General features: G+C 38.8%; 16 protein-coding genes across 25 annotated transcripts; 9 read left to right on the top strand and 7 right to left on the bottom strand.

Moving 5' to 3' along the window:
- Positions 1 to 7,957: 7,957 nt before the first annotated feature.
- Positions 7,958 to 8,964, top strand: LOC306891142 (C-X-C motif chemokine 11-6-like). The gene is made up of 4 exons (XM_079451177.1): positions 7,958 to 8,079; positions 8,192 to 8,315; positions 8,429 to 8,518; positions 8,619 to 8,964. The coding sequence occupies exons 1-4, from the start codon at positions 8,022 to 8,024 to the stop codon at positions 8,629 to 8,631; spliced, it is 285 nt and encodes a 94-aa protein (XP_079307303.1). The 5' UTR covers positions 7,958 to 8,021; the 3' UTR covers positions 8,632 to 8,964.
- A 2,873-nt stretch (positions 8,965 to 11,837) lies between these two features.
- Positions 11,838 to 12,794, top strand: LOC306891143 (C-X-C motif chemokine 11-6-like). Its single transcript, XM_079451178.1, has 4 exons — positions 11,838 to 11,954; positions 12,085 to 12,208; positions 12,335 to 12,424; positions 12,522 to 12,794. Exons 1-4 carry the CDS (start codon positions 11,897 to 11,899, stop codon positions 12,532 to 12,534), a joined length of 285 nt encoding a protein of 94 aa, XP_079307304.1. The 5' UTR covers positions 11,838 to 11,896; the 3' UTR covers positions 12,535 to 12,794.
- Positions 12,795 to 15,435: 2,641 nt separating this feature from the next.
- On the top strand, positions 15,436 to 16,734 carry LOC306891141 (C-X-C motif chemokine 11-6-like). The gene is made up of 4 exons (XM_079451176.1): positions 15,436 to 15,559; positions 15,665 to 15,791; positions 15,889 to 15,978; positions 16,174 to 16,734. The coding sequence occupies exons 1-4, from the start codon at positions 15,502 to 15,504 to the stop codon at positions 16,181 to 16,183; spliced, it is 285 nt and encodes a 94-aa protein (XP_079307302.1). The 5' UTR covers positions 15,436 to 15,501; the 3' UTR covers positions 16,184 to 16,734.
- Positions 16,735 to 17,249: 515 nt separating this feature from the next.
- On the top strand, positions 17,250 to 35,121 carry LOC306910795 (flotillin-2a). Its single transcript, XM_079485637.1, has 11 exons — positions 17,250 to 17,485; positions 20,049 to 20,130; positions 25,394 to 25,484; positions 29,559 to 29,682; positions 29,984 to 30,102; positions 30,376 to 30,489; positions 30,593 to 30,712; positions 30,805 to 31,019; positions 31,676 to 31,859; positions 32,017 to 32,166; positions 33,278 to 35,121. Exons 1-11 carry the CDS (start codon positions 17,437 to 17,439, stop codon positions 33,314 to 33,316), a joined length of 1,287 nt encoding a protein of 428 aa, XP_079341763.1. The 5' UTR covers positions 17,250 to 17,436; the 3' UTR covers positions 33,317 to 35,121.
- A 339-nt stretch (positions 35,122 to 35,460) lies between these two features.
- tbx16l (T-box transcription factor 16, like) lies at positions 35,461 to 40,669 on the bottom strand (the record flags this gene model as incomplete). Its single annotated transcript, XM_079451206.1, has 9 exons — positions 35,461 to 36,112; positions 36,197 to 36,404; positions 36,502 to 36,569; positions 37,002 to 37,072; positions 37,484 to 37,633; positions 38,254 to 38,418; positions 39,669 to 39,771; positions 40,222 to 40,387; positions 40,585 to 40,669. 9 exons carry the CDS (start codon positions 40,667 to 40,669, stop codon positions 35,461 to 35,463), a joined length of 1,668 nt encoding a protein of 555 aa, XP_079307332.1.
- Positions 40,670 to 44,187: 3,518 nt separating this feature from the next.
- Positions 44,188 to 49,958, bottom strand: eral1 (Era-like 12S mitochondrial rRNA chaperone 1). The gene is made up of 11 exons (XM_079485753.1): positions 49,682 to 49,958; positions 49,358 to 49,516; positions 49,121 to 49,248; positions 48,954 to 49,031; positions 48,825 to 48,871; positions 48,389 to 48,450; positions 48,146 to 48,258; positions 47,125 to 47,442; positions 46,529 to 46,678; positions 46,200 to 46,280; positions 44,188 to 45,189 (listed from the first exon to the last, which is right to left on the bottom strand). Exons 1-11 carry the CDS (start codon positions 49,785 to 49,787, stop codon positions 45,067 to 45,069), a joined length of 1,365 nt encoding a protein of 454 aa, XP_079341879.1. The 5' UTR covers positions 49,788 to 49,958; the 3' UTR covers positions 44,188 to 45,066.
- Positions 49,959 to 56,511: 6,553 nt separating this feature from the next.
- Positions 56,512 to 96,220, top strand: fam222ba (family with sequence similarity 222 member Ba). Of its 2 annotated transcripts, none has more exons than XM_079480165.1 (3): positions 56,512 to 56,644; positions 84,708 to 84,890; positions 92,634 to 96,220. In XM_079480165.1, the coding sequence occupies exons 2-3, from the start codon at positions 84,809 to 84,811 to the stop codon at positions 94,343 to 94,345; spliced, it is 1,794 nt and encodes a 597-aa protein (XP_079336291.1). In that variant the 5' UTR covers positions 56,512 to 56,644; positions 84,708 to 84,808; the 3' UTR covers positions 94,346 to 96,220. The 2 variants fall into 2 exon arrangements, with proteins under 2 accessions (XP_079336291.1, XP_079336290.1); XM_079480164.1 differs by lacking the exon at positions 56,512 to 56,644 and adding an exon at positions 57,862 to 58,030.
- Positions 96,221 to 97,034: 814 nt separating this feature from the next.
- trpv1 (transient receptor potential cation channel, subfamily V, member 1) lies at positions 97,035 to 106,183 on the bottom strand. Of its 2 annotated transcripts, none has more exons than XM_079450980.1 (16): positions 106,065 to 106,183; positions 104,248 to 104,489; positions 103,900 to 104,057; positions 103,665 to 103,817; positions 103,439 to 103,576; positions 102,819 to 103,117; positions 101,885 to 102,055; positions 101,597 to 101,752; positions 100,623 to 100,718; positions 100,432 to 100,502; positions 100,178 to 100,343; positions 99,991 to 100,057; positions 99,317 to 99,636; positions 98,969 to 99,090; positions 98,674 to 98,780; positions 97,035 to 98,543 (listed from the first exon to the last, which is right to left on the bottom strand). In XM_079450980.1, exons 2-16 carry the CDS (start codon positions 104,436 to 104,438, stop codon positions 98,428 to 98,430), a joined length of 2,331 nt encoding a protein of 776 aa, XP_079307106.1. In that variant the 5' UTR covers positions 104,439 to 104,489; positions 106,065 to 106,183; the 3' UTR covers positions 97,035 to 98,427. The 2 variants fall into 2 exon arrangements, with proteins under 2 accessions (XP_079307106.1, XP_079307107.1); XM_079450981.1 differs by having other exon boundaries at positions 100,432 to 100,498; positions 100,619 to 100,718.
- On the bottom strand, positions 105,143 to 110,109 carry shpk (sedoheptulokinase). Of its 2 annotated transcripts, none has more exons than XM_079450982.1 (7): positions 109,230 to 110,109; positions 108,980 to 109,121; positions 108,653 to 108,836; positions 108,356 to 108,508; positions 108,110 to 108,285; positions 107,439 to 107,639; positions 105,143 to 107,260 (listed from the first exon to the last, which is right to left on the bottom strand). In XM_079450982.1, the coding sequence occupies exons 1-7, from the start codon at positions 109,386 to 109,388 to the stop codon at positions 106,851 to 106,853; spliced, it is 1,425 nt and encodes a 474-aa protein (XP_079307108.1). In that variant the 5' UTR covers positions 109,389 to 110,109; the 3' UTR covers positions 105,143 to 106,850. The 2 variants fall into 2 exon arrangements, with proteins under 2 accessions (XP_079307108.1, XP_079307109.1); XM_079450983.1 differs by having other exon boundaries at positions 106,174 to 107,260; positions 107,439 to 107,591; positions 109,230 to 109,511.
- emc6 (ER membrane protein complex subunit 6) lies at positions 109,785 to 110,771 on the top strand. Its single transcript, XM_079450985.1, has 2 exons — positions 109,785 to 109,921; positions 110,021 to 110,771. The coding sequence occupies exon 2, from the start codon at positions 110,039 to 110,041 to the stop codon at positions 110,369 to 110,371; it is 333 nt and encodes a 110-aa protein (XP_079307111.1). The 5' UTR covers positions 109,785 to 109,921; positions 110,021 to 110,038; the 3' UTR covers positions 110,372 to 110,771.
- A 504-nt stretch (positions 110,772 to 111,275) lies between these two features.
- p2rx5 (purinergic receptor P2X, ligand-gated ion channel, 5) lies at positions 111,276 to 117,072 on the bottom strand. Its single transcript, XM_079450984.1, has 12 exons — positions 116,891 to 117,072; positions 116,295 to 116,445; positions 116,072 to 116,143; positions 115,814 to 115,889; positions 115,409 to 115,493; positions 115,175 to 115,255; positions 113,595 to 113,736; positions 113,227 to 113,372; positions 112,805 to 112,898; positions 112,653 to 112,718; positions 112,191 to 112,276; positions 111,276 to 112,050 (listed from the first exon to the last, which is right to left on the bottom strand). Exons 1-12 carry the CDS (start codon positions 117,022 to 117,024, stop codon positions 111,765 to 111,767), a joined length of 1,419 nt encoding a protein of 472 aa, XP_079307110.1. The 5' UTR covers positions 117,025 to 117,072; the 3' UTR covers positions 111,276 to 111,764.
- A 927-nt stretch (positions 117,073 to 117,999) lies between these two features.
- LOC306905731 (polyubiquitin-C) lies at positions 118,000 to 121,875 on the bottom strand. The gene is made up of 2 exons (XM_079476574.1): positions 121,730 to 121,875; positions 118,000 to 120,958 (listed from the first exon to the last, which is right to left on the bottom strand). The coding sequence occupies exon 2, from the start codon at positions 120,956 to 120,958 to the stop codon at positions 118,217 to 118,219; it is 2,742 nt and encodes a 913-aa protein (XP_079332700.1). The 5' UTR covers positions 121,730 to 121,875; the 3' UTR covers positions 118,000 to 118,216.
- Positions 121,876 to 123,081: 1,206 nt separating this feature from the next.
- Positions 123,082 to 125,512, top strand: cenpv (centromere protein V). Its single transcript, XM_079484410.1, has 7 exons — positions 123,082 to 123,197; positions 123,592 to 123,682; positions 124,071 to 124,294; positions 124,485 to 124,583; positions 124,787 to 124,856; positions 124,974 to 125,088; positions 125,214 to 125,512. The coding sequence occupies exons 3-7, from the start codon at positions 124,269 to 124,271 to the stop codon at positions 125,339 to 125,341; spliced, it is 438 nt and encodes a 145-aa protein (XP_079340536.1). The 5' UTR covers positions 123,082 to 123,197; positions 123,592 to 123,682; positions 124,071 to 124,268; the 3' UTR covers positions 125,342 to 125,512.
- Positions 125,504 to 145,217, bottom strand: pigl (phosphatidylinositol glycan anchor biosynthesis, class L). Its single transcript, XM_079484398.1, has 7 exons — positions 144,816 to 145,217; positions 144,475 to 144,574; positions 134,083 to 134,173; positions 130,427 to 130,494; positions 127,747 to 127,778; positions 126,664 to 126,797; positions 125,504 to 126,194 (listed from the first exon to the last, which is right to left on the bottom strand). Exons 1-7 carry the CDS (start codon positions 145,144 to 145,146, stop codon positions 126,066 to 126,068), a joined length of 885 nt encoding a protein of 294 aa, XP_079340524.1. The 5' UTR covers positions 145,147 to 145,217; the 3' UTR covers positions 125,504 to 126,065.
- A 281-nt stretch (positions 145,218 to 145,498) lies between these two features.
- On the top strand, positions 145,499 to 215,644 carry ncor1 (nuclear receptor corepressor 1). Of its 7 annotated transcripts, XM_079484425.1 has the most exons (49): positions 145,902 to 145,953; positions 146,045 to 146,107; positions 155,462 to 155,659; positions 163,910 to 164,001; positions 164,353 to 164,554; positions 164,763 to 164,942; positions 165,406 to 165,519; positions 166,353 to 166,409; positions 166,496 to 166,548; positions 168,404 to 168,470; positions 170,505 to 170,677; positions 171,967 to 172,057; positions 172,481 to 172,659; positions 172,732 to 172,786; positions 173,031 to 173,132; positions 181,391 to 181,521; positions 182,906 to 183,090; positions 183,491 to 183,589; positions 189,098 to 189,160; positions 194,934 to 195,067; positions 195,366 to 195,441; positions 198,539 to 198,998; positions 199,119 to 199,317; positions 199,663 to 199,852; positions 201,107 to 201,271; positions 203,181 to 203,341; positions 203,553 to 203,673; positions 203,827 to 203,922; positions 204,050 to 204,135; positions 204,205 to 204,373; positions 204,469 to 204,588; positions 204,866 to 204,946; positions 205,019 to 205,239; positions 205,323 to 205,638; positions 205,786 to 206,013; positions 206,266 to 206,460; positions 207,976 to 208,122; positions 209,317 to 209,439; positions 209,584 to 209,722; positions 209,838 to 210,310; positions 210,904 to 211,029; positions 211,347 to 211,492; positions 211,573 to 211,769; positions 211,869 to 212,009; positions 212,295 to 212,413; positions 212,586 to 212,639; positions 212,759 to 212,953; positions 213,252 to 213,422; positions 213,598 to 215,644. In XM_079484425.1, the coding sequence occupies exons 3-49, from the start codon at positions 155,561 to 155,563 to the stop codon at positions 213,804 to 213,806; spliced, it is 7,200 nt and encodes a 2,399-aa protein (XP_079340551.1). In that variant the 5' UTR covers positions 145,902 to 145,953; positions 146,045 to 146,107; positions 155,462 to 155,560; the 3' UTR covers positions 213,807 to 215,644. The 7 variants fall into 7 exon arrangements, with proteins under 7 accessions (XP_079340550.1, XP_079340553.1, XP_079340555.1 ...); XM_079484424.1 differs by lacking the exons at positions 145,902 to 145,953; positions 146,045 to 146,107 and adding an exon at positions 145,499 to 145,842; XM_079484427.1 differs by lacking the exons at positions 145,902 to 145,953; positions 146,045 to 146,107 and adding an exon at positions 145,499 to 145,842 and having other exon boundaries at positions 208,033 to 208,122.
- Positions 215,645 to 219,108: 3,464 nt separating this feature from the next.
- Positions 219,109 to 224,617, top strand: LOC306905241 (uncharacterized protein). The gene is made up of 7 exons (XM_079475710.1): positions 219,109 to 219,195; positions 219,274 to 219,630; positions 221,078 to 221,182; positions 221,766 to 221,807; positions 221,911 to 221,949; positions 223,516 to 223,587; positions 223,704 to 224,617. The coding sequence occupies exons 1-7, from the start codon at positions 219,126 to 219,128 to the stop codon at positions 223,868 to 223,870; spliced, it is 852 nt and encodes a 283-aa protein (XP_079331836.1). The 5' UTR covers positions 219,109 to 219,125; the 3' UTR covers positions 223,871 to 224,617.
- The last annotated feature ends 10,434 nt before the right edge of the window (positions 224,618 to 235,051 follow it).

Genomic DNA, 235,051 nt, shown 5'->3' on the forward strand with positions numbered 1-235,051 from the left:
CACTGGATCAATAACTAAAGTGTACTTGACATTCATAAAAAAGTTACAAGACCACAATGGTTTTGGAATATCTTTCTTTTATTATTTTGGTGTCATCACTTGTCAGCTTGGAGCTTTGGAGAGAAAAAAATTATGATTATTAATACATTGTGTTACAGTCATGGTTACAGTATGAACTGAAGTCACTTACTTCTCTTTCTAGTTTCTGGATTTCCAGTTCTAGTCTCCTCAGTGTCTTGCGTTTAATTTGCATCTCAAGGTCCATGTCCTGCAGCTTTCTTTTGTTCACATCAATCTTGACTTCTGTCAGCTCGATCTGTTTCTTAAGATGCGTTGTGTAGAGATATCTGACAGTTTGTGAATTCTGTGAACACCTTTTAGTTAGCATAGCAGAATTTTTGTATAATGTAAATTTACTTTAGGCAACACTCACTATGTTTCCAGGCTGCTTATCAGGCTGCCCAATGTTAGGATCCTGTAACAAATTATATTTTCTATTAGTACCACTTCCCTGACTTTTTATCTATTATGAACTTATGAAAAAATGTGTCTATTGCCACAAATTTGACATGATACCTCGAGCCTTCTGGAGTCCAGCGACACGGTCTCATCGTCGGCAGAAGTGCACTCCACTGCTGTAGATGTGGCTTCCCTCTGCCATATTCAATACTTGTAATGATATTTTTGACAGGAGATGCAAAGCCTATGATTCAATGAAGAGTACTCACCGGCAAATCTGGTGGCTCCAAAAGTGTAAAGGTGTTACCAGCCACTGCAAGGTAAGGCAAAGTCGCACAGTCCACATAAATATATATGGATTTCAATATTTTCCATGTGCAGTAGTATGGCAATAATGTACCTTGTATGAAGAGGTCAGTATCCCTTGCTGGGCCAGAGTCAGTGGCTGTCCCTCCCTGGATTCCTTCAATCACTGGCTTCCTATTATTTAAGTCCAGGGCCAGCTCCTCTGCTGTGGTGAAGTTTTGGGTTGGAGGGCCACCCCCCGTACCAGATATATTACTTTTTTTTATTGCTAAAATCAGACAATAAAATGTCAGCCAACATGTCACCTATGTTCTTTGCAAACAAGTCACTTACCAGCCTGCAAAATATTCTTGTATTTAATCTTGACTTGCTGCCAAGTCCTTTTTTGGCCAGACATGTTTGTTCTTTAAGAGGAATGGATAGATACAAATTATAAAATAGATTAGATGGATAAAAAGAGCAAAAAAAAGATTACAAATAGATAAGAGTAAAACGATTATAGACATAAAATAAACTAAATAGATGCACATAGTGGGTAAGTGTTTGCAATTATTCTTTATGTTAAATGCATGTCCACTGGTCACATTTAAGGCAAAGTATACAATTATTTTTGAAAATGACAAGTAACTCCTTGAATTGTAATTATGAGGGTTTCAGTGGAGCACTGGTTATTTGGACTACTTACGCATTCAATCGGTCCGCTATTGTTTTCCATGCATTCTCTCTTTGTTTTATCACAGCAGCTGTATTGCCTTTTTTACATATTATATGTTTCACTTCTTCATACGTTTCCATAAGAAGCTGTTGCTCATTAGGCGAAAAGTGTGCCGCACAGGTTTTGTCCATTTCTGCATCAGTGATTCTTTAAACGATTTCATGATCTTTTTAAGAATGCCGTGAACGTGCATTTATCCAAACTATATACACCTGGCTTGACATATCCACGCGTTCTCATCCTGGCTCAGCAAATGGGCAACGGATTAAGCCAGGATGCACTGATTAAACTAGGTCAAGCCGCGACTGTTCTATTATCCTAGCTTTCTTAATTCTACTTTTGTGCAATACCCCTCTGGTCTATGGGAAACTGTTAATTATCTAATGATAGCAACATCATCTAAAAACCATAATTTACCCAAAATGATTTAAATTAATGATCACAAACGTTTAAATAATGACAGTGGGTCTAGTTATATGTGATAACAATGCATAGTGGGCAGTGGAATAACTATTGGTTTCCGTTTGTGGTGACTGCTGACTAACATAAGGTTATCCTGGAATTTAGCCTGGTCAGGAGCAGGCTAGCCCCCTATCCAGTTTTAGTGCAACCAGATCATGGATAACTTAAGCCAGGATCACCAAGATATCCCGGCTTAATCCCTTATCCTAGTTGTGTGCAATAGGCCTCTGGACTTTATGTTATGTTTTATTATGTTTGTGTGGTTTTACCTCGTTTTGTTTGTTATATTATAAATTATATAGGTTCCCGCCTCCTTCCTTCCCTGCATTGAACTGTGTTACAGACTGAAACCTTTATTATGGTGGTATTGAAAGTGTACAAAAATCCCCTCTATATTAAAATGTAGTTTATGTTGAATGTTATATTGCTTACTCTGTATAAAGTTTCACTGCTAAGTAGCATCATTTTCAGACTCCTTATGAATATTTACATTTCATAATCGTTTTTGTTTCAGATTCATTTTCCGTAAAAATTGAACACAAAGACTGTATGGAGTAAAGAGGTAGTGAAAACTGTCACACTGTTTCAATGAAATGAGAAGTTTTGACTCAAGTCTTCATTTGAAGATTACAGATTGCATGCTCAGTTCTCAATTATACATCAGAAGTATAAATAATATGGAAATTTAATCAATTAATCATTGAAATTCAAACAAAAGCTAAAAGCGGATTACGTTTTGCCTAATGTTATGATTTGGGGTTTGTTTAAGCAGTTTGTAATAATCTTGCTAAAAGAGGCAACTTTTACCAGGCATCCCCATTATCACGAAGGGGTGTGCAACAATGTTTTAAGGGGTGTGCAAACGGGTTTTTAACAGAATTCATGACATCAAATAGAAATTGTGTTCGTGATTATTATAACTTCTTTGATGAATCAGCAGTTGTTACGGCTTCACCATGCTCTCACACCATGTCCACACCCTGCTCATGCTCACCCGAGTTTTAATCACCGCCACCTGCTCCTCATTATCGCCCTCATCAACGGCACTACAAAAGAAAAACTCTTAGTCATTGTCTGGTCTCGCATGAATACCGAATCAAAGTATTACCTACCCGCTAGACTTACCGTTTCTCCAGCGGAGCGTCTCAGCGTCTCAGCGTCTCAGCGTCTCAGCGTCTCAGCGTCTCAGCGTCTCAGCGTCTCAGCGTCTCAGCGTCTCAGCGTCTCAGCGTCTCAGCGTCTCAGCGTCTCAGCGTCTCAGCGTCTCCCAAGATCGCCGCGTCTCCCAAGATCGCCGCGTCTCCCAAGATCGCCGCGTCTCCCAAGATCGCCGCGTCTCCCAAGATCGCCGCGTCTCCCAAGATCGCCGCGTCTCCCAAGATCGCCGCGTCTCCCAAGATCGCCGCGTCTCCCAAGATCGCCGCGTCTCCCAAGATCGCCGCGTCTCCCAAGTTCTCATCAAAGGCACTACAAAAGACTCACTCTCATTCACTGTCTGGTCTCTCATGAATACCGAATGAAAGTACCAGTAAAAAAATTACCTATCCGCTAGACTTACCGACACCCAGCACCCATGTTCACTTCTGATTCTGTTTGTTCTCAAAGCCCTCATCGACTCTGGGTCAGCCGGTAAATTAATCTCCGGCGCCCTCTGCCATCAGCTCATGCTGCTCGTCCTGGAGCAGTCAACCACAAAAATCATCTTGGGTCACCTGTGGCAAATTGAGCACCAACCGGACATCCATTGGAGACCGCCGAAATCAGTGCATTCCTACGTACTTTCCGTCACTGCCCGCTCAACGATTTATCACACCAGCACATGTCTACACCACCAGCATCGAGAGCCCCACTGTAAATTATGAGTGAAAGTTCCCAAGTTCTATCAGGAATTCCAAGATATCTTCTGTCCCGCCTGGGCGACCCAATTCATATTTACCACTTCCTCAACGTAATGACACCATCCAATCTGTTCACAGTTCGCTGGGCACTCGTGAGACAACGCTTCTGGAGGTCAGCAATGGCAGCGGACGTGAGACGGTCATCATGGGCTCCAGGGAGTGTGCCATCATCAAGAGTGCTCAGAAGCTTCGAGAAGGAAAACTTCTACCACTGCATGTGCCCAACCGACCCTGGTCACACGTTGTGATGGACTACATAACAGATCTACCTCCATCAGCTGGTAAAACATACATATTTGTTGTGGTAGATCGTTTCTCTAAGTAATGTCGTCTGATACCCCTTAAAGGCTTACCCACTGCTCTGGAGACCACGGAACAGCTATTCCAACGCGTGTTCCGCTACTTTGACTTCCCCGAAGATGTTGTCTCGGAAAGGGGGCCGCAGTTTGTCTACAGGGTGTGGAAGGCATTCCTGACTCTCCTTGGTGTGACCGTCAGCCTGTCCTCAGGGTATCATCCACAATCCAACTGGCAAACAGAACGCAAATCCAGGAGATGGGAATAATTCTGCGAACGTTCTTCCATAACGACCAGGAGAACTGGAGCCTGTACCTCAGTTAGGCAGAGTATGCCCAGAACTCCATTTGTCAATCCGCCACTGGACTCACGCCCTTCCAATGTGTACCCTGTTACCAACCACCCCTGATTTCTTGGATAGGGAAACCGTCAGAGGTACCCAACATCAACCACTGGTTCCATGAGAGCGAGAGGGTCTGGGACTCATCACCACCTCCAGAGAACCATATGCCGTCACAAGATCCAGGCAGACACCTCTGGTATATATATATATATATATATATTTTTAGTTTGCTAATGACAAGGTGAATACATTGTTTTGATATAAACACGGAGTTCTATGTAAAATGGGACAGCAACACCTAATTTGCTAAAACTAAGATCGTTCAAATTAGACAGGACATTGATGGAATTGTTTTATTAGTCGTATATGTCATGATCCTGCCTCTCCTTGTCTTGGTTTTCGAGTCTTGTGGCAGGATCATGTCAGTCCCATGTGTTTTGTGTGGAGAAAGAGCATTGTTTTGGTTTGAGAAGCCATGCTCTCTCTCCGGTGTCACGTCCTTTAGCCCCGCCCCCTTGTTTCCCTGTTTGCAGTCCATTAGTGTTAGTCTTGTCTCCAGCCCTGATCCATCTTTCCCTTAGTGTTTCAGTCCCCTCACCTGCCTCGTGCAATCCTCCTGTTAGCTTTCCCTTAGTGTTTCATCCATGTCACCTGTGGCCACTCTCCCTGTGTCATCTGTCCTTGTTAGTGTTTCCCTTTATCAAGCCCCAGTTTCCCTCTGTCCCTGGTCGGTTCATTGTCATTTCGTCATTATCGTACCTCCTCACGTCACCTTGTTGGATTATTCCTGTCTATGGATTATCGTGTTTGTTCCTGTTCTAAGTTTGTGGATTTTGTTGATTTACTATTCAAAGGACTTTGTTTGTTTTGTTCCCCATGTGGGAAGTTTTAGTTTACACTTTTGTCTTGTTTTAGATCATGTTCTCCCCATCGAGGGTCTTTTGTTTAAATAAAGTTTTTGTTATTTAACTCTGCTGCCTGCGTTTGGGTTCTGTCCACACACCGTGACAGAATGAACCGACCAAGAAGAACCCAGCAGGCAGCAGTGTTTGCTGCAAGGTCCTGCCAGCCTCGTCCCCTCTGCAGCGTTCGCCAGGATAACTCAGACCTGGTGGACTACCTGGATAGGTTTCTGGAAGCTGCAGGAGAGGTGGTCCTCGGAGAGGAGGAGGTGACCGCAGCATTCATCCACGGCCTCAGGGTTCCCCTATCTCCAGCGGAGACGAGGAGGCTGAGACCGCTGGACTTCGAGGGTGTGCTCAGGTTTGTCATGAGCCGACCGGAGCCCAGGGTCTCAACTGCTCCATGTTTTGCATCTCCGTTGGGCCCCATCCCTGAGGGTCTTGCCCTGAAGCTCGGGGTGTTGACAACCGCCGCGCCACCAGCCTCTGCTCCACCACCAGCTAGCCTCCGTGGTAGGCGTGGACGGAGGGAGTCGTGGGACTCCCCGTCCGACTCTTCCAGCACGGAGATAGTGGGGTCCCCCACCGCTACTCTGCAGCCGGCCACACGTCCTGTGAGCCGGTCAAAGAGGAAGAGGCAGAGGAGAGTGGAACCATCCTGTCCTGCCCAGCAGCCGGTATTCAGCCCTGCCCAGGCGTCAAGTCCGGTGGTCCCGTCAAGTCCGGTGGTCCCGTCAAGTCCGGTGGTCCCGTCAAGTCCGGTGGTCCCGTCAAGTCCGGTGGTCCCGTCAAGTCCGGTGGTCCCGTCAAGTCCGGTGGTCCCGTCAAGTCCGGTGGTGCGTCCTGCACCCAGTCCTTCTCAGCCGGCGTCACAGCCGGCCCTCCAACCTACAACCCAGTCAGCCTTGCCCCAGCCGTTCCCTACTACGGCCGTCCTGTCATGCCCTACCCCTTCTAGTTCCTCCCACTCCGTGAAAGGTATCCCCACCATGCCCAGGCCTTCCTATCCCATCCCTCCACCCAGCTCTAGGAAGCAGGGTCCTGTCCCTCCTAAGTCCCCACCCAGTTATGTTCCCAAGTTTTTCCCACCAATTCCGCCTCCCCCCTTCCCATTGATGTTTATTTTATTGTCCAACCCCAATCCCTTTCTAGTCATGTCAGCCCTGCCCCTAGTGTGTTCTGTTCTGTGTTTATGGTGTCTGTCCTCCTGTCTGTCAGTCTTGTCATGTTTAGTGTGATCTTGAAGAACTCCTGGAGGAGTTCTTTAAGGCGGGCGCTCTGTCATGATCCTGCCTCTCCTTGTCTTGGTTTTCGAGTCTTGTGGCAGGATCATGTCAGTCCCATGTGTTTTGTGTGGAGAAAAAGCATTGTTTTGGTTTGAGAAGCCATGCTCTCTCTCCGGTGTCACGTCCTTTAGCCCCGCCCCCTTGTTTCCCTGTTTGCAGTCCATTAGTGTTAGTCTTGTCTCCAGCCCTGATCCATCTTTCCCTTAGTGTTTCAGTCCCCTCACCTGCCTCGTGCAATCCTCCTGTTAGCTTTCCCTTAGTGTTTCATCCATGTCACCTGTGGCCACTCTCCCTGTGTCATCTGTCCTTGTTAGTGTTTCCCTTTATCAAGCCCCAGTTTCCCTCTGTCCCTGGTCGGTTCATTGTCATTTCGTCATTATCGTACCTCCTCACGTCACCTTGTTGGATTATTCCTGTCTATGGATTATCGTGTTTGTTCCTGTTCTAAGTTTGTGGATTTTGTTGATTTACTATTCAAAGGACTTTGTTTGTTTTGTTCCCCTTGTGGGAAGTTTTAGTTTACACTTTTGTCTTGTTTTAGATCATGTTCTCCCCATCGAGGGTCTTTTGTTTAAATAAAGTTTTTGTTATTTAACTCTGCTGCCTGCGTTTGGGTTCTGTCCACACACCGTGACAGTATATCGAGCCGGAAGTGTCTTCTATTGGTGATCTTGGTGTGAAACATAAAAATGCTTTACACGAAATAGTTACTCTTAAGTGGGAAGATTATAGGCAAAGAACAAAAAAGTCTGTCATTTTTGTTCAACAGATATGTTGAGTTCAAGAGTTGAACACGATCCGTGATCCTGGACAGTGACCATTTTACTTCAGACTCATGTTATAGACAACCAAAGATGAGAAGACTGATCATCAAATACATGCCATTCACATAGTGCCAACGAAACATGTGACCTTTTTCCACTCCAGCATGCCCATTGTAGGCACCATTAATTGTAGGCACAATAAGTTGTTCAAAAGATCAAATAATAATTGCTCTATTTATTAATAATTGCTTACAGTTGTTCACTACAGTGAAATAATGTGAAACATGCTTTTCTAACTAAATTAAATTAGGGATTTTTTATATCATAATAACCTGATATCTAATACCCCCCCAATTCAAACAGCATTGAGTGGCATGTGTGCAAGCTTTTCCTCAGTGAGTTTAGGATTTCCAAGAAACAACAATAAAAAACAGAAGCCAAAGTTTGAAACCAAAACTGAGAAATGGCTCAGTAAGGGGAAACCCCAGATCTAGAGTATTTAAATGAGCCTTTAGGGTCTTTCATTCAATCGTAATCTCACTGATCCACATAACAGAAGCAAAGAAAGGACATCAAAACCAAAAATACAATGAGGACTGTTGCAGCTTTTGTTCTTCTGGCCAGTCTGGTTGCTTTAGGAGTGAACGGTAAGTTTGATCTTGAAGAAACCAAGATAATCAAACCTTCATATCAGCAGATTTGTTGATGATTTGACAACTAAACTGGTATGAACTATAACTGATGTCATCTCTCTTGCAGGGCAGGACAGGTCAAGGGGCAGATGTCTTTGTGCTGATAAAGGAGTGAACATGGTTTTAGTAAAGAACATTGAGAAGGTTGAAATCATACCTCCAAGTGCATCTTGTGAAAGACAGGAGATTATGTAAGCAAAAAAAACATTTTCTGCATGAATGTTTGTGTTATTCAGCTATAACTGTAACTCTATTGAATAAATCTGAGTGAAACATTCAACTTATTGCTTTTGTTTCATCATAGTGTCACTCTGAATAACGGCGCAGGACAGAAATGTTTGAATCCAGAGTCGAAATTCACTAAAAATGTCATCCTGAGGACACTCGAAAAACAGTAAGAACACATCTGCTTTATAAGTATTTATGCTTTACATAAATACAATGATTAAATATGGGGGGGAAATATTAAATAAAAAAATGTCTTGTCTTCACAGGGGCCACCGGTAGGACACTCAACATAAACTGCTCCAGAAAACTCATACACTGTCTGAATTTCAGCTGAATCTAACCTCATTCATTTCTTTTTCTGTAAAAATGATTACTAATTGGATTTATAAAACAATTTTTTATTAGACCACTGAACAATGTGTCATATGTACTGTCTTTTTACAATTTGTTACAATAGTAGTTAATTCTATTTTTTTTTATTGCCATGTACAAAGAACTGCTAAATAAAGCTTTTTATTTAAATGCGAATGCTTCAGTTGAGATCTGTGCATGTACTGTATGTGTGTAGTGACTGTGAAGTGATTTGGAATAAATGCATTAAAGCAAAAATCATTTAAAGGTGCTGTGTGTCATTTTTTGGAGGATCTATTAACAGAAATATGCATTACTTTGTCTTCAGAGGTGTACAATAACTCCTTCCGAAACCGTCATATTTGATAAACAGCTTTCCTTCATTGATCACATTGCAAAGACAACGCAAACATGCCGATATGCCTTATTTCACATGAGATGGTTTAGATTTAATGATCATGCAACACAAATCCTTGTCCAAGCCCTTGTATGCTGGTGGTCCTGTATAAAGGCTATCAAACCACTCCAGCTGGCTCAGAATGCAGCAGCATGCCTCATCTTCCATGTGACACCCCTTTTCTCTCCACTGCCTGTCAGTTGAAGCCTGATCTGATTCAAGTCACTAATGCGTGCCTACAGGACTATGACTGGATCTGCACAGGCATACTTTCACACACTCCTACAACCCATGAAACAAGAGTCATGTCCTCTTCCCAAATAAAACACCTGCAAAGTCAATTACCTGATAATGCACCCGCATTTTGCATAAAGTAGCCGTGTTGACAAATTTCAGTAAGTAAGGGCAAAAATGCACAAGATATAGTACCTTCAATGCCCTGTGAATGGCAATACGGTTTCTTCTGAAGCTACAAAGTAGGCGAAAATATACTTAAGAATAATAACTAATTACATTTACTCCAATACTTTACACCACTGCAAAATCCGCTGAGAAACACAACATATCTGATCCGTTTCAAATCTACACAGAATATTGAAAATTAAGGATATATGGAAGAGATCGTACATGGTAGCGTTAGTGAGTAAAGAAGAATACAAACACCAGTGTCACACACCAACATAAATAACAAGCTTCAAATAACACATCACTGGTAACATGATCTTCAGATTCTTTTAAATAGATTTTACACCAATGTGGCTATTACGCTGTTAAACACAGGTTGACTGTTTGCCATAAATGAAACTATTGGTTATTGTAAAAAGGGGACAGGGTCAGTCGATATGTCTCATGCTCTCAGTTAAAATTACGTCAACATATCAAATAATGCTGCGTGTTCCAGAGCATTGCTGTGGGGCTTTAATAATGTTTAATATTCAGTTCTCTTGGCATTTAAAGGGGTTTTGGTTATGTTAGTGGTTTTAAGAGATTGCAATTGTCCTGAAGGATAGAGCTATAGTGTATGGTTAGTTTCAAAGTAAATTAGCATAAATACAGTTTTACTCATAAGGTGTCTCATTGGAGATGTTATGGGGTAAATCAGCTCTTACTTGTAATTGTTATTTAAATATTTCTAAATTGAGTATATTTGGAACCAGTGTCTTGATTAAATCAGTATTTAAAACATTTGGCACAACTTAATTTCAATAATGAGCATCAATTTTTAAAGTTGGTGTTACTTAAAATTTTTAAATTTAAAAAGAAAATTTACCTATGGGAAAATAAAGTAATCTGTCTGACCCAATGTAGTTTGTTGGATGAACTTAATTTAGTTAGATGTCACAACTAAAAAATATTGATGCAAACTGTTGCGTAAACTTTTTTGTTGAGTCTGCACATTCTAGGGAATTTGTTCAGGCACACAGAAGTGGACTTCAGGACTCAGGAGTGAGCCAAAAATAACCTTCCCTGCATTTCTCCGCTCTCTTAATAAGAATGTGCTACATAGGCATGAAATGGGCATGTCTTCATTAGGCCTGAGACCACACAAAATAAATGATTCAAAGCAACCACGAGGGCGGTTTTCAGACAATCTTGCTCTACAACGTCTCTTTCTTTTATTATAGTTTATTGCATGTAATGTGTATATTACATTGCTAATTCTGCACATAGTTTCACTTTTAAGCATCGGCATTTTCAGACTTCTCAAGAACATTTCCCCTTCAGATTTTTTTGTTTCAGATTCATTTTCATAACAACAGATACTGCATAAAGTAAAGAGGAAGTGAAAATACATCACAACCTGCAAACTTCAGTCATTAGTGGATGAAATAAAAAAATATGTTTTAATAAAGTCTGTGAAGTTTTGTCGCATGCCCTGATTTGTAATTTGTTATATTACTGAAGGAGTCCACTTCCACCAGGTTGCCCCATTGTCATGACTACCTGGTCTGCATCAATGGTTAGACAGGTATCACGGGTCAAACTTTAAATGTTCGTCCCTGGGTTTCCCATGCAGCAGAGCGTTGCCCAGAACATCACACCACACAATGCATCTGGGTGCAATTACTTTGCCAGGTAGACAGAGCATCACAAACATACCGTCTTCGGATGTTAAAGGAAACAGGACTCATCAGACAAGTTCTTCCAATCCAGAACTAATTATCTTGTCATTGGTTCATGCCCCTCACCAGTTGCCCTTCTGATTTTTCTCCTACTCCCCTACTCGTCCCTGTTTGTTTGTATGAATTTGTATCACTTCGTATTCAGAAGGTTCCTGTGAAGTCTTATCAGTCAAGTCTTTTCTAGTCTAGTTTCAATCTAGTTTATTGTTTTAGTCCAGTCCACTCTAGTCTGTTAATGTGCGTTTTGTCAAGCTCCATGTTGATTTACCCCCTCTTGCGTTTAGTTTTTCCTGTTTCTTTATTTAATTAAATCGGACAAATCATTGTCTGCATCTGGGTTCTGCCTGCCACTCCTTCCAGATCCACACTTACCACACCTAAAATAATGTTAACTTTAATAATTAGTATGTGCTTTTTTTATGTCCAAATGGCTTGACATCTAACACTTCCATCCAAATGAGTATCCTGCTAAAGCTTTTGCTCACTAAATGTAGGAGAAAGCATTTCCGAGAAATAATAACAAAAAACAGAAGCTAGTATGAAACTTCAGTAAGGCTCAGTAAGGGGAAACCCCAGATCTAGAGTATATAAATGAGCTTGTAAACTCCTTCATTCATAATCTCACTGATCCACATAACAGAAGCAAAGAAAGGACATCAAAACCAAAAAGACAATGAGGACTGTTGCAGCTTTTGTTCTTCTAGCCTGTCTGGTTGCTTTAGGAGTGAACGGTAAGTTTGAAGATAGCATGATAATCAAAATACCTTCATTCTTTTTATTTGTTTATGATCTGACAACTCATAGTAAAACTATGAAATATGCAGTTATGACTGACAGTGATGTATGACATCTGTTTTGCAGGGCAGGACAGGTCCAGGGGCAGATGTCTTTGTGCTGATAAAGGAGCAAACATGGTTTTAGTAAAGAACATTGAGAAGGTTGAAATCATACCTCCGAGTGCATCTTGTAAAAGACAAGAGATTATGTAAGTAAACAATTTACATAGCCAAACATTTTCTACATGAATGTTTGTGTTATTAAACAATAATTAACTTTAATGAATACATTTTAGTAACACATTTAACTCATTGCTTCTTTTGTTCCATTATAGTGTCACTCTGAATAACGGCGCAGGACGGAAATGCCTGAATCCAGAGTCAAGATTCACAAAAAATTTCATCTTGAGGGCTCTTGAAAAAAAGTAGGCACACACCTGATTTACAAGTACTTATGCTTTACATAAATGCAAAGATTAAATACGGGAGAAATATTTAATGAAATGTTTCCTGTCTTCACAGGGACAAACAGTAGGAGACTCTCAACATAAACTACTTCAGAATGCTCATAAACTGTCTTAACTCTCCATACTAAAATACTTATTAAGTTCATTAATTTATTCTTAGCCTTGTCTTATTAATTATTTAACTTGTATTATTTTGTACGAAACTTTTAAAAAACCACTGAACAATGTGTCATATGTACAGTCTTTTTATCATTTGTTTACTTGTAGTTGTGTCTACTTTTTTTTGCCCCTATGATGAACAAAGAACTGCTAAATAAAGCTTTTAATCGAAATGCTTACCTTTCTGTTATGATTTGTATAATTTACCACAGGTGGGCAATTATGATTCAATTTGTGATTATGATTTATTTTATTTTAATAATTATCTTTAAGGCTGTTAAGTCAGTTACATTTCATCTTGGAGCAAATCGATGCCAGAAATGTAATTCCTGCACAGAAAACTATAGCTTATTAAGAATATAACACTAATGCGTTGGACATTTTAGCCTAGTGTGAATTATATACACAGAAAAACCATTATTCTCTCAGTCAACAATTTACCACCAAACTGCAGACAAAGCAAGTTTTAATAAAGCTGTGGGAACATCACCTTTGACATTTGCTTGACCTCTGCAAAATCTCTTACATTTCTCAATTCTTCATTTGTCTCTAACAAGTGGGACTTTATTTAGACTTTTTCAATTAAGGTCAAGAGGAAAAATGAAACAAAACATTAATGAGAATTTCTTGAGGGAACATTAATCATGCATGTTGTGAGAGATTGTGTTCGTAATGTCAGCATCTTAATGTCATTGTTCCAAAGGTGTCTTACATATATAATACATTATTATTCTGCATTCTGCAAATTAGCTTTTAATCATTCTCAGGATATTAATTTTTGATATCAACAATTACATTTGCACTAGTAAAAATGTGAATTCTTGATATCAACAATGACGTCATCACTCGCAGTAATGTGTATTCTTGATATCAAAAATTTAATTTCAACTAGTAAAAAAACTGAATTCTTGATATCTGTAATTGCATTTTTACTAGTTAACTATCACAAAAGACTGCCATTCGAATTAAATTTCAGATATCAATAATACATTTCTTACATGTTAAAAATCTTATTTCAGATATCAGAAATGCAATTCTTTCTAGAAAGAAACATAATTTTTTATATCAACAATTAACTTGTTACTAGTAAAAATGTTAATTCCTACATTTTCACTAGTTGAAATGCTCATTCTTGATATCTGTACATTCATTTTCAAATGTAGCATTTGGTATTTCTGATATCAGGAAATAGATTTCAGATATCAATAAATCTGAGACTAATTGTAGATATCTAAAATAGATATCTGTGATATTTAAATAGTAAAAATGCAATTACAGATATCAAGTATTACATTATTTACTATTTGAAATTAATTTTTTTATATCAAGAATACACATTTCTGCAAGTGATTGCGTGATTGTTGATATCAAGAATTCACATTTTTACAAGTGAAAATGTAATTACTGATATCAAAAATATCAATTGTTACCAGTAGAAATTGTATTCTTGATATCAAGAATTGTAGTTTTCACTTGTAAAAATGTAATTGTTGATATCCTGAGAATGATTAAAAGCTAATTCGGCTTGCCATATTGCCCTACATTTCTGAGTGATGATGTGATTGTTGATATCAAGAATTCACATTTTTACAAGTGAAAATGTAATTACGGATATCAAAATAGCAATTGTTACTAGTATGATATTCTTGATATCAAGAAAAATTTGATTGTGGATGTCAATAATTTGTATCCTGAGAATGATTAAAAGCTAATTTGACTAGCCATATTCTTCCTTTTATTCCTTCCTGTATTCCAACATTGTTTGTGCCTGTCAGCATTTTCAAATGACTCCAAATAATAACTGCAAATTCTTAATGTGAAAATTTTAAATTAAGGGGAAGTAAGAACTACTAATATTCCTGAAAGGACCCAGTTCTGACATGTGTATCAGGCTGTGGTTTGTAAAACTTACCCACTGCTCTTATTGACAATGTGACAGGTTTTGATTATCATAATATTCTATTAACTTCACAATAAAAAGGTGTCTATTTAATACATGTTTTCCATACATCTTACATCTTAGAAAATCAAGAGTAACTGCCTAGACCTTTCTAAGCTGACAAATCAGTCAATAATTTAATTACAAAAATAAAAAACATAATTGTATATTAGGGGTGTTGTATATAAGTAGTTACAATAATCATAATATAACATTATTAACTGTTATTGATATTGTGTTAATATAACACAGATGATAATATCATGAATACTTCAGGACCATTATCTGATTGACCCTCTAACACTCTTAAAAAGTTCCTTTGATGCCATAGAAGAACGTTTTGGTCCCATAAAAAAGTTCCTCATATTATAAACAGTAAGTAATGTCCCCTGAACGGTCCTTTGTGGAACCAAAAATGGTTCTTCTATGGCATCACTGTGAAAAACATTTAAAGCACCTTCTTTAAGAGTGAATATGCACTCACAAAATAAACAAAGTAAAAGATTAATTGTTTAACACTTGTCTAATTACATTACTTATTTTATAAATAATGGATATAATAAATGTATCCTTTATATATGTATCAACATATTGCAATTATATCGATATATTGTAAATTGTTTTGACCACAATAATTGAATTGTGTGTGAAACTCTGACATCTCTAATATTAGTGCATGAAAACACCAGTGTAATAATTCCTTCCTCATTCTTTGAAAGGTCATCATTGACTGCAATATTTTGAACAGAACGTGTTTCTCAGAAACAAGGCAAATTCAGGTGCTGGACTATTTTGAAACTAAAACTAAAAAACAGTCAGGGAGGTAAAATCCCATATTAGAGTATAAAATGCAGCAAGTGAACCCAACAATGCAACACTTCATTAAACAAGTATTCGGAAGGAGAAAACAGAAGATCAAAAGCAATACTCCTACACAATGAAGGCTGTTGCTTTTATTGCTTTAGCCTGCCTCTGCCTTGTGTCAGAAGTGAAAGGTGAGTTTGATTTCTGAATTTTACAATCTGATTTTTGTAATCCGAAAGCAACACTACTCTGTGCTACAGCTTTTTTATATACTGTATACGGTATTCCTCTTCCAGGTCAGGCTGGAGCTCCAAAGGGCAGGTGTTTTTGTGTTGGCAAAGGTGTAAACATGATTCTTCCCAGAAAGATTGCAAAAGTTGAAATCGTACCACCAAGTCCTTCTTGTGAAAAACTGGAGATTGTGTAGGTTTTAACATGAATATATCCTAATAAACAATAAAAAATAATATAAATGTATAAAATAAATTTGTCCATAATTGTTCAACTATTTATTGTGCAGTGTAACTGTAAAGAATGATTCCGAACAGAAATGCCTGAATCCAGAATCTAAATTCTCTCAGTATTACATCAGGAAATTGCTTGAAAAAAGGTTTGTTTTATCTTATGACTTCTTCTGTTTGTAATGTAATGTACAGGGTTTGTCAGCTGTATTGATGGAGGACATATTGATATAGGTGGATGTTTTACGTGTTTTGAATAGAGGGGATAGTAAAAGACTTCAGTATAAATTACTTCTCAACACTTATTAATATGTTAAATTAAAAAACTATTGTTTATTTTTCAGGATCCAGTGAAAGGAACAGCCTATGAATCTAGATATTTTCCTGAAGAACACCAAAAGCACCATGCAATCAGCATCTAACCATCCTTCTATCTTCATACCCTCAAGAGTTTAACCTGCTTATTACATAACAGCTTTTCAATGCAGTTTCTTAATGTTGTTATACAATTTCACTATCAATAAAAGTATCAGTTATTTAGTTTAAACAATTTATCGTAAATGTGTTACAACAACATGTCATACTATTTACAATCTTAAAAACAATACTTTTTGCATTTGTGATGTAAATCGTTGGGCAGGGCAGACCATGTACGCAGTCAAAATTAATTAAACAATAGGTATGAATTGTAATATTTAAATGAATATGTGCATGTTTGTATCCACTTTGAAAATGTATGCAACTTCTAGCGTTTAATCTACAGTTAAATCAGCAACCAATGGCAAAACAGACTGAAAAACAAAGAAAATATTTACCAAAATGATTTTGTATATTACTAGGGTTAACCAAAAGTAGGAACGTTTTTGTCTTTGTCTCTTATTCAAAATAAAGCTACTGTCACTTTTCTTGGTCATGTCTCTGAGCTTCCAGTCATGAGAATGTAACGTACAGTGACCCGCTTTGTTTTTAAGGAGTTTTGGACTCACTGCGCTGCACCAGTGCCCTCTACAGGTCAAACGTTTCTTGCTCTTTAAAATGCCGAACAGTTCGTCTGTCTACAATATGGCTCAATTTAATATTGTAAAAAATAAATCTCGTCGTTAGAATATAATTGACGATTTTTTGATATTATCTGCAAATACTGCTGTGAACGTGGAAGTGTTTTTTTATAGAATACTACTGAGATTTACAGCCCTGGTGACGTTCAGAAACTTGTGTTGTATTCCGGTGTGTATTTAACCGATTTTTACACGTAATATAAAACGTATTAATCTAAATGTATTTATTTGAATGGACTGAGAGAGAGGAAACAAGAGAGGGATATAGATCTGAATATCTTGTAGCAATGAAGCATATCATTGACATTATGCCGCCCTCTACTGGAACGACGGAAGTCAGTGTACAATAGTAAAGACGTCATATTGTTGAAAGGGCGGTGACTATTTGTGCACGAAAGCAAGCAAGCAGCCAGTCGTTATTATGGTCTACATTGTACTCCATTAAGTGCCTTCCTTACACTTTTATTAAACGCGTTTTGTCGTAATTTACGCCCAGAAAAGGCGAATTTCACATTTTGAAAACTTATAAAGGCATCGGGCGAGAAAAACATGGGGAACTGCCACACGGTGGGACCGAACGAAGCCTTAGTGGTGTCAGGTAACCTATCAACAGCCTTCTTTTAACCTCAAAACAACCTTTCACAATCTGAAATGTAGCGTCTGTAAAATGTTTTTGCTGACCGTAACGTTGCGTGCTTTTTATTCGACGAGGATCGTGTAGTAGACATTGCCTGTGGCGTGCGTTAGTCTAGCACTTCATCGTAAAACAATGTATGATCTGTTTAGATTGTAATATTAAAACTTGTTTTATTTTAAACCGGGTTTGAAATCCATGTCTATGTTATGATTCGTTTGATTCGACGTTATTAGGGTTAAGTGTGGTACGATGTATAGAAATAACTATAAACGAATAATGGTACCAAGTCAATGTGAAAGAGAAAAAAAAACACTTACATTTTATATAACACATATTGGCAGAGCATTTAAATGTCGCCACTTTATGAATAAACAGATTTGAAGTGTGTGACGTGACAAGACCCTTCAAACTAGATTACCCACAATGCTGCGGTTCCTGTTGCGCTCACGTTGGTCCCATTTCTGTCAATTAAAGTCACGTGACTTAATTCATCTGTCTTTCACGTTATTGAACTAGCACCAACTGTGCAAATTATTAAAGCAACAGCTGAAGACAGAAAATAAGTCCCCTGCATAAGTCAAGTCAGCTTTATTTATATAGCGCTTTTTACAATTTTCATTGTTACAAAGCAGCTGTACAAGAAAACATTGACCATAAGTAAAGCATAAAAGGTTATGGAAGTCAAAACACAGGTCAAATATCAGACACACAATAAATTCCTATATGCAGAGTTAATTAAATAAGACTATCAAGTGCACATCAAGTTTAGCTATATTTAGAGACTTAGACTTGTGAAGGTCTATATAATCCATGGTTGATTAGAACTTGATTATTATACGTAACCTCTCTGCTAATGCTGTTCATAATGTCACAGATTTCCAGTGCAGTGAGTGTGCTGATATCTGACAGTAGATAAACTCTCATTTCAGCAGACCTGACATGCTCAAATACATGTCCTGGATTAAATGTCATATTCATGTGTATTTCTAGCTTTGTATACTGTGCTAGGCTTTAATGGACTAGTTTTTGATGCACTTATGTATTTTGTTGCCTATGTTGTTATAATTGCTTCCTCATCTGTAAGTCGCTTTGGATAAAAGCGTCTGCTAAATGTAAACTTCTAATATGTTTCGTTTCTTGAATGTTGGCGCGTTGCTCGGAGACAGGAATGATTTACCACGACTACACAGAGATACGCTCTTGACTAGTCAGGGGACAGACCTATATAGTAACATTTTAGGAGGAGGTTCCTGTCATACTTTACATACCTCTGATAAAGGTTACAGTGGGCCTCTGTTTATAAAACATAGCATGGTAAACACTCTAGGAATCCAGACTAATTTTATAACATTGGCAGCTGCTTGTATGAGATCCTAGATTATATCCACGTGACCTAGATTTAAACATTTGTGACCACTTGCCTAAAAAAAGAATATCAAAACCATGTTATATTTTATTTTCTGTGTATTCATCCTTTGCGTAGACTTTGTAGGAATGTTCTCATTTTATGATCCAGCTTCTTGAGGTGTCACCCTAAGATGCTTTTTTAAACGGCATTAGAGAACCATCTATTCTGATGTTTTATTGCTAAATATTTTCTATATTTGATCTATTTGTAATGTGTTTTTTGTTGAACTTACATCTTAGTAATAAAAGAGAAATATGTTAACACAATTATGTTTTTCTATAAAACTAATTTTAAACATTTGAGCATACTTCACATTAAAACAGTTGTTAAGAATATGAGAAACATTTCTGAATCATCAATATGTTGTAAAAACATTTTTAGGGTATTTTTTACTTGTCCCTTTCTACAATACTGCTTGCATAACCTGTAGCAGACAGATTTGTTTACCAAATCACAGCCAAAGCTCCAACCGATCGAAAAAGAATTCTGCGCATAGCATGTGTTTGCCTTGGGGCTAGATGTTTACAAAATCATATACTTGTCCAAGTTGTGTTGTTTGTAAATATTTTTGTTCGTCATTTTACCCGGTTTTAGTTGTGTCTGTTTACCCTGCTGTTGTAACCAGATTTGTTAACCACAGTATAAATGATGGTTTTGATGTAAATGGTATCCATACACTAGTCACACTTCAGTAGCAGGATGGTAAATCTGTTTTTGTGCTTTTAGTAAAGCATTCAGTGGATTTCAGCACAAGCATGTTTTGTTTAGAGCGGCAGTTCTGGTTAATTATTGACCTGAACTGCCTTGCGACCTGCATGGGGTTTTCCGCTGATTTTCAGTGCTTGTGGTACTAAACCGGTTGTTGTTCATGTCATAAACCAGTTTGGTAAATATGGGGTTTTCTGTAAGTGGTGAGTGGTAGCCATACTGTACCACTACATATCTGTTCCTCTCGTACAGTGGGGTAAAGAATTGTATAAATCCAGAATGCAGTTTGATTGAAATAAATGATATGAATGCAGCATGTTTCACCTGACGCAAACAATTTTGAGTTTGAAAGTGAATTTAAGTGTGGAATGTGAATGTGTACTTAATGTTGTCTTGTGTTTGTTTTAGGTGGCTGCTGTGGCTCAGATGAGAAAGGCTATACAGTGGGAGGCTGGGCCTGGGCATGGTGGTTTCTCACCGACATTCAGAAGTAAGCATGTCCATTCTTGACGTTCCCTCAAATTCACATGTTCTATTGTGTAGTTAAAACCTTATTTTGAACGTTCTTCCGTTGCTAGTTCATTTTATTGTGGCTCTAATTTGCTATCTAACATGGTAGGGCATGCATGTAAATGAAAAAGTGTTAAACTTAAAAAGAATGAAAGGGCTAGTTCACTCAAAAAAGAAAATTCTCTCATCATTTACTCACCCTCGGGTTGTTTCAAACCTGTATACATTTCTTTGTTCTGTTGAACACAAAGTGAGATATTTTGAAGAATTTCAGAAAACAAACAACTCTGGGGAACCAGTCAATAATGTCACAGAATTGAAAATTGCTAACATTCTTTCAAATATGTTTAATTCATACAGGTATGAAATGACATGAGGTTTGAGGAATTTTCATTTTTGGGTGAACTATCACTTTAAGATCAATCTGGTTTCAGTAAAGGTATATTGCTGTACCCTGCATTATGGAATTATGTTTAAAATAGGGGAGGCTGTGTGATGTCATTTATGTGGGGTTGTTTACACCTACGCACTTTATGAACAAATATTACTTCCAATATATTACAGCCCAACCCCTTTTCTAACGAATAACATTTCAGCATTCAGTTCAGTGATGACTGACATCCAGGGCCAGTGTTTGGAAAAGTCAACAGAGTAAACAATACCGGGTAAACACAAAGTTCAGCTTCATTGGCTAAAAAGTGAATAAAGCATCTTTTGATAAAAACATAGAATATGTAGGAGTCTAGTCATTCGTAAAACTGTAAAATGTCAACACATTAATTTAGAGATTGTAGTGAGTATATATGATGTGATTTATTTTGGAAATGTATATTTTATCTCTGTGCTCTCTGTTTTTCTTCCTTTATTATGTTATCGACCTGATGCTATGAGAAATTTGTGCATGTGCAGTATGAAAGATTCTGCCTGTTTTTTTTTCTCTGATGTTTTTCTCTCCTGCTCATTTTTAAGTGTTTGCCAAGCTAACCCACCTTTACATGCTGTCTGCCGCCTACAATTCTTCCAGGAAACTTCCTACTGGGGATCGTAAGATTGTTAAAATAAAACAACTCTACGAAGCCCAGGATCATTTGCGAAATGCATCTTTATGAGTTTCAGTTGCGTAGAGTAAACATTAAGACCTCATAATCTGAAACATACAGATTACCATTTAGACATGAAATATACTTCTCTGTTTGGTGTGGTTCCAGCAGTTGGTTTGCCCAGTGCAGTGTTTAGGAATAAAGCAGAACTGGGTGGGGCTGGATATCTCCTCCCCTCCCCCATTTTCTGATAAAGAATGTAGTAATCTGCTTTACTGGCAGCACTAAGAGCTTGCATTGATCGAATTAGAAAAGATTTCAGAGAGAGGCGCACTGCAGAACATGAGTTTAAATACAACATTAAGCTGAAGGATCCTTATTGCAGACCCTTAAGGATACTGACCATTTAGACATGTTGTGGGTTTTATTTTCAGGATAATACATGTTCAGAAAACAGAAATGCATGTACAGGATTAGTCCGTTTTAACCAGAGATTTAGACATTTTATTTACGTTTGGAGCTACCTTGAATGTATAGTTCACACAAAAATGAAAGTCTGTATTTTATTCATCCTCATGTATAAACCTGTATATGGCTTTTTCTTCCGTGGAATACTGAATATATTTTGAAAAATGGTACTGTGTCTATACAATGAAAGTGTTATTTGGTTACCAACATTATTTATCTTCTTCTGTTTCGCAAAAGAAAGAACGTCATACAGGTTTGGAATGACATGAGGGTGAGAAAATATTTTATTTTTAGGTGAACTTTGGTAGATGCAGGTTGAATTTTAGTTTGCATGGTGCTTCTAAAGTGTATAGTTTTAGGAAGGTTAATATTGGGAATTTTTTGTATAAAATCAAAGGGTTGAGGTTAAAAACAATGCACAGATCCATACTTCTAAAATCCACTGGAAATAATATTCCACCCAAAAATCTTGACATGCTATTTTCAATTTGTTAAGGCACATATAAAAAAAGAATACGTACATATGTCATGAAACTACACAGTTAGTAATTGTAAATGTTTCATGAATACGACTCTATGATTTCCCCGCTCAAAAGTTATTTTTGGAATTTTGACATAGTCTTGTGTTGTTCGAGGTAGCATTAGTTTTTGTTTCAGCATTAGCACCACTATTAGGGTGTAATAGGGATGCACTGAAATTAAACTTTCAGTCTAAGACCACGTTTACGATGAAAAACGGAAAAGTTTTTCTTTTGCGTTTTTGAAAAGTTTCACGTACACACGACAACGTTATCAAAACAATCCGCGTTTACACAGATCCGCAAAAATAACTAAAACACTATTACGCATGCCACGCCAGTAGTTGGCGACATCACTTTGTAAAGAAAAAATACCAGAGTCCCTGATGATTGCTTGACGGTTTATTGGAAGGCGGACTTCCGTCGCTAAAGAGACCATACAATACAGAGCGCTGCATTTCTCCTCATTTATAGTTAAGAGAAGCGTGCGCACATATACAAACAAAATGGCGCAAAGTTTGGACATTCAAAAGTTTTCCTTCCATCTACTCGTCCTCCCGGATCTGATCCAAAATCGCTGTTTAAAAACCCTTCATCGCCTTGAATGAGTGTTAAGATTTTGCTGTAGGTCTCCGCTGGTGGTTCTAGAACTGGTGTAGTAAATCTACACTTTGCTGGAGAAGCATGAACAAACTATTACGCAGCACAAAAAACCCATGTAATCCACCATTGTTGTATTTGTTTCTTCTTCTTCGTTGTGTTTGGGTGTACACACGCATACCACACCCCCACACCTAATACACATGCGCACGATGTCATCTTCTCATTCTTGCGTACTTCGGGGTTTACACGTAAATGAGAACGCTGTGGTTTTCAAAAACTTGCACTTTGAAACCCATTTTCAAAATTTTGCGTTATCAGTCCCCTAAAACGCCGTTTCCGTGTAAACGGACAGCCAAACCGCATAAATTGTTTTGCGCTTTCACTTGAAAGAGGTCTGGTGTAAACGACCCCTAAAGGCTGATTATGAACAGGGTTACCGACTGCGCTACCGCCTATCGTTCAGAAATGTTCTTTCTCCGACACTTTAAAATGCTTCCACACTGTGAACATGTTTTAAAAATAGTGTGCATCCCTTTCTATGCTGGGTGTTACTTGATCGCATCATCGCGTAATTGTTCGGTACAATTTATTAGTCGATTAATTTCGGCTGCTGAACATTCTGTACATTCCTTGTTAAGAATGTATGTTCAGACCAAATAACATAGAATTTTTTTGGTCACACTTTATTTGAAGGTCCAATTCTCACTATTAACAACCATTAACTACGACTTTTGCCTCGATGAACTCCTAATCGGGTGCTTATTTATAGTAAAGTATGATAGTTGCTAGGTTTAGGCAGTGGCTAGCGAATTAGGGATGTAGAATATGCTTATGCAGAATATGTGCAATAATATGCATGCTAATAAGCAACTAGTTAATATTGAGAATTGGTCCCTAGGCCACATTCACACGAAGCCAGAGCTTTCCCTACCCGATCTTTTTTTTCCTTTTCACGGCATCGTCTCAAGAAATATCTGCGTACACACGAAACCGCTAGACTCAAAATGATGTAGCCAAACAGTATGTGGCGCTGTAATTCTGCCACACAGAGATGCACTAAAAACGGAGTAGGAGAATGCGCATAAACTTTGCTCGCTGGGGTGAGGACATCATTGTTTAAGAAAATAAACCAATCTGCTATACACACGAAACGCAAGGGTGGCGTTTTCAGAATTATTCACCCGGTTTGAAAAAAATAGCTCGTGTCAGGCTCCCAAATACCAGATCCGTCTGGACGAATTGCAGATACGATTCAACATTTTTATGTATACAGCAAAACGCATCTCCGTGTGGATGGCCTCTAAAGTGTAACAGATTTTTTTGCTTCCGCTTAAGCATGCAAGATGCTCTTTGGAATATTTTCCAACCATCCAGGAGAAATGGATCATCAGGTTTTGAACTTGCGGGGTCCATTTCACTCCAATTGTTGTGCTAATAAGAAAAGCTACAAAAACATTATGAAACGAAAATAGCATTTTACCAGTGTTTTTTTTTTTGTAGACGTTTCCATGTCACTATATAAATTCAAGAAGTACATGCCATATGAAAACGTATTCACAGATAGAAATTGCTTTTTCGTTTGTTTAAAGAAACGAACAGTAACAAGTCGAGACTTACTTAACAGGTAGTGCAAAGGCATCCACAATACAAGTTTTTATAAAAGAAAGTAATTTAGATGGCGTGACATGACATTTCAAAGGGAAATGATATGATAGAAGATCTCTTCATCTGCAGCAGGCGACGACTCCCTGATGCTCCGGATACAACTGCGGTCAACAACAGCGCCAGTCCACCCCGACCCCTGATCTCCCCTTCACAAATGTTAACACGCTGACAATATTGTGCTGTCCTGCCTCCCCACCTCACCCCCTCCCTCCCCCATTTCCCTGCATAGACTGTCTCTGGAGATAATGACCATCCTGTGTCGCTGTGAGAATATCGAAACTTCGGAGGGTGTCCCCTTGGATGTGACAGGGGTCGCTCAGGTAATCACATTTAATGACAAAAGCCAACCAAACGAGGGAAAAAAAGTAGAGTACAATTCAGGCGCTCAGGATGTGAAAGACGGTGACCTGGTTCCTTTTCTGCATTACCCACACACACACACACACGTTCTCACGCTCTGGTCCACAATCTTGTGTTGCCTTTTTCTCTGCAGAGATGGCGAGAGAGAGCAAGCGATTGTTCGCTTTCCTTGTCTGGTGCTTGGCTGCTCAGCGCGCTCATGGTTCATATTACTAAGGGCTCACGTCGGTGTGCTCTGACCGCTGGGTTTCTGTAATGGATGATGAATGGATCAGATAATTGGCATTTTGGGAAAATTTTCTTTTATTTTAAGATGAATTAAAATGCGGTCGAGGTTAAATGACTGTGTAAAAGCGAGTCTTGGAATCTGAATTCAGAGCATTCCGTAACAGCCAGTGGTCAAAACACCTGACATGTGTGGACCACGAGTGCTTGTGTTCGTATTTTCTCCCTTCACTTTGTGTCTTTACTTTCACATGTTTCTTTATTCCCACTTTCTTTCCGTTTCGGCTCCGCTTTTCTTTACACTCTTCCCATAGTTCATAGCCAACGTTTTTTGGTTTGTTTCCCTTTTTTGCGTTTTCCACAGGATAACCCTTGAGATTATGACCCTGCAACCCAAGTGTGAGGATGTAGAGACAGCCGAGGGGGTAGCTATTACTGTCACAGGTGTGGCACAGGTAAACCACCATACCTCACCTAACCTCCAAATGCCTCTTTCAGGTTTTCCAGGACCCAACAGCTTCTTTCTGTACCACCCTTTTTATTTCCTCTCATTGTGCTCCCTTCCCAGCTCCCTTGACCCTCAGGGCTGAGATGTGCCAATCTTAGTGTGTATCAGCAGACTGAAGGTCACTGACCTGAATGAAATGTTGTACAGATATGGAAAGACTGAACAGAATTTATTAGTTTCTTAGTCTTTCAAATTGCCTGGGGAAATCTGCCGTATAATGTTGTAAATTCATTCTACCGAAATGGTTGTTAAAGGAACAGTTCACCCAAAAAATCTTCAGTCTTCATTTATAAAGTCCTTTTAAAGAAAGATATTTAGAAGAACAGTTCAAACAGTTCTTGACCACCATAGTAGGAAAAATTGCTTCATACATTTCTTTGATCTGTTGAACACAAAATAAGTTATTTTGAAGAATGTAAAAAAGCAAAGAGTTCCGTGGCACTTTTGACTACTATTGAAATGTGTCCTACTATGGTAGTCAGTGGTGTCCAAGAACAGTTTGTAATAACCTATATTTATTTATGCATTTTGCAGACGCTTTTATCCAAAGGGACTTACATTTCATGATACTATACAATTGTTTTTGAGGATGTGCAATCCCTGGGACCGAACCCATGACCTTGGCGTTGTTAGCTCCGTGCTTTAACCACTGTACAGGAAAGCTGTAATTTTTTTATTGTTTGTTTGGGTACAAACATTTTTCCAAATATCGTTCTCTGTGTTCATCACACCAAAGAAATTTCTATAGATTTAGAACAACTGGAAAGTGAGCAAATGATGACTTGAATTTTGGGTAAACTGTGCCTTTCAGAAAACCTATATAAAAACTTGAAACTATAAACACTGTGTGAATTTATGGTTTGTGACCTTCATGTTTGTGTTGTGTTGATATTATGGATGTTTGTAGTTATTTGTTTAAAATGGCTCTTCCCTAACAGATAAAATCAATCTGGATGCAATTATATGCTGGTTTTTTATTTATTATTAAAGATTGCTTGACGTTTTGCACATTTGGTACCTCTGTTGTCATTGTGCCAAAAGCTTAATTGTTTAACTAGGGTCACATGTTTACCTTCAAGGAAACCAGTTTGTTTAAAATTCTACTGACAAGTGCTGACACTTGTAATGAATTGAATAAAAAATTATACAAGATTTTATTTAGAATTTTTTTTAGTCTGATGGCAAATTACAATAAGAGCATTGTAACTGAGAGTGGCAGTTCTGCTATTGCAGGCCATTTATCTCTGGTCGCCACGTTTGATCGGATAGGGAACTTAAACAAGACATTCCAAAAATCTGTTTCCATAGAGACTATAGGGCACTAAGTGTCTCCATACAAAGATGATGCTTGAGGGTTAGTATATTATAATATTAATATTACCCATGCAAATCAGTTCAATTTTACTTGAATATATTAGGTAGCAAAGTAAACCATATGCAAACTTACTGAATACTAAAGCATTTGCGCACACATTCCCAAGAAAACAGTTTCACTTACCGCATGCAGTTCATGTCCGGTATCTTTTAGCGCTGGGACCGCCGCTCCTTCTATCAATTTCAAACGATCTCCAAATCCAGCGTTATGCCGTATATCTTGCATGCTTTTCCGAGAGAATTGTCCAATAAGGGACTAAAGAAAGTTGTTACGTAACAAATTTGTATGGAGCACAGAAATACTACATAATATGTCCACGTCGTTTTTTGAAGAGTTGACCATGTTAAGCATGAGAAGACAGGACGTTTAACACTGTGAAGAAGTCAGAATGCATGACACACCGTTGCACCACGCCTTTAAAAATATAGAATAAAATCTACTCAATCTAATAGAGTGCAAATTGTTACCTCAGCAAGTAGATTCAGCAAGTTTGCATATGGTTTACATTGCTACCTAATATATTAAATTAAAATTTTACTGATTTAAATGGGTGGTATTTACTTACCCTCAAGAATTTTTTTTTTTTGCGTATCAACACAGAGATGGCTGTTCTATAACGTGAAAGGAAGGATTATGTTGACGTAAAAAAAAAAAACCACCAGTTTTGGAGCACTTATAAGACGCCTGTCTCATGTGATTTGTAAATGCAGGTCTAGCAGATGTTGAACTAATGGAGCCACTTATCTGTTAACAACTCAGCCTGCTTCAGTGTTCTCTTCCTTTGGCATGTTTTCTTTAGTAAATCAATCCCAGTGTATTTTCACCGGCAGATACAGATATTTACCCGGATAATACTTGGATTGCAGTTTCTTTATCCAGAGTAAAGATAACGTTGTTTCATAAGAAGAAAAACACATCTGGAAATTTTCTAAAGAAAAACTAATTCTACTTTCTTTTTTATTGTTTATCTCATTTCCTTTTTTTCAAATTAATGTTGTGGTTTCCGTGAGCACAATATGAGACTTTCTGTTCTAGTGTGGGTTGGAGGTATAATGCGGTTATATTTCATTTGAATGTCGAGACACTGCTCCCTCTGTTGGCTGTTAATGGTATAACACTTCATTATTCATTTGCATTTTTAAAGTCGGTTCAATCATCCGATTCTGAAAACACTCCACAAGCACATCATTTTGACTTTGTTCTACTGGTGTAGCAGTCTAATTCCTTTAATAATGTTATGATGTATAAGTGGAAAGATGGCATCAGGTCCAAGCAACTGAGTGGATTGTTTTTTAAGCATAAGAGAGTGTCTAGACCAGCCATTATCTGATGTCCTGCATTACAGAGTGCATTACTCATGTCATCTTTTGAGATTCTGACTGGATGTAGACAAACAAAAGACGCACAGTAGCTTCATACAGCTTTGTACTGCACTGCTGTACCGTACAACTATGGGGGAGTTGCACACCCTCTCTAAACGTGTTTGTTAAAGTTTGGCTTTCTTCAGAATCAAATACTTCTTTACGATATGTTGAGCCTAAAAAAAGGCTTAATAAATATTTATGCAATGGTTTGTGTGTGAAGGAGCTGGTTTTAGATGAGTGGAGCCTCTACTTGATAACTTGAAGAACCGCACAAACTATACTGTATATCACTTCTGCAAGTTTGAAAATGTTTTTTTTTTATTAATGTTCCAATTAAGTTTTAGGGAAAAGGAGCCATATACCGTTCTTCTGATATGTTTTGTTTTTTATTTCTTTATTTTTGCAGATGCATGTGAACAGATATTAATTTAAACATTTGAAATATTACATAACTCCATATGATTATTTTCATAATCACCAAATCACTCTTAACACAAATTGTAAGTAACATTGAAGCACACTAGGTTTGGGTGTTTTGATATTTAAAGACGTTTCAAGTTTTCACTATCTATATATTTGCTAAAACAGGACTTGAACTAAAAACACAACAAATTATATTTAATAATTTACATGAATACTTGTTTTTTTAAAAGGCTCATTGAACTGATTAAAACACAACAGATTTTTATAAATATTAATTCATTTTCTTTGGGAATATATTGTAAATATTTTATAAATCACCCAGCCTAACTGCTTGAATGTAATGCGTATTTTAAACTTTCTATTTCATATTTTTTTATTTTATTTAACATACTTGTATGTACTTAACGCTTTTGCACGTAACCTCAGAATGGCATGAATGATGATTGCAGCATGTCCCTTCACCAGTCACGAGCTTAGTTTTACATTAAACATTCTGCAAGTTTGGTTGTGCTTAAAGGCTCATGTCTGCCTTATGATGTGTAATAAATCTCATTAAAATACCTTCCAGCACACATGAGATTGCAGTTCCTGAAAACAGCTATTCCAATACATGTAAAAGTGCAAGCGTTTACAGTGTAGTTTTAATGAGGCTGTAAAATTGAATCTGTTTTTAAAATATTTTCAGTGTATTAAAGCTCTTTTCCATTGAGATATTTAAATATACGATAAATATATACACGTTAGCTGCCTTGTCCCTATACTGTTCGAGTAATAGCCAGCTGTAGTATATGGCAGTACTGTGTTTCAAAGCAAGACTCTGTTGGAATATGACTGACATATATGTGTGTTCGGCTATCAGGTGAAGGTCATGACGGACAATGAGTTGCTGGGTTATGCCTGCGAACAGTTCCTGGGCAAGACAGTGGCAGAAATTAAAAGTGTCATTCTGCAGACGCTGGAAGGTCACCTACGCTCTATTTTGGGTGAGTGATGCTGGACACTCGAGTCTGTACCCAGATCTGGAAAATCTACAGCAATCCTACAAACGTACATTATTCATACAGTACAGTGACTGCATGTTTATTCACATATATTTCAGTGGCGGGGTGAAGCTGCTTTTTACTTGTATACTTCCTGTTTTAGCACGCTTACTAATGAGAGATTCTTGTGTCCTTCAACTCAAGCTGGATGTTGTGTAGTCGTTTTATTGTAGACCAGATGACGCCACAGGTTGGTTTTCTACATCATGTCTCATATTTCCTCACTTCATACTTGTGTTCACAGGGACCCTGACGGTAGAGCAGATCTACCAGGACAGGGATCAGTTTGCTAAGCTGGTGAGAGAGGTGGCGTCCCCTGATGTGGGCAGGATGGGTATTGAGATTCTAAGCTTTACTATTAAGGTATGCATTCATCAAAATGACAAGCGTTTCTGTTAGAGGCGGCAGAACATTAAAAATGTATCAATATTTGCATGCGCAAATACTAATTTGTATTATTTCTTAAAGTTTGTAAGGTACCGTATATAATTGACTCATTCAAAATTATATAAATTATAAACAGTGTAAATATAGTTTGCTTTAAATTTTTATTTAGTTTACTACTTCCGGTCGTACCAGCCCAATTCACATCAGGGTCATAAAAGTGTCTGAATTGTGTGTGTACTCTCTCAACAGGATGTCTATGATAAAGTAGACTATCTGAGCTCTTTAGGAAAATCTCAGACTGCTGCTGTTCAGAGAGATGCTGACATTGGAGTGGCCGAGGCCGAAAGAGACGCTGGAATCAGGGTGAGCAAAAGAATCAGACGCCGATCTCTGTTTGTTTGTGTGAATTCTGGGTAAGAACGAGTGCCTTTTCTGTTTCCTCACATTTGATGTTCTCATGCTACAGGAAGCAGAATGTAAGAAGGAAATGATGGACGTGAAATTCCAAGCTGATACAAAAATGGCAGATTCGAAGCGAGAGCTGGAGATGCAGAAAGCCGCTTTCAATCAGGAAGTGAACACGAAGGTAAAAAGCTTTTTTCCCTCTCACACTCTCATGTTCTCACCTTTTCCTTTGTTTGTGTCTCTTCACAATGGTTTTTTGCTTTCTCCCTTCAGAAAGCTGAGGCACAGTTGGCCTACGAGCTCCAGGCAGCCAAGGAGCAGCAGAAAATCAGACTGGAGGAGATTGAGATTGAGGTGGTCCAGAGGAAGAAACAGATCTCCATTGAGGAAAAGGAGATTGCAAGGACGGATAAGGAGCTGATCGCCACTGTGAAGAGACCAGCTGAGGCCGAAGCCTACAAGATGGAGCAGCTCGCTGAGGCACAGAAGTGAGTGACGTCAAAGGGGCGAGATATTAGATTCACTGACTTCAAATAAACATGCACACAAGGCGTTCTTACATTATTTAAGTCTAAAACTTTGAATGCTTTTACTCCCATCTGCTTTCAAAGATAACATCTAGATTAAAGTGGCCGTAACTCAAATACCCCTAGAGTCTTTAGTATGATGACATTTATAAAAGACAGATATAACTGTACGATTATTTCAGGCATGGGCGGGCTATTTCTTTTGCCTTGCCGTAGGCGTGCTCTTCCGGGAGAATTCTCCAATAAAGAACTAAGAAAAGTTGTTACGAAACTGATTTTCATGTTAGAAAAAAACTTTCCGAAACCTATGTGAACCCTGGGGGAGTGTATTAAGCACAGAAATACTGCGTCATACGTCCAACTCCTTTTTGACAAGTTGACCATGTCAAGCATGAGAAGCATGAAACACTGTTGCATCCCCCCTTTAAACTCCATTTCCATCCATATAATTCTGTTAATCCAAATGAGAAAGGACTCTCACCTTTGTTTCCATGTTAAGAGACTGATGATGTTGGCCCTAAAACTGGATCTTATTAAAATGATATGGCTCTCCTCCCACCCTGCTCGCCACAGATGCTATTTAGAAATCTATTTGATTCTCTGCTCTTCTATGTCAGGATAAAGACGGTGTTGACGGCACAGGCTGAAGCGGAGAAGATCAAGCGTATTGGAGAGGCAGAGGCTGGTTCTATTGAAGCTGTGGGTAAAGCTGAAGCTGAAAGGATGAGACTTAAAGCTGACGCCTATCAGCAGTATGGGGAGGCTGCCAAAACCGCCCTCGTCCTGGAGGCTCTGCCGAAGGTGTGTGGAATTCTGGAAAATCCACTGCACTTTTTTTTCTTTTTTGTTTCAAGCGTTTTTCCAATTATTTTCTTTTTATAATTAAGTGTGACTAGAATAAATCGCAACATATTAACATTTGTTAACTAATCAACACCTGACACTCTTATCTCCACAGATTGCTAAGAAGGTGGCAGCACCTTTGGCCCGTACCAGTGAGATTGTGATCCTGACTGGTGAGGGTGGCCGCGTCACTGGGGAAGTGAATCGCCTGTTAGCTGAACTTCCTGTTTCTGTGAACGCTCTCACAGGGGTGGATCTGTCCAAGGTAAATGAGGTGTATTGCACAGCATTGGAAGGACTTTGTAATATCATGTTGGACATTGAAAATATGTATTACCTTTAAGGTTTAAATCGCTGCGTCAATTTGTTGTGTTATGCTAACCTCATCTCATGGGCAAATGTGACTTATACTATACCTATACCTACTATATGGGGTAGGACCTACTGTATATGCAGTAAGGCGGGCATGCACTGTGCGATTCTGAGTCAAATTTTTATTGGACTGATTTTTTTATTTTAACGTACAGTGTAAATGGGGAAATGTGAGACGATAAAACTCTCTGGTAGAATATCTGGTAGAATATATACTTCTGTATTTTTTGTAGAATGTCCACTGGGAGGCACTACATACACATTTTATTTTCATGCATTTGGTGCAGTTGCATTTTACAATCTTTAGAAGCATTACAGGCTAAAATTAGTAAAAATCTAAGATACAAGATACTTGTAGACTAAGATACAATTATTACAACATAATACAACAGAGAATCAAAGAAAAACTAAGTAAAATACACATATAAATACATAAAATGAATGTACAACTTTCCATAATATTTAAGGCTTTAATATATAGAGTTAGTTATTTTATAAAAACGCTGCCTTGGGTGTTGTTTTCAAAATGTTGCATTTGTGACTACAAACATTAGCAGGACAATTTATAGTAAAATCTTCATATTTGTCCTATAAATGTAATCCTAATCTCATTGCATCTAATGCATGTGATGCTTCATTTTTTAAACACTTTTGATTACTTAAAATTACAAATTAATTGACCATTTAACATCTTTGTTGCATTTAAATTATTTGAGGTTTTAGATCCTGCCCTTCAGCAATTTGTTCCTTAAGATATTTCACCTTTTATTTTTACTTTAGGTGATCTTTATTGTAGTTGGTCAAATTTTAAGTTTGTCAAAGCGAGCATCTTTTTTGTTTGTTTGATTATTTTTTAAACTGTGAACCTTCAAACTTGCTTAATTTTTGCTGGTACTTCTTAAACATACGTATTTCTCAGAAATAGAACAGGATAACCTTTAACTTGTCTACAATGTAAATATTTTGTTATTTGTTATATAAATGAACTTGTTGATCCTCTACAGATACCATTGCTGCAGAAAATGACCAACCCTCAGGCTTAAACACTCTCCCTCCTGCACTCAGCTGCCTTTCCAACACTTCAGCCACACGCACGTACCTGTGGATTGCCTTGAAAAAACACTTGAAAGCCATTTTATTTCTACAGAAATTAGGAATTACATTTTCTAGACCCGGTGAACTTTTTGCTATTGTTAAATTACTGTTTGCCTTTATTGTCGGTTTCGTTTAAAAACATACCTCATCCCTATTCTTCTTTTAAATGCAGAGTTGGTAGAAAAAAGGTCAAAAGTGAGCAGCTACAGCTTTTTGTTATGTGAAATGATCCTGGTAGTTGTGGGATTGTCACGGTTACATTTATGCAATGTATGAAGTTAAATAGAAAGTATTTAGTAACTATAGAAGAGCTGTTAGATTTGTTAGAGCATGTTTAGTCATTTTAGTTTTGTTCAGGTCAAATGAGCGCTTGATCTACTTTTTCATTCTAGTCTTTACATATAACCAGAGACCATTTAAACGTACGTTGAATCATAACCATGTCTGTATACAGTTCAGATATATAGAGCATAGTCTTTTAGTCATTTTATATTTCTGTGGCTGGAAGGGATTTTTTTATGTGGACAATCAGTCTCACTTTAATTGGTCTGTCGGTCACTCATTTCATATTTAGTCTGTTATGTGAAGCAAATTAAACTGGGATACATTATGATCAATTGTAATTGCGTTACGATCCAATAACTACATGAATTCCATCCCATATTATCTTTGGGTGAACTTAATACTATTTTTGTTATGGAAGTATATACAGATAATAATAGTATACGGTTAGGTTTTACTTTTTCCATCTGTCTGCCTTCAGCCGTATTTACTCTTTAATGCTTTTCAGAATTTTTTGTCTTTTTAGTGGATTTTAAGTGATCTTAGCATAGGCCAAAACTTGAATCAGCAGAGTTTATCAATGTTGTTTTTATTTTTTCACAGAAATCACAAACAAATACCTCGCCTAGTGTTTATGCAGATGTTCAAAGCTTTAGTCTTCTATTGGCTGTGTTAATGCTTTATTAACTGTTGTAAAAAGAATCTTCAAGTTTTGTATTTTCTTAGATCTCATCCGTAACCGTACACAGGAGCTTCCTCTTTTTGTTGACATTCTTTTAACCTTGTAATTCGTGGTTATATTTCATATCTCCTTGGTAGTACGTTGTTCTAGAAGTGTGTTGAAAATCTTCAGGTAATGTATGCACTCTGTCAGGTATTTGCTGTTTATGTGAATTTCATCATTTAGAATGTTATCGTACTTTTTTTACTCTGCCACATGTTTGCCGTCGTGGGTAACTGGGAGCATTTTTTGTTTTGTAGAGGTTCTTGCCATTAAATATAAAGCAGTTTGCCAAACATTCAACATCAGTAGATGCGACAATGTACTCGCATGCCAAATGCAATCTTGGGCCTTTTTTAATCGGAACAATTTGGCAGAAGTATTTGTGAAGGTTCTTAAAAGCAAATTTTTTTGTTATTGTTTCTGAACTGCAGAAAAAAGGGAACTGTCATCTATAATGCAGCAGTTGTTTATAAGATGCTGCACACATTTAACTTCAAAAGAAACTTTTCTATGCTTAACCTAAACTAAATAATATTGTTCTTTCTGACCTGAGTGTGTTTGTTTTAGAGTTTGTATCGTTTGCACCACTAACAATCACATGTAATGAATGTGTTACATAGCAATGCGTATACTGTATTCAATGCCTCTTTCTTAATACAACTCTCTTTGCTATTGAATGAATATACAATTTATGCATATCTATTCAGAAGTCTGATCACATTCAATAAATGTTTCTTGATTTAATGCATCTTTGTTTGTTTTATAAACATAAAAAACATTATGAGTATTGCTGTTGTTGTGGACTGCACCGTTCTACAACTTTAAAATGAAAACTGTTGACAACGAATAAGACCAGCAATCTTGACGTAAATATAAAATGATATTCTCATTTGTGCAAAATGTCTCGTGTTACGTTTAGTGACTGCTCCGAACACAGAAAGCTTACTATAAATATTCACTTTAGTTAAAGCAAACAACAACAACCCTAGATGAAAAACAATTATATTTACATCCGTTTCACAAGCTTAATAGGTTTTGGTTGTCTGGTCAAAATCTCAACAGTCTGTTATGAAATAAGAAAAACCTTCATTTGGCAGTATTTTGTTTACAGTAGTAGTCAACAAATGGTCTTGCATTAGGATAGTCAACCTGTGATCTGTACTCATTCTGACCGTTTCTTGCTTGCTGTACCAGTATGCTGTTTAATGCAAACTGTTGACCGATATACTCCTGAACGTCTGGATAAATCTGTGGATGGGGCTCTCTTTCTGTCTCCCTGAGGTATTGCTCGTGTTGGGAGAGATTTTGCAAGACCTTCTCAGAGGTTCCTGAGGACAATGCTCGTGCCTGGATCCTGTTGAGAATGTTGGTAAAAGGCCTCAAATTAACAAAGTTGGAAGACGTTGTCATCTCCAGGTTCTTGAGAGCACTTTCAGGTAGTTGCATCCGGCTGAGTTTGGGAGGTAGCGAGAGGTGAAGGTCCATGTCAGGACATTGCCGGTATTGATGGGGAGGGGTCCCGAAATAAGGCTGTGGATTCTTGGTTTGGTTGGGATGGATCATGGATCGGCATGAGGTTTGAGAGATTGGACTGTGGTGATGATGCTGAGGGACCAGAGGGCTGCTGATGTGAGATGGCAGTCTGTTGAGGAGGTTCATCTCTATTGTAGGGGAATTTTGAGACATGGGTGAAGCTGTACAGAGATTGTGGAGAATGGAGGGTCTGACTTCATTGGGACTGGGGGAATAAAAGCGGCATTAGAATCCAGAGTAACTTGGTCATTGTCATTGATATTTACAACCAGCATTTAGCTATTCTCACCTGTTCAGGTTTATGTTACTGAGATTGAGAATGGTGTGCGTTTGATGGGGTGAAGGCTCTCCAGCAGCGCCCGGGTTTGTGAATGCAGATATAAACGGATTGGTCATGTTAGCAGAAGCAACGCTGTCTGTAGAATTCGCTGAACTGCTGTGGTCCACAGAACTGGACACAGTCCCATCCGCATGTTCATCTTCCTGCTGTCGTCCCACTGTTAGTGGACAAAAGACATGGAGAAAATGTTAGAATGTTTACTATATGACATAAAGAAACATAAAACTCCCCTCGAAGCATTTCACAAATCATACCTTGCTCATTCTGTGTCAAATTCTGTTTGACCTGTTGGTCTGAATCATAGGTCTCTTTGTCTCTAAACCTGAAGGATAAAAAAATTGAGTAAGAACCCGAGCAAGCACAGAACATTCTTGTAACATTAGTTTTTGGTTTGCAAGATTGTTATTTTTAAGGTTGGGCTATCAAGGACAGTTTTATGCAAATAAACAAAACTTTGTTTTTTGTTTCTTAGAACATTAGGGGAGTGTTCTTGGATGTTCTGTGAACATAAAACTAACATTCTGTTTATATAGAGCTGATCTCATTTCATATGTAATAAAAAAGTGCTCTTTTGTAAACCACATTTAAGTTTAAAGGGTAGTTTGTAATACATTAGAATTCAGCGAATTGAATTGAATAGTTCAAAATAAAAGATAAATCACATTGGCCACAGTTTAGCAGAATATAATAAATAAATGAAACAGTTCTGTATCAGATAGATGATGAGATGATGACATAGTTTCAATCCTTTCACCTTTTCCTGTTCAGTCCACTGTCTCGAAAGCCTTTAGCAAAGGGGTTGTTGTCAATCTTGAGTTTTGTGATCTGTATTGTGGAAGATTAAAAGGGATTAAAATTCCCTTCAGCAAAAGAAACATCCTCGTCATCACATCATAAAGCATCAGCCTTCACTGAAATGGACTGGCAAATATGAACAAACCAAATGAGCAACATTTGACACTATAATACGTGTCTGACACGTATTAGACTGATATAGACAGGCTTAGATTAGACATTTCATTGCAGTGATCTGTACACTCAGAAAAGGTCAGAATTCTGTGCTTCTTTTGATTCACACAAGATGATCTTTGATACATTGTACACTCATGCTAGAATCACATCGATTATCAAATATTGTACAATGTTTTATTTATTTGTTGTAAAAATTTTACAGCAAACAGACAGGATCACTCATATCCAAACTACATTTTGTATGTGTTTTACATAATGTTTTACCTCTTGGTTCTGGTAAGCTGTGACGGCTATAAAGGCAGCTTCAGGAAAGGTAAAACGCAGGTAACCACCATGCATGTATGGGTTACTGGGATCTGGAGACTGGACTATATGTAGACGGGGCTGGTATTTGTGCATGGAGTGAAGAACCACCTGATGAACATAGAGAGGAATGTTATCATAATGCAAGTACACTCTTAAAGGGACTCGAAAACAAACGTTCTGTCACTTTTTACTCACCTTCAAGTTGTTCCAAATCTGCATAAATGTATCTGTTCTGATGAACACGGTGTAAGATATTTGGAAGAATGCCCAAACAGATCTTATACGCCCCCCAATTCACTCCCATAGTAGGAAAAATACTTTATCATTTTCTTTTGTACTGTACACAAAAGAATGCATTTAGAGAATGTAGGACAGCAAACAGTTCTGGGGCACTTTTGATGTTTTTCATACTATGGTAGTGAAAGGGGGGCAAAATATGACTGGCTACACGCATTCTTCCAAATATCTTTCTCTGTATTAATCAGAACAAAGAAATGTATACAGATACAGAAGGTGACTAAATGATGACAGAATTTTCATTTTTGGGTGAAGTATCCCTGCGCTTTAATGGTTCTTCACAGCTATGCCATAGAAGAACCGTATTTGGTTCCACAAAGAACCATTCTGTCAAAGGTTCTTTAAAGAAACATATGTTTCCTACTTTTTATATTCTGAAGAACCTTTTTTTCGCAACAAAGAACCTTGTGTGAAACAGAAGTCATCCTCACCAAGCCACTGGAGTTGAGTGTGTTGTTGGTCAGTTTGAGTTTGTGAAAGGAGATTGGATACTGCATCCATTTCTCTCCAGAAGCAGGAGAGTCTGGGTGGATGAAGAAGCGGTTGGGCAGGTGTGGATCACCTGAACCATTTACTTCCCACTGATCCTTATTCCACTGCAATAATACAAGACTGTATTAAAGTACAGTCAAATAAAACTGTTAGAAATGGACAATCGTATTAGGATGCCCCCTTATACTAAACTATAGAAACTATTGAATTAATCAAAACTAATATTGATGCTGTACCATACAATACAATATCAAATAAATTTGGTTCCATCTTTTTTAGTTTAAAAGTCATTTATGGGTTTTGGTGAGGAGTGTTTTACTCAAAGGTGTTTAGGCTTCATACAGATCAGTCAAGTCCTTCCACAATAGACTGAATCAACCATTGTGTTTTCAACCTTGCTTAGAAAGGCCACCGACAAACTGTTGCCATTAAATTAGAAACACTGTATTCTCTAATATATTATTATATCCTGCAGCATTAAGATTCGTGCTCACAGAAATGACTAAAGTAGTAAATCCAGTTCTATTACTTTAGTCCTTATAGTGTATATAATAATTCATTTATATATGCAAGATTTATCATGTATTGTGTATCTGGTCAAGGTGATGTTTAATTTTGGTCAATTGACGTCATTGCTTATTTTATTAAAATGTATTATTCAAGAGTTTAAATTTAAAACTATATATATATATATAATGCATGGTTGTATTTCATGTAAACTGAACGGCCACAAAATGCACAAGAGGATCAACAAATATTACTACCAGATACACTTGTAGTATATGTTTGCTTTATTTCCTGCAAGCTTTTTTTATATTAGAATAAAACCCATATTTCATATGCTGTAGTTTGCTTTTTTTACTAATCATTAAGTGCAATAAATCCTGTAAAGTTTAGAGTTTTGTCCATTTTGTACCATACACTTAATTTTGATGGTTTAATCAAACCTGAGGTAGCATTAAAAGTAAATATTTATATCACTTTTGTCTGTAGGGAGTATATTCAATTTTGTACATGGGATGTAACATATGATCCTTGTAATGCAATGCTAAAGAAACATGCCTTAGGCACTTGTTACATATATATCAAAATGTTTAAATGTAAAATTTTATGTATTTAGAACACCATAACCGTTGTTCATCTCCAGCTAATAATGTGTGGAACAGATCTGGTATAACTCATACATAAATGAATTCACAGAACAGAGAACAAATCAATTCACTTAACCGAGATCATGGAGAATGGAAGCGTATTATTGTTTATTGGCTGACTAAACTGTTCTTTGGTGTGTATGTCATAGAGATTGTATGGGGATGTATGCATGTGACTAAAGGGAGGGGTGCAGGGGAGTTACCTTGTACTTGTGGTTATCAAACGGCACCATGTCCATTATCACCATATACTTCACTTTAGGATTCAGGCCCGTCACTGTTACTTTGCAGCTGGGAAACATCCGCCTGATAAAAGTTAGATCGGAAACAAACCACAACAATTAGTCATTACACTACACTAGAGAATCTTGCATTTTGAGGGGTAATTCTGTTGAATTAAAGGGATTGTTCACCCAAAAAATACAAATTCTGTCATGAATTATCCTCAGGTTGTTCCAAACCTGTATACATTTGTTCTGCACAACACACAGGAAGATATTTGGAATAATGTCAGTAACAAAACAGATATCATACCCCATTTACTGCCATAGTTGGAATAATAAATACCATTGGAGCCAATGGGGGAGGAGATCTGTTTGGATTCTACCAAATATCTTCCATTGTGTTCAACAGAACAAAGAAATGTATACAGGTTTGAAACAACCTGATGGTGAATAAATCATGACAGAATTTTCATTTTTGGTTGCACTATCCTTTTAACTGTTCTCGTGTTGATTTTTCAAGCTTGGTGCTTACCTGCCAGATTTAGTGATGAGCATCTCTGTGCCGATAATGCTGAATTGGTCCCAAAGCTCACGACATTGCAGTGATACATGAACTGGCAGCGAGGTTAGCTCTGCTTCAACACTGTTTGTTCTGTCGTTGGTCCCGTGCTGACTTCGGCAAAAAGGTTCTTTACGGTCTAATCAATATTAAAACAATTTCAGTTTTCATTCACCATTCTTAAATATTTATAGCACTACTCCACGAAATAATTATGTACTACAGAAACCCATCTAACAGATGCTTCAAAGTTCTTCCTCTATCAAGCCTTGCCCTGCCCAACTGTAAAACTTGAAAAATGATAAATGGCCATGAGGGATGAAAAGGCAGTCTTACCTTGTGAATAATATCCATAGTTAGTAGCCAAAGGATTCATTTGGTAAGGTAAGTCCAACACAGGCCTTTCCTCTGGGAGATACATGATGAGGAGACTGGAACAAGAAACAGACTTGTCCAGAGGTTGGTAGCTCTCGAACCAATGATCTAGTAGGAGTCTGCATAGGTGACTACCTTTCCATCACTTCAAAGAGGACGAAGGTGTGTACGTGTTTCTGTCAAAACATCACGTTTGTCTTTGATCTGTCTCTTTGTCTCTCTTAGTTGCCAGTTTGTCCCCCAGTCTCCCCACAGAGGTGTTTAGAACAACATTCCCTCGATCTGGGAGAAAAGGAGGGAGCATTTTATTTTAAAGGCCAAGGGTTCCCCAACACTTCCTGCAAACTCATATAGGTGTTAATCACCCCGGCAGTTTGTCACCTTATTACTTCAGGAAGCTCAGTCGTCACCACTGTTTATTGGTTCTTGCTAATACTAGCCTTTTTTGGACTGATCTAGATTCACCATTCGCTGATAAATCCTGACTTTAAAGGTATAGTTCACCCAAAAGTAAAAAATCTGTCATTATTAATTCACCCTCATATTGTTTAAAAATTGTATTTGACTCTTTTGTGTGTGGAACAAAATACAAATACAAAATACAAAATGCAAGTCAATGGGGGGCAATGTTGTGTGCTTACCAGCATTCTTCAAAATATCTTCTAATGGGTGCGGCAGAAATAAGAAAGTCATGCAGGTTTGAAACAGTCTTGATCTAAAACAACAAGCAGATTAATCATCTGATATGAGCAGAAACTTGTTTAGAGTAAGGCCTGTTTCAGACTACGAGCATGAGGAGTAAAGAGAAGCTGTAAAACTGCAGCACAACAGCAAGCTCACATTGTCTTTCTTTACATGAAAATAATATGATTTCTTAGTTACCACACTGAGTTTTACATTAATAACAGACAGAAATTGTGTAGTGGTTGTCAGGGGTAAAAAAAAGCCAATTATTACCAACACGAGGCACAGAAGGCTGTAAATTATTTCAATTCACTGATTCGGTGAAATGTTTGGGCAACACTTGTTGTATTTGTAACGTTAGTACAGTAATACATTAGCTAACATGAACCAACAAGAAGCAATATAGTTTTCCATAATCTATTAATATCTGTCAATGTTAATGTCAATATACAATTGTTCATGTTAGATGGGTATTCACTAATGTTACAACCTTAGATTTAAAAAAAAAGTTTGAGTAAATGCTGAAGTATTAATAAAATTAACAAAATTTTAATTTGACTTGTAAATATTGTATAGAAATTCTCCTCGTCAGTTTGTTTTTTACTCATGTGTCAAATAATGTTAAAAAATATATTGTAAAATGTTTTAAACATATTTTCTGCAGAGCTTGTAAGTACTATATGGCAAACACACAAAAAATGTGAACCTGTTGAAATGAGGCCAATGGACATAATGCATGTCATAAAATATACATAAAGTAGCCAACACTAAACCCATTTACCTTCTCTATAAGGTAATATCACATAGCATTTTTCATTCAAGGTCATTTAGTATAAACTGATTGAAAGGACTTTCCAGTAAAGGACATTGAAAAGAACTGGATATCTGGATTGATATACTTTCCATGAACTGAATCTGCAGACTATATTTTAAAATGAATGAATGTATGAAACCATAAAGTTTCAATCATCCCAGTTAGATCAGGTGAAGAGCTCTCTTTCATAAGAGCTGTAAGAGGCAGTTTTCAGCATCATCTGGTCAGCAATCTCTTTTCTGGGAGCTAATTGCAAATTCTCAGAATTGGCCATTTATTTGAGTGATAGATAAGGTGTCAGAGCCATGCCGCGCGCTGGTGCAAGATAGATAGGCCACCACCTTGTTTTTATCTGTTAACGTGGCACAGATAGTCACAAACACCCCCAGCCCCACCCTAACCAAGAGTCTGTCTCCACAGTAACCACGGGGGGCCTTTCCCATAGTAGCCGATAGACCTTTGACATCTGGATGCTGAGGAAAACTACACATATCTGTTTAATTTGTTACAGCTCACACATGCGTATGGAAATAAACACCTGAAGGTGAAAGTGACCTATTCATGAATGCCTACCTTCTCTTTTAAATGTATTCTTAGGGATTCAGATATAATGCTGCGCTCCAAAACTTCAGATATAGGATATTTCCCATCTCAAACCAAAAATCTTTTGTGGAATGGCAATGTTTTAATGTCGATAAATATTTTTATTGATACAAAATCCAATCCTTTTGGGTTTGAGGTATTGGGTAAAATGGCATGAGTGCTCATAACTACCCACGAGTAATAGAAACACGCATAAACGAAGTGTTTTCAAACCCTTTTATAGGACAGATTTTTACACTATCAAACAAGACGTACGTTTTGTGTAAAGATTTTACTTCACAATAAGAGCTGGTAATATTCTCTTTTGTTTATATAAAAGAAAAAACGTCATTTTAAATAATTTGTTTGACACCGCGTGTTTTCTACCAACTATCTTGGTCCAATTTCAAGTTTATTCTAAGGGTGAGATAGTTTGGGTGTGTGCTCGCACACTTGCGTGAGAGAGACTCCTGGTGCTAAGTAACTGTTCAGGGTCTGATATAGGAAATGCTTGTGATTGGTCAACCGACTAAAAGGCAGAAACATGATAAGGATGGAACTCTGTGTCATCATCATATGCAAATTAGCAGTGAGCATTAAAACTCAGAAGCGAGGAGGCAACGTTTATGACCTTCTCAACAGCATTGAGACAACAGACTTGTGAAAACAAAAGTGGAAGGAGAGAGGAAAAGGTAACAAATGAAAGCAATTAAAGTGCTTTTCAACACCTCCTTCAGGAGTAATGAGGATGCAGATCTAAAGGTAAGTGTTTTGCACGGTGACTACAAAATACAGGACGGCAGCTGCTCTTCCTTTTAGATAGTCTCTAGTGTGATGGATCTTCGACAGGTGTGATCATCAGAGTATTTGGAAAAGACTTTCCACCGGGGAATATTTTAGCAATTTTTGTGAATTGTTCTAACAAATTGGACCTGGTTTCCTGTAGTGTTGTTTCTATAACTGATAAAGAATTGTAATTTTCTTGACGTGACAATGTTTTCAATAATAATAATAAATAGATTGAAACTGAAGAAACTCAATAGTTTTAGTAGACTTTTTGTAAAATTAGGCTAAACTGTGTTATTGCATTTCATGATTTGAAAGTATAACATGATTCTTGAACTCTGGACAGGATATCATCGTATACTGTAAGTTCATTATAAAGACACTACAGTATAGATGATGTACTATCTAGGGGGTCAATATGCCTCAGTTATACCTCTCGTGCGCCAACAGAATCTGAGAGTGGCGGTAAAACCGTTACCATTACTGAGTTCAGTAATGGTAAGGGTTCTTCTGCCTTTTTCAAACATCATCTGGACGAAAGAGAACAACGCGAGTGTCAAACGGAGGAGACAACTTCAGAAAATGGATAACATTAATGTAATTTTCTTTTAAACAAGACTGACACTGTTTTTTGCAATTAAATAAATATAATTGTATCGGAAACATTTAGCTTGTTTTGTTTTATTGTCTATTTTATTCGACGGGAAACCCCTCTGACAATGAGTTTAGGAGCTACAGGCTCTTTCATTTCAAAGACCTTAATTTATGTATCCAACAAAATAATGGTGAGAGTAAGTGAACCCTCCAAAAAAGAGAAAAAGAGAATTTCATTAAAAAGCTTATCGACATTATCAACAAAGCTTATTCTTCACGTCTACCAAATTCATGGGAAAAAAACATTGATTGTATAATTGACATTTTTATTCAAGCAAATAACGGTCACATAATTCAAACAAAACAAAAAAGATTTATCAATAATACAAGCACATGATATTTGCACGGCATGTAACTGTTGACTAAATAAGCAGATTCTGCCAGCTCCTTTTGCAATTTTGCATATATGTGTGCCAAAGCACTGTCTTCTGGAGTCTGAAGATAACGTGACATTACGATTCCAACAACAGAAATCTGAAAAACCTCCATTATAGTGAAACTCGTGTGAACTGTGTGATCAATTCACATTATGGGGCGAAAACACTCGGTTGAAGAAATTGGTATTTTTAAAATATCTCCACTGAGCGACAGTGAGTAAATTACAGCTACATTGCAATAACAAAGATATTCTATATAACAGTAAAACCACATATACCTGCAGCCTGACCATGAGCAAACGTCCAAAGTCATTTCCTGCGAAAAGTGGTCCATGTGTTTATGATTGCAGAAGCAGATCATTTATAGAAGTAATTATAAGATAACCATTATCAATTAACAAAGTATTGTTAGTAAGATTGACAACATGTTACTGAATATTTATGGAAAAACTATTTATTGTGCGTCTGAATTCCAATTTACACTTTCATCTTTACTTCTGCATCTCTTTGCATTGGTTATAGGTTCTCATAACTCATAACTGAACTTCACTTCTTCAACTTTGCAGAGATCTTTAAGCGTATTTCCCGCAAGAAAATGTTCATGAGGTCATTTCCAGCTTCCTGGGTTATTCTGGTTATCATCTGGCCTCCTGGACCAATAACCATTTTCTGCAAGAAGGAAAGAATTAAAAGGTCACAGTGAGACATGGAACAGTTTTTGTCTTATGTTAACAGTTACAAGAATTAACATTCAACACCATTATCATTAGGGCTGTGTTTTAGCAACTCCCTCCCGATACGATACATATCACGATACATGGGTCACGTCACGAAACAATATATTGCTACCTACTTCGGTAACGATACACATTTGCGACATATAGAAATACTTTAAATAGAAAATAAAAACAGTAAAGCTAGAAATACAACATGCTGTGCCCCACCTGGGGGTTTCTGTAAGGCTAAGTGTAAAAACATCCCTTACCTCTGCAGAGTGGCCATGATGTGTGATGCATGGACCTTTAGAGCAGAGGTTTGGGTACCCAAACTGTGGATTGCGCCCCTCAAGTGGGCAACACAGGTCAATAAGGTGGGTCACGCAAGTCACTTGGCAGTTGTGGTGCATTACAGTTAAAACAACGAACATGGGCAGTATTAAATCACTGGTTCATCCATGCTGTAAATGCGCTGGTGTCACATCCGTGAAAGCACAATAAATGTCATTGTTACTTTTGGAATAAACTTTTTGTCTAATGCAGTGTATTAGCCAAGTGACTTGATGGGTCATGACTTGCGAAGCTTACAAACAGCATTTATTTGATATAACTCATTACTCCAATGACTTACTTTTAAAACCAAAGCACACCGACATATCAGCTCTGAGAGCTCGAAGCGTTCTTATATTTTTCGCCATGCTCGCTTCCACTTACGTGTTAAATATTGCGATAGTTACATTTAATAGTCAATATTTTTGTACAAGCCTAATTATCATTGTATTATTGTCACAAAAAAGCATAAAACCTTAAGTAGCCTATTTGTTCCTGAGACTAATGATACAACAAAAACAGCACTCTATATTTTGTTTACTTAAAAACAGCTAAATGTAAGTCCAATTTTCTAAGTGAGTGAACGTAAATGTAAATTATTTGGGACAATACAAAAGGAATCCCAGAGCTCACCATATGACTGTCTTTTATCACATACAGTTTGACTGATATATCGAGCACACCATCCTCAGACTCCTTCCACATTTCAATTTGCTGCAAGAGAACAAAGTAACAATGAAATAAATTATAAAGGTCACATTCCATATTTTGAGTTATAGTTGATTTTTGATGGATGGATAAAGGTTTTACGTTTTGGGGAGAAATTCATCATACACAGATATAGCACAGTACAGCTATAGAACAAATATAACACACTGGGTGTAAGAAAGATAGTATTGTGAATACCTGTGGGATTGAATTGACTGCTAAATATTTCTGTTGCCAGCATGATTGTAACTTACCAGGGTCATTGTATATGGCACCTCCTTAGGGAAATGTTGTAGAAGTTTCTCTCTGATAGTGTTGATGCAGACATCCTCGGGACCTTGATCTGTCAGTACTTCACTGTGATACTGCCACTCGCGAGGCTTTGCCACTTGTAATAGGTAACTCTATGGCACATAAGATGTAACAGTATCCAGTATTATAAGTTCAAATATGGTTAGGACTTTTATAGTGATATACAATATAATCGTATATTCATATACAACCGGTGCCATGTAGTTTCTCATTTATTGATGCCATTTAAAATAGAACATGCTTAAAAAAATATATCAGTGTCATCTTAGGTTTTGTTTACACCTGCTCTTCATGAGAACACTTTCAACATCATGCGTTAACATTTTTACAAGGTGTATGTAAACTTTTGACCACAACTGTATATATTCTGAAATCAAACAGTGTCATTATGAGTTGCAAGATACGCTGTGATGTGTAAAACAACAGAGCATTGTTTAGGAATATTAGAATGTGCTGAAGAATTCTTGCTGTTCGAATGTACAGACACAACCTGCCCAGCTTTGTTCAAATCATAAAATTCCACAACATGGTGACTAACCTTTATTGTTTCTACATCTTCTCTGTCAACAGCACTTAGCATGAATACATCTTTAAAATGTGGCCATCCGCTGCGGCTCTTCAGATCCTTCAGTTCCTCTCTGCTCAGTCTGTTTTTGTTCTGACTCTCTTGATCTGATGACTCTTTCTCCGTGCTCTCAGAATTCGCTTCTTCTGCATGTCTGCTTTGGGCTTTGGCTGCTAGTCTTTGATTTGACTTTGCTATACCACCAATCCTCATCTTTTTTCCATTCACCACCCCCTCAGTCAGCTGTGGCGTGATGTCTAGCAGCAACATTTTGCTCTTCAGTAGGTCCACCTGTGTGTGATGAATGATATGTTTTAAAATCTCTCATGTCCAAAATTTCTTTACAGCACCTCTAAAGTTTTTAGAATGTAATGCTGACATTACAGCTGTGCATGAAGTAGCACACCCCAATTATACACACTCCAACACATTCTCTCTCTTAAAGTGAAAGTTCACCCAAAAATTAAAATTCTTTCATCATTTATTTAGCCCCCTTTCATTTCAAACCTGTATGACGTTCTTTCTTCCGCAGAACACAAAAGAAGATATTTTTAAGAATGAGGTTAACTGGCCCCCAATCACATGTATTGGTTTTGTGTCCATAGTGAATGGGTCCATTGCTGTCCAGTAACCGTCTTTTTCGAAATATCTTTTTTTGTGTTCTGTGGAAGAAAGCATGTCATAAAGGTTTGAAAAGACAAGAGTGTGAGTATAAATGATGACAGAATCACTTTAAAGTAATATTTTTTCCTATGGAAACTATTCCTACAATTGACCGGACCAATCATAGCGTCGATATCATGTGCCCCCTGTGGCTATTGGCAATTTTGTCAGACAATCAAACTATAAGGAAAATCCTTATTATTCCACTATAGATATTCTTTAGTGCAGTGGGAGCGCTTTGGCTGATGTCGTACATAGCAAAAGGGGGCGGGCTTTGCGAAGGTTTAATTGAACTAGGAGAGATTAAAATAAACAACGACAAAGCTACTACCTTATTCAGGACAAGGATGGCAGGTACATCTGGATTTAGGGCCAGACACTTCAGTACTTCAAAGTGCAGCTTGTTACGGGTCCATTTATCAGACACATCAACTAACACAACAACTGCAAATATACAAGAGAAAAGAGCAAGATGCAGCACCCAATAAAAGTCAAAAGTGAATGTTTTCTGCGTGATTTTTAAGATTAAGAGTAATAAACAATAAGAACATTTCAAAATAAAATATTTATTTACCTAGATCCGCTTCCTGCAAAGACTCAAAAGGATCCAGCAACAGCGATTCTTCCAGCTGGTGTCTTGTAAAACAAGTATTTCAAAACATCTGCATTTTTTCAAAGGGTATATGGGGTTGGGAACATAACTGCTCTTGTCAAGTACAAAAAACTACTCAACACTAGTTCAACACTACTCATCACCAAATGAAAAATGATTTGCATTATTACAGTCCATTATTATTTACATGACACTCCCACCATCTGCCATTAGTTAAACAAACCGACAGTCCTGGGCCAAACTCATGCCATTTAAGGAAAATGTTAAGCAAATGTTTGTCCCATTGCAAGACCTATGCATTAATCACGTCAAGCACTAAACATTAAACTAGGAAAGTATATTAAAATCCCCCCAAAACACAATTCACTTCAGAAGACTACAATAGTGAAGAACCCACCTTTTAGCCTTTATCTGTGTGGTGAGACCAGGGGTATCCAACAAAACCTAAATAAGATACGTTTTTGTAAACACTCCCAAAATATATCATTTTAAAATATATAGCATGAGAGCAAGATCGACTATTTACAATTTGTGTGTCCTCCTCAGTCAGAACCCCAACAGCACGCGACCTTGTTGTGTGCACTTTCTCTGACACTGCGAACAACTGCAAAAAATATGATGGTGCATAAGACTCTATGTATTGTGTATACATTAAAAACAATGTGAAGTTTATTGCGCTTCACATAATCACACCTTTCTGCCCAGCAGCTGGTTGGTCAGTGTGGATTTGCCAGCATTCGGGGCGCCCACTACGGCCACTTTAAGAGATCTGGGGTTCTCAGGTTGATCAGGATCCTTTAGCAATAAGGAAAATTGATGACCTACGTGTAGAAAACCCGCATATTTTAACAACCAACCTATAATAATGCATGTCTGTGAAGATAAGATTCGGTTTCAACATCTTATCGCATCTTATAACAGCATTCTGACCGCAGTCTGACGGGACGGGCTGCTGTTGATTATGACCCTTGCCGGACACATCATCTCTCCCCTTCTGTAATCTCTCCAAAAACGCATCTGAAGACACCAAACGGACCGAAACATCTTGAAAGAGACATTTCCTCACTACGTGTGGATCAACAACCGCGCCTGTAACGAGAAACAAGGTAACAATCAGTTCGTTTCATTTCTGGTGACAGTACACAGCCGTTCTACCTTCAAATGGCACTTTACAAATATCAGATGTAGAAAGACAGTAAACGGTTTAAAGTCTGTATTGCTTTTAAGTACGTGCTTTTCTTCTGGTTAACGCACCTGTTCGCAAACGCAGTGACGCGTGTTCTCGTGCTGCCGTCAGTGATCGGGTCGTCGAAAATCGCAACGACCTTCTTAAAAAGATCTGGCAGATTCGTAAGCTCATTGCTGAAATATTTTTCTGTTTACGAGAGATCGGGTTTAGACTTCTGCTAACGGTATTCTATGGACAAGGTTATCACACTCTCCATGTTTGTTTACGCATGTGTTAAGGGCGCAGACATGTTGCTTTCCTCGTGGAGTAGTGCTCAAGCACATTACTGCCATCTACTGCTCCGGCGCCACTATGTCTACAATGTTAACTTTAATTGCTTTGTTTTCCTCAATTTTGTTGTATAGCCTAGTTTAAAAAATATGCGTTTAGACTGCCAAAAAGGGAGAAAAAACACGCATCTATTCATGCATCTGTTTTGCAAATGATGGTTCTGTAAATAACAGGCCTACAGCATTAACCGAGTAATTCAGTATATCATTATTTGTATTATTTACAGGGTAATGTGGAACAGACAGGTGTACTGATTCATTGTTACATTAGGCAGTTTTGTGGTAATAAGAGGGGTTCAGGACCAGAGAGCTGACCGTAATATCACTAACTGGTGCCATTGAGGTTGTGTGTGTTGTTTTTATCTGCTCAGGTATCAGTGGGAACAGATGTGTTTTTCCATCTCCCATCAAAAGGTGGTCCACCAGGAGTAGCACAGAACGGAAAAACACTTCCACTGGGGAAAAGGAAGGATATCAGTTGGCTTACAATCTGTCGCTAATAGCTCAGAGGCAGACTCAGTGCTTTAACAAAAGGCAACACATTCAGGATGCAAGGAAATAGTGCTTTTAAATGAAGTTGCCCCTTATGTTCAATGAGCAAACATAAATAGTGCCCTCACAAGACCTCTAAATTTTATGTGACCCTGTGTGACATAAAGGCTAAATGTTCAAAATCCATTCATGAGAGGAGCATTAAAGTAGTAATAGCCAAAATTGATTTAAAAAAATTGGTGTTTATCACTTTAAATCATCTCTGTTCTTCTGAAACATTGGATGTCCAAATTCGTTAAAAATGGAATTATTAAATAATGTGTTTGTTAAAGTTGACAAGCACATTTAATACTTTTTATTGGTTATATATTTGCTAAACCTGGAGATAAAAATGTAGGTTGACTAATAATAATGATTTATGGCCAAAAAAATCACGACTAATGGAGATACAAGGTTTCAGAAGGACAGCAGGGAAATTATTATATGATTGAGTTTGAAATACAGTATTCAAAGTTTTGTATAATACTTCATTTAAATAATACATTTAATGATTTTATTGACACAACGTTTATTATTTTGCGCGATATATACTGAAAGTTGGCTTCATAAAGATTGATTTAAATCTTTAAAAAAATACCTTACTAGTTCAATAAAGATATCAATGTTATATTTTCAATGTTCTTTATGTAGAGAACAGTAAATCACAAAAGAATATGACAGGTTTTCACAGGCATAGTCACACATTAACATATAAATTATTATAAAAATATGCACATTTCTATTTACTTAATCTCAAAGCTACATTTAAATGTAGTTGTTTATTCATGCAATGGTAAATGTACGCTTTACACTTGTCACATATTGGCCCATTTTGCAGAGCACTGCTACTTTTGTAAAACACTCGCTCGTCTCACTTGGCAGATGATTAAGAACATTACGAACAGACGTTTTTAATGCTACAGACGGGTGTTATGCAGAACTCTTGGTATTGCTGTCTGTTTTGTTAGGTCTTATAACTTGTTAACCTCTTTGCGTCCTCACCCATGTCTCCTTCTTGCATCAGCTTTGTAAGATTACCTTTTCTGGGAAGGGATTTTATGGTTTTCCACTTTCTGGAAATTGAATACTGGCACTAAATTATGAGAATGTTCTTTTGTATTTAAGAGAGGCCCTTCAGATTTACAGCATCATCATTGAACCATTAACTTTGTGTTTTCGTTCAGTGAAAGAGCTTATTTGCAACGTTGCAACAAATATTTTACAGACTTTACAAAAGCTGAGTAAAATATCCAACCTTGTACAGTTCAGATGATCTTGGCTCAGCTGTTAGCTTTAATTAGCATAGGGCAGATCATCCATGCAGATCAGCATAAAAATGACAATCTCATCCCGTGTATTTTTGTTTTTTTTGCAGCTGTGTCTTTATTGTTTAGGAGCTGTGGGTGCCGAATAGCTGCTGTCGTGTCAAATATTCTGCTTGTCTTGTGCAACGAGAGACAGATTCACACACATTTAGAAATGTCCCGCAGTTACAGCACAGCATTTCGACCTTTCTGCAGGCAAGGGGGAATAAAAAAGCTGAGGAGATGTTAAGTGTAAGACAGTTGTGTGACAGGAGCTCGCTGAGCCATGCTGGGTGGATGTTACTCAGGCTTAGATGCAGCTCCTACTTGCACAGCCATTACACATGATTGCAGCGCACCACACAAAGCCACGCAGCTGGGGCATCCTATGTCACATCCTCATCAAAATACTTTCGGGGAATCATTTTAAAAGCACCCAGAGGTCATATTTTCCGGTCCTGATTTTGAGTTCTCTGTCTGATTGGAGCGAGATTGAGGGGAGGGGTTCATATTCTATCAAGATTATGCAATCAATACAGCTTGTCTGTGAAGGAGATCAATAATGCATCTCTTTTGAAATCGTCAATCGTGTCAGAGTTGAGTATAAAAAGTGCAATTAGGACCACCGTTCCTAAACATTCACCCTTGACGTCTTTCAGGGCCAAAGAAAGACGGCGTTCTGCGTCATTAACGTTGTATTATTGTGTGATGAAGCCCACTGCTGAGCACTTCCCCTCAGCTGCCTGAGGCTCGATGGGTGCAAAATGAGTTTTTCTACCGTTCTACGATCAGCTGCCTCAACCTTGACAATTCTAAGTAAAGTATCTCAAGCCACAGATTAAAAGCAAGGTGTAGGGCCTGAGACTTTAAAACCATTTCTAAGTCTTGTGACCCTGACACGATTTCGGGGCAGGTCAAAATGTCTGGTTTCAACCATTTTCTTATTTCTCAATGACAGGGATTAGATGCATTAGTCTTGATTCCCACACTTACTATGAATCACATAATGTCGACGAATGGCCTACCATCAGTTTGAAAGCTTTTGTCAGTTCAATTTATTGGATTGACATTCATAGTATTCTCAAAGCTTTGTTAGGCTATGTGCTTATATAAAACATTTTAAAAGACAGGTATGTACGGCCACAGAACAAAATAAGAGACTTTTACCAAATTTCATTTAATCAGCATTTCTAGATGTATTGTGTTCATTCCATTCATGTGTTTGTTGAATTTCAACAAAATCAAACCTCAGGAGTGACATAAAGTCATCCAAAAGTAATGTCCAAGACACAAAAACTGAGAAAAATCCAGGTTATCAAATGTTGTACATTTTCCCTACATACAGTATATGTATAAATATTGCTGTTGCTTAAAAGTGGCTTTCTTCGCATTTGAGGTCTGAAAAACAATTCTGTTATTTTGACCTGTTTCTCCAGTTTTCATTTTCTGAAAATAAATACAAAAAGAAACAACATTTATAATTTTTATTTATTTGAAATTTGGGAGAAACTTTGTTGATAATTGTATCTAAACACGTACCTATTAATAGAAAATTTTGAAAAACTGCTGCTGCATATTGTAATAATGATTCCTTGTGTTATATAACAAAAATGTTAATGGCTGATAGTGTTGCAAAGAATGTTTAAAACATGACATTTCATTGGATTTAACTGTAAACTACTAGACTTCAAAATTCACTTGCGATGTTTGGATGAGAAAAATATGAGTGGCTTTCATGAAAAGTCAAGATAACAAGTCTGATAGCTCAGAAATGTATATGCGATGTATATAATGTATATAAGAGCATGGCACTAGCAATGCCAATGTCGTGGGTTCGATTCCCATGGGATTGCACGTACTTAGAAACCAATGTATAGTATAATGCAATGTAAATCGCTTTGGATTATGAGTGAATCTGCCAAGATGCGTAAATGTAAATGTATTTTTCCATGCTGTGAATTTGTTCCCTCATGCTAATGTATTTTAGGTATCACAGGACATGGAGCAGCAGTGTGCAGATTGAAAATGAGATGTGCAAAATGCGATGTGAATTGGAGCATTATAAATGTCAAGTGACTGATGGGCTCTGCTATTGTAACTGTGGAGGTTTCCATAGTGCAGCGTATGGAGCATGTCAAGTACAATTGAAAGCTAGGATGTACAAAAATATACGGGTGGCGGAAAGTTTTGTGTGTGGAGGCAAGTGGGAATAGAAATGAAGGGGGAAATATTTTGACAGGGTTTGTGTGGGCTTGAGTTACACGCTGTAATGTCACTGTGGTGCAGCCATCAGTCTTCTCCAACAGAACAATGTTAGTGGTGAAAAACATTTCTTGGACTATGGAAATATAGTAGCAATACAACGAGTACTGAGATAGATTTGGGAGTTTTTAAGGATTATATGGTTCAAATATGCCCAATCATGGTCTCTTGAAGAATCATAGTATTAGCATAAAGATTGTGCTGCATGAAATTATGGTATGAATTTACAGATGCATCCCTCAGTGTTTCACTGGCATATAAAAATGAACATTTAGGGAGCCTAAATACAAAATGAATGTCACCACTGTTTGGTTTTTAGAACATGTATAAAATGAGTTGTGTCTTTGGAGCTGACCTGACCTACATTTCACTACTGGTTGTATCTCCATATAACTGTATGTTCTCCATATAACTGTGTATGTGACAAATAAAATCTTGAATCTTGAAATTAAATGAAGACTTAGGCCTATGTTTGATATAAAATCCATCAAGAATAATGTGTGAATAGTACATCAAAACACCACCTCACAATCATTATCATCGTAATCATTTAATTACAAATCCACCCATGGATAGTTGGTCCTTCATTTAGTTTAGTGTTGGATGGAGTTTCTTTGTGCAATCCTGTACAGTTCTTCCACAACAGACTCCAAGTGTGTCCTTATGGACTTTGGAAAAATGTATGCTCCAAAATGTAGCCTATGAGAAAGAAAGACCTGATATGGTGGATTTATACAATTAAAATCTATTATAAATTTTCTTGATGGTTCATTTCATTGTTTATTGTCAGGCACAACATTTAGACATATTTCAGCCCGATCTGTACAGCCCCTGCAACTTTGACTTATTAGACATTTAGTCCTCGACATTTATTTTGACATGTTGTCTAAAATACTAAATAATAACGATTTGCTTTATACTGATCGAGTTCTCGCCAAATGTACATAAATACTGACCGTACATCAGTCCGCCGGTAGGTGTCAGTATACGCTCCTCTACGGGCCGCTGGAAATGAACAAACGAACAAGAAAGCTTACAAAATATCGTGTCGGGCGTTTATTCTCGGAGTTGTCATACATTTCGAACTTCATTTAGTTCCCTGCGCTCCTTTACATTCATATTTATAAAGTTTAGCAATAAAGACAGACAGACCCGTCTTTAAACACAATGATCATCTTTTCTCGGACTAAAAATAGGAAAACTCCTTGTGCCTTGGTCATCTGCGTTGTTTCTGCTAGTGATCTCATAATGGGCCATCGGGGCTAAGCACGATTATTTATCTGAGTTAAAAAAATAAGTATGCCTTCTTTAAAATAGTCATACAATTGGTACCTTTTAGGGTATAAAAATCGACCAAACTCAAAAGGTTCAACTCGCAAGATCGTTAGAGAACACAGCAGAGCGTTATGCTAAAATATCGTCCTCGTTTTCTGCTCTTAGGTTCATTGAATCTCTCTCTAAACGGCACTTGTCTGTGTCATCTGCACTTAGTCCTGTTTTATCAATGTTTTCTATATTTTGAAAGTATAGTGCTTATGGTGTCATTATTTTTGTATGGATAATTAACATGTTTTGTGTTATCATGTAAAGTATATACGTTTTTATTTTCATTGTGTGGATTTGGACTTTTCCAACTATGCAGGAGAGATCTTACACATTCACTTTAATGTTATACGTCAAATACTGACTTCAATGTAAGTGGTGTAAGATTTATTTAATTTGAATGTATAAAGTAGTAGACTTTTTATATTCGGTCTACCAAGCGTGCTGTGGAATATGGTACATGTTTTATAAATGATTGACAATTGATCGATAACTGTCACCGTTTAAATTGTACACTTAAAGTGATCGTTCACCCAAATATAACATTCTGTCATCATTTACTCACCCTATAGTCATTTCAAATCTGTATGACTTTCTCACTTCTGCAGAACACGAAGATGTTTTGAAAAATGTTGTTAACGCACCCATTTGCTTGCATTGGTTTCGTGTCCAGTGCTTTTCAGTCACCAACTTTCTTTAAAATATAGTCTTTTGTGTTCTGCCCAAAGAAAGTCACACAGGATGACAAGAGGGTGATTAAATGATTTAATTCACTTTAATTGACTTCGTCTACCTTTCTGCTGGATAAGTCTTTTATATGTTGTTGTCCAAACTATTTTTTGTAAAAGCTTATTGTAAAGGTCATAAAGTTATTATTTGTCATTATCAACAATTTACCTGAATGGAAAATGAGAACGTCTCCAATAGTTTTTTTTCCTATAAAACGTTTCGGCCATATTTTCTGTTAATTATATTTCTGCAGAAGGCAACATGTTCGTAAATATATTATTATTGCTTTCAATTGAGAAGAGTGTCTAAATCTTCCCCTTTGTAATTTTTGTATTTCATTACATTTTGTATATGTAAATAAAAAACGATTGGACTGCAGCCATCGTCTGCAACGATGTCGCGCATGCGCCGGAAGTTGCTGCCGCAGACAGCGACACTGATTCGACAACGCAGAGCAGCAACACTAGAAAAAAAATCAAAACACAGTCTCCAATTAATACTAAACCATTATGATGTTTTGAGCAATGTATATTCACACGATCCTCAGAGAGTAAGTATATCGTTTGACTTATACCATTGTAATGATTCTGTGCTCGATGGTTCACTATTCTAGCCATGATGCTTTGTGGAGCAACAAGGAGTCAGCTCTATATAATTCAGGCTAATTAAAAAGCCGGCTTCACACTTTAGACCAGTCATACACAGCATTAGCAAGACTTATAAAAGTGTAAAAATGCCGATTTTATGGAAACTCTGCTTATGTGAAATACACGTGATGTTGGCTGTGGACTATCGATTTACCATAAATGTTTGTAAAGCTGCCATACATTTTGCAGTGTTTTATTAGTCCGTGTATTATTTCTATTTTCACGAAGTAAGGTACATTTTAAGGCTAGGTGGTAGCAGGCCTGTGGAGACTTAAGCAGGCAGACTGAGCGCATGCAATGCAGAATTCGCATTTGATCCTCTAGAAAAAAAAGATATAAATTCATGGCCGTGACCTTTGCAGAATATCAAAGGCGTTGTCTCGAAATGTCACGGGGGATTTCTCCGCCGAAGCAGTGCGGTGTTTGAAGCTGGGGGTTTTGACAGCCGACAGCAGATCGGTCGGTGGGTTGAAAGTTATGAAGTCACATATCATTAGAGGCTTTATTGGTTTGGTGAGAATTGACTGCGATCCACTATATGCAGGACGTTGTGAAATGTACAGTTGCTCTGTCATAAATCTCAGTCCATAGCCAGATGGAGTCGCTTTGAAGCGACTGAGCGCACAGCAAAATATATAAAACAGACAATTGCACGTGACACATTTCTCCCATGCAGGCTTTACTCATATACAGTTTATGTGTGGATTGTTTGACTGACAACATATGATTGCACCTGCTTCTTTATATTGTATCGCTTCTAGTGTTCGCATCGCAAAGTGAGAAAGTGAGATGATTCGCCATCTTAATCTATGCATATGTTCACGAATAAATACGCTGTATGTTTCATACTCGCAGATGAATGCAGTTTCACATGAAAGGGGTCGGCAAGGTAACAAAGGGTTGACGTCATGCATCTCATCCGCCCGCATGACTTCCAACTCTAAATCCCATCCGTTTTTTCTTTAAGAAATCGCTTTGATTGGTCAGACGCGCTTCTCGACGCTTCCTAAGTCTGACCGCAGACCAATGGGAGCGTTTTCGGAGGGAGGCTTCCGTGTTTATGTTAAAGAGTAGGCGTGGCTAGTTTGTGGGCAAAGCTGTGCGATAGACGCTACGGCTTGAACTGCGACGCCGACGGATCTAGTGAAGGTTGCTCGGCGGCTGTCTGTGTTGAATTGGCCACTTTCTATCGCGCTCCGGAGGAGTTAAACATGCATTTCGGTCTTGAGGATTGCTGTTAAATGCGTACCACTTCAACGAATGTCATCCGTAAAATACTGGATCCCGGGGTAAGAATAAAGCTTGTGTGTGGCACAGAGACCTGCCGTATTTTATTATTGTTGACCATATGTTGTGATCTCCGAGCGCGTCGCGTGCTTTCATCAGAGGATTTCGTGCAGTTAAACGAGTCTTGGCAGCTCGAGCTTTTCCTATGTTTGTAAAAGGTGTAAAAAGTCTTGCGTGTTCAGATCTTGTCGTCTGAAAAAGTTTATCTTTCAGAAACATTTGAAGATTAAATGAAAGCGATTATGTGTCCGGTGAAAATACCTTTAACGGAGCCTCAAGCATCATTCAGATGGCTGATCTGTTAATGCTGGTTTCTAGAGGTTTGTGTGGTTTTAACAACTATTTTTTTATTTTTGGTCTTGTACTTTAACCATCCTTAAAAGCTCAATTACCTAACACTGTGAGAGAGTTTATTTGATTTACGTCTCCGGTATCTTGTGCTCACTCAGTTAAAACCAGAGCTTGACATTAGTTACCCACAGAGTGCAGTTTTATATCGTTGCGCTTTCTTCAGTCTGCCCTACATTTTCCAAAGGCTGGATAATTAAATTTCAGACTCCTATTTCCAGAGAAACACGGTCTCCTATTCTCAGTACAATTATCGAGCGTGGTGAAGGATCATTTTGACATCTGGGTGTAACGTTTCCCTTCTTCTATGAGGAGCTATTATGTGATTTGCCTTTTTGAATGGATCACGGGGGCAGTGGTTTCAAATATGCATGCCTACTCATTGAAGAAAATACATTTTCGCTCATGCATCTGTCCTTTCTCCAGGCTAAGAATAACCAGAGCTTGTTTAATGGATTTTCTTTGCAAGAGTAACCTGTTTACATGTGCTGTGATTCTTTTTGCCTTAATCCAGAGGCTGATCCACTCATACCCCTTTGAAAAACGTTTCGTCTGTTTTATTAAACTGCAGTGTTGTCATGTCAGTAACAATTTTGTTTTCAATGTAGTTTCTTCAAGTGGAAAACCAGTGTGGTCACTGTGAAAAGAAATCTCTCCAGGTGCTTAGTTTTGTAACGCATGGCAACCCTGCTAATGCATTTGATAATTAACACATTCCTCTATGTGTGTGCATGGAGCACTTGTGGCAGCCTTCTCCTCTTAAGTGGTTTATGTTTAATTGTCCTGCCAAGGCTAAGCACGGACTAAATGAAGCAGGCTTAATTTTGTGTGTTTGTCTGTGACGTTTTTAAGAGTAAAAAGAGGTAGGGAACTTCGTTTTGACTGTGTAATTGTCACTGATCATATGTTTTGAAGCTGTAACTTGTGTGTGAGGAAAAACGACAACACTTGTAATTTTATATTTGGGATCATGTCAAGCCCAGAGGCATGTTGTAAATACTGTTTGCAATTATTACTGACAGAGATACGCACAGGCGATCTTATTTGGGAGATCAGCTGAGTGAGGTCCAGGTGGACCGATTTCTTAGCTGAAGGACGAGCAGTCACAGTTTACGAGTCAATAGATGACGATTTACGCTGTAAGAGATGGAGAGGAATTTGAGAGGCAGAAGTAAAGGTTAGTTAGTTTATCTAAACTGGATGTGTTAAGTTGCTCATTTTAACAATTTGTTATAATGCTGTTATTGGTGATCATTAACATAAAATCATCCTTAGTAACCTTGTATCTCTTTACAAATAGTCTGACCTTGTTTATATGCTTATTTAAAAGCCTTGATTTTACTTTTAGTGAAAAATAAATTACTGCTAAAGTGGTTTCCATTTATAAGCCAAATAAAAAGGTTGCCCTCTCAATCCCTCTTAACGTTACCCTCCCCATTTGGATTAGGCTATAAAACATATTTTATTTGGCTCGCAAGAAATTCAGATCAAGCTTTGTGTGCGCACAGCTCGCATTTCCAGCCTGCGTGTGTTTGTGGTGTGCATGCACATTTGCACAGCTGTTTCCCACTGCATGCCAGTTAGAGAAAAATGCATGTACACAGGTTCTGTGTCTCTTCTCTTTCCCCACCTATTGAGGGAGTGAGAGTTAAACACCCAGCTGTTAAATCAGGCCACACACACGCTCTTTTTCTAATTCTCAACATCTTCTTCAGTTACACAAGGGCCATAAACGCTTACTGCTGTCTATCGCTTTAAACAGACCAAATCTCTCCTCACGGAGTTCAGCCCAAAGCAAGTAACTGGCCTGACTCATAAAATCCCTTTTGTGTGGGGGTACACTGAAAGAGATCAGCTGAGAAAGACCCCTTAGATAAGCCTGTTAGATGACAGCTAAATGGGACACCCCTGGGTGGGCTTATGGGGCGACAGGGATAGGTATGTTTGGTTTTCAGTCTTGTTTTCTTGTGAATTCTGAATGTTATCTAGCTAGTTGTATCTCTTAGAATTTTTCCCATACCTACGATATGAGATTGTATGTGTGAAAGAGATTTGGAAGGGCTGTTTTGAGAACCCCCGCTTTGGTCCAGTTACAAAACGATCTCCTCGATCTGTGTATTAATAACATGAGTTTACACTTTCCGATTGCGTGTAATACATACGCCAAAGTCCAATTTTGTCTGCGTATGATATGCCTATCAGTTCGTTTCTTTGCATTTCTAAAACTGAATGATTTTATAAATACGTATTATTCATACTTTAGTAAATATTTTAGAGCACCTAAATGCACAGCTACCCTAAACCCATCCCCTTCCTCAATGACATAAAACAAACAAACAGAAGTCAGCCACGGGTATTTTTTTATTTTTTATTGAAAATGCTGACCGAAACCAGTATAAAAGCATATTATATGTATTACACGCAGATTGAGACCAGCAGGCCAGTTCAGCCAAAATCACACCTGTATGATATGCAGTAATTTTCTACTTCTGATCATCCAGAAGTATAAACAACTATAACTACTGATTTTCTTGTGGCAAGGTGTCACCTTCTTTAAGAAAGGATAAGAAAAGACCTGTTTTTTAGGAACGTGTTTATCTCAGTCTGTCTGTAGGACAGTGAAGTTAAGGGCAGCAGCAGTCATCTGTTCTTATCTGTTTATGACTGCAGATAAGACCTCTGGAACTGGATATGTGACCCTCCCTTCTGTCTCTGCCCTGCTTCATAATGAGGGTTTGCTTGGCAAATTGCATATCTGTCCAGTGTAATCTGAAAAGATGGGAAGCATCTCATCTTCTGCTCGGGTGAAAGGGGAGCCTGCTGTGTGATGGGACCTTGGTGGTCATGTGACACTGAGCTGTAATCCTAAAGATACGAAACTGTGAGAATCTTGTGAGAAGTCAGTTTTAAAGCGGCCCTAACTCAGATGGTTTCTGTATATCTAATGTTAATCTTGAGAACTTGCAGAATAGTATCGCACCCTTCAAATTTCTGCAGAGTCTTTAGTTTGATCACATTTATAAAAGACTGTACGATTATTTTCGAAAATATGCAGCGTGTGCGGGAGGAGGAGGGGCGGAACAAAAGCACGTGCGCACACACTGCCCAGAAAACAGTATCACTTACCACGTGTGGTTGATATCTGGTTCAGAGTCTTTTAGCGCTGGGATCGCCGCTCCATCTATCAGTTTCAAACGATCTCCAAATCCAGCGTTATATCCACCGTTTATATAACATCCATCACCCAAATGCAGCAAACAAACAACACAGCTGAACTTTGTGAACGTAGTTCTCTCTCCTGCACACAAGTGAAAGTGACTCTGCACATGCTCCTTCTGCCGCATGCTTTTCCAGGAGAATTGTCCAATGAGGGACGAAGAAAAGTTGTTACGTAACGTTTTTTCATGTTCGAAAAAACTTTCCAAAAACTGTATGAACACTGGAGGAGTGTATCGAGCACAGAAATACTACGTATTACGTCCAACTCGTTTTTAGACAAGTTGACCACGTTAAGCATGAGAAGACAACACGTTTAACATGAATCAGAATGCATGACACACCGTTGCACCACCCCTTTAAACAATGAAAAGTGTAAGGTTTTATTCTATGGAGAAAGAACTTTATGTGTAATGTCCCCATGTGAAGGCCACCTAGACATCTCCCTTTTTGAGTCTTTGTAGTGGATTTCTTCTGCTGTGTAAACTGTGTGCATGTGTGTTGAAAGATGCTTTGACAATGGCTGAATAAGGATTTGACATGTGTATTGTAAGATTTTCTTTCTGTATATATACACCCGTGACATCTTAGTTAACATTGCAGGTTTTTACGCTATAGAACCTTAAAAAGAATAGAGTAGGTAATAAAAGGCACGTCACCTTGCCTGATTGTGCACAGATCTGGTGTAGCCTTTTATCTTTTCTTAAAACATGTCCAATGATATATATTTGCCATAGGCTGATTTGCGATAGGCACCTTGTAAAATAGTGACGATATGCAGTAAGACTGTGTTACTTTTTCCACATTATGGAAATCAGTCCTTGTTTTTTGAAGTGGATTTTTTGTTTGTTTGTTTGTGTGATTGTGAGTCTGATAAAACTGGCTGTTAAAGAGCATTTTCATGGCCACTTTTGGGAATTGTATCCTCATTCAGCACAATGCTACAGAGTGAAAGCAGTGTTGGTCTTCCAAGAGCGTTTATTCTTACATTTTCTGTTCTTTGTTTTTTATAACAAACTTTCATAATATGTTGTTAATATTAAAGATTCAATAACATCATGAAGATTCAATTTAATTGGTATGACTGGGATGAAGCCAAAGTTCCACGGTGCAAGAGTTCGAGTCAACAGGCACTTGATAGAGAGAGAAAGAATGGAAGGTGAGAAGGAGGCATGTTATGATAATTTGTGAATGTCTGGCATGTATGTTAAATTTGATCATGCCAGACTCTACTCCCGCACTCATAAAAGCTCTTTGATGAATGTTCTTTGCCACAGGCTTTTTATCAGTGGCTGTCCCCCATTGGCTGTTACAGTTCTTAAGCTTCTCCAGGTCAAACATGAGGCTGTCACCCCAGTCAGGCCAACATCTGTTTTGAGAAGTTATTTGAAGCTACTAAAACAAAGAGAGCCCTCCAAACTAATGTAGCCAGTAGTATAGTTCCCCTTCTGTCTTATTTCTATTTCTGGCTTATTTGTGATAAAGGCATTTTAGAAGACACCACACACACACTCTATATTCTCATGATGGCTTTGCATCTGATACTGCTGAACATTAGAGTAATGTGAAAAACTGAGATTAGCATTATGACCGTAATGGTAGTCAAGTTGTAAAAAACGGCAGCTGGTCCTAATCGATCAGATCCACGGATCGAGAAACTCATTTAACATTCAAAAAAGGCGTTTGTACCTAAATTAAAAGCATCAATGGTCATTTTGAATTTGCAGTAAGGTACACTAACCCTCTTCTCTCAACAGGTAGTGGCTGTTTTATGACATATCGCTTATTGCTCGCCGAACTCTTTGTAAGTCGCTTTGGATAAAAGCGTCTGCTAAATGATTAAATGTAAATGTGTAAATGTGTAATGCCATTCAGCCAACACTGTGCATGGATCAGCAGGGCCCAAACAGGCACGTGAGACTGTGCTCTTGCACTGACAGCTAAGTTGTTTATAATAGGATGAGGGTGTTAGTGTTGTCACATTGCTCACTTGATTTATTTAATTTAAAGCAAGTTTCACTAGAAAGTTGACCGTCTAGTAGTGATATAATGATGCTAGTGCTGCTTATATATATATATATATATATATATATATATATATATATATATACACTTCCCTGCAAAATAGCAATAGAATTTCTGACTAAATCCTTTTCTGTGGCTGTATTTAATGTGTGTGTGTGTGTGTGTGCTTATTTTATCTTTGTTTCGATGGAAAAGTGAATGTAATAGTCAAAAGAGTAGTGACCTGGACATCCTGTAAAAGCGTTTTATTGTGCAGCGGCACAAGAGTCCCACCAGTGTGTATTTGTGTTTGTTTAGTGTGTGTGTTATTTTAGTGTGAGAGATCCAGAGGGGAGAATAGGGGCCCTTTATGCGGCCTCTAAATCAGTGCTCTTGTTAAGGTCCATTGTTGGGACCACTGAATGCTCAATGCTGTATGTTGAATGCTATCTCTACACAGGGTGAATTGGCTAGATGACATTATTCGTGTGGTAGAGCGAAACGGAAGGAATAGGTTTGACCAGAATGTTTATTTTTTATTTTGTGAAAAGAGCTTGTATTTTAAAGCAAGAGTGGGGGTGAAGGGTGAGCGTTGACCTTCACTGGGTCCGAATGAAAGAAATCCAAATGAATTCTGAATGGACATTTGTGTTCAGATCTGAAGTCAACGTGTGCTGCGTGTTCATTTTGAGAGTGGCTTCTGTCACGGTAGATTAACTTTAGCACCTTTGGACATTTGAGATGGTTTCATATCTTTCACGTATGATTGTGAGATTGAAAGCGGGGTGGGGACTCATCGCGGGCTGATATTGCCTGTGTTTCTTGTTTTATTTTGTGTGTCTCTGGCAAAGTAATAATTGAAAGTTATTACTTTGACCACAGGCTTGGGTTTATTGATTTGGTAATCTCGACTGCAATTCCTGAAATGATACACAAGGAGGTATTTCTGTGATCTTATCCGCAGTCATGCATGTCTGCGCTATTTTAAAAGTAATAAAGTGTCTTTGGCTGTTGTGGTGCATTACAGTTAAAACAATGAACATGGGCTGGTGTCAAATCCGTGAAAGCGCAATAAATGTCATTGTTACTTTTGGAATAAACTTTTTGTCTAATGCAGTGTATTAGCCAAGTGACTTGATGGGTCATGACATGCAAAGCTTACAACAGCATTTATTTGATATAACTCATTACTCCGATGACAGTGACAGTCAGCTTTTGCGGGCGGAGTTTGAAGGAGAGACGTGAACTGAAATGGTTGTCAGTCATAATTCCTTGATTAGATCCTTTGTTTCTTTAAATAATCCAACCGTTTTCCAACAGTGCATTCTTTCAGCGGTCAGTCATAGGCCTAATATCAAGTTTTTTGTTTTAATTTAGCCTACTTGTTCTGCTCAATTTTATTATTATATTTTTAAGTGATATTGCATTATATTGAAAAGCAAGACAAAATTTAAAAGGTTTAAACACTGTTGTTTGTGAGTCCTATTAAAATATTTCTCTGATCAGTTCTATGTTCTATATCCCGACCAGACCTATAAAGCAACCATTGCTCAATGAGTGGTGATAGTTTGGGGCTTTTTGTCTGACAAGTAGAATGGGGAATGTTTTTGTAAAACTTTTGCACATAAAAAACATGAATTACATTTGATTAAGAAATTACAAAGTTAATTTATATTATTCAAACCTTATCTCGCAGGAATTCGTAACTATTTTATGAGGTCACTATTTGTACGATAAGAGTCATACAAAAATGTACGATCATAGAAAAAGCAATACTGAAGCCCCTCCCCAGATCCCACCCCTAAACCTTTCAGTCACTGACACAAAAGCCAATCGTACTGAAACATACAAATAACATTATACGTACTCATACGACTTAGCCACCTTGTAAAATAGTTACGAGTTCCTGTGAGATTGTTTCGGTTGTTTAACCCCTGTCAACCTTTCTAAGCATCCGTTATAACAACCGTTAGTCCAAATAAACTGCCAGGATGAGGGGTTATTTCATGATGCAGTCCCTGTTCATTTCCTGTCCACAACACAAGGTCTCTCTTGGGCTATCTAATCCAGGAATGTGTCTCCACGCTGGGTGAGCTCAGCTGGAGGGATCACATTGCCCTGTAATGACAGGTCAGAGTTGAAGAGTGTTGAAGTGGACAGCCGTGTGAACAGTGAGGCTGGTGTTACACGGAACTTACTGCCTTTGGCTGAGTCAAACGCTGCTGACAGTTAGTTTGGGATCAGTGGCGATGGTTTGCTGAGTGTATCTACTCTGAAACAATGTAGCCAGAGGGAAGGGCAGAATATGAAGAACCAACTGCTTCAAAATGTTGGTTCAACTGTAAGCAAAACTTTATAAATTAGTTATGAGTCTAGCACATGACTTAGACTGTAAACATTAACTAAAGGAGACATGAATGTCAAAAACACATTTCTTTTCAGTTCTATACGAAAAAATCTTGAAAGTTTTCCCAAAAAGTGTGTGTGGGTCTCAGCACGTCGAAGACGCCCTTCACAAGCAGTTTTCCCATTTGAGGTAGATGTGAATATGCCAAATCAATAAATCAGTTGTTTTCTGGAGGTGGCGTGACAGGAGGTGGAGAGCCACTGTTGCCTTCGTGCTTCTTGTTGATTTATCTGATTTATCAATGCGTTTTTCGGTCTCACGTGGGATTAGACACAGGGCTGTCGTTGTGGACGGTTAGCGCCCGTGTGTGAGAAACAGAAAGAGAGGGTTGGTTCCAGAAACAGGTGCACGGAGGTGTGCCGACAGGTATGAGGGTAGCTTAATATCTTGTCAAAAGACGAAAGCTCCCTTCTAGGCTGCATGCGTCCTGCCTCAGATCTTTCAAAGAAACAAGTCGATCCGGTAAGCTTTGTAACCTCCTGCGTGCTATAAATGCATATAAAAGGGATACAAAAACTTCGCAGGCATGCGTGCACGCACACAAAGATCTTGCTTGAGAAGTGTAGTGGCTGGTGAATGAGTGTATGAGTAGCTATGGGGGGCAGGCAGAGAACTTTTGTCAGCCGTCTCCGTGCGATCAATGACAGATATACCTTTAGCTGTTTCCCTCTTTTGTAGCACAGACTGGAACGCTGGGGTACATGAAGCAACAGTCCATTACCAGAGATTCCTTTGTGTGTGTGTGTGTGTGTGTGTGTGTGTGTGCGTGTGTGTGTGTGTGTGTGTGTGTGTGTGTGTGTGCGTGCATAGGGTGTTTGTGTTTATGCCAGCGTGTTTGTTTTGTGCACGCATGCCTATGAAAGCTTATTTGAAGTAGGGTTTAGTTTTTAAAGTCAGCTCGAGGCAAAGAATGTGGAGAAGAAAAGGCCTCCATATGACCTACATTCTGAAGTGTAGCTTTGCGGGCATGTAGGACCTACACGGGCAAGGCAGCGAGCTTGATTGAAGAGGATAAGAGGGAACTGCGGGTGTGTGAGAAAATGCGTGTGTCTGCATTCACTCACGGTTGGGCCATTTGTCTTCCTGTAGTTGAAGTCCCAGGGTCTCGTTGCACGCCGACTGTCCCTCTGTCGTGGCTTCCTGTAATTAATAGGGGCCCCTGCTTCAAGTCATCTGAGAGCAGGTGTTTTTGTGAAGCCGAGAAGGGTTATCTTTTTAACCCAGCAAAAATTCATCCACCCGTATCAATGAACACGCCTGGCCTCCATCCACAAATCAAGTTTAGTTCAGTGATAACAGGGAACGAGAACCCTTATTAGTGGTGCTTGCTGTGTGGTGCCATGTGTAGGACTAGAATATCATAGAGACTTGAGGACCTGGTTACTACACTTTTACTATTACAATTCAAAACCATGGCAAATTTTCCTAAGGGTTTGATTTTAGCCAATTCGCTAACCCCATGAAACGTTAGCAACCACCAATACAGTTTCACACAAATTTGTGACATAGTCATAACATTTTATCTATTGATTCGTCTGCATGAATTTCCTCCTTTTTTTCATATCACTCAGCACAACGTTTTTCTGTATCACTTGGCACAACTTTCAATCTAATGTGGTTTATTACATCATATGTCTTATCTTTAATATATCAATGCAATCCGAAGGGATTTCGTACCCAATTGACAAGGTGGCTCATTCATCTGAATTTATATGATTACATTTGTGTGTTTTCTTTATGATTTGACTTTGTCCCTGTAATGTTAGAGCTAGGGGCGGCGCTAGGATGCACCTTTATCGTTGTTTTGCCTCTTTGTAAAATTTGTGTTAGAGCAAAGTTTGCCATTTGTTCCTGTGATATTAAGGTTCGGGTTCGGGTAAGGGGTAGCTTTGCCACCTCGTAAAATATCTCAGACCTCCCCTCATGTCAGGTTATAAATATTTTAATGTATATTCACACACTCACTGAGTGACAGGGAAAAGTGGAACACTGTTGTGCTTTTAGGGCACGCAATATTTACATGACAACAATGTAGTAAAAACTAAATAGTTTTTCATTTGCATTTTTTTGGTGTTGCACAACAAACAATCCACATTCCCACAGATCAAGTAAAAACACTGCATTATGCATGCCAGGCCATTGGTTGGAGATGTGACTTTGTAAAGAATCCCGGCACACGCATATCCAAATTTAACACAGAAGCATTTTTGTTGTTGAATTAGTGTGTGTTTAGAATTTGCCATATGTAAATAATATGTCTTCGCTGGTCATAGTGATGGAGTAAATCTACACGTTGCTGGAGTAATGCTAATAAGTGTGTTGTTGAGAAGCACAAACACAGTCCTGTAGGTCGCCTTGCAAATGAACATGTAATACACTTGCACTTTGAAACCTGTATTTAAACTTCTTCCGTGTCAGGTCATCAAACGCTTCATGTAAACAGATGCGTAAAATGCATAAAAACTAGCATTTTTAGTTGAAAACGTGGTCATGTAATAAACGGCTCCTTAGTTTTTGTTTGTATTTCTGTGTATTTTATTTGATACAATATTTTTTCACTCTTTTTGTTTTTATAATGTATAAACGAAAGGCCTTTAGCGGACATTCCTTTTGGTTGACCTCAACAGGGTTTCATCAAAGCTGTTCTATATAAGGTTGACATGCCGTGATAGAGCTGCTTAGCCAAACTGAGCCCTCAGCCTCTCCAGCCAGGACTGATCAGCCGTGGCCTGCCTGAACCAGCCACTGTAATATTCATGATCTTATTATTCAGGGAGAGGTTAGTGTGCGGAACTGTAAGGTGTGATTTAACCTCTTGTCAAAGGCTATTAAAGGAAGGCGGGTTAATCTTTCTGGCAAGTGTCTCTGCACCCTTCGGAACGTGTCTCAATTTCCCACTCTGTGCCCTGGAGGCTGATGAGATGGAGCGAGACAGCATAGCGATGTCACACACAAAGTGTACTGGGGCATATGCATGCACTTCACACTCAAGGTGTTGCTGACACTCTGTATCTGTTGCTTCTTTCTGGAGAAATAAAAAGGAAGTGACCTTTGATTGCTGATGACAGCAACTGTCAATCTTTCGGATCCAGTCAATCCGTCGCTCTCCGATTTGTCAGACCACTTATCCACTTCTTTCAGCTTTACAGATTGAAATGTGGTTATTAGTGCTATTTTTAGTTCTAAGTGATGAAACCTAAAATTAGATAATGTGACGTTGCTTGTTTAAAAATATTCACTTTCAAACTCCTATTACCTTGTGTTATGAAGACTTCAGTAGAGTTTACGCAGATAAAAATATCACTGAAACGTTTGCGTTGGTTTGCCATTTTATGGTTTGAATTGTGAATCACATTTCCTGTATAATAAGTAGTGAAGGAATAGTATTCAAGGACATATGTGAAAATGAAGACTAAAGAGATTCTTTGTCCAAAAAAAGTACAAAGCGAAACAATATCCGAGAGTTTAGATGTGGCTTTTGGCACTGATGATTCAATCGCTCCACAAATTTAAGGCGCATCAAACAAACCCCCCAGAAATTCAAGTGACATTTGCTGATATGCATTATATTAAATAAAAGTGTTGTTATGCACAAAGAAGAACCTATTTTTAGTCTGTAATGTCTACGCAATATGTGTGATGCCAATCTTATACTTCCCACACCGTAAACACCTACAGTGAACAGAGGTGAAAGCATCATGCAACATGCCGTGATACTGTTTTCTGTCAACAGGGCAGAACATCTTGTTAAAACAGAAGGAAGTCTAGCAGGTGTAAAATATAGGAAAACAGTAGCAATTCACAATATTGTAACACCGAATCTACACCGGACGCGACAGGCCGCATCCAGTGTGGACAAAATAAAAAATTATAATGGGTTCTAATGCGTTTCTAATGTCTTTTGTCGTGTCGCGTCTGGTGTAGACTGTGTAATGTCTTATTAAAATGACAGTCTCAGGAAAGCCTGGGAAATAACAGAAGCGAGATCTCAAACACAAGCCCAAATCTAACAAAACAGAGGTTTAAGAAAAGAAAGGGTCGATGTTGGGAAAAGATCTGATCTTAAAGTGTTTATTTATTTAGAATACCATATGTAAAGGTCACAACAAGAATGACAGTGAATAAAAACTTTGAATAGATTTCGATTGGCTGTCAATTTTTTGTTTATTAACTTTTAAAATGTCCTTAACTTTAAAGTTTCCGTGTGAATTGTTTTGCTGGATCTATTGACAGAATTGTAATGTAATATAATATACATAACTATGTCTTCAGAGGTGTATAAAGCCTGTACATAATGAAGCGTTATGTTTTTATTTACCTTATTTATTTCGTGACAGCATCTTCTTTGAGAGACACCAAAGTGCTTCTAAAGGGAGGAGGAAGGGGTGGAGCGAGCCGATATTTGCCTGTGCATTATTTGGGACTATCAGGTTTACTGGCATGTCTTTGTTGGAAAATGACAGGAATTGTGAAGTGTTTGAATATTTCCCTTAGGCATCATTTCTGCTCTGACAACATTGCTTTCTTTATTATATGCCTATGATGCTGATTGTATTAATGTCAGCAGGCACATCCACTTATTCATCCACTCGTGTAATCAGAGAAAGAGTTGAGTGATGAATTAGTTTTTCGGTTTAATCAGGCAAGAGCTCTTATTTAAAACATGACGGATATTCTGAGATTCGACCAAACCCATTGAACCTGCCTCAGTCAACAACCATCACCACCCAGAATCTAATCCACACTAAAACCCAAGCTGCCGGATTCATTTCCTCTAGTCTGACGCGCTGCACTGCAAGATTTTCTGACTCGTGACAGAAGTACTGTTTACATTCACTTTACGGATGTAAAAGTGTGACGTATAAATGTAAATCCTGACTGTTTAATTACACCTTTTCTCAGAAACCTGAGTACTCACACATGCATGAGTATCTCCAAATCACTTTTGTTGGATGATTCACCAACCCACATGCCTCCAAAACCGCCACTCTCCACAACAACGTACCCACACAAGGCAATGGCCCCTGCCTCCGCAAAAAACCCTCTTGATCTGATTTTTGGACCTGTTCCTCTGAGAGAATCGTAGTTATCTAGGAACAGCACTTCTGCTGAGTGCATCCAACCCAGTTACTGTTTGATCAGAAGAAGAACCGATCTCCCGAAATCATTCTGACCAGGGGAGGAACGTGCTGGTGTTTCTATATCAGATGTGCTGCTGTTTTCTGCATGCCTGGCTTACCACTGTATTACCTCCCATGACATACCAAGAGTTATGGTTAGTTGCTGGGTGGGCTTATGGTTATTGAGCTCAAGGAATGTTACACTTCCAGGTCACAGTATCCCATTGACATGGGTCATAACCCTCTGAGAAGAACTTGTGAAGCGTTGGGTGAGTAACGACTGAGGAGGAGTGCCAAATGGAATTTGGCATAAGTTTCCCATTCACTCCCTCTGTCTTCCATTGGCTGGGCAAACAGATATATCTGCCCCACAACTTGCAGTGCTGGTTGTCTGTTTTGATGGGTTTGGAAGGTCAATATGCTTACATAAACAATGTTGCAATGTTGAAAGTACAATTATTTACCCTTTTCATGGAATTGGCCCAAAATAGGGGAGTCACAAAACACCATTATTGACAATAATCATGATATTATTAACCTAGATTACTGATATTGTGTTAATACTATTCATAAAAAGGTAATATATCTGCTTCAGAGTAAAACATATTTTACACCCAACACCCACCTAAATTTGCGTTTTGTTTTTGTTATTAAACTTTTTTTTAACCTCATTCAAAAATATGTGAAAATTCTATAATATAAACTGTAAAACTGCATACAATTTTATTGTTTTCCCAGTTAATCATGATAACATTTATATTCAGAATATTATGAATTCATCTTTTTTTTTAATTCAATGGATATTGCAGTAATTTTAAATCCTTTTGCGTTGATATCAGTTTAGTGAAAGTCTGATGTTGTGACTGTCCTAGCCCAAAAATGTATGACTTGTCTTGCGTATTATTAAGATGGGAAAGTTAAAACTTTGTTATAACTTTTCTTTTCTGCTCTTGACAACAGTGGTATTCCTTAAATAAAACAGTATTCAGGCATGAATGGCCACGTTTGGGCTTAAATGTATATTACAGAATCTTACAATGTTTCATGTGACATAAGGAGGTACACACTACACTGTGAACGCAGTGTTTTAAATGAGCAAATGCTAAGTACTGTAACAAACATGCGATGAGTGCGTTTGAAGGCAGAAACGGGTCAGGGAGTTCAGATGATTATGTACAGCTATCTCTGATTACTGTGAAACACTACAGAGCAGAACACTTCACAATCACTGAGGCCAGATTTATTAAAGACTTCCCTGTGTGAGAGCTCACATGAGCCATGAGAACACATTTCCCCCTGCATAATCAGGTTAAACCTGTAAAAATACATTTATCAAGCTGCAGCGCTAGGATAAGTGACCGTCAAACCAAAATCTTTTTTACAGGACGACAGAAAAAGCTCTCATGCTATTAAATTAAATCCTTTATTTTTAATTTAAATGTTATTAAAAAATTAGGGCTCACAAATGATTTATCGCGTCCAGAAGTTTGTGTTTACATAATATATGGCTTCTGTGCATATTTGCATATTAATTTTGCGTTTATAAACATACACATACATGCATATATTTAAAAATACTATGCAAATGATTAAACATTTATATATAATTAAATTTAAGTGATTGTTAAATATGAATACATGCAAAACTTTCCTAAATATGAATACATTCATATGCACAGTACACAATACATACATGCAATACATTATGTAAGCGCAAACGTTTATTCTTTATTCGTTTGACAGGCCTTTAAACATGATGTATATCTGAATTAAGGTTATTTCAGAGTACACTGTTAAAAAAAACATCGTAGTCATATTTTATAAAAACAAATTTACCCAACTTGTACATTTTCGATCTATTTATTGTAATATGAAATACTTACCGCAATATGTATCATTCTTTAAAATAAAACCGTACATTTCAATAAAATTCATCTATTTTATTACAGCGTACAAAATTGAGCCACCTGTACTCCAATATTAGAGTATCATCTTCTTGGTACCCAACATCCCTAAAGTAAAGTAAAGAGCAGATATTTATCCCTGCCGTGAACTGCAGATGAGCACCAGGGTGCTGATCAAGTCAATCGGAGCGGCCAAAAGACTCATTTCTCACTCGCTCGCACATTGTTAGCAACATTACCGCTTATGCATCAGTGCCCAGTTTCATGTGAGTCAGCGCTAAAGCTTGCACAAGCTGTTCTCTCGAAAAGATTAGAAATCATTCGCCCCTCTGACACCACTCAAATGACTCGGTCACTTTTCACCAGCCTGTTAAAAGCTTATCAGGGCTGTCAGATGTGCTTCATAGTCTTTGTTACTTTGGGAATTTGCAGTGGCCTCTGTCTTTCCACATCCTTTGTGTCAACAGTGCCGTATCTGTAGTGACGGATGTTAGAGGGCTTATTGAGAATGAGAGCGAGCGATCTGAACTTGGAAATCTGCTGCAGGCCTAAGCAGCTCTCGGAAACACATTTGAATGCACAATTGCTGTGTAGGTCGGCGAGATGGGAACAAAATTTGTGTTTGTCATGATGAGGCGATGTACTGATGACGGGCATATGGGAAGGGAACGCTTTGATACCTGTCAAACACAAGCATAAATGCTGGTGAAGACTATAGAATACCCACACACATATAAAGCAGCAACTTTGTATTATTGTTCACTTGTTTAATTCAATGCTTCATACTGCTAAGCATGGCCGTAGCCAGCTATGAGGTATATTGAGAAATAAAATGTGAAGCTCAACACATGATCTCGCAGAATGCAATTGTCAATTTAAGTCAAATAATTTCCCATAAATGTATCATTTGTTAACTTCACTTTTCATGATATTTATTGAAGGAAATTCCTCCGACCTAACTCATTATCAAACCCTGTCTACAGCCATGTTAAGAAGGATTCTCACGGTCGGATATCTGGGAATTTTGAAGTCATTTTTCAGACCCAGAACGGGAAAATAAAACCATGAAACCTTAAGGAAAGCAAGGAAATCAAATAATTATTCAATGTAATTCGAAGCTCTTAAATAATTAATTGGCGTGAAATTGTTCCTGCAGTCTGAATAGAAGAAAAAAACTGAATCCATGTCACGGAAATGTATTGTTGATAAGATATGGGAACCCTGATCCATATACATCCAGTATGTCACAATCTCCTGCCAGCATGTGTGCGTGTGCACACGTATGTTGTAAGATTGCCTGACAGTTTAATCAGAATCCAGAGCTAAAGCAGATTCTCAGTGAGCAAGTTTCATAACAAGATCTATTACCAGGAATCTGGAAAGTTCAGTTGTGCTGATTTGCTCGTGTTTGATGTGTCTGTTCCCATGGCCACATGCCCTTGTGAAATGTTTGCGGTCACAAAGCCAAGCTGTCTGTTTGACCATCTCCCCTTTAAAGCGAGGTCCACCGGACACCAGCAAATGATTGTGGTGCGCTGCATCTGTCAGAGAACTGTGTGTATGTGGAACAAAGTGAAGAGTAGTAGATCAGAGAGCCTTGACGTTTATTCTCCTCTTTATAAGAGTTGCATCTCTCTTTTTCACTATACAAAACATGATGAACAAACATGATACCTTAAGTTTGTTTATTTTATGGGTTCTCCTACATGTTAAAAAGGTCAACTTTAAGTGCATGATATTCATTTCAAATTTACAGTCTTTGTTAAACAAAGCTTACTTTTCGGATACTCAACATGAACTGTGCAGATTTTTGTCCTTGTATGTAGTTTTTTATGTAAACCCCAGGAGTGATTTAGCATTTTAGCACTTCCGGTTCCATCATCCCTAAAGTCTATGGGGTTTTTTTATGGGTTTTGGTAAAAATAAAGGTCTGTGGTTAACAAAACGTTTTAATCTATTAGATAAAACACACCCTTTAGATAAAACACGTCACCGTGCATCTTTTTACTTCTGCTGGTTTTATTTAGGCTTCAAAAATAGCAAATGCTGTGTTAAACTGTAAAGATTATCTTGATAGACAAAACGTGTACAAATTGTGAAGATTTAATTTTTGCAATCTTCTGAAGTCTCTCTGTAAAATGCATTGGCTCTCGGTCGAGGGAACCAGCGCAGCGCTAACTTCCTACAAACATACATCGTCTCTGAGGATCTCTATAAGGGGCTCTCTAGAATGAGAACGTCATTCCCCCCAGCACCCTAATATGAAAAATAAAACAACATTTCAGCTTTTTTAAGGTCTTTGGGATCATATTCCTTTGTTTGTTTTTAAGAGTGAGAATTGTTTTTATTTCAAGTCAGGATTTCATATTCCTATTAGCCTCAGCATCTAAGAACTCTAGTTCTTTGTGGTTTTTGCATCTCCGCCTGATGCTTGTATGTTAAATTTCTTCAGTTCATGTAACTTTGCTTTTGCTCTCAGAGCTGTTTCCACAAAGCTCATCCTGCTCCCAGAATCACATGACTGTGAGACCCTCAATAACCGGCTCAAACCAGAGAGCGTTTGTGTGGATGGTGCATTTTAGAGGTGCTGGAGGAATTGGGTTGCCCACATGATCTGAGATCAGCTTTCTGGTGCCTTATGATGGATGAGGAATTAGGTGGAGGATGCTGGCCGTATATATGGCTGTAAGGTGTCTTACTCGTGTTAAAGGATGATTAAGAATCACGCCGCTCTAGGATAATTGAATCAATTTTTTATTTCTGTTTCAGGTTTCGCATAGCAACGTCAAATTCTTTCCAATTCCTAGTGTGGAATCAGTGTTCTAGTGCACTTTGGGATGAGACAGCAGCTGTTTCAATCCCAGTGAGAGAGAGCGAGATAGAGCCTCCCACCCCAGGCAGCATTTCCCCATGTCCTTTCAAAAATCATTCCTATTTTTCCCTTCATTTTTCCTTTTTGCTGCAATTTATCACCAGGGTGTCCAATTTCAGATGAGCAGCAGACGGCCCAGGCAAACGGATGAATCTGTTCATAAATGACATTGTCTCGCTCTGTCTTCATTTCTACACCACGGTTTGTGAGCTCTTCTCATGTTATACAGCACAGCAGTGTTCGCTAGAGAATGTGTTTTTAAGTGGGAGGACGAAAATGGTGTAAATAAAAAAAATTCTGACATGACTGTAAACACTTCAGTAAGCACATTCAGTAATTTAGTCTGGGTTTCTATTGTTAGCTATAGGGCTATAACTGTTTGACAGAAGGATTTATCAGCAGGATTCAGAACAACTCTGAATAAGTGTGATTTATTAACCCTTATAAACCGGACGTGTCGTCGCCAACACATTCTACCAAGCAGTATTCATTTTACCATTACTCTGCAACTATTTGTGCTATCAAAAAATCCAATCGCTCCTAAAAGGAGGCAAACTGTGCTTTTTGAACATATATGCTATATTACGTTAATGCCTTGCATTTTGTCACCAAATCGCTGCTGGTTTTGTGGAGAGCGGCAGGGGCGAATACGAACAGGTAGTTACGGAGATGCTTATTTGTGGAGCGCTCTAATAAAATTAGCAAACAAAACATGGCAAAGAGGAGATACACAACAGAAGAGACGGTTGGGATGATTTTTGACAATGAAACGTGTGTGATGTGGGCCTGTGCTTGCAATAAGACAGGAACTGCTTCAGACACCACTATTCACATTTGAGTGAATAGTGCTAAAACATACACCCGGAGAACTGGGGTAAAAAAGGCTCATGAATGAAAACTATGTACATGAGTGACACTTAAAATACTTTTTTTTAAATGACTAAATTTGTCAAGTCTGAAGTTCTAGATCGTTTCGTTTTGTGAGAATTTCTAAATAAAAAGCGGGAAAAATTATTTCATTTTTTATTTTTGTCTATTTCAATTATATTTACAAACGCACAACACACAATAATGGTCAACAACCTTAATTTATTTCAAGACATTAGTTTCCTGAAAAAAATGATACCTTGCACATGATTTTGGCACATTGTGTTAGAATCTGACACTAAATGTGTGAAATCTTGCTTCAGGTTCTTAAGGGTTACAACAAAAGCAGTTTTAAATTGGACTACATGACTTGTGCTGTATGTTTGTGAACTGAGTTAGTATGTTACCATGTTCTGCTAGCATTCTGTAGCATATGTTTTCAGATTTGTTCAGGGTTTACTGGGAGATTTAAAAATAGGGGAAAAAAACATTACAAAGATTTAGTTTTTCGAGCAATTTATTTATTATCAAAGTCTGATATATGTTAGACAAATCGTCATAAAGAGAGCCCTACATGCATAACTGCTTCTAGTCTCCACAACTGTTCTGTGAAGTGAACGGAGCTTCGACTGGACAAGCGTTTACCCTTCTTCCGGTTTGTACACGTCACGCTGTGAAATAGGTCTATTGGGTGCAGTTGGGTACTATGTAACATCTTCTGCTTTAAGGTTCTGTCGCATGCAGGACATAAACACATTTTCTGTATGAAGAATGTGTGTGAGGATTCTGTCACACTCCCCGGTAGTCTTACATCAGCTGGGCTTGTCATCATACTGAGGTAAAAAATGATCAAACCTTCAGGGTGTTCAAAAAATGATTCACTTCTGGTTCCTTATCTTTCCAGTATCCAGTGAGAAACTCTACCTCACGCTTGACAGTGTAATAGTGTATTAGATGCTTCCAGAAACTCCTGGACGTTTTATATATTTTTGCGCTTGTGCAGAGCGGTTCATGTAGTCTTGTATGTAGTTTTTTACATTGTGATGTATGAGGCAAACAGCTCATCATATACAGGGTGGATGTGTGTGTTACATTTAACTTAGCCCAGTGTTAATTAATACATGAATAAACAAACATGTACTATCATGTAGTTAAGGTAGCCATTATTCACACATGAATTTGTGGGACTGATGTTGTAGTTAAGGTTAATTCTTGATCAGTACATGCCTTAAATAATCATTAGTTCATAATAAAGTAACTCATAGTTTGAACATTAGTACACGATCATTTATGTACTGTTATTGTAAAGTGTTATCGATTGGACTTCTCTGGAACAGTGTTGAAAATGAAGTGTAACCTTTAGTTTTTTGTTGTATCGTCTTCTGGCGGGTCAAACAATGAGGATTTTTTTTCACAACGAAACACACATCATCTCCGCGACATGGCTGCGCCTGCGACGGTACAATGAGATTTACAAGACTGCCCACCTTACTTGCGTTTACATTTGGGCGGTCTTAGTCAAATCGTGTTAAGAACTGACGTAGATTTGCCGGGTTGTGGTTACAAGAGGCGTTTCAGGCAGGTCTGGGTGAGCATTCGCTTCTAGATAAAATACATCTTTTGTCCCGACACTTACTTTTGGCAATATTACTTGTCTAATACATGCATGGGCAACTTATAACACACCAAAGACAAATCATGATATATTTCAACAGATTTGCACCACAACACAAGAAGAGAAAATACTTGAGAAAATATCTCTGGGAAATGTTAAATCCCTCATTAGCAACAAATTGTTAGTTGATTAGATTTTATGAAAATGCATTCGTGATCTCCTCAATTTTTGGAGTGAATCTAATTGTTCGTTCAGGGGTTCTCAAACGTTTTCGTAGTAAGGGTCCCTTTGTGTGGGGTGCATCGCTTTGTGGCCCCCCCAAAATAAAGACGTGTAATCTTTCACTTAGAATTTAAATTAAACAAAAAACATATTCAGTTATACAATGCTGGAACATCAATTATTTTGCACGGTGGTCCTGTTTTTGTTATGTTTCATTGCATAAGATTTTATAAAATTCTATATTTTATAAAATGCCACAAAATCTGTGACCCCCTGGACCCCCTGAATTACACACCTTTTGATTTGGTCACAGTATGCCATGGTTCACACCTCACCTCATATTATGTGGTAAACACACACATCCACCCTGTATATGATGAGCTGTTTGCCTCATACATCACAAAATAATTATTCAGGATTTATATTGATGATTTAGAAACACATACACATTCCTTGAAGCTTCGATAGTCGCTCTCTCAGTCTCTCTTTCATGCATTAAAGCACTCTCACGCTTACTCATATTCACTGGGCTGATCTTTCGACACGTTTGTTCGCACTCTCGCTTTCTCTGTACTCGCACCGTATGTTCTGCGGCTGAACCACCATCAGTAGAAATGTCAGAGGCTCTCACACAGTCTGTCTCTGAGAGGGACATTCACACACATACAACTTAATACAGCCACCAGATGTCATTCGCTTTGACCCTCTTTCGAGATGCCGTAGTGAAGTGTCTGCGGTAAGGGAGATATTATCAAAGGAGGAGATGGACTACTTGTAAATGAGTGAATGAAAGATGTTGAAGCAATACATTTGATGGTTTTAGTACCTGTGTTACATTAAGCTTGTTTTTGTTTGCTTAAGTTCTCCCTATGTATTTCTTTGTTTAATGATGGGTTTTACTTGTTCATGTCTCCATTTACATTCCGTTGCTGTTGGGCAGAAACCTTATATCTCAGTTTTTCATGTTTTATATATTTTTTTAGATCATGACCATGGTGCACCCTTCATGTTTGCGAGTTATCAAATGGTTAACGAATAAAATGTCTTAAAATAGCTTGACAATACAGTGTTTAATTTGAAAAACAAAAAGAAATTCAGTGTGATAGTGATGATTTGCCTTTGGCAGACGCTTTTATCCATAGTGGTTTCATGTGTAATGTATACATTTTATCAAAACATGCGTTCATCTTCTATCTCTTCTCTTTCACAATTTCATACTTGTAGTTGCATTTATGTTCATTTGTTTGTTCAGTGTTTCATTCACTTTTGTCCGTTTCATCTGTCCGACATAATTCCAACCTTATTCATGTAATGTCTTTGTCAGATTCCGTGCTGTGGTTTTTCAGTACTTTGTCCTGTCTGTGTCATGTTTTTTTCACTCACAATCACACACAGCCTATTGGCATTTCTGTTGCTTCATTTTCTCACACTGATAACTTAATAGAAGCGAATTTTTCTTGCAGTGTGTCACACACATTCTCACACGCTCTTTCAGATCACACTGTGTCTGTTAGAATAACAAAACACTGACAGGATGACGAGGTCTGTGTGGCTGAAGCAAAGATTTAAAAAAGCCTGCCAGAACATAATGCTTCAGGATGTGCTTAAGTCATCACTAGCGCGCTGTCAGCGACATGCCCGCGCATCCTCATCGTGCAACTACAGCAAAATGTATTCAGGCTTGGAGCTATAAATTGATGCTCTGAATGAACAAATGCACCGGTGTGAGCGTTTATTTACAACCAGCGTCTTTCTCTCTCCACTCTTGGATTCAAGGATAAGCTTGTCTCATTTGGCAAAAGAAAGAAATCATCACCTCCCCTCCCAACACCCACTCAGTCTTCTATAGTCCCTCATAAATGATAATCACAATCTCTCCACTCATCTCCTGAAAAGTCATTTCACTCAATAGCTTTTTGTGTTGCTGGCAAAATCTCCACGTAAGCCTACATTGGTTTTGTCTTTTCCTCTATTGCGTGTGTATATTTTAGTGTAATTAGCCTGTGTTTGTCCTGTGCGTAAGGGCCAGCACAGGCAGATTGTCTAAGCTCCAAAGAACAGACCCACCAGCGCCTGATTACAGCTTACCCTAGTCATTTTCTAAATAGCTCACTTCCATCTCCACTTTCCTCCCTCTGTCCTTTCTTCTCTCGCATACTCCCTCCCTCTCTCCTCCCATGCACACAAAGAAAGATAAAAACGCAGAGGAGAAAAGAGTCTTTTGTCAGATGTGGTTTGACCCAAACATCCTCAGCGGTTTCAAATCCAAACTCACTTTCTCTCTTCCTCTCTTTCTTTCTAGCTGCTTTTGAGGTAGCTTTATTATAGCAGGGGTGATTTTAATGTGTAATATACGTGGGACTTGGATAACCATAATAAATCTCCATCATGTCAGCTATAAAGTTTATAGCCTGTTTTCCTTGGAAACATGACTGATTTGTTTATAAGTTTCGGCCAGCTTGATAATTTGACCTTGTTCACATTTATATTAGCACAATTTAGTCAAGAAAATCTAATATTTTATGTTGGAAGTAAATACATAAATATCATTGGCGTGTCTGTAATTGCAGCAATGTTTAGAACTCTTTGTTGATAAAAATGTATTGCCAAGTTTTTAATGGAAAGTTGGAGCACACTTAAAGGGGTAGTTCACCCAAAAATGAAAAAAAGTTTGTACTCATTTACTCATCCTCAAGTTGTTCCAAACCTGTAACAGGAAAAATGTCAGTAACCAAACAAATCTCATCCCCCATTGACTCCCATAGTATTTATTTTACCTACTATGGCAGTCAATGGGGGACAAGATATGTTTTGTTACTGACATTCTTCCAAATATCTTTCTCTGTGTCCATCTGAATAAAGAAACTGTTATATATATATATATATATATATATACACGTTTGGAATAATGAGGCCGAGTAAATGATGACAGAATTTTCATTTTTGGGTGGACTGTCCCTTTAAAGTGATAATTCAGCCAAGAATGAAAATTCTGTCATGAATTAGTCTCAAGTCTTTCCACTGAAACAAGGCGCAGAAAGTTAGTAAAGAAAGACATTGTTAAAATAGTCCATGTGACTCCAGTGATTCAACCTTTGTAAGCTCCGGTGATGTAACCTTTTGATCAAACAAGCTTTGTAAGCTTAATAACATGGCAGGAGCACACGAATGTTAGACGCTGATAGTTTGAGCCAATATTGTTTTAATGTAGATTTTATATTTTGCATCCCTTTGAAGTGAACTTGACGCATGTTTGATGATGAGGGAAAGATTATCATACTTGACTTGCATCCCTTGGCGAATTTTACGAAGTGACTGAAAAAGTTTTTGTGTGCAATAAAACAAAAATAATGACTTTATTCAACAACTTTCTTATCTCCGATAACGCGCATCCACGAGAGCATGTGATGCATGTGTGTGGTGCTGATGCAGGGTACATCTGCACCACACGTATGCTACACTATGTACTATTTGAACAATGTCTTTACTAAACTTCTGCTTTTTAAATGAACATTGCTGTCTATATGGGGGCAGTCAGCAAGCTCACATGGTTTTTATGCTTCACTGGCAGTTGAACTCATTTGTAAAATTAATAGTTTGCAACATAACCTCTACAAAAACTAGTTAGAGACTCGGCACGCTTATCGTCGAACAATCTTTGTCAGAAATATGGAAAAATCAAAGTGTCTGGATAAAGAACTGTGAGAATGGCCATCATTCGTGGAAAGTAAGAGAGTAAGAAAGCTGGGGGTTGAAAATGCACATATAAGGTCTCCACCACCCCTAACCTCAGGTCTATCTGATAAAGCAAGAGAATGTTTTATCATGCTTTGCTGCTTTGTTAGCGCACTGGCAGGTTTTTAATGAGCTGCCGTCATGACCTTTCACTATACTGGTGGTCATGTTCTGCCCTGCCAAGGTTGTTCGGTGGATAATTGCCTCTTGTCTGAACTGTTTGTCTACTTATGCATGTTTTAATACAGCAGTTTTGTGTCGCGTCCATGTGCAGCGAGAGGGTGTAATTCGCGCTATGTTGAAGGCGAGTTAAACACGCTGTTGTTCTCCACAAATGACCAGCCATTATGCACCGCTGTTGCTGCTTGTGCTGTTTGTGTATGAGAGGGTGGAATGACCCGGGTCGCCAAACTTTGCACAATGAAACTCATTCCTCACGGTTTGTGTTTGTGGATTTGCTCACATACACTCTTGACACATGCAAACTCGCACAAAGAGGTCAAGATTGACACTCGCAACCAGAAAAACAGCAGCGGTAACTTTGTAAACAACTGCTGAAGTACATGGATAAAATGTATACATTACTGTTTATGGTTCTCACGTTATAAGCAGGTGAGGTAGTTTGAATTATGGATCACGTTTTTCACACACATTTACTGTGATTAATAACTGATGGGTTAGGATTGGGGAATGTTGTCTGTGATCTGATTATCCCCCGGCTAAACTCAAATATATTAAAATGAAAAGGAATTTTGCAAAGGTCACCTTAGATCACAGCACCCATCTGAGAGAGCTGGCGGGTTATGCGGAGGTGGGGAGGGAAGAGTCAAAATGCCTGCGGCACGGTGGGAACACTCTGACTGGTATGTTTGCTGTTCGCTTGAAGTTTATATTAAGTGTGTTATGACTGCTGCTGTAGGAGTGGTTTGGAATGAAAAGGTACATGCGCTGATCTCTGGTGACAGAAGACAGAGCTGTTGTATATTATGTGGTAGGTTAAAGGATATTTCAAATAACATAAATCCATGTCTTGCAGCCCTATTATTGCTGGGTCTCTTTTAATTGGGTCTGCCGTAAGAAAGAGTCTCATATATGTGTGAAATCGAGTAAAACGCACATTTGAGATAAGGTTTGGATGACACGCTTGATTAAAAGACTGGTTGAGTTTTAATGAGTTCAGTGAAAATGTGTGTCAGAGTGACAGATGGTAAATATCTTGTTGCTCCTGTTATGTTAGGAAAGGATCCAAAATGTGATGGAGTCACATTTGCAGCTCTTCTTACAGTAAGCTTGTAATATACAGCAAAAATGGTCAAACTTGTTTGTAGCAGAGGCGACATTTTAATTGATTTGTTTAGAAAATATGCCAGATTTTCTTCTACGGGGTAAGTGAGAGAAATTGGTCTGTTTTTGGATAGCGGGTAGTGGATAGTGCTTTTGAAAAGCATACAAATAGTGATTAAACACAATGAGGCAAGAAATTCAGAGTCAATTCGTTTTGCTTAACCATTGAAAGCACACAGCCCAGGTGTGTTACTTGAACTGGATGAAAACAACAGATTTCAGAAGAATATGTGTTTTTATCTGTTACATTTGATATATATGATTCTTGCTATATATATATATATATATATATGTGCGTGATTGTATTTATATTATTTTATTGTTTCTTTGTATGAATTGTATTATGTCCATTGTATCGTTTATCTCAGTCTCTAATGTTGTATATTGGATTGTGTCCTCTTCTGGGTTTATCATGATAGATTATATTCATTTTACAAGTGTAAATTGTAAACTAAACACTAACACTAGCTCGGTTTCCAACCAACCATGAAGAGAATCTTCTCAAAATGTGCAAAAAAGAACAACTGCAAAATCGTTTTTTTGAGCGGATGATGGTGGTATTGGTGACCTTGTAATAAACAGTGAAACAGCAACTTAGTCACGTGGATCTATGTCAGAGTTTTTTCCACAAATGTTGTTCCATCTCCCATAATTTGCATGAACTCCTTTTTCGTAGTCAAAAAGCAACTCAAGCAAGCAACAATTGTTTTTTGTCATTTCCATCACTCATTTTTAATGCAATTCTTGACGCTGTTTTTACACACACTTTTTTATGAAAACTACTACTCCTAACCAGGCACGATGCACTATTGCAGCAAAAACCAACAGCTAATCTAAACAAAACTGATGTTTAACATAAATAAATGTAAACATCAATAGTGAAACTAAAACTTTTGGATTAATAACACTTTACTGTGGGAACACAAAGCAGATGGATGAGAAAAATGTTCACACCTGATTTAGTTGCATTTAGTTCTGAGGACTAAGGTAAGGTCTAATTTCTATTTTTTTCTTTTCCTTTGTAGTGTAAGGAGGAGTGTATGGCCCATGTTGCTCTAGGAGCGTGTGTGCATGTGTGTGTGTGTGCGTGAGTGTGTGTGTGTGTGCGTGAGAGTGCGTGTGTGAGATGCTGGCCTGTCTGCCAGGGCCAGGTGATCTCTCCCTTCAGCTCCAACCCCACTCGCAGATGAACACTGGACTTCAGAAATGTAAGTACAAACATAAAAATACATTTTTCAGCGAGTAATTCAAAATGTAATTTTAAACCTTTAAGATTTTCTATTCTTCAGAACACTACAAGGGAAAATTTCATTGATATGGCTCATGCAATAACTTTTTGTGGACGAGAATAATGAAATTTACTGTAGGTAATTATTCATATCGCAGATAATCTTCTTGTGCCATAGCTGTAAATTGTCATCCGTATTTGCATATATTTGCAATAATATGACATGAAAAAGATGTGTCACTGACTACATTTATGACATTTTGGCTTGCTTAACATCTTCTGGTCTCTTAGCTGTTTTATCATAATTGAAAAGAGCACCATGAACATCCTCCCTAACAAGTTTTGAGGTCTACAGAAGGAAACAAACCCACACAGGCTTAAAATGAGAGTGAATGCATTGAACACAATGGTTATTTGGATTGAACCACCCTAATGCACCCGTTTTCCTGACTCACAGTAGTCTGAAGTGAACCACATAAAAGTATTCTGTCATGTTCTATGTGTGTATGGGGTGTGTCGGTTTTAATACAGCAAATTCAAACACCCATTGTCAACCGTGACATTTAAGTGCTTTTAATAAATGACAAGATGAAAACAGAGATCTGTAAAAGGCGATAAATGACTGACGATTGGTTATAACAGAGAGAGAGAGAAAGAGAGAGACATTGAGACACGGAGGGAGAGAGCGCAGTCATTTGTACGCAAAAACATTTTTCCAGTAACAGATTGTCAAACCCCTGGATTTTTATCTGGGCGGTTTACAAGGGGCGGACACCTGCTGAACCTCAGCGCTCGCACACAGATAGATTGAGGCTGATAAGTGGCATACAGAGACTATGAGAAATTGAGAGTCAGACAAACAAAAAAACTGAGTCAGTGCAGGAAAAAAAGGATACATGCAGACAGAGAATCTTGCCTTTTCCATCAGTGGTCAGACATCCTGTCAGATTAGCTCTCCATCAGGATGACAAATTATGCCATGGAGACGCACGGCCGGGGGAGTGCCGATGGCCTGGAGAGTGATGAGTCTCCTATCGCCTCAGGAAGACCCTCATCAGGCAGCAATTACTGAGAGACTGCAGACACGTCTTTTACTGCAGGAGAGAACCGAAATCACAGATAGACCAGAGTCTGATTCCTAACTGTTGGATATGAAAAGTGACAGAGGCATATTACTAACTACAGAAGGTGCTGCGAGAGAACTGGTTGGAGTGAGAAACTGGTCCCATATCTCTGCTCACGCCTTGGTTTGAGAGATTCGCATACAAAGCAGAATACACTGGAGTCATGCCCTTGACTTCCATTTCGCTTCAAGCACTTAGATTTTATATCAGACATATTTTGAACAAGTGGTGGCCCAATGTGGTGCCAGAATTGCTTGTCAAGCAAAAGTAAACAAAAATAACAAACGCTTGTTCTCTGTAAGGTCGCAGAAGGACTGGAGCCAGTCCAAGCATCTCGGGTTGTATATTCTTTGGATAGATGTTTAGAATTCACAACACACTCATAAGGGAAATTTAGTGGCTCCAATTAATCTAATCTGCATTTCTTTAGACTGCGGAGAAGACCAGAGTATTCGGGGGAACATGGTCCAACGCTGACACAGAAAGAACATACAGAAATCAGAAAGAATGGGCTCTGGGTTCAGCAGAGAAACAGGAACCTTCTTGCCGTAAGGCAACAGTGCTATACACAAAGCCAAAACATTTGCCTTTAATCTGAGGGTATGCTTGATTTTCCACGTCCATGTACGTCTCTCGCACAAATGCGTCCGCACAGCTTCCTGCGCGCGGACAGGGTATGCAGACGTAAATTGCGTCATGGGACGGCATGTGGACGGAGGGACTCAGCGCCGCCGCTCCCACCACACGCATCACGCACTGTGCGTAGGGCACCAAGTGCTGAGGGGGCACCAAAAATAGCCTGATGAATTTTAATCTAATATTATTTCATTAGGCTATAGAAAAATAATTAGGCAGGCATATTTTAGCCATGTATATGTAAAAAAAAACGGCCGAACAATCCCATATCACCCCATCCACACCACCACCCGCCCATGTACGGTCCGCGCGGCAATGTCTGTTGATCGCGCGTGCGCCTGACGCAGTTTGATAGACGGTAGCCTAGGCAACTTATTTGGAAATGGCCCCGAAAAGACAGCAGGAGTCAGGATCAGAGAAAAAAAGAAGAAGAAACTGCGAGATGATGCCCGTGCATCACTTGCAGGTAAGTCCATGTTTAATCAAATTAAATTCAGGAAATGTGCTTTAGCCTCCTCGTTAGAGCGCTCGTCTCCCATTCGGACCGACGTCGGTTCGAAGCCTGTGTCGAGCGGGGCGAGTAACTTTAATTTCGGTGCAGCTTGCAATCTGAATTGAGATTTTACTGTTAAACATTGATAGTTTTTTGTTTTGCTATTCTGTTTACTGAAGAAAAGTTTGCACCTTTAAGGGGGGGGGCATCATAATGGAATTATGCTTAGGGCACCAAAATGGCTAGCAGCGGCCCTGGACGGACAACACCTGCGGCTTTAGACTCAAACTTTAAATGTTTGAATATTGAATATATAAGTCCAATACTGTGGTCTTGAAGTGCAAAACCAGACACCAAATTGCAAACCTAATGATGCTAATTGAAATAAATCAAACAAAATCAGAATAACACATCTGAAAAAAATCTTAAAAATACACAGCAATAATTCTGGAAACAAAGTAAGTCAGAAAACACAACCATACAAAAAGAGAGTGCAGAAATGTTTGCTATTTGGACGAAACTAATGTCAATCAAGATATTCTGGAAGAATTCCCAATACTATAAGGAAATTATGCAATGATAAAGAGTGTATTCATTTTCATTCAAAGACGATATTGCGTTTTCAGATTTGTAATTTTGATTTTGGAGTTTTGCGAATAAGTTAACGTTGGCATATAAAGCATTTGTGTTTTTCCCCCGATTGTGAAGGAAAATAAGATGCTTTGTAAACTGTGTGGAGACAAACTCCAACTTTAGTCAAACTTTTGTCTCGTTTTTATTAGTTGAAGAAAATGACAGTATATTTGTATTACAGTTTTCGTGATCATCTTGTTTTCGTCAGTGAAAACATGTCACTGACGAATCATCTTCGACAAGTTTTCGTCAACGAAATTAACATTGCAATGTAGGTCCAACAATGCAAAATAATAACATGGCATAAGCATGTCTGCTACTGATCTCAGAATGTGATTTGGAAATGTCTCATAGAAATATTATGTGCCCATCATCTGAAAAGTTCTGGGATGAAGCACAGGCTCATCTGTTTAAAGCCCACGGCATTAACTAATGTGATGATGCAAGTGCTGTTTTAAACCTCCCGTGGCATGTCATTAACTGCCCCTTCAAATTCATCTGTTCCCTACTGGGGTCCAGATGTTACCGAAGCGCATCTGGCAAGAGCACACGTTCCCTCAGGAGACACAGGAAGCAGATGAGCAGGATCAGGAAGAGCCAGAGTATACCTTGGAATGAAGGAACACCAGCCATGGAAGTAGATTAGGGCAAAATACTTTATCTAGTTTTTCTTTTTGTCTCTTTCAGAGGGATAAGTTGGAAGAAGGGATGGTTTTGAATGTAGACAAATACATTTACATATGACTTTCATGCATTTGGAAGACACTTTATGCAAACTTACTGTGCATTCATGGTATGCCTTGACCGGGCTGTGTGTTCCCGAATCAAAGCTTTGACCTTGGTGTTGTTAGTGCTGTATTTTACCAAGATGAGCTATAGGAACACAAAGAGATGAATAAAACAAGGAAGATTTGTCTTCTTGAGGAATAACCCTATAAACGATATACGGACACCCACTCAGATCTGCTGAGAGGATTTTAAAGTGTGTGAGTGGGTGTGTTCAGAGGTTAAGAGGCATTTAGGAGATGTGTATGGTGTACTTGGAAAGAAAGAGTTGGCAATAGCTGTGTAACAGCCCCGTGTGTGTGTGTAATAGGTCTCCTGGGGTTTGCCTGATTACTGTGATCCTCAAATCACTGCTGATGAGAGCGAGAGAGAGGTTAGTGAAAAACACTGTTTTAATGATAAATCCCAGAGAAGCGAGTCAGAACTGGTATCAAGCCTGACCGTGAAGAAAAGCTCTAGAGATGTCCTTCAGTGAGATGCATACAATTATATGTGCATGCTTACATGCCACCTGATGCACTGATCCTTCGAGACTGTAGCCTACCAAGGTCGCTTTTGAAAAGGCAGTTTGCTAAAAAATCAAATAAATGCTTATATATATATATATATATATTTGTGGACAAATGTACAATTGTGAAATAGAAATAGAAATCAAACATTTATGATACATTTCAGACATGGTGCTTCTGACTTTTTTTTATTGTTATGTGACCCACTGACCCATGCCCTTTGACGTATTAAAAACAACCTGTACGTAGAAGTTGGTAAAAACACAATTTAATCTTGAGAAACACGTTTTTCAGAACTTGCTTTCGAAAACGGACATCTGCCTTAGTTTTCGTCTGTGTTTATTTGATTAACCCAACACTTCCCAACACACTCCTCAGTAAAGCTGCATGGCCGAACATGACATTACAGTTGATGATGTGGTTGAGTTAGTTGCGTCACTATTTTTAGGAAGTTACTCCCCAGAGCTGACCTGCTCCATCCTCTGCCTCTGTCCCCTGTGTTTTGCAGTGTATGCATGGCAGCGTTGAGATTGTGTTGTGGACTAATCCGAACTCGATTGACTCCTCATTACCAAAAGCCAGCCTTCCCCTGGATGTCACTTCACAGGGGAGCTTGTTGCTGACACACAAAGAGAGATGCAGGGAATAAACAGTGAAAACAAGGATAGAATCCCTTGTGACTTATTAGGAAAATGTGTCTCCTCTTCCTGAATCCTTTATCTAGTCCTGTGGTGGTTCATTTATTGGGCCCAGCGTGGCTCTTCCTCTGATTTCCCTTCTATTTCCTCTCTCTCTCTTTTAAAGAGGTGAGCGAATGTAGGCGGCTGGTGAAGGCAGCTGACGTGCCCTGAGATTGGCAGGAAAGCTATTTAGCAAAGAAATGTCAGGGGCCATTTTGTTTAGTCAACAGCCCACATAGAGGGCAGAGAAAGACAGTTGAGAGATGAGTGAACAGCATGACAGTTGGATGTGTGCGAGGTGTTGGAGGATGCAGTTGATGATTAGGCGGCCTGCTGTGGCTCCAAACAAGCATTCATTTCACCAGAGACGTTAATAACAAGATTGGCTTAATCAAGATGAACATAGTAGACAATTCTTTGTTGTATTAGTTGTTCGGCGCAGAATCTGTGGTTACAGAATTGTGTACAAAGCTTAGCACTTTCCTTAGAAATTCAGTGGCCCTTGTTTACTACCATGTATACAGTCCCCTTCATGTTAATTTATTCAGTGCTTTAGCTTATAATATACAGTATGATAATTTGTTGGCAACCAATAAGACTTCGTAGTCCCAATGACGCTGTTGCGAGGTTTTAAATAAATACTACACCCTAGAGCTGGGACCAGGTGGATTTCCCCCCTAGATTTTCCTTAGGCCTCTCCAAAAATATCTAGTTGACAATTAGAAAATAATGTTTCTTTTAAAAAGCATTTCTAGATGTATTGTGGCCATTCCAGTCCAGTGTCTGTTTCAACTAAACCAAACCTCAGGAGTGACAGTCATCTAACAGCAACGTGAAAGATTGACGGCAAGACATGAAAAGTTTGATAAAAAGGTTGTCACATAAAAAAATAATCTTTAAACTTTTCCTAAATGCATGTACAAATATTATTTTTGTATTGCTTAAAAGTGAACTGGGTGTTGCAATATGCTTTTCCAGCTACAGAAACACTTATCAAAGTGGCTTTGTTCCATTTGTGTGAATGGTTCTTTTGGGTGTTAGTTGGGTTATGTGTTATGGAGAGTGTGGTGGGAAGTGTTGGGTATCTGTTCAGTGTTTGTCAGGGGCAGTGTGAGCCGTGAGCAGTGACGGAATCGGCTCAAACTGGATGAAAGAGCTCAGTCACAGTGCACAGGCTTTCTATCCTCTCACTGGGGAAGAAGGGGCCAGGAACGCATGCTAATACTGTGTGTGTGTGTGTGTGTGTGTCATATCAGTGTGAGGGAAGTGCAGGTGGGTACATCAGAAGTCTCCCTCCTGCTTTTCTCCCCTCGAGTGATGAAAGCTTGTTTTATACAAAGACCCCCTTTCAGCAGGCAGACAGCAGCCTCACAGAGAGCACTTATCATCCTCAATGTCTTTCTCTCTAGCTCTCTCTTCCTTTGTTTTTCTGTCTGTCTCTCACCCGCTCACCTTTCTTCTCATCCCATCACATCAGAGGTGTCATGTCAGGTGGGAATGTTTTTCTTTAGTGCGCCACTGCTCTGCCTGAGAGCGAGTTTATGTCGCGAGCGGAGATCTGTACACCTCTAAAACATAAAAGGCAGCTTGTTCTTGAAATGAATTATTTGGCCGGATTTATGCTCGCCATTAAAAGCATTAGAGTGATTGGGAAAATAATGGCAGTGTGTGTGCACATTGGTCAGATTTTGTCTTTGTTTAAAGAATGGAAGGTTGCAGTTGTATGAGTAGAGTACAAGAAAGAAACTCACTTAGATGCTTACCATATGCACTGTTACTTCATCTTTTTTTATGGTATGTGCTGTTGCTGAAAGTCCCACGGGGGTCTTTAAGCAGTGATGGGAGCAGGGCAAAACATGTTTCAATTCACACTCGCAGACAGACAATGCAGATGAGAATTAAACTGACTCACACAGTGTGGAATCACAAAGGTGCTGTTAAATATAAGAAGAGACACTTAACAGAAATTGATGGTGTCTGACAGTCTGTTAAGACTCGGAGTGCTGTGTGTGCGTGTGTCTTGCGTGCACAGCCCCTGCCATGACAGGTTACACCTTGGCATACAGGAAGTATCTAACATCTGCTAGTGATTCTTTCTTAGAAATGTTAAATTTACCTTAAAACAATTTGAAAATTCATTATTTTTACCAAAGGTTTTTAACATAATGATAGTTGTCAGATGTGTTGTCAGCATGATTTTTCATAGGCAGTTAAGTGTCATGTTCATAACGATCCGTATTCCTCATAAATATAATGGTTATTATATGTTCTGTGAAGAGCAATCCATTGGTGCATTTGTTCTCCAGAAAAATAAATGTGTCTTAAATCTTACAAATAGAAAATGTCTGAAGACTGATATTTTCCTGACATCTAAGCCTTAGGAAAATATAAACAGATGGTTCTATATACTGGTACAGTCTACATTTCAGGTTTTGATTGTAAATGTCACGTCCATAATGCGGGAAATACCTTTTTTACTTTGGTTTATCATATTAAGATTTTGTTTATGAATCCCAATACTTTCCTCCATGTGGAATGCTCAAAGATTTAAAGTTTTGTGTAAGAAAAATATACTGACAGAATTGATATTTGCATTTACCATTAACCAGTTTACCCATTGAAATGAAACAGTTTGCATTGGTTTGATAGCCACACAAATCACACTACATTCAAACATTTTCACAATGTGCTAAGGTCTCTGGTCTTCTGACTGTGTAATGGAGCTCTGGTTTGTAATGAGAGAAAATCTGCTTCGTCAGAGCTTTGCTCTCTATGCTGAATAGGCAGGTCATACTTAGTCATAGTCACTTTTTTCAAAGCATAATGTATTTTCTTCTACTTTTTGTCCCTTTTTCCTTATAGGGGACACTACACAAAGGATGAGATCTGCTCAGTATCCAACCCCTGCGGAATTGGATGCTTATGCTAAAAAAGTTGCCAACGATCCACTCACCATCAAGATATTCCCCAACAGCGTCAAGGTCCCTCAGCGGAACCACGTTCGCCGTACTGTCAACGGACTGGACACCGCTGGTCCCAGATACAGCCCCTACCCCTCCTCTCAGGCCCCTACCAAGAGCGGCCTCCTTGCCATCGTTAAAGTGCCCCTGGTCAAGGGCATCATCAAGGACTTTGACGGCACGCGGGCACGTTTACACCCGGAGGTGATTATGAATGCCACAGGCGCCCCATATGCAGCGACCTCGGCCAGCACTTTAAATTTGCACCACCCGTCGCAGGGTCCTCCCAGGGGATCCCAGAATACCCAGGGGCTTCCTCCACACCCTCAGAATCTCCAGACTTTACAACAGCAGCAGCAATCTGGACATCCACACCAAGGACTAAGACACCCACCTGCCGCCTCCATGCCGCATCAACCCCAGGGTCTTCCGAGGCCCCAGACTCTTTCCCATGCCGCTTCTTTAGGCCATTCAGGCCCCCACCCTCCTTCAGCCATTCTACTTCCTCAGCAGCACCTCCAAAACCCACCTCCAAGCCTGCAGGTAGGCGCTAGGAAGCTGCTAATTGCAGATGCCCCTCCTAATGTGACTGTTTCTACCTCAACCATTCCGTTGTCCATGGCCGGAGGCGTCCACCAGGTTCGCCAGGCTGATTTGAACAGCATAGTGCACCAGATAAACCAATTCTGCCAGTCTAGAGCTCAGGGCCCTGGTGGTACGTCAATGTGTGAAGGGCAGATCGCGAACCCCAGTCCCATTGGTCGAAATCTACTCATCAACGCCAGTACGCGAGTCTTGGTGCACGGGGGTAACCCTAGCACACCTCATACCAGTCGCATGCACCCATCCTGTGCTCTCGGCCCTCCAGATAATGCGACTGCGTCTGCACCAGTGAGTGCGATGCCACCACATAACATGGGGGTAATGAACCGCATGTATCACAACGATATGAAACAACAGCATCAACAACATCTACAACATCACCAACATCAGCCACAGTGTAATCCTCAGATGAGGTCATGGAATCAGCATCAGCTAGCTCACCTCCAGCACATCCCTGAGGGGGGCGGACACCCCTGCAAACCCCCACCTCATGACACTGGCCTCCCCTGTAAGGGCATTAACTACCCCTTAGAGATCAGCATGGGACAGCGTTATGCCATGAAGCCCTCCACTCCTTCCCCCCCACTTGCCAACAATAACAGCAACAATGCAATGCTCCCAGGCGCAGTGACGCACTACACCAACGGCCAGTACTACCACCAGCCGTCGGTGTGGGGTAGTATTCTTCCCACGCCCAACAGCGACAGTTCCAACTCACAGGACCTCCCCGTGCCCTTCCATTGTCCTGCAGGCACGGGCAATACCAACCCCACCCCAGGGATGGACTACGCCCCCACAGGAGGAGCAGCCCATTACCGATTAGTAGGGGGTGCCTTAATAGGGCAGACGAATCTGATGCAACCAGCAGATTGCATGGGAGGGGATTTCCAGACGCCCTGCTTCCGAGATCAGAATCTCATCCTGATGGGGAAGATGCACAGGCCACCCCCTATGGGTCGGGTAGTGGTCCCCCCCTCCGAGTTGCAAGGCCAGCACCCAGGGTACAGATAAGCTTCAGCCCACAAGCCTCAGAAACAGTTTCTCTCCTCAGTGAAGTCAGCCAACACACGCGTGTAATCTTCTGTTAGTCTTAACAATAGAACTGAAGAAATTAAATGAGCTCTTAACGATGGAATGAAAATCTCAAGGATGATCGCTAATTCAACAAAAAGAAACTATACAAACCTACAAATACAGAAGAACAGTGTTTCTGAGATATTCTGTGTTATCGATCTTGCAAGTGATCAATTTTTGTTTTGTTTATTTTGCGAGTGCTTTTACTGGAGGAAATTGTTTTATCAGTTATTATCATTCTCCTAGTGTCGAAATCCTAGTACCTGGATCTGAGGTGTTATTTATGAACATATTTCCGTTTCATGCAACCTCCTTTCATTTGAGCCATCTTTAATTTAGTCCTGACCTATAACGTCCAGATGGCAAGTAAGCACTTATGTCTTTTTTTTGCAGTGGGGGAATATGTCAGTTAGTCCTTTGATATTTTGGGACTGTAGCTAAAAGCTCCTAGCATGTGTTCCTATTCAAAAGGAACCCTATTTATCACACTGTCCGCATTGGAAATGTATATATTAGTGTCTCAAATCTATGTAGTCTCAACCTGTGAGCTGTTGTTGGGTTGTAAAGGGTTCAAAAAGCCTATTTCTTCAGACAAAAACATTGAAACTTTCAAGACAAGAGAGTAACAGTAATATATACATCCTGCTTACGCTATGGTCGTTCTCAGTGACCAATGCGAGTGAAGTTTTGTTCAATGATTGTGAAAGATTATTTTCTCTGTTATAGGATGTTTAAGCTGTGCCATTTTAACCTAATCATTATACTCTTCTTAACATAGGAGAAACTATTACTTGAATTTTATAGATGAACGTTGTCGCTTCAGGTGGGCCACATGTGGTGGAGCTGGACGTGGGTTTGCAGGACTAAACATACTACTGAAGAAAGTGTCTGTAGGCTTGTTACTAATATTGTGTAGAAACTAACTATGAACCAAATCAAGGATGTATGATCCTGTTAAATTCATACTTTAGAATAACAAAGTAAAAGTTGCTACTGAATCTTTTGTTAAGTGTGCTTGAATTGACCAAATTGATCACTTGCAAGATCATTTGTGGACTTTTCTTAAGAAAGTCAAAAAGGTGAAACAGCAGATGAATTGCATATTTTATTGTACACTGGCTAATCTACTGTAATGCTGTAACTTTAAAGAAGTGTAATAATTATGTATGAATGTGGCTGCGTGTGGATGTGGGTTCACAGACTTGTGTGTGTGTGTGTGTTAAGGTGGAAGGGGTGTGTGTGCCGGTGAGTCCGTTTGTTTAGACTCGCTGTCTGTTTGCCCCTCCTTAACAGCCCTCATGAAGCCTTAAGTATTCAGTCCTTGGACTTTCCTTTGAAAACAAGCATGATTATAATAAAGGTATAATGATTCTGATTTTGAAAAATAGACTATAAAGGAACAGCATTTTTCCTTGTTTATTTTTATTAACTCAAGCTTTTGTTGAATAGAAAAGCAATTCTTTAGAATTACTTTATAAATGTAAACAAAGAAATAAAGAATATTTTATTGTTATGTTTTATAGCTGTGCGTAGTACTGGGCTGTAACAAAATCTTTTTATTCCAAGTTTCAAAGCTTCAGTTTTACAATTTGTGCTATTTATAATTCTGAACAAGATTTTTGATTTTTTCCTCATTATTTAAATCTTTTTTTGGCAATTTCTGTGAAATGGAGGAAGCTTTTAGAAGTCTTTCTCATATATGTCACTCTGTGGCTGTCGATTGAATGTGTGGCAAGAATCTGATGAGTGTAAGAGTTGTGCTACTCATTTTTTGTAATATTGTAATAAAATAAAGTTCTAATTTATGCTTTCAAATCGGACTCTGTTGTATACTGATTGCTGTGAACAGCTGGAATTTTGACTCATAAACCAGTCATAAACATTCCTCTATGGAAAATACTTTTGTCCAGCTTTTAAGTACCTTAAAACATAATTTGTGAATGTACATTTTTGTCAGTGATCTGGTGTAATGAACATATCAGTGCCTTCTCTTCTCATCATATATGAACTTACTGGAAGCTGGTTCAGGAAATTGCAGACATTTACAAAAATGAATTTGCAGATGTTGTCTAAAGCACCTTGCAGTTTAGTGGAATATCATGGCAAAAAGTATATACAGCCACAGAAAAAATTAAGAAAGCATTTCTAGATGTATTGTGGCCAGTCCAGTGTCTGTTGAATTTCAACAAAAACAAACCTCAGGAGTGACATCCAACAGCAATGTGAAGGACTGACAGCATGACAAGACACATGAAAACCGTGTCTAGAACAAATCCAGGTTATTACATAAAAAGTAATTTTTTACATTTTCTTAAATACATGTACAAAAATTACTGCTGTATTGTTTAAAAGTGAATATGAACTTGTTTTCTTTGCAGTATTTGAGGTCTGAAAAATACAGAGCATCTTTGACGTGTTTCTCCAGTTTTCAAATTTTATATTGTTTGTTAAAATTTTATAGAAATATTTTTAGTAGTTCACAAAATGATCATTTTACCCCAACACGCACATATAAATAGGAAAACTGATTTTGAAACAGTTCATTCTTTTTGCGGCTGTATATCAGTGGCCTACACAGTCTATAAAATCTAATGTAACAAAAATAAGGAAGCTTCAACTTTGAGTATTGCATTGCATTTCATTTTTATTTATATATCACCTTTCACAATAAAAATTGTTTAAAAGCAGCTATACGTCCATCTATTTGTTTATGAAAATGATCCACAGTGTGTGTGTGTGTGTCAGAGTCTAATACATATTTTGATAACATGCTAAATGTTTGTGTCATAAAGCTGTTATTATCCCTGAGAGACAGTTATAAAGGGCATAAGCACGCCAACATTGTATTCAAATCTAAAAAGTCTATATTCTGAGGGACAGCTATTCCCTCTCAGTGTGAGTCCACCGGTCCCCATCCTGTGTCTCTGTTTAACAGCTGTCGCACAAATGCATGATTGCATCTATTTTATCAAAGCGACGCAGAGCCAGGAAGTGACGCAGACCTGGCAGTTTGTCGGGGATTTGAGGTGTCTAGCGCGTATGGAAATCTAAGTGCCATAAAGAGCAGCACAGCAGGACAGACGCGATCTGGAGTTACAGCGTCTTATCTCGGCGGGGCGCAGTAAAATGATGGCGACAGGGGACGTGACCCATCACTGAAATAAAGAGCATTGAACTTTAATGGCCAGTAAATGTTGTAAAGGCGGCCTGGCGAGGACACTTGTAAATGAAATGGCTGTGAGGGACAGAAAGCACACAGTCGCTGTACTAGTTTGACAGAGACGCAATGCTGTTATAATGGATGTCAGATGCATTGTGAAATCCTTCGATCCTTCGGTCAGTTCTGGGTTCCTCATTAGTCGTGAGAAACACCACAAGAGGGCGACATATGCAAACGTTTGTCACAATGCCCCATACAAACATCTACCTAATGATATACTGGTGGCTCGTGTTATAGATACGATATATAATTGCATTGTTAGTCATATTTCATTTTAACAGAGTTACTGATCTTCAAAACGTAGGTGGGAAATGAACCGTGGTTTTAGTTGAGAAAAAATGCCGGCAGATTGATAAACACCGAGATTTAGCACCGTAGATTTTATCTAGTAAATCTCGCCATATAATTACAGTAAGTTACATTAGCCAACGACCACACCTACCCTAAACCTAATCTTAAATTGATAAAAAATGATGAATCGACTGTTTTCAGCGTGACAAAAATGACGCGGTATTGTAGTGCGCATGCCCAGTGTATCCTTTCTAGAAAAAAACGGCTATAGTTACTATATGGTTTATTTCGTGTTCATATAAGAAAGTTTACGCAATATAGAAAAGTGAAGGTAGACCCTGTTATTATCCGTTATAAGTCATATAACCTGATTCCACATGAATTCCTTAGGTTGAACACTTTCAAACAGCTTGTTTAATACTTTTAAAGCACCCTGGCGGCCGTACCATATATTTCACACAGTCACAGGTTATTCGACACAGTGGTGGTGTTGGTCACGATGAGTCCATCAGGGGGCGCTAGAGACTTCAGCTAGAGGACTGAGCTCGTGTGCGTCACTGCGTTGCGTTTGTCTTTGTGTCCACCGCTTACTGAAAGATGGGAGGAGTCCAAGCCGGCTGAACTCTGTGACAGCATTATACATAACAAATTTAAATAAAAAGCAATCTGTGCAATGTTAGACAGATGGTTATAAGCTTATTTTTTTCTACTGAATCATTAAATAACTGAAATATATGTTCACTGCTGACTCTACCTCTTTGGGGTTTAGATGGGGACTGTACACGCGTGGCTAAATTCCCAGGATCCTCATTGATTACACCCAGGTTTCGGTTCCACTGGTTCCAGTTAACTTCCTCCACACTGAAAGATACAGAGAGGAGAAATGAACCAATTATTGCTACTGTTTCACTCTTATCTGCCTGACAGTAACACAGATCACAGGCTAAGAGTGTACCTATCTAATAAAAGGCGAGTGGACACTTACAAGAAAGTTTACAAGACTTCTAGTTTATTCAGATCTTGTTCACTATCTATATAGTAACTATCACCTGAAACACCGGCGTTGATCCGGTTCGTGTCCATCACCCAGATCTTTCTCGTCCCCACAGCGCAGCCTTTCTTTCAGACAGCAAGGAAGAAACCATTCCAAGTCCAAGATGGTCATTGCACGCTATGACACAACACAAGAACAACGATCTTATTAAATGCCATATTAAACAACAAAAAATTAAAATCATGCCAAATCTCGTCCTGGTGACCCCATTTGTTCATAAATTCATGCTCGTAATAACTTATATATATAATCATATATACCTCAAATCTGAATTTATTAGCAAATGCAGAAATGAACAATAAATGTGCTGTCAAAGTTACAGCATCGCATGTATCGTTCTTACCTGTAGTTTCCAGATACTGGTGCTCTCTTTGTGTGTGTCCTCCACGCTTTTATTCATCAGAGCGATCAGCATGTTTAGCAGCAGAATGTATGTCAACACTATATACAGGATCATCAGCACGTAAAACACTGTCTGATATTTATACTGGTCTGTGAACTCCAGATCTCCCATGCCAATGGCAAACTTAAACAACTCCAGAGTGGTGCGGTAGATGTTATCATATTCTGGTTTCACGCAGTCTCCAGTTGAATTTTTAGAAAGAGGTTTGAATAAGGAACGGCTCGCCGGTCTAGGTTTACCATCAAGAAGAGTCACCACAGCTGTTGAGTAACATAAACAGTTCATTAATATAATTGAAAAAGTGTTGCACATTAAAAAATACTGAATGAATATGATATGATATAAATGTATTTATCCTTTCAGAAAATTGTTCTGCACCATACAGAAAAATGAATAGAAAAAATGAGGAAGTATGCTCTAAAAATAAATAGTACTAAAAGTGGTTCTTGGCTCATTATTATAGGGGAACCACTTTTAGTGCTATATAGAACCATATCTTGGTGCTTCAGTGGTGCTGTATAGTTCTTCAGCGGTTCTATACAAGATATGATTCCATATGAGATTCTTTCTTTTTTTTAGTGTACATTATAAGGTGTGGCAAGCAAGGGCGATACCTGCAGAAAATCCAATGAGAAAGACCATGTACACGACAAGGAATCTCCGAATTTCTCCAAGAATCATCTGGCAACGATCAAAAGGTTTAATAACTTTACTAAACATTTTAAGCGATGCTTTGGGTAAACCAAACATACTTGAAATGCATAGAATGAGAGAGGATTGGACAGACAGAGAGAAAATTACCTTTTGTATCATGACACTGTAGATTCCCATAAATTTGGATCCTCTGGAGAAGTAAAGCAGATTCACCCAGCTCAAAGCAAGACTCAAAACTAGAAATGCCAGGTATTCATCTTGACGACAAAGGTACAGTACAGCACACACCATGAAGAGCACGGCCTGCAGTAAACTAAGGCCACACAACATCTGTTTAGTTCAAAGGACTAAGACATAAAAGCTCTGAAGTTGTTTACACAGAGGAGTGTCAAGAAACTCACAATAGGTGATCAGTGTATCCGTCTATCACCAGGGACTGAAATCTTGGACGCTTCCTAATCAAATCTACTAACTTAAAAAACAAAAGCAGTCATTAGTTTCTGTGGGAGGTTTAGTTTTAAAAAATGTATGTGAATGTATGTATGATCTCGGTGGTGAACTCTTAAACAAAAGCATTAAGTGGAAAACTTACCCCTCTAAAAAAGAAGTAAACGGCTCCAATGGTGGTTATAATGTGTCCTGCTAAAAACAGCTTGCGCTCTCTTTCATTTGTATAGTAAAATGGAGGCTTTATTCAGTGGCAAGCGACAGAAAGAAAGAAAAAGTCAAATATATCAATCAGACATCATATTTAATTTCACATTTACATTTTGTGATGTATGTTTAATGGCACAAAATATTTCCACCTAATTTTAATAGGCCAAACGTGATACATTTTGACACAAAACTACTCACTAATGTAGTGAAATAAACATGTTTATGTGTACTAGCTTGACCTTCACTATGAGGGATAAACTACAACCCAGCTAACAATTCTTGGTTCCCAGAACGTAAGGGGAATGTTAGTTTTTGGTTCCCAGAATGTTATTTGTACGTTTTTTTGTTATGTTTTTGGTTATCCAGGAAAGTTCTCCTTAAGGAAATTGGGAAAAGTTATTTTGGGTTCCAAGAAAATCCTAACGTTCTGGGAACCAAAAAAGGTTAGCTGGGTTGTTCCCCTAACGTTATAACAATTTATTTCTGACAAAAACAAACCTTAAAGAACCTTTTGGGAACCATCCGGGAACTTTCTGTCTAAAATATTTCTGGGAATATTATAAAAGCAGCCTCCAATGTTTTGGAAACATTATTTTCTGGTCTGAATCCGTTTTGGTACCCAAAAAAGAACCAAAGGGGAACCAAAACTAACGCTTAGGGAACTTCCTGTGTTTCTATTTAGCTCATTGGTTAGAGAATGGGGTTAGCAACACCAAGGTCATGGGTATGATTCCATGGATTGGACATACTTATAATTTTGATGCACTTATGTCTTATGTTGTTATAATTGCTTCCAATGTTTCCTCATCTGTAAGTCGCTTTGGATAAAAGCGTCTGCTAAATGACTAAATATAAATGTATGAAAGGTTTAGAAAAAAGCTTAAAGAAAAAATGTTGCATTGGCTGTACCTGTCCTTCTTGTCGGTAATAAGATACTGTTGTGAAGATGCAAAGGTAGACAAGGTAAACGATAAAGTTGAAAAAGAAAATCCGTTGAGCAAATCTATCCCACTTCTCTTCAAGCAGTTTATTAAGCGGCTCAATATGGAGCATCTCAAGACGGTTCTGAAATAGTAACCGTAAAAGTTGCTTTCATCACTCTTCATATAAACCTTTTGTGTCAATAAAATGATCAAATCGAATTATGCAATTATTTTCAAATATTAGATTTTCAGCTAGAGTAATTTGTCGTCTTACAGGAATCTCGCTGCCATAAACAACTATATTCAGCACAGAGTTCTTCTCATAGCTGTCGAGTGAGGCGAGATCATACAGTGAGGAGCACACCGGACCATATGCCCACTCTGTGATCTTCCGAGACAGCTGTCTGCAGTCTTTGAACTCCCTCTGGACAATGTGCTTAAACACCTGGTGAACAAAAGAAAATAATATCATAATGCTTGAAAAAATGTAATGCTTTTGTGTGAGGTGAATTTGTAAAAGTACAGTTCTTCCCAGAACCTAAAAAAGACATGTCTGTGACTGTTGCACAGCTGTCTGATACGATGTCTTGGATAATCCCTTGAAGGCAAATAACATCTGAAGTCATGTGAGAAAGAGTCATCTATTCAAAATCAGGAACATCCAAAAACAAAACACAAAACCGCTTGTATTTTAAAAGAGCACCAATGAATCACAGTGTTAAATACAGTTAGGTCCATACATTTTAAATATTTGGACAGAAGCACATTTGTGTTATTTTAGCTGTGTATCAAAGTTGGAAGTTGTGAATGTGTTTTTCTTTAACATATAGAGGATGATGTCATCATACGACACTTTTATCTCATATGGACGCCCAGGATATATGTGTTGCTGAGCATAGAGGTGTGTTTTATGAAGAAATGATTTAAGGAAATTAAAAAGCTTTTGATTCAACTGTCCAATTACTTTTGGTCTCTTGAAAAAGGGGGGAGCTTCATATTAAAGAGCTGTAATTTCTAAGCCTTCAGTGTCCACTTTAAGACAATATTCATTATGAATATGTAACTCGAATACACTTTGATACATAGCTAAAATAAAAAAATAATGGTCCTAACTGTATATCTCTAGAACAGTCAAAATGATCCGGAAAGAGGTTTTTCATGCAAATTACATATGGTTTTTCATTTCTAAAACAGCAATAGTCCCTTACCCCAACTTTTCCAGTTTTGGCTGCGAGTTTGATCGGTGTGAGTCCCTGGTTATTCTCAGTTTCCTCCAGTTTTAGTTTTGGATGGAGTTGAGCGGATTTCTTTAGGATGTGATCATACATGGCGATGACAAACTCTGTGTTCTCAGGGCTGTTATCTGCTATTGCTACTAAAGCGTGGAGCACCATGTTTCCATGAGAATCCCTCTGCCGGACATCCACTGGCTGGTATTGGTTTTCCATCAGGAAATTTACGATGTCTGGTTGATTCGTACAAGCTGCCAGAGACAACGGCAACTCACCTGTGAGGATAACAAAGAGTTGCAGAGGATATTGAAACATTTCATTTAGACTAGGCATTTTATGCATTGTGCAGCAATAAATTGAACAATAACAGTTTAAGATAAGACTTTTACTGTTTTATTTGACAGAATTGGATTAATGAAATAAACTGGAAAAAATAACTTAACATAAATGTACAAGGTTACAAGGGTGTGAAATAACATGAAAAACGTGTAATTTAACTTTTCAAAATATGTTTTTAATGATTTTTCCTGGCACCCAAGCTGTCGGGATATTACCGCTTTTTTACAGTGTATGCTTACAAAAGAACCAGGACCTACCAAAATAGAAACACATCCCTTCATTGGGCTGAAAGAATTTCCCACAGGCCTTAGCGTGGACATCAGCCCCTTTCCTAACAAGCATCTGTACAAACTTTGCACTTCTCCTTTCAATGGCAACATGGACAGCAGTCTGACCTGTGGCGAGAGGTTATTGCATAAATGGATTTGATAACATTTTACATCTGATACTGTTGATTTTGAGAAATGATGCTATGGGTCTGACCTTTGTAGACACTGTCTGTGTATGCAGCATTGACAAACTTCTTTACATCTCCCATTTTCTCTGCGATGTCAAGCAGATATTCAATGGTGTCATTTTCACCGTCCTTTAAGTTTAAAAGAGCTTTGTGCAAGACTGTCTTTCCATTGGACTTATCTAAAGAAGGGGGGGTGAATATCGGATTAAAGTCTCTTCTTATATTTTAGTTTGTTGATTAATACAATTGAGATATTTTTACATTGAGAGTCAGTGAGGTGTTTCATGTTTTTGTGCAGGTACTTATGTAAACCCTGCAGTTTAGAGACGTCACCACGGGAAACGGCCTCAAACAGCGTCTTGATGGTAAAGGCATCACTGTCTTTGTGAGACGGTTCCTCTTTCACATTTCTGATTCCCCTGTGTGCAGAATGGAACCACTAATGTTCAGAATCTATTTCCATAAGATCTTTTGAGAGCATGCTGACAAATCAGATTCACGAGACACACCCGTCGTGTTTAAACCCTTCCATGCATGAATTATGACAACTTATTTCAGCATTTTTCCCTGTGTTTGTTGTTCTAAAGACTACTAAAGAGATATACTCACTTGTCAAAATGCAAGTTGAATTTGATTCTGGGTGTGGCATCCACTACGTCTTCCAGGTAGTTGGAGTCCATGGGCATTTTGTCTTTACCAGGACTTTTTTTTGTGTGTTTGGCCCTCGCCCTCTCCTCTTGTGACCGGTCATCTGTCTCCAGGTGGAAAGATGTGGGACTGTTGTCTCTTGATTTACTCATAGTGACGTCTTTGTCGTCCCACAGCTGTAGTTAAAGCTGTATGCTGCTGAACTATTTATAAAATGGGACGAATAATTATAGTGTGATTTTATATGCAGTAATGTTTATAATTGCATCTAATCTGAACATACACTGTGAAAACATTATTGTTTAAGGTAGTAAAAGTACTGAGGTCTTCAAAAACAGAACATTCATAATGAAGAATTTAAAACCATTTTTGTTTAGTCTGTATGTTGAATTGTCCATAACACAGCACACATCACAGCTCTAAAAGCCCTTTACTAACTAAATTATTTAAATTTCTTCAAGCTCTTTCTTGCTATTTGACCCCCTCCTGACAATGGATTACTATTATCGCAAGAAAACCATGTGCATGTCTGTCATATTGCAGGGTTGATGTACTGGATATTCTCAGTTTTAGAATATTATAACCCGGACTCTCTGTAAATGGCTCATATAAGATTACACTGAGTGGAAACAGACACTCATCTCGCATTACAGACTGAATTATCTGGGCAATAATGCAGGATAAGGCACAAAGCGTGCAAGACTTGTGACTGGTGTTTCAAGAGAAACTGTAAGTTAAAATTTTCTTTGGTTTTGTAGGAAAATGTGAACAATCCACTAACACTAAGCTCTATTTAGAAACACACACGTGATTATCTTGTGACATTTTGTCACATATCTCTTACAAGGCCGGCTCTGTGTTTTAAAAGGTTTATTTTACAATTTGTTCACAATGAAACAATTAGTTTGCACAAAAAAAGGGACAAAATACTTTATAAGCCAACTTGACATTTGACGAATTTACACTGCATTTATTTTATACATTTTTTATTCATATTCATTTTGTGCATATAAGTTCTCTGCTGAAATGAATCATAACAATGGTCTTGTGACTCAGTAACAGGAAGTGACAGTACCAAAGAATAAGCAAATCTAGTTTCAGGTTCTTTATGCAAGGTTTATCTCACAGCCATAATAAACCAGTAATTAAACCTCATAAAAAACATCTCAATACCTCATCTAGGAGATGCGATACTAATTTGATATGGTATGGTAAAAGCAAATATATCAAGTGTGCAAGTGATATAAAAGACTAAGCTAGGTGTGGCAGGATTTTACAAATCTTTGCCGACCGAATGATCAATATCACTTTCAAGCTATGTGGTCCCATCCAATTAAAGCTTTGCAAAAGTCTCATCAGAACATCCATTATCATACAATTTTGTCTGTAAAGATGCTGCTTTCTAATGCATTGGAGACTTTTGTTGAATATTGTGGCGTTGGCTCTCTGTAAAATGAGATGCCATTACATCACACATAATGCGACATTACACAGGAGATGTACAGATCCAGCATATTTTAAATCATCATCGTCAGATTTTAAAAACGATCTGAGGAAATATTTACCAGATCTCACAAATACGTACACTAAAAAAAAAGAACTGAAAGTATTTGGTAACTCAATATTCTAAATAAATGTTAAGAAACAAAACTGTCTTTTTGTCTGCCATCATAAAGTATTGATTCTCTGCACTAAAATGCACCGTTTATAAATATAGCATTTTTATTTTAAAGCCTTACATTTCAGAAATACACATCAAAATGATCAGATCTACTCACCAATAAATTTTTGGAACAATTTTGGTAGTATCCAATTTTGTTGATTCAGATCAGGAGCTTGAGAGGCTGAACACATGTATGATATGAACGATAGCGTGCTCTCTCTCTCTCTCTCTCTCTCTCTCTCTCTCTCTCTCTCTCTCTCTCTCTCTCTCCAAGAGGAAGAGAAAGCAAGATATTTTGAGATCACTCAATGTCTTCGAAAAAGGCGGGTTGTATTGATTTTTAGAGAGTGCTATTACATGTTTTGATATGCCTCCGCCTGTCCATTCCATGTTTACAATCAGTAAACAACTCCCCCATTTACATCAGTCAACAGCCTGAGTGCCCATTTAAGTTCCACAAGTCTTAATGCGCCTTTTAGAAATACATTTCACTTTCATCCGGTGAGATAATTTTTCCGTGATGTCAACTATGTTAAACAACTGCCACCTAAATGATGTGCTGGAATACATATCCTTTTTCTGTTTTGTTAAGAGCTACATCTGACACATGAAAGCGAGACTGAGGTGGTACTATTGAGCAATTGTGCTTTCTTAGCTCGCATGGTTTCCTGTATGCAGAATGAGGTGCCAAAACATTCACACGCGCGTTACTGTTTGAGTGCACATACAATGCATCCTATAACATTCTACAAAAAATTATTATCCAAAGTCACTTTGGATAAAAACGTCAGCTAAATGACTAAATGTAAATGTAATCAAAACAAATGTCTTCAACCATCTCTTTATCCATAAAAGGCCAAACGTCTCTCCACAACAAATTTTGATTTCACATCAGAATACGTCATTTTGTATCTTCGTACATTTGATCATTAAACACCATGGCAACTCCAAAAGCAGAGTCAACATCTTTACCATAGACTATAGGAAATGGAAATACTGCCTCCACTTCCTGTTTCAGAACTGGGTTGCATGACAGAGCACTGCCACTACCTATAATCCTTTTCACCCCTGCAGACTGTAGGTTTTCAGGGGGCATCATAGTGGCCATGTTCTGAATAATGCCCCTGCACACAGCCCGGGCCACGTAACCCAGAGAGAGGTTAGTGGGTGAGATCTGGCAGACGCTGGCGAGGGCGGAGGGGTCGTGCCGTTCTCCCAAGAGCGTTGGGGTCACTGTTAGATCAGTGTTGGGATGTGTCAGGCCAGACTGGATCAATTGGGAGTAGATTCCAGACTCACTCACTTCTAATCCTATGAGATTAAACAACAAATACATGCAGTTAGAAACAGAAGAGACTTAAGATTCACGTTTTTAGTATCGCTTTCATTTAAAAATGTAAAATTTAATCTAATGTAAAAGTTGAAACAGTGTCAGAAATAATAAACATGCTCATTAAAACAAATAATGATTGAAATATTGCTGATTTACCAAATTCTTTCATCCATGATCCAAGCATTCTGACAAAGGTTGCCATGACATTGCCTCCATTAAGCGATGCAGCCACTGCCAGATAAGAGCCGTGGAAGTACGGGAAATAGGCAATGGGGGAGAGGGGGTCTGGAGAGCTCGGAGGGCAGAACTCTGCAGGCATGGCGAATGTCAACTGGGCTGAAGTGCTCATGTTTAGTACTAGTGATTTAACACAACAATTCATTATTTATTTGCGCATGTACAGGGGTCGGACAAAATGATATCTATTGTTATAGAGTTAATATTCATCATGCAGACCACCGTGTAATAAAAAAAATATTATGGTATTCAATGGGGTGCAAGAACTGTTTGGTTATAAGCATTCTTCCAAATATTCTTCTGTGTGTTCATCAGAGCAAAGACATTTATACATTTAGACATTTGGAGCAAATCGAAGGGGAGGAAATTATGACAGAATTTTTATTTTGGGGTGAACTATCCCGTTTAAATGCCGTTTATAGTTGAGCTATTATGGCTCAGACAGATGAGTAAAATACTAACAGCTCAAAAAATATTACAAGCATAAAAGTAAGCACACAATTTTCAGAGTAATATTATGCCTATGCTTTTCTTCACCAACACAAAAATCTGTATAACTTGTAAAGAAAGCATCCTATAAGAGATTGTACCTGCGTCTCCACTGTCAGCCATGCAGGAGTATACACTACACTGGAAGTCTCCCAGCGCTGCACTTACAGGTGTGTGAGCAGGGATGCCATACCATTCAAATGATGTGTGACCAGCGACAGCGCCTGACTCCACCACTACAGGCAAGAGATGCACAGGAAAACCAGCCTCCTTTAGACTGCAGGATATAAAAAAGGCCAATTCAGGCCGTTTCAGAAGTAAAACAAATATAACTTAATTTCACTTACATTTGTTTGTTCCATTGGTTTGTGCTTGTGTTGAAGTAGCCCCAGCTGGCAGCATTTTGCCCAGTCATGACACAGTTTTCAAGGCTACACAGCATGGACACCACATAGTCTTGGATGGTCCCTGTCACAGTGAAGTCTGACAGGAACTCAGGCCTGAGTAAAGAAAACTTAAATGTCAGTATTATCAGCATGATACAGTTTTACTTTAGCTGTGAATGTGAACACCATTTAAAATATATATGGAAGCCTGTATTGTTGATTCTGTGATTGCAGGGAAATGTGTGACTGTGATTCTACCTGTGTTTCATGTACCAGAAGATGGTTGCACAACCAAAGCCAGTGGCCACACTCAGGTGAGAGTCTGGTTTAGGTAGAGAAGAAAGGAAAGCAGTGCTGCATCTGCCATCCTGCCAGCTGATCAGCTGACTTACATCTTTGGGAATGTATCTAGTGACAGCATCTTCCTTCAGCCATTCGCAACCTGATTTATTTGTTAGAGCACAGGATCATACCTTGAATTAATGCATGTCGTGCAATGTTAATCCATTCTACATTCATAGTGTTATTTAGGCATTAATGGGCATTAACCATGCATTGTGCTGTTATTTTTGGAAAAATGTTAACCTGTTTTTGATTTCCACAGCAAAAGACCATGCATTTGTCCACATATTCCAATGCTTTTCACTTTTTGCATCTTGTCTTTGGGTAAAGCATCCATGCATCGGTTCAGAGCCGTGGTTATTAGTGCAGGGTCCTGCTCTTTAGCCTATGAGCAACCACAAAACAACAAGCGTGTAAATTAAGTATACTTTAAATTGTTAGTCAAATGTTGTTTTGTCTTTGAATTTCGTGTTTTTACACTTCTGATACTTACATGTTTGTCTGGGGTGCAACTGATGTCGGAGTTTGTGTGGAAACTCGTGCAGTCTGTTACAGTCTTGGAATGCTCATCCAGCAGCACGACTTTAACTGATGTTGTGCCCAGATCAATGCCGAGAACAAACCCAGCATTACGACCAAAAGACGTCGCCATTTAGATCTTAATTAATCGAGGGATCGATGTGCCGTCAATGACATTTATTTCATTGATATTAACTTTTGACTGTGCTAATATCTCTGCTGAGTTTCAATCCGTCCAGAGTCCGTTCCGTTTCATAACGCGTTGCGTACTTTTTGACCCTTCGGTAGTTCCGTAGAAGGGGTGAAAGGTAACTGAAAATCAGCCTTTATTTCAGACTAAACCGTTTTTTATAAATATTTGCAAACTATTATTAGTGTTGTTTGAAATTAAGTACAAGTTTATCCTTTAGCTGAAATACTAATAATTTTAAATAATTTTCTCTAAAAAGTCCCAAGATGCTTCGCGAGAAAATGGCTGACCGAGGATGACACACGCTGCGTTTCATTTGTAACAAGTCATTTTTCCTAAACAATACATTCCCTGGTAAAGCATAGTATAAGAGAAATGTCGCATAATAATTGAGAGTGTTTCGCAAAGTATGCGTTCTTAAATTACGGAGGCAGACTCTTCGTATTTTGTGTTTTATTGTCATCTTGATCCTAACGGTAGGTAAATGGGTGTTATCGTGAACCTGCAGTGCGATATTCAATCATGCTTTCTTCCACTATCCGTGTTTCACGTGTCTCCGATGTGTTGACTTCTAGGCTGTTTAACATCCCAATATGGCCACGGTAGCAGCTAAACGCGAGGGACCGCAGTTCATCAGCGAGATGGCAGTCAGAGGAAACGCCGCTGTGCTCGATTACTGCCGCACGTCCGTGTCTGCTCTGTCCGGGGCCACGGCAGGCATTCTCGGTTTAACGGGACTATACGGCTTTGTGTTTTATTTCCTCGCTTCTTTCTTGTTGTCTTTACTCCTAATTCTCAAAGCCGGACGTCGATGGAACAAGTGCTTCAAATCTAGGCGGCTGCTCTTCACCGGAGGGCTCGTCGGTGGCCTGTTTACCTACGTGCTCTTTTGGACTTTCCTTTATGGAATGGTACATGTGTACTGAACATATTCTTAAACCAGAAAATAGAAAAGTAACAAGATAGAGATGCTAATCTCGAGATTAAGTGCAGATTGATGTACCGTAGATCATGTCCGTTATTTAATATGTTAAACTATTAGATCTTAAAATATTTTCTTTTCTGTAATTATTGATCGCACTGAAACTTAGAAATCTAATCATTGTCTGATTTTCTTCTGTAATTTGACACGTTCCTACTGCTAGATACGTTTCTACTACTTGCTTTCAGAGCACAGATGGTTAGTGAGTCACTGCTCGGTTTGGAGTGTTACACCTCTGAACTAAAGCCTTTATCAAGAACAATGTTAAACAATACAAACTATTAATTGTATTGCCCACATAATTTTTTCACAGCCATTTTGACGAAAATAAATCTTTAACCCTATGGATTTCTTGATGTTGATTTGTAAAGGATTCCGTGCCTTGTCATGATAAGAAAATGTACTATATAAACTCTGTGGACAATACGTACTAATATTTCAAGTTATTTTACCTAATTGAAAAGTCATTTGATCTAATTAATTTCTCAGATTTAATTGTAGTCATTGTAGTGTAAATTAATAATCTTCTGTTAAAAGCATTTGTAACTATTAGCTGTCATGTATTAGTTTTGATAGATTAGATAGGCCTACTAATTTTACAATTTGATTCCATTTCATTTTCTCTTGACTATGCATTTTAACAGACAATACTTTTCCCATTTTTATTTGTAACACTGTATACCCCTCTAAGAGTGTTTGTTATTTATAGACACTGAGTCAAAGTTTTAGACACTCCCACTGATTAGCATTTGCCCCATTTTAAGAAAAATCATATTTACACTACATTTTGTAGTGATCCAAAAATTGTTAGTTGTCCTTGTATTCTCTGAAATTTTATATTTTAACTTAAGACACTCACTTTTGAGGTATTGGAAATATTTTATATTTACTGTAAACAGAATTGAAAGACTTTCTGTGTATGGTGGGCATGTTTGTATTTGTCTCCAAAACATTTTAAGCATTTAGGCAGAAACCTAAACAGACCAAGACTACTTAATACAGTACAATGTTAGGATATAGACCATTTTGCAAGATGTAAACAATAAGCACTTGCCAGGATTCCTTTGTTTTTTCCATTTCACATACATTATTACATCTACAATTTTTGGTTTGTGCCCACCCAAAACATATTTAATAAATTGAATAATGTACTTTAATCAATTAATTAATAAAGTTCTGGTATGTAGTTTCTTCGTAATAAAAACTTCCAGCGCCACCTAAAACAGTTTAAAAAGGACTGAAATGTTTCATTTTGGTATGGCGCATTCATCCGTTGTCATCGCTTCTGTTGTACTTCCACAGTAAATCCAGCAGGATTTCAGTTTCAGACAAATCCTCTACTGGTTGCGTGGTCTCAAGGACGAAACAGGAAAAATCATCTGTTTTTCTGTACCCTGTTCAGTCCTGAATGATACAGAACCCATTGGCTTTCTCTCAGGACTGTGAGTTTTGAGTGCTGATGGTCGGATCTCTCTTTCTGGGTTACTATTTGGCTGAGATGATTCTGATGTCAGCAGCTGCATCTCTGCTGCCGGTTTCTCCTCCTGCTTTTGTCGTCTTTCTTGGCGATGGTGACCATGATGTCTTGCATGTTTTTTTTCCCTGTGCTTCCCAGGTTGTTTTCTACAGGTGCAAACATTGTTAAATAGAAGTTGGTTAAAACATTACATTTTCAGGTTAAACAGGCACAAAGCAACATATATTCAGATGAAATGGTAAACTAATGGCACCTCCAACACACAAACTCCAGAGTAGAATCTTACTTTGTGATCGCCTCGAATTTTGTCTCTCGGTAGAAGGAACTTTTGCTCATCATGTAGAGAAGAATCATGTCACAGGCGAAAACTGCCTACAGAATGAGATGAACACAAATTGCGTCTCAAACTGTACACACTGAATCACACCGTTCACCAGTCCGGACAGACAAAGATGAACAGCAATAGAAGTTACAGGGATAGTTTCTGCAGAAAAACTAAATATATATTTAGAAAAATGTTGGTAACTGAATAACGGCGGTACCCAATGACTTGCATTGGTTTTGTGTCTGTACAATAGAAGTGAATGGGTCCTTCCATTGTTCGGTTATCAATATTTAAAAAAATATCATCTTTTGTGTTCTGCGGAAGAAAATAAGTCATACAGGTTTAAAATGACAACAGGGCGACAGAAATGATGACAGAATATACATTTTTTTGTGAACATTTGTGACTGGTCCATATACTTACAGCACCCATTAAGGCAAGCCCAGAGCCTATATTGACCATTGTAGGAATAATGTTGAATTTCCCAGCCTAGAAAACAGAAAAGTTCACATAGTGGCTACATTTCAGTCACTTTTTAGTGACTAGAAAATGGATTTTAGTATTTCTTTCTTTACCTTTCCGCTCACGAGTATATCAAAGCGAATCCCATATACTTTATATAGATTTCGGAAGGTCTCCCCTCCTGCATCTTTGAAATAACGAGCAAACCTTAGAAGAAAGAAGCACTTTTAATAATGTTATAACATATTTCAAACAAAACTAGATATATAGTTTAAAGGAAAAACTGTTTAAAGGTGCTGTAAGCTGTTTTTTAGATTTTTAACAAACGGCTATATCTAAACAGAAATCTTAACAGTCTCTGTGTACAGTTATAGGTTCTGTACACAGCAACAAAAAAAAGGTCAAGGGAGTCAACTGGAAAACAATCCACTGACTATTTGTGCATCAGATTTACTGACATGTCTTTATAGGGTGGGTAACTAACCGAAACTTTCTGAATGTTGGTGTAGCTGAAGTCAGTAAATTAGAACACTACCTAAAATTGTAACCTGAAGCGTACGAGATGTTTGAATTTAAATTTTCAGAGGCATCCAAACGTGTGAAGCTATATTCCGGGATACAATGGGATTCATCCTTATCCAAATCACAATTCCACTCAATTCCAACTCCAATAGCTCCACCCTGTATATGTGTATAAGTGAGAAGAAAAAAGCAACATAACTAACACGAAACACAATACCTTGCATCCATTCACATATGATGTTTTTGCCTCCATCTCTGAAACAGCTTTATAACAAGCAACTCCAATCAACATCTTCAAATATTCATTTAGAAGTAAACCAGATTAAAATTTAACAAAGAAATATTGAGACATGTCATTATTCATTCATTTAAAGCACTTGCCTTTGTTGCCAAATCCTGGAAACTGTAGCCAGTCCACTGTATCACATCTCCCACCCGAAAGATAGGACAGTAGGGGTGATACTTTCTATCATATTTGCATGTCTTCAAATATGTGCTGTTGCGGGTCGGTAGGACGTTTGACCTTTAAAAGAAACATAATAGGAATCAAAATAACAGTTTTTAAAACCTTAAAGTTTGTTTTCATTTTCCAAAGCATTTCAAACAACTGTTATTGGCCTTGACAACATAAAAACATTTGGTCAAATGTTTAGTTTTACCATAAAAAAAAGTTTCTACATGTTTATACAAATGCCGTAATGTTAATACAAATGCATGCAGTAGTTTACTGTTCTTTCCTGTTAGTTTACTGGGAATTAACTTTGTTCCCAAATACAACATTTGATTTTTTTAAATGTATAAGTAAACATTAATATGCATTAACATGTAAAACGATTAATACATGCTGTAGAAGTAATGTTTGTTGTTAGTTTATGTTAACTAATACATTGAATTCACCCTAACAATTGGAACCTTATTGTAAAAGAAGTTCAGATATGCCCAAAATGATGTTCTCTGAAACAGCTTAACTATAGTCTAACTTCTATTGTGAAAGACGTGTGTGTGCATGAATTCCGTGTATTACGCAGAACAGGTGATGTGAGTGCAGTCTAAGAACTGAGGAACGGGTGTCACCCTGTCACCTAACTTGAAATGTGCAGGGCTTGTTGTTGTCACGGCAAAGGATATAAAGACAGCCAGTCTCAGCAGATGCAACACGCGTTGTGTTGGTATAAATAGAGATGAACAAGCGCCAGATATTTATAGCAGCTTGTGCTGTGCCATCAGTATCCAAACATAACATATTACTGTGCCCAGTCAAGTCTGCTCTTTCACTTGGCTACAGGATGTAAGACACATGCACATTGCATAACGCAAATCTAGAAGCGATAGATTCAACAAAAATGAAAATGTATTAAATGAAAAATTACTTCATCATGTAGTCACACGTATGTCATTCCAAACAGAATTGATTATATTTGGTTTAACTATCCCTTTAAGTTGATTTACTTTCCCTCACAAATCTAGTTTGAGCTTATGACTTTGTGATTATTAAATTACTGTTATGTTAATTTCATATTACCAACACTAGCTATTTAACTAATTATGGAAACATTGTAAATTGTACTTCACTGTGTGTATACTTTCCCCTTTTAGGTGTCTTTAATTTCTAGGAGACAGGAAGTTATGCGAAATGTTAAATCCAGTGCCTTGTATTTAGCCGGATGTTGAGGAGATTTATGCTGCTGATTGTACCTGCACATCCGACTCTGATGGTGTTTTGCAAAGGAAATAACATGCAAAATATTTAGCTTGGGGAACACACTGTAGGAATAAGAGATATCAAGATCCAAAATAAATTCAGTTTATAGCCTTAGTGCGTTCGGAACATCATAGTAAAGACTGTGCTTAATGTACAGAGATCCTTTCTGAGCATACCTGTTTATTTCAAGAAACATTTATTTTCCGGGCTCTCAAGCAAACATAAACAAGCTGGCAGCACTCCTTTACTTTGGACTTACTTGGAGAAGGCAAATTTGGGAAACTTGATGAAGTTCTTTACATAGATTGTGAAATGTTCTGCCTTCGCAAGCATGGGCTCCCTGTTGTAACATTTGACACAGGTTCAAACCAATATGGCATTTTTCTTGGAACAGTTTCATACAGGGATAAAAGTGTCAGACATTGAAGTTGAATCACTATGAATGAATTTATTATTTATTTTAAATGTTTTTTGATTATACAACTTTTCTTACTGTGGTGTATGGCCTTGCTCAACAGGGCACCAGGCATGAATCTCACATGTCCCTGTGTTGTTCAGACAGAGGCCTGTCTTCACTCCTGAATAAACAACAGTCAAATTCAAGGGGGTACATTTAAACCTGCCAACTGGTCTTATAAGATTCAGGGTCAGTTTCGCGGACAGGGATTAATTTAAAACAGGACTAGGCCTTAGTTCAATTAAGACGTTTTTACAAACATGCCTAACAAAAAAGCTTTACTGGTGTGCATTAGACAGGGGCACTTATGATTTTTAAAATATTTCACTGCAAGATATATTCCGTTTTGACAGCTCTAACATTTACTTTAGTCTCGGACTAGTCTTAGACCTTGTCCTGGAAACTGCCCCACAGTGTTTAATGTAGGTTTTGTGTGTTTACCGTGGCCTGCTATGACACTTTCCCCTTCCAAACAGTCATCATCACTAGTACAAAAGCCATCTGGCACCTTTGGATTCTGAAGTGAAGTAAATGGAATAAACCAAACAAATGCAGTAAAATCAACAAACCCATATCAGCACAAATCTTGACTTAGTTTCCTCTGATTAATGAAAACATTGTTTTTAGCTAGAGAAGCTTAAGAAGTGCAAAAGTATGTTTCTGGTGTTTTTTGGGGGAATAACAAACCTTGTCTCTTACCTCAGAACAGAAACCCAATTTTTGGTTTGATGTCACTAGGTAATTTGTTACAATAAAGAAGACCCTGTCCCCCTTAAAAACAACACATATGAAATCACAAACTAGACATTTTCAGTAAGTTATGCGCGATTACATCATTGTTTTTTTTCTTATGTCAGCCTTCATATATATTTGACACTATTTAATAGTGTAAATGTTCTAATATGAACATAGGTAATTTTACTTGCGAAGGGATGACATAATCCTCTGCACCCCACAGTTGAAGACCGTGTGCACTGCTGTTGGTAAGATCTACGCCCTTGAGTTTGGTAAACACAGAGCTCTGGATGGCTTCCTCATTCTCCTGATATCCTTTCTTCCAAAGAAAAACCCACCTTGAGAAGAGATTTCACAGGGAGTGAGGGAGAGACGAAGCGAGATAGAGACTTCTACTATATACAGTATGGATAAAACACCATGAAGGGTAAACCACATTATATTTTGGTTGCATAATCCATACAAAAGATAAAAGAAATCTTTGAAATCGTGTTGCTTGGCTCGAAAGAAATCTCTCTCAACACAGCACAAAACTTGCAGAACGACCATTAAGACGGTGACAATACAGTGCATTCAGTCTTTCCCTTCCCATAAATAACATCTGATCAAGACATGAAGCTTCAACTGTCGGCGTACATTGGTTTTGGTGCAACTGTAATAGTACAATTATTGGATTTGTTAAATAAACAGCTGACTATTTTGAAAATTAAAACTTTCTGTCAACCGAATGACCCCGCTCGTTCACCCTGCCTGTGCATTAATAAGGAAGCAAAAGGCACCTACCCGATCAGATATCCAATAACCCCCAGCTGAAGGAGTCTGAACAGCACACCGACCTTTTTGTTTTTAGCGATGACAAATTTCTCTGTTTTGTAATCGAATAAAGATAAGAAAACGTTAGCCCAGGTTTGAGCCATGCTCGTGCGTGTCAATGACAGCCCCGGTGCAGCTGTCGCTGCTCTGCTCCGACTGTCGTGCAGCCGCTTCTTCCTTCTTATTTACTGCGAACATTTGCTCAAAACTGTTGTCGTTCTTATTTAAACGAATTTCATGTGGATAAAATACATCTATTTACACAGAAATTGTAATGTTGAAATGAATGCGATCATTTGGGATACGCAAATTGGGGATTAAAGCTAGGTTTTAAAAGCGCTTTTTGTATTTCGTATAGAGCCATTTTCAATGTATCCTTCCTTCTATAGGAAATATTTAATCAATAACAGTATCACTGATAAAGCAGCTGACAATGAGTGAATAGGTCGTGATACAGTGGAGAACTTCAAGGTTAACAAAACGAATTAAGTTGGGGACACTTTATTTTACGCTAATATATAACCTTGGCATATGCTATGTATATTGTAGTATCTACTATAAATTATAATTTCATGTTACTTACCCTACACCACACCGTAATCTTGACCCTATAGTAAGTATATTAATTTAATCATAACACCGTACCATTGACACCTTAAACGTAAGCTTTACATTATATTGACCAATTCAATTTATAGTATTGATTTCGGTTCATTAAAATGTATGCAATTGCTATCTGGTTTTGCGGAATTTACATTGGTTACTTTAAGTCCAACAGCTGTTTAGCTGGACAACACGAACCATTGTTTGCAATTACAATTAAAAAAGATTAAGGTATTAGACTGTTATACAGAAACTTTCATTCAGCACACTTGAAGTGTAGCCATGTCTAGTGGCACAAACTTGACTTAATTTCATACTAATTAACCAAAATATTTCAAATTGTGTAACTACAACATTTTCAAATTTTCGTACGGTTTACATACTACCTTTAGCATAGGTTTTGAAGTTTTAATGTTAAAAACTTTGTTTTTTTAATGACTTGATAAAGTTAGTCGCATCAAAATAAAGAAACACAATTTAGAACATCAGAGCTTTTATTTGCCATTCTTTTTCAAGACTACAAATTAAAAAAGTGGAAAAGTAGTGGGATTCAGCAATAGTTAAAAAAAAGTGGGATATGGAAATAGTATGGTTAAAAAAAGTGGGGAGTGCATGTGAACAGGTTAGACTGAAAAACCATTACATGGCATTCATTATAATAATAATAATAAACAGATGACTTCAATATTGTCACTAGCTGCCGCCTCTCAGACGCAGCACAAGATGAAGGGTGGACTCTTTCTGGATGTTGTAGTCTGACAGGGTGCGGCCATCTTCCAGCTGTTTGCCGGCAAAGATCAACCTCTGCTGGTCAGGGGGAATGCCCTCTTTGTCCTGGATCTTGGCTTTGACGTTCTCGATGGTGTCGCTTGGCTCAACCTCGAGGGTGATGGTTTTGCCGGTGAGGGTCTTGACAAAGATCTGCATGCCTCCCCTGAGACGCAGCACAAGATGAAGGGTGGACTCTTTCTGGATGTTGTAGTCTGACAGGGTGCGGCCATCTTCCAGCTGTTTGCCAGCAAAGATCAACCTCTGCTGGTCAGGGGGAATGCCCTCTTTGTCCTGGATCTTGGCTTTGACGTTCTCGATGGTGTCGCTTGGCTCAACCTCGAGGGTGATGGTTTTGCCGGTGAGGGTCTTGACGAAGATTTGCATGCCTCCCCTGAGACGCAGCACAAGATGGAGGGTGGACTCTTTCTGGATGTTGTAGTCTGACAGGGTGCGGCCATCTTCCAGCTGTTTGCCGGCAAAGATCAACCTCTGCTGGTCAGGGGGAATGCCCTCTTTGTCCTGGATCTTGGCTTTGACGTTCTCGATGGTGTCGCTTGGCTCAACCTCGAGGGTGATGGTTTTGCCGGTGAGGGTCTTGACGAAGATCTGCATGCCTCCCCTGAGACGCAGCACAAGATGAAGGGTGGACTCTTTCTGGATGTTGTAGTCTGACAGGGTGCGGCCATCTTCCAGCTGTTTGCCAGCAAAGATCAACCTCTGCTGGTCAGGGGGAATGCCCTCTTTGTCCTGGATCTTGGCTTTGACGTTCTCGATTGTGTCGCTTGGCTCAACCTCGAGGGTGATGGTTTTGCCGGTGAGGGTCTTGACGAAGATCTGCATGCCTCCCCTGAGACGTAGCACAAGATGAAGGGTGGACTCTTTCTGGATGTTGTAGTCTGACAGGGTGCGGCCATCTTCCAACTGTTTGCCGGCAAAGATCAACCTCTGCTGGTCAGGGGGAATGCCCTCTTTGTCCTGGATCTTGGCTTTGACGTTCTCGATGGTGTCGCTTGGCTCAACCTCGAGGGTGATGGTTTTGCCGGTGAGGGTCTTGACGAAGATTTGCATGCCTCCCCTGAGACGCAGCACAAGATGGAGGGTGGACTCTTTCTGGATGTTGTAGTCTGACAGGGTGCGGCCATCTTCCAGCTGTTTGCCGGCAAAGATCAACCTCTGCTGGTCAGGGGGAATGCCCTCTTTGTCCTGGATCTTGGCTTTGACGTTCTCAATTGTGTCACTTGGCTCAACCTCGAGGGTGATGGTTTTGCCGGTGAGGGTCTTGACGAAGATCTGCATGCCTCCCCTGAGACGCAGCACAAGATGAAGGGTGGACTCTTTCTGGATGTTGTAGTCTGACAGGGTGCGGCCATCTTCCAGCTGTTTGCCAGCAAAGATCAACCTCTGCTGGTCAGGGGGAATGCCCTCTTTGTCCTGGATCTTGGCTTTGACGTTCTCGATGGTGTCGCTTGGCTCAACCTCGAGGGTGATGGTTTTGCCGGTGAGGGTCTTGACGAAGATCTGCATGCCTCCCCTGAGACGCAGCACAAGATGAAGGGTGGACTCTTTCTGGATGTTGTAGTCTGACAGGGTGCGGCCATCTTCCAGCTGTTTGCCAGCAAAGATCAACCTCTGCTGGTCAGGGGGAATGCCCTCTTTGTCCTGGATCTTGGCTTTGACGTTCTCGATTGTGTCGCTTGGCTCAACCTCGAGGGTGATGGTTTTGCCGGTGAGGGTCTTGACGAAGATCTGCATGCCTCCCCTGAGACGTAGCACAAGATGAAGGGTGGACTCTTTCTGGATGTTGTAGTCTGACAGGGTGCGGCCATCTTCCAGCTGTTTGCCGGCAAAGATCAACCTCTGCTGGTCAGGGGGAATGCCCTCTTTGTCCTGGATCTTGGCTTTGACGTTCTCAATGGTGTCGCTTGGCTCAACCTCGAGGGTGATGGTTTTGCCGGTGAGGGTCTTGACGAAGATCTGCATGCCTCCCCTGAGACGCAGCACAAGATGAAGGGTGGACTCTTTCTGGATGTTGTAGTCTGACAGGGTGCGGCCATCTTCCAGCTGTTTGCCAGCAAAGATCAACCTCTGCTGGTCAGGGGGAATGCCCTCTTTGTCCTGGATCTTGGCTTTGACGTTCTCAATTGTGTCACTTGGCTCAACCTCGAGGGTGATGGTTTTGCCGGTGAGGGTCTTGACGAAGATCTGCATGCCTCCCCTGAGACGCAGCACAAGATGAAGGGTGGACTCTTTCTGGATGTTGTAGTCTGACAGGGTGCGGCCATCTTCCAGCTGTTTGCCAGCAAAGATCAACCTCTGCTGGTCAGGGGGAATGCCCTCTTTGTCCTGGATCTTGGCTTTGACGTTCTCGATGGTGTCGCTTGGCTCAACCTCGAGGGTGATGGTTTTGCCGGTGAGGGTCTTGACGAAGATCTGCATGCCTCCCCTGAGACGCAGCACAAGATGAAGGGTGGACTCTTTTTGGATGTTGTAGTCTGACAGGGTGCGGCCATCTTCCAGCTGTTTGCCGGCAAAGATCAACCTCTGCTGGTCAGGGGGAATGCCCTCTTTGTCCTGGATCTTAGCCTTCACATTCTCAATAGTGTCGCTTGGCTCAACCTCAAGGGTGATGGTTTTGCCCGTCAGGGTCTTGACGAAGATCTGCATCTGTCAGAAAATAAAAACAAAGTAAGTGACTGATCATAAGAGGTAATTGTCATGTGTATGCACTCTTACAAAACATGAAAACCACAAAAACATGTAAAATATATATCAGATGTAGTAATTATGGGCACATTGAAGACCTGCTTGCAAACGCCATTTTGGCATGTTGCAGTTACACTTGCTACCACTAGAGGCGCATAAACCTGTTACTGTAAAACCATTATATTCAAATTTTTAGGTTCAGTTCGATGTAAACATTTCATTCAAACATAGTTGTTTTAGTATTTTCCCAATCGCGGCTAAAGTACAAGTTAAGGTAAAAATGTAAAAAAATGCTCTATACGAAATTGCATCTGTATCCGTTTCAAATGAGTAATAAGTTATATTCAGGTTTTTTAAACCACTGGTTTTCGTAAAATATACGATTTGGGGAATAACCGAAACCCATTACAGAAGAGTTTTTTTACTGCGCAACACCATTTCTCTAACATGGCGGTTTTACAGTTGCATCCGGGTTCTTTGTTCAAGCCGTAACATTACTGTGAATCAGCAAAAATAAATTTGGTAAAATAGCAATTCGTAAGCGAACAAAATAACTTTACCAGATAACTACAACATATCAACATACATAAAGTAACATTTTAAAAACGATTAAACGGTTTCTGTCTAGCGATTACTGAATATGACGTTAATGTTAACCCCAAAATCACATTCCGAATATTACAAAACGTATTTAACCTTAACGAACCAATTCAAACAGAAATATATTCTTACCTTTTAAGTTTGCTTGACGACTGTAGCGATTCTTCTGAACTGAATATCTCTTCTTGTTTGCGGAAAACTGAGGAAGAAGCTCAGTGCTACTGTTTTTATACGAACGCAGGATCGTGACGTTTAGGAAACGTCACATGACGAGACCCATCCGCAGTTCCAACCCTTTTTTTTGAAAACATTTTTTGAAAACATTCAAATATACTTTAAACTAAAATTGATGTATGGGCAATGTATAGCGATCGTTTTTAACCCCTAATTATAATTAAAAATTATAATTGTCAGTAAAAAATTAACAAAGGCGATCTCTAGAAAATGCTAGAAAATTGTACACCTCCCCGGCTGGGATTGGCTGGTTAAGTTGTTTGTTTGCTTTGCTATTGGTGATTCAGATTTTTGGAATCTGGGCCAGTCAGGGCACAGTATGGTGCTATGCCATTCATTTAGTTATATATATATACAGCTACTACTGGAATACACTGGGAGTCTTGTTATTCTTATGTAAATAATATAATGAAATACCTTTCTGACAATTCTTTCAATCCCAAAACCTGCTCCCCGCTTAATGCTATGTGTGTGTGACCATTAGAACATTTGATTGATAAAATATGTATTCTTTTATTATTTTTAATCTAATCTTAATTGAAAAGCTGTAGGTATGTCGAGAAAGTTAGTCCCAAACTAAGACCATAACACAAACAGCATGTTGCAACATGTTCACTGTGTCTGTAAAGCTGTTTCCATTAAATTAATTATTTAGTATTTTAGACTGGCTTTCAGAGAGTTTTGTAAACCAGTACACTTTATATAGAACGCAGTGTGACACAAACGTTCTTGCTCTCAAACATGTTGACCTCAGACCAGTAGGTCATTCTCTTTGGTCAGGCTGACTATAGCACAACCATTTAGCAGTTCATTCACAGCTGGACATCTTGGGCTGACTTGCAAATATACATTTTTGTTATTTTGATCATTATGATTTTACCGAATCCACAAGAAGTAAAGTAACCTCTCATGTCAAATAACACATAAAAGTTCATTTCTAAGTTTTCAATGTAGTTTGTGTATATCCTGTACAGTATTTGGTTGATAAGGTGTTCAACCTTACCTTATTCTATTTTGTTGTCATGACAGATAACATGCCTGCATGTACACAATGAAACTTAAAACAAGATAAACCAGTTCTGCATTGAGGTTAATGTCTTACTGCCAATGATGAGCATGCCTTTTTTTAACCAGAACTACCAGCACTGTAAGTTTAAAAAAATGCCTTTAAATAGTAATATGAAACAGTTAAAACGTAACTGACTTGTTTAACATAGAGTTGCTCTTTGAGCTTTGTTATCTGGACAGTCATTCACTTTGTGGATATCACAGTGGAATAAGGTCCCTGATGTTTTTTCGGTCGGCTTGATTAGCTTCTAAAAGACTATCCAGATCACCCTTCTGAGCAAGTTTTTTAAGCAAAATGGTTGGGATAATGTTCTATTTGAAATAAGCTTTTCATGATATAATATACTAATCATTACTGTATCAAGTGTAATTATGTAATCCATTGACTGAGGTTTATCAGGACCAATCAGCGATTCGTTTTTTGACCGATAGCTATGGCCTTGTTTGTTACATTTAAAGTCAAACACTGAATATGCCCTAATAATGGGGTTTGTCGGAATCTACGCCCATGTTATAAATTGAAGACTTTAGCCCATTGCTCTCATAAAGGGACAATGTAATATTCAACATATATTATAGGTTCTATTTCTTATCGTTGCTTTCTGTGAATTATCTGCTTTTGACCCGAGCTGCCACATCAGAGCTCAAAAGAGTGATTGTCAGAATCATATTTGTGTACCATGCTTTTTCAGAAACACACACACGTGAGTTTAAAACCTCAGGCTGTCAAATTCCTGTTCCTTTAACTTGAGATATCATCATTATACAACATAAACAATGGATGTAAGAAATTTTATTTCATTTGTATAATTTATTTATATAAAAGTGTGTTTTATATAAATTACATTTATATTATGTTTTATCTTTCTCTATTCAACAAGCAACTTTTATTATATTGTCAACACCAGCTTAACCCAGTCTGAGAAAACTGATTTACGGTCTCTACATAAAGTTAAGATCATCCAACATAATGTTAAGAGCATTCTTTGAAAATGTAACCTCAGTATCTTTAAAATGAAAATTTAATTATAGTGAATTTAATGATTATGAAGATAGCAAAATTGACATCAAACTTTGATACTCACTTATTACTCATATTTGACACTTCAGCCTGATTTCACAGACTGGGTCACTATGTCCGTTAACATCTATCTCTCTGGACTTTGTCTAGGATTACCTTCTTGCAACAGCCGGGGTGGAACCACATGAGCTGGCAGAAACATGTGACCCGGCAAGTCAGGAGTGTTTGAGTTGTTTTGCAACTACTGCCGATCATTACCAACAGTCAAGAATGTTCTACACCGAGTGACTTGGTTTTAAGGTTAAATAAAACCACAGCGCCACCGCTCATAAACGTATAAGATGTGCTATGGCTTCCTTAACAAAAGACGAAAGGTAAGATATAACCCTCACTGAAGATATGAACCCTCACACTAAGCTTATAAAGCGTCGAATAATAAAAAGCCATTGGTCTACCTCGCCTCCCATCTGAACATAAAAACAGTATCACATGACTACATTCAAACGTAAGTTGGTTGTTGATGTGTGTTTTTGTGCTCTCGGTATGTAAATGATGCAATTCCAGGGAACGCGCTGATCTCGTGAAACACACCGGGGGTTGTCACTGCGGGGCGGTGCGCTTCGAGGTTTACAGCGCCACAGATCTACATGTGTTCAATTGCAAGTAAGGGTCGATCAACACATCCACGACATAAACATGAGTCCCTTTCACAATTTCCTGTATGTGTGAATGAAACTCGCAGTACTGTTGTCAAAACGTGTGATCACGTGGATTACTGTCAATGATCTGCTGTGCTGAGTCATTTTGTCTCTCACTTTCCTTAGTGATTTATTAAATGGCAATTGTTTCTATTTCGTTTGTCTCAGTTGCAGTATTTGCACAAAGAAACAGAACACACACTTCATAGTGCCAAAACGCCAGTTTACCTTGCTGCAGGTATGTATTATAAAATGATACATATATAGAATATAGAGATCTATAATAATTCATTCGTTTTACAGCAAGGTCTTAATCGTACTGTGAGAAAGTTAAATATTCTGTCTTGTGTCACAGGGATCCGATAACCTAACCACATATACATTTAACACACATGTGGCCAAGCACACATTCTGCAAAACATGTGGTGTCCAAAGTTTCTATACGCCACGATCTAACCCTGATGGATTTGGTGAGTTAAATGGAAAGTCAGATCTGGGATGTTTTATTTTTAATTTCTGAAGCATTTCCTTTCCCTTTTAATGTTGGTTTGTTTTGTTTTAGACATTGTGTATTCTTTAATGTTTGGTGATACAGGTGTGGCACCCCATTGTTTGGATCCTGGAACAGTGAGAAGTGTAACAGTGGAGGAGTTCTGTGGAGAAAATTGGGAGGAGAGCATAGAGAAGCATCAAACTATTAGGAGCTTGTCGAAACCAACATAATAACAGTTTATACTTCATTTGAGTTATTTTGTGACATTTTCATACGGTCATTTCAGCCGGGTAACCTAGAATGTGAACTCCTACTTTTTAATAAAACACGAAAACGTATTGCGCAGCAATTGTGGTCATGTGTTTCATAACATAAATGAATGAAAACAGACTTGTAATTCTACATTCTTGTCATCTTTTATTATTCAAACAGTATTTGTTACATATTCCTGGTGTTTAACAGGCATAAACGTGTCATTTAACAGATTCATACAAATACGTTTAGTCAGCTTTGAAGCCATACCGAACTAGTTTTGGTACAGTGTTTAGTGATCAGTTTCGAACAGTGCTTTAACAAAACATTGTAACAAAGTACAGTAACAAGACTAACAGAAAATGTAAACAATATGTAGACTCAAACTTGGTCTTCATATTACAAGGCACAAGTATATACAGGATTATTCATTTTTGGAATTTATTGTGTTGAACTAGAAGGAACCAGTCTGGGGAAGTAGCTATAAAATAATTTCAGTCAGCAGTTTATCATTAACAGACACATTCCAATGCTCTCATGTGCTAAATGTTATTTTGATCCCCCTATATTTTTAGAATGTTTTATAGACAAAAATAGAGTATGTAGTATGTAGGTGTAAAAACTGTAAATAAAACATTAAAATATCAGTGCTTGAATTTAGTCCCACGTAAGCAGGAACAGTGCAAAACAAGAATATCTAAACTAATACATTTTTACACTATTTGTTTCCACGGCGACAGCCTTGAATGTGTTTATAAACATGTAGCGTGAGAACAGTATGTAGAGCCGGCGGAACCACAGCAGCTGAGAGTGATGGCACCGCATGGCTTTCTAAAGAAGGAAGATGGAGAAAATATTTTCAATTGACGTTTAAGTAGATGACAGTATACAGCTATTTCTGTTCGGGTGAATGTACAATAGAGTGGTCCTCATAATACATAGGACATAAGATTACAGACACACAACAGGGCTTAATATGTCACCAGCTGTATTCTTTTTCTTCTGGTGCTGGACTGGTAGGGCCTGTTCAGGCTTGAGTAGAGCGTCACTTACAGCATTCTCACCAGGAGGATTAGTTCATGTTTACAGTGCACTGTGCTTATTAAGGTTCAAAGTACACAATCATTTTTGAAATGGAGATTTGACTGTTCAACAGAAACCATGTACTTTACTAATAAAATAATCGAAAATTCGAGTCAGGCAAAACAAATATTTTGAAAATGTAATTCTCATTTTAGAGTTAGGCTAATTCTTACTATAATTCCATCTGATTTGATCTGTTTTCTTTAAAAGCACACACCTTGGCACGTTTATACTGCTGCCATCCAATGATGCAGCACAAATCAGAGGGGAGGAGCCAGCTGACTGGCAGCTCGAAGACTGACAGGTACTTCCTGAAGCGGCTGATGGTGTGAAGAGAAAAGACCTGGCAACCTGTGGGTTAGTAAGATAAAAGTTCTTGGCTAGTTGATTTCAACAATACTTGCATTGAAAGAGAAGTAATACAATTTATGATTTAAATAGCCTAATACAAATCTGTGTGACTGGTTGTAGTCCTACTATCAATGTTTTTCCATAAAAACAGTACATTTGAATACTTCTGTAGCTTTTTATTTTAGATTTGGACATGTCATTAAAATGTATTATTCATTAATAATTACTTTATTATTATTATTATTTTTAATACTATTTAATCCAAAGGGACTAACAAAGAGAAACATTGTTTAAAGAGAGAAAGAAAGAGAACATTTAAGAAAGAGCTTGTCTGAAGATTTAGCAACTGTGTTACGTAAAGATCTAGAAACAGATGGGAAAACACCGGATTAACCTGGGGCTTACCTGCTTAGTACGAATGACAATGAGATGCACAACTTCCACATTCCTGTACCACAGTTCTGGGTAACAATGTCATGTTACATTTTCTTGTCAGATTTATTAAAGAACGTGTTGACAAAGAGATCCCCTTAGATAACACAAGCCCCTAGGGGTCTGCATGTCAAATTGACTACTTCAATTACAGTTTATAGCTTTGTAATTAGTCAGATGGGGTTTTGTCATATTGTGCATTGCTTTTACACACATGGAGATGTGATCTCTGTAATTGTTCTTAAACCACCATCATTAATGTGCCTCTATGCCCATAAAAACAGGTCTCGCTTGGGGTGCTCTCACTTGTGTCTGTATAATAAATTGCAAAGTAATGGTTCTTGTTTGTAACCATACAGTACCAAAACAAATTGCACGTGCATAATTGAAATACAAAATCTTAGGTGTTCACGTTGATGCACTTCATTAAGCAAACCAGTAGATGGCGCATTTGGCCTAGAAAACACATTATTTCAGATCATTGAATTAATATTTAACATAATGTAATGAGATTTACCTAAAGGTAGTCTTCCAGAAGAAGCCAGATGACTGTTGCCAAAGACATAAAGGAAATAACAACAAAGTATGATGAATGTAATATTCTTATTACTCACATGAGCTAATTATGATCAAAAAATGCAAAAATGAATCGCAGTTTGAGCATTAAAACGGCATTCTTGAGTGCACAGCATTACAGATCTTTATGTTAACTGTATTGTGTTATTGTATTAGGGCTGTCACAATATCAGATTTTCACTACTGTTTTCCTGTGTCCAAAAGGATTCACAATTACAATATTATCAATAATATTAAACAGAAAGGTTTTAAAGAAATAAATGATGCAGTCAAATTTATCTTCTATTTAGTTCATTTTGTGTTTTCTCTTTTTTTGGTCATTTAATGACACTCATTATGAACGTTGGGAGGCAGAGAAAGAGAGTTTGTAACCATTGTGGCTCTTGAGGGCAAATCTTTAAACTAGTAATGAATTATACGGTTTAAGATATCATGTTTATTGTGACACCTTTAATTACTTTATGCATGAACTGTGTATTGTATGTTATTTCATAAGTACCAAAAATATGGCACGTTAACAATAGTTAAGTAAGCAAACTACAATGTCCAATTTCTAGCAAGAAATAGCCTTCTAGATCAATAAACCTGATGTGATTTTTACATGACAAAGATTTATTTGTCTTGGGTTTTGCTCTCTTTCTCCTCCATTGTCTGTCTTTTAAACACACACACACACACACACATCCTGAGGTCTGGGGTTTTTCTCAGATTAGAACTCTAAATCCATATCCAGTTCCTGGAATTCTCTATCATGTCCTGGCTCTCCCGGTCACACCACCTGTGCAGGCCCAGCTCAGCCTGAGATGACCCAGTCCCAGCGCCAACTTAACAAACACTGTCTGCCTCCCTCTTTCTCTTCCCCCTTTCTTTCACACGGATCAGAAAATCACAGTTATTTTAATAACAAAATAAAGCTATTTACAATACTCCTAAACCCAATTCTTACACAAACCTGCTTATATTCAATTTAAAGCTATTCTGCAAATTTATGAGCCCAACAATCTTTAATTTGTTAGATTATTTCCATAACACACAGTAATATATTTCTCCCTAATCCTTACCATAACACCTATAAACAGCTGTGGACAGCTGCAGACTCAAAGCGAAATATGATTAGGCTTATTTATGAAATTTGGTTAAATGTTAACCAGCTTAAAACATCATTGCATTAAAATATGGTTTAAGACTGGCTCAGTTTCTTACAACCATTCATTTCTCAATACCCAAACATAGCCTTCATGTAGCACATTCTCTCACATCAGCGGACATATTTCATTATCAGCCGTTGTTTGCATTTCTTCCATCATTAGTATTGATTGAAACTTTTTCAAAGAAATGGTAAACATTCCTATAGCCACACACTCGGTGGACTTGAATATGACCTGAATAACAATATCTCTGATCCAAAGCTGGGTTTTCCCTCCTAAAATGATTTTGTGTTTTGGTCTGTTGGAATCTGTGTAATGTGAGAAAGTGTTTGTGTAGCAGTGGTACATCTAGTGTTCTGTGATGTAAAAATAGAATTTGTCTCAAAGAGTATGTACAGCATACTGTATCTGAATGTCTTTCTTGTTTATGTTAATGTTGGTCAATATACTGTGTAAAAATGGACAAGTGTGCTTAAGGATAATTAAAGGTTCTTGATGTACAGTTATAGCATATGTTTTTGCTCCGTAAATGCTATGCTAGCGAAGAAGATCATTAGGCAATACTTTTCTTTGACTGATTTAATCGTTTGAATTAAAACCCAGTCAGAAGTCTGTGCCTTTATATTATAAAAGTCAGAGGTAAGAGAGGTAAACAACTGCATGAGTTAAGCAACAACACAGGAATACATTACCACATACAGTGATGCCAACTCAGCAAGAAATTAGTAAGCTTGTCTAAACATGTTTGAATTTGACCAGTATGATTTTTCTGATAAACACAAAGAAAGATATTTAGAAAAATGTTGCCAACTATTTCTGAGGCACCACAGTATAAAAAATTAAAATGGTAGTCCAAGGTGCCCAAGAACTGTTTGTTTTCCTTCTTGAATTCTTCAAAATATCACATTTCGTGTTCAACAGAAGAACGAAGAAAGTTATAGAGGTTTGGGACAATATGAAGGTGAGTAATTTATGACAGAATGTTCATCCCTTTAAAGAGATATTTCACAGGCAAATCAAAGTGTCCCCATGTTTTACTCACCCTCAAGGCATCCTAACCGAATATGACTTTCTTCTTGAAGAATAATACCGGCGAAGTTATAATACCACGTATCATTTTACTTCCAAGCGGTAGAATGGGAGCGCTATTAATGATGATGTCTATATTCCGTTATCCCTCTGATGCGCGTGAACCAGAGGCTTGTTTTTCCGCCAAAAGACGGTGACAATGGTCCCACACAGCAGAGATGGCATCCTTATGGAGCAAAACACGCCTCAGACATGCCTGCGTTATTTGCCAGAAAAACAAGCCTCAGATTCACACACATCCATGGGATAACAGAAGCTAGACATCAACGTTAATAGAGAAGAATTTTGATTTGCCTGTGAAATATCCCTTTAAGTCACAAATCTATTAGTACCCTGTTGTTGGGAAGTTCATTTTTGCATTATATGACATCATTATGAAGGTACCTCAGGGCTTCGTAGATGACAGTATGATTGGCATGACCACTTACACCTCTTCCATCAAATGTTAAGACCTGCGGACACACCATAAACCAGAGGTAGATAAATACACAGTCAACATGAGACCTCTGAAGTCAAGCTATCAAGTAGCTATAAATAACACAATGCATCAGCCATTCTACAACAATTTAGTACAACAATTTAGTGCAATAGGAAGAATAGCATTTCATAAATTGTTTAAAAATGGTAATAATGGCTTTCTATTACCGCTTTAAAGGGATAGTTCACTCAAAAATTAACACACAATTCTGTCATGAATTACTCACTCTCTAATCCTATTTTCTTTGTTTGGTTCAATGCAAAGAAAGAAATTTTGAAAAATGCTAGCACCTGACATTTCTGGGACATCATTGACTACCATATACGAAAATAAGGTATCCCAGAACAGTTTGCTTTCCTTATGTGTTAAACAGAACAAAAAATATACAATTATTTTTCATACTATGGCAGTCAATGATGCCCCAGAAATCTCCGTTGCTAACATTCTTCCAAATATCTTTCTTTGTGTTCAAACAAACAAAGAAATGTTTACAGGTTTGGAACAATTTAAAGGTGAAATTACAGAATCTTAATTTTAGTTTGAACTATCACTTTAACCGTGACTATGTTTACATTTTGTTTACTGTATCCCGCAGAACAGAATCTAGTATGCAAAAATTTCCCTTTGTCTTTTTCCCTACATTATTTCTAGTTTCTACCCACCGATGAAGAGGGTGAAAAGATTGAAAAAAGACCATAAACAAAAGAACAGAACTAGTCATTTGAGGACTCAGCAGTTTAGATGGTGGCAGGCATTGCCAGGACTTTGTGGAAACATCTGATTGCGTATTGTCTCTCATATTACGTTGCATGTTGGTCTCATTTGTAGTCGCAGCTAATGCTCATTGAAAAGTAACTGTTTGTAAAAAAAAAACTACAACACCATAGAATCAAATGGAAACATGTCAATGAGCATTAGAGGTAGTGATAGCATTACATGGCTATGGGAAATTTAGCCCTGTTTAAAATGAATTAAGACCTAGAACACAATACCTCTGGGAATTCAAGACTTTTTAAGACTTAAAATTTTGATTATGGAATTTAAGACTTTTTTAGACTTAAGACCACGCGGAAACCCTGAACGCTGCAGCTCAAAAGTGCCAAGGGTGGAGAAAATATGGTTGACAAAATAATATGTTGTGGCAGGTATGTAGATTGTTGCCAAAGACAATGAGGTGAATGAGTCAGCTTAGAGGAGCACATCAGCACATCATTGAATAGGAACTCCAAACATTCACAAATAAAGAAAGAAAGAAAGAAAGAAAGAAAGAAAGAAAGAAAGAAAGAAAGAAAGAAAGAAAGAAGGAAAGACATTTATTTGTCTATAAGAAGACCTATGGAAAAACATGCTTGAACACTTTTATCACTCTACAATGAAAACATTCCATTAACTTTATTAAACTCAATATTAAATTACTTGCAATTTAAAAAGAATCAATGCACTTAAAAGAACAGTTCATCTTAAAATGAAAATTATGTAATTATTTACACGCCCTTTTATCATTTCAAACCTGTATGACTTAAACATAAAGATCTGTAAAGAAAATATTTTGAAGAATGTTGGTAACAGAAAATCATTGGTCCAATGACATTTGGTTATAATGTGAACTATTCCTTTAATCATTTTCAACAAAGAATAATTGAATTGAGATAAAAAAGGCTAAAACAATAAAACATAAACTTCTGTTTTACAAAATAACACAATTAAACTGACTGCACACAAAGAAATTGAGAAAATGTAAAAAATGATTAAAAACTGTGATTGTATTGTTTTTGCCCAACCTGTAATTCTGTGATTTAAACAGAGATGGCGATAGAGATGCAAAAGAAATGCAGCTTTTATTATTTAAATCAAAATTTACTCTTTCACACAAACACACAGTAATATACACATCTGTATAAACCAAAGGAGCATATTTGTCCACAAATCATCCCATAATCCTTCGCTCTTTGTAGCCCTGTTTTAGTGTCGTGGTCAATAGGAGCAAAAGTGGACGACGGGAAAAACAGGTGTAAACAGGGTGTGGAACATTTTGAGCTTGTCCACTTTCGAACACCTCCAAAAGGTAGTCAAAGACGCATTTGACCGGATTGTGTTCGAGGTGTTGAGGCTTATGTGATTGAAGGTTATGAGAGAATGGTGACGCATACAAGATGGCTACCTCTTTTCTCCCAGCCGTTTGAAAGCCAAAGTCAAATTAGAGTGTAATTTAATATAATAATATCAATATTTCCATGGCCACTGCCAGGGTTTTAACATAAAATTAAGGGTTTAGCGAGACTGTGCAGAACCATTGGCTTTAGTATGTATTAGTTATCTTGTGGTCGAAGTCAGACTTGTATGCAGTCTGGCCGTCGGGTAGAAGGGAAACTGACGGCTCTTTGATCATACATCTATTGATAATAGTTGACAAGAACATTGAAACAATCGAGGTAAATCAAGCTACGTTGCATGAGAAAAAATAGTTTTATTTGGCTTGGTTATGCCAGTCTTCTTTGCTTGGCTTCCCTATGAATTGTAATGGCATGTGCGGTAGAGACAGTGAGAAGAACAATAAACAGTACATTTCAGAAAATAAAAGTTAGTTCTAATCTTGATTTCAAATTCTTTTAGGGATATTTTCTGGAAGCCCCTTAGTGTAGGCTGATAAATATCTCTACTTGGGCTTGCCAACAATGACCCTGGGGAACCACATGAGTCTGCTTTAGCCGGGTTCAGCGGTATTATGGGACATTACGGCATGTGTAATTATGGCTAAATAGAGAGGGCCAATGACAGGTTGGTCTGAGTAAATTAAGCATTCAGATATGTTCTCACTAAGGCAACTGTATGAGAAAGTCACATGCTTTCTTGATTGTCAAGAAAAGGTTTTGATGAAGTGAAAGCTAAAATGTACTTTATACAAAAGTGTGCTTGAAGGGCCTTCTCTACAGATGTTACTATTGTGTATACAGTATATAAAGACTCCAAGACATATTTCTGAATTTTCATTTGGAGATAAGTAAAAGACTATGGCTCTTCAGTCAGTGAACCACTCACTTTCAACCTCTCCTGAGGATTATTGTATATTTATTTTTTGACCATCCCTAATCTTCATCTACAGCCCAGAGATGGATATTTGAGTCTTCTACTCAGACTATTAAACAAATGACTTGAGTAGATTTGGCTTTGAAAGACTTGAGACATGAATTAGACTGAACATTCTAGACTGACATGTAAACGCATCTTCTGCAACCATGTGCTCCTCTATCTGTCTGTGGCTAAATGTGGTTTTATACTCGATTATTAAAGAGTTTAGGCAGATTTCAGGAACATTTTGTTTGGGAATAAAATAACACACTGACAAGACTGGTTTGTGCACTCAACCTTTTTTGTAGATTTAAAAATGGTCTCTCATTGGCCTTAACTGCAAAACTATGTACCGACGTCATGTCGGACTGTTTTGACAGGTCTTTCAACCTGCAAAGGTGTTCTAAAGAAGTTTTTGAAGATTTAGGTCATAGAAATACATCAGAGTTGGGGTGATGCCATTTTGTACAAAAACTATTTAGAGGTTTCCTACCAGGCTGATGGTGTAGTTTCTGATATGTTTGTGGATCAGAGAGGAGATCAAAGCAGTGCTCCACTGGACCGTCGGGTCATCTGGAAGCTCTCTGCAGGTGGAAGATAAAAAAAATATACTACATTTGTGTTTGACAGTCTCAGGATGAAAGACCCTATATCGATTTATTAGGGTGTTTTGGTTTAGGACCATGTGACGAAAATGTTTCTCATGATCTTACAAATCTTTGAAAGTCTTATGGTGTATGTTTCAGTGTTTGAATATACTTTTGTAGACAAAAAATATAACTGTGCCAAAATATTAAAGGCCCAGTGTATGAACATTAGTGAAAACCAATGGCTCACTCCAGAACTAAGATGTCGTCACGTTTATGCTTCTTTGCCAAAAGAGATAACGTATTTATGAAGTGCACTCTGTAAAGCAATTTGTCCGTTTAGGGCTACCATAGAAACAACATTTCATGTAAGGGGACCCACGCTGTATGTAGATAGAAACAGAATGGCAATAAAAACATAATGCTTCATTATGTAAGGTCTTTATACACATCTGAAGACATATTTGAAGAGTGACAGTATTTACAACTGCACAAATACAAATTACTTTTGTGTATGGTCTTTGTGTAATTTTGCCTGAGTGGTTGACCTTTATAAACCGACATAAACAAACAAACATACACACACGCACGTGTGCATGCACACACACAAACAACAAACACAGACTGAGTGCTACAACAAAACAGCAAGGTCATGGAAGGGCCGGGTTTGGCTTAAGATCTGCAGTAGTGAGTGAGAGTCTCTGATTTACTGCCACAGTCTCACACAGTTCAGCTGGAATGCACCTCACAGTCCTCTCTTAAGTTTGGGATCAAAGGTCATCCGGGCTTTTCCCTTCCATTCAACTAGAACTGCAGCTTTGGGAAAACATGGGCTATGCATCATTCTCTCTCTTTCTCACACACAATTTTCTTCCTTTCTTTCATTTTTACACACCACATAGCTGCTGAGTAATGTATCGGGGTCAAATAAAGCTTCTTCCTCTGTGGCCTGTATTGTGTGTTTTTTGCCTTTTTACTCCTAGAGAACTTATCAAACATTGAAAATTCAGAAAAAAAGAAAATAAATCCCATAATTAGTTACATTTTCAGCCGAACAGAAAAAATTGGCCGAAATATCCAGCCTAGCAACCCACTCAAGCTGTCTTCAAAGGGTGATCTCTTAAACCTGCCATAACAAAGGTTAAAACTGATAAATAAAACAAGAAAAGCTCAAAACCAGTTGAGAAAAAATTAACTCTGAGTGATGTGCGACGGCATGTGACTGCTTTTATGTTTCTTTATTGTCGGAGATCACGCACATTGACTCGTGCACGTTTTAAAGCCGGGCTTTAAACACAACAGACTCTTCACATATAGATGTGAATGATCAGTCAGTAACTGCAGGTCATCCGGCAGGTGCTGATATCACTGAAACAAATTTTAAGCCTGTTTGTACGTACAGACTTGCTGCCCCTCAGTTGTTTTCATTAAAATGATTGTGCACCATATATAAATTATATATATAATATTTCTAGAACTAGAATGTTTAGATGATCGGTAAAAAAAAGTTATATTTTATTGTGCTGGAACGACCAATGAAGAAAAATATGTTTAATTCCAATAACTGCTCATTGTAATATACCTGCCATACATTGTTTCTTGTTCTGTCGCTGTCATTCTGTTGCACTGTGGAACTTCTGTCACGAAAACAAATTCCTTATATGTGTGAACATACCTTGCAATAAAGCTCATTCTATTCTATTCTATTCTATTCTATTCTATTCTATTCTATTCTATTCTATTCTATTCTACTCTAGTCTATTCTATTCTATTCTAAGATATCTTCCAAAGCACCTTAAAGTTCCCAGATGTTGTCCATACTACCTTAAGACCCGATGCAGTCCTTTTCTGTTCTCCACAGAAGGAAAGAAGATAATCCTAGTGGAGTTTACAGTGATATGGGAGGAGCGGTGGGAGGAGGCATTTTAAAGGAAGTCTGAACGCTATAAAGATCGGGTGTGGGACTGTAGGGAACGAGGGCTGGCAGACATGGCATTAACCAGTCAAGGTGGGATGCAGGGGTTTCCCAGCTCAATCAGCCGGGAAGCGGATGACAGATATTGGCCTGAGGGAGACTGAGAGAAAGAGGGCAGTGCGAAGACTGGGGGAGGCAGCAGAGAGAGCCCCTTGCTGGATTTGGAGCAGGAGGGAGGAGTTGAGGTGGCAGCCAGAAGGAAGTGAGTAGTGGCTGGCCACCACTGCTGACCCGTCAACAGGAGAGTGATATGGTTGGGGGGTCGAAACACTTCAGGATCATTGGTAACCATCCGATGACACAAACCCCTGGCTTAAGGCTCCAGTCATGGCAAAATGACAGAAAGAGAGGCGTTTATATGCATTTATAAGTAGGTCTATGTATATGTGACACAGTTCAATAAAAGAAAGGAAGGAGGCGGGAACCGGCGAACGTAACACAAAATTGTATTAAATAAACAAACAACAAACCGAAAGCCGGCAGGTCCCTCACGGACGACTTCCGACCATTCAAACACATTAAAACAACAAAAAGTCCAGGCCTGGTCCTCTCTCGTCGTACCCTCCTGTCGCTCGACCCGGAGCTCCTCCGTGAGAGATGCGAGACCGGTGTAACGCGCAGCTGACACTGGCACTAGGCACGTCGCGCCTTGCTTGTTACAGTATAAAATCAGTATTGTTTTTAAATGATGTTCTCTTCCAATTTTGTGGTTGTTATTATACAATGAAATTTTAAAACGTTTTTTAAAGTCATTTTCCATTTTTGGCCAAGTGCATCCTGAATTTTCGGTATCGGTTTCCGCTGAGAATTTTCATTTCGGTTCACCACTACCCATAATGCCTTCACTCTTAACAAATGCTGGGTTATAGGACCACATGGGTGGGTCAAAAAGGGTCAAACCCAACTATTGGGTTAATTGCATACAGAAAATGTTCAGATGTGTTGAATCAACTAAGCTGATGATATCCATCATGGTGTATGAAACAAGACTGTTGATTATGACATTTGTATTGAAATTGTATACTTTTATAATTGAAATTGACATATTTACATACGTTTTTGTGGGATTTATCCCAATAACAGTATGCCACTAGTAATTTAGAAGCATGCTAATACCAAACTATTGGAGTCTCCTGTCTACTGTGCTGGCAGCACACACCAGTTGGCCCTGAATGTGTTAAAAACAGCCAAAAGCAAAATCCCAGCTCAAGGTTAGGAGTAAGACAGGGGGTGAATGTTAGGGAAAGGGATGGACAGATCATCCGTTGTGTGAAATGAGGCCACCCCCCTCCTCTTTTCACAATGGAGCTTGACAGTTGTTTCAGTTCTGTTGTGATGGATTTGCACACAAATCAAATGGCGGTCAGGGTCACGGGGGTCGTCTTCGAAAGATACCATATTAGAGGAGAGGTTCATGCGAGGTGACGTGAAGGTTAAAGAAAAGGAAGAGTCAATGATTAAAAGGCTGAGAGTGATGTAGCATCTTATTTACAAAAGCCCAGTTTACACCTTCAGTTTACAGGGTAAATTATGGTCTGGTATAAAGATAGTGTGAAATATTCGACAGTCATGTTATATTTAATGAATACCTTCATTAACAGTTCACCCAAAAATTCGGTCATCATTTACTCACTTCAAAATCTGTATACATTTCTTTGTTTGGGTGAACACAGAGAAGTACATTAAGATAAATGCTTGTTACCAAACAGTTCTTGGACTCTATTGACTATAATATATAATATCCGTTTTTGCGTTGTGCTGAAGAAAGAAGGTCAAAAAGGTTTGTAATGACATTAAGCTGAGTAAATGATACAATAATTTCAGTTTTTGGGTGAACTTTCCCTTTAAGCCCATGTTATTACGTCTAGCATAGTTTAGCTGCTTAAACAAAAACATTTAATGTTGCTTGGCAAAAAACCCCGACATTACACATTTTTAACTTTCAGAAACAAAAAAACACGAAATTTAGAGAATAGTAAAAAAAGGGGAAAAACACAACATAATCTATCTGACCTTTTTCTAAATGGATCGAGGGAGAATGTTGGCCTCGCTATAGCAACAGTGTCAAATGCCCCATAGTAACCTCTTCTCTCCCTCCCTCCCTCCCTTTCTCTCTCTCTCGCTCACTACATGTGTAATTGCTTGCAGGCATCTGAATGTAGCAGATGAACTTTGGCCTACTGAGGAGGCGGTGTGTGTGTGAGCAAAGTGGGGCGGGGGACTGGCAGCATTTGTTTAGTCTAGTCACATGGGGCCCTGGCTGCTTTTCCGTTTCAAGGCCCAAGTGCACGCTGGGAAAAAGCGATTGCTGAACAACAGTTAACCCTTCCAGCACTAAAAGTTGACTGAAAAGAGTTTGCAGTCATGCCTGTGGAGATTTATAGAGTATGAGATGTGAACATATCAGTTAGTAGCTCTGCTGAAAGCTGGAGTGTACTTTCATTATTCATTTAGATTTTCAGGAGCAGCCAAAAAGCCTATCCCAGCCATACATAGAACACCCTCTAAAATAAAATCACATTCTGTAATACTTGGCACAGAAAAGCCCTGCAGCTTCCAGACATATAATACACTGCTTTATGATGAAAGAAAAAATGAGGAAAATCAAGAAAAAGGGCAGAGAATGCAAGGCTTACTGTTTCTGCCTTGGAAGAGATGGAAGTCCCAAATGTTCATGAGAAAAAGAAGGATAGTGTTTTTCTAAGACACGCTCTTGGCGGGGAGTGCGTGTGGAGTGCTGTCTGGCAATACTGTTAACAGGGCTCATCTCTCTGTGGGTCTTGACCTGCCATCGGTCCCAACACCCACCAGGCCTGACTTTCTGTCCTCTTTCTCCAGTCGATAAATCACAGGGTTTAGTTTCCTCGCAGAATCTGTGTATAATTAAAATGGAGGGTGCTGGTGGCTGGAGAGAGTAAGAATGCTCCTCACACTACTGTTGTCCTCTGTACTGTCTGCCGCAACTGAATATAAATATTTGTTGTGTTGTGTTTTTATTAGGGCTGTCAAAAGATTAATCGCGATTAATTGCATCCAGAATAAAATAAAAATTTGTTTTTGACATAATATGTCTGTGTACTGTGCATATTAATTTTGTATTTGTTTTAAATATATGTATTTAAATATATTGTATATTTTACTTTAATATACGTAGTCATACAGGTTTGAAATGACAAGACGGTTAGTTTATGATGATAGAAATTTCCTTTTTGGGTAAACTATCCCTTAAATATGCTATTTAAGGCCTTAGTTATATTTATCACATAAAACAGGAGGCATATTTTCATTGTATTTTATGGGTGAGATAAGTTGGGATACATTCTCAGTTTAAACTGCTGTAAACCAGCTTGAGAAGGTAAAAACATGGTAAAAATGACTCATTCCCTAAATTGTTCATGAGTTAAAATTTTGCTTACTGTAACATACAGCCAAAACAAGCATAAGACAATGATTTGACCATGTAAACAGACGAAGCTAAGCCATATAAGACAATTTTCATTTTTAGTTTAATTATTCCTTAAAGAAATGTAAAGCTAAGTCAAGCACTCTCCAAGAAACCCTTTTATCAGACCAGTTCAAGTATAAAAAAGCGTCTGCCAAATGAATAAAAAGTAAAACAAAAAAGAGAGAACTATTAGAGGAAGTAAAAGAGGACAGGCACTCAACCTGATGTTAATCTGTTAGGCAGGTGGACTGTGTTGTCTGTGTTTTAGAGTGACAGAAAGTACATCTTTCTGCCTCAATGCATAATACAGAAAGAAAGAGAGAGAATGAGTGCTTGGGTCGACTTAGTACAGGTTCAGAGGAGCGTGTTCAGATGTGCTCTTATCACAAATGCACTCCCATGATGCATTGACTCGGTCAGAGTGTAGGCGGTCAACACAGCTGTGAGGCGGAGAGGGATCACGCGACCCATTCAGAGCCCGTGAGGACACACACTCCAAGTTAAAGGGATAGTTCACCTCAAATTGAAAATTCTCTCATCATTGACTCATCCTCATGTAATTTCATTCCTGTATAAATGGCTTTGTTCTGATCAACACAGAGAAAGATATTTGGAAGATTGTCATCAATTTTCAGTTCCGGGACATCATTGACTACCATAGTCTTTCTGTTATAAAAGACAAGCTTTTTTTCCTACTATGGTAGTGAATGATGTTCCAGAACTGAAAATTGATGACAATCTTCCAAATATCTTTCTCTGTGTTCTTCGGAAAAAAAATATGTATACAGGTTTGAAACAATCTGAGGTTGAGTAAACTATGACAGTATTTTTGGGTGGAGTATCCCTTTAAGATGCAACAGAGAAACAGTCCCACGGAAATAAAAAATGACAATGCCTATTTTTTCATGAAATATTGCAGTATTTATTGTAAATAGTTTAGTAAATAGTTTCTCAGAGCATCCGTTAACTCCTCCCCTTTAACTGTCAGTCTGCTGCCAGTTCCATTTCAAAATACAAAGGCTGTTTCATGCATCCAGATTCTCAAATCGAAGAGGAAGACGAAAGCCATGGCCACTATTTTTATCATTAGAAATTCCATTTCAGTCAGAAACTCGTCAAAATACGGTAGTAAAAATTATTGCAACTTCCGGTTCACAGGGACTTTAACAATAATTGTGTGAATTTACCTTGACATTACATTCAATGAGCTGTTAACTGAAATAAATGAAAAAGCTCCTCACTACTGGCAACAAATCAAACACATTTTGAGACTGAGGGGAATATAATTTCAAGAATATTATGTTTACTTCATATTAAGTATTTACTTCAAGAATTCTTTAAGATTCAATGTTATGAACTACACACTGTGAACGAGTGCAAGCGATGTGTACTTGTGGAAAAAAACATCTTTGCCTTGAATTCAAATATATTATAAAAGATGTATACGTTATATTGATGTTGCGTGGTACTTGAAGTGTAAAAGCTCAAAAAAGAATTCTACTCAACGGAGAAGTGTTTGTTCAGAAGTTTCTGTGTGACAGTGGTAAAAGCTGCTGACAGCAAAATTGGTTCACAACACACACACAAAATCCCTGATCACTCAACTACATAGCGACCTTTCCTGACCAGCATTGAGCCCAGATGACCTGGTTTAGACACACACACGGGCTTAAACGTTCCCATGAGATTACCACAGTCTGGTGAGATCATGCTATGCCTATGAAACAAATGAAAGACACAAAAGTTCATTTTAGCTGCTCTGAATCTGCAAGCCAGATTCTATAAATATGAACACGCATAAATACAAAAGATCCCGGTGACTAAAAAGTAAAATGCTATTTAAAATCAAATCCTCTTTGTTTTATAAAAACACACTAGCGATTCACAATCTGGGTTTTGGAAAATGTGGGTAGAGATAAAATCCCTGTGTGCACGTGTGTTTTTGCATGTCTGTCTGTGTTACTAGGGGATAGGACTATAAAGATTACATTGTCAGCTGCTGGGTAAAGACTGAAAGGGGAGTGGGAAAAGGATACAGAAAGACAGAGAGATAGACAGACTGTCTATATTAAAAAATAAAGCAAGGAACCGGGCACCATGCCAGGTGATTAGAAAAGTTACGGATGGTTGTATGTGTTTACATGATACTTATGACCAAGTCAACAGACACACACAAGTACTTCCAGGCTTCTCAGAAAACACCTTGATTCTTCTTACTGCCACTAGAATGCTCTTCTGGTCATTGACCTCACACATACAGTACATATAGTCAGCTGAAAAGTTGTTGTTTTAGCATTGACTGGAACCTATGCATACAGTACACACACAGTTTGTTTGTACATAATATAATTTGTCAGAGGTGTATGTCTAAATACCTGAAACAATCAAAATAGAGACACATTTTTTTGTTTTAAAACGTTTTGAGTCCAAAGCAGTCAAAACATATTCAACTAGGGCGTATCGTAGTGTCTAATCTTGTTTTGTTAAATTTGGAAGCACTTAGATGTCAGCCCAAGTATAATCTGTTAAACAATCAGCCAAGCGCACACACACCCAGGGGACAGCTAGTCAGGCAATAATGCTTTAGTTTTTCCTTCCTAACAAAAAATTAACAACCTTCAAATGTTGAGAAGAGTTTTAGACCTCTGAGTTCCTGCAGTTTTTATGCGTGATAACACCAATGCCAAGAGGACACGTTTACCAAAAAAGCTAAATCATGGAGTGAAGAACTACAGGCTGGGTCAAAGAAGTACTTGGAAAATAGCCAGGAAAACATATACAATCACTAAGTAAATTTTTGACAAATGGAGTATAACAATTTTGTTCTCTTCGTGGATGAGAAAACTCAGATCGCCTTATGTTTTTTACATGTTATTTAACAAAACCTCATTTAAAAAAGTTTTATTTTCATGATGCTTTTACACATTTCTGTTGACTTCTTCACTTTTGAACTGTTAAAAAAAGTTTAATAAGTAAGTAAAAGACAAGGCTACCAACATGGCGGTTTGGCTGGGATGGACTGTTATTGCGGCTGCAACAACTCAGAATGAAGTACGCAGGAGCAATGTGGTATCTGACATGCTAATATCATTCTTTTTAATGATTGATACATAGGTTTTAAATGTGAGGTTACTACCACTAGGTATTTCTTGTAATGTTCTATATTTGCAATTAGCTTTGAATAAAAGCTTCTTCTAAATGTAGGAACGGAAAGATTTTGTTTTAGTTTGCACATCATAAAAAAATTATCTCCGAAAACAAGTTTGATGTTGCTTCTGAATGTTGTATTATCATTAAGAATAAGCAACATCTTATAATCTTGTCTAAAAGAATCTTGCTCTCACACACACACAGCTGGTTTGTATAAATGCAAAGACAGAGTAAATTGCGGTCACTTTAGATAGCGCATGCCACTACTTAATAAACTTACTGGCTTGAGTAAATTTCACCACGATTTGAGTGCCCTTTGTTACCACACTCTTATGAGTTTTCTGGTTGCAAAACGTATTTACATGTATATAGATCTGTTGTTACAGAACTCACTACAAACACACCAGGGCCCTTGTGTTCATTTCTGAAGTGAGTGCACTTATGCAGACTTATAAAGGTTTATACTGTTATTTAAGTTAAATGTTTGGATACACCTAACTAAATGTATACTGATCTAATTCATTAATTACATTTTATTGACTTTCAAATTCATTTCGAGGTCTCAATACAAACTGTGTTTACAAATGATTTTCTTCACTAAACTAAAACTAAAATAATAAATAATGGAATGGTAGAGTTGGACCAGACAGTGAAGAGAAAGCAGCCAACACAAGTGCCAGATGGATATCTTGTAAAGTTGGTTGAGAAGTCTGCAGAGCTGTAATCCTGGCAGAGATTGGCTACTCTAAAGACGCTAAAATATGAGACAGTAGAATATGTAGGCGTATCCAAACTTTTTACTTGTAGCAGGGTAGTCAACTCTGTTACTAATGTATTGCTGATACACATGGCTTTTTGTCTCTAGTTCCTTAGTGCCCTTGAAACTATTGCAGGCTAAGCAATGACAGAATATGTGGGTGGAAAGAACATTTTTCTGTACCGCCGTGATTTGATTTGGAAATCTGGAATATGGTTATTATGCGTTATCTCAGTGAATGAGGAAACAAATAAAGATTCAGAAAAGCAGTGTGCAAGCACACGAAAGCGAAGAAACTTCACAGATGTTCACACGATGAAAACCAAAACGATGAAATATGAAGGCTGTAATCTTTCATAGTGGCGTCACAATTGGTTCGTCAGGTGACTCTGCCCCATGACTGGGCATATCAGAATGGAGCTCTTAGGGGGGTGGAGAACGGCTCTCTTTTAGAACCCCCATCCTGGTCATTTATGTCCTCAAGTGACAGAGGGAGCTCTCATTCATCAGCCTAAACTGACTGTGCCTGTGTCGTGAAAGAATGGAGGGGGTTTTATTTGTATCAGAGCCAGTGTTTGCTCAGAGGGCAACCAGGGGAGAAGAGGAGGGGAAAGGCTCAGCATGGTAGACCCTCAATGGGCGTGTTGACTGCAGCTGACACCCCGGGGGGACAACCACACTGGATAAAACTGTTTATTTAATGAGCCCGAAATAAAAAAATCCACAAAGAGGGGAGATGGGTTTACTCATCTTATTAGCTTATAGATGGATAGCATCTTTATTACATTACTAGAGCTGGACAAGATTAGGATAGCACGTAATGTCAAGTGTCTGTGCAGTATGTTACATGCAATCTTTATTCTATGCTTTAGTTATTGTAGGATAATGAGTTGGATATTCATTTAAGAAGTCTTTGCACAGTGAAAATGTGTGAAGTAGCCTAATTTGTGTGTCCAGTGCGCTGCCCTTACTTGTTATCTGTGATGGTGACATTGTGGGATGGGATGCCCAGAACTTTACAGCTGTCAAGCAGTTCCATTTTGCGTAGTGGTCCTTGATTGTTGTAGTTGCCTGAGCATTGGAAAAATATTTTAAGATATTCCTATTTTATTTTGTAAGTGCTCTTAAATAACTCTACAGCAAACACCTTTGAAATAGTCTTTGTTTGATTTCATTAATGCAAAACACAGTGAGTAGTATTATTAATACTGTAATGTAAGAAAACAATATGATTAAACACGTTTACGTTATTTTTGCAAAAATAATAATAATTGCAACTGAAACAGAATCTTCAATCTTAAACAAAACCTACCTGTTGACAAACACAACAAATGTACGTCTACTTTTGATTCGACAAGATTCAAGACTGTGGGTGCAAAGAACATGCATTCATCATCTGGATGCGCGGTGACTAACAGAGCTCGGCTCCTGGTGGATCTCATGCGACCCTTTTCCTCAGAATTACGTAAGTGTACATCGGATCTCTCTTGTGTTGGACAAAATTGTTTATTTCCACCAGTGTGTAACGTGTAGAATATTTTATCCCGCATGTGTGGCCATAGCTGTCTATATCTGCAATACACAAACTTTATAGAAACGATGTAAGCCACAAAGACACATATGACCGTAACGAAAACAAACATCTCGACCGTGTCTTAAAACAGTCCGTGTGGAACACACATTTACGGAAGATAGGTTCCTATACACCCGCAGAGCAGTTTAGACCAAATCCTTTGGTTATTTGTCAGGACTTTAATATTGTTTTAACATTCAGCATCTAATCACCATATTATATAATCTACTAAAAACAAAGTTGCATGATGGAAGTCATAAAATGATCTTAAACACATTTGCTAGACATCGTAAGGGAGACCATTAGTATAAATTAATTTGTTTATAACAGGAGAATTTCAAATAAAATATTTGGTTCCTGTATGTCTAATGGATGATATTGTACGGACGTTTGGGTTTGGGTGGGGTGACGGCCGCCTGTGTGGGGAGAGTTTGAGCGTCACACCGTTTCATCCTGTTAGCTTGAGAAAAACTCTTTCGCTTCGTCTACTCAGGTGCATCAGAGCTGCACAAAATGTAAGCAACCTGGCGTTTAACAAACAGAAACCGATACGTTTCTACCGTGTAGTAATTACTAGCGTAACCTTTTATATATCCACGGCTTAGTGATGACAAATATCTACCGATAGCCTTGTGTTTGAAGTGTTTGTTTGTGACTGCAACACTCGCGCAGTAGCACTGTCTCTGCCTACGGATTACAGTATCTCGCATCCTCACCGTACAAAATCACCCGTCGACACGTATTGGGTTATCTGTGTGGAAATGAGGTGAGTCTGCTCATCAAAATGTATATTTTATCGGGTTCTTGTGTATTACAAGCAGGTTAGTCAGAGCTGAGCGCTTGTGTTCAAGATGGCGACGCGGGTTTGAATGCAAAGGTGAAACATTGAACTGAAGGCTATTTCTCTTAGACCAAGTTAAACTTTTGCACCTTTACCCAGTATATTTGTTTGCATTATATTTTTAAAGTATTTATTCGTGTCTCAGCGGAGCAGCGACACGCAGGCCTTTGTCTTCGATTTCGACAAAACGGTATTTCCTCGTTGAACTACTAAGTTAGTAGCCTCCTGGCTAACGTAACGCCATTAGAGATTATACGAGAGCCTGTTTTTACCACACCATGTTGAACGTTACTGCAGAAATCGATTTAAAGTCTCTGTGTTCATATAGAGACACTAGTCGTTTGTGTTTTTTACTTGAAGTATATGATGATGACTCGCACTAATGGGTTAGCCTGTTATACATGTAAAAGCCTTGGTGATCTTGTAAAGTCATGCACCAATTTATAAATATGAAACGTGCTGAAGACATTGTGTGCTATTCACTAATGTTTATCTGCCTGTAAATTACGTAATGTTTGGACTTAGTACGTTTTAAAAACTTAACGATTTGCCTTTTACAAGATATTTCTGTTAGGATATAAGATTATATACAAACAACCTTAAGGATTACAGTGTACAGAGGCTAAAGTCTTGTTGGTAAAAGGTGCATGTTTTCTTTTTGTAGCATTTCAATATTAATTGTGAGTGACTTCTTGCATGTCCAGAGGATTTGCACACAGAAAACACATTTAGGTTTGTGCTAGAATGCAGAGTTTGTTTTGCATCCTTTGCTGGGTTTACATCCTAATGTCTGCATAATGTTAATATGGGAAAAGTTGTTACTGTGTTTTAGGACAGGGCAAACAAGGACTTGTCCCCCACACTTACAGATCACATGTTGCTTAATATCACAAATGGACACATGTTAGTTTGTTTTATCTTGTAACAAGCAATGCCGGGATATCTGTTGGTTATGAAAGGCCTCTCTCTCTTTTGACCCTGCACCAAAAAACTCAACTCCGTATGCAGCACCACTTGCAGTTCAATTAGGCATGCCATCAGGAAAGATATAATGTGCTTTTATAGCATGCCAGGCTTGTTTTTTTCCTTTTTTCCATTTCTCATCGCTGTTGGTTTTTATAATAGTTTGCTAATGTGCTGGCTGGCGGACAGTAAAGTGGAACACAGGACGTGTAATTGTTGTGCTCCTGTGTCTGCAGCCAAGCATGGTACAGTAATGTTAGCGAGCAGGCAAGCGCTGGAAAACACTTGGGGGCAAGCTGCCACGTTGACGCTCTGCTTTCTGGGGTTTTGATTTCAGGGTGACATTGTAATGTCCGTTCTCTCATCACAAGAATGTATAGTAGATGAGCTGTAATGAGAATGTATGTACAAACAAACCGATTGTGATTTGCTGTCTTGTTCAGTTTACTTGGTTGCTTAAAACATTGTTTGTCGATGCGTTCAAACATTAAAGGGGAAGTTCACTCAAAAAGCAACTTTGTGTGATTTTTTTTTTTTAACTCACCCACATGACGTTTACCATGTTTAGAGAACTTCTGGCGTCTGCCGAGCACAAATAAAGATATTTAGGTGACATCCGAGAGATTTCCAGGCGTCCTCATAGACATGATGGTGTCAGTTTTTGCCAAGGTCCAGAAAAGTACTAAAGACATTGTTAAATGGGGCCATCTGCGCATAGTGGCTCTGTTGCATTTTTTTGATGCGACGAGAACGCTTCATTTGAGAAAAACAAACCAAAATAGCTGCTTTGATTGATATATTCATCTATTGATATAGAGATAGGAGAGCTTGCCCTCGCTGAAAGAGAGAGGACAATATATCTATTATTTAGTTTAGTTTTTCGCACATAAAGCATTCTCGTTGCTTCAAAACAATTCAACCTTTGCCACTATGCGCAGAAGTTCTCTAAACATGTTTAACGTCATATGTGGGTGAGTAAAACAATCACACAAAGTTGATTTTTGTATGAACTTCCCCTTTAAGCAAGGTGCGTAGATGCTAGAGAGTTTGTCAGCGAAGAGATTCCATCTGTGGAGAGGGTGCCATTTTATGCTAAACCACTGAACTGATCTTGGATCATTGTTGTTGTGAAACCGTAAGCTTCCCTGGAAGCAAAACGGGCACACATGCCCTTCATTTACTGCATCTTTCTATGCACTGTATCACTGTTTAATAGGGGTGCTCCGATCATTTTTGGGACCGATCGTTGTTCACTGAAAGTTGTATCGCCCGATACGATCACCGATTATAGGGGCTATTTGAAGCTTTTCCATAGCATTATTTATTCAAATATATTTAACAACAATTTATATCAAGTTGGGTTGGCCTGATAGACAATGCCATCGTCGATGGCTGACAGGCATCACGATGGTGAGCCGGCATCGTGATTCCAACAAATGTTTCACTTTCGTCACGTGACTCTCACTGCAAGTCACTTCGTGAACAAATATGAACAAGGCTAAGGGGCATTTATGCTCGCGCTGTACAGACTGGCCTGACTTAAGTGTGGAGATCGCGCTATATAATGAGGGAGCACAGTTTGCGCAGACCTGCCTGATTTTACAACTGTAAGACGGCCGTCTGCGAATCCCGCATTTTATAAAGAAGCCTGTGTCTGCACATCCCGCACGGTATAAAGACGTACGTGTGTCTGTGCAGCTCGCATCGCATAAAGACGGGCCTCACTTTATAACGCGCATAGTAATGTCATCGTCCATGGCGATGTTCCACTTTATACCAATTTGATAGACCTTGCCCATCCCTAATTTGTATAAATTTGATAATGTTATTTACATTGGTTCTGTGTAAAAAACAACATGACGGTTGGTCGTGGGTGTAGGGTAACACTTAGCCTTTATTATATTGATTATTTATATATATATATATAGCATAATAATAATTTAATCATTTTTCAGTTCTCTGGTGGCTGCTTAAAATTGTTCCTAGTGAGCAGGAGCTGTTCTGCAAACTGTGGACACAAGCCCCGCCCCGCCTCCCAATGTTTTACTGTAGCCATCATTTGCCAATTTGGTTGACATCGCCGAACCCTAATATCAAGTATTCAAATTAAGAGAAGAGAAAGTCTCATGAATTGACATTTGAATATTGGCAAGTAACATATTTACATAAAACATAGCAGCCTGTGACATGAGTCGCAGAAACCCTTCGTCTTCCACAATATATAGTGGCTGATGATCAAACCAAATGTATTCCATTATTTGATCTGATATTTCTTTATGCTTCTTTCTGTCCTTGCTGTAGGGTTGATGCTTTTGAAACGGTTGCGCTAGACTTTCATTTTAGACTTTTAATTTATATATTTAATGTTTCTGTTACTAATCACATTTTCTACTGATTGAGAGAGGAAATAGTGTTGTTGATTGACTTAAAATACCCTTTTATACTTCCATGGTGACAGTGACAGGATCCCCTATAACAACTGCAAAGTTTAGACTTCATTAACAGAGACTCGCGAGTATGACACGGGACAGGCAATGTGTGCGGTCTTCTGAATTAGAATTTTCTTTAGTATTTATCTGCCTTATTTGATCGATCTGACTCTGCAGATGCCATAATCCCTGTCTCTCTCTCTCTCTCTCTCTCTCTCTCTCTCTCTCTCGCTTTCTGTTTGTTTGCTTTTTTAATGACTAGTGTACGTAGTTTGCTACGGCAGTGCTGATTGGGCATAACCAGGTGCGCTTACTCAGTTTGTTAGCATGAATGGGACTGAAAGCAGGCTTGAAAATACGTGTTTCATAACTTTCACATCACAGCCTCATGCGATTAGCAAATTTTCGATTAATTTCAATTAATCGTTCAGCCCTAGCAGAGAAGATCGTTTGGAAAATGCTTACGTTTGCCTGCCTACAGTGCAATCATACGATCCCTCCCTCTCGCGAAACACCATCCAAAGCCACGCCACCTCCAAAACACACAAGCGTGCACACCGACCAGAAGCTGTTCAATCGGTTCCAGTGAAGTCATGTCACATTCACCGTTGAGGAAAGATTACAGAACAAAGTAAATTACATTACTACAATAACGAACATCACCAGGTACCTGCACTCTGTCCGCCATTGTCCCACTGCCTGCAGATCGCACATGAGCGGGCTGATGACGTATGTTTGCGTGAACCCAGTGCGCAGTGGTATGCAAAATACTCTGACTGTAAATGTACACATGACGGGAATTACTAATCCCCTTTATGATAATCCAAGGCTAGTCAACTCCAAAACCCTGCTACATTCAATACAAAAGTAATATTCATAACAATACTGACGTCTTGTATAGCAATTTAATCGGTCTGTCCAGAAAACGTATCTTATTTGCAATGTTAAAATCTGCAATCCACAGCCATGGGCAGGTTTGCGCACACCAAAACGCGTCTTGTGCCCTTAAAAGTTACTGCAGGGAAGGGTACACCAAGTGAACAGTTGTCTCAGATAAAGGAAACTGTTTTTTAAATTACGGGAAACATTACCAATGTATGATTGGTAAAACAGCTGTTTATCTCCCTTCAGAACTCGCACTACATAGGATCTAACCTTTAAGTGCATTAGGCACAGAAGTGCGATTGGAATTCACCTGAAGATGTGAAAATAGTATCGTTTTTTGCACAGATCAACTGGTTTTAGAAGACGCCGGTTTAACGTCACAGGGGGCTGGGGTTACTTTTTTGACTTTCATTGATTTGAGTTTTATGACTTCAACCAAATATATTCATAAATATCTTCTAATTCAATTTATTTTATATAGAACTTTTCACAATGTGGATTGATCCAAAATAGCTTTATAGGGGAGAATAAGAAAACCGAAAAACACAAAAAAGGTAAAACACAGTACATGGTGTTTATTATAAGTTAAATTATTCTAGTAAATAATATCTAATAAATGTGGTCTCCCAGTGGTTTATTTTGCATTAAGTGAATGCTTGATGGGTTGTAGGGTGATAGAAGCTCTCTTATGTAGGTAGGAGCTTAACCTTTTAAGACTTTATAAATGATTAAAAGAACTTTAAAGTCAATATGATACTTGATGGGTAGCCAGTGAAGGGTTGATAACATTGGGGCTATTTAGTGGTGTTTTCTGGACCGGGTTAGAAGTCTGGCAGCTGCATTCTGAACTAACTGTAGTTTGTTTATTGATGATTCAGGACAACCACTAAGTAGTTCATTACAGTAGTCAAGACTTGAGGTCATAAATGCATGAATAAACTTCTCCGCGTCAGCAACACACAGAATATTTTGTAATTTGGGAACATTTCTTAGGTGGAAAAAGGCTGTTTTTGTGACATTTGAGATGTGATTTCGAAATGACAGGTTGCTGTCCTATATATCGCCCTATATCGTACATCCTTCAACTTGCAGGTTATAATCAGATATATTCAGTTTACGTGTCTTTGGTCCGATGAGTAATATTTCTGTTTAATTAGAATTTAAAAGAAGGAAATTACAAGCAATGTTTTATATCCTTGATGCAGTCTGCTAATTTGGATAGCTGCAAGGAATCACCGAGTACCGATCCGATACTAAGGTAAAAAATGTAAAGTGCACAATTACTTAATAAACTATGTGCATTGCAGTACAAGACATCAGGCTCGACTTAACATAAATTTCCTGACCCCGTAAAACAAAATAACAAACTAATGATTCAAAAACTTAGTAAATAGTTTATTAAACCAGCACCGGTGCAAAACAAATGAAAAATAAAACAAAACTTTTCACTATCTTTGGACAAAAGACATTCAAAATTAAGGTGCAAATTAAGCAGCTGAATAAAACAACAGCTTCACTAGCTTGATAAACGGGTATAAATAAATGGAAACAAAATCTCTTAATAATTTTTAAGAAAGTGCAAAAATATTTAAAAAATCAATTCGCAATAAAGCAGCTGAAATTGAGCAAAAAAAGTAATAACTTTACTGCTTTAGATATATTTAAAATAACATGAATCAGATCTTTTTAATGCTTTAGTCACTAAAGCAAAGTCCACTTAACTAAACTAAAGTTTAGTGAAAATAAAATTTAACATCCAACACAGAAACAGATGAATAAAACGCTAGCTTCCCTAGCTTAGTAAAACTGCACATGTTTGTTGCATTTAACGTGGCATTTTGTGGCACAAAATTCTCATCCAACCAGTGTGCGGTTAAACTTAAAAGCGACACGGGGGACACGTCGCAGCTCCAGATATCTGTTGTAAAACTCACCGCATTGACATCTTTAATTTTTTCGGATATGTGTTTGCAGACTTTTCGGTACAGTTCAAGGTAGAGATAAATATCAGATAAATATTTACGCTTCGGCTTGGCGTACTGCGGCTCCAGGTGGTTTATAAGGAGTCTGAAGCCATTATTCGCAACGACGGACAGTGGTTGCCCATCCATAACAATGAAAGCGGTGGAACTTATTGGCGTAGCTGTTGTAAAATAACTCCAAATGACAGATATTTTGGCTCGCTCCATGCTGTTCGCTGCTATATGTTCACTTGTTCACGTGCACTACGTACAGAGCACGTTGCTAGCGTATGATGTCGCACGTTGCTAGCGTATGATGTCGCACGTTGCTAGCGTATGATGTCGCACGTTGCGCAATGCACAGCCGCCCACGAGAGAGTTTAAGCGCCGGTGTCTCCATGAACTTTTACATCGTCTAGCACAAATTTTGTGTCAGACCGGGTATCGGTGACAAATTGCACCGATACACGATCTAGAATTTTATTACGTATCGACGCCGATACCCGATACGAATATCGGATAGGAGCATCCCTAGTTGTAAAAGTTTGGCCATACCAAACAATAGTTTGGTTGTAAAAGTTTGGCCATACCAAACAATAGTTTGGTTGTAAAAGTTTGGCCATACCAAACAATAGTTTGTTGTAAAAGTTTGTCCATACCAAACAATAGTTTGTTGTAAAAGTTTGGCCATACCAAACAATAGTTTGTTTGTAAAAGTTTGGCCATACCAAACAATTGTTTGGTTGTAAAAGTTTGGCCATACCAAACAATAGTTTGGTTGTAAAAGTTTGGCCATACCAAACAATAGTTTGGTTGTAAAAGTTTGGCCATACCAAACAATAGTTTGTTGTAAAAGTTTGGCCATACCAAACAATAGTTTGTTGTAAAAGTTTGGCCATACCAAACAATAGTTTGGTTGTAAAAGTTTGGCCATACCAAACAATAGTTTGGTTGTAAAAGTTTGGCCATACCAAACAATAGTTTGTTGTAAAAGTTTGGCCATACCAAACAATAGTTTGTTGTAAAAGTTTGGCCATACCAAACAATAGTTTGGTTGTAAAAGTTTGGCCATACCAAACAATAGTTTGGTTGTAAAAGTTTGGCCATACCAAACAATAGTTTGGTTGTAAAAGTTTGGCCATACCAAACAATTGTTTGGTTGTAAAAGTTTGGCCATACCAAACAATTGTTTGGTTGTAAAAGTTTGGCCATACCAAACAATAGTTTGTTGTAAAAGTTTGGCCATACCAAACAATAGTTTGTTGTAAAAGTTTGGCCATACCAAACAATAGTTTGTTGTAAAAGTTTGGCCATACCAAACAATAGTTTGTTGTAAAAGTTTGGCCATACCAAACAATAGTTTGTTGTAAAAGTTTGGCCATACCAAACAATAGTTTGGTTGTGTATGCTTCCAACTTTGCTAGTTTTGTCCAAGACAGATTTTGGAAGTGTGTATGGAAAATCTTTTTTGTGCCCTAAAGTACACCCATGCAGGCTCTAGTGCTGGGGATTCCTGCTGTTTGATATGCAAACAGACTCCTGTGCTGCTAGATCATGGTACAGAGGTCTTCAAGCGTGTCTTCTGTCAAACAAATTCACTTAACTTTTTGATTCAATCTAACTATACAGTAAACCTTAGACTGGTATGTGTCAGACCATGTGTAGATATCACAGACAGCATTATGCTTAAATGTGTCTGAGCTAAACAGTAGGGCTGAGTATCGATTCAAATGTTACGATTCGATTTCGATTCCCAAACTCTATTCGATTCTCGATTGTTCAATGCTTGCATACAGTTAGAAATCATGTAGATATTTCTTAAAAAAAGACTGTAAACATCAGATTACAATGGTGAATTAATAGCAAGAAATGAAAAGCCACAAACGTGCAGTGTTTCCGCTAGGAATCTTGGGAACTGTGGCGTTTGGTGATGTCACGCTAATTAACATATTTGTGACGTCATCGTCATTCTTGGTTTTTGAGTTGCAATTTCAGGCTAATTTCGCTATTCTCTGAACATACTTTCTGATTCTGTTTCTGTCATCATCTGACAAAATCACCATACACATGTGAAAGAGAAGTGATATTGTTTACAACACAACACGTAGCCTCTATATATGTTATCCAGCACTGATTTACAGGTGAATTGTGCTCATGTATATACAAACAGTCAACATAACAGTGAGTCATTGACAGGTGTTTGGAACACTGTTTTGTATTCTTTTATTCGCGAATCGGCTGCCGTATGGTAAATTAAATGTGCTGCTTCTCCCTTTTTCTCACTGCATAGTCAGGCTGCGAGTGAGACCAAACCAAAGCGAGACCTCACACCTGCCTCGCGGGGCAGTACTGGCAACATTTCCCCACTGAATGAAAGTCAGGGTTTATCCAAAAAGGCGCATGGTATGTGCGCTTCGTCTGAACAAAACGCAACATATTTTTTTGGTCCGACATGTTGATTAAGCAATGAATGAATGAATGATCAGATATAGTGTTGTTACATCAGTTACTATCAGTGGCCCAGTGGTTAAAGCGTGGCAGTTTTCTCCTCTCCAAAGCTCACAAGAGGCTGCAGATGCAAAGCTTCTGTGAGACGTTGTGATCGCGATTGTCGCGCGTTTAAATTCAACACAACGAACTTGAGTTTGAGCAAGGCTGCCAGTGCACTATTTTAGGAGGAGTAAAGCCCTGACAAATGTGGCCTCAACAATCAGATGAATTACACTTGTCCAGTTTCGTCAAGTGGTTTGTGTGACCAGATTTTAATCTGTTTTAGGCATTATTAAACTGTTATTATTATCACTTAAAAATATTGTTAATATAAGTTAACCTTTTAAATTATTTAACAGATGTATCGCTCAAAATCTCTGCTATGGGTTAACAGGTAAACGATCAATATGAGCATCCCTTTTGGAAAGTTATCTAAGATTAATCATCCAGCTAACTTCTCAGGTCAACAGTGAACCACCAATCTCTCCCAGTAAAGGCAAGGCAATTTAGTGTTGTATATATGAAAACCTCTTGATGCACTTTGTGCTGACATATTGCATCCTTAGAAATCTTAGAGAATTTAAATCATTTCTACTCATTTACACCAGTACTTTTGCAGAAAACCAAAGAGAACATTTGCATACCAATGCAGTGAAACAAAGCATTTTTCATTAACAGGTAGCTGCCATTTGTTTGCGTCTAGTGAGCCTAGACCTTTAGAATTTTGCTCTGTCATGGAAAGAGTTGGTACGCAATCCTGCAGAATCCTTGGCTCTTAACAATGTTTTTGTTCCCCCCTCTCTCTTTGTCTCTCAGGTGGTTTGGAAGCACGGCCATGCCGACATCAAGCCGTGATTGAGTAGCAGTGGTTCAGGCCCCGTCTGAGCCTCCAGCACCCCACCAGACAGCCACAGGATGTCTAGTTCAGGCTTCTCCCCCAGCCAGGGGTCCTTCAGCAGCGATCAAAGTCGATATCCACCACACTCCGTGCAATATGCCACACGCCACCAACCGGTCAGTACCAAGCACACCTTGCACTTCCCCATTATAATGCATGATTTTGTGCAGACTTCTACCGTAGATCTCGATCTTGGCTGGTTGTTGAATACGAAAATTCTGTCTCAAAAACGAACCTTTTCTGGTTTTGCTTCTACTTCAGACCTGCTTGCTTATTTTTTGCATTCCAAATTCTGACTAGCACCCCTTTTAATGTCTGTAGCCAAGAGTGGTCCTTAATTCTTCTTTTACTGTGCTCTTTAACAGCAAAAGTATATTAGTAAGGTTATAAACAGGCTGGTACATGGGTTGGTACATCCTCTTGTAAGCGGTAATATTAGAAAGGTTTAATAAAAGATTTATTATGGATGTATTGCCTCTTTATCAATTTCAGTTTTTTAATTGGAGTTATATGCTGAATTGTTTTCTTTACGTGGGTTGTGCTTAGGTATGTGCACAAATATTCGATCCGCAATACCTTTTCGAAAATTAAAAATGCTATTTGAATATTCATATTTTTCATAAGAATAAAAACTGGGTTACCGCTACAGAAGACAGAGGTATCATGCCTACTACAGAGTTATCTTCTTCACTTCATCTGTAATGATTTTATAATATAAAAATCATTTGTATGTATTCCTTAATTGTGGTTTACCAGCTAGCAAGCTAGTTTAAATATATTAAGTTTACACACCGGATGCCGGGATCGCGGGTTATGTTTGGCTCACATCACCATATTAAAATGTTTCAGAACTGGTGAGCCACAGAATTTGTTAACATTACATACATTGGGTATAAAAATACCATCATCATTTTAAATGTAGGCTTGTGCCAGTGTTCAGTAATACTGTACATCACCGTAGTGTTAATACTGTACTCCACGGTAGTGTTAATGCGGTAGTGCTAGTGCTCCTTTGGCTGCTTAAAATAACACTGCATGCGTTTATGCTGTGGCGTCATACGCAGTAATCCGCTAATAGCAAATTAAGTAGTTGATGGCAGTGTGGCAGAACAATAATTTAGATTTAAAGTTGAAGGTGGAACTCGACACTATCGTAACTTGCCACAGTTAAAATTAGGGATGGGTACCGAAACCCGGTACTTTATCGGTTCCGGGGCTAAATTGTGAAAGACCGAAGTATCTAAGCTCTGACGTTAACGGTTCTGCTGTCGGTACTGGAGAAATTAAGAAAAACATTTCCGATTTATTATTGCTAAATAAATGTTACCTAGCATATTTTCACTGACAAACCATTTCTAATTTGCGATAATATTAAAGACATTAATATTAAAGACATTTACCTGCATTATCGTTATTCGCAATCTCGCACGCGAAATGTCCGTCTGTCCCACACAACTCAGAGCTCGCGCGCACACAACACGTGCAAGCACATAACACGAAAGCAATAGAGTGACGATGGCGGAGAGAATAAAAAGGTCTAAAGTCTGGTTACATTTCACTCGAGTAGATGCAGACAATGCTCGTTGCAACAAGTGCAAAAAGATTTTTGCTTTTAAGAGCGGAAACACAAGCAATCTGGCAAAACATCTTTCTTATGTGCAGACAGAAAAATGCTAAGTTTTCGACTGCCTAGCTAATAGTTCATCATCCACGTCCTCAGGTACGTATGCTAGCCTAGCAGTCTTCCTAAATAACACCGACATAAACATTGCATAAGGTTTCTTTAAATTAGTATGTAATCATTTAATAATCACACATCACATAAAAAAATAGCCTACATATAAATTAGCAGTAGCCTTAATAAATCTTAAACATTAAAAATGCTTTCACAGTACTGCATTTAAAATGGATGAATAATAATAAATTATGCTTAAGAAATTATAAAGCAGTGCAATTACCTAAAAATGAATTTGTAGTGATGAAATAAGATATGTTAGGTCAGTAAAGAATGTTTAAAATGGTGAAAACAACTCCAGCTTTAGTTTTATCTTTCATAAAAAACACAACAAAAAGTACCGATAAGAGTACCGTTAAAGTGCCGGATCGATAAGTGGTATAGATAAAAGTAGTAATACCGTTAAAACCTTAACGATACCCATCCCTAGTTAAAATATAGATTGGTGGCTTGTGGATATTAAAATGGAGGCACATTTAATTACAGCGGTCCCCTCCCTGACGATTTTTTGCTTAAGTTAACTGCCTTAAAAAGGCCTTCTTTTCGTCACGTGTACTACGTTAATGAATGATATTACATATACAAAAGTATAATTTACTTAGAATTTAACTGTCCTATTATTTGAAGAAAAAAATCCACCCTACTGTCCTTTTTGGCTGCAAATGTGTCTGTCTGTCCAAATTGCTTTAATTTAAGAGCAGAAGAAATATGGTTGTTAGACTTCGAATCTCTTTCCTTAGCTCTTGCAAAAATGTTCATATCGTTAAATCCTGTTGTAGTCCATGGATTGAATCCTCCAGGTGTTTCCTCAAATAGAAGACATGGCCAGCAGAAAAGTTTGTTCAGGCTCACAGAGCCTTTTACCCACACGTTTTTACCATATAATTCTGCTCTAAAACTGCATGTTTTACCATCTAATGGTTATTTAATGTCCAGCTTAGGTGTGGGTCTACCTTTGTTTTTTTTATTTTCAGCTGCTACACAAAAGGGAGCTTTGTAAATTTGTTGGTGATAAAATATTCCATTTCCCGTCCCTCCATGTTTACAGTTCTACACCATCAACGGCAAAAAATGTGTACCCTTTTTGAGAGCCCTTTTGAGACGGCAATACAAGAAGCTACTCGTTTGCTGAGCGCAGGGTTCTTGATAGGGTGTAGGAATGTAGGAGGGTGTGAAAATAATATATAATAACTATACCAGAGGTGATGTGCAACGTTTAAGAAAAGTTACTAATATATAGACTCAAATGTAGCTTGTCGTTCATCACATCTTGTGGAAAAGATAGCATACCTTATGACCTACAAGTCATATTAAAAAGTAATGTGATTATCTGTTCTGACTAAAAGAAAACAAAAGCGCTAACTAATTGGTTTTGCAAAAATGTCCCTATTCATGAAAATTTTACAAAATATGATCCGTTTATGTTGGCTCAATAATTCATCTCATTTTATTTGTAACCCAAAAAAGTTACTTTTGTAGCTTTAACTGGGACTTGTTGTTGGGAATTGTAGGCCCTAAGACATGTGACTTGTGCTACACACTGTAAGTGGTCAATAAGAACATTTTTCCTTCTCTCATCTAAGAGCCATACCTATCTCAGTGCTTTGTCATGGGGCGTTCACACATACAGTACTGTGGCTATATCATTGGTCATAATGGCCATTACGACTGTTGGGTTATCTAAGGTATTTATGAGTTACTGATGAATTTCGAAATTTTATTATACATGATAAATTTATGTAAATTTTGTGTATATCATATGTATTCATCAACAGTCATGTTTATTATGAGTAAAACTCACGATGTTGTTTTCCACAAAACTCTCATGTTTTCCACAAAAAAATCATGTTCCTGCACGTGGGCAGAAACAAATCATACAGAACAGAAATCACAATAAATATGATTTCTCCATCATGCTGATACTCAACTTCAGTCTCTGTTTTATTGTATTTTATTTCATTTTTTATTTCATTTGCAGCATTGCGTCATTGCTAGGGGTTGGGAATCGAAAATCAATTTCAATATAGAATAGAAATCGAAAGACTAGGAATCGGATCGAAATCGAAAGGAAAGGGAATCAGTAACTTAATTCAAATTAGAATTCCTCTTATCGATTCCTGTGGGCATGTTTTAAGAATAGTATACGTGTTGCGTGATCTGCTGATTTCTCTTTAAAACCCTTGTGAAATTAACTATATTTTTACTATAGTTAAACCATGCTTACAGGACTCACAAATTAACCATAGTTTTGTAATAGTAACTACAGCTTAACCATGATGTAATGGAACTATGGTAAAACAAATTGTAATAAATCAGAAAAATCATGGTGTTGTGTGTTTATATACACAAAACCAGTCAATAAGCAGGTTAATGAACATACACCGGAATCGCAACAAATAGCAGAAAATATTGTTTGTTGTGTAATTCTTAGCAGTTCAAATGTATAATCTTAAAACGAATATTATTGTTTGTTTTAGATGTAATGCAATGTGTATACACAATTCATGGTTCAATCACGCTCCATTGTCTGCTTATGTAACACCTCTTACCATATTAGGAACATCAGGTTCCAAAGCAATTGTACTGACAGGTACACACACCTTACTTGCATATACATTTGGAGCAGTCTTATTGAAATTATACCACAAACTGACGTAAATTTGTGGGGATGTGGTTACACAGGGCTTTTCAGACAGGTCTGGGTGAACATTCGCTTTTATATAGAATGCACATTTTGTTCTGACACTTTAATTTTGGGAGTTTTAAGTGTCTAATACATGCATAGGCAACTTATTACACACCAAAGACACAGAAAAACACCTTTTCGTGCCATGTGACCTGCCATAAAAACTGAGAACTGAAATAAATATATCGATCATGAGCAGGAGTACTTACAAGGTTACTTGCAGACTTTCCATGAGAACTGATTCTAGATATTCTTTCCAATGAAAACATGCTCTTAACATGCTGGTTATTCATGCTATTAATATCATAAATGCGATACAGTGGGTACGGAAAGTATTCAGACCCCCTTATATTTTTCACTCTTTGTTATGTTGCAGCCATTTGCAAAAATCATTTAAGTTCATTTTTCATTTTATTAATGTACACACAGCACCCCATATTGACTGCAAAAATTTAAACAATTCATTTTTTTCTGATTTATATAAAAAGAAAAACTGAAATATCACATGGTCCTAAGTATTCAGACCCTTTGCTCAGTATTTAGTAGAAGCACCCTTTTGATATAATACAGCCATGAGTCTTTTTGGGGATCCTCTGCTATTCCTCCTCGCAGATCCTCTCTAGTTCTGTCAGGTTGGATGGTAAACGTTGGTGGACAGCCATTTTCAGCTCTCTCCAGAGATGCTCAATTGGGTTTAAGTCAGGGCTCTGGCTGGGCCATTCAAGAACAATCACAGAGTTGTTGTGAAGCCGCTCCATTATTTTAGCTGTGTGCTTATGGTCATTGTCTTGTTGGAAGGTGAACCTTCGACCCAGTCTGAGGTCTTGAGCACTCTGGAGAAGGCCGCATTCATCTTTCCCTCGATTGCAACCAGTCGTCTTGTCCCTGCATCTGAAAAACACCCCCACAGCATGATGCTGCCACCACCATGCTTCACTGTTGGGACTGTATTGGACAGGTGATGAGCAGTGCATGGTTTTCTCCACACATACCGCTTAGAATTAAGGCCTAAGGTCTCATCAGACCAGAGAATCTTATTTCTCACCATCTCGGAGTCCTTCAGGTGTTTTTTAGCAAACTCCATGCGGGCTTTCATGTGTCTTGCACTAAGGAGAGACTTCCACCAGTCTGCCATAAAGCCCCGACTGGTGGAGGGCTGCAGTGATTGTTGACTTTCTACAACTTTCTCCCATCTCCCAACTGCATCTCTGGAGCTCAGCCACAGTGATCTTTGGGTTCTTCTTTAACTCTCTCACCAAGGCTCTTCTCCCCCGATAGCTCAGTTTTGCCGGACAGCCAGCTCCAGGAAGGGTTCTGATTGTCCCAAACGTCTTCCATTTAAGGATTTTGGAGGCCACTGTGCTCTTGGGAACCTTAAGTGCCGCAGAAATGTTTTTGTAACCTTGGCCAGATCTGTCTCTGAGCTCTTCAGGCCGTTCCTTTGACCTCATGATTCTCATTTGCTCTGACATGCACTGTGAGCTCCAAGGTCTTATATAGACAGGTGTGTGTGGCTTTCCTAATCAAGTCCAATCAGTATAATCAAACACAGCTGGACTCAAATGAAGGTGTAGAACCATCTCAAGGAGGATCAGAAGAAATGGACAGCACCCGAGTTAAATATATGAGTGTTACAGCAAAGGGTTTGAATACTTAGGACCATGTGATATTTAAGTTTTTCTTTTTTAATAAATCAGCAAAAATGTCAACAATTCTGTGTTTTTCTGTCAATATGTGGTGCTGTGTGTACATTAATGAGAAAAAAATGAACTTAAATGATTTTTGCAAATGGCTGCAATATAACAAAGAGTGAAAAATGTAAGGGGGTCTGAATACTTTCCGTACCCACTGTATGTAGATGCACGACGTCATGGTTTATAATCTGTCTCAAACCTACAGTATATAGCAAATTGACTGACAGCTAAAAATACTTTATTACTGCTGCATTTTTGCAAACTTAAGCGTTACAGAAAAAGTGTCCATTTATTTACCAGCTCATGGTGTCTGCAGGTATTTATATGCGACGTGTCTTTGGCGGGAGAAGCATTGCTCACGGAGTGGAATGTGTTCAAATGAAGCACGTTTGGTGCTAAATAAAGATATTCGAAGATATAGCGGAAACATATAATCAACATAAATGTCCATGAGTGTGAGTGATGTGTACATCTCAGTTATGTAGACCCGCTGCTTAATTTAAACTACAGAAGTTGTAAGATTTTTTTTAATGGTTCATTATGTCTTTCGGTCCGGATGGAACACAGGATAAGCTGGGGGAAAGCCTGTCATCAGGTGGTAACTGGACTGTTGCTTTGTCTGGGAGTAATTTTAATCTGCTTTTCAGGTGGTTCATGCAACATATTTTCCCACACACGCTCTCCGTCCGCTGGTGAAACTGTACTTATCTGTGTATGTGCGCGCACGTGTCTGTGTGTGTGTGCGCATCGGGTCGGAGCTCTATACAAAGAGCAGAGGAGATTTGTAAAAGTGTGGCCGTCTAGAAATGAAATGCCGCCATATAAATAACCATATAAGCAAGCTTCCGCTTCTCAGGCTGTTGTAATTGGTCGGTGCCCCTCTCAGTGCACGTGTGTTCATCAAGTTTGGCTTTTAGCAATAAAAAGTAACAACATCAGCTTCACTTTAGCAGTTGATGCCACGTTTCAGAAAGTTGCAAGCGGAGAGAGAGACGGCTGAAAGCACAGCCTGTATATTTTCATTCTTTTACAAAAGCAAAACATTTTGTAGATAATGAATTCACACAAATAAAAGTAGACCCATCACAGTTTTATTTGTCTTCTTTGTATAACCAAAATTACTGGAGTATTTAAGTCTTTCTATAATAAAAAAAAAGACTTGTTAAGACTAGGGCTGCAAGTAACGATTATTTTTCGGACTAGTCAACTAATATAACGATTCTTTTTTCAGATTAGTCGACTAATCCAACGATTCTTTTTTATTTTTACTTTATTAATCCTTTGGCAAACTTTCCAAGAAATAATAAGTTATAGTATTTTCTTACATTACAAAGCATATCATACTTTTTACTCAACTACATTTCAAATAAATGTTATTGTTTTAAAATTAAAATTGTAATCCTTGATTACATTAAAATCACCATTTTCTTTTAAATAAGTAATTTTAAAAGTAAATTTTTTTATTAATGTACTTATGTACTGTATTAAAGGCAAAAAAAATTATGATATATGCTCTGTAATTTTTCCTCCAAGTCATATTGGACTGTTATTTTTAGTCTCATAATGTAATTGAGTTAAAGTAAGAATACTACTATCTATCATCTCTTGTTTTTTGCACAAAACTATCAATGTATATAAGACTCCAATGCAGAGTGGCATTACGTGGGCATGCGCATACTGGATTTATGCATTTGCTTCGTTACTACAGTTATGCGCATAACAGACGCACAATGATGCACTTAAAGCACCTTCACCTTCTGAAGTTGCGGGGATCATTTTGCTAATAACAGTTAGAAGAGAAGACGAGAGATATGTTACATGTTTAACACATAGTGCGTTGCATCCATCCAACACTTTACAGTTAAATACATTTAAGACTTAAAATAATGTGCAATTGACTATTCTGTCAACTGATGTGCGATCACTGACGCAGCTCGAGCTAGCAAATGCTTTCAGTGCGAGAGTGCAATCCTTTCAAAAATCCATAATCAAAAAAATGCTTTATATTTACGTTGATAATCAGCCAGGGGGATAGCCTAGTGTGGAGATGATAATACCTGCATATTATTTTTAGTTGCTCTGACTATCATAAACAAATCTTTTGTCTAATCTCTTTCTCCCTCATGTACATACTTGCTGTCTTTTTGCCCACATGTCTTTACTTTAAAGCTTCTCAGCCCTCATCTGTGAGGCCATTTTGTTTTTGTTTTGACCAGTTCTTTCTATCTGATCTTTGTCTTTGTGTGTTAAGGAGTTCACCGTTCCAGAGTACCGTGCACCCCTGCAGGACCTGCAGCGTCGCAGACCTTCACTGCTATCAGAATTCCATCCCGGCACAGAAAGGTGACTCATCTCCCATCTCACCGCCATTTCGCAAAATAATATGCTTCTTCATTTTTTCACAATACAATTAGATCCTGTTTCTTATTTTAACCTTTTATCCTTTAATATTTTTGTTCTTCTGAAATGACCAAGGCCATACAGGTTGGAAAAAGCAGTGGCCCTTTGTGTCATAGTGTAACAGTGTGTCAATGTTTCACACTTTCACAATACGATCAAGTCCAGATTATATTTTGTATTCTTGTGTCACAATATTGCAATGTGGTTTAGAATTGGATGTGTTTTGTTTTTAAAAGCTTTAGTACAAAACTGCGACTACAAAATATATGTAAGCTTCTCTGTCATCTCTTGCAGGCCCCCGGAGCGCAGGCACGGCTATGAGCAACAGTTTCATGCCACCTCAGCTCACCAGGAGCAGGAGACTCTGGAGACCAAACGTCCTCGCATGGAGAACTTAACCGAAACACACTTTTCGCGAGCTCAGCCCACCAACATTGTTCTTCCCCCTTCACATACCATACCGGACAACATCAGGACTTCCGGAGAGGTTAAGAAGGTGAAATACAGGCACAGCTACACGCATTACCCTTTTCAATAAACCAGTTTTATATTAGAAATAAAGATTTACCAAGACATGTTTACATATAGCTACATTACTGCAAGCAGAATGTTGGATGTTATGAATGGTACATTTTCATTGGATTTGAAATATCTGGTTTGTCGCTCTTGTGTTCTGCCTTTTAACCTCTTTTCCTCTGGTGCAGGAAAATCAGTTCAGTGTGAAGGTGGAGGCCTCATCCCCGGGTGGTGTTCGTAAGGTGGTTGAAGATGCAGACACATCACCCTCCAAACTTTCCAAGGAGGAGTTGATTCAGAGCATGGACCGGGTGGACCGTGAAATCGCAAAGGTCGAGCAGCAGATTTTCAAACTCAAAAAGAAACAGGTGTGTAGCCTCACTTAGCATGTTCTTAAACTCCACATTGTGCCTTTTATCTTTAATACTTATGTTGTCCCTCTGAGACGGGCATGTCACAGTTCCTCCCGCTTGTATGAGCTATTCCTGTGCTGTTAGATGCTGATCACAAATACTTCAGGATTGCATCATGAAAATCACTGTTACAATTACAAGCATTGCTAATATTGTTAGGTTAGAAATTTGATCAAACCTCTATAATTAGACATTGCATTAAAAGCATCTTAAATTAGGTACGCAATGAAAGATACTCCTAGTCTGGTGGAAATAAAAGTACATTTACTTTTGTATCAGAGACTATAAAACATCAGACTTTGATGTGGGATTGGGGCAGGTTTTTTTCAGAAAAACTTATCATATTTCAAGTATGCAATATGCTGATTTGTTTCAGGCTTCAGGTTTAAAGTGCATTGTCATGTGTGTTGTCTCTTAGCAACAATTGGAGGAGGAAGCAGCCAAGCCAGTAGAGCCAGAAAAGCCAGTGACGCCGCCCCCTGTGGAACACAAACATCGCAGCATCGTCCAGATCATTTATGATGAGAACCGGGTACTTTGGCACATTTCTTAACCTTTTAATTAATTTGCATGAGCACAGATACGTTGATTCTCTCTGCTTGTGCACAGAAACCTAGTTTTTTCAGAATGTTTTATTTTGCATCCTTTGTATTAGGAAAGACTTGGGGAGGTGCACCTCTCAGAAAACATAGACAAATAGAGATCATTTTGGATTAATTCGGTTTAATTACTACTTGGAGCATTGGGATCGCTAGACGTACATTTTTTTCGATTGAGATGAAAATCTTCTTTTTCCTGTAGCTCAAAATTAGACGGTGAGCATTCTGACTCATTATGTCAGCAGCACGGGTCTCATTTATGTATTAGCTTCACTTAGGTCATACGTCTTGTGATTAGCTGCTGATCCAGAGGTGTCATGTGGTGCACTTGAAAAACTTCAGTGTACTAAACTGTAGTGACAGTTTATTGTAATTGAAGCAAATATTGCCAGAATACAAGGTGGAAGAAAGAAATACAGATACAGTGAGGGAGTTCCATCTCCTAACTTGCATCGCTGAATTAAGAATGTTGTAGAATGTCGCAGCTCAGGAAATTGTGATTTTTGGGATGTTTATTTTTATTGCCTTTCACCCTGGAGGAGTAGATTTTTTGCAAACAAGTGATAAATCATCATTTTGCATGAACTATTTCTGTAGGAGCTTTTGAGACACCACACAGACACACACAACCTCACACACACTCTATCAAAGCTGCAGTCAACAAATGAGAGCACAGTTTGTTCATTTTGCTCAGTGTGTCGGCAGTCAGACTATTTAACCACAAGGTCATATTGTGCATCTGTCTCTCCAATGTTCTCTGTCACAGAAAAAGGCAGAAGAAGCCCATAAGGTACTGGAAGGGCTGGGGCCTAAAGTCGAACTGGTGAGTTTAAAATTGTCTGATATGATTATTTTGTGAGTCTGTGGTAATCTAGCTGATCTTGCCACCCTTTATTCATTTCTTTGCAGCCTCTGTACAACCAGCCATCTGATACTAAAGTCTACCATGACAACATCAAAACGTGAGTATCTGTCTCTCTCAGCTCCAGTAATATAATGCTGTGCGCAAGTTTAATCACATTGTGACCTTTATTGAAGTCGTGTACTTTATATATTCTACTGAATTTAACATTTCAGCTATATACATGGACTCCGACGTTTCCGTATACATGCAGACCACAACAGCTGTGATCGCTCTGCTTTGTAACTAGAGATCCTCTCAGAGATCAGAGCTGTTTTTGTGGAGAAAGAGAGAATAACTTGAACACACTCTCTTGTGAACATGTTTGCTCTTTTTAAAGTTTGGTAGAGTTTTAGTCTTTAACTTAAAGGTGTCATATGGCATTAAACCTGTATTTCTGTTATTCTTTGGTTTGTTATAAGTTGCCCATGCATGATTTAGACACGTAGAATTGCAAAAATTTAAGTGTCGGAACAAAAGATGCATTCTATCTAAAAGCGAATGCTCACCCAGACCTGCCTGAAATGCCTCGTGTAACCACACCCCCACAAATCTGCGTCAGTTCTTAACACGATTTGACTGCATAAAAAAAAGATTTGCAATTAAGTGGGGGTACATGTCAGTACAATTGCTTTGGATCCTGATGTTGCAAATATGGTAAGAGGTGTTACATTTCCATCACACGCTAGCAGTAATCGACGAATCACTACGCACTGGTTAACCGGCCAATCATCGCAGACCTCGCTTTTCAGAACGATGCACTTTGCAAAACATCTCATTTCAGAGAGGCAGGGCAAAGAGGAGACACAAACATGCACGGTTGGAAAATACAGTGTTTTTGAACCTTAAATCCTGTATACACATTGCATTACATCCAAAACAAACAATAATATTTGTTTTAGCGGTGTCATATGACCCCTTTAAATGTATTCAAAAGTGATGTATGTATCAGATTGAATTGTTCCATAAAGAAACCCAAACATATTTCACCAAATGGTAAAAAGGCCAATTGGACATTATTCATTTACCTTGAACATCTTTGGCATTGTGATCAGTGAAGCCATAAGTGCCAAAAACCCTTTTGACCACCATGTTAGTCAAAAGCATGGGTTTTACACGGAAGTATAAGACAGCGTTAAGCGTGTGTCAGAAAGGAATGTTTTTACTAGGTGAAAGTGTGTTTGTGGTTATCGCTAAAGGAAATCCTGTCTGTGTTGGTAGGTTAAAGTGATGTGTGTGGAGGTCAAGGTCAGTCTGCCTGTATTGCGTGTATCCTGTTGATTCAGACAGTTCTCCACGCGGAACGTGAGGGTTTTGAAGTGCTTTGAATCGCCAATTGAATTTTTTTTAACCAGAAATAGTGCCTTTTGTTCAAAGCCTGGTTCTCAAATGTGTATGCCTTTCTTTCTTCTGCATAACAAAAAAAAGTTATTTTGAAAAATCTTGGTAACAGAAAACATTTGCTTCTGATTCACTTGCATTGGTTTTGTGTCCATACGATTGAATTCAATGGGGACAAACGTTTTTGGTTACCAGCATTTTTCAAAAATATCTTTTATGTTTTGCAGTAGAAAGAAAATCACACAGGTTTAAAATGACATTTTGAAGGTGAACTATTCCTTTAAGAGCAACTTACAAACAAGGAATATTACAATAACATTACTTCATCCTAAGGAAACTAACGTAAGTGGAACGATACACATTTCAATAAAGATATAGGCGAGACACTAAGACAACAGAGACAGGTACATGTCTTTAGTTGTTTGTAAGGTTGACCTGGATTCAAGTTTCCTTGATGGGGTTGAGAAGACCAAAAGCTGTTTGTCAAGTTTGTATGTGTATCAGTTCACGGTTGTGTGCATTGGTGTTTGGTTTCATCTGGTTGAATGTAAACATGCAGGTTTTTATTGCTTCAGGAATCAAGTGATGAGGAAGAAGCTGATTCTGTTTTTCAAGAGGAGGAACCACGCTCGCAAGCAGAGGGTAAGCGACACTGTGACTGTAAACATTAGATTACAGTGTTAGTGCTCCTCCATCAAGTTGCTGAGAAACTAAAATGCGATTAAAATGAAAATCATTTAAGACGCATTGTTAAAGTGTTGCTGTCCATTATTGTTTGGAGTTTTTCTTTTTAAATTGGCATTCTGAAAAACGAAGATGTGCGCTAGGCTTTTTACTGCTCAGCACTTTGCTCCATCTCTGGTTAAGGCTATCCCGAGGTGAAGCAACATTTTTATAGGGATAGTTCATCCAAAGATGACAAATCTCATCATTTACTCACCTTCAGGTTATTTTAAACCTGTTTACATGTATTTGTTCCAATGAACACAGAGAAAGATATTTGGAAGAATGTTCGCAATTTCAGTTCTGGAACATCATTCACTACCATAGTAGGATTTTTTTGTTGAACACAAAATGAGATATTTCGAAGAATTTAGGAAAACTAAGAGTTCTCAGGCACATTTGACTAATTTATTTCTTCCTTCTATGGTAGTCAATGATGTCCCGGATCTGAAAATGACTAACATTCTTCCAAATGTCTTTCTATGTGTTCATCGGAACAACTTAATTTACACATCTATGAAATAACATGAGTGTGAGTAAATGATGACAGAATATTTATTTTTGGATGAACTATCCCTTTAATATCACCTGTGACTAGGAACAAGTCTCCTGACCTCTTCCCACAGCCGACATATATGGTGAATGAGGATGTTTTCTTTAAAGCCTATTCTAAATATACACTATTCCAGCCACACGGAAGCATTTTGACTACATTTTTAAATAGGTTCTCAGGAAGGTATAGTTCAGTGCAATTGCTTGTTAATAGACCGAGTCAGTTAGACCTTTTGGACCAAGAACAGTCAGCGTTGGAAATGGCCAAAAGCCAAGAGGAAGGTTAACTGTTCAGAGAGGGAAAAACAAGCTGTTTTTGTTCTCCGTGTACTGTAGTGCAGACACACAAACCGAATCTGCACAGATGGCAACCCCTTCTTATTAAATGTCTTTGTTCTCTCTCACTCTCTCTCTCTCCTTAGCACTCTTGTATTCTCTGTATACTTGTTTCTTTGTTAATCCTGTAGCTTTAGTATCATGTAACACACTGCTCGCCAGCACTACTGAGAATATGAAGGTGTTATGAGACATTTTTTGGTTAAATTAACAGGACTTTGATTTTGTGTTTGTTTTTTTAAGGGTAAGGTATATTTGTAACAAGAAAAATAAATCATTGTTAAAAACAAAAAAATGTAAACAAAAAAATAAAAAAACAAGTAAATAAAAATGTGTATTTATCAGTTTCTCAAATTTTTTCTTGTGCATTTTGTTATAGGGACGTAACAATATTACTGATATCGTGGTATCACAAAAGCAAAATTGTCTGAATATTATTTTGGTCATATATTATAGGTCTTCTGGGCCTAACATAGAGAATGTTAGAAAAATAATAGATGTCAAGGTCCATCTGGTGCAATTATTTAATTTTATATTAGAGATTTTTAGGTTATGTGACCCATTTCATACCTCGAAGCCACAGTTGTGATGAGAGGACAAAGAAAAAAGGACAGGAAATGACGTGGTTAAGTTGTAATGTTCAATGATTGTTTAATAAACACTGAGGGCATATTTCCAAGTCACCATTTGTCTTTGTAAATACTGCAATACATATCGTATCTTTTGACTTTGACAAAGGTGTTATACACAGTGAGTTTTTGATATAATTACATTTCTAATTATTTAAACATATTCAAAATGTTGTAAGATGTATAACATCACAATAATGACTATATTAGTAAAATAAGGTTTTGAATAAAAGCTGTCAGCCTAACTTGGTTCTTAGAATTAAATAACATTCAGGAGCTTAAGATATTTAAAATAGATTTGATCTACACACTCGTTTAGGGTGAATTCACTCTATAACTGTTGATTAGATGGAATGATTGACACAACGTAATGCAAATGGGACATTGTCAAATTTCGTTCAAAGCAAACATGTCAATCGACTGATTTCTTTTTTAGGAGCAGAAAATTTGCCAACGTTACGACGAGCTGATGACGGAGTGGGAGAAGAAAGTCGAACGAATGGAGAACAACCCTCGTCGTAAAGCCAAAGATAGTCGCACACGCGAATACTACGAGAGGCAGTTTCCAGAGATCCGCAAGCAGCGCGAGCAACATGAACGTTTCCAGAGGTCAGCCAGGCCTTCAAGTTTACCTTATGACTCAGTGCTCTCCCACATTCACCAGTATTGCTTTTTGTCGACACAGTTGTGACGTAACATCTTGTGTAAACACTCATATTGTTCAGTGTGATTCAGCAGTTGGCCAATCAGCATTGAGGATCCTGTGGGTGATTGGGTCAGACGTCAGTCTGTAATAGTACCTGGTATACAGGTTGCTGGGCTTCCCTGAATTATAGGGATATCTCTCCCTCTCTGGAACACTACCAAGGCAAAACAGAGGAACATTAAATTGATAGTTCACCCAAAAAACTAAAATTCGGTCATAATTTACACACCCTCAAGTTGTTCCAAACCTGTATAAATTACTTTGTTCTGCTGAACACAAAGGAAGATATTTGAAAGGATGTTTACAATTTTCAGTTCTGGGAACAACTTGAGGGCGAGGAAATGGTGGCAGAAATGTCATATTTGTGTGAACTATTCCTTTAACCATTGACCTTGATTCTGCGTAAAATACATATACACTTTTTGCTGATAAAACAAAAATGTGTTGCTGTTGTAGTTTATTGCAGATTGTCATACTGTGTAGAGGTGTTTGTCCAATTGATATTCCATTAATAGAGCTAGAAATAGTGTTACAGGGACTACAGAGGTGATGCATATTTGTTCTTGAATAGACGATGCTATCTATTTATAGTCTATGAATTATTTTTAATAATATGAATTATTACTTTTACTCGAATCATATTAAAGAGAAACAAACAAAGAAAAACAGTTTTTGTGGAGCTGTTTATTCCGTAGTGTTAGTAAAAAAGTAAGGATACAGGAAACCCTGCCGGTTGTAAGTTTGGTGTCCCTTCCACATTTGCAGAAGAATGCCAGAAACAAATGTCTAAAAAAAATTACTTTGATTCCAGTAGTTAAAAACACGGCATCAGTTTTGAATAAGAAAGTTCTGTTTCTTTAGTTTTAAGGTCATAGGAGTTCCTTTAATTCACAACTAACCGTCCAAATTCAGTGATGTTTGCCGGTTGGGATTGTTTAGAAAAGCCAGTATGTGTAGCTATTGTTGCTGGAGCCCGTCTCTAAACCGTAGAACTTCAGAGCTCATGAATAGACCTAGAGGAATCCGGCCAATAGCTGTAACCGCTGCTTCAAAGGCTTTTTGTGGGAGAAGAAACAGGGTGGGACTCTGGTCTGGTAGCTCGCTGGGAAAGCGCTGTTTCATGGATCGGAGACAACAAAGCCAGTAACAGAAAACTCTTTTTCTAACCGTGCTTCATCCTTCTCTTCTTTAGGGTGGGCCAGAGAGGAACAGGTCTGTCTGCCACCATTGCAAGAAGCGAACATGAGATATCAGAGATCATTGACGGCCTTTCGGAGCAGGAGGTAAACCAGTGGCTTTTAATATCTGATCCGTAAGCCAAAAGACACCAATTGTCGTTCTTCTATTGCCCATTTAGACAAGAAAAACTGACACGCATGGTGACCAGCCAACCACCATTAGGTTCATTTTCTATGTGCCATTTAAAATGTTTGTGCCAAAGTTATACATTGTATTGAAAATAATTATGCTTTTACTTGACGTTCCGACAAACCAATGGCTCCCGGAAATTGTCTTTGAGTCTATTGGCAGTCTGATAGGAGCTTGTGATTCACAAGTGCTTACCAATTTTGAGTGCAAGATGCATCAAGATAGTAAGTGACCACACAGTGGGCTCTGGGTGTGTCATCAGAGGCTCAGACTAGAGTAATGTCAACAAGTGCTGCAGAACCATCCTGGACATCAAAAAACCTTTGTGTCTCTCGCAGAACAATGAAAAGCAGATGAGGCAGATGTCTGTCATTCCTCCCATGATGTACGATTTGGAGCAGCGACGAGTGAAGTTTATCAACATGAATGGTCTGATGGATGACCCCATGAAGGTCTACAAATCTCGCCATTTCATGAACGTCTGGACTGAACACGAGAAAGCACTCTTTAAGGAGAAGTGAGTAACTGTGGTCACATTGATGTAATTGTGTTTGTGTGTTTCTGAACTTTTCTGTTTTCTGGGAGACAGGTTTGTGCAGCATCCAAAGAACTTCGGGCTGATTGCTTCGTTTTTGGAGAGAAAGGTCAGTGTGTGTTCTGATTTTCTCTTGAGTTTGGTTGACTGCATTCGCACACAGAGCTCCCCTGAATGTTCACCGCTAGATGTTTGAACTGAACCGCTGTAACAGCTTTACAGGCTCACATCACACCTACCACCCACGGACTGTGTTTTTCATAACATGGATTGTGTTTTCTTTTCAAACTACATATGACACAGCTGTATATGTAATGCTCTCTCTCTCTCTCTCTCTCTCTCTCTCTCTCCAGTGTGTGTCGGACTGTGTGCTGTACTATTATTTGACTAAGAAGAGTCAGAACTATAAAACACTTGTTCGACGGAACTTTGGGAATCGGCGACGAAGAAATCAGGTATTTATAAAAACCTTATCAGTAATAGTCACTCAACAGGCCCAATGTGGGATATCTTCTAGGTAAAATGCATATTGTGTCAGAGGGGGTTCTCTTGACGTGCGGTTTTAGTACTCATGAATCCCCCTATAGTCAAGTATGTACCATTGCACTTTCCACATCACATCATGTTTTCAAATAGCTCGGTGTTTCGATTGTTGTTTTTATTATAGGGTGTGTTCAAATCATGATGAAGTTGTGTTTTTTTATTAAGGGGGTGTGTTATGTGGGTGCTTGGCACACTGTTGAAGTCATTTTATACGAATCAAGACTCTGTATGCATAGGTTATCGGACAAAAATGCATATGTGCTTTGAGAGGCCGTTTCTCTTTTGCTCTTTCTGATTTATGGATAGCTGCGCAGCTTTCCAGGAATCGGGTTTATCTGTTTGGCACAGCCGAGAGGCTCCATGCTGCTGTCAGGGACTACAAAAAGAAAGGAGAGGAACTTGAGAGTTTCAGACTCTTAAAAGACGCTTGAGTGCAGTAGCTACTACTTCTCACTTCAACGCACATACTTGAGCAAACCCCATGTTTCGGGAGGGAGGAATGTTAATGTGACTCAAACCAAATGGTGGTTTGAATGCAATATGGACTTTGTTTTAAAGTCAGCTTGGATGTTAAGGTCATCAAGATCATGTTTATCAGTGTTTCTCCATCAAAATCGAAGGACTTGGGTGGGTTGAATGGTTAACCAGATGCCAAATACATATTAGGGCAGGGGTTCCCAAACCTTTTAGTCCGCAACCCCCAAAATAACAGTGCCAGGGACTCTAGACCCCCACTATCCTCGGAGGTGGCTTAAGTATACAAACATTGCGCATAATGACAACACAAAAGAATGCAGTCTAACGTCATTATTTGACATAATTTTTACATCATTATTTCATACATAAAGCATGAACTATTACTACAGATGGTTAAATTTCATCAAACTGATTCGAGTGCAGATGGATGTCCTCTATATGAAAACGCCGGCGTCTTTTCGTACCAGAGGACGATGGCCTTTCTGTCTGCGGCGCGTCTCCGCCCTCCTCCGCTGGTCTCCCTGCTTTGTCTTTGGTCAATATTAACCAACGTTTCATTTCGACAAATGCTCTAATGCAACGCAAAGTTCGGTTTAAGTACGCGTTACTGGTCTAGAGAGATGAGATCCTCACACTCAAATGCGCCGGGGGTTTCGGTACCTTACCCTAAAAATGTCCCATTTCTTCTAAAATAATATTTTTGGCGACACAGTGTATGTCCGTCTGCTACGCCACTGCCCATGTCACATGACAATTAAACATATAAAGTAGAGACGATAATGTGAGGAAAAATAGCACAGTAAAAGTACCGATACTGCAAAAAAAATGAACTCAAATAAAATAAAATTACAGTTTTTAAACTACTTCAAGTACATTTTCTGCAAAAAAAACTACTCAATTACAGTAATTTGAGTATTTGTAATTCGTTACTTTACACCACTGCATTTCTGTCAATAGATTCTCCAAAAAACTACACACAGCACCTTTAAGACAACATGCATAATTAGCAGTCATGTGTTTTGCTTCAAAATCTTTGGTCCATGGACACTACTCTCAGTCTTGTGTATGATATACTGGATACATCACTTCGGCTACCCAGCCTGTCTAACTGAATTTAGCCCTCTGTCGTCAGCGTGTGTGTAAGCAGCTGGTGTTCGGGCTTAACACTAATTACAGCTATATTTCAGGCTATCTAAACAGCGGCGGACAAGAGCACGAACAACAGAGTTGTTCTGTGAGCACCACTGACATATAGATCACAAGCGGAGGCAGTGGGTCATTGAAAGCATGTGTCTCCGAGTCAGGAGTTGAGCTGCATTAATGGGATGATCTTAAGTGCTGCGCACACACACGCATGCACTTTTTGATCCGGCAACCTCCGGTAGCCCCATGCGGTTTTAGCAAGCATGCATATGTGTAGCTGTTTCGCTTGCATGTGCGTTCCGATCAGCTATCGTATTTCTTCAGCTACCTGGTGATCTGCATTACTGAACTCATAGTTTCCTTTACCACCTGTAGTGATTACAATGTTCACATGCTGATTAAAAAGAGGATCATTTTTTATCTAATCTTTTAAACGTTTCATGTGTTTTCAATTGCGTGTGTGTGTGTGGAATAGGGCCGTTTAAGAGTTTGTGTGTGGGTTGGGTGTATGACCCTGCTCCACATTAGAGACCCATAAAAGTGTTTGTGTCAGTTGAGTTCAGCTCACGTGGTGATCTGAATACAGTTCTTACTCCTCCCAGAGTCCCCAGAGAATGTTGCTGAGAAAAAGAGAAAACACAAGGCAGAAAATATGCATGTGCAGACAGAGAAAAGTCGTTTTTTTCTTAACCAGTAGTGGCAGCTCATGTGTTGTGCTTTTCAGAAAAAGAGGGAGAGCCAGAGAATATTTGCAAGACACCCCTCTTTAGCTGCGTGGTGGTATGAGCCTATTTGTACTGACACCAGTGAGAAAGTTGTGGAGCAGCCTGCTGTGCCAATCAAAATCCAGACTAGACCGGGTTAAGATCGGTCAGTCTCCCCTCCCCTTCACTCTGCAGGGATTACCTGGACTGACCCCGTCACATGGATAAGCTAACGCACACGCACATTTTTGTCTGTGCGTGCGCAGGTTAGATAGAGATGCCACTGCTGTTTTAGCCAGCTCAAACAAACCTATGACATGCTTTCTTGGAATATCCGCAATTGATCTGCCTAGCTGGATTCCCGCAGCCCGTCTGCTGAAGATCTGATCCGGCAGCCTCGCTAATTTGGTCAGCCTGTTCATGCTGCACAGCATTCTGGGATATACCATGGGGTGAATGGGAGGTTTTTAAGGGGCAGATAAACATAGATGAAGGTAATGTATGCGATGCCTTTTGCCGAGTGTTTTGTAATGTTGTTTTAAGAGTTGGTTGTGATTAATTATTCTATGTTAAGGTGCATGAGACATTTAAAGAGACAGTTAAATTTCATTTTTAAAGAAAGTGATTTGTGTCCGCGTTAATATACTGACATTTCACAACAACATTTGACCGCAGAATGCTGCAGTAGACATGTGGAGTGCACGGATTAGATTTCCTTGTAAAGGCAGTGACTGGGTCGGTCTGCCACATGAGGTTTGCATGACAGGTGCACTACAAATAATTTAGTGAAAAGTTCCCACCCAAATTTTGTATTATATTGGTATGTTTAAAAAGAAGACTTATGATTCACTGGTGTAACATTACTCTCTGTAATATGCTAACACTGTTGCCACAAAATGTTCTTTCAAAGTTCCCTTTCTCTTTGCCCTGACTCCTTTCCTCCTCTTGCCTTCTCGCTTCTGATTGGTTTAAGTGAGCTGTTGCAGGAGCTTGAGATCTCTCTCTTGTTTGCTTGGCATTACAATCATTTTATATGAAGGATAAAGAAATTACATGATCAGCTGTTTCTATGCACTTCTCTTGTCAGATGTCTACCCCTTGTATTCCTTTCATGCATGGAATGTAAATTTAAAGGATTTACTTACAAATTTAAATTCAGTGTACGGCATGTGGCCCCCGTGAAACAAGGAACGAGGAACACTGTGATTTCCGATTGTTTATAGTAGTTTAATATTTAATTCTGGTCTCCCTTTTTCTGGTATCGATTCTGATGTTCCAGTTCGATTCCGATTCACAAGCTCTCGATTCGAGTCAATGATTATAGATTTAATACAAATCCTATAGAAATTTAAAAAAAAAAGATGGTGAAAATGAAAGAAGATAAATCGATTCAAGGCTTTTGAGAATCGATATTGAAGCGACTGAATTAAAAAATACGACGAATAGATTTTTCGGGGTTTTTTTGCCCAGCCTAGTCGTCATCTCTGTACCAAAATTCCATGGTTCCACAAAACCAAGGTCATCCAGGTTTTGTGGTGCAGTTAAGTTAGGCAACCATACTTATTGCTTCCCGTATGAAGCAGAACATGAGATGAGTAAACTGTCATCTTGGCTGAAACATGGCATGAAATAGTATTACATGTGATTCCACAGTCTAGATTTTGCTTTGGCAACTGCCAAAAATAAGCCTACAGCATAATTTGACATTTTGAACCCCTGCCCACTATGTCAGAAGGCTACAATTTTAGCATGCTTATTTAACCGTTTACAGTATAGCAGCATTCTGACCTTCTCAAGTCTTATGATCCAAGGATATTATTACACTCACTGACCCCTAGTTTTCCTTAAAACAGCATACAGCTGCTCTGGCTTTTTTATACAGAGCCTTTCCATTGAGTTTAGAATGTGGATGATTCCAAGATAATCATCAAGTATTCGTCATTAAAGTTTTTTTGGGCTGTGCTGGCTGTGAAAATGCATTAGTGTAACTAAATGGGCTATTTGGTTTGTATTGCATTCATTGCTCAGCCAATAAAGTTGGGTTTAAAATTCATTCTCCCTATCAATTTTAGCATGTGAACTTTCATTTTCTATCATTAAACATATTTGGAATTGAAAACCATATTAGATCCCATTAAAACAAGCCATGTGTCGTGTCTCGTCCGGTGTAGACACAGTGTTACTTATAACCTAGGCATAGATTATAATGTAATATATGACAAAAATAATCTATGCCAAAATAATTCAAGATTTAATTACTGGCGGAGATCGATTATATGATGCATAACAGTAAATTAAGCTCTTTTTTTTGTAAAGCTTCTTCAGACGGACCATAAAGTTAACAGAAAGTAGAGCTCTAAACACAGCAGAATGATATGTTTATTATGGTGCATCGTTGTAGTTTAAATGCACGAGAGCACATTCTTGATGCTGTCCTTTAATCATTGATCCTTGCTTCACACGTCTCTGTGGCAGAGGTTCAGATTTGTTTTGCTCCCATATGGTAACTGCATGCCTTGTTTTTGTTGGCTGAGTTTGGCTTGTTCCAATGCTTTGCTTCTCTTTCGTGGAACAGACCAGGAAAGAGAAAGAAGGTTGGGATTTTGGTCACTCTGTCTGAGCCAGCAGCCATGATAAAGAACCTCAGGCCATTAGCCCTCTTTCTCTCCAAACAGGAGAAAAACATCTTTTGACTGATGCCGTGCACTGCACTTAGTCTAATATTAGTCTAAAGCAGACTATCCACTACTGTAACATTGGTTCACAGGAATCGTCCATGATGCACAAGATTGGTTCACTAAATGTTAGCGTTGCCATTATTCTTAATATAATATTGAACTGTTCGGTACGACCTCCACGGTTGCATATTGCGGGTTTTGTTTGGTAATTTCTGTGTATTTTATAACTGTTTTAATACGGACTGACTCAAGAATGTAATTTCATCCGTTTTACACTTTATACGGAGGCAACATGTTCGCGTTATTATCCCAGCACATGCAGAGAGAGCATGTACAGCACCGTGCCAAAGTCCTTTAGCGAAAGTTATGTCACTGGGCCGCCTTTCGGGCAGCTATTTACGTCATAGCAAGACAACAGGTAGATATTTTCAAAATCACTGGCAATAAATCAGAATTAATTAGTATATTTCCTATCAATAATTAAACCCGACAAGAATTGTACCTTAACTTTGCTTTAATTTTAAATTGCGCTTAAATCACCCTTTTTTTAAGCATCCACTTTGAGCATTGCATTTCTCCCCATTTATAGTAATGGCAGTGGCGCGTCTTGTTGATATCTATTATCTTTGGCCTTGCCCATTGAGCGGTAGTGTTTGCAGTTCTGTTTACTAACATTACAGCAATCGCAAGTTTCCATTATGTTATTTTAAATACACCGTTGCGCTAAACCTCTTCAAAAAGGTCATTTTTCTGGAATGTTGATGAACTGTAAACAAAGAACTGCTGTAAGCGGCCAGTGTTAATCTTAAAGATATATATATATCTGTATCTTTGTGGGCGTGTATGTTTGTGGGTATGAGTGTGTGTGTATTTGTATCTTTGCGAGTGTAAATGTTTGTGTGCATTAGTGTGTTTGTATCTGTATCTGTACAAGTTTGTGTGTTTGTATCTGTATAAGTGTGTATATGTATGTGTGTATCTGTATCTTTATCTTACACCGTGAATTGGTTTACATTGATTTAAAAGTCCATTTGCTTACACCATAAAATTTTAATGTTTCTCACGGTTTCTGTATTGACTGTGCTGGCCTCTGGTTTTCCTAGATTTTATTTTCCAAGTAAGTCCCCACTGGCGCTGTGTTATGACTACAGCAAGCTGCACCTGCAGATTGGATTTGTATTGTATCAGATGCAGGATCAAGTCCAATTCACGTTTTACTGCTCAAATGTGTGTCACGTGTCTGTGTTTCTGCATGCTTATTAAACACAGATAGTGCTTCCGTGGAAGAAATTTGGTTTATACTGGATTCAGAATTAAGGGACTCAAATGCTGACTTAAATTTCTCATTATTACTCTTTTTAAACTTCTGTTTACTGGTGGTAAACATTGTATTCCTAGCATTATTGTATGCTTGTATGTGCTGTCAGTCATGTAAATGTATCCTCTATAAAAAAATCATCCACATAAAAATTTTCATTTATGCATAAAAAAAGAAACACACAGATGTTCACTGGCATTATTAGAAAAGTTGACCTGAGTGGATTGTGTGTAGAGAGCATGGGAAAAAATAAGATTGTGATAGATAATGATCGAATAACCAGACAGGTCTGATCCAGAGCAGAGCAGGAATATGTGGGATTGTGTTTCAGTGCTGTCTGGCTAAAAACTGTAGCGAGATCCATTCTGTGGTTTCTGTCACATAGACAGATGTTGAAATTTAAAAAGCTCCTGAGTCCCTAGCTGCATTTCCAAGCTAAAGATAGCTCAGAGCCTACATGTGGACAAAACAGATTTGTTGCAATGATATTTTTAATAGAATGTGTTTTTCAAACAATCTTTATTGTACGTCTTTATTTTCATATGGCTGTTCATGTGGATTTTGGCTCTTGCCAATCTCCTACCTGTTTTTCTCCATGATTGTCTTAATTAATCATGAGCTTATACACAGACATATAATCATGTTTCTCTGCAAATGTATTTGTCCAAAAAATAAGGAACTTAACCGGTCAAGCACATAATTCAGTTGTGCAGTCAGGAAAATGCTTCATCTCTTTGCCTATAATTTGGTATGGTATTTGTTGTCCATATGATGTTTAAAGGGACAGTTCGCCCAAAAATAAACATTCTGTCATTATTAATTCACACTCACACTCTTAAAAATGAAGGTGTTTAAAAGGTTCTTCACAGCGATGCTATAGAAGATCCAAGTTTGGTTCCATTAGTAACCATGTAGTTAAGAGTTCTTTAAATAACCTTCGCGTTCGTATCTTTTTATAATCAGTATAAACTGTTTTTTGCCACAAAGAATCTGTGTATACATTTATTTGTTCTGATGAACACAATGAAAGCTGTTTGGAACAATATTATCCCCTATTTACTACCATTGTAGGGAAAATGAATACTGTGCAAGTAAATGGGTGATGAGATCTTTTTGGTCACTGACCTCAATTCCTAGCAGCAATGAGGACACCACAAGCGGCCGGGCAGGCATGAGACTGGTTATCCCGGGAGTGGCCGGTGCCGATATAGACATCTACATGAGAGAAAGGGGGGAAAGACAAAGGTAGGCAGGCAGCCTAAAGAAAAATGTGAGCGTGGGTGGCTCGCAGAAAACAAAGCTAACCTGGCGTAAAGAACAATCAAGTCTCCTGGAGGCTTATATGTCCTTCTGTAGATATCAGTGAAGTCCAACCAACGAGCTGTGAGAAACAAACCAGAGGTCGATACAAGCGGATGTCACCCCGAGGAAAGGTAGCGCGTGCCGGTGCCTTTATGCATTAGGTAAGGGGGCTTGCCCTCACCTGGCATAGGGCACGCTCTCCTGTCTGTCAGAGCCAGACTTTGTGCAATTGGATGCTTCTGCAGAGGCCAGGTACAGATGCCCTTCCCATAGGTGAATCTCGAACACGAGATGATGAAAGAGAACCAAGAAACGTATACAGGTTTGGAACAATGCGAGGGTGAGGAAATGATGACAGAATTTTCTGTTTTGGGTGAATTATCCCTTTAATGGATACATACTATAAATCCATAAATTCTTTCGTTGATAGCAGGGATGAAGTGCAACACATTTTAAGGTTAACTATGTTTTTTCCTGAACCTGGCCACACTCTTAGAAAGGGTCATCTGTCTAATCAATGTTCTTATTGTGGTTCTTGTTCTTTAAAGCAGATAACGCGACCCTCACAGGAAGAGAAGGTGGACGACAAGAACGAAGAAGACAAAGCAGAGAAATTTGAGAAGAAAGAGGACGAAGAGAAGAAGGAAGAGGAAGAGAAAGATGAAAAAGAGGACACCAAGTAAGCTCTGTCTCCGTTTTCTAAGGTTCATGTGAGAACAGGAGGGGACATCTGGCATTAATGGCTGGTTGTTAAATTTGGTTCTTTTTCTATACCTGAATTTCTCCAATGTAATGTTGTTGTTATAGAATTGAATTAAATGTAGTCCTCTAAAGCAGAGCGACCAATATAATGTGCCTCTCCGCTTGTTAAGCCTGACGACACATACCACCATATATGGAAGGTCATGTTCCGCTTCTGGGTCCAAACGCTCAATAAGATGCTATAGGCAAACAACAAAATATGCTTATACTTGCTTATACTATTAACATTATAAGTTAATGGCAAGCTATACAACTCTCGGAAAACCAAAATCCTAACCTTTATCATCATAATGAAATCCCACATGGCCAGTCAGCGATTTATTTTTCATAATTTATTCAAATATTAATGTCAGAGATACTGTGAGCCTGGTGACTGTAGTGTATACCTTGAGTTAATACATGTTTTGCTTAAATATGTAATATAATTAAACAGCTGTTTAAGCTGTAGCCCCGCCTGAAATGGATAGATGCTTGGACCCAAAAAGGTATTCCTTACGTCACCACTTTACAACCAAATTGTTTGTTAATGCCTAATTTTAAATGAAGACCTTTACCGTGACAACTTCAGTTCTAGATAGTTTAGAAGCCTAGCAGACCCTAAATGGTCCTAGCAGAGTTCAGGCCTTCCCAAACATCCTCTGCTCAGTCAGCATTTGGAAAAGAGAAAGTTTTGCACCTCAAATCAGAAAGAACCTTTTTACTCCAGCCAGTCAGATGACCCAATTCAATCAGCGCTGAAACAGATGATTGTGTGTGTGGAGTGTAGCGCTACTGTTTAAAAAAACAATGTAAATGGCTCACAATGTGTCTCTCTCCACTGCTCCATCAGTGATCTAACAGCTCTTGTAGTCAGTAAAGAGCAGTCTGTAGATCTGCAACTACACTTGAAGCTTCACAAAGTATTTGATCTGATCTATAACAAAAGGGTCCTGTGGGGTCTACAGCAGACCTGCTTTCTCAATAGCTTCTGTGTGCAGGGTTTTCTGTAAGGTGACTTTTATTGCAATGGAAGCTTAAGTTTAACCTCATTAACCTAAGGAACCGGCTCAGTTTCTTTCACGCAGCTGCTAGGAATTCAGAAGTTGTGCAATTATTCATGGTTTAAACTTAAATAGACATTTTTGAATAAGCATTGTGGTTGTCATGTGATTTGGGCTGTGCTCATGTTATGAAAACTCCAATCGTTGAGCTAATGCATCAAAGGGTTAAGGCCTTGCGTATACATAGTCTGGATGCTGCCTGCCCTAAAGTCTGAACAGATTACTTTGAATTGACTCTGTTCTTCGTGTTTATCTTGACAGGGACATCAGCAAAGATAAAGAGAAGTGTGAGGGAGAGGAGGAGGAGGGTAAGGAGCAGAATACGCCACGTGGACGCAAGACCGCCAACAGCCAGGGTCGCCGCAAGGGCCGCATCACCACTCGCTCCATGGCCAATAATGAGGCTGCATCAGCTGTGGCTGAGGAACAACCTCCACCTGAACCAGGTGACATACGTGCAAACATGTTCATGAATGATGTCCATTTTGTCATCAATTCTATTTAGGGATTTGTTAGGTGATTTTGAGGGGGATGAAACGGGTAAATTAGGGTATGCTGAGATGTTTTTTGCGTCACCACTGACAAGTTCTGACAATAAAGACTACCAAATTTTATCTGAGTTGTCAGGTAATAATGTCAACATATACAATTGACTGATTAACTGATTCACATTTATGAATTGTAAAACCAAGTGCATTTAAGATATTTGTAAAGAGTATACATTTTTGATGTTTGACAAAAAAGGAATCATAAAATAATGCAAAGGACATTTAGCTAGTTTTGAAGTGAATGTTGAAGTGGCATCATGGTACAGTTTAACTAACTCCGTTTGTTTGTGTGCCATAGTTCTGCCAGAGCCGACACCTCCAGCTAAACCTGAGCCAGTGCAGAAACCTCTACGAGAGTCTGCGAAGCCCACTCCTGTACCCAGCACAGATGCACGAGGTTAATACTTTTGCTTTTCATAGGGTTGTAACAGTGTTACTCACCGGTCGGTTTGTGTTACTGTTTTAGGGTCAAGGGTTTGGTTCCGAATGTGCTATGTTCAGGGAAAAGGGATTACTGACAAATAAAAAATAAGATCAAATAATCAAGCTATAGGTAACAACACCAAATAAAATAAGATGCCTTTTAAGGTATAGAAATGGATTAAAGTAATCAAAAATATAGCATAACATTGCATATGTACTAATTAAATAAAGATTAATTATAATAAATGTTACAGAAGCTATTGAGTCACAAGCAGTGAGCAATTTACTTGACTTTTAACAAACAGCAGGAATATTCTGCTCTTGTTTTAAGAGGAATGCAACAGATCCAGTACACTCAGTCCAGTACATATTGTACACATGTGTTGTTTTTCGTCTGTTTCGTCCGTTTACTGAAGACATAACCTTTATGTTTGCTAAGATACTTGACAAGAGGGGCATGTTAACCTACTTTGTGTGTGAATTTGTCAGTTTAAGCGCAAGACTTCAAAGACTACTCAATATTTGCGCCATTTCTGAGACTCGACTTTCCTTGTGCATCATCTTGCTCTAAACTCATTCAAGTCTTGCTAATTTAAATATTAAAGTTTAAACAGCAACATGTGCTTGTTCAGGTCTCACCTGCACTCGCACGCTCACATCACCCGGGTGATGACAGCAAATGACTCGTCATATTACAGCATATGTCAATCCTATTGAAACCTGTCAACGTTATTTGATTTGTTGTAGGTATTAAATGTGTAAAACATACATTAGCTGAACTTTGTCAGTCTGTTTTACGCATTATAATTTTAAACGAACCATACTATAAATGTTTGGTCAGATTTAAGATGAGCCGCAGTCCAAGCGCGTGCCGAACCGTTACAACCGTTACAACCCTACTTTTTATGCATTCACGCACACTCTGTTTACCTCTCCGAAAGTTGTGTCTGCTTTGGGTTTGTTTGTGTTCATGTGTCTGTTGGCTCTGCGCTTGGTTTGTGGAATAGCAATTGTACGGTACAATGGTTTGAATTATGCACGCAGTCGGAACAGATGTTGCGCTAGACTTGCGGGGGTTTCAAGATTTAATCCTTGTGCATCAATTAAAAAAAACTCACACTAAGGCTGAAAATGCACAAATATGTCCATGTCCAAAAACGGTCATTAAAATAATATATATTCATATTTTCAATGACGTAATTTTTTTCACTAGAATCAGTTCTTATCATAAATATCAAACATTCATTAATTTTTAGAATTTTAACCCTTTAAATACCAGTTTGTTTGCATGTACACCCTGTTGTTTTTATGATAAAAATACTAAATGTGAATCCGATTGTTTTTATAGGTTATAGTCTTGGATGGGTTAATAATTAACAACAACATGATTTTTATTACAATAATATTTTTTGAGCAGTGTCTGATTTTCAAAAGGAATTCAATAAACCCTCATAAAATGAAAATCTGAATATCCAAAATGGCGCTCATGGGTTAAATATGCTTGGATTTGGGGATAAATGGCTTGAAACTGCTTGAAATTGTCTCTGCTTTGTGTGTTTGGGGGTGGGACACAACTAATTTTATATCGGTGTCTGTGTGAGTGAGGTGGGAGATTACCCAAGCCAATCATCATCAGTTGCGGTTAAGTACATTTTCATCTTTTGCCAACCAGAGGCAGAGTAGGACAGGTTTTCACACACAAACACAGTTGCACAGAGTACATCAATGCCTGGAGTCAGAAAGCGATGGCAAGAGCAACAAGTTCAAATGTTGGTTAAACTTGAAATATAAGCACTACTTTTCCCTCGTTATGGTGAAACACAAGTAATGTGTATTTAACATGCAACTTATGCCCAGGAAGAAAGATATTTCACGTCGGTGGAAAGTTATTCTAATCTAATGAAGCACCTCACATTGTCGAATGCCGCCACAAAATTCGTAGGTGAGACCTTATCCATTCCATATGTATCCCTTTGAAACGGTCTTCGACCCCACTAGAGACTTAATGACACAGCGATGCTGTTGCGGGTAACACAATACAATAACATTTCCAAGGCAAAAGTGAAACTATCCTTGCACTTCGCTGTCAAACAATAACTACGAATTATTAAATATTCCGTCTCCTAAAATGCAATCTAAATTATATACAAACTAACATTCAGCACTGGAACACTTCTTATTAAAAGGTTTACTAAATTACAGTACAGTATTTCTAGCATTTGGGAAGTTGGTACATGTCTTTAGAAGCATCATTTATTTTTAGACTTATTTGTTAATCAGTTGTGGTCTGTAGGACCTGAAGGGCATTTACTCGCCCACTGTGCTAAATAGCCTATTCCCACAGAGTTATTATATTCATATTTTTGTTATTAAAGTATTGTTTTTCCATTGATTTGACGTTTTGTTAAATTTTACATTTTTTATTCGATTTTACTGGAAATATTAGCTTCAAGAAAACGTTTTACCAAACTGAATAAAAATAAGCTTAGTTACTTGACCCATCCTGCATCAGAAGTGGACTTTGAATTTGAGATTGTGCATGCAAAATGTATGCTTCCGATCCTGTGAATTATAGACACGATGCAGCACTGGGCTTTTAGTCCAGTTGATGAACTGAACTGATTGTAAAGAAATTCTCGAGTTCCAAATGATATTATTTTTATCATATTCATACATTAAAGCTGTTTGCTGTTATGGTGTGTGTGTGAGATAAACTCAAGCCGATGAAGCCCAATGGATCATCTCATCGGGCCCTATTTTAACGCTCGAAGTTCATGGTCTAAAGCGCACGGCGCAAGTGTACTTAGGGTGTCTGAACCCATTTTTGCTAGTTAAATGATGGACGAAATGGTTGCCGCTGCTGGTGCATGATCTAAAAGGGTTATCCATATCCTCTTAATGAGTCATGGTTGTGTTTAATTACGGCATAACGTGCAGTAAACCAATCAGAGTCTAATCTCTCATTCTCTTTAAGAGCCAGTCGCACAATGGCGGATTCGCTGTTTACACAATGGTATTTACACAATTGCAGGAGCTACTGAATGATTCTCCAGAGGGGAAACGTGTCTGCTTGTGCGTGAGGTTAATACCCGCGAGCAGACCATCTACAGGACAAGTCAAATTTTTTTATCCCATGTACACAATAATCTTTTACATTGTAATCCATTTATTTGTAATATTTGCCATTATTGTGTGCTGCTGCACGTCCTTCTGTGTGTAATAAGCAGAATGTATTTGCGCTGCGCACCCACCTATAGGTGCATTCTGCTAACAAGCTTTTTAAACAACTAAACAAATATTGCGCCTGACTTAAGACCAGGTTTCAGTTGGCCAGTGTCAATGCACCAGAACACGCCTTGTTTTCAGACCAGCTCTTGCAAATAATAGTACATTTTTGAGAAGAATGTAAAATGTAGACCTATTTAATTTGGGAATGTTATTTTAGGATCTTTTTTAGCACAATATCATCACTTGTGATAAGTATGTACACTGGAAAAGCATGAAACGTACATTAAAAGTGCTGGTTAGCGGGTACATTTGTTATGCAAATTATTTTCTTAATAATGTTAATCATACTTTTTGTTCAAATAAATGGTGGGGGAAATTCCTCACCGCACATGCCTAATGAGTACAACTCAAAACTTGTTTAGAGTCAGGAAAAAGCCTTGAAAATACTGGAAACCGTCAAGTCCACAAAAATACCGAAAAAGAACCACCCAGCGCTAAGAATGACCTCATTATGATGATCGACTGGTTCTCACCATGAATATAGCCGGAGATGCTGGAATGACATTAAGAATGAATAAAACAAACAAACCTCATTATGGTGACTGACAGTCAGAAAATAGACCCTGGAAACTGTCAGGCATTGCTCATATTGAACAGGTGCTTTTCTTTCATGAATACCACCTGTGGAAGAAGTGTTGTGATTTTGTTTGTTTTAGTGGCTTGATGTGAGGAATATTGAACTTGTTGGGTCATAAAGTTCTGGAGGAAAAGATTGGGTTACTTTGAGTAACTGAGGCCGCTATCTCTGGAGGAACAAAACAGCAGCCCCTCTCCACTATTTTTCTTCCGTTCTCACTGTTATGACATCCAGAGCTTTTCTCTTGCTTTCAGTGTTTATTCTTTTTGCACTCTCGTCCCCTCCCTTCTGCTTTCTTTATCCATCTTTTTTTCATGTTGCTCTTTCGCTTCATCTCTTCCTCACTCGGTGAGATTGTTTGTCCATTCCTTCCTATCTCCGAATCCCTCCCTTCTTCCCGCCACACATTGGCATGCTCAAGGTCTCCGAGTTTATGTTGCCGTGGTTGCGGTGACAGCGGGTGGAGGAATCACCATGGAGACAATAATGCGAGGCAGGTAAATGCGCAGAGTCTCAGGAGGAGTTTGATTAGAGCGAAATGGGGAGTGTAAGACCGGCCTGATTGTTTCATGCGAGTTTTGGTGCCACTTTAAGTGTGTTTACCTTGCACTGTTTCTTTTAAATGACGTTTTTCTGCCAAACGCAGTCTGCATCCATTTCAACAGAAGTCGATTACTGTGCTTTGAACTTTACGGCTCTCTTCTGCTGGATGTATTGCGATCTGATGGAGCAGTAATGCTATTAATCCTCCAGCGTGTATGAGATCGCTGTGTAATGCCCTTCTCTAGAAGCTGTATTTAAAAGTTTGAGCCCATGATAGATTTTCTCTAAGTTTTCCTAAAGCAGTTTTGGACTGCACTGATTCCATCTCTAAACCATGATCAATTGTATGAACTTACAGGTAAGGGGGTAATGTAAACGGTGTCTAGTGGGTCACCGAAGACACATTTTTTGGAAGAGTTTTAGCGAGACACGGAGCGCAAGACATCTAAACACTGCACGGACATGCTAGCACTCTCGCGTAAATGTCAGGGGTTCACGCTGTGCTAAATCTGTCTCGGTGTTTAGTCAATCTCAAGGAGACCCTCAGAAGGGCGGGAGGGGAAAGCTCAGTTTTTCTCTCCTCCGCTTGCTCCGTCTCTCTTTCCGTCCAAGTCTTCCCCTCTCTCTCTCTCTCTCTCTCTCTCACACTGTAGTTTGAGTGGAAATTACACAGGGAGGGGTTGTTGCGCCGCTCCGTACAGCTCGGCTACTGTTATGAGACCGACTGCCTAATGATATGGGTGAGTGAGTATGTGTTGGTCTTAGACCCAGAAGGGTGGTGCTTCTGTACTCCTCCACTGTCTGGTTGAGATCAGCTGACTGAGAGAGGGAGAGTGAGGTGAGGCTGTTAGCTGTGTTCAGCGAGCACAAGGGAGGAAGAACAGTAAGCGAGGCTTGGAACAGAAATCACGCTCACTTTTGAGAGAGGCAGAACGAAGGAAGGTCTCGAGGGGGGGAGGTCTCGGCAGATCCCAAGCGCAAACGAATTGAGAGTCCGGGTGTGCGATGAGCCGTGTCGTGTAGAGCTGTGTTTGAGTTCTCTTTTGCTAACGCTGACTGTATGTGTCGGTGCAGGCGCAGTTGAAGCTGGAGAGACGTCTCGCTGGACGGAGGAGGAGATGGAGATCGCCAAAAAAGGTACTGCTTGACTTTTACTTCATATTTGCACGCTCTCTTTCCACTCCCCCTTTGCTCCTCTGGTTTTCATTGGCTGTGTCTGAGCTCATTGTCACACGTACGTGCCACCTCACTTTTTACCCTACTTTTTGTGGCATTTGTTGTTTTACATACTGCACTGTCATTAGGGAAGTTGGTTGGATTGCAATTGTATGGGTTAGGGAGCATCATCTTTGTAGTGAACTGTTCTGATTAAAAACCATTGACTTGGTAACATTGTGAAAGAATACAGGACTAGTGTAGAGTAACTAAAACGACGCCCACTGCAAGACATAAGTTTAAGACTCATGAAACAATGTACAGATTACAATTCACCCATAAACTTCAAAAATATTCTTTAATTTTAAAATTTATGTTTACATCATGGGTAAATTGTAGCAAATTCTGTAGTATACTTCAATAATTCTGTAGTATACTTCAATATTTACTTCTCAAAAGACTCAAAAACACTAGTGCCTAGGAATTTTTGTAAAGTTCTTTTACTTACTCTTTATTTTTTTACGGGCAAACTAATTAAAATGTGCGACAAATTTAATTTATACAGCAATGTTTAAAAACCGAATTGTTAGTCTTGCTATAAGTACTAAATTAAATTGGCCAGTAGGTGGCAACTATTTTTTTACTGTGTCAGTGAATCGAACATTTCATTCAAAACGGGTGATTTATTCAAGAACAAAGCAAGTGAAACACAGCAAAAAGTTAAACGTAAATGTCAATGCGCATATTCAACATTACTTACGGTACTACGATTCTACGGTTTAGACAATTTTTAAGATTTAGCATTTAAGACCGTAGCACCATGAAACGCTATTGTAGATCTTAAGTGTAGTAAAATATGGATATTAGGGATGTAACTATTCACCTTGAGTTAGTTTAAAACCCATCAACATATGTAGAGATGCAAGTCTGTTAAGATGTTAAATGAATGGCAATACTTTTTTTAAACAGCTGAGGCCGATATGTTTATGCTGATATTTCTTAAATGTAGACAAATTAATGATTTGTTTACATTAAAGAGACTTGTATTCTTTTTTATTTGATTTGGAATTTGTTTTAAAATTGCAGTTTAGTTTTATTATTTGATATATGTATGTATTTTTTGTTTTAAAAAGAAATGTGCAGCATTTGAGAAACAATACAAGGGCGGCAGTTAATTTCTAATTTGTCTCAACAAAAATTTGTGAATAAATCCTATCGTGAGATCAGTATTGTGAATCACATCACAGCTGAATGAATCGTTTAATCCCTAATGGATATGGATGGGCAATCTTTTTTTTCCCATGAAAAGATTGTCATTTGTCTGAACTTGCCTTTTTCAGTTTTTGATTCCCATTATTCTCAGTAGTGATTTTCAGTAATAAAGCACTTTACAACCACTTAAGTGGACCAAAGTGTCCAGTGCTGTGCAGAAAAATGAATAAATATGTATACAAACATGAGATATAAATACATCACATACACTTAAAACCTGATGTTGACATTATTATAGTTTTAAAGCCAAGGAGAAGAGATGAATTTTCAAAAGTGATTTGAACAAAATCGATGGTGGCAAATCGTTCCACAATTTAGGAGCTGCCATAGCAAAGGTATGGCCCCCACTCTGCATATGTTGTAGTTTAGACACACTCTAACCGTTTATTAGCTGACCTGAGAGAATGTGTAGGCATATGAGGATGTAGCTGCTCAGAAATGTAGAGTGGGGCAAGACCTTTTCGGGCTTTAAAAACAAATAAAATAGTTAAAACATTTATCCTATAGTGTACAGTCAGCCAATGAAGTGAGGCTAAAATGGGATAGATGTGCTTGTATTTCCGAGTTCCAGTTAAAAGATGCACTGCATTATTAAAGACCCACTAACACCTGCATACAACGCATTACAGTAATCCAGCTGAGTGGTAACGAAGGCGTGGATAACTGTCTCAAGTAGATCTCTTAAAAGAAGCTGGCTTAGTTGGAAAAAGCTTGATTTAACAACTGCGTTGATCTCGCTTTTGAACTTTAACTTGGGAATCAAAATGAACTCCAACCTTGTGATGGTTGGCTTGATGTAGTGAGCCAGGGAACTTAAATCAACTTCCGTCTTTTTTTTCCGTTAAAACTTAGAAAATTAAGAGCCATCCAGGCCTTTTACATCATCGAGACAGTCGAAAAGTGATCGAACAGTGTCACTTTTTTTAGAGGCACACAAATCTGCCTAACAGTGAAAAGACAAGCCATGCTTAATTATTGATCCAAGCGAAAGCAAATAAAGAGAGAAGAGAAAAGTACCTATCATTGAGCCTTGAGGCACCCCACAAGAGAGAGGAGCAGAGGAAGACACTGAGTCGCCACAGCTAACACAAAAAGTTTGATCTGTCAAAAAGGACCTATACCATTCGAGCGCTATGCCCTTGATGCCCACTGCTCCAAACGAAAAATACGGATTTCATGGTCCACTGTATCAAATGCAGCAGTTAAATTAAGAAGCACAAGGACAACACAGTCACCAGAGTCTGTAGCTAAAAATATATATATTGCATTCTTATATTGAGAATTAATGTATATATGTATGTGCAGTACAATAATTTAGTATCTTACTGTCACTAATCAACTTTGATTTAGCTGATTGTTGTGATGGCCACTATATCGTTACCTTAGAATTATAAGGTTCTATCTGACATTTTGGTCAATAATTCTTATTATGTGACAAAAAAAAACATTGCATTATGTTAATAAGTTAAGTGTGCATTTTTGGGACTTTTTTTAAGAAAAGAAAAAGGTCCCATCTACAAAATCAAATTATAATTTGGTGCTATAAGGTTCTCTCTCACTTTGAATGCACACAATAGGACCAATCAGGATCGGCTTTCTTTGTTGACTGTTTTATTGATACTCTTGTCAACGAGAGCAGCTCAAATCACAGTATTTTTTGTTTTGTTTTAGGTTTTGTTGAGGAGATTATTTTTTCTATTTATAGACACATCACTAGCCAGCAGCGCTAGCTTCCTAATACCTGTGTTTCCATAGACTCTGATAATGCAGTTAATGCCAAGTAGTCAACAATGTCAAGAGTCTTCATTACAACAATAAACATTACTATGTTTTTTCAGCCATACTCTTCTCTAAAAAGTAATTTGATCCATCCCATCTTCTGTGGCTAAAACATCGATACAAAGAAGAAAGGCATTCTAAAATATGAAATAAGTCATTTTGTACACATTACTATACGCTGATTTATCTCAAAACGACTCAGACCGCAGATAGAACCTCATAATAAAAAACAGTATAATCAAGAATTAAGATTTTTTCAAAGCATCAGATCGACAACACCACACTGTTCTTCAGTAATTGTTTGAAGAATGCGAGCCTTGTTTATGCTTTATTTCAAGTGTAAACCAATGCAGAGGCATTTATACTCCCCATTGCATTGTTCTCCAAAACAACAGGTGCCAGTGAGGAGAAAATATCAGCTGAACAAAGTTGAAAGAGACTTATAAGCCTGACATTTACCTTTCAAAATAAAGGTAGTCATACAATATGTAGAGGAAACATCAACACATTAGATCTGGTATCTGACTGGCGGAGTGTATGTGGTTCTAAACACTGTTCGACTTGTATTTTACTTCTTCAGTTCTTTGCCTGAAAGTATGTAGTATGCTTGTGCATCTGCTCAGCAAAACTTCACTCAAAACTGGGCAATAGGATTAAAGCCTTACGGCTCCTGATGAAAATTGTGATGTGTGAAGCCTCATGGCTGTGGTTTCGAGAGTTGCAAGTGCAGAGATGAAGTCACTTTTAGTCCCTCGGACCATCAAACATAATCCAGGTTTGACTCTGCCACACAAGGACAGGAGAACACGAGAACCACTTTACATAGACCTGAACTGCTTTAACTCCAGATGGACTGTAATGTTTTCTGCCGTTAATCCATTCACTCCACCACATACCCACTGTCATTATGCCCCATTCTTTTAGTTGTGGCTAGCCTTTCAGCACATCTCTGATTGATGACCTGTAGTCACTTTCAGAATAAGATATCACTCTGTTGTCATTTTAGCATTTGGAAAGGCTGCTAATGTGAACTTTAAAATCTCATTGACATTTTTTTCTCAGGGCGCCAGACTGCGACTAGAATGCGACCAGTTTTCGAGACCACGCGAGTACTTGTAAAAAATGCAGTCTGTGCGACCTGCAAATTTGGAATTTCTTCTAGTTGTTATTTCATGTGGAAAGACTAGTAGAACACGAGCCCGCCACAAGTGCAGGCTTTGTGTGATAGTCTACTGCGTGCCAGTGCCCGGGTCACTCACGTGTCACTGATGTTTCCCGCTGAAGCGCACAATCTGTGTCGTCATTGACAAGTTTACACACACAACGTGAGCGCATTACTACGACTCGCTGTTTGCTGTTACAGATATCTGTACAGACCGAGGACGATTGGTTTGCTAAATGAGACGTTTAAAACTAAACTAACCGCAGAGGAGTTCAGGAAACGTAATTTATCAGTGGATTACTTGAGAAAGCGCTAGATCATTTCAAATCCTTTCACAGCAAACAAGTTTTTTTTATCGTTATGTTTACATGTGTTGTGTGAACATGAGGAGAAGTGTCCTTAATACACAATATCATCATAGTGAGAACATTACAAGAGGTCTTTCATTTTGCTTTAATGTGTTACACTGTCAACAATTAAATATATACCTTTTGGCTAGCGCAATTTCTGTTGATACAAATAAATTCAGATTACAGTCTCTCTATTTACCACAAATCAATAACAAAGCTCCTCTGTAGACTCTGCCTCTTTTCAAATCTCCTGTCATAAATTAACCTGAAATGCAATTGTTCACATTTCTCCCTGATCATTACTGATAATGATAAAAAAGGTCATTTAAGGTGTGCCCCCTAAAATCTTCGGTCGGGGCTGCAGTGCTACTTGTAAAAAAAGTAAGTCTGGAGCCCTGGTTCTGAGTTGGACGTCTAGAAGCTTTGAGCAGTTAAGGGCTAATGTAACCTTGGGTTGGCTGAATAAGATGACATGCCATCAATTAAATGGAGATAGCAGATGTCACAGGTTGAGGACAGGGCAAGGTTCATGCTTATGGAGCATTAGTTACAATGTAAACTAACTGTGGTAACAGATTCTCTCAGCTGAAATTGCCTAGTTGCAAAGTAGGCCTTTGAGTCAATTACTTTCTGTCAAAGTAACCAAAGACACAAACGATTCAGCTAATGCCTTCTTCGGTGTGTTGTAAGAGAACAAATATCACTACCAGGCTACATGGCTACCAGGTTTACACGTTTCACATTTCTCATATTTCTCTTGTTAAAAGCTGAATAATCCCGTGTTGTACTGTGTACAAAACAATATTGATGATCATAACCAATACAGGTTGTTTTGCATGTTTAAGAAGTTACGTTTATCGTTTTCTATAAAAATATGTTTCATTAATGTCTAATTATTATACGATTAAGCATCATGGATTCGCTTTTCTTTTCAGAAAAACAGGCTATGGTATTGACATGTTTACACCGTTACGGTAAAGACGTTGAAAAAAGGTGGAAATTAAGGTTAAAGTGAAACATGTTAGACCTTCGTAAATTCAAGTATTTAAAAAAAATGTGTGTGACATCTTGAAAACCAAGATTTTATAAAGATTTCCCAGTAATATTTGTCAAGTTATTTTAACTGTGGTTGCTGATATTTTCTTTAATCTCTAATAGCTCTCTCTATGTTTTCTCTTTGTCTACGTAATAGGTCTTGTTGAACATGGTAGGAACTGGTCAGCCATCGCTAAGATGGTGGGCTCCAAGAGTGAAGCTCAGTGTAAGAACTTCTACTTTAATTATAAGAGACGACACAACCTAGACAATCTACTGCAGCAACACAAGGTACAGATATAGTTTCATTTCAACATTACATTTACAAAAGATGTCTGAATGTTGTTAATCTCCTGTGCTAAAAACATATTTTTCATCTTGTGGGACTTATCTGTAACACTTTATTTTATAGTCTTGTTCTGCTTGTATGTAATAAGTACTTTCTGTATTTAACTATGTAGTTGTGTTTTGTTGTGTAAATACAGTGCATGTACACTGTAAAACAACTTTTTACATACATTTTAACTTGAGTGCATCTCACGAAATATCAGATTCTTGATTTTGGTACTTCTCACGTCGTCTTGTGCAGGGATCCGGTCGGCTGCGTGGAAATCGAGACCCGTCACAGAACGACCCCATGCCAGAAGATGACGAGGAGAGCGATGGTGAGATTTCTCTTTGTGATATTCTGTTTAAACAGCTGGCTGGTTTCAACATTAGCTCTAATGGGCACCCAAGCACTCTGAAAGCCACTGCCAGTTTCTTTCTCTCTGATCCGTGAAGCCGTGGATTTTATTTTAGACACTCTTGTTTCTCTGAAATGGGACAAAATGTAACCAGGAGGCAGTTCGAAAGACGCAACAGATGTTGCAAAGCCCATTTCAGACTTTATCTTAATTTTGACCAAATGTGTAGTTACTGCACTTTGCAGGGCAGTATAATGCAGTGTGCTGACCTGTCTGACGGCAGTGCGTTTGATTAGATCTGACAGCAAAAGCCCTGCCACAGAGGTCAACATCCTCTCTCTACTTCTGTCTGTTCTCTTAATGAGTGAGAATCAGAAGCAAATGAGGGAAGAACAGGGAGGGCTGTGGAGAGACGGATGAAGAGAAGAGGTAGAGAGTGAATAAGACAGAAACACAAAGCCGAGACTGGAATGAAGAGGGAATATTGAGAAGGACTAATTCTGACTGCCAGGCTGGTTCTTATGTAAGCGTTCTCTGGCTTTAAAACCCCCAGAAAATAAAGAGCTTCAATGCGTTTGATCCGTCGTGATCGCCCCTATTCTGAGCCCTCTTTATACTTTTTTCTTTTCAACTGCATTTTGTTTACCGTTGTACCAATTAACCAGCATCACTAGCTCTGTTGACATGCAGTTAAAGGGATAGTTCATCAAAGTTCATCCAAAAATAAAAACTATTTATTCATTCATGTATAGAGCTGTGGGTAATAATAGTTTTTATCAATGGATCGCTATGCAGATGTAAAACTAATCTGCATCAATACATAGAACAAAAGACTAGATTTGATCAAATGTGACCATTTAAAAGTAAGTGGTACTTCTGAAGTACCTATAGGCGGAAGTGAGAGCAGGAGGCTAAATAAACTCACATAATGCCTTTAAGATTTGGAAACATTTTGGGTTTTATGAAGATAAGAAGATAAGGAAGCGCATCAATGGACAATGGACGCACATTATCTATTGCCGGAGACCCCTGGATAACTGTTGATTCACTAATGTGTTTACATTATATGCACTCACACACCGATTGCCAACAAAACACATGCAGTTTCTTTCAACGCCTCCTGTTCTGACTCATTACCGGGATCCTTTATCTCCGGGGGCCGCTGCAAATTTTAGTTTAAACAATCCGTAAATCCTGTATGGCCTTGTTTATAAAACATTCGTCACCAAAAAAATGGGAACAAACTTGCACAACTCTGTTTCTGCCCAAAAATAACAAACTCCATCCACTGTTCCCTTAACGCTGGGTTATTTGGAAAGCTGAACAAGGTTATCTTTCCCTCACAACCGAAAACGCACCTTTTGAGTGACGTGGTCTAAGAACAAAATGACATCTTTTCTTGAGCAAGTCCTGTGCAGCGCTGCCTATGCCTTCCATAACCTGAATTATGCACATTGATGGGCGTGCCCTTTCTTTTGCTCTGTTCTAGGAGAAATGCCCATAAAAAGAATTCCTCTAGGCCTGTTATGTTAGGGAGGTCCAAACTTGAAAAAAACTTTCTAAAATGTGTATAAACCCTGACGAATTGTATCGGGTACAGAAAAAATGCCCATGTTTATCATGACAATCCAGCTCATCTAACAGTGTAAAGAAGTCAGAATGCATGAAACGCATTGAACCCCAACTTAAAGTAATTTTGGGGCTCACAACACAGATTCTTTTGTTGTTTGTTTTTCTATCTAAATGGATAGCTAAACAAGCCAAAGCAGAATGAAATGTTGAGTGTTGCCGAGCAACACAGACATAATCGCCAGTCGAAAACGCAGACAAGTGAAGTGATGCAAACAGGGAACTGTTCCAGAAATATCAGTACTCTTGGAATGTCTGATCAATTAATATATATTGATATATTGCAGAGGCAGATTTATCTATATTATAGATACATTTATTATTATTTATCTATAATCTTCTGTTGGATTAAGGAAGCGGTGAAAAAGCTGCACTAATTGTCAATATTGAAGTGTTACCTCATGCAATGATGTAAAATAAAGAGAATATTGCATAAATATTAAGCAAAATACTGTATATGTTAATTAAGTTTCACACATTGTTTTTGTGTTTCTTATTTACTATAATTAAATTTCTTTTATCAGCCTTATATCACATTCTCAATATCGGCAAAGGCCATTGACAAACCCATATCGGTCAACTACTCAATACCCCCTTTCTCCTCCCTTAATTTGCCCGTTTACTTGCTTCACCTCTGATCTGTCCTCCTTTTGTTTTAATTGCACCCACTCTATCCTGTGATTCCCAGCCCTATTGTATTATGGGTCTTTGAATATTCACATGAGTTTTGAAAAGAAAAATGAACCCTTAAGGTTTCTGCCCAGGTCTGCTTTGCTTGGTTACTTATCTATTGGTTGATGCGTTTCTTTTCCCCTCTTTCCTTTCCTCAAATCTCTCTCCTTTCCCCATCTGCTATTTGGAATAGTGCCTGATGCACTACGGAAGCAAAGGGGGTTAGCCTTCATTGCTCTCTGAGAAAGACCGACAGAATAGTAAGAGAAAAAGAAGGATAGTTGATTTCTAGTTGTTGGATATGGGCAGCTCCACCGTTTGGAACCTGATGCAGGCAGGTGTATTGCATTATGAGTTTTTGTTCGCATGCAATGATGCGTACGCTTATGCTGCCGACGTTCTGGTGATAGTAAACCTGTTGATGCCTGTGCACATCCAAATAAGTCCTGATTTGGAATCAGTGCTGCCTTGGATATACAGATATGGAGGTTTAAGCAATGTTGCTTGCATGTGTTTTATATGTAGCGATTGCTGCGGCCCTGGAAGATCCGTCAGGTGGAGAGATAGCATTTAGCCAAATGACGGCGCTGTCCAGAAGTGCATTAGCCTGATTACATGATGCCATGCGCAAGGACCTTAAATGCCACCTCTGTTGTCATGGCAGGATTGTTTGGGTTTGCTGCTTCTCTGCCTTTGTGTTTCCGTAGCAGTGGTTGAAGATATAATGACTCGGGTTGATAAATGAAATCTCATCTTAATCTTACTCTTTCCTCAGGGCCGGATAATAGTTCGGACACAGAGAGCGCACCATCTCCCTCTCAAACCGATCCCACCAAATTTTCTGACTCGCTAACTCTTACCAGCTCTGCTGCGGACAGCACTGCAGAACAGGACGCCGCTACCATGAAAGGCCACACCGTAGATACCAAGGGCCAGGAAGCTCCGTACTGTGAGACGCGAGTCAAGGTGGAGAAGAGTCCGGAAGGAGGAGCGGGAGATGGGCTGCTTCAGGAAGACCGGGCGCGGATGGCGTACGAAACTCCGATCCATCCAAAGAGCGAACCGTTGGATGAGGAGATGATGGCTCCAGCGGAAAGAGGACAGGTGCAGGTGAAGACCGAGCCGGAGATTAAGGATAAAGAGGAGAAACAGGAAGAGCAGCACCATTCCGATAATGACTCCAGCGCTACCTGCAGTGCAGATGAGGACGTGGAGGCTGAACCTGAGCGACAGAGGTGAGAAATCACATATTCATTTCAAATTTGAATGGTTCATTCAAAGCTCGGGAAATGTGAAATATATGAATGTGAACAGTTATATTGATTTGTTTTGTCGTCCCGTCTTTCCACTTCCAGACTTTTCTCTCTTGAGAAGCCGTCTTTGCTTGGCACTTCGAGCTCAGTGGTTGTGTCCTCAGCCAAAATGCTCAACATGCAGCAGTTGCAGCAGCGGGCCGCCACCATTCCTACCATGGTCAGTCCCCACAGCCCCTACCCCCACTTATCATTCAGCTATGCCTCTGTGGACAGAAACAGGGCCCAGCCACCCCGCCACGTGAGTCCCGCCTCCACCTCCGCAGATCATATGCTGTGATTCGATTCTGCGGCAGTCAGCAAAAGAGTCAGCAGATGTCAATTGATTTTCCACGTGAAATCGTGGTGTTAAACATGAAGAGTGAAAGTTTGTTTAGTTTGGGAGCTTTGTTCGGAGGCTGTTGTGGCAATTTTGGTGTGGCTGTGAAATAGATTGACTCTCCACTCAAACTGAGGCCCTGATTGGCTGTTCAGATTTGAACATGTATATTATATATAAAAGTGTAAATTTGATTTTACTCCATTACATTAGATGGACAAATAGGCCAACTATTCAATCTGCACCTCTTTTCAAACGATGTTTTAGGTTTCAGCTCAGTTTGGTCACAGTGGCGTTCCTGTCGGGGCTCCGTTGAGCGGTTTTGCCATGTTTCAGCACCAAATCAAAGCTGTGCACGAGTCCGCGCATCAGGAGGACACGCAGAGACTGGACCAGAACGAACCGGACCGCAGACCCAGAGTCACGTCCCACAGTCCTGCTGTGCTGGACAGAGAAGGTGAGTCAGAGATTGTGAGAGTTCTCAGACATTTTTCCCTTTCCTTTGTCTGTCACTTTTTGTTTGAGAAATTCATGAACAGAAGAGCAGGTCCCTTAGGAGAATGTTGAACTATAAAATGTGAGGTAACAGAATCACTTCTAGAACAGACAGATACAGACTCACGTGAAGACAAGCAGATGCTCTGCTGCTAAACTAATACATTGTCATTTGTATTTACTATATCGATTAGTCATCTGCTAATACTCAATTTAATCACATATTGAAATTAATTTAAATTGACATATTACAGGTTTTCCCTGTCCTTGTTAGTATGTACTTTGTATATGCAACCTGTTCTGTGTTCACTTTGTTTTATACTTGTTAATAAAGTTATACAATTAAGGTTGACTTTGTTTCGAAAAAGCAAGCAGTGTAAAAATATTTTGTAATATTTATAAGATGTTTCTGTGCATTTTGTGTGATGCCAGTCTGCAAATATCTTATGGAAAATTATTATATGAACATAAAAAACAATTGAATTGTTTGGTTCCGTTTTTTGTCAGAATTATTAACTGAAACTTCATGACCCTCTAAATTGCAATGTCCTTTTGTCCCATCCTCCAATGCTCTTACCATCTCCCCTCTCTCTCTTTCTCACTTTTATACACTTGGAGGATTGAGAAAAGACAGCCATTTGGCTTTTTCCTCCCTCTCTAACCCTTCTAATGGGCATTAAACCAGATTTCTGAAGGGTGTCGAAAAAGAGAGAGACATTAAAACCGTCGACTTTGCTCTTCCCAGCTAAGAATCGCAGTGCTTGTTTTTTATAGAGCCAGACAGAAGCAGCGAACCAAAAGGAACATTGGGTCATTCTCTTGTACTGATATCCATTAGAGACATCAAGTTTTGCTTGACCTCTTCTTTACAGAAGAGCAGATTGTACCTCTCAAAACCTTCTCGGACATTTCACTTGTATTGCAGCTTTGTTTGCCACGGTTACAGTGTAGCACTGAATTCATCTTTCTGCATATATATGTTTGATTAGTTCATGACGTGACATGAATGCGGTTTGGGTTAGATATTCACAGAGCTGTTTTGAGATCATCACATGGCATTTTTGCATTTCTTTGTGTTGCCATAGAGATTGTTAAAATGAATTGATTGTTGATTTTTTTTTATTCGGTTGAAAAATTCCTGCTGTGTATGTGTGCACTTCTCCGTGCCCGGTTTGTTGTCTCAAAGTATCTGATCTTGCTCTCTGTTTGTCCGCAGGTAAGCTGTTTGCTTACATGCCGTTTGACCTGAAGTTGATTGAACAAGATTATCATGGTGCAGCTGTCAGACCTGGCTCTCCGTATAGACTCTCTCCTCGGGAGTCCAGCAAAGCTTCACCCCAGCCTGATACCAGTAACCCCAACCGCTACAGTGTGCCTCCGGGTAAGCAGCTTTCACATGTGCCCTGTTCACCGGTTTATACTAAGGTTAGTTAGGGCAAACCTGCAGTCGTTTTCCTAAATACTATGTCTAATAGCTCTCCTTTATCATTCATTGTAGATGAGTAAGTAATGATAAGTAATGACTGAATGCTTCAGGTGGTCATCGCTCTCATTTGAGCCTCAAACTGGATGTGTTTTTCTATATACAATAGCATCTGTTATAATGGTTTTTAATACAATGTTTAGGATTGCCTCGATGCTGTCTAATACAGATCACTTGCACAATCACAGTATGGTCAATTAGCCGTGGATCTCCATTTGTTGCTATGGTAATGGTATGAGCTTCTGCGTGAGGCCGGAAGACTTTCTCTCACAAGACCTGAGGATGGAAAACTTCTATGCTGAACTCTTAAAGCAATAGTTCACCCAAAAATTCTGATCATCATTTTCCTACCCTCTCTATGACTTTCTTTGTGCTGCAGAACAAAACTGTATATATTTTGAAGAATGTTGGTAACTGAACAGCGACGGCATCCATTCACTTCTATTGTACAGACACAAAACCAATGGGTACCACTGTTGTTTGGTTACCAACATTCTTCTTTTTATCATCTTTTGTGTTGTGCAGAAGAATGTCATAGAGGTTTGAAATGACATGCGGGTGAATAAATGAGGAACTTTGCGTTGCATTAAAGAAAGTGAGACTCATCTGTGTATGTATTTGGAAACCACTCCAAACCAAATTATTCTTTGTATGACATTTTTATGCCTTGTGTCCCAGGTGACGAAAAACAAGTCTTGCGATGGACTCTACACTAGTTCATTTAGAGTATGAGAGCACTTGACTGGTCAGCTGATAAAGAACCAGGCAACATTACTTATTTGACCGGAGCTTTCCCGCATGTCTCTTTATAAGTAACATGGCTTTTATTAGTCCGGTCACTGAGTTTCTTCCTGATGGAAACCTTGTCGCTTCACAAGGTTGGGCACATGTGACTCCCTTATCAGTTCTGCATTTACTACCTGGAAACCGCTCGCATGGAGACAAACACAGACCGTTTCTGTCAGGCAGATAAGAAAGAAAATGTACATTTAAGCAAACAAAATGTTCTGGCAGAACCGCATAGCTCTTGTTTGATCTGTGATTAAATGCTTGCTGATAGTCATCAGGTTTCACATTGAACTTTGGAGCGAAATTTTATATATTTTTTGGATCCAGGCTAACTGGAATAATTGATGTTTCAGTTTTTATACAGACATTACATAGCTATTCAAGTCATGATTGAATCATCTAGTCAGACTTCTGCAGTATTTCGAGCGTTCACACTTTTAGTAGTTTTATGACATTGCACTCGAAATCAACTCTCTTTGAAAACGATCACGTTTGATCGATTACTTGCTGCTGCGTGCTGTGTGTGAACGGCCTTCAGTCCGACTTTGGTGCATGATGAATTCACACCCAGCATGGCTAGAACAGAAAAGCCTCCGCAGCTTTGAAAAATGAAACCTTGATACCCTGATCTCATCTCTTGCTCAGAGACACAGCAGAGTGTAAAACTTAATTTTTCAGAAGAGATGAGTGAGAGGTCAGGCTGTCTGGGAAGAGAAGAAGGGAAGAAGAGCTTTTTGTTGCGTTATGAGTCACGGGTGCGCTTACAGGTTCAGATTAGACGCAGATCCGTGCTACTTTGTCAAGCTTGATTGAGAGTTGCATAGAAGGGTATCTGCATTTGTGTCAGGTTTCTTTGCATTTGATGATTTTTTTCTCTTAATGAGTGTGGCTTTATTGAAATATTTATTGACTAGTCAGTTTCTACCACTGCAACTTTTTTTTCATATTATGGCTTTGAGCAGTAATCAGAAGTCGAGAAGATGGAGAAGGATAATTTTGAACTCTTCCTATTTTTCAGTTCTTCAGCCAGCACCAAACCAGACGATTCAAACCCCTTCAGATGTGCGCATGACGTTCTCGCGTCACAGGCCGGCCAACATTCCATCTCCTCCACCCCTCATACCCACCTCAAAGCCCTCAGACAAACCCTCCTTCATTCAGGGGGGCTCCATTTCACAGGTGAGAGAGATGAAGATTGAGAGACATGTTTTTTTTGACCCCAGTTGCATATGTATGATCCAGATAGTCTGTTCAGCTTCTTTGGGCTGCTGATTCTTATTTAAAACTCGCCTACATCTGCTAAATTTAAACACGTAATGGGATTAGGGCAGGGATCATGGGTTTTCTTGGTATTCCACTCGGATTCAAGACTGCCCCATGTGCTATTTAGGGAACACCAGGGACATACCTGCCTTCTCAGACGCACGCTGTGTACGTACCAGAGGTAGTGAAGACTGCAGGAGGGTCGATTTCGCTCGGCTTACCAAGACAGCAGGACCCTGTTAAACCTGGTAAGAACTGACTCTCGGTACAAATTTATTTTCATTTTGTCAAGCTTAGCTACCGACATAAAATTGAATATATTCAATGTTTCTTTGTTTTACGATGTTTATTTTGTAATGACGTTTGAATGATAAAACCACACTCTTATCCGTGTTTGTCAGTGTCGTATATTAAGCAGGAGGAATGCTCTCCACGGGGACAGAGTGCTCAGGCGGAGGGACTCTTATCCAGAGCTCAATATGAGGGTGTGGTAAGAGGTATGTTAAAAAAAAATACTCCTTTTCACAAAACCGTCCTCAAAAGTAATGGAATCCCATATTTCAAAAGTGCTGCTTATGATTGACTATAGACCCTTAAACAGTTTTACCCCTTCTTCGGTTACAGGTGGACCTATACAGATTCAGGACATGAGAGGTCTCCCTGGAAAAGGCCTAGAGGGAATGACTTTCCGAGGAGGATCAATAACACAGGTACTTTCACTCAAGATCTGAGCTTCATATTTGTTTCTTATAAATGTTTAATTCTCCTTTTCTTCTTAGGGCACCCCTGCCTTGACTCAGCCCAATGTAGCAGCAGATCTGTTAAAAGGCACTATAGCTAAACTGGCAACTGAGGACCTAAGTGGTCCTGAGAAGAGTCGAGCCGAAGCTCACTCCAAAGCTCACGTCATCTATGAAGGAAAAAGCGGGCACATCCTCTCTTATGATGGTAAAAGCTAAAACCGCTTCCTGTGATGTTTATTTGTGACCTCAGTGTTATTTGCCGCAATAAGGCACTTCATCTTTTGCTTTGTGTTTTCATAGCCATTAAGAATCCAAGAGAAGCCAACAGAAGCCCAAGGATGGGTCATGACCTCAAACGCTCATATGACATTATGGAGGGCTCCCGTGGACATCCGGTGCGGGACACTGCACCTTATGAGGGTCAGTGTGCATTTTTGGTTTTGTCTGAGAAGAAGAGAGAAAATGTTGAAGTGTGTACAGGAGTTACTGGGGCTAGTTGTACACAGGGTTATATCTTGGAAACTAAATTAAATAAAAAATGTTTGAACATTGTTTCAACAATTTATTTTTACCTTGGGAGTAGTTTTTTGTGGCTTAGACTTTTAGCTCTGGGTCTATACAGGATTGACTTTCAAAACTTAATCTGAGAAATATTTACTGCTGAAGATGTGAAATAGACATTTAATTTTCCTGACAGGCTTGATCAGCAGAGCATTGCCGAGAGAAAGTCCACATGAGTCCAAGGACCGAGCTATACTCGCTGGATCCATCATGCAGGGTAACAGGGACTCCCACCACAAGTGTCAGAGAATGATTTACACAACATTTCCTGACCAATCACTTTTTTTAGGAACACCAAGAGCTTCTGCTGAAGTCTTTGATGAGACCTCCAAATACGGTAAACAGATCAAGATGGAGAGTCCACCCATCCGTTCTTTTGAGGGAGGCATCAGCAAGGGTAAACCATACGAGGGGGTAAACACTATCAAGGAGATGGTGATTCACGAGATCCCCCGAAAGGAGACACAGGATAGCCGCAAAACACCCGTAATGGACGGATCCACTACTCAGGTAGATTTGAAATGTCTGTTTGAAACGGTATTGAGACCAGCCCTGCCTTAAGATGATGCGATCTTTTATATTTTATCGTTCAGGGTATTCCTCTGAAGTATGACGGCAGTACTGTGAACCTATCGGCCATTAAGCACAATGTTAAATCTCTGATCACAAGCCCAGGGAAGATGTCTGCTTTTGAGGCTGAAAGAGCAAAGTACGAGGACATGAAGGCATCAGAGCGCGTCCGCCACACATCCGTAGTAAACTCCACTTCTGTCCTGCGCTCCACACATACAGAGGCAGGAAAATCTCAGCATAGCCCAGGCATGTATGAGGACAGCAATGCACGGAGAACCCCAACCTACTCCAACACCTCTTTATCCAGAGGATCTCCTCTACTGCGTCAACAGGAAGGTATAGATGCCTCATTGTGCCCCTGTTTGAAAGAACTGGCATAGATCTTTAACGGACCCCACACGCCAAAGATTTAAACTCTCTCTGCATAGTCTTATCAATGTCAGGTTCTTGTCAGGTAAGCCATGTGAACTTTCTTTCAAACAGGAAGTATAACATCGGGTAAACAAGTTTCTCATGAGAGGAAGAGCACATTGACTCCGACGCAGAGGGACAGTGTTCCTGCCAAGTCACCCGTGTCAGGTGGTGACCCTATGGCTTCTCACAGCCCGTTTGACCCGCATCACAGACCTGTGGTAACTGGTGAGATGTACCGAACTCACCTGGCTCCTCATATGGACCCTAGCCTCGCCTTTCACAGAGTCCTGGACCCAGGTAGCGTATGAAGTATTCAACTGGTTTATCAGACAAAGAACACCATGTTCAGTAGGTTCATGCGTCACCCGCCAAATGTATTTTTGAATGAATGCTTTCAAAATCAGTACTACCTCATTGCTAAACATCATGTTGGGTTTTAAGCCTGCTCTCATGCATTATAAATTCATTTCCTGCTACTGCGGAAAATCATCCCCACTGACGTCAAAGCGTATACAGCCGTCTCACGTATGCCACTTTATCCCTCATCAGCGTACATGTTCCCACGGCAACCATCGCCAACCGGTTATCCCAACACTTACCAGCTCTACACTATGGAGAACACTCGGCAGACCATTCTGAACGATTACATCACCTCGCAGCAGATGCAGGTCATACCGCGGCCTGATGTCACGAGGGGACTCTCGCCACGCGAACAGACCATCACCATCCCTTACCCACCGAGAGGTAAGGGACATGATTATCATTATAAATGTTTGTGTGTGAGTGAGTGAATGACTGTTCAAGGAATGTAGTCTGTTGAGTTTGTGTGTACTTGTGGCAACCTTTTCCAGACCTTCAGAAGCAAATGACCTTTAAGCAAATTCTATTTGCACTTATTAAATTTGTTCATCAAAAAATGATGAATTTAAGGGCTGAGGCTGTTCTGATAGACGGGTGTGACAGTACTAACTGGTTGTTAAAAGTAAGTTTAACCCTACAGGAATGTAAAATAAACCTGTCCTGGGTTTGTTTAGTAACATTAATACTAGGGCTGTCAATAGATTAAAACACCTATAGTGACATTAAACATACACTATTTATTTTGTTTAAAATGTTTATTTTAGTGATGTTAATCGGTTAAAAACATTAACTAACTAATCACACAACTTTTATGTTTTTAAATATACTTTTACAATCTAATAATTTCACATTTTATCTCCAAATTAATGTACAAGCAAAGTAATTTAACAGGATAATTTTATGAATGAAAGCAGGTAGGAAATATACAAAAAATAAATAAAGTTCTCAAACACTTTACAGTCTTTAGAAAGAAATACAGAAGAATCCTCATTAAAGCAACAAAATCAAACGTTTAAGAACGCGCCCCCTTAAAAGAGCTGCCACTCTAAGGGCCGATTCACATTTCGCACCTTTAGCGCGCAAGTTAGTTATTTTAAATGTAGACATGCAGATAGGGAGCGAAGCTCAGTGCCTTATCGATGTGAAGCAGGTCTAATGCGCTTCCTATTTTCACTACTCATTGCATTTATTTAAGACTTTATGTAACTTGTTGAAGACTGTGCTTGCGAAAATACTAGATAAAATGTGCTTTCTGGCGCATAATCTTGTGTTTTTGATCATTCAAGCTCGAAAGAGAAGTTAATACTGATGCGCTGTCTGCGAGATTCTGATGCAGCCTTTAGCCCATGTGTACACCAGACGGGACCGCTGTGGCGTTGCATAGAGCCGTGTTCCACAGCCAGAAACTGTTAATCTATACTGGACGTGTCAATACGACCATTTCAAATCATGCCTAAATGGTTAAAAGGCCTATATAAGAATAATAGCGTGATTATATAATGTAACACTAGACAATAAAGATAAAAAACAGATGTTGTGTTAATGTTGTTAAATATTTGTACACGTTAATCTGAAAAATGTATCTCATGCGTTCACGTGTTAACGTTGACAGCCCTAATTATTATATAAAATTTTGTTTTCTATAAGGAGTACAGACTCATCCTGTTGAATTTTGACTACTCGGCAGGTCCTGATGTCTGTACTTCCATTCATATAGCACCATGCAGTGCTTCAGTGTGGTCAGCTTCAGCCCTGACTTACTGACTAGCCCAGTTTTTTTTTATTTCTTAAAAAAATGTTTCTAGAAAACGAGTAGAGGGTGTTGGCTCAAAATAAAAGTTTAAGCTGATTAGTCGTGGTTGCTCAACCTCTGTGGCCCTTTGCTTCTGTCTGTAAAAGGAATAATTGATCTAGCCCCGATGCCTACCATCCTGTTAACTCACCCTGGGGGCTCAGGTTCCCCCTCCCTGGACCGCATCACCTACATCCCTGGACCTCAGACCCCTTTCCCTCCTAGGGCATTCAACCCTGCCTCCATATCTCCAGGTGAGGATCCCACCTCTCCTCTCCTATCCAACACCTTAACCTCCCCCTCCAGTCCTGGTGGTGGTGCTTTAGAACTCTCCCTTTGCTGCCATTTTAGCATTTAAATGTATGATGCACTGAATCTACATGCTAAAGCGAAATGTGTTTTCAAAATGTTATTTTAAAATGTCTGTGTTAATGCAATAATAACGGTCGATCCATCTTTGTTGGCTGTATTCAAACAGTGTAGTACGATATAAGAATCTGGTAATCTGTATGTGGTGTGTGGGATATAAGTCTTTATTACATGCACCAATTGAAGAGTTTGGCTGTTCAGTTGTTTAGCTACCTATCGACTTCCACCTGCTGTTGTTTCCTGAACTCCTGTCTGCATGTTTGTGAATCTGAAGCAAGCAGAATGCTGTCTAACTGAGACAGTGTGCTAAAGGCCACTTGTTGGGTTAGGGTCAGTGTTCTTCTGTTTATGGTTTTTCTTGCGAATGCAGGTGGTTTGGAGGTGACTAACCCTATGGACATCTGTAGGCGTGTTCAAACCCGAGAGTATATTCTAGTGAAATGCAACGAGTTTAGTTACAACAAGCATTTGCTCTCTGTGTGAAGTTTTGCCTTCTTTAGTACAAGTCTGTCTCTATTTTTAAATCGCACACCCATCATGTGCCTAGTGTCTGAAACATTTTTCAAATACAGTTTGATCCTTGAAAATATGAAAGAACATACACACCGCATGTAAATGTATTCTTCTTTTCAAGAAATATTGGTAGCACTTTACAATTAGGTTATATTTGTTTTACATTAGAACTGATAATGAGCTATATCCTTTTTCTGTATTTAATCATATTTTTGTCAATACAATTATTCATGTTAGTTTGTGGTGCAGGAAATAAGAATTTTGGGTGAATTTCTTCAAGCTTGAATCCACTCTACAGTAAAACTTTGTGTTGCTTTTAAAGACCTGCTAATGTGTATGATTGAGCATGCCATCGCAAAGACTTATATTATACATCAGTTAAATTATTTGAAATATACAATATTACCCTTTCAAATTGAATTCATTATTCACATTACGTCCGCACAGCATTATCCCGACTCATTTAGCTGCTCCTAACAGAAATGCAGTAGAATTGCACTGGTCAAATTTTAGCAAGTGTAATCCCACAGTTTGTTTTTTGTGTGTCTGTTCTTTCCTCCTCACAGGACATCCTGCCCATCATAGTGCCACAGCAGCCATTGTGGAGAGAGAAAGCCAACGAGAGAAGGAACGAGAAAGAGAGCGGGAGAGGGAAAGAGAACGTACAGCAGTGGAATATATACGTGCAGGTAGGCTGCCCAAAAACAAATGTCAATCCGCATATATTTTCTTGCAGTTGTGTATTTTAAAAATAGTCCTTTTATTAGTTCATCTTTTTGAAATAGTTTTTGTTGGTCAGAGTGCTCAGGGTTTTTATGCCGCGAACGTTTCAGGTTCTGAGCAGCCTGTGCGACCAGTCAGCCGTGGTTTCCTGCGTTCCCCGTCACCCTCTGTGAGGTCACAGGAGGGCGTACTCCACCAGCGGCCGAGCATCTTCCAGGGCACTAACAAGAGCGTCATCACCCCACTCATGTAAGCAATACACTTTTGCTGTCTTGTAAATAAATAAATCGTTTTGTTGAACAGTTTATTAAATAAAAAAATATGCATAAATTAAGGCTATTTTCGGGCTATTTTTGTCATCCAGGCAAATGCCATCACAAGCAGCTGCAGCTCAGGTCAATTCCCGATACAACAATGCAGCTGACGCGCTCGCTGCGCTGGTGGATGCCGCTGCCTCCGCCCCGCAGATGGATGTTACTAAGGTCAAGGATGGAAAGCATAACAGCGGCAGCTCACGTGATGATGACGTGATGTCATCAAGGCGGCCAGCACAAGAGTCACAAGAGCCAGAACGTCGTTCCATACAGTCACCCTATGGGGACGTGTCGCTTCCCGGTGGGAAACCTTGCCATCCTGTGTATTCTGAGGGGGGAGGAGCTGTAGGGAGCAAAGAAAAAGCCCCACCCACTAAATCACAAATAGAGGAAGAGCTACGTACACACGGGAAGACCACCATAACTGCTGCAAACTTCATTGATGTCATCATCAAGCGCCAGATCGCCCCAGATAAGGACACTCGTGAGAGAGCCTCACAGAGCTCAGACTCTTCAAGCAGCAGTGAGTGTCATCACAAAGAGAATTATTTACAACAATTAGTTGTGAATGAGACCCATTTTTATTATATTAAATGGTTGTACCATTATGTTGATAGCAGTGCATTTACATAACATCAGTTACAGGAAATCAGTGACTTGACAAAGTCTCTTTCTATGTTCTGGCTTTGTTAAACCGACTAAGATAAATGTTAACAATTAGAGAGTGCTTAGGGATTTAGGGATATATGTCACATAAGGCCTAATGGGATGATTTATGTCAGTGAGGACATAAAACCCAATAATCCTTAAAGCACAGTTTTGTGACTCAGTTGGACCAGAGATATTGACAACAGTAAACACAAACACCCTGACGAGGTTAATTCCATTATGAGGGTGTAGCTGTAATCCTGGCACTGACCTTTCCTTTCTTTCCAAAGTGACTGACTTGAGGTTTGTTTTATCACTGGGACAGTCCTGGGTTTTGTACATATTTAACCAAATAAAAGTATTAAAATGTAATCATAGAAAAAGTGGTTTCCTGAAACACCAAAAATCTTATTTTATATACTGATACCTGTGAAGCTATAATGATGTATCCATCTTCATGTCCTCAAGTGTCATCAAACCGTTATGAGCCACAAGGTGGGATTGAGGCCATCAGCCCAGCCAGCTCTCCAGCCCATAGAGAAGAGAAGAATGAGGGAGCATTCCCATCAGAAAAGAGCTCTCAGCCAGCTTCAGGTGAGACCGCAACCAATGACATCATTTGCAGGTTATACTGTAGTCATCCTAAAATGATGTGGGTACACAGAAAGAAATAATATAAAGAAAATGGACGGCAATTGAAAGAAAAACAATAGATTACGGTAATGAGAATTGTGTTAATAAAAATACCACAATGCAAATATCATGGCAGTGATAAAATTGTTAATGGGAAACATAAAACTGTACAACTTTAAAATATAACTATATAACTCTAAAAGTTGTATTTTGTTTTGGGGTGTTATATATTTTGAAACATAAGGATAAATGTTGATTCTGTTTCTCATATTCTATAGGTGGACTGAGGTTTGACATTAATCGGTACAGACCATCGGTAGAGTCAGGTCTATCTGCACACCAGCAGCACCCCTCCTCGCAAGCAGACAGCTATGGGCCCGTTCCAAAAACGCACCGCATCATGACCCTTGCTGATCACATATCAGTAAGTCATTCTCACCCTCACCCTGATATGTTTCACGTTTTCACACCAACGTCATCAATCTCATTTTCTCTCACTTGCAGCACATCATAACACAGGACTTTGCTAAGAGTCAGGACCCTCCCCCATCTTCCTCCTCCTCCACATTCCAGAGCTCTGCTGCAGGCCGAGTCAAACCTCCTAACCGCTATAGCCCAGAAAACCCACCACCTGCTACACACAACCAGAGACCACAAAGCAGAGTATCTCCTGAGAACTCAACTGACAAATCACGAGCCAGGTATATATATATATATATGTACCCCGTTTACTCAACAAAATGCTCTGGTACCCGGAGAGCCATGTCAAAGATTCTCATCATTGTTTCTCTGTCTTTCAGGCCAGGAAGATCTCCTGATCGAGGTCGAGGACTGGAGAACTATGAACCAATCTCTCCCCCTCAGGGTTACTCAGGGTTGGATAAACAAGAGAACAGTGTCCTACAGAGTCAAAGACGAGAGCAGGAGCTCCCCGAGCAGAGGTAGAAATTGAGTCGTTGTGTACGAGTTTGTTTTATTGGTAAATTAACTTTTTGTTAAATTTACTCTCCATGCATTCAAATGAATCTGCTTGTCTGAAATCGGCTTGTAAGAAGGCCTAATTTGACATGACAGACACCATCAAAAGTGAATTTTAGGTGTAATTAGAATTTTTGTTTGGGCCACTTCACATTTGTTTACATTTTTCAGTACATGCTGTTCAGTACATCAGAACAGGTTCTCAACTACCAATCCCTTGCCTCATTCTGACCTTTCTCTGGTTGCAGGACTGACTCTCGCTCACCAGGCAGCGGCGGATACCTGCCCTCGTTCTTCACCAAACTGGAGAGCACGTCTCCTATGGTTATGTCCAAAAAGCAGGAGATCTTCCGCAAGGCTGAAGTCGGTAAGTGACAGCCCAAAGGACAAAACTTCATCCTTAAGAGCCCGAATAATACTTGCATTAAAGCTTAGATGATGAAAAGAAGTCCCTGGCTCTGACATGCAGTTAGCTTTTAAAGGTACTATTCAACATTTGTCACTTATCACCACTTAATTACATACCCTTTGTGTTTAAGGTAACGCTCAGCCGGGCACAGAGATCTTTAATTTACCAGCAGTAAAAATATCAAGTAAGTACACAAATTGTATCGAGATGAGTCAGTTAGAAATAAATTTCATTTGTACGAATTGAACATATTTTATTTTGTGTCTACATTTAAACGCTGATGGTGTGTTTTATTGAATACAGACAGCGTAAACCCCAGAACCCACTCGTTCAGTGATCCAGCCAGTAATCTGGGTTTGGAGGACATCATCAGGAAGGCTCTGATGGGAAACATGGAAGAGAGGCCGGAGGAACAGCAACCGCAGGGTGCACAGACAGGAAACACCTCAGGCAGCATTTCAGAAGGCCGACAGGAGGCCAATCCTTCCCCTAACGCTGGTAAACTTATAACTAATACATATTCTGCTGAAAACAGGAAAAGCATGTTTTTTTTTACTGCTGTGATACAAACAATACGAAGAATATCTTTTCTGTCACATTTCTGCAAACATGCAGGTGTGTCTCTCACACGCTCAAACACAAACCACATACCCGCAGTGGCTCAAGCCTCCGAGTCTGTTCACTTTAACAGATGCTTGAAATGAGATGTGAAAGAAAGTAGTACTACCATCAATAGCATTCAGCTGTGTCTATATGCGAAATAACACTACTAACATCTCTCTCCATCTTGATACAGGCAAACAGAAACTGCAGAGCAAAGCTAGCAGTAGGAAATCAAAGTCCCCTAACCCAAGCCAGCCGTACTTTGCCGTAGAGCGGCCGTCTTCGGTGTCATCCGTTCATTCAGAGGGAGATTATCACAGACAGACTCCCACCTGGGCTTGGGAAGACCGCCCGTCATCCACTGGTGAGCTTCTTCGTCTTAGCTGTGTTTTTGGGGCCAGTGTTTAAACCAGCAATCTTGCATTCATTCATTAAATTCGTCATCTGTGAAAACCTGTTAAAACCCTGACTGCACTATTGCAGGATTGAGTGGAGATATAATATTAACAAAATATCTTTTCTCCTTTTTCTGCCTCCAGGTTCCATGCAGTTTCCATACAACCCCCTGACAATGCGCATGCTCAGTAGTACCCCTCCCACATCCATGGCTTGCCCGTCTCCCTCCATGCAGTCCCAGCAGCAGACACAGGGTGGCACACCCGGCCCTATGGCTCCAACCCGTGCGTGGGAGAGAGAGCCACCGCTGCTGTCGGAGCAGTACGAAACCCTCTCAGACAGCGACGACTGAGCCAGGTTACCAGCTTTCCTCATCTGAAGGACCCCGCAACTGTCCACATCCATTACCATTGCCCTTCTCTCTCTGTTTTAATGAATACCACTCACTGCCACTCGAGTGAGGTTTAACTGGGAAGGAGGACGTCCTTTAGGTGCTACTTTTGTGCCCTTTGGTGGTCAGGAAAGAGTATCGCCAAGGGCCGCTGGTTTTCAGGCTTGAACCTGCAGAAGCTTGGATTTGTGGCCTGTTCGGGGATGAGAACTACAGCAAATCCCAAATCGATTGAAATGTGGAAAGAAAGGATGAAGAATTTGTAAAGAGACTTATTTGCTGAAAATTTATTTCTGTAGAGAAATTGTTTTTTTGTCTTTGAAAACGAAAAAAATCAATGTATGTAAATAGAGTAACGTTTTGCAGTGTTTTTCCTTTAACTCCTTTTTTTCAAGCATTTTAACATCGCTTGTTAAATTCAACCCAGCTGGTCGAACATGAATCTGTGGAGAATATTTGGTCAGAAGAGCATTGAGCTTCCCAGATCTGAAAGTAATGTTTAATCAAAACGACTCAAAGCTAAACAAATATTTCATTTTCTGCGGCCCTCAAATACAGATCGCATTGTTTTTTTTTTTGCTGGTAGTGATTTCTGCCCTTTTTTCCGCTGATGGTAAAAAATTGTAAGCGAACAGGACAAAATAAAGACATCAGTTCTTTGTGAATGATGGCTGATTCACAGTGAAACATTGGACATTAGATGAATGTTGCTTCTGTTTTTGACTTCAGCAATGGCCTGTTGTAGAACTGTTCAAGGTGTATGGACCTGCGGTTGAATGTCGGACAGTCCGAGATGACTCGCCATCTTAATTCTGTGGTTGCTAACATGTTCTCAGTAGGCTTTCCTCAAAGGCTCTGCAAAGTCTGTCATCCTGCCCCAGTAAACGTGTTTCTGGATGGAATATACTTGTAAAACGTTTTAATAATCATAAAGGAGCACGTATAACGTGTCAAAATATGTGGTTACAAAGCTAAAATTGCCGTGAAAAATGAGGAAGTACCAAGCTTGATACATCTCTGCACCATTGTTGCACTTTTCTCCTTAGTCATTTTTGAAAAACATTAATCATACTACCTGTTATCTAAGTTATTCAGTATAATGCAGAGGTCTGGAATGCTTTCAGATATATTCATGTTTTACTCACTTCATGCTCCATTGGTTTCGCCACCTCTTGGAAAGTTTGATCATCTTGTTGTCTTTCCAACCTTTTCTTACTGTTTAAGAGAGGTACCATTATCTAAGCTGTTGCTGAGTTATGGAGACATTTGTTTAGAGATCAAAATGTCTGAAAATAAAAAAAACAGTTTTAGTTCGCTGCAGAAATAAAGTTTAAAGTGACGAAAGCCGTAATGAAGTTCCTGATATCTGAAGGCATCTCTTGATTCCGATATTTCCAAGTTGATGTACTTTTGCTTCAAGTTACACCACCATTCTGCTCATTATTGTAATATGATGGTTCCATTTGCTTTGAAAGTAAGTTCATGTTGTTTTTTTTGTTCACTTTTTCTCTTTAATATTCAGCATCAATGTAATGTTCATCCTGCTTTCGTGGGATGTCAAGTGTTTACAGTGGCGTTGACAAAAATGGTAAAACTTGAATCTTTAAGAATTAAAATTGCTCATCGCATCAGTCTGTTTCACAGTCCAGCTTTGCAGGGGCAACTTTTGTCATGGTTTTTGAATCAAGACTTGAAAAAGTTACTCCGATGTTGTACCCAATGTTTGCTTTACTGACTCTATCTCTTAAGTAGTGGATGAGAAATGTTCAGACCAATCAATAAAATACAACAGCGCTCCACATCTCTGAAAAGAGACTTTCTTACTTGAGCCTCATTGCTTTTTTGCTATCAGCTAATTGAAAAATGACATGAAGATCCTTACTCCTGATAAGCTAAACTGATATCACTGGTAAAGCTGAATTTATAGTGCGCTCAATTTTGAAGCAAGGGTTAAAGTCTTGAGTTCTTGAAAACTAGCTGTATTGTAACTGTCCATCTATTGGCTCTGGAAACTTCTCCATCGTCATTCATGATGTGCAGCAGTCTGATCTGAGAACATTCTTGAGTTACTAGTGTTCTTTAGTACTAGATCTTGAATCACCACAGATAAATGTATTGTTTTGATCAGGTCTTGCTACTGTTGGGTTCTCACTGATAAATAACTGGTTGCTTTCAGAATGTGAAGGCTGCTGCAGCTGCGGTTTAATTTACAGCCTGTGGTTTCTCAATGTCAGATCACATTGTTGAAAAAAGTACACTAACCTTCTCTCTTTCTCTCAACAGGTGGTGGTCTAGCTTTTGTTGAAACTAGTAGTTTTGTATTCGCACCTATCGTACTATTGCTCTTGTATGACATATCGCTCATTGCTCCCTTAACTCTTTTGTTAAGTCGCTTTGGATAAAAGCGTCTGCTAAATGACTAAATGTAAGGTAGATAGTGACCTTAAGGTCAGTTGTCTATAAATGTTCAGCAATGCTTCAAATATTTTTATAATTTTTCACACACACACACACACACACACACATATATATATATATATATATATATACTGTGTAATTTATTTATATATCATTAAAGGTAATATTTATATTATTAATCTGCATTGAACACATGTACAAAAGGTTGGTAGAGTTGCTTGGACACTTTCTGTTTTTATTTTTTCGGGAAGTCACATGCATACCTTTTAGCACTTTAACATTCATTTTAAACAGCTGCTTCAGTGACTACAGTTCATACATGTTCATCGTGATCTGATCTAAAGTAAATATCAAAACAGCCATGGTGGGTTTATATTTACAATCGTACAAGTCAATCAACTGCAGCGTGACCTTTGGGAGATTGAAATGATTTCTAAAACTCTTAATAACTTTGTTAGACTACACATCTCAACTTCATTTTAATTTGTTTGTGCTCAAAAAGACAGAAATGACTTTGAACACGGTTCAAGACACTAAAGCACCTGTTACGTGTCTCAACTGTCAGGTGTGAATGAATGTGTTGTATACAGTAGGCTACCATCACAAAAGCTGCAACTGGAGAAAGTGGTACGCCCTGTATCCAGCATGTCATTTGGTGCTTAAAACTGTTGGATGCCTCTATATCCAAATAGATTAAATAGGAAGATGTATCATTTTATGGCTGCTGTCTGTTTTGGTAGGTAAACAAATTTCTTTTTTTGAATGTCATATGCCAGGGCTAGTCAACTGGCGGCCCGCCAAACATCTTTGCCTGGCCCGCCTTCTCATTTCAAATAAGAGCGATGTGCTTTAAGAAATGCACGCCCTGCGAGGCCACATCTCTGAACTCCAGAACCCTGCTACATTCAATACAAAAGTAATATTCATAACAATACTGACGTCTTGTATAGCGATTTGATCTGTCTGTCCTGAAAACGTATCTTATTTGCAATGTTATAATCTGCAATCCACATCCACGGGCAGGTTTGCGTTCCAAAACGCGTCTTGTGCCCCAGAAAGTTACTGCAGAAGGGTAGTTTGGTTGTCTCAGATAAATGAAAACTGTGTTGTTTTTATTGCAGCATTCATTACCAATGTATGATTTAAATGGCCAAATTGACGAAAACAGCTGTTCATCTCCCTTCAGAACTCGCACTACATAGGATCTAACCTTTAAGTGCATGGGGCACATGAGAGCGATTGACATTCACCTGAAGATGCGAAAATAGTATCGTTTTTTGCACAGATCAACTGAGTATTTATATAAGACTTCAGTTTAACGTCACAAGGGGCTGGGATTACTTTCCTGCTGACAATATTAGCGGTTCATAGATTCGAGTTTTATTAATTCAACCAAATATATTCATAAAGATCTTCTTGGAAAAAACAATGCCACCCACATCTTGGATGCACTTGGGGAGAGTAAATTGACAGCAATTGTATCTTTGGGTACACTAATGCATCAAGGAATATAAAATACAATTAAAAAGGCAATATCCCTTTTAATTAAATATCATAAAAAGGCACTTGCAATATCTGACTGCATGTTTTAATGTATGATATCAAAGTATAACAGCAACAAAAACAGCATAAAAGGAACTAAATGCAATAAATAACAGAAATACAAAATGACAGAAGAAATGAGGATATGGTAAATAAATCTGGCCCTCGAGGAAAAGTAGTTGAAAACCCCTGTCGTACGCCGAGTATATATGCATATCAATCTGTTTTCTTATCTCTGCGTAGTGTTGAGTGCGGTCTGCCAAATGCTTTCCAGCTCGCAGGGGTGGCTTGGCCAAGTTTCCTTCATTTTGCTCCTTGTGTTTAGGGCGATCAAAGCACTGTGTCCCTTTCATCCCCATTGATGCTATGCATCCTTAGGACTGATTTGGAAAACCAAGCGGATAATATTAAGCTGGCGTTTGTTTGGGTGGGATTGGTCCAGGTTTGAGGGTTGGGTTTCCTTGTTTCTTATTATTTTCTTTTACTTTGGAACTGTTATTCGTGTATGTTGCTTTATAAGTTTCTATTCTGTTGAATTATTTCTTTGTTTGTTTTCAGGAACTGGGGAGGACCAGAGGGGGGCTGGCTAGTCGTCCTGAGTGCTGGGATTTCTCCAACTGATTGTGATTTTTTCCTTGACGTAGATTTTTGCCTCTGTAGTGGATTTCACTTGTGTGTATTATTTTGGGGTTCTTTTTGCACGTGTTGTTCAGTTGGAGGCCCGTCACCTAGCTTGTCCCACCGCTGGTGAGCCTCAGTTCCCTTTAAGTGTTTTAGAATATTTTCTTTTGGGTTGAACTTGTGCGCGTTGCCCCTTCCGTTACAACTGTTCTGAGCATATATAGGATTACTGGCTGTCTCCAAACTATTTTATGATTATTTAATAAAAAGTGTATTATATTTCGCAAGATATCCACGTCTCATGGTCTTTGTTAACTTGTGACGAAGATCTGAACCGTTGTGTCCCGTTATTTTATATCCCAGGTAGTTATACTGGGTAACGTAGTTGTAAAACTCAATTACTCTCCTCCTCGTGGAGGCCTTCCTGGCCACATTTATATAATTAATACTTCATATATTTGTATAGTATATTTATTTATACATCTTCATATGTAATTAATATAGAATGTTTTTTTAAATACATGTAAAAAGGGTTGGTTTACATCAAATTTCTTTGTTTAACGTTTCAAGTTTTTGTAGAGTTGCTTGGACACTTTCTGTTTTTAGCTTTTCAGGAAGTCACATGCATAGCTTGTCACATCTCAGCACTTAAAAATTCATTTAAAGCTGCTGCTTCAGTTGACGATAGATCAGATCACGATGAAGATGTTTGAACAGAATATATCAGCTATTTTATTGCTTTGGTGCTGCGGTGTAATGCATGTCAAGGGTAAGTTCGTTTCGCTATGCCTTCAGTGATTCATTTCTTACATGGATTTAATGTTTCATGTGCATAATTTTCACACAGGGTATGCTCCGTGTACAAGGAATTCTACTGATACAATAGACTTAACCACTGAGCTGAAGTCTGAAATCCTGCTGCCATGTTACTTTGATTCAGCCTTCATTAAATCAATCCAGAATCAAGAAACAGGTGTGGTGTGGAGTCACATTAATACTACAAGAGGTTACATTGTAGACATCAAAGTAAATGCTGATCCAGCGTTCTGGGATAACAGAAAAGGCAGATTTAAGGCATTCTCTTACATCTCAGGCTCTGGTAACTTCTCCATCCTCATTCATAATGTGCAGGAGTCTGATCTTGGTCTCTACCGCTGTGAACTATTTCAAGAGTTCAACTGTTCTCTGCTCTACAATGAGATTAGTGAGTATTTCAATTACAGCTCGTGAGAATGACAACCATATTTGGATTTATTACATGCTTACGAATATCAATTTGGGTAGCTGTATGTTATTTTGTATTTGACTTATTAAAATGTTATTTAATTTATGGTACTTTATTAAAAGGGTAAATTTTGTGATAGATAAGAATTAATTTTTATACTCTTAATAATACCACAATTCTGATTTAACGGACAGTGACTAGTTACAGCAGGGGTGTCAAACTCATTTTAGGGTAAGGGCCGGATGGAGGGAAAAGTGACGATGTGTCGAATCACCTTTTTTAAACCATATTGCACCAAATGACAAATGAATTAGCAAAAAACTAGAAAGACATACTGTTCTGTAAAAGGTGCATTTAATAAATCCTCAGAACGGTTCAATAACACTCTTATTCCTCTTTGAAAAACTATTTTGTTTTCCTTTCCTTTGAATATGAATATTTTTGGTCAGATACTTTTTAAACTGGTAATGACAAAAATGCAACAGACTCTACTTGTGTACAGACGGTCACATTAAATATGAACCATACAAGCTATACAATATAATTCACTAATAGGAAAAACTGCCTTAACATATTTAACAACTAGTACAGTAGTACAACTTTACTTTGGATATGAACATTAAATATTTACTAGAAATTTCCTTTAACAACAAAAGATCTAGATCGCATCTGCATTATGATTTTAATTCCTGACATCTCTTTTCTTCAACCACATCAATCTCATGATGTCATTTAGCTGTCTGTTTGTGAGTCGAGAGCGCAGGTTGGACTTGTTAATGTTCATTACCGATTCTTGATGAATTCTCCCTCTGAAAACGGCTTTGATCCCGCTGCGATTTCGTTGGCAATGAAATAGCTTTACAGCTTCATCAGTCTCTGTTCTTTTTGTGAACATTGATTGATTTTTTTCCGAGGCTAAAGTTAAATTATTGACTTTTCGAAGCTGTCCAGTGTATTTATCATATTTCTCTGCGTGCATCTCACAGTGGCGTTTAATATTGTACTCGTTTTGTACAGACACGGCTTGTGAGCAGATTTAACATACCACTCCGTCTCCTTCCATTTCTCCTGAAACATCCGCCGCTCCAGATCACTTTTCTTTATTTGGACATTTTAAAATAACTAGTCATTGCCTTTATGTTTTCGAAATGTAGGCGGAAGCCCAATTAAATGATCAATGATAAAATAAAAAATGTAATAAAACAAAACATAATATGGCAGCGACAACCTGTCTGTATTTATAAACTTTATTTAATAAAAAGTTAAAATAATAATAAACTTTTATTTCATATTTGTATTATTTTCAAATCTTCCCCTGAGTTACAGTGTCCAATAGCATACAGATCTCCAAATCAAATGGAAACATTTTATGCAAAAATGTTGATGTTAAAAAGGAAATATTATTGTATACTTCACTTTTTTTAAGATGTAGGTCTTGCCTCACCGTTAAATAACTGGCTGCTTCTGATAGGAGGAGGTTTTCTGCTGCTCTGTCTAATAACAGCATGTGGTTGCTACACATGGACAAAGAGTAAGTCTGATTTAACACACAATGGTTTTATCACTACACTTTTTAATGATTCTACATTGTCTTAGAAATGAATGACAAAGCATATCAATTTAAATCTTTTTATACAAAACACCAGATAAACTTGATATACAAGTGAAACTACAAAATGTAACATTTTGGTGTCTGAAAAGGTAAATCAATAATTATACACTGCATTCAACAATGTCACTTAAAACTTCTTCTAAATCTTCAAACATAAAAAGATTTGTTTTCCTGTGATAATTTCGTCATGCCTTAAAATGGATTGAAAACGCTGAAGTAATGAATCTGCATATTAACACCACAAATACCTTTACATAACACTGTTGTGAAAAGCTTGACTTACTATCGTATGACTGGGGTCAATTCATTTAAAAGCGGATGAGCCAGAAAGCAAGAATGGCAAAAAATGGGAAATTATACGAAATGTGCAGCATGGTTTAATATTAAGTTTCTATGAAAATCATACAGTACATTTTTGTGTCGCTAATTTGTCCAAATATATTTTGGGGGCCACTGTATATAGAAATTTACATTTACACTTTTTTCTTCTCAATTCTTTCAGGACAAACAGTTCCTTGTGCACACAACTACCCTGCGAATGATGGTAAAATCTATTCTCAGTATTGTCTCTATTGCAGTAATCTTGCTGTTAACTTGTACATCAGCCTCATTAGTCTGTTGTGGAATTTTCTTATTCCTTAATCTAGGTGAGTCAACTTTTGACAAACGCAACACACAGACATCAGGTACTTTGCAAAGTATTTTATTGTCGTTTAATCTGCATCATATGCAATGAGCTGGTGCAGAGAAAAGGCGTTATTCCAAACAGAACATCTTGGCCTCTGCTCGAGGGCAAAGGCAGAGTGGTATGACGTGTATAGAGAAAAACATGATGATAAAATTAAAGAAAACATAGATAAACACTTCGTAAACATATAGACAGACACATCAAGAAGCTAGACTAGAAAATTTCCATTACAAGTCCAAACACAAATAAACCGGTATGTTGAAAAGCTTCAAAATAACTATATAAAATACAATTGTAAGTCTGTATTATTTAAATATGCTTTATTATTGTCACATGTAGCGTATTACACTGTAAAAATGAAAAGTTAATTTCAAGACAACTTGCTGCACAGTTTTTTTGAGTTTACTCAGCTTTTGGCCAAGTATATACATTTACATTTAATCATTTAGCAGACGCTTTTATCCAAAGCGACTCACAAAGAGTTCGGGGAGCAATAAGTGATATGTCATAAAAGAGCAATAGTACAATAGGTCCTAATACAAAGTTACTAGTTTCAAGAAAAGCTAGAGCACTACCTGTTGAGAGAAAGAGAGAGGGTTAGTGTACTTTTTTTTCATTTGTCTGTCAAGTTTTAACAGAAGAGATGGGGTTAAAATAGTTTTTTGAAGGCTGTGAGAGATGTGGTTGACCGGACCGCGTTAGGAAAAATGTTCCACCAGAGTTTGCCTTAACTCAATTATCTGAGTCATGTCACACGACTGTCAATTGAAAACAAATAGTTGAACCAACTTCAATAAATATGCAACAATCAAATTCTGAGTTCACTCAACTATGGACTTAGTCAACTCAACATATTAAGTTTTATATAATGTAAATATATAATTGTTCTACTATTATATACTCAATCTGCTTATTAGTTCTAGTATATAGACACTCTTACTAAGAAACTGCTTAAGTTGTTTGTGTTTTAAACATTTTTGTAATAACTTCAGTTTGTCATGTACTTCAGACCTCAAAACTTGAGCACATGAGCCTCAATCATGGTAACAATTTAAAAAAGGAACTCTTAATACTTACAATGACAACAAAAACATAAAATATAGCCAGCAAACACTTAAATAGCAATCATAAGAATTATTTTAACCTGTCAATTGAACATTTTGCAATGCATGCTATGAACTTTAAAACACTAGTATTGTTTTTTTAGATTACACTTCTTGATGCACTTTGGACAATCACTTAGACAATCACTCAAAATAATACATTATTTATCTTCTACTAAAAAAAATGTGTTCAAGTTACTTTATTTCCTTTGTTGGTAGACCAATTTGAAGTTGAATTTTTTTCAGCGCAGAGTAGAATTCATTGAACATTAAACAAGAGCAAACAGGTTTTAAATACACAGGGAAAACACAATTAGGGAGAACAGAAACCGGTGTGGGGCAGTTAACAACCAAGAGAACAGATGAACAAGGTAAACATGAACACAGAGCAAAACAAAAACATAACGTGACAATTATAATTGTAACTCATATTTATTACCAATATTTGTCTGTGCTTTCAGGACAAACAGTCGGGAAAAAAGATGACATAACCTATGCATCAGTTGTTTATAAGCCACACAATGACAGAAATGGTAATTGCACAATAAATTCTTCCATACTTCCAAATATGTTTTTTTATGAACATAAGGAGCCCATGTGTGTTTTATGAGAAATGTATCTCATGATCTGTCTTCCTTTTTCCCGTCAGCTCTTGTGGTTGATAAGAATAGCTCCACCACATCTTCATCTGAGAATCTGAACTCAGAAACGGTTTTATATGCTGCAGTGAATGAAAGAGGAGTCAAGAGATTAAGAATGGACTCAATGTCAATATCACAGCTACAACATCAAGAGAGAAAAGAGGAGTCTGTATAAGAAGATCAGCATGTTCACATGTGAAAATACATATTTTTAGATACAGCATGTATAAATATTGCATCAACAATTTCATTTTAGAGTCTGTTAAACATCAATATTGATGTAGAGGGCAGTTCTGAATGTTCACTTAAAGGATTAGATCAAATATTTTTTGCCAATTTGTATTTGTCAATTGTTTTCAACAATATTTAATATCAAGAGAAATCTGCAGTTCTAACCTAGGCAACATCAATTAATGCTGCAAAAAGGAGAACACATGACAAAGATGTCTGCGTTGTCATCAGTTTTGGGTTTTTGATTGATCTGTGCTGTACTGCATATTTTTTGCGATCTCTGGTGGGGGAAAATATATATTGTGCCTTTAACATTGCTACCTTTTGTAACTTTGATTAAAAAATCCATAATTTAATATTTTTTAGAAACAAGGGCAAAATTTGATTTTGACATTGGTGGAGACATAAATAAAATTGGTCTGCAGAGCCGCATTATCACAAAAGTTTAGTGCAGTTTACTTGACTTATTTTAATGAACACGGAGGAGAACATGTCTTAGATTAGATGTATAGATTAGGCTACTTAAATTATTACATTATTTTAAATCCCATCAATTAACATTGGCAATTGAGAAAATGTTCTGGGCTTGGCTTTGGTTGTTTTTAAACAGCTCTGAATGTTTACTTTTCTTTTTCCTTGCTTCCGTCCTCAGCCTCACTTCAATAAATTAAATTATCGCACGCACACACACAGCGGTTGTAAAATATGTTTCACTTTTTTTATGAAATGATTTTTGAAAAAAAATAAATGTTGAATAAGATTCAAGACACAGATGCACTTCAGTGGTTATATATAAACGTAGATTAATTGTTTGGTCGAAATGATTGGTAAAGACAAATTCAGGTTCCCTGGATATTGGTACACGTCTCTACCCAAATCAACGGCCTTGTTTATATATATATACTCTGAAATGTAATATAACACCCTTTGAAAAAGATGTGAAGTTCAACCTGTGATCTGTGAACTAGGCTTTAGGTTGTTAAACAATGATGGCAATGGTGTAAACAGGCGTCTTGTATCATCTGAAATAGAGCTGTGGCTATGCAGGTGCGTTGTGGTGAAGAAGAGCTGCTGTGGTTTACATTTGTAATAGTCACTCCAAGATGGCCTGACACTTCTCACATGCTTGTCCAAGAGACTGATGTAAAAGTGTATAAGAGTTTATAACATTTTAGACTTTCTACTCGTTTTAGGTCAAATCTGTACAGTACCAACAAACTAAATGGGAGTAGGCTACCTGACAAAATGTGGAAAAACACTGCTTGTATTTCACGCCCCCAGTTTAGGTGTTTTGGTGGGTTTAGTTCTGTCTTGTCTTGATGAGCCTAGTGATGGGGGGGGTGGGACTGTGGCTGGTGGCGTGCGTAAAATGTTTGTGAGCAAGTTTCAGTGGCGCAAAAATAGAACGAAAATTATTTTAAACGTTTCAGTTTTACCTTTGTCTAGCACTTTAAAAAGTTCAACAAGTATTTTTTATTTAATCAAACATTTGATTTTGTCAACCACTCGCTCTGTGACAGTCACATCACCAAACGGATCAAGCAAGGAAACATCCTGAGGCGCTGAAGGTTGTTTAAGCTCCACTATCACGCATATAAGCTTTGTCGGGCTCTTCATTAAACGTCAGAATGCGAGGTGTGCAGTTTGAATGTCAGGCCTGTGTTCTTCATACAACATGAGCAGATGCGTCTTCACCGTGAGATTTGTGAAAAAAGTGCGATGAATCAAAGCAGGATGACAGAGACAAGAGGGTAAAAGAATGTTTGTTAATAAAAACAAATGTAAAGCGCAAATTCCAAAGATCTTTTATACGTGTATGTTATCCAAAAAAGGTTTTATTATAAAGTTTCAGTTAAAGTAGATTTAGCATAGGCTACTATTTTATTGTTGTATTTTTATTAAATAGGGGAGACCGGGGGGCTGTACCATAAAGCTGGTTTAGGTGGCTAGCCAGCTATGTTTCAGTTTAGTTTGTGCCGACCCTGGGTTTAAGGTACCATGAAAGTAGCTCGGCTTTATTCAGTGTTCGTTGCCATGGTATCTTACGCTGCACGGCTAACCTGCTCCGGGGCAGGCTATGTTCTGGATGCGAGATCTCAGACTGAAGTTTGACCAATCAGCTGTGAGCAAAGAAACATATAGGTGACGTAACTGACTCACAGTGCGTGTTAGAACGGCTAGTTATTTTTTATACTGTTTAATAAAATAAAAATACTAATATAAAAATATATAAATATATATTATAAATATAAAATTAAATATTGTTTACTATAGAGGTAAAATCTGATTTTACAGATTTGCTGGCTTTCCCTTACACTCACATGAAATTCAATTTACTTACTTATATTCCACTTTTATTGTATCACGTGTATTTGCATTGCATTTTTTACATTCTTGTCTGTGGTGCTGAACATCTAGGAACACTTTCAGTTTCACTGTATTAGGACATTTTTCCTTGTCCTGAACCGTAGTTTTTATTAAGGCTTCAATGAAATGACTGACCCTGGTTAATGGCGCAAAGACTAGTCTATTAAAGGTAGAGGCTTATGCATTCTGTTGTAAAAGCAGGCCGTTTTATTAAGTGTAATTCTTATATTTTCTTCCGCTTCTCTGTGTTGCAGAACACACCGCTATTTTATAATTCTGAGCTCCGTTGTCTTTCTGCAAAAAAATTTAATAGTTTGTTTTCTGCAGAGCATCATATCAGACTAGCATCAGATAAAGGTAACATCTCACTCCTGGTCCTGCTTGACCTTAGTGCTGCGTTCGATACCGTAGACCATAACATACTTCTAGAACACTTGTTCAATTATACCTGTATTGAGGGACAGGCACTACAGTGGTTTAGATCTTACTGGTCAGACAGACATCAATTTGTCCATTTAAATGGGGAATCATCAAATCTAACGCAAGTAAATTATGGATTACCTCAGGGATCGGTTCTGGGACCCGTGCTGTTCTCCATATACATGCTTCCCCTCGGAAACATTATTAAAAAACATGGAATTAGCTTCCATTGCTATGCAGATGATACTCAGCTATATATCTCATCAAGACCAGATGATTCCTCCCAGCTATCCAAATTGGCAGAGTGCATTAAAGATATACAACATTGGATGACCTGTAATTTCCTTCTTTTAAATTCTAATAAAACAGAAATATTACTTATCGGACCATAGACACGCAAAACAAATATTTCTGATTATAAACTGCAAGTTGAAGGATGTACTGTTACTCCAACAAATACTGTAAAAGATCTAGGTGTTATATTAGACAGCAACCGGTCTTTTCGAAATCACATCTCAAATGTCACAAAAACAGCCTTTTTCCACCTAAGAAATGTTGCCAAGTTACGAAATATTCTATGTGTTGCTGACGCAGAGAAGCTTATTCATGCATTTGTGACCTCAAGACTTGACTACTGTAATCCGCTACTTAGTGGTTGTCCTGCATCATCAATAAGCAAACTACAGTTAGTTCAGAATGCAGCTACCAGACTTCTAACCAGGTCCAGAAAATACGATCACATAACCCCAATTTTATCAACCCTTCACTGGCTACCCATTAAGTATCGCATTGACTTTAAAGTTCTTTTAATCACTTATAAAGCCTTAAAGGGTTTAGCCCCTACCTACCTAACAGAGCTTCTATCACACTACAACCCATCACGCTCTCTAAGATCTCAAAATGCAGGACTTTTGATAATACCTAGAATATCTAAATCCACCAGAGGGGGTCGAGCTTTCTCATACGTAGCACATAAACTCTGGAATAGCCTTCCTGATATTATTCGAGGATCAGACACACTCGCCCAATTTAAATCTAGATTAAAGACGCATCTTTTCAGCCAAGCATTCACTTAAAGCAAATATGCTAAATAAACCACCAGGAGATGCTGACATTAGATATTATTTACTAGAATAATTGGATTTATTATATAACACACCATGTAGTGTGTTTTACCCTTTCTTGGGTTCTTCGTTTTTCCCCTGTAAAGCTGCTTTGGAACAATGCAAATTGTGAAAGGCGCTATATAAATAAAATTGAATTGAATTGAACTAAAAGGAGACCAACATGCAACCAGTCCGCATTATTTTGGGGGCAACTTGTTCGACATGAACCATCAGTACACGGTGCATTCATTGATTTTAAACACGTAAGATGTCAGAGTTTACAATGCAGAAGCGGTGCGTGTCATTTGCCTGTCAAATTAGCCGTTTACAGCTTTAACACATTTGTACAGAAGTTCAGAAATATATGTGAATGAACTTTATTTGCACGCAACTCCTCTCATGTGTACTCGGAAGGGAAATGATTAAGCAGATGTAAGGTTAACTTTCTTGCTTCTGCTGCCTGAATGGATTTTTTTTGTCCGCACGCAGGTTAAAATTGCAATATGCGGGAGCTTCAATGAACATTGTTGTAATATTTCTGTACCCGTGCCTTACATAAAAAAAGTTGCCCGCAAGGACATGGACCCCTTGTAGTTCCACCGAGGACCCCGCGGATCCTGTTTGCCCTACAGCACTACAGTAAATGTGTGTACTATATAGTCTTTTAACTTGCGCATTAACGCAATCAGCAGTGTTTCTGAAACAGCAGAAACATATCACTCCATGGCTGAAATTCATCAATCCAAGTACCTGTGGTGATTAATCCCATGGCTGAACCTCGTCTACCATCCCCGCAGCGGTTCTCAGGTGATCCAAGTGCCTGCAAAGGCTTCCTTACCCAATGCTCTCTCTCTTTCGAGCTACAACCTTCCTCATTTCCCACCGACCGTTCCAAGGTTGCTTACATCATCACCCTGCTGTCAGATAAAGCCCTGGCCTGGGCTACTGCTGTTTGGGAAGCCCAAGGTCCTTGTTGTGCCTCTTATGAAGCATTCTCCGAAGAGTTCAAGCGAGTGTTTCAGGATGCTGTCAGTGGTCCTGAGACGACAAAGCAGCTTCTCACTCTCCGGCAAGGTCGGCGCAGCGTAACGGACTATGCCATACAGTTTCGCACGGTAGCAGCAGCAAGTGGCTGGAATGACGAGGCACTTACGGTGTGCTTCCTGAAGGGTCTTTCAGACACAGTCCAGGATGAATTGGCTACTCGGGAACCACCGGATAATCTCGAGACTCTCATCAAACTGGCCTCCCGCATAGACCACCGTCTAAGAGAGAGAGAGCAAGGCCGGAGATTCGTCATACCAGCACCCGCCCATCACAGTTCCGAGCCTCTACTACTACCTGTGCCGAGTCCTACGGAGCCTATGCAGATCGGGCGCATTTCCCAGGCCGAGAGAGACCGCCGGATGAGAGAACGATGTTGTCTGTACTGCGGCAAACCAGGCCATTTCCGCACTACATGCCCTGAGATCCAGGGAAACGCACGGTCTCGTACAGGCCGGGAGGGCCTGTAACGAGAGACTCAACTTCCTCCCATCCATCCAACACCCGTATGCTCCTCCCAGTCACCCTTTCCTGGGACAACCGGGAACTCTCGCTTCGAGCTTTGGTAGATTCTGGAGCCGCAGGGAGTTTCATGGACGGCAACTGGGCGAAGGAAAATGGCGTTCCCTCGGGTCTTCTCACAGATCCCGTCAGAGTTAACACGTTGGATGGGAGACCCCTGGGTTCTGGACTAGTTACTCGTGCTACTGCCCCTTTGCGACTTTCAGTTGCACAACACCAGGAAACAACAACCTTCCACCTTATTCCGTGTTCAGAGTTTCCCCTTGTACTAGGCTACCCCTGGCTACGGGATCACAACCCTCACATTGACTGGTCCGTGGGGTCAATCAGGCAGTGGGGCCCTACATGTCAGGCCACCTGTGTTTTCCCGAGTTCCCCTAGTTCCCCTTCCGAGCCTTCAGAGCCCATTGATCTGTCCCGCGTTCCCGATTGCTACCATGATCTCAAGCAGGTGTTTAGTAAACAGAGGGCTGCCATGCTACCACCCCATAGGCCGTACGACTGCTCCATTGATCTGCTTCCGGGCACCTGTCCCCCCAGGGGCCGGATATTCTCCCTGTCCTCCCCTGAACGTATGGTCATGGACACTTACATCAAGGACGCACTGGCAGCAGGCATCATCCGACCCTCTACTTCACCTGCAGGAGCAGGTTTTTTCTTTGTGGCCAAGAAAGATGGGGGCCTACGTCCGTGCATAGACTACCGGGGGCTCAATGCAATCACTGTCCGGAACCGCTACCCTCTACCCCTTATGGCCACGGCATTTGAGCTGTTACAGCGAGCAACCATTTTTACTAAGCTTGATCTACGGATCGCTTACCACCTTGTGCGGATCAGACACGGCGACGAATGGAAGACAGCCTTCAATACACCTACTGGCCACTACGAATATCTAGTGATGCCCTTCGGCCTGACCAACACCCCGGCTGTTTTTCAAGCGCTCATCAACGATGTGCTCCGAGACATGCTAAACCTTTTTGTATTCGTCTACTTGGACGATATCTTCATCTTCTCGAGCTGCCCCCAGGAACACACGGAGCATGTCAGAAAGGTGCTTAAAAGGCTTCTGGATAGCCACCTATATGTGAAACCAGAGAAATGTGAGTTCCATTCCAACCAAGTGCAATTTCTGGGATTCATAGTGGAACCTGGTCGCATCCAAATGGACCCCAAGAAAGTTGAAGCGGTAGCAAACTGGCCTACCCCTAAGAGTGTTAAAGAGGTTCAACGCTTTCTCGAGTTCACTAACTTCTACCGTAAGTTCATTAAGAACTTCAGCTCAGTGGCAGCACCTCTCTCAGCGGTGACCAAAGGCAACAGCACAAGATTTCAGTGGAACACATCTGCGCAGACTGCTTTCCAGAAGCTCAAACAGTGCATCCTCTCCGCCCCCATCCTGACACTTCCCACAACGGACAAGCCATTCGTGGTGGAGGTCGATGCCTCCGAAGTCGGGGTTGGGGCTATCCTGTCCCAGAGAGGAGAGGACAAGAGGCTTCACCCGTGTGCTTTCTTTTCACACCGACTCACACAAGCTGAGAGGAACTACGATGTGGGGGATCGGGAACTTCTGGCAGTCAAGCTGGCGCTGCAAGAGTGGAGACATTGGCTCGAGGGGGCTTCTCAACCATTTCAGGTGCTCACGGACCACAAAAACCTGGAATACATGAAGCAGGCTAAGCGGTTGAATACCAGACAAGCTAGATGGTCATTATTCTTTAATCGTTTCCAGTTCATCCTTACTTATCGACCTGGGTCTAAGAATCTGAAACCGGACGCCTTGTCTCGAGTATACGCTCCTACAGTTCGAGAGGATGCCGACATGCCCATTCTTCCCAGTCCTAGGATCGTGGCCCCAGTTTCATGGCAAGTGGAGGATACCGTGAGACGAGCTCAAGCCACCGAGCCGGGCCCGAACGGAGGACCTACCAATCGGCTTTTTGTCCCCAAGGCAGTGCGGTCTCAGGTCCTTCTGTGGGGGCACTCCTCTCGCCTCACGTGCCATCCCGGCGCTGGCCGCACGCTGGAGTTCATCCGCCGGAGGTTCTGGTGGCCCAATATCGAGAACGATGTTAACACCTTCGTCAAGGCCTGCTCCGTGTGCAGTCAGGGCAAGTCATCCCACCTCCGCCCCCAAGGACTCCTCCATCCATTACCTATTCCCCGCCGACCCTGGTCACACATCTCACTCGACTTCATTTCTGGTCTTCCCCCTTCACTTGGTAACACAGTCATCCTAGTCATCATCGATAGGTTCTCCAAAGCAGCCAGATTCATACCCCTGCCCAAGCTCCCCTCTGCCAAAGAGACTGCTGAATTGATAATCGACCACGTCTTTCGAGTCTTCGGTATCCCCCAGGATATGGTGTCCGACCGAGGTCCCCAGTTTTCCTCTAAATTCTGGAAGGCCTTCGGCCAGCTCATAGGCGCCTCTACCAGCCTGTCTTCGGGGTATCATCTAGAGTCCAATGGCCAAACCGAGAGGATGAATCAGGAGCTGGAAACTGCCCTCAGGTGTATGGTCTCCAATAACCCATCCACCTGGTCTTCATTCATTGTCTGGGCTGAATATGCGCACAATACACTACGCTCCTCTGCAACTGGTATGTCTCCGCATGAGTGTCAGCTTGGTTATGCTCCCCCATTGTTCCCGGATCAGGAAGCGGAGGTCGGTGTACCTTCAGCACGGAGGTTCATTAGACGCTGCCGTCTCACGTGGAAGAGAGCCCGGATCAACCTCCTACGCTCCTCGCAACAGTACCAGCAGCAGGCCAATAGACGTCGCCGTCAGGGTCCCACCTTGCGCCCAGGCCAGAGGGTGTGGCTTTCCACTAAAAACCTACCTCTTAGAGTGGAGTCCCGTAAGCTGTCCCAAAGATTCATCGGTCCATTCAAGATTGTCAGGAAAATTAACCCAGTTACCTACCGTCTGCAGTTACCCAGGTCACTCAAAATTAATCCCACATTCCACGTCTCATTGTTAAAACCTGTTGTCTTTTCTCCCCTTGTTCCCGCAGGCAGACCTCCCCCTCCGCCTCGTGTCATCGGGGGCCAGCCTGCATATACCGTCCGCCGGATACTGAACTCCCGCAGAGTACAGCGGTCTTGGCAGTATCTGGTGGATTGGGAAGGCTACGGTCCCGAGGAACGCTCCTGGGTTCCTGCCAAGGACATACTGGATCCTGACCTCATCCGACATTTCAGGGCCCGCCATCCAAATAAAGCTGGCAGGAACGTCAGGAGCCGTTCCTAGGGGGAGGATTCTGTCACCATTTGGCCGGTTCTTGGCCACCAGAGGTCCCCAGAGAGTTCTTCACGTTTGATTTTGATCATTGTTTGCACCTGTGCCTTGTTTAATTTGAGTATTTATACCCCTAGTTTTTCCGTAGTCCCTTGCTCTAAGTTTGTATGTTGTAGCCCTTCACATGTTTCTGTGAGGTCATAGATTGATTTTGTTTTTGTAATATATTTTGTGCCATTACCCAACTGTGGATTTATATTTTTGCGTGGAGGATTATCTTTTTGTTCTTTTCCAATTAAAACTTTATTTCAAGCACTGTTGCGTCTGCCTCACCGTTTTGGGTTCAAACAACTCCTTGTGGCTCAGTCTGCATATTGACTACTTCTCACGCCGGAGACCCGAGTTCGAGACAGGGCCCTGACAGTTGTAGATAATGTTGTATGAGTTATATCAGGTCAAACTGTAGTTTCTCTAGTAAAGAATGGTGTATCAACCTCCTGCCAATTTCAAAGCACCATGCTAATACAGCTAGCTAAACAATGGGTGACAGTGGCAGGGTAGGTGGTAACACGTGTTTTGAAAGTGTTACAACCATCCCCTTACATACAACTAAGATTTTTTTTGGAGATTTTAATAATTGTACAGAATGCCTAGAACTTGGGTGAGAAAAACAGATCGTGGAGTCGATGCCAGTCTTTTAAAAAGAGCAGCAGAGGAGGTTAGGAGTAGGACAGGAGTCTGTTAGGGCAGTGGAAAAATCCCTGCTGTCCACCTGCACTCTGATGAGATGCCGAGCACCAGTCCATCACTCATTAGGCCATTTCCAAAAGCAGGCCCAAGGAAAGTGACTGGTAGGGGTAGGAAGAAGAGGCGCTCGGAAATCCTCACTGACACACCAGTGAAGCTGGCATTGGAAGAGGAGGAGCGTCGAAAAGGGAAAAACATCAGAAAAAAAATCTTGGGGAGTGAGAAAAGAAAAAACAATAAGGTAAAAAAACCTGCCGCGAAAAGGGTGAGGCTGACTACTCCTCTTCAGAAGAGGAAGATTTCTGTGTCGTCTGCATGGAACCAGTCAAAATTCAAAATCCAAAGAAGTGTGGGTCAAGTGTGTTTTATGTAGCTTTTCGGCCCACCAGGCATGCACTCCAGGCCTGACCAATTTCATTTGTCACCAATGTGACTCTGATTAACAACGCTTTTAATTAGTTTGTTCTTGTCCAAATGACCATTGTGGCTTAAGTATGCATTTCATTCGTTTGTATTCTAATTCGTCTCTCTAATGCCACGAGTAAGTAAAAAAGTTAACTTTTTTCACATTTGTGAATGTAGCTTGATTGTCTGAAGTGCTTCTCCTTTTTGGTTGTCGATGCATGACGTAATGTTTGAATAATTTGACTCAAAATGTTGACCATAATCCTTTGTGCATCCTGAAGCGACCGAGTAAAGAATGGCATTGTTCCCTATGGACCCTTGCACAGGATGTAACAGAGCTGGCCGAGATTTTAGCGGAAGAACGTCATCGCTCTGTGTGAATATAGAACTAGAATTAGAAGTGGTTGGGTGCTCTTCAAGCAACACCATATCTTAAAAGATCCATTTACAAAAGTGCAATGTTGCATTCACCTTCAATCTTGTGAGATACATGTTCTAGAAGAGTGTAGATCTCTAAACATTAGATTGTACATTTCCCTAGAAGTGTTTTAAGTCTGTTTTTTACAACGTTTCCTGGGCTCCAGAGGGCAGTAGTGTTGCCTCCTTGAGAGAATGACTGTGATAACAGTTTGTGAGTCATTTTGAAAAAAAAGACTACATGTAAATATAGATATAACTATCAGCACAGACTGCCAATGTGCGTCAAATTAGAGATGCTATTTGAGAAAGATATGGCACATCTTGTTTTACAATAATTTAATATTTGTTATAATAAGTTTTAAGTTATAAAATGTTTCAATACTTTTAAACATTTCAGAGCCCTGTAAACATATACTTTTAAAGTGTTTCTCATTGCTGTTGGGTGACTTTGTCACTCTTGAGGCTTGATTTTGTTGTAATTTAACAGTCACTGAATTGGAATAGCAAAAAACGTGTTAAGTTGACTAATATTTTTAAAGCAACCAGGTAACGTTTTATTCTTTAAGCTGAACCAACAATTTTTTGCAGCCACACATTTTCATAATTATCATATTATCATAATTAAAATATAGGTTCTGTACTGAGGTCTTTCGAAATAAGATAACTAGTTTGACTATTTATGGTTGCAGTATCCTCCTTTGTTCTCCAAATTGACATTATTCCCGCCTTTTATCACCTTCAAAGAGTCAAACAGTGTGTCAAGTGGAAAATATACAGACCTATTCATTGGACAAGCACGCGCCTAACCCCCTGTTAACTTCCAACACAGAACAGATGTTCAAGAGACAATGAA

This window comes from Barbatula barbatula (genome assembly GCF_947034865.1).
Source record: "Barbatula barbatula genome assembly, chromosome: 2".
Taxonomy (NCBI): domain Eukaryota; kingdom Metazoa; phylum Chordata; class Actinopteri; order Cypriniformes; family Nemacheilidae; genus Barbatula; species Barbatula barbatula.

What these genes read in the sequence shown, in the direction of transcription:
- LOC306891142 (XM_079451177.1), top strand. Translation starts at nt 8,022, where the DNA reads ATGAGGACTGTTGCAGCTTTTGTTCTTCTGGCCAGTCTGGTTGCTTTA. An exon ending in GGTTGCTTTAGGAGTGAACG is followed by an intron (nt 8,080 to 8,191) that starts GTAAGTTTGATC and finishes TCTCTCTTGCAG; the next exon opens with GGCAGGACAGGTCAAGGGGC. An exon ending in TGTGAAAGACAGGAGATTAT is followed by an intron (nt 8,316 to 8,428) that starts GTAAGCAAAAAA and finishes GTTTCATCATAG; the next exon opens with TGTCACTCTGAATAACGGCG.
- LOC306891143 (XM_079451178.1), top strand. Translation starts at nt 11,897, where the DNA reads ATGAGGACTGTTGCAGCTTTTGTTCTTCTAGCCTGTCTGGTTGCTTTA. An exon ending in GGTTGCTTTAGGAGTGAACG is followed by an intron (nt 11,955 to 12,084) that starts GTAAGTTTGAAG and finishes TCTGTTTTGCAG; the next exon opens with GGCAGGACAGGTCCAGGGGC. An exon ending in TGTAAAAGACAAGAGATTAT is followed by an intron (nt 12,209 to 12,334) that starts GTAAGTAAACAA and finishes GTTCCATTATAG; the next exon opens with TGTCACTCTGAATAACGGCG.
- LOC306891141 (XM_079451176.1), top strand. Translation starts at nt 15,502, where the DNA reads ATGAAGGCTGTTGCTTTTATTGCTTTAGCCTGCCTCTGCCTTGTGTCA. An exon ending in CCTTGTGTCAGAAGTGAAAG is followed by an intron (nt 15,560 to 15,664) that starts GTGAGTTTGATT and finishes TTCCTCTTCCAG; the next exon opens with GTCAGGCTGGAGCTCCAAAG. An exon ending in TGTGAAAAACTGGAGATTGT is followed by an intron (nt 15,792 to 15,888) that starts GTAGGTTTTAAC and finishes TTTATTGTGCAG; the next exon opens with TGTAACTGTAAAGAATGATT.
- LOC306910795 (XM_079485637.1), top strand. Translation starts at nt 17,437, where the DNA reads ATGGGGAACTGCCACACGGTGGGACCGAACGAAGCCTTAGTGGTGTCA. An exon ending in CGAAGCCTTAGTGGTGTCAG is followed by an intron (nt 17,486 to 20,048) that starts GTAACCTATCAA and finishes TGTTTGTTTTAG; the next exon opens with GTGGCTGCTGTGGCTCAGAT. An exon ending in TCCTGGAGGCTCTGCCGAAG is followed by an intron (nt 31,860 to 32,016) that starts GTGTGTGGAATT and finishes TTATCTCCACAG; the next exon opens with ATTGCTAAGAAGGTGGCAGC.
- eral1 (XM_079485753.1), bottom strand. Translation starts at nt 49,787, where the DNA reads ATGAGCTTACGAATCTGCCAGATCTTTTTAAGAAGGTCGTTGCGATTT. An exon ending in CTGAGGAGGACACACAAATT is followed by an intron (nt 48,872 to 48,953) that starts GTAAATAGTCGA and finishes TATCTTATTTAG; the next exon opens with GTTTTGTTGGATACCCCTGG. An exon ending in TGCCATATACAATGACCCTG is followed by an intron (nt 46,281 to 46,528) that starts GTAAGTTACAAT and finishes GTTCTCTTGCAG; the next exon opens with CAAATTGAAATGTGGAAGGA.
- fam222ba (XM_079480165.1), top strand. Translation starts at nt 84,809, where the DNA reads ATGCTGGCCTGTCTGCCAGGGCCAGGTGATCTCTCCCTTCAGCTCCAA. An exon ending in GAACACTGGACTTCAGAAAT is followed by an intron (nt 84,891 to 92,633) that starts GTAAGTACAAAC and finishes TTTTCCTTATAG; the next exon opens with GGGACACTACACAAAGGATG.
- trpv1 (XM_079450980.1), bottom strand. Translation starts at nt 104,438, where the DNA reads ATGAGTAAATCAAGAGACAACAGTCCCACATCTTTCCACCTGGAGACA. An exon ending in TTTATGGCAGCGAGATTCCT is followed by an intron (nt 101,753 to 101,884) that starts GTAAGACGACAA and finishes TTACTATTTCAG; the next exon opens with AACCGTCTTGAGATGCTCCA. An exon ending in CCCATCTAAACCCCAAAGAG is followed by an intron (nt 98,544 to 98,673) that starts GTAGAGTCAGCA and finishes ATGCTGTCACAG; the next exon opens with AGTTCAGCCGGCTTGGACTC.
- shpk (XM_079450982.1), bottom strand. Translation starts at nt 109,388, where the DNA reads ATGGCGACGTCTTTTGGTCGTAATGCTGGGTTTGTTCTCGGCATTGAT. An exon ending in TTCTGGTACATGAAACACAG is followed by an intron (nt 108,509 to 108,652) that starts GTAGAATCACAG and finishes TTCTTTACTCAG; the next exon opens with GCCTGAGTTCCTGTCAGACT. An exon ending in ATCATGGATGAAAGAATTTG is followed by an intron (nt 107,261 to 107,438) that starts GTAAATCAGCAA and finishes TTAATCTCATAG; the next exon opens with GATTAGAAGTGAGTGAGTCT.
- emc6 (XM_079450985.1), top strand. Translation starts at nt 110,039, where the DNA reads ATGGCCACGGTAGCAGCTAAACGCGAGGGACCGCAGTTCATCAGCGAG.
- p2rx5 (XM_079450984.1), bottom strand. Translation starts at nt 117,024, where the DNA reads ATGGCTCAAACCTGGGCTAACGTTTTCTTATCTTTATTCGATTACAAA. An exon ending in AAGTGTCATAGCAGGCCACG is followed by an intron (nt 115,494 to 115,813) that starts GTAAACACACAA and finishes TTGTTTATTCAG; the next exon opens with GAGTGAAGACAGGCCTCTGT. An exon ending in CCCAAATTTGCCTTCTCCAA is followed by an intron (nt 113,737 to 115,174) that starts GTAAGTCCAAAG and finishes TTTCTTTTAAAG; the next exon opens with GTCAAACGTCCTACCGACCC.
- LOC306905731 (XM_079476574.1), bottom strand. Translation starts at nt 120,958, where the DNA reads ATGCAGATCTTCGTCAAGACCCTGACGGGCAAAACCATCACCCTTGAG.
- cenpv (XM_079484410.1), top strand. Translation starts at nt 124,269, where the DNA reads ATGGCTTCCTTAACAAAAGACGAAAG. An exon ending in TCCTTAACAAAAGACGAAAG is followed by an intron (nt 124,295 to 124,484) that starts GTAAGATATAAC and finishes ATGCAATTCCAG; the next exon opens with GGAACGCGCTGATCTCGTGA. An exon ending in CTACATGTGTTCAATTGCAA is followed by an intron (nt 124,584 to 124,786) that starts GTAAGGGTCGAT and finishes CGTTTGTCTCAG; the next exon opens with TTGCAGTATTTGCACAAAGA.
- pigl (XM_079484398.1), bottom strand. Translation starts at nt 145,146, where the DNA reads ATGTTTGTTTTCGTTACGGTCATATGTGTCTTTGTGGCTTACATCGTT. An exon ending in GTCACCATCACAGATAACAA is followed by an intron (nt 134,174 to 144,474) that starts GTAAGGGCAGCG and finishes TTCCACCTGCAG; the next exon opens with AGAGCTTCCAGATGACCCGA. An exon ending in GTCATCTACGAAGCCCTGAG is followed by an intron (nt 127,779 to 130,426) that starts GTACCTTCATAA and finishes CTTTGGCAACAG; the next exon opens with TCATCTGGCTTCTTCTGGAA.
- ncor1 (XM_079484424.1), top strand. Translation starts at nt 155,561, where the DNA reads ATGTCTAGTTCAGGCTTCTCCCCCAGCCAGGGGTCCTTCAGCAGCGAT. An exon ending in GCTGAACCTGAGCGACAGAG is followed by an intron (nt 198,999 to 199,118) that starts GTGAGAAATCAC and finishes TTCCACTTCCAG; the next exon opens with ACTTTTCTCTCTTGAGAAGC. An exon ending in CATCCCTTACCCACCGAGAG is followed by an intron (nt 206,461 to 207,975) that starts GTAAGGGACATG and finishes TGTCTGTAAAAG; the next exon opens with GAATAATTGATCTAGCCCCG.
- LOC306905241 (XM_079475710.1), top strand. Translation starts at nt 219,126, where the DNA reads ATGAAGATGTTTGAACAGAATATATCAGCTATTTTATTGCTTTGGTGC. An exon ending in CGGTGTAATGCATGTCAAGG is followed by an intron (nt 219,196 to 219,273) that starts GTAAGTTCGTTT and finishes ATTTTCACACAG; the next exon opens with GGTATGCTCCGTGTACAAGG. An exon ending in CAACTACCCTGCGAATGATG is followed by an intron (nt 221,808 to 221,910) that starts GTAAAATCTATT and finishes TCCTTAATCTAG; the next exon opens with GTGAGTCAACTTTTGACAAA.